Source organism: Gambusia affinis, linkage group LG07, assembly GCF_019740435.1.
Source record: "Gambusia affinis linkage group LG07, SWU_Gaff_1.0, whole genome shotgun sequence".
NCBI classification, from domain to species: Eukaryota; Metazoa; Chordata; class Actinopteri; order Cyprinodontiformes; family Poeciliidae; genus Gambusia; species Gambusia affinis.
The window spans coordinates 28,353,169-28,597,628 of record NC_057874.1 but is presented as its reverse complement, the minus strand read 5'-3'; the positions used below and the strand labels follow the sequence as shown (position 1 = coordinate 28,597,628).

At 38.6% G+C, this 244,460-nt stretch overlaps 4 protein-coding genes and 4 long non-coding RNA genes across 22 annotated transcripts; 5 read left to right on the top strand and 3 right to left on the bottom strand.

Annotated features, from left to right (window-relative positions):
• Window positions 1-17,942: 17,942 nt before the first annotated feature.
• Window positions 17,943-34,596, bottom strand: LOC122833858. Its single transcript, XR_006371076.1, has 5 exons — window positions 34,539-34,596; window positions 34,008-34,130; window positions 33,721-33,930; window positions 33,235-33,414; window positions 17,943-18,601 (listed from the first exon to the last, which is right to left on the bottom strand). It is a non-coding gene; the product is annotated as an uncharacterized LOC122833858 (long non-coding RNA).
• A 9,160-nt stretch (window positions 34,597-43,756) lies between these two features.
• LOC122833857 lies at window positions 43,757-79,184 on the bottom strand. Of its 5 annotated transcripts, XR_006371073.1 has the most exons (6): window positions 79,083-79,184; window positions 77,599-77,701; window positions 77,320-77,415; window positions 54,891-55,021; window positions 44,370-44,562; window positions 43,757-44,261 (listed from the first exon to the last, which is right to left on the bottom strand). It is a non-coding gene; the product is annotated as an uncharacterized LOC122833857 (long non-coding RNA). The 5 variants fall into 5 exon arrangements; XR_006371072.1 differs by lacking the exon at window positions 43,757-44,261 and having other exon boundaries at window positions 44,292-44,562; XR_006371074.1 differs by lacking the exons at window positions 43,757-44,261; window positions 44,370-44,562 and adding an exon at window positions 47,468-47,601.
• On the top strand, window positions 47,428-79,314 carry rspo4 (R-spondin 4). 2 transcript variants are annotated; one of them, XM_044121788.1, is made up of 5 exons: window positions 47,428-47,566; window positions 56,611-56,799; window positions 58,443-58,580; window positions 61,918-62,118; window positions 79,181-79,314. In XM_044121788.1, exons 1-5 carry the CDS (start codon window positions 47,482-47,484, stop codon window positions 79,288-79,290), a joined length of 723 nt encoding a protein of 240 aa, XP_043977723.1. In that variant the 5' UTR covers window positions 47,428-47,481; the 3' UTR covers window positions 79,291-79,314. The 2 variants fall into 2 exon arrangements, with proteins under 2 accessions (XP_043977723.1, XP_043977724.1); XM_044121789.1 differs by lacking the exon at window positions 47,428-47,566 and adding an exon at window positions 50,860-51,112.
• Window positions 79,315-85,729: 6,415 nt separating this feature from the next.
• chd6 (chromodomain helicase DNA binding protein 6) lies at window positions 85,730-146,504 on the bottom strand. 5 transcript variants are annotated; one of them, XM_044121783.1, is made up of 45 exons: window positions 144,987-146,504; window positions 139,403-139,452; window positions 124,265-124,865; window positions 122,739-122,853; window positions 120,849-121,002; window positions 119,853-120,002; window positions 119,611-119,676; window positions 119,438-119,496; window positions 117,233-117,350; window positions 116,621-116,707; window positions 116,403-116,540; window positions 115,258-115,379; window positions 114,936-115,179; window positions 114,134-114,310; window positions 113,898-114,041; window positions 113,718-113,816; window positions 112,533-112,689; window positions 112,253-112,463; window positions 111,085-111,280; window positions 110,210-110,374; window positions 108,808-108,987; window positions 108,603-108,713; window positions 107,399-107,601; window positions 107,219-107,299; window positions 106,314-106,432; window positions 106,072-106,231; window positions 105,762-105,851; window positions 105,547-105,650; window positions 105,014-105,143; window positions 103,962-104,037; window positions 103,467-103,563; window positions 101,808-102,180; window positions 101,524-101,732; window positions 101,196-101,293; window positions 100,370-101,113; window positions 99,637-99,888; window positions 99,032-99,275; window positions 96,884-98,149; window positions 96,242-96,393; window positions 94,848-95,105; window positions 92,562-93,200; window positions 91,989-92,228; window positions 90,922-91,062; window positions 90,629-90,733; window positions 85,730-90,226 (listed from the first exon to the last, which is right to left on the bottom strand). In XM_044121783.1, the coding sequence occupies exons 2-45, from the start codon at window positions 139,430-139,432 to the stop codon at window positions 89,222-89,224; spliced, it is 10,110 nt and encodes a 3,369-aa protein (XP_043977718.1). In that variant the 5' UTR covers window positions 139,433-139,452; window positions 144,987-146,504; the 3' UTR covers window positions 85,730-89,221. The 5 variants fall into 5 exon arrangements, with proteins under 5 accessions (XP_043977718.1, XP_043977722.1, XP_043977721.1 ...); XM_044121787.1 differs by having other exon boundaries at window positions 92,562-93,134; XM_044121786.1 differs by having other exon boundaries at window positions 122,739-122,850.
• Window positions 146,505-164,336: 17,832 nt separating this feature from the next.
• LOC122833854 lies at window positions 164,337-203,482 on the top strand. 4 transcript variants are annotated; one of them, XR_006371067.1, is made up of 5 exons: window positions 164,337-164,849; window positions 165,551-165,725; window positions 165,842-165,972; window positions 166,778-166,902; window positions 202,482-203,482. It is a non-coding gene; the product is annotated as an uncharacterized LOC122833854 (long non-coding RNA). The 4 variants fall into 4 exon arrangements; XR_006371069.1 differs by having other exon boundaries at window positions 165,839-165,972; XR_006371068.1 differs by lacking the exon at window positions 202,482-203,482 and adding an exon at window positions 172,304-172,388.
• Window positions 203,483-212,942: 9,460 nt separating this feature from the next.
• Window positions 212,943-225,190, top strand: LOC122833853 (inositol hexakisphosphate kinase 1-like). Its single transcript, XM_044121781.1, has 9 exons — window positions 212,943-213,074; window positions 214,776-214,983; window positions 215,055-215,185; window positions 216,288-216,414; window positions 219,045-219,251; window positions 220,512-220,712; window positions 221,126-221,301; window positions 222,771-223,004; window positions 224,643-225,190. Exons 2-9 carry the CDS (start codon window positions 214,905-214,907, stop codon window positions 225,069-225,071), a joined length of 1,584 nt encoding a protein of 527 aa, XP_043977716.1. The 5' UTR covers window positions 212,943-213,074; window positions 214,776-214,904; the 3' UTR covers window positions 225,072-225,190.
• Window positions 225,191-230,064: 4,874 nt separating this feature from the next.
• LOC122833851 (inositol hexakisphosphate kinase 1-like) lies at window positions 230,065-232,448 on the top strand. 3 transcript variants are annotated; one of them, XR_006371066.1, is made up of 4 exons: window positions 230,065-230,228; window positions 230,880-231,086; window positions 231,203-231,333; window positions 232,162-232,448. XR_006371066.1 is itself a non-coding variant. In XM_044121779.1 (4 exons), the coding sequence occupies exons 2-4, from the start codon at window positions 231,035-231,037 to the stop codon at window positions 232,369-232,371; spliced, it is 396 nt and encodes a 131-aa protein (XP_043977714.1). In that variant the 5' UTR covers window positions 230,069-230,228; window positions 230,912-231,034; the 3' UTR covers window positions 232,372-232,448. The 3 variants fall into 3 exon arrangements, 2 of the variants coding, with proteins under 2 accessions (XP_043977714.1, XP_043977715.1); XM_044121779.1 differs by having other exon boundaries at window positions 230,069-230,228; window positions 230,912-231,086; window positions 231,200-231,333; XM_044121780.1 differs by having other exon boundaries at window positions 230,071-230,228; window positions 230,912-231,086.
• A 4,662-nt stretch (window positions 232,449-237,110) lies between these two features.
• LOC122833850 lies at window positions 237,111-239,844 on the top strand. The gene is made up of 4 exons (XR_006371065.1): window positions 237,111-237,182; window positions 237,378-237,501; window positions 237,592-237,659; window positions 238,185-239,844. It is a non-coding gene; the product is annotated as an uncharacterized LOC122833850 (long non-coding RNA).
• The last annotated feature ends 4,616 nt before the right edge of the window (window positions 239,845-244,460 follow it).

Sequence of the window (244,460 nt, the reverse complement as noted above, 5' to 3'; positions counted from 1 at the left end):
AATGTAAAACCTTGCATTTTCGAACATTTTTGGTAAATTAAGCTAAAATATAAGGCTACTCAAAATGACAAATTAATAATTGTTTTGGAGCCAAAAGAGTCAATTCTCTGAAAAGAGACAAACTTCCCGTCATTAATATGTTTCTGTTGGAGCTTTTTATCCTTTAGTTCTTTATCCATTTGAATTTTGTTGGTTAATTCTTAAATGTATATTTTTGTATTATTTACAGAATTTATTTGCAAGTTAATAATTGTTGATTCTATTTATCTTTTGTTGTATTATTGTTCTTATTTATCTTTCCTAAGTAGACAGGAAGTCATGAGGGTCAGTCCATTTTCTAGGGGCCTGGTAAAGGACCAGCAGGCTTTTGGGTTTGGGCCTTTGGTTTTTAACAGAGCAAGAGAGGGAGCATGAGTACAAAGGAAAGTTTGGACTCTGTAATTGTTTACTGAAATAGAAAAATAAATCATCCAGAACAATCAACAAGTTTGGACACTGGACCTTTTTTCGCCTGCGTACAGAAACTTGACCCCAGTGCCTCAGTAGAGGCTTGATGGAACTTTTATTGGATGTTTGGTTTGGCAAACAATCCCCACTACAGTATCTAACAGAAAATTTATGTCAATTTGTGATTTATCTAAGTGTGTTTGTTGCAGAACGTTTGAATTAGTTCTTCAGTTTTTATCAGAGACTGGTAGCATTCATATATGGCTCAGTTTGTACAGTTACTTGAACTCTTTTTTATGACTGCATTATCTTCAAAATTGTTTTGAAATGTACATTAATGCCTGAGGAAAAAACAAGCTAAGCTCTTTTTCACACCCTCTACATACTGTAGTAACATTAAAACCAAAATCACTTTGTGAAATTACACCCATTTCACATCCTGTAGGTCGTTCATGTAAAGACGAAAAAATGTAAATGTCATCATTCAAGCATGAACTGCATTTTTTGGTCTCATAACAATAAAAGCCCTGGCTTTCCTTCTATGAAGAACCTGTTTCATATGTTAAAACATCATGGGAAATTCAAAAACAAAGTGATCTTTGCATTTACTTTGATTTTAGGGGGGAAAATACAGGCAGAATAGTGAAATGGTGAAAGACAATTGTGAAGAAACTGCTTGTTTTACACAAGGCTTTGCCAACTACCAGCTGTTTGTCTGTAGTTGAAATATTAACCGGAGTTAATAGTAAAAAGAAAGAAAAAACTACAATTGTGTATTAGAAAAAACAGAAAAATATGAGTAAATTTTTCCCAAATTACTCCAAATTTTGAGATTAATTTCTAGAAAAAACAAATACATTTCTGAGCTCAAAACATAAAAAGATTTAAAGAAAAAACTCAGATTTTGAGATCTCAGAAATTTCTTTGTTTGAAAAGTCAAAAAGTTGTGAGAAAAAAGAAAAAAAAAAAGAGTTCTGAAACAAGAAAAACAAGAACATTTGTGAGATCAAACTGTCGAAAACTCGCAAGAAAAAATTCAATAATTTTTAAAAATCTCAGTTTCAAAAGTCTAAAAGTTTTGGGGTGTGAGACTTCAATGATTTCTAAGATTTTATTTTAAAATTTAATTTTAAATTAATCTCAAACTTTGTGACTTTTTTGAAGCAAAAAAAGTCACAACTTTCAAACTCATACATTTCCAACTTTCTGAGATTAACATAAAAACCAATTTTTTTGGCAGATATTTACTCCTCTCTTTTTTTCTATGTATCATGGTCCTAATATGTGGCTGTAGAAAACAGACCTATTCTGCTCCTTATTTCAGATGCTTCAGTTTGCTTTAGTGCTTGGTTTCTTGACGTCACTGAGGATGTTTGGTTATTTAGAGATTTCAGATTCTGGCTCCTCTGACTCGTGGAAAAGCTGCTTTCATGGTGACGGCTAACAGGCTCTACACCCACTGCTCCCATCATCCCGCTGCCGTTCTCGTTTCTGTCAATCTAAACATAAATACTGCATAATCTACCAAAACTTTTAGACATTATGAATTACCATTGCTTCATATTCACAGCATACATTGACATGGAAGTTCTGTTTACATTTCACTGATGAATATATTTTAACATCGACTCCATTTTCAAGTTTTTAATGTTTTTTCTTAGTTCTTCTCTTTCAAGATTAATATTTTTTAAACAGCGCTCACTGACTTGACTACATAGACAGACTGGGAACATTTTATACTATCAAGGTACATAATGATAGAGTGTTTTATCATAGTATTTAAATAAAATATGTTAAGGTACAGAGCCTGTTTACTCCAACAGGTACGCAATGAATCAGTGCAACTAATTTGAGCACATTATATACATCTGTTTATACACAAAACAGACGAGATGGATGTCATTATTTAATGAAATGTAAACACACAGTGTATTGCATGAAGAAGATGAGGAACACATGTACAGGTTGTCCTGAGCAGAGTCAGGGTTTACAGTCTTAGCAGTGATTGAGGACGTACTTAATGGCACAAATGCCCTACGATGTCATTGACACACACTAACATGCATACAAATACACTCTCACATTTCCTCCAGTCTAAATCAGTCTGATGAGTCATGCAGTCAATGTCTTTGGTTAGATAAGGCAGGTCAATAAGAAATTTTATGTAACAGGTGTCCTCTAACAGTGAAAAGAAATAAAACAGAAATCAATATATGGTTTTTGTTGCTACGGTGCCGTCAACATTCCCATCAAAAACCTTTTAAAGATCCTGAATTTATTCAGTTTTTCTTAATTCCTAAATACATAAAAGAGACTGTAAAACTGTATTACCTAAAAAGTAAACAGCATGTAAAAAATTAGAGGACTTATGTCACAAAAGTTGCAACAAACTTTCATTGGCATAAATTATTTGTTTTCTCTTTGTTATCACAAGCTGAGTTTTTATGAAAAATGTGCACAAAACTTTGCAATTTTGCCACTGCTGTGTTTCCATTAAATAAGAAACACAATAAAAATCACGTGAATACTTTTGTTCATGTGTAGTGATTAAAAAACATGGCGTATCACTCTAAAACTACTTCCTGTCTCGTCTTCTTTGTTGTTTCCGCCAGTAGTAACACCCAGTTGTTGATCACACGACTTTTGTGATGCGAAAACAAGTGTTTCCATTGCAATTTTACAAAATATACTAATTTTGATAACTCATCCTCGCACTAAAATGTTTAGTACTTTTTTATTTTAAATCGGCGAGCTTCAATTACAAAAATGTATTTAGTAGTTAAATGCATTTACATGCTCAACGGAAACACAGCTACTGGAAAATCAGTTTTGGGGCCAAACTCTGACCCCTCCAGCAATAAGCTCTAAACTTTTGTTCATATAGACACTCTTGATGCTCCACTCCGAATGTTTTCTGAAAACCTTTTTTTTTTTTGACATGGTCGTTTATACTAATTAAATGTAACCACACACAGGCAGAAGAACATTGACGTCACACAGCAATGCTTTATTTACAAAGGTAATAATGGACATCATTGTATATGGATGGATTTTAAAGTGATTGATTAATGGGAGCCAAACGTATTGCTACAAGATCACAAGACGAAGCTAATAAAAAACAAACGTTAAGTCTCATTACTGGTTGATTCAGCAATTATGTTCATATTACCTGAGTTTGACTTCTGGTGGAAATTTATGAAGCATGTCTCACGTCAAAGACTTAAAATTCAGATAAATTAAGACAGCAAACATTTTCAAAGCTATTTGATACGTATCTGATTTATTACCATACATGGAACTAAAAATCTAATTTCTAGGGAGGTGAAGGTATCAGCAGTGGGTCATTAAAAAGGCGATATGGCCAAAAAAGAAACAAATAATTAGATTTTGTGTATACATATATACACCCAAATACGTATATATAAATATATATATTTTCTTCTTCCTTTAGCATAGTTTTAGTATTATCTATGGGAATACGCAGTGAGTCAGAGTGATTAATAAAGTGATTTTGGTAGGAAATGTGACTCATTTTTTATTATCTTCTTTACTTGAAACTGCTGACGGCTCCAATTATTTTAATTTTTTTTAACAATTACCACACAACCTTCACAGACAGTTACTTCTGCAGAACCATTATTCTTAAAACACAATAGCTCTGGTTTTGTTGCAAATGTCGAGGTTACTGGATTAATCTTATATAAGCTGCTTGTGTATTATTTAAGGTAAGAAGTTTTATCTGTAAAAGTTTGAAGAAAACTTTTATAAATGTAAGTGATATTGTAGAAAATAAGTCTGGTATAGAGGATTGAGCTTTCTGAATAAAAAGCATAATTTATGAGAATCAACTTCTCCTGATGAATAATCTGGATGTACAGTTTCAATCTAATTATAAAGGACATATGCTTGAATTTTAACTCAAGAAGACTTTTAACTATTCACAGCAGCTGAAGATGGATGTTTCTGGATAAACTCTGTATAATTTATGAGCTGCTTTAGTTTTTTCTACATAATTCATTAAGTGTAACAAAATGCTAATTAGTAGTTTAATTCAGATTTAACTATGTTTTGGACTTATAAGGAGTCACAGAAAGTTAAGTTAACCTAACTTAACCTAAATTATTGTTCTTTGACAGAATTTCACATAAACTAAATATTTATGCATGCATAGAGGTAGTATGTGTTTTGACTAGACCAGCATTTTAAAAGCCACGCTGATCATTTTCTGTAAATATGTGAATCATTGTTTTTGAAATAATAATCACTCCCCTCCCAACTCCAGTATTATTGAGCAGATAATTTCAGGTATAGACAATTTAATTCTGCATCTTCTGAACATGTCCCTGAAAAATAAAGCCAAATAAATGTTTGCAGCGTTGCGGTGCCTTCAACCTCCTGCTTACAAGCAACTTCCACACAAACACAGATTAACTGAATAACAGTTGGAGGGCAGAGAATGATTATTCAGAGCTTTATTTTGTCACATCGCTCTTCACCCTCTGAGCTTTATTTCCTTGCTGATTACTTGTTGCAGTTCCCAGTGAAATAGAGGCAACGTTTCACTTTGATTTCGACATTTAAAACAGTTCATAGGTAAACAACGAGCTGCTGAACCCAGGAATGAGTCAGTAACTAGGCCAGAGCTTTACATGAAGAGAAAAACGAGTTTTAGAGTACGCACTGCAAAGATATGAATCTTATCAAGTATTTTTGGTCTGGTAGCTAAATATCTTAGCACACTTGAAATAAAACAAAGCTAACTTATAAGTAACTTTCCATTAAGAAAGCTTGTTTTAAGTCAATACTTAATCAATATAGATGAAAAAGTATAAGTCCCATTGGCAGATTTTTTCCACTTAAAGTATGAAAATTGTCTTGTTATAAGTTAAATAATCTGCCAGTGGAACTAGCACTTTTTCATCAAAGCAAGCTACTAATTCTTACTGAAAAGTTACTTGTAAGTTAGCTTTGTCTTATTTAAAGTGCACTGAGATATTTGCACAACAAACTAGACTAAATATATTTGGTAAGATTTTGTGTTTTTGCAGTGTGTTCACACCAGGAGACTCCGTTGGTCCTGTTGTTTGGTCTGGAACAAAAGCAGAATTGATATATGTATATATCTTTCTGGTCTGGCGCAATTTGCTTTCTCATTGATCAGACTATGGTTTCTAAGACTATGATGGCGATCATGCGATCATGCGGGTCAACATCAGTGACAGACCCAGAAAAAAACAAACCTTTGACCAAATCAAACATGCTAGTTTAGCGCTAGCAAGAGAAATCCGCCATGATCTTTTATCAGAAACAAAAATATAAATCCTATAACTAATAAAATCTGATGTTACTTCAGTTTTGTTTACATTTTGTGAAGAAGGAAGATGCACTGGTCTTCAGAGGTTTTCATGTCATTTCTTTCAGTGATTCCTGGTGCAGCGCCCCCACAGGCAGGGAGGTGAAGAGGTTTTTTAATTATTTTGGAACATTTGACACAATGCAGAGTGAAAGAGAACAGCACCTGCTGAAAATGTTGCAGTTTTGGTCCCCAATCGAACAGAGTCTACCGGACTATCAGGTGTGAAAACAACCTAACATGCCTTCACTGAATCATCCCTGATTCTTCACAAATTTCCTTCTGAACATCCAAACTGGATCCAACAGTATTAAATGTCACCAGATGTTTTCTTTTCTATTTCTCACGTGGTTTCAGAGGATTTTCGCCTCGCTCTTCGTTCACCACCTTCGCTCGGCGTTTGCTCACAGCAGTTTGGACCGAGCTTCAGCTGTCGAACAGATGGCCTCGCCCTTGACCCCAGAACACTTTGGTGCTCACTTTAGTGTGTGATTAAGGCTACAAGTGTTTTGCCATTTAAACTCCCAGCCTTGTTGGTCAAGCTCTATTGGATCTCTTCACTGACCAGCCTGACATGGCTGGAGAGGTCAATCCTTTTTAAGAGGTCATCAGCTGAATCTGTCACGCACAGGTCGCTGACCACTGAGGTTTAACACTGCTCATAATACAGATAAAGATGAATGCATCAGAAAATGTATCAGACATAGAATACCAATGAAAGACGTTGAGGAAGTGAGACCTCCAAAACATTCTGCTATTATATTTTATATTTGACCAGGCCAACCTGGCTGGAGATTGGCAATCTGCTAAGTAGGCCAACGACTTAGAGACATCAGCCCAAACACAAGTCAACTATAATTTCTGATGAGGCAGGCTTGAGGAACGGGAGCTTTTCAACCAAACTGAAACCTGTTTGAACAGGAAATGATATTGAAACAAAACAAAACTGACATAAAGCAGAAACATGAGTGAAAAGAGATAAATGTTTAATTCAGCTTCAGAAGTTTTAAAGTCCCATGCTGGTGCAAATGAAACAGAATTCACACTTTTAAAAAAGACAAATGGTAATTCAGAGTTTTGTTGTGTTTGTTCTGCTATAAATCTAGTTTATAAGTTCTGTAAAAAAAAAAAATCATGTTTATGAACTGGTTTTTTATGATGTGAGCATTATGATGTTTTCAGCACAATAAATATGCTTTAAATCCATCTTTTGACTTCTCTGTACAGATATTTAAAATCATATAAGAATGAGTAATTGGTCCTGTAGAAGGAGAGTTTTTACTGTCTGAAAGATTTTCTGAAAGAATGATGTTATTTGTGTTCCACATTTTGGGTACACAAAGCAAACATAAGAGACGGTACTAAAATGTGATGTTCTGGAACAGAAAACCTTGTTTATAATCCATCATTGTACCAAAACGCATCTGCAGCCGTTACAGCTGCTATGGAGAAACTGGCAATTTGTGATAAGACGACAAACACAGCAGTTTAAATCTTTCATGCACTTACATGAGAGCTTAATTTTCTCCCAGTCACCTCCACAATCTTCCCAACATCACACTTCTCTATGTTAATCTAGAGGTCAGCTGTCTACTTTCACCAATATTCCAGTCTCATGGGGAAATTAATGCAGCCAGAATATTTTTCCTTCTAGCATTTATCATCTAACATATAAGTAATAGAAAATGATTGTAGCCAACCAGCTTTCTGCCAAGGATCACAGGCTGCAGGTTAATGGGGGTCAGGTGCTGGTTGTTGTCTTGATGGCGCCTCATTGGTCTATTTCCCATTATCATTCCTTTGAAAAATGCTTCGCTCTTTCTTGCTACACTGTTTGACTCATGGGTCAAAGGTTTCACGCTGCAGCCCATCAGTTGGCATTTAGTTGGTCCTTGTTTTTCATCTTTATATTAAAAAGAGAAGAAGTTTGACTGATTATTCAGAAGATATCACATGAAACGTGATGTGAGAAACTTCCCAAATGTTTTTCTGGCTGCGCTTGAACTTGACGCTCAATTCGGATTATTTTGCACACGACTAACTAAATGCGACCGCAGTCAGTTGTTTTCGGAAACATTGCGAATATAAATTCACAAACAGCACCCAGCTACCCCAGCAAAGTCCAGCACGTTACCTAGCAACCTCAGCAAAGTCCAGCCCGTTACCTAGCAACCCCAGCAAAGTCCAGCCCGTTACCTAGCAACCCCAGCAAAGTCCAGCCCGTTACCTAGCAACCCCAGCAAAGTCCAGCCTGTTACCTAGCAACCCCAGCAAAGTCCAGCCTGTTACCTAGCAACCCCAGCAAGATCCAGCCTGTTACCCAGCAACCCCAGCAAGATCCAGCCTGTTACCCAGCAACCTCAGCAAAGTCCAGCCCGTTACCTAGCAACCCCAGAAAAGTCCAGCCCATTACCCAGCAACTCCAGAAAAGTCCAGCCCGTTACCTAGCAACCCCAGAAAAATCCAGCCCATTACCTAGCAGCCCAATTTGAGCTCCAGCATGTTTTGTCAGCTGGTTTTACCGCTGTATGCCCTGTACTGTACAATGGCTGCTGGAAAAGAGTGTTTTGTTTTTGACGCATCATCCAGAAACCACTTGCTGTATTCTTGTTGGTTGTGCAGGAGGCCCACTTCTGCTTTTCGAAGATGTACGGTTGGATAATTTTATAGTGCAAGTGTAAACGTTTAGTTGGGAGCGTGACAAGCAGCTGCTAATTTATATTTAAAGTGACCAGAGGCTCTAACACAGCTAAAACAAATCACTTCAATGTAGCAGCTTAAACATATTTTAATGTAAACTACTGGCAGCCAGGAAGGTTGAATGCAGCAAATCCTCTTGATTTGAATGAAGTTCAGGTGGTACAAGTGTAAATAAAGAAGCTCAGCTTAGTACAGGATTAATGGACTGGCTGTTTTCTCTCTGCCATGACCCTGAGAGGACTGTCGCCCCTTGTGGCAAAATTTAACAAGAATTTTGCCATAAACTCCTAAACCGAAAGATAAACGGCTCTCATTTGGCATAAAGACAAAACCCCATAAACGTAAATGTTTAAATTTTCAAAATGTCCCAGATGGTGAAAGACGAAAAAATGAATTATAAGTCTAAACTTTTTACCATTTGGCCCAAATGTGGTTCAAAATACTCGCGGTCTTTGTTCCCAACAGAAATAGTTTTATTTTTGTTTTTACCAGTTTTAAACATGCAATATTTTTAGTTAAACATCAGTCAGTTTTTTACATGAAAACAGTTTGCAAACCACTGTAGACACGAAACAGAGAAGGCTGTCACATTGTTGCTTATTATTATTTTATTCTCATCATCCACAATAGATTAAGGAGTCATTTTGTTGTGTTTTGCAAACTTTAAAGCATAAACGTACAGAAGTCCTTATTTAAGTAATTTGTGCTGGTTGATTGTCGTCCAACTCTTTACTAACGTCAAAGAAAATAAAAGGAGGAAAATATGGTTAATACTGCCTTGTTCGTAAAATTTTCTATTTTTAGCATATTTAGAAATTTCAATGAAAAATTCACCCTAAAAACGACAAACTGTGTCAAAACTAATACCATTGTTGCATTGAGGACAGAGAGGGCCATAACAAATAATTCCAAGTCCCACATATTTACCCAGGGCTGCATTTTGAACACCGTTGGTTTCAGTATTTCTCTGTTATTTACATTAACATACTGACTGATTTACCTTTCAGTCATACAGCCAACAATAGCAAATTAAATTTACTTGACTGCCGCCCTTTATAAATCCTGTGTCGACTCCAGAAGGGACAAATCGAAGAAGGGAAAACATGTCTGCCCTTGTTAAGCTGATGTCAATTGGTAATTAAAACTCCACAACACAACGTCTCTTGTTGGCGCCCCCTAGCGTCAGAACGAGGTGACGTCCAGGTGAATGTTTATGTGTTTCTATGGACTGCTGGTGCCATTAATTGGAAGTTTAACCTTTTTATAATGGTATAATATTCTCAGAGTCTGAGAATATCAGTTCATTTGTGGATTATTTTAAGCATTAAGTGCACAGAAAACCTTCGACGGTCTGCAGAAATCTGCTAGATTTCCCAGGTGCCGTGCACAAGAGTCACATTGTAGGTTAATCTCTTTAAAAGCTCTGACAGCTTGAAGAGGAGTATTTACTCCTTCACTGACTCGCTCCTTAGGCGTGAATATAATAGATATCTCCCACCACATTAGTTTGACTTTGCTTGTACTTAATTACCTATCTGGTTTAAATCAAAAGAGTTGCAAAAGCAGCCAAATATTTTTGTTTTTTGAGTAGAAATTCAACTACAAAAATAAATAAATAAAAACACACAGGATTAAAGTCTACATACCTCCTGTGGTTTTTAAAAGACAGCTCCATTAGACGTGTCTTTGTTCCCCTATTTGTGTGTCATGGGAGGTGAATCCTTTTTAGTCGCCACCGAGAGCCCCCTTACGTAGAGGAGTACACAAAGTGTCAGTGTCAGAAGTTAAGCCAGGGGAGGATCAGAAGGTGTCTAAGCCTGTTAACCGCGGAGGGATGCGTGCCAGCACTTTACATAAGCTATTATGACAGCAAAGCACGCTGCAGCGAACAGAATGAATTAACCAAGGAATACGGCCGCTTCTGTCACCTCCGCTAAGCTGTGGGGAGCGGAGGGCTAACACGTAGGAGATGGTATTTTTGGTTAGAATTTGCTGCACGCCCCTGGAAAAGATGCAACATTTTAAAAGCAAAGTTCACATTTTACACGTTTTTGTACTTCCATTTGAGTTTCCACTGCTTCTAAAAAAAAAAAAAACACTTGTGCTTAAAACAAATAAAAAACAACCATCCAGCTGGCTTTTGGCAATAAGTTTCTGTTTTTTGGTGTCTGGAAAATGAGTCGTTTCAAAACCTTCAGAATGTAACGTCACAAATCGGCAGGCAGCCGTTACCTAGCAACCGCAGCAGAGCTCTGGCCGTTATGTTTGGTCAGGTAGTTTTACTGAAAAGACAAGTGTTTTGTTACCATCCAGAAACCACTGGCTGCTTTCTCCTTGTACTTTTTTTGTTTTGTTTGTTTTTCATTTTATTCATTGGTGGAAATAAAGACACACAATCAACACTCTTTACTCACAATACAATCAGCCCCAAGTCAATCCAAAGAAAATAGTCAGAACTTTTTCATGTTGTCTCAGTCTGATGTTTATCTTCTTTTATAACCATTTCTGCTTTTCAAAGATATATGGCTGTTTTATTATACATCTGTTTGCAGCCATTTTCACATGTGAGCGTAAACGCTGAGCTGGGGGCGTGGCCAGCAGCAGATCATTTGCATTTAAAGTGACAGGAGGCCCTAAAGCGTCTCTTTCTGAACGTAATGAACGTGTTTTGTATCGCTCACAGATCCATCCTTTCCTCTTCGTGGAAGAATAACAGGTCACCTATAACCAGCTGGGAATGTGGTGTTTTCAGCTGAATTTATACCAGTTAGTGCATCTGTTTTGTCTCATGAGGTTGTGAGTCAGACTGGCAGCTAAAGGACATTTTGTTTTTATATTTTGAACTGATTTGTGGCATTTTTAGGGACCATGTTAACATCACTGCAGTGGCTCCTCCATATACATTTTTCCAAAGTTTCTGTCAAACTTACAGAGATGATCTGTGGAAACTGCTTGCCAGCTGAAACTGGGAAACTGGAATGTGGGTGAGAGACTGTAGGTGTGAGAGCAGGGATTAGTATTAGTGGAGAGGATAATCCGGTGGAAGGACTGCCTGCCTGTAAGAGCTTCAGTCTGTCTGTCTGTCTGTCTGTCTGTCTGCCCTCTATCCGGAGCAGTGAAGAGGTCTTAGAGTGCCTGACGATAAAGAGGAAAACCGAGCGTGGAACACTTACTTAGACACACTGTGTGAACATCCTCCCCCTACATGTGGCATTTGCACAATCCACTCCTCTCCTGCACCTTCTATTTCTGTCTTTCTTTCTAAACTACACTTATCCAAGTATCTTCTATTCTTCTACAACTTTTCCTGCACCTTTCTATTTTCCTCTAGCTATCTTTTCCATCTTCACATCTTTCCACTTATTTTCCTCATCTGTTTGCTCTAAAGGTGACCCATTGTGCTTTCTAGAAAAGGTTTCTATTTATGTCCAAACTATTTATTTATGCACATTTCTGAACATAACCTCACAATTTTCAAGTTTTTCGAGCAAATTTCCATCTTCTCAAACTCAGAACTTTTCTTGTTTTTCTTTGAAATTTTTCTTTGATAAATGTACATTTTTTATAACAATTTTTTTGTATTTTCAAACTCAGAAAGCTCCTTGCATTTTTCTCACAAATTTTTGAGGTTAATCTCAAAATTCAAATTTTTTCTAGCAAATTTTTGACTTTTCAAACTTTCAAAGAAATTTCTTTAGATTAACTCAAAATTTCTTCATTTTATCTACATTGGCAGAGATACGGTGATGTAAAAATACAAACATCGGCTGAAATGATGTAGACATTTTAAAGAAAGTCTTGTATTTTACATTTTTATGTGCTGTAATCTTAACTTTCCTCCCACCTATTACTTTTAACCTAAACAAAGATTGTGTAAACATTAATTTAAGGTGTGGAAACTATTGAACATCAGGGAAAGTTTGTTAGATGAAAATGGAAACCACAAGCAACGTCTAAAAATACAAAGATCTAACCGTTATACATTTTAAAGCTGGCTTGTTTTAACATTTGTCATCCAGCCATTGATTTTGTGGTGGAACTCTAACAACAACGACTAGTTGCAGGGTGAAAGGATCCCTGGAGAAGCTGAGAGGAGTACTGGATCAGTTACAAGGGTAAAGTTAGCAGCATGCCTGCTGGAAGGTTGGCAGAGGGAAAAAATGCAGAGAGCAGGAGTGTTTTTCAGGTTTTAGAAGGTTAATAGAGCATCTCCCGCTCTCCAAGCTCCCCAGAGTCATTAATTATGATACGCTCCCACACACGTGCGCTCGGCACACACTCCAGCAGCTCCACAAGGTGCAATCTTTCAACTTAAACCAAACATACACATGCACAAGCGCACACACCAGCAGCACCTCCATGGCTAAGCAGATAAAGGATTAGTGGCTGATCCTGTTTGAGCCTGGCAGTTTGGCTGAGCTGACTTTCACACAACCAATCTCCCTCACACATACACAAACCTAAACACACTCAATACTATGGGACTCACACTCTCACAAAGTACGCAGAGTAACACATTTATAAACTACAGACAGAAAGTTTACAGACTGTTTGTCACTTTATGTTTCAGATTTGTCTCTAAATAACGTCTTCTGAGCAAAGACACTGCAATAAATTTCTCTTTCAATGCAGAAAAGCTGGAGGTTAATGTCTGACGAAATTAACCGCTTCTGACCAAAATCTACCAATCAGAGGCAGGAGGAGAGTGTTACCGCTGTCAATCATCCTCATGTACTCGCTGAAAATGTGTGAATGGTAGAGAAACAAATTGGAAACAGTTTTTCCATTGTCATCTGTGGCTATGCTAACTAGCCCTAGCATTGTCCCTTGTTGTGAACCAGTGTTAGCGCAGCTGAGAGCAAAGGCGGTGAGATGAAGTGAGCAGTGCCTACAGGAGGGTTTTTGACAGCGCTAAAACCCTCCTCCTGGCTCTGATTGGTTGTTTCTGACAGTGCAGAGTATTTGTGAAAATGACAGCTGATCCAGACAGCCAGAGGAGATTATCTGTCTTATACTGTTAAAACATAGAAATCATTTCTACAAACATGTAGAAAAAAAAGTATTTTTGTTAAAGTCAGAGAAACTCTAGTCTGTGTAGAAAGTCCGGTCTGCATAGGGAGGTATGAATGCTAATTGAACTGCGGTTCACCTACAAACCTTGGCTTTGGTTTGGTTGAAGTGACAAAAGACCGCTCCAAAAGCAGGAAGTGGATGACAAAACAGGGCATTCTGGGTAAATCCGACCAAAATAAGCACACTTGCTCAAAGGCTTTGGATTGTTTGACACAGTGCAGTGTGAAAGGGAACCACAGTAACTGGAAACATAACAAATGTTGCATCTTTGGTCCCCAGTCAAACCAAGTCTACCAAACTATCAGACTGTCTGCGCGTCTATTTATAAACATCTCAGGTGTGAAAACATCCTTGGATGTAATTTCTTTGGAACCACCGCAGGAGAACGAGCCAGAAAGGAGATTATGGATGTGGAAAGAAGATGTGGCAGCCATGGTTATATTGCTTTAACTAAAATTATATGTAATGTATTATTATTGAAGTGATCTGAACCGCCATCTTGGTAGGCAAACGCAGGGCAAACCGCATATGAACCATTGAGTCCAACAAAAGGAACATTCTGAGTCCAGTGTGAAATAGAAATACACATCAACAAAATGGCTGCTGATCACGATCGGCCTGCATGAGACAGAGGATGTGGCTTGTTTATTGTTGTCATAGCAACTCCATAACAACTATCATGACAGATACCTACCAAGATGGCTGTCAGCTCCAAAGTTCCCAGAAGTGTGATGTCACACAAGAACTATGCACTGATATGATCTGTGACTCATATTTGAACATTTTTAAAACTAATTTTTCATATTGACTGATTGTGGAGGAATAATTTATATTTGGTTCTGCTTTTTTATATTTGGTTGATTCAAGAACTGAAGTTTATAGACATGAAGGCTGAGGTAGGAAGAATAATCAGGCCGAAATCGTTTGGTTCTCACAAACTGCTCCTTTTTCACTCAGAGATATTTGGGCTAATTTACCCTCCAGGAGTGTAAAATTGCAAGTTCATCATAAAATCTATGAAACTTCTTCATTTTAATCAGATCTTCTCCTCCCTCAGCTCACCTCAAACGAGGCAATCTCTCATCTTCCCATACTTCTTTAATTCCATATATCAATCTGAACAGAGAAGTCTTTTACTTTTAATTTTTATTACAACCTTCTTTTTCAGGTTTCAATTAATTTTATCCAATAAATTAAAGAGGATGAGCTGAATATGTTCTCTGTTAAGAAGCACGGTTTTCTTTCTAGTTCTCCTTCCTTTGTGACGCGGTTTCAGAAGACATGAGGCAGGTTTTCACAGCAACCTGAAGGATTTCAAACAAAGCAGAAAAAGTCAAAGGGAGAAATGGCCTGATAACAGAGAATGAGTTGAGCTTTCACCTTGCTGGAAACGTACGAATGGAAACTCCACATGTAACTTTATCACAGAAGGTCATGCAGAGGACCCACATTGGGACGAATAGTAATTAGCTCAACGTGTCGGCTTTAACACGCCAATCATATTCAGCTATTTCTGTGGAAGTTGTTGAATATAAGAGAAAATCTCTTTTATAAAGACACCTGATGTGCCCCAAAATGTTTTTTTCTAGTGAACCAAATGATTTGAAACTGGTCAAACTAGCTATGTTCCAGATTTATTCAAAACCTAAGAAATACTTTAGGAATTACTTTGGGAGAATAGTTGAAAAAGTTTCTAAAGTTAGCTTTATAAATTGCATATTTTCTCCCATTTCTAAGCAGAATGGACACTTTCAGTCATTTGTGAAATTGGTTAGCATGAGCTAACGAAGGATTAGCATGACCTTCGCTCATCTATTTCATGTGTGTTCATCTTTCAATCCTGTCAAATTTCTGCTTCTTTAAGATGTCTAAACAGATTATTGGAGGTTTAGAAGCAAACTTTGCTTATTTTTGTGACTATATATAACTATTTTATCTATTCTATACATTTTTACTTCTTTGTTTAAAACATTTCATAGTATAATGAGTTGAAAGTGTCTCCATCCTGCTCATGTTTTTATGTAATTCTGCCTCATACCAACTGCAGTAATTATTTTCTGCTTTCCTGTTGATTTTTGTAATTTTTCAAAGATAAAATCATTAGAAAAAATAAGAAAAATTGCATATATATGCATATAAACAGAAAATGATCAATAATTACATCTGTGCGTCTATTTATAAACGTCTCTTCTCATCTGTGCATTTCTTATCACCATTAAAAATCTGATGAATTTTATTGGCTTGCCTCTGCAAATATGCAAAATAGAAAAAAATTTCATAATCAGATCACAGAAAAGTTCACTGCACACTGAGCTGCAACATGTTTAAACCAAAGATGACACCTACTGGTTGGGTGAGGGTGTCAGTTGTTTGCTGAATCCCTCTGACTGTTTGTACAATTAATTTTTTTACCTTTTTGTTTTTCCTGAGCTTCAATTAGTCATGTCTAAAACATGTTTTCTTCTGTTGTTTTGCTGCAGCAGTGACTGAATTTAGGTAACAAACAGCTGTAGGAAAAATTCACAACTGCAACGTGTGGAACGACCGATTGGAAAATTCATACTAGCAACTTTATTTTCAGTAATTTAAAATAATGAAATGTCCTTTTAAAGAAAACATGCTTTTAAAATTATTTAAATATTTCACTGTGTACTTCGTTATTTCATGGCTCCTGTGCGAGTGAGAAACAATGTTAAAACATTACAGTTGTGGAGGGCAGACTATGAATAACTGCATGGTAGATTATTGCAGACTCATGTTTTAATGCGGTATAAATTCCTCCAGGTGAGCATTCATGTGCGCTCGTGTCCGGTCTGAGAGTGCAACCTGTTTCTGAGGAGCTCAGTCTGGTGTGAAATGCAAATTGTCGCTCCGTTAATTAAGACCTCACCACCCTGCAGTTCTCCTTCCTAACCTGGAATATGTGTGTGAGCGTTGCTTCCTGTGGGTCCAGGTGTGTTACTGCCACCTATTTGTCCCCGAAAACAGAATACTAGGAAACATATTGTGATGCTTGTCTACAGAAAATGTGCACATTTCTCCAGGATTCTTTGTTTTTGTTTTCCGACCAGGTCTATCACTACATGAGATGAATTTCACATATTTACTAGAAAAAAAGGGGAACTTTCTGATCTCTGAAAGTTGAACATTTTTGACTCTTCAGCTCAGAAATTATGTTGTTTTTCCCTAGAAATTTGCAACATTTTGAGCTGAGATAATTTCCTTGTTTCTGAGATTTTTAGATGAAAAATGCTCCTTTTTTCTGTCTATAATGGCTCTAATAAAGAATCATATTAATCAACTACAGCTCTCAACAGTCCGTTTCTTCATGACAATATTATGTACATCGTTCAGAAGGTAAAACTAGTTGCCATTTTAAATGGTCTAAAGGAGAAAACATTGGCATGATCAAGTTGTTTCAGCTGATTATTTTTTTACACTTCATCGATAATCTGCGACTTTCTTTGGAAAAATGAAACAAACGATTAGAAATGTTATGCAGTCCGTCACTGAGAGGAACACCTGGTCACCTAACATGTTTTAAAGATTTATTTTCGTGCTTGCTGTTCCAGCTCATCTTTGCATTGCACATCACTAAGTAAATAACTTATTTTGTCCAGCCGTCAGGTTGTGTTTGAGGACCGTGTTGGCTTCGTTTGTAGAGGCCTCCCCCCCAAGCTCTGTGCCCCCTGCCAATAGCTAATTGATTTGGCTCCATCCTGACTGCTCTACTTACTCAAGTGGTTAATTAACTTTACTTTTAATTCGCTTCCACGCAGCGCTCGGGTAAAGCATAGAGCTGACAGCGGCTGAACGCGAGCACTCATTCGGTTTTTGTCTGACAGAGCAAACAAAGGTGGCCCTTCAGGTTGTAAACTGGCCTGAAAGGCTTGAGAGGTTGCTCATATATTAATGCGCACTCATTTCATTCCTTTACTTCCTGCTCTATTTTTTCCTGTAATTATTCTTTTCTTGTCTTCCAGCAGCTTTTAAGGTTGTTTAAATGTGCATCAACTGTTATTTAATTACCATCGACTGCATCTACATGAGGTTAATGAGGTTCTTGATTAATTGCAATTATTCTGAAATTACTTCACAGGCGCTCAGATGTCCAACTTTCAAAAGTCTCTCAACTCAGCTGGAACAAAAGCTCCTTTCTTCTCCCGCTGACAGTTTCAGGAGTCTAACAATGAGGAACTCAGCTGCAGAAAACAAGCCAGTGAAAAAGCCAACATGTCGTGAATGAAAGCTTAAAAGCTTTAGTAACCGACACACACACAAATCTGATGGCAAAATGGTTATTTCATTTATAATAGAAGTACATTTTTACATATTTATTGTTCCATTTTTATTCTTATTTCTTTCTGGAGAGACTCCGATGGAGAAAAGCAACGATTAAAAAGGTTTATTGACATGGATGAATTAAAGTTTTTTGGCGCTCGGGCCCCGGTAGAAGATTTGAGCTGTGAATAGCAACAAGCTCAGATGAGCAACCCGATGCTGATTAGGTATGTCTTCCCCCAGGGGCCCGACACCGGCGCTGGAGGTCCGAGGAAGGATGGCCGCCTGGAGAGCCGGGAGGATGCAGGTGGAGAAGAGGTGGAGGTGGGTTGAGCGCAGCTGGAAAGCAAAAGATGTTGTGGGTGTGGATCCTTGTAAACGGGAGCTTGATTGGGGATTGGACGAGGCGGGTCGAGGTCCGGTGCTGAGGTTGGTGGCGGTGAGCGTCACCCGGCGACTGGGTGATGCAGGTGAGGCCGAAGACTCTTCCAGTTTGAATTTCAGTCCAGAATGAGTGGGTTTAAAGGTCAGAACTTCAAGTAAAAAACATTTTTTCCTTTTAAATCGGCAAACTGGAACATCTGATTTTTCTATTTGAGCTTTTGAAACTAAAGTGCAGTCTCTGACGACGTTACATGCTCAGAAATCCACCAAACCTTTTAGGCGTCATTGTGGTTCCGCTCCGTTGGCCTTGTGTCTCTGCTGTTCTTCGTCTTCCTCTGAACTTTTCTGACTAACACGCTCTGGCTGAAAAAAACAATTTAATAACCCCTTCAGACATGGGTGTTCATCAGCCAAAAGAACATTTTTAAAAATACTTTTCTCGCTCTGTTGGTTCAGAGATAGAGAAGCCACAGTGGGAATGGTGTCTGCTTTCCTTTCTGCACTTTTCATTGTCACTGACTGCGTTTCCATTACAAATGTGCACAAAACCTCTCTCAATATTCCACTAATGCAGAAAAAACTATTTTGATATTGCATTGTTTCCTTTAAAAAAGCAATTAAAATCAGACATGAATAAGTTTGTTCATAAAAACATGCCGCGCCATCATCCTCCTACCACTTCCTGTCATCTTCTTCGTCTTTTCCTGCAGTAGTAACCTCTGGTTGTTGATCGCATGACTCGTGTTGCCCAATAAATCAATTTCCATAAGCTCGAAAAAACTCAGTGTCCAAACACAGTCCTCTGCTTTTAACCACATTAAATCAGCTTTGTTTTTAACATTTTGACGTTTTTAACCAAGCTAAAAACAAAGGACCTGCTTTCTGGTAACAATCCTGATTTGCAAACCCAGTCGTTGGTTGGACCTTTAAAAAGAAATGACAGCAGATTTTATTTGTTTATCTTCTTACTAAGGATCTTTTTTGTGTCTGGAATAAAGATATGATGATGATTAAATTAAAGATTCCTGTCTTACACACAGAAAGACATATAAACTTAATTTCTGTGACTTTTAATAAGAAAAACATGGAAAAAAACCTAATTTCCCAAAACAAAGACACAATGCTGCAGATCTGATCATATAAATGTAACTTTTCTTCTCACACTTCATAAAAATTACATTTTCACAAGAAGAGGGAAAAATTATTAAAAAGGATAGACATCCATAATCTGATTTTAATTATTTACTCAGAAATGTAAAAAATCAATGACTCGGATTAAAAACAAGATAAAAGAGGGAAGACAGGAAACAGCCTCAAAAGGAACACAAACTATCTTGTCTTTAAAATTTTACAAAATAAACGTATAACTTGTAATTGGCTTGTTAATATTTAGAGATAAGATAAGATTTATTTGTCATCAACAGATTACAACTTGGTTTATTTTTTCCCAAAACATTTATTAGGACTATTTTATACACAAGATTGAACAGCGGGACGCTCAGATGAGACAACATGTGGACAACACTGCCACCTTCTGGGCAACTTCAGGCTTTCAGCTCCTTCTGCTGGTTGTTCTTGTTAAAAGCAAATAAATCTCATTTATCTTTCACGGATGTTTCTCACAAACACTTAGTAATGGCTTATTGTGACATTTAACTTTACTAATTCATCTGCACTTTTTCACAATATTTATAAATATATTTTTCTTTCTTGGATTATTTTTTATCAAATAATATGACATTGTTTTCCTCACTGATTTACACGACATGACATTACTTTGAATGTGCCATCCACCTTGAGCATCGGTCAATTCTTGTCTTCTAACGCACATTATTTTAGTATTTTGGAATCCTATTGAGAATATTTCTCTTTTATTTTTGTTATTTATAAATTAAAAGGCCAATTTCGTATCCTAAACATTTTCCAAATGCAACGTCCAGGGTTATTACATGTTAAAACAGACATTTTTGGTGAAATAATTTAATTATAAGTGTATATAAGTGTGCTCAGAGAGTAAAAGTAACTGTCATAATGTAATCTGTTATCTCCTAAATCCTTTATGTTTTGTGTAAAACATTTTTAAAATATGCAATAATACTCACAAAGCACTTTTCATCTTGACCAGAAGAGGGCAGCATTGTTCCCTTCCTGTTGTGCATCCGGTGGGAAACTGTCCACCTCTAACTGCAGGTTGTGCAGCTAATGTTTCCACACTTTAATTGAATGTTTCTAAAGAGCTTGGAGTATTTTGCGTCACTGATACGTGAGGGATTGAATTTTGTCTGTGACATTTTCCTTGAGTGTGACATCAGCTGAAATTATGTTGCCATTAATAAAAATCACTACTTGTACCTCTGCTTTGTGTAATAGCATTGCAGTATGTAACAATGTAATAAAATTGGGCTTCAAAATGTAATAAAACATCATTAAATCTGCATTATGTACTAATTAACGCTGCCAACATTAACGCATAAATGCATGCGATTAATCTGAACATTTTAGATTTTTTTATTTTACATATTGCAGATTAATAGAACTACCTATTTTTTGAAAACAAGCAAAGAGTGGCAGTTTTTGATATGGGCAGTTGCCCAGGGTGGCATCTGAAAAGAATGGGCACGCAAGAAGTAGAAAAATATGTCTTATCTGTCATTTGTTCCCTGAACAAGTTTGTTACGACTTGGATGCATGATTAGTGAAGTTTTCCTTACATGTTGATGTCAGGAGACTTATGTTACCTGGAAATTTCTTATCTCTAAAAGTAAAAGAAAAAACAACAAAAAAGCTTTAGAAATTTAAAGAAAAACCTCAGAAATTTTCTAGAAATCCTGTTGTTATGACAATAATAAACAAGTCATAAGCTTAGAACAGCTCTCACCTGAATCCTATCTAACTTAACAACATAAGTGCATTACAACTGTTACTCTATCATCATTTTTGAGTGCTCTCTCTCATACTAAGATAAATATCACAGATCTTTACTGTGGCACTTAGTGCCAAACTAACAAAATTAGCTTAGCTAGTGGAGCTTTTATTGGAATGTAGCCTACATGTAAGTTTCTACATCGACTTACTCTGCCAGTCAACAGAACCTTGTTATTCAGATGATATATTTGCACGTCTTTTGTAAATCTGTTTTAACATTTATTGTTCATCGATTTCAGGCCGTGGCGCTCCATGTGGTGCACGCTCTTCATTTTTACAGAGTAGTGAATTATGTTATTAGGAGATGGGAGGCATCTTGTCCACATCGTCTTACATGTTTTCCTTCTCTGTTTCATACGGGTTGATCCTGACAGCAGCCATTTTGTTTATGTATCTTTCTCTCGTACATTGGTTACAGAGTCCCTACATTTTCTTTTAGTTGGTCTGGAAGTCATGGTTCATCTATGCTTTGCTTGCCTACCAAGATGGCGCAGACCCTATTCAGTCTTGTGGGAACTACGTATAGAATGTAGAGGACTGAAGTTTGACATTGTTGACAATTGTCTTCTCATGGATGTTACCAGTAACGGATGTTATCCTTGATTAAAGGTCCACTTTAGCTTGTACTTAAGCTCATGATGGGAGTTTTTCTTCCTGGGATTGAGCTTTCACACACCAGAAACACACACACACTTTAATGGACGGCCTCTTTAAAGGAATGTAAACATCTGGATCCTCTTTATTCACATAGTAACTGAGCATGGATTTGTTTTAATGCAAGCATTTTCATGCAATTATGAATATGATGTAAACTCATCTGTACTGTGTGTTGGGGTGTGCTTGCGCATGTGTGTGTTGGGCGTGTGTGTGTGTGTGTGTTGTTTTTGCCTCCACTTGTTCTCTGGTAGTTTGTTATTCCTACAGATGTCTCTGGTCTCCTTGTGGATCCTGGTTTTAATTAGCTGCTTTTATAAGAGCCTATAACCTTTTTGTTTGTTTCTTTTTAATCGCCAATTTTGAATAAAACCTTTGATATTTACTGTGTGTCACACCAGCTTGTAAATAACAGGATCTCCACTTAAGATTACAAATTTCATTTTAGAATGACACACTGTGCAGGCAGAAGATGTAAACAAACAACGATATTCCACAAAATTCAAAACTGCAAGTCATTAACAGCCGGAAACGTTGAGTTTTCACAGCTTTACTTACACTCAGGGCCCATAAATGGCCTCTTTTCATGTGATCGCCTTGAGTATATTAAAAGTCTTATATAAACAGCTGAAATGTGAAGAACTGCATCAACCGCATGAATAGGCGCTGAATCCTTAATCGCTTGACTTGGATGTTTTTTGAGTCCAATAAATCTGGTGAACTTCATAGCGTGGAAGATCAGGGATTTCCGATGCATCACTCTTACTTTTCACAGCTCTTGCCCTTTGGAAAATGGCGTGAGAAATAAATCGCCAGGCAGCGTTCATTTCAACATCATTGTGCAGAGGAATTTGTCATTTTACAGTTTTGATTCCAGTAAAAGTCTTAGTGTTCTGGTACTCAAGGTGATAAAACAAGCCGCTTTGTGAAGTGAAAATAATACTGAGACATAATAACACATTTTTCTAGACAATAAATTGTACCAAAAGTTACTGCAATAAACGATAGTATTGCTGTTTCGAGACTATTTTCAAGAAATAGAATGATAAAGGCAAAACAATGCAGGTACACATTCTCAAAGATCAACAAACTTTAATTTTTTTAATGAACATTTGACAATGGAACTAGATTCTGTTTTTATTGCTGAAAATAGACACAAAAAAAATTTCGGTTTTTCTCAACCGAGTCCAAAACAAGAAGCAAACTGGATGCCTTTCGTTTAACAAGGAATCATACAACAATCATTGAAGTTTTGGTTACATGATTCCCTTCCCACAAAAAAAAACAAAAAAAAAAACTGGTTTGGTTGAAGGTTTAATTGCTGAGAAGTTTTTAAAAAAAATCACATTTCAAATGCTGAAAATGTTCGATTTCTGATACTCAGAAATTTCCACGTTTTCTCTAGAAAATTTCTGAGATTAATTGCAAAATTCATGGGTTTTTTTATTTGCAAATTTTTGAATTTCCAAACATATTTTTTTTTTCAGAATTTTTTTCTGATTGAGCTAAAATAAATTCTTGCACATTTTGCAGTTTGGGTGGTCAGAAATGCCATTTCTTTTTCTTGAACATTTCTGATATAAAAATTTCTCACTTTCTTCCTACACATTTTTTGACTTTTCAAACAGAAACTTCCAGGTTTTTTTATATATATTTTTTTAGAAAATTCCTGAGATAAATCTCAAAATTTCTGAGTTTTTTTATGGAAATTCAGTCATCCTATTTTTATGTATAACTACAATAATAACACACCGTCATAAAAACCTGATTGGGTGGGAAAAAAACAAATCAAGCTGTGAGACTTTCTATATTCCTACAGAAATTTGTGTTACTTTTACTCATTCAGAGATTTTGTGTAAATGTTCTTTACACAGTGGATCCATCTCCAGGTTTCAGCTACAGCGTAATAGAGCTACGTTAAACGTCAGGTTCATGTAAAATACTGATTCAGATTTTGCACATGCTGCAGACCTTTATCGAACTTTATGATGAAAAGATGAGATTTGAGTTGGGGGCTGCGTCCCAGGGTAGCTTTACTTTTAACAGCGGCCCTGACCCTGTCTAAGAGGAACTTCTTTGTGCCGTAATTGAATTCATACAACACATGGTTACCATCTGATAGGATCTTTTCAAAGCAGCATGCACCGTAAATTACATTCTGGAAGAGAAGGGTAGGAGCATTTATGTCTCGACACTGTAGTGAAAAACAGGGAGTTTTGGATTACAGGAACCCGCTGCACCGCTAGAAACACATCAAACCCAAGTATTTAGTACAAACTGCTCCACAAACATGCATTAATTAGTCATTTAAGAGAATAAAGTTAAATATTACAAGAAGAGCATCCAGTTCTTTAGATATAATTCAAATATGTTGCTTGCAGTCCAGCCCATTTCAGTAAAGTATTTCTAAAGTAAAGTGTGATTGCAAACATTTAGTTTTATTGCCACAGTTTAAGGCTTTTGTTTTCATGCAAATACTCAAACATACTAAGTAACTGCAGATGAGATTTATTGGATGTGAGGATGACTGAGTAGCTGTCTGAACAGCTTTTTGGAGGAGGACAGAAACGGGAGGAATATTGTAGATATTACTTGAATTTGGAGAGAAATGTTTCTGTTACCCCATAAAAAGGAAGTGATTCTTTTGGAAGACTCTTTGTTTGCACACACTGCAACAGCTAGAATTTTTATTTAACTATATTTATTTAATGTAGTATAAGCGCACGCTCACAGTTTGTGTTTGTCATGTGTGAAGGCGGCCGACGCGCTGCACTGCATGACCTGGCTGCATAAACACTGACGCAGGCTTTTCGTGCAGCAGGAGAGAGGAGCATGACGGCTCCCTGGTTTTGTCTTGCTTGTTGCTTCTTGGTTAATGTTTATAGTTGAGTGTTGCTCACCGTTAGTGCTAACTGTTGCTTGTTATATTTAATGATGCAGAAGAAGATTTTAGTTTCTGCCAACGCAGCTCAATTTCACTTTTTTCCTCTACTATGCATTACATTTTTCTTCAGTTTTGTTTCTGTTTTACAAATTACACTAGAACGTTGTCGATGCATACAACACACTTTGGTATTATACTCATATTTTGAGATTTTGTATTTTATGAAAAAAAACATAACCAATTTTTTAATGTAAAATCACCTGCTGTAGGTTATTTATTCCCATTAACCATCAACATTTAGAATGAATATTAATTTTACCTAATGAGAAGATTACATTAGGTATAAATAGGCTTGTTGTTTGAAAAATTTCAATTTTTTTTAATGGGATCATCTTATTTTTGAAATGATAAATGGACCCACTAATTAATCAAACTTTATTTGTATAGCACATTTCAGCAGCAAGGCATTTCAAAGTCCTTTACATCAAATCAAACACAAAAACACAATGCAACATAGAATAAACAATCAAAACAGAACACAAAGTCAGATTCCGTCAATAAATTTGCAATTGATTACGTTTCAAATACAACTCTAAACAAGTGGGTTTTTTGTTGAGATTTAAAGGAAGTCAGTGTTTCAGCTGTTTTACAGTTTTCTGGAAGTTTGTTCCAGATTTTTGGTGTATAGATGCTAAATGCTGCTTCTCCTCGTTTGGTTCTGGTTCTGGGGATGCAGAGCAGAACCAGAACCAGAACCAGAACCAGAAGACCTGAGAAGTCTGGAAGGTTGATACAACAGCAGCAAATCTTTAATGTATTGTGGTGCTAAACCATTCAGTGATTTATAAATTATATTATATTCTGTGGGCTAATTTTCCAGACACCAAAAAACTTTAACTTATTGCCGAAAAACAGCTGGTGTTTTTTTAAAGTGCTCAGTCTGTTTTGAAAACAGTAGAAACCTAATGGAAGTACAGAAGCATAAAAAATGTAAATTTTGCGTAAGAGGTCACATTTAAGCTCAACGTTCCGGTAGGTAATGATTAGAAATTTAACTGATCCTTTAAAGAGTTATTATAACATGTCATTCGTCCATGATGGATATCAACATGGTTGAATTAAATGCTTTAGAGCTAACCGCTTTAGTTAGCGGTTAGCTCTTAGAGCTTAGTAGCTTAGTAGCTCTAGTTGTAATATAAATCACCTAGTAACCCCAGCGAAGCTCCACTGATGTTACCTAGCAACCCCAGGGGAGTTCCGCCCGTAACCTAGCAACCCAAGCTGAGCTCCAGCACGTTTGCTCAGCTGGTTTTACAGTTGCATGCACCGTACAATGGCTGCTGGAAAAGACATCAGATTTAAACTGTTCACTGGAGAACTATGTCCTGGAGTATAGTTCTCCATCCTGGGCACAGGATGCTGCCCTGCATCATCAGTGGAGAACATGAGGAGTCTCAAAACAAATCATCTTTGTGAATTTTTGCAAATATTATGTTGAATTAAAGCTGCAGAAGACAGCTTTGAGAAATCTTTAGCCTTAGCCTGAAAATTTGAAACAAGCACACCATTAACTAAAATGAAAAAAGGTAAATAATGAGGGGAAAAAAGACGTAACTGGAAATATATCGTGCATTTAAACATTCTAAGTACAATACCCTTTGTTGTGCTTATGAATCTATTTATTAGAGGGTATCGTTGTTCAACAATTATTGAATTAATTTTCTGCTGAGTATCCATTACCCAATAAATGCATACATAATCACAACAAAATATGTTGACCAATTTTAAATTCTGCACCTAAAATTAACCAAAGTATGAAAAAACTAAAACTACTACAATAACTAATAAAAACTAACCTGAAACTAAACAGCTTCAGTTTGTTTGGGTCTCTGTCTCCAGGCAGGTAAACCTCAAGTAACTTGAAGAAGATTGAATTATTCTGCATTTTAAACATTTCCCAGGTACTTTTATAATCTAACCTTGATGAGAAGATCAGCTGCAGGTGAGTAAATAAGTGAAACGGCAGACAGCAGAATACTATTCCAGCCACCCACAGACTCTCCTATTAACCATCAACATCTTTACACCAAAGGGAAATTGTTTAGCATACTTGTTCTGGTTACATTTACATGTCTGTTTTCAGTCCTGGAACATCAAATGCTTCAGTTTTTCAAAGTTGATATATTTACAAGGCTTCTTTTCCCATATTTGTAGCAAATTGAAAATTAGATTAAGTTGTCATGGTGACGTGGTTTGGTGCCATGCATGAGCCGTGTTTTTCAAATTATTTTTGACTGATTTTTTAACCACAGCTGGAGAGTGTTTTGAGTTCATGCAAGAGGATTGTCTTTTCACTTTTGTTCTTTCTTGCTGTTTATTGTTTACTTTCAGAAAACAAATGTCTTGGGTTCTGGCATCAAAGCCACATAGCCGGAGTAAAACTAATTCTTCCTCCGTCTAAAGAAACTGTTGAAAACGAAGACAAACTTTATTGGGTCAAGTGAGATTATTTCAAGACACCTATATCAAAGTACAAATGTCTGCTAAAATGTTTACAAAATGACATCTACCATGAAATAGTAACTGAAACAGGAAGTTCCCGAGGGTCAGTGAACACAGCGCTGATTACTGACCAACCAAGCTTTAAATGAGAATAGCTGGAGTTATTTCTAAAGTTTCCAGGCAATTTATTCCAGCTCCTTCAACCCTTAATTTCTGTTATTTCTGACTAATAAGAAATTATCTCTGGGTTGATGTTTGAAAAATTATCATCGATAATTTGGGATAATTATCCTTTCATAAGACGGGAGAAAATGAAGGATCATATTTTCACCAAGTTAGTTATTAATTTATAAATGGAACAATTTCAAACTAAGTATTAAACAAGCTAAATATTTAGCTTCAAATCAAACATTTAGTGAGCAAGCTAAATATTTAACTGTACACTAAATATCTAGTTAACTAAATATTCAGTTTGTGAACTAAATATCTGCCTCAGGACTAAACATTTAGTTAAGATTTGGAGCTAAATATTTAGCTAAAGATCAAACATTGTGTTAGTAATCCAAGTATTTAGCTTCCTGCTAAATATTTAGATAGCAAATTAAATATTTAGCTTCAAACTAAACATTTAGTTATGTTGAATATCTAGCTCTTAATTATTTAGTTAGCAGACTTAATATTTAACTTGTAAACTAAATATCTAGCTCACAACTAAATATTTATCTCCAAATTAAACATTTAGTTAGAAAGCTAGTTATAATTAGCATGCTAAATATTTAGCTCTAAACTAAATATTCAGTTAACAAACTAAATATTTACTAACTATTATTACTAAATAATAGTTAGCAAGCTAAATATTTAGCTTACTTATTTAGCTTTCTAACTAAATATTTAGCTCCAGATAAAAGATTTAGACAGCAAGCTAAATATTTATCTTGCTAACTTTATCTAGGCCCTTTACACAAGGAAACAAGCATGGTGTATTATTGTAAACAATTAAAAATAAATGTGCGTCCAGATGACAAAACATGACATCACAGAAACGCTGAAGTGAGTTTATTGGGCCAATTAATGGCTTTAATTTAGACCCATTTTTGACAAGTTACATAGCTTCCTGTTTATTTTTTGTTTTAATATTATTTTTAAAAAGACATCTAAATCGGCACTAAATACAAACACATTCAGACCTTAAACAGCTCTAGAAATCTACTTAGATGGAGATATTACTCCTGAGCTTCAAATACATTGAAAGCTCACCATGAGATACCAAATCTGTACAGGAGTTCCACAAGGCTCTATACTTGGACCAGCGTTATTCATTTTCTATATCATAACCTGAGAACATATTTATTCTGATGTTAACATGCAATTTTATGCCAAAGACGCTGCATCATACACACATCCCAGAACAAGGCAGCCTGCTGCTGATGCGATGTCTGCAGTTATGATGCTGGTACGACATTCCTGTTTAAATCTCAGAGTGTGCATGCAGACAGCAGGGGGCCAGCTAAAGACTTTTCCTCTCTTCATGCTCTAATATTTTCCCACATAACATCTTACAACCTGGTTAAAAGCCACTGCAGTCATGTTAAAACTAGAGAAGCTCTGGATCAGTAGCTTTCGTTGCTGTTGCAGCGTTGTTGTTATGAACAATATTTCACACTTGCCAGATCTCAAGATCCATGTGGCTTGTTTTTAAGGCTTTAATTCCACATGCACTTCCACCATTCAACAGTTTAACAGAAAGATTTAAACTCTGGATTTTCTTGCTATGACGCAGTTACCCATAAACAATTTATATTTCTAATAAAATGACCCCACTTTGGCAGCTTTATGAAATAGAAAAGCAAGAGTTTATTTCAGTTTTACATCACAATTTAAGTCAAGATCAGGACACCACTTTGCTATCCTGAAATCCTGCTGCAGCCTGTGAACAATTTGGCAGAAAAATCCAATCTGTGCGCTCCAGAGCTCCTACTGCTGAAATGATCACATCAACTTAAGTTTGTTCCGACCCAAGAACAGCAGGCAGCATCTTTGTTCCTCCCGACTCTGCTCATGTAACCTATATGTGGAGGATCTTGCGTGATGCTCCGTTGTTTCCCACTGAGATGATGGAGGGGAAGCCGGCTTTGTTGACAGTGTACTCTCTGATCCCTGAGCCTCACAGTGTGCAGCAATGTTTCTATTTTTCTCACTATTTCAGAGTTTAACTTGATTTTACGGAGGCGCATTGTCGCCACTTTAGAAGAAAAATAAAAATGGAAGAGTAAATATCTGGTATAAAATCTTAGAAAAAATTTGGAGATTAATCCCAGAAATTTTCTAGAAAAAACTTTTGGTATTTCTGAGCTTGAAAAGTTGAAATTTACTAGAAAAAAAATCTAACATTTTCAGATTAATCTCAGACATTTTCTAGGAAAAATACTTGAAATTTTCTGAGTGAAAAGTAAAAAAAATTCCTAGAAGAAAACTCAGAAATTTTGAGATTAATTTCAGAAAAGTTGTAGAAAAAAAAACCTGGTAATTTCTGAGTTTCAAAAGTTGAAAATGTTTAACTTTTGGAGTTTCAAAAGCAATAAAATTCATCTCTTAAATTCTAAATTTCCTAATTTTTTCCAGAAAATTTCTGGGATTATTTTCAAAATGTTTAATTTTTTTCTCACCTTGAGGAGCTCAAAATGTCTCGTTGTTTTCAACAAAATTTTTGAATTTTCAAACTTAGAAATGTCCAAGTTGTTTTCCGAGAAAATTTCTGACAAATTTGAAAATTAAATTTTTGTCTTGCAAATTTTTTGACTTTTGGAGCTCAGAAATGTCCTTGTTTTTTCTACAAAATGTCTGAGGTTAAACTTATTTATTTTGTGGTAATTTACTTTTTGTCCATCTACAGTGGTCTTAATGCGCCGTCGTGATTTAGGCTGAAGCCAGTCTCTATATTTTGGTACCATCTGCTTACTTTTATGCATAGTATGTGCAAAAATCAGATTTTTATTGAATGTGTATGCTTTGGTTTATGCTTGTAAATAAATTAAATTTGTAACTGTTTTCAAACTAATAGTGAAAAATGGATTTTATCACTAAAACAATTAGACATAAATGATCTCCTTCGTTATTAAAAATGGTGGAATGGTCCTTTATATGCAGTATATGTAAATACACTAATTTGACATTAGATTAATCTATCACTGTTATAAGTTGTTGATTGATTTCTGTAGTTTGGAGGTTGGAGCCTGAAAGGCTTTAACACACTTAAGCACACCAGGCATTTCAAAAACAGATTAATGGAGGCACAGCTTCAATTTTACAACTCTGGACCAAACCTTTAAAGATTTATTGTAATGGATTTAAGGCAGGACTGCAGCTTAATTCTGCATGAATCTCTCTAGAGACAATAATGAACCGGGCATCTTGTAGCCTCTGTCCCTTTACTTTAGTTTTTTTATGTTTGCGCATTCAGGCAGAGAAACGGCTGACTCTTTTCCAGAAAGTATCGGTTGCAAATGTCCATGCAATAAAACGGTAAAATTGACCGCACTCCAGAGTTTTCTTGCTTTTGGGGTTCAATCCCATTCCTGGATCGATTGATAAATGTAGAAAAACAAAATGTTTATGTTTTAATTACTCTAAAAAACAGCCAGGAAGCCAGAGGAGATTCAGATCCTTAGATATTTGCCTTGCATCACTGAAACAGATTGGGTGGCTCCCACTTTGAATTAAATAACATTAAAACAGCATGAAAGCATTCAAACCACAATAATTTCATACTTTTAATGACTTCATTTTAATGTTTTCCTGTCTGGTGTGCATTTGAATTTTATTTCGTTTAACTCTAATACCTGTAAATAGAATCCAGCGCAGCGCCTTCCTTTGAAGACGGTTGCTGAAACCGTTCTGTTAAGGTCTCAGGAGTTCGTTAATGGCCAAACAGCACAGCAGGGAGGACATGGAGAAAGTTGTAAACAGGTTGAAAATCAGGGAAGGATGTAAACCAACACAATAGACCCCCTGTATTCACAGGATTTAGGGACAACAGCTGCAGGTGAATCACTAAAAACAACTAAAACTGCAGATTTTATGAGTTCAAACAGCAATTAAAGTCACAGCGGGAATGTCAGAAACTAACACCATCTTCTTCATCACCAGTCAGCGCCAGCGAAGTAATGGCGCTCCTAACTTTGCTGCTTCGCAGACATTACCCAGTAGAAGTGACAGCAGCACTTCTACTGGGTAAGTGCTGCTCTTTATAAGTGCATCTTTTTAGATTTGAGATGCTCTATGAAAGAATTCAACCTCACATAGTCTGGAGTTAAGTTCCACAAAATTTTTATTGAAATTCATAATTACTGCATTTATCCTAAATGAGTAATAAATCAATTAATTGCATGATAAATTAATAAATTAAAGTAATTTCTATTTACATAATTTATTGTTTTTGTCTTTTTATAAAAACCGGTCTTCAGCCTGGTGCTTTGGACCAGCTCTTATTTTGAAGGACAAGTTTGTTTTCAGAGACTTTGTAATTCATTTTATTTGTTATTTCTGTTGTTTTATTTGTTCTGGATATTTCAAATGTCTTGCGGTTCCAGTGTTAAATCTCCATTTGAATTTAAAGTTTATTGATCTTTGAAAAAGTCTTCTTGTCACAATAACAAATTTATTTGTTTAATAAATTGTCCCAGAAATTTATTGGGATAAAAAAATTTGTTTTGAAACCACTTTCAAGTAATATATTCATAATTGAATAATGAAGCATAAATAAATCCTAACCTAACCCTACTTAGCTAACTAATTAGCAAGTTAGTCATCTAGCTCTATTCAAAAGGCACAGAGGTTGTAGTTTCCTATGGACCCTCTGCATGTTATTGTTTACACCCAGAAATTTCTTGCATGCGCAAAACCCTGGAGGGTAAAAATCTGATTGTTTTACATGTCAGTCAAACAGCCACAGTAAAACAGCTCTGCTAACAAAATGAAACCTGGAGATTCAGGTATTGTTAATGCAGTGCAGGAAAGGGAAAAATAAAGCAGGAAAACCGTTGAAGAATAAGTCAAAACCGCCGGTATCCTTATTTTTTCTCGCTTTGTGTCGGCTATGTTACTGCAGACTCGTTGCCATAGCAACTGACAACAGCTCCATTAATGCAACAGGATTCAACACCAGAAAACACACAAACATTTCCCACAAAAAGAACAGAACATCCAGTCTGTCACAGTTTGATGTTTTCAGGTTTGATGTTTATTTTTACATTATTGTGATCGCTGCAGTAGATTAGCTACCGCTGCTGTAAGCTAAGCTAACACAGCGGTTGTTGATCAGCTAATTTAAACACCTGCTCTGCTGATGATGGTGTGTGGGTTGCCTATTTAACTTTTTTTTGTAACTGAAAAGAAACAAACAAAATTCCACATCAGACCTACATGTTAAGGTTCTCATGGTCAAACAAGCATAACTGACCTACTTCCCTCTCCCTCGCTATTTATTTTCTTAACTAAAAAAATTTCCTGACTTGTTTATCTAGTTGTCATAGTGTTGACAATTAGTAGCAGAGCACAGCATCCCTTTTTGTTTTGTTTTGTTTTTTTTACATATCAGGCGTACGTTTTTAGTGCGTTATGTAGACAATTTAACAGCTAAAGCCAGAGTTAGTCATCGTCTGGTCAGCAGCTTTTTGACCTCCAAAGGGACCTTGTGCAAATGACATGAAACTGTAATGGATCCATAGAAAATTTTACAAAACAAAAAGGAAGAGAAGGGTATAAAATAAAATCTTTCTTCTCTGTGTCTTCAAACATCTGCAACTCAGTTCCAGTAACATAAAAAGACATTCCTACTCCTTGGGTGGGGGGATTGTGATAGAGGTTTATCTTTCAAAGGAGACCAGAATTAAACTTTTTTTACTCCACATGGTTCATGAAGACCTGCCAATTTACTCTGGCTATGTTTGCACATTTTACTGTAATTTCACCCATAATTGCAAGGAATCCTTTAAAGTCTTCTAAAAAGAAGTTCAGTTTGAGTCTTACTCACCTAGGTTTACCTCCAGAAGTGAGTGGCTAGGTACATATGGTGGCTTTTATCACTGCTGCATGCCTCTTGAATCCACAGAAATGACCTTGGTGTTTAGACCTCTTTTAAAGCACTTGATATGAAGAGTCAGAGAATTGGAACCAGATCGGCTGAACAGTACTCCAAGGTGCTTTTCAGATTCTGATGACACAACAACCACAAAACAAAGATAGAACGTTTGATTAGAATTACTTCGTATCAACTCTGACAGCATCTACAGGATCTAGTTTGAAACCTGAAAATACCTTCTTTTTTCAGCCTCCATGCATAAACCCAGGATATTTTTCAGATTTCATTATGGGTTTTTTTACTTTTATTTTTCTGGGAATATGGTCAAAAGTTGAGGTGTCAAACATACGATGTGCAGATAATGTCTGTGTTGCGATGGCGTGCCACTAAACAGACTACAATTCACACGCATGCCCCGAGCATCTGTTGCACATTTACCCCGTGGTCATGGCTGCGTGGAGCCCCACAGCTTCTGCACTCTGCTGCGTTTCCGATCACTCCATCCTTCTCCAGCCTCTCTCCCTCTTCTGCCTCGGACCTCAACGCTAATCGGTTCTGAACAACGATGAAGATGATAAGCCGTGCCTTTGTCCTCTGCTGGTCTCTTCTTACCCATTTATCCAAGTTTAGAACATCAGAGGAGCCTATCTACTGAACATAAAGAATGTTTTTGAAGATACTTATTGAAGCAATTTAATCAGCAGTATGTTGTGCATAAATATTACCTTGTGCTCCTTTAACTGGAGGCTTTTTCCATGCTTTGTACTCTTAATGCCACTGCAGAGGTATTTCAAAGTTTGTCGAGTTCCCAGCTGAAGAGCAGGTGAATCAATAACTCTGAACAGAAGCTGCAGTTTAAACAAAGACAATGAAACCACAATTGTTACAAACGACATAAATTAGTCATTGTTCCTGTTGTTGTCGTTATTTATTGCCTGGTGCCAGTTAAAATGTAATAACATTTAAAGTAAACCATCTGAGTGACTCATCACCGATTATGCTTGATTTAAAAATTATAAGTCACAGAGTTTACAGTGCAATAAACATCAGCATTTAACCCTTACTGTGAAATAAGCACCATTGTGCTAATTAGCTGCTAATGCACAAAATAACAGCATTTCCATTAGCTAAAAGGTAATTTTCCAAAAACCTTCATGTAAAACAAAAACATAACTCACCAAAGCTTCAACTCAACACGCTACGATACGCAATACTCAAAAACGCAAGTAACAAGTTTTCAGGTTAATTTATCTCACCTGCTGCAGCTGACAGCAGCATAAAACACTTCCAGTCTCCGGTCTGCCATCAAGTCACTTCCGGTATGCCGTCAAGTATGAAATAAACTGCAGAGCCCCCCAGTGGAGCAAATTCAACAATAAAAATATTTTTATTCCCTTTACTCTAAAATTTAACTGAATATTTCTGTCAGGGCAAGAAATTTCAATAAATAAATTTGTTTGCTGTTTTAGTTGGTCAAGTCAGGTTTAGTTTATTGGTTAACCAGATTTCAGCAACAAGGTAGTTCAAAGAGATTTACATAATAAAAACATAAAACAAGCTAACAAACAGAAAAGAAACATGGTAGTTCTTACTTTTACCATGATAAAGGAATTCAGTGTTTTAACAATAAATAAACTTAAAATAAATTTGACTTTTGTAATTGAATTCCATGAAATTGGGCCTTTGGGCACAGGAATAGCTGCCACAGCAGACTCCAGGATTCCTCCAGGCATGTTTTAATGAGAGAATAACATTTTTAAATATAAAACTCAAAAAAGTTGATTTTACATCACATCAACTTTAAAAAGCCTGACCAACCAATTCTGATTTCAGGGGTTACTATTTTTTTTCTCTGAAATTTTGTAAATATAGCGACAGATAAGCCTGTCGCAATAAGCTATACATCAATTAATTAATAGTATGATAAATTAAAATGACCTCAATTTCTATTTGCATGATTTATTGTTTTTCTCTCTTTTTCTCTCACTTTCGTTAGTCTCAACAAAATTATTCTCTTTGAAGGACAGTTTTATTTACAGAGATTTTCTAATTCATTTTATTTGTTGTTTCTGTTGTTTTATGTATGTTTTTTGTGGGGAGGGATATTTAAATGTCTTTCAGTTCCAGTGTTAAACGTACATCAGTTTATTGATCTTTGAGAAGGTGGTTTTGCATTATTACTATATTACCATTATATTATTTAAAAATTACCTGAAATCAACATTATTGTTTATTGCAATAACTTATGGGACAGCTTATGGTCCAAAAAAGTTTGTTAATGTGTTGCTAAGTTGGCAACAGTGGAGCGCAGAGGCAAATAAGATTGTTTTTCCATGTATTGGCCCATCACTGATTATCCAAAATTAAGGAAATCGGAGATGATTTATTGTTGTACCCCAAACAAAACTGGAATATCCAAGAAAAACCCAAACATGAAGACAAACAGATTCTGATCCAGGACCTGGCTGCGGTGAATCAAAAGCTACGCTTATAATATCATTACACTGCCATTCATTATCTTTAATGAAATAGCATCAAAGAACACCCGAAGTGGACACATTTCCAACCTGCACACCATCTCTTGATCTGATCAAAGATAATCACGGTACCACAACCCTGGAAACAAACTCTGCCTGACCTGCTGTGTGCATTCCTCCGCTCTGGCTGGTTTCATTTATCTCTCCAATGTGGCGGGAAATGGTTATGATCATAGCAAGGTCTGTTTCCTCTTTTTGCATATATGTCAGTCACACTAAAGAGGCTCAACACATAAAGCAAGAAAAGACCTCTGAATTTTGAACATATTTTTGCTTCATCTTACAGATGGAGATACATACAGGTTAACCTTTACCACGAACATCTGCACTTCATGACATTACATCATGTTTTCACACCTTTGTAACCCTCTGAAGGGTCAAACCAACGTAAGACTTAATTCACAGCATTTAAAGTATTTCAAAACATTTCCCAGATGAACAAAAAACAAGTCTTCTCCTGCCGATTATTTTTATGTTTAGGGAAAAAAAAACAAAAAGACTTCTTTCCAATTGCGCTATATTTTATACTATTGAACCAGTCCCTTAAGTTTTAATTATAATGTCAAGGCTTACAACCGGAATCCATTAACATCCCTTTTAAACTAAAGTTTTAAAAGGGAAATTACTGAAGTCATTTTAATTTATCATATAATATAATTAATTGGTTTCTCTAAATTCTCCCTAGGTGTGTGTGTGTGTGTGTGTGTGTGTGTGTGTGTGTGTGTGTGTGCGTGCGTGCGTGCGTGCGTGCGTGCGTGCGTGTGTGTGTGTGTGTGTGAATGGTTGTGTGTCTCTGTGTTGCCCTGCGACAGACTGGCGACCTGTCCAGGTTGACCCCGCCTCTCTCACGAACGTAGCTGGAGAGGAACCAGCAACCCTCCCGACCCCATTAGGGACGAGGGGGAACAGGAAATGGATGGATGGATTAATTGATTTATCACTTATTACAACAAGCCTGTTTGTCGCTAAACTTAGCAACAATTCAGCGAACAATATCAGTAACAACCAAAATCAGGATTAGCAGGTCAAACTTTTGAAAGAGAGATATGATGTAAAATTAACTTTTTTGAGTTTTATATGTTAAGATATTATTCCCTCATCAAAAACACACTTGGAGTGTCTCTTTGAGTCTTTCAAACATGTTTGAAGAACCCTTCAGGCAGCTACTCCTGTGCTTAAAGCGATGCCCAATTTCAAGGCATCAAATTATAAAGTCAAATTTATTTTAAGTTTATTTTAGATGTACAGCATTTAACATTTACTTGATTGTGCTATAAAATGGCACAATAAATCTAATAATAAAAAATAAAATAATTAAAATTTGTTAGAATCAGGTAATTTTGTACATTAGCAGCTAATTAGCACAATGCTAGCTGTTGTTAATTGCACAGCAGGATTTAATGTTGATGTTTATTGCACTTTAAACTATGTGATTTACAGTTTGTTAGGTTTTAGAAGATATTGGAGGAAAGTATATTTTCTTGCTTCTGGCTGCTTCTTGTCTCAGGTTTTGTTTGTGTGGATCATGGACAGGATTTCATGTAGCAGCATAAACTGCTAAAACAAAAAATCGTAAATATTTTGGTCTTTCAAGTGAAAAATGTTTTTTGTGAAAAAGGAAGTTGCACTGGTCTTTTTCTGAGGTTTTTCTGTCATTTCCCTCAGTAGTTCTTGGTTCTTTCACTCTGAACTGAGTCAAACCAACCAAACCTGCTGAAAAACCTGTTCCCCTCCTCACCTGTGGGGGCGCTGCAACAAGAACCACTGAAGGAAACGACGCATTACTTCACCAAATGTAAACAAAAATTAAATGGTATCAGATTTTAGTGGTTGAAGGATTTCTCTTCTGTCTTTGGTGAAATCCTATGAAGCACTTCTAGTGCTAATGCTAAGCTAACATGTTTGTTTTTGTTGCAGTTAGCCAGAATGCCTTACGCTATAGCCCATTTCCTGCTTTTGGAGCGGTCTCCGGTCCGCTTAGCATTCACATTCAAAGAGAGCTCAGTGAAAACTGAGACAGAGGTTTGTAGGTGGACCAGAGTTCACATTGCATTCACACCTCCCCAAACGAACCAAAATTTCTACACAAATGGGCTGGAGTTCAATTAAAGCAAATTAAACAGCACTAGTGTGAATGCAACATAAGACTTGAGACTTTTTATCTACAGTAAAAAAAGAACATTGCTCCTTTCTGTTGTGGTGAAGAATGACAGGAGCAGAAATGCTGAAGTCTTTATTTTTGGGGATATCTCCATTCTGGTTCCATGAGATGGGAATCATAACTAGATCTCAGATGTATGCAGCAGAAAAGAGCCACCTGTGGACTAAAGAAGGTCTTTCAAGTTCTCATAATCTCAGATTTACTGACCACCTGACACGTCTGGGGAACGTAGGACATTTGTTCACCCTAATATTTGGGACTAAAGTGATTAAATAACTCTACAATACAGAAAATGCTTTCTCTATTAAAGAAAAAGTGATTTTCTATTGTAGAGAAAATGCGGGATTCGACTTGGCTGGCAAATCCCGCCAGCCAAGTCAGCCGCTAACTGTGTGTCTGTGGAGCTAAGCATGTGATAACAATGTGTTTAGTGGCAGTCTGTCAACAGATGGTTAGGTCTTTGTCTGTAGTCCAAATAAGGATTTATCAGTCAATAAAGACGTAGCAGCACTTGGCATTTTAATAAACAGTTTCAGTTACGTGCTCTTCGTGTTCGCTAGAAGAAAATGACAAACTGCTGCAGAATTATGACAAATCAAGTTTATCCGTTTGAACATTAAAAATGTCATCTGTTGTGACAATAGGTTGAAAAATATTTGTATATTCCGTTTTTATTTATCTTACATAACATCCCAACATCACTGGAAGTGGTTGTAAACAATGCATTGGTACTTAACTTTTTAAAAACAGGAAATATGTTTGTTAAATAAACCATAATATCATTTTATTTAATTTTTTTCCTTTATTTTCAAGCAAGCGTGCGGAACCTTTTATGGTCCCTCGCCTAATTGCTTTTTGGACTCTAATACCCTGAGCTCTGCATACTTTAGTGACATGTTTATGTAGTGTTTGAAATCTCTCCTCAATAAAAACATATTTTTCCCATCATGAAATGACAATTTAGTCTTTTTTTAAGAATGTTTGGCTGTGCCTACCAACACCAAACACATGGTTCTGAAACCTGTTGAGGGTGCATTTGTTTTGAATCAATCATTTTTATGTCCGGGAAGAAATTATGGATTTGTACCACCAACCTCTGACATTTTACACTTTTAAGAGGTGATACAATGCAAACTCTGAGTCTTACAAAAAAAAAGTTTTAAAAAATCTCACTTCTCTTTTACCGTACACAGTACAGTTTGACTGTTTCATAAAAACTGAAGACAGAGTCTGTCAAACTGTTTAAGGTTTGGCTCTGAGCAGCCTGATAAATAATTTAGAAAACAAAGATGATATAACAGCCGTAGGCTGGTGGGCCTTAGCTGAACACACAGGTTAGTTACTGTTAGAAAAAAATTATATATTATAAACATATAATATAAAAACATTTTTAATAAAGATGATGATGATGAATATACGAATTAGGTAGAGAAATATTGGTAAATCTGACAGGAAGAAAAGTGTTAGCAGCCAGGACAGGTAAAATAATTTAAAAAAACATACCAAAAAAATGCTTTATTTCTTCTAACCAAGGTGAACTTTGTTTCATGAAGCAACATCTGGTTGCTGTTTTAGCTTAAGCTATTAATATATGTCCAAAACACAAAGGAGAGTGATGTTTTTTAAACATTTTGACCCACAACAGGAAGTAGTTAGCTCTTTGATAGCGAAGGCTGCATTGCCTGGATGTATTACATTAAAAAAATTAAAGAAGTACTACTTTTAAATTCATCATGTGGTATCATTTTGGTACCCAGAAGTAAAAAGAAACAAAGTGAAAAAAATTACAAACAGATTGTAACACTGTAAGAATACCTTGCCGTGCTAACCGTTAGCAGCTAACCATTAGCAGCTAACGGTTAGCTGCTAACGGTTAGCTGCTAACGGTTAGCTGCTAACGACGCTAAGGCTGAGCTGATAATTCTAAACTGAACAGGTTTTTATTAAAACAGTAGATGGGTTTTGATTTCCCCAACTACGTTTAAACTACCTTTAAATGGTTTGTTTTGTACCACTTTTGATTTATGAGTTGTTTTTCTAGCACATTTTCAATTCCAAGTCTTTCCTAAATTTCCCAGATTAATCTCTATATTTCAAAGTTTTATTCTACAAAATTATTTACATTTCAAACTGAGAAATTTCCACAATCTTTCTAGAAATTAGTATAAAATTTTCAGGCTTTTTTCTAGCAAATCTTTGACCGTTTTGAGCTCAGAAATTTCAAAGAGAAACCCCTAAAACCTTTTTACTAGCAAATTTACACCCTTTTGGAAATTTCCTTGTTGCTGTAGAAATTGATTCATTTCTTTTTCTCAGTTCATTATCAAAATTTCAGACTTTTTCTAGCAAATTTTCAACTTTCCAAACTCAGAAATTTCCAATTTTATTCCAAAAAAAACAAACTTCCCACTATTAATCTCTTAAGTTTATGGGCTTAATTTGTTGTTGTCAGTGGGGAGGTGAATGTCTGGGTTTCCAGTTGAACTCTGACCCTAACGACCTCATCTCTGATTAGATAAAGATAAAAGATGGATGGATAATTTCAGATTTCTATAATCTCTTACAAATGTAGCCAATAGTCTGTTGTCTCTAACATCATGTTAGAGACAACATGATGTCTCTATCATGTAAACTAAACTTTATTGTAGTTGTTTCTCCTTCACTGTTAACTTCAGCATCGTTTGGAGACGTTATTAGGACATGAAAAGGAAAATATCTTGTCTAAACTGTTAAAAACAGGGACAATGTGATCCAGGGTAGGAACAATCTCTTCTGTTGTGTGTTTGCTTGTTGGTTTTTTTAATCGTTCTCTTTAATTGCAGTTTCCTGAGGTTAACCTTGGTTTATTACTCCTGTCATCTTGTAAATTGTTATGTTGGCATATTTTTTTTCTCACGTTTAAATTAGTGACTCTTCTTCTCAGAACCTGCGCTGAGGAGGCTGTTTTAATTCACTAAAGTGGATTAACAGCTACACCAACACATTTGCATTTTTTGGCCTCCAATTTCACCACAAACCAGTTTTACTATTAAATTCTTAAGGTTGAGGTCAAAAACATCCAAGATTACAACCAGATTTACACAGAAGCAATTCGTGCAAAGGTAAATGGGTGCAGAGGTAAACAAATTAAAATCTCTGAACAACAGTAAACATATTTAGATATTTTTACTTCATTTGACATTTAGCTGTAGTAACATAAATTCTTTAGAGGTTACGTTTCCTGGGAAAATTTGGAAAACCTGTTTTCTCTGATTCACTGAAATATCATTTTTACCTTCCTAAAAAAATTAAAACCTATAAAAGATTAAATGTAGTGCAATAAAACTGCTTCCTTTACACAGCAACCTAAGCAAAAACATGAAACCAAACATGCAACAGCAGTGAGTCAAGCTCAAAGCCACAGCCATTATCGTGTGACGCAGTTGTTTTTGTCACTCTTCAGACTCGCGTTTAAACATCACATTTTAATTTTATTAACTAACAACAAATTCATTTTAGAGAACAAACGACAAACTATTGTAAATTAAATTAACATAAATCAAACTCTTGTAAAGCTGAATATATCTTCAGTTTAAGCCTAAACAATGGCACTTAAAGTATATCAGGACACAAAAACTCTTTACTTTATATGCATTTATTTGTATTTAACAGAAAAATAAAACAATTACCACCGAGTTTTTACAAACAGTTTCTGAGTTATAATCTACAGTATGCTGAAATACCAATGGCCATTTTTTGGCCTTTACCTCCTAAAGAGACGCATCAGGAACATCAATGTCCTCTGACGGGGTTTCCTCTAAGAGACGGTCCTGATCCATGGATGAGGGTCAGACATGTTTCCAGGGGAAGTGTCTTTCTCATTTGGTTCTTCACACTTTGCCCCATTTTGTCTTGGAGGTCCTAATTTGTCTCTGTATTGAAGCTCAGTTTCCATATTGTCCTGCTCTGTTTTGTAGTTAAGCTCACAGCTGGAGTACAGTTGTTGGAAGGCAGTCAGTTGTTTTAGGAGACTGTCCATCTCAGCTTCAAGCTCGTTGATAATCTTCAGGTCACTCATCATTTTCTCTGAATAAGCCTTCATCTCTTTATCTACGCTCTGCTTAAATATTTCTTCTTGCTGTATCAGAGCAGAAACATTTCCTTCGGATCTGGATTTAAGTTCCTGGTAAGTAACCGTTGTGAACTGCAGAACATGTTGAAGATGTTTTATTGTCTTAGTTGATTGGCGTTGCAGGAAAGAAAACTCTTCTGCCTTTCTCTGATTCAGATCGTCCTTTTCTGCTCTGAGTGCTTTGATAAGCTCAATAAGGTCATTCTTGGCTTTTTCTAAATGAGCTTCTTTCACACGAGTCATTTCATGCTGATAACCTTCATTTTGCTGTCTAAGAGCAGAAACATCTGCTTCGCACCTCCACTTTAGTTCTTGGTATGAAGCCTTCATCTGCTCCAGCTCTCTCTGCAGACATTTCTCGGTTTCCTTGAAGCTGCCGATCTGCTTGGACATTTTCTCTAGGAGATTTTGGTCCTGTTTAATTTTGTCTTCATAGACCAGCTGCATGTCAACCTGCAGTTTCTCCTCACCAATGTCTGCTTCGGATTTGGGTCGAAGCCAGTGGCGGCTGGTGCTAAAAAAACTGAGGGGGGCGCACACAAACAAACAAATGAAAAACAAACAAAACAAATCTTAAAAAATAGCACTATTTGAACATGAATTTTGCCCTCCTTTCCTTCTGCCCTGCAAATTTCTCAATTACATTCTTGTTAAAGTCAGTCATCTCTGTGACTAGTCTTTTCTCCATTGACAACTTAACAGTCTATTATTCTAGAAAGGATGTGCCGATTTTTTGTCACCTCTTCATTGTGCCTTCTAACAGCAATCCTGTAGCCTTCATCTAGCTGTTGAGCAATGCTAAGTTTCCCCAAAAAACTTAGCTTCATTGCATTGTCTAGGTGGCTGCGGCTGTTTTCGTGTCGTTTGCATTTTTCTGAAAGATGTTTTAAGTCTCTTACCCCAGTTGTTGTCCACATTGCCTCCGTGCCAGAACTTTGAAATAGCAAACACGGAAAGCAGTAAAAGGCATTGATTACATCACATCCAGCTAGCCAACTCCGCTTGTCATAAGAAGAGCTGGAAAAAGTCCGCGTGTAGGATCATCCACGATCACTTGCCTGCTGCTGAATTTGTAAATTGGGACGATCCTGTTTTTTTCTTCAAGTGAACGCTTTGTAAAAGCATTTTTTGTAAAGATAAAACAGAATTTTCTCTCATTTTGAAACTACTCCACTTTGCAAACGTAAACGTGAATCGACCCAACGAAATGCAGCTGCGCTAATGAGTCGAATCGGGGATTGTCCAATCACACAATGTTTTTAAAAAAAATTAGCCAGTACTGACACTCTACCAGTAATGACACAACAGAATGGGTGTGTCCGGGACGCAGAGCGCTGCGCCCTGTGGAAAACTTTAAATAACCAATTAAAAGTCAGCCTCAGATCACCTGGTTGCCAAAAGTTGATGCGCCTACATACACTCTCATTAGACCGGCGCCCTGCACATAGGATAGGAAGTGTGCACGATGTGAGCAATTAAATAGAATTATGTATTTACTATTTTAATAAATTCTAACATGTCTATTGGACACACAGTATGAATAAATACATTTCTAAGTATTTTGCAGTTCAGAAATCATTTATTATCTAAACAATTTAAAGGGGGCGGCGCCCATGCGCCCCCTACTGGCCAGCCGCCACTGGTCGAAGCTCCTCATAGCAAGCCTTGATGTGGTCCAGCTCTTGTTGGAGGGCGTTAGTTTTTTCTTTTTCTGCCTTAATCTGTGACATGAACGCTTCCTCATTGACGATATGAGCTACCTTCAGTTGCTCTAAGTCCTCTGGCAGCTGCTTTTTCGTCATGTCTCTTATTTAGCTGTGCACCTTTGAAGCGATAACAGCGGGGCTGAGAGTCTCTGGGTTGTTAAATGTTTTTACTGCCTGTAGTTCCTTTTTCAACTCTCTGCTCCTGTTGATGAAAATCTTCTTAAGAGTTTTCTGCCTCTGTACCTCAGTTTTTGTGTCCTCCAGTTCTCTTTGGATGTAGGTCAGCTTTTGGTTCTTGTCAAACCATCTCGCTCTCTCCATTTCCAAAAGAGAGCCAAGTCTTTGTATCTCTTTGGAAACCAACGGGAGGAGGTCTGTTCTCTACCCAGCCAGCTATCCCACCGGTGGAGTAACGTTGCCTTTCAAACAACCTTTCAAAAGTATTCACACACTCACACTTTTACCTGAAATGGCAAAGAAAAATGATGCTCTCCTTTAAATCTTTGTTTGTAATATGTATCTCACTTTCATTGAACTCCACTCCAGCAGAGACCAGTACCATGCACTGGTACCTTTTGTTGGATCAGACAGTCCAATCCAAGCTTCACTCTGATCTCCTGGTGAGATACTGAGTCTCTTAAAGTCCTTCATGTTAGTCACTGTGGCCGTGTTTCTCTCTGCAGTACTGCTGAGCTTCAGTCCAGCTCTTTTTCTCTTTAATGGAGTGAAACTGATAGAGCTGACAGAGGATGATGTAACACTGACCTGAAACATGAAACGTGTTCCTGTGTTATCAGTCAATCAATCCGTCAAATGCATTTGCATAGAACAAGTCAGTTCATAGTGCTTTATACCATAAAAACCCAATTAAGTCATAAAAGAACACCATACAGTCAGCAATTGAGAAAACTTTTGAAAACTCAGAAACTAACATCACATTTTATCATTCAATTATGCAAATTCCAACAACACACAAAATGACACATTAAATGCTACAGTATTAGTTTTGAAGTGTTTGCTAAGTTTCTGTGTGACAGAGGTAACAGTGCTACACTCATCAGTGTGTAATGTACCAGAAACCAGAGAGTCTAGTTAGTATTATTAATGTATTTTATATATTTAATTTTAGAGACTTCATCCTTTAGAAGTCAGATCTAGGTAACAAATAGAGTCAAATGAAAAATTATAACGATAAAAAGGTGAAATTAATGACAGTAATGTATTTTATTTTTGCAGCAATAACAAACATTGCATTTATATTTTCAAATAAAAGAAATAATTTTAGATACAGTTTAAAATCTCATTTTAGCACTGAAACTATATTATGATTGCTTATGATTAGCATTAACAATCAGCAACACAAAACTGTCATAAACTCAAGTTACTTCTTCTCTCAGCTTTAATTTTATCAGATAATGTGGATTAGTGGGAAAAAAGGAAAGACTTAAATAAACTTGAACTGTGTCAGAAAAAAGCTTTTTGTTTACAGGATTCAAATCTTGACTGGCTGTTTACAAAGCAATGAAAGAGTTCAGTTTAATTAACTAATTAAAGCTGAATAAAAGCCAGTTTTTAAAAAGAAGCTGAAAAGGTTTTCAGGAGCAACATACTTACAACTGAATTAGTTAATTATTTTATACATTCATCAACAGTTTGTGTAAAGTGGAATTGCAGAAACAGTAGTATTTTTGTTCCAGACTCTAGTTGAAATATCTTAGTTCACTTGAAATAAGAGCAAATTAACTTTCAAATTGGTTTATTTTAAGACAATAACTATTTAATATTCGTTTCTAAAAAATTAAACTTTTTTAGAAATTAAAAAAGTTTAACTTTTTTAACTTTTTTAAAAAGTTTAAAAACACATTCTTCACTGTGTTTTAAGTGAAAAATATTTCACTTAAAATGAAAAATATTTCACTTAAAACACAGGAAAAATATGTGATGAATACATTATATTTTTTTTAATCTTTTTTAATTAACATCAACAAATTATTAGTTTAAAACAAGCTCCTATTTCTTGCTGAAAAGCTAATTTTGTCTTATTTCAAGTGTACTAAGATATTAAAACTACAGCCAGACAATATATCAATAACAATGTATATCACAATAGACATGTGATCAATACCAATAAAAAATAAAAATGCTTTAATGATAGAATATTCATTATAGATTAGTCACTGAACACAGATCCAGAACCGCACAGCATTCTGGGAGATTTAAACAAAGCAAAGGCTTTAGCTGCTTAGCCTTTCACTGCTAGCTAAGCTACATTGGTGGAATCAACTAACTCTCTAACTCTTTGGTAACCTAGCAACTCACTCATCGTTTGGTTACCTAGCAACAGCTAATTGAGTAACTTGTGCAGCAGCAATTTAAAAGTTTGGCCTCATAACTGCTTAAAAATAAAAAAAACAGGAAATGTCACACCACCAGTTTGGCAGCATTTAAGATATATAAAAAAAAACACAAAAAAAACAAAATAATTATTTATATTGACTGATATGAAACAGTTATATAGTGTTTTTCATGCTTCATCCTACCGTAATGGAGTAAAGTTCCTTGGTTTTTTTGTTTTTGTTTTTTTATACCCAATTTCTACACTATATAAACTCAAAACCCAAGAATTTATGTCATAGATTCTAGTACAAATATGTTATTACACCTTTAATAAAACAAATCTAACTTACAAGTAACTTTTAGCAAGATATATTACCTTAAGTCAATACTGATTGAAGTATTGACTTTTTCATCAATATTAAGGAATTACTGACTCATATCTTGCTGTAATGTTACTTATGAGTTAGTTTTGTCTTATTTCAAGTGTAATATGACATTTTCATTAGAAATAGAACAAAATACTAGGTAAGATTCTGTGTTTTTGCAGTGAAGTAAAGCCAGTTCAGCTAGTTTTCGATGTATTTTCACGGCTAATTTGTCTGATGTACTTTACATTTAAAGTACCTGGAGGTTCGTCGGTCAGGGAGGTAGATTTTTTTTCTGTGCTTACCTGACTCCTCAGCCTAACAAGCACAAGTCTCTTTAGAAAAACCCAGCAGGCTTCAATTAAGTCGTAAACTCTCCTTTCTGCAGCTATCCAGCTGCTTTTCTCTCAGGGTGGTCAAATTAACTTTACTCTATGCTCACATTTAATAGCATTGCCGCAGAAAGCAAACCTGCAGAGTGTGAGCATGAAAAACAAACGTGGGATTGAACAACAATAGGTAGAGCCAGGAGGAGGGGGCTGCAAATGTGGAACCACTTAAGGTCCGAGCGCGCTCGCCCTGCAAAGGGTTAAAGATGGCGATGGGATAAGTGGAGCTCGTTTATCCCAAATTTGACAGTGGTAGTTAAATGTTGAGTTTTCCCTCCAAACTGGCAGTCTGGACGAGGCTTTCTGCTCCCCTCTGCCTCCCTGGTGCTGCGCTCGTTTACGACCGCCTGTCTTCTCTAAATCAAATCCGAGAAACGGAGGACGATTCCACAAGATTATCTCCTCAGCTTCACCTCCATCCATCCCACCATTCCTTCAGCTTTCTCACAGCCGTTCGCCTCTCCTCTCCTCCGCCCCCACCAACGCTCCGCTTCGTTTTTCACTGTGGAGCTAAATTTCCCAACCTGCCGTCCCTGGGATCCCCACAGATGCCCGGAGCCTGGCGCTGAAGCGGGCGCTCGCCAGTAGCCCAGATGCATCTGCGACTCTTTGCCTTTGGGATGACCTTGCTTTGTGAGGTGATCAGGATGGGGTCAGGCGTCACGCAGAAGCGAAGCGGTGAGTAAACGTCCAAGACGACCAGAACTGCCTTCCTAATGAATGAGTTATTATTTAATATGTAATATTTGGAAAATTGACACGAAGGAAAACAGAAAACTTTACTTCATAAGGCAGGTTGAAGTATTTTTGTCTAGTTTGTAGTTTAAATTGTCATCTGTCACAATAACAAATGTTTCTGGATGTTAAATTGTCCTGGACGACATTGTGAGAATCGATAATAATGTTTTCAAGTAATGCAAGAAGACATTATCAAAATTCAATAAACTTTAAGCTCTAATGGACATTTAACACTGGAACTGGAAGACATTTTAAATAACAAAAATAAAAAAACAGCAGAAACAACAACTCAAAAACATTATGAAGTGTTTAAAAACAAATTTGTCCTTTAAAAAAGGTTTAGTTGAGGCCAAAGCACCAGAATGCACTTTTATCATCCAGTTTTTAGTAAAAAGAGAGAAAAAAGAAAAAAAATGAATTATGTAAATGGAAAATATTAAGCTTATTGTAATTTACCTTGTGATTAATTGATTAATTACAACAGGCTGAGTTCAAATATCTCAAGCAACTTTTCAGCAACTTTTCTAGTTTACTTGTAAAATGTGAAAAATGTTATAAATGACATAATCTGCCAGTGGTACTAGAACGTTTTTAGGAATATTAAGGGATTATTAACTTAAAACAAGCTCCTATTTCCTGCTGAAAAGAAACTTGTAAGTTAGTTTTGTCTTATTTGAAGCGTAATAAGATATTTGCATTACAAGGTAAACCAAAAAAACTTTGATTTTCTGTTTATTCTGTATTTTCATAAAACCCAAGGTCACTTCATATCTATCTACAGCTAACTTGGGATAAAAATCTGAATTTATGCTATTTTTCCTCAAAAAACATTCAGCCTGAGCTGTCGCTCAACGTGCAGCTGGCTTGTCCAACTCGCTGAAGAGCTTTAGATTCGACTCCAATGATTCTGCTTTTTGAAATCGCTGCAGCCAGACAGGTATGTGTCGACCTCGGCGCTCACCAGCGACCTGCATTTCCTCAAGAATTTGGTAATAATGGAAGAGAATCCTGTCCCAATCACACAATCTGTCTAAAAAACACCTCCGTAAAAACACAATTACTTCCATGATGTCATGCTAACTATTGTAAAATTAGACGATCTTTAAAAGTAAAAGCTGGAGGCACGTGAAGGAGTCTAAAGCCAAGCTGCATCCATCTCTTCACTGCAAATGCACAAAACCTTAACATCTACTGTTGTGCAAATATCTTATTAGATGTAAAATAAAACTAACTTACAAGCAACTTTCTAGCAACATATAGGAGTTTAAGTTGATAATTTCTAACTATTGACAGAAAAGAACTAGTTCCACTGGACTAGTTCACATATAACAAAACATTTTTCCCTCTTATAAGTGAAATAATCTCCCAGTGGAACGAGTTCTTTTTAAAATCAATATTAAGGAATTATTGACTCTAAATAAACTCCTATGTCTTCCTGAAACATTACTTATAAGTTATATGTGTTTTATTTTAAGTGTGCTGACATGTTTGCAATCTAAACCAAAAATACCTGGTAAGATTTTGCAGTGTTCACAAACGACAGATTTACGTTGGTTTACGTTTTCCCTCTCTGTCATCTGCGCCTGACATTTTCTACTTTTTATCTTCTGCTTGAGTTGCCCATCTGGACCTGGTTCCTCTTTCTTTGCCTCTTAAAACAGAAACGGAGCAACAGAAGCAGCAGGAGTTTTGTGTTTCAGTGTGAAAGCTGCAGTGCAGAGGTCAGAGGGAGCCGAGCCCATTATTCTGTCCATCAGGGCTGGCTCTCTGTTGCTATGGTTACTGTAGGTAATTGCGAGCATCTGTGGGCGTTTTTTAAAGGAGAACAGGGAGGAAACACGGAGAAAAATAACTGAAACTGTAGACAAAGTGTTTCCAGTGGGCTGCTTTGACTTCCACTCTGCAAGATGTTAAAAAGCATTTTTTATTTTCTTTCTAGTAGTTTCTGTAAAATGTTACTGTTTCCCAACAACAATTAACTGGCCCTCTCAGTGGACAAACATCACTGCTGTTTCTGCCAGCCAAAATTTATACATAGAATATTTTGTGTGTGTGCATATATATACATATATATATATAAATATAGAGAGGCTGTCAGAAACGGCAACAATGTCTGTCCAGTATTGTTTTTCCTAACATTTTGCTCTTTACAAGAAAAAATGTTTTTCATATATGTATATATATGAAATAATGTCCAGAGTTGGCTAGTAAAAAGTTACATTTTCTTGAGTAACATTTTGGTTAAATTTTACCTTTCCAAATATTTTTGTTCTGATGTACATTCATTTTATCGTGAAGTACTGTTACTTTTACTCGAGTATAATTTTTGGATACTCATTGTGAGTAATTTCACTAGACACAGACAGTTTTTTTTTGTTAAAGTCTCATAAGTTTTATATTTATAAATATTTTTATTTTGCTTTATTTTGAAATGCTGTTATTCATGTTAATTATTTTCTTTTAGAACCTTCAAATATCAGTTTCTATTTAGCTTTATATTTTGGTCTGTCAAATGACATATTTTTTTATATATTACATTATTGATGTTTTGATCAGTTACCCAGTACTTGAGTATACTTTTTTACTCTTACTTGAGTGATTAAATATTAAATATTTTAGGTTTAAAATAGTAAATTTATGCTGCTAATTTGGGAAAAGTCAAATCTTTCTTTGAAAATATATGACTTTTTGACATTTGACTTTATTTTCTTGTAAATATATGAAATTATCCTCAATTTTGTTGTTTTTTGGCAAAAATTGAGTCCCTGGTGGCTTATTTTTATTTTCTGACCCCAAATATTTGATTGTTGTAGAGTTTAAACTTTATAATTATAATTTAAAATAAAGGGTGTCTTTTAATCACTATTATTAAGCTGTTGATTAGATCAAAATATGTATAATAAAACAAATGTACTTTTAAACAAAGTTGATGTAAAAGTTTGATTCATTTGGAAGGAAATCAGAAAGATGGTATCACAGTAAAACTATTATTTTTCAAATATAATACAAATGATCAGAGATGTGTTTCACTTCCAAATGTTAATTTACATGAATAAAAAACTGCATACTTTGAAAAGAAAGAAAATCAATATAATTATTGAATAATATAACGATGGAATACGTTATTTGCAATTAATTTGGTATTTTGAGCTTGAACAGTTTTAATATTTAGGTACGGAATTAAATGCGCAATGCAACGTTCTGCAGGGAAACTTTATAACGTGACACCAAAACACAAAACAGGTATTCCCTCTTACTCATGAATTTGACATTTGGGAACATTAAAGTCCCTTGTGCTGCAACAGCGGAGAAAGAAGGCGAACCGAACCAGAATTTCACCGAATAACTCACCTGAAACAACGTCAAGACAGAAACTAAAGAAAATCAGCTTCCGGTAGCGGCCGGTCAACGGTACATTAGCTGACCGGGCTAGCGTAGCGCCGGGTCAACCCGAACTCCGTGAAGGAGTGTGCATGCTGCATTCAGGTACAACTGGGACATTTGGCTGTCAAAATACCGAAACACGCTTTAGGCATTTTTATTTTAAAATTTCAAAACGTTAACACTGAACGTTGTATTTTTTAAAATTATTTTTAAAATTTCAAAACGTTAAGATTGAATGTTGTATTTTTGTAGAATCTAGCTACTTTATTCTACTTTCATTATAAAAAAAATTCAACCAAATCAAGAATTAGAACATGATAAAACCTGCTTCAAATGCACATTTTTTTGTCTAAGTTTCAAGTACAATTATCTTAGTGAACTTGAATCAGGAGAAAACTAATAAGTAGCTTTTCAGGTGTTTTAAGTCATGGTTAATATTGATGAAAACGTACTAGTTCAACTGGCAGGTTATTTAACTTTCAGCGAGACATTATTCCCATTTTTAAATTATAAAAAAATACGTGGCATTTGAAACAAGTAGTACTTTTTGACTATTTTATGAAACTGTTGACTTTATATCTTGATGAAAAGTTAGCTTTGTCTTATTTCAAGCGTACTCAGATATTTATACTTAATTAAAGCAAAAACACTTAGTAAAATATTAAATTATTAACTCTAACCTGGTTAAATAACTTTAAATTAATGAAAACAGTTTAAGATGTTCTCCTGAGGTAATTAAACTCATTTAGAAAAAGCCTTAAATGGCTCCCACAGAAATTTCTAATTTCTTTCCACTCTGACATTATGCTAGGTCCTGAAAAGCAGCAAACTGCTAAAACTCACATTTATTGATAATTATTGTTAAATCGGGTGCGTTTAACCAGTAGTTGCTTGCTCCTTTTTTCCCTTGTTAGTCCCATCAGCATTTTCCATGTAAGCATGAGTCTTTACTGACATTTCATCCAAATTAGTCCCTAAAACACGATTTTAAATCTGCAGCTGAAGGGCTAAAAAATAGTTTTCAGTAAGGAAGCATTCCTAACTCGACTGGCATTAATTGCCTGCAGTTGCAGAAAGGCTGTTAAAGACACACACAGTGAGTATTATTTTAACACGGCAAGGCAGCTGGCACCTTTTTCTTGTTAACACACGCGTCGTGATGCATTGTGGGAATTCTGCTCTTACGACTGCTGATTGATGTCACAGACAGTCTGACCTGAAAGTAAATTAACACTTTTAGCAGCGTGACAGAGGAGGGTGGACCCATCCAAACTCTCATTAAGTAAACTGTTTGCAATCTGTGAAATATTTGGTCGTGGCGCTCCAGTGAATTCAGTTTCAGGTTAAAATTCCTTCCTGTTTTCCCGAAACACTGACTGAGCTTGTTACACATGGAGCTTGTTAAAATAAAACACACGCACTCAAGAAAAAAAAAGCCCAGGGTAATCCCATGCAAGTTCAGAGGTCACGGTTTTACGCTACCTAAACCTGCAGCTCCTCTGAAAGTCCGTTAAGTCTGCAGATCCGTAGCACATGTGTGTGGAGCGGTGTTTTAGACGGCCAGGTTGAGACCTCAGCGGTTGTTCTGGGGGAAAATCCGCCCTGAACTCTGAACTCCTTCAACAGATCCGTCATCTTTTTGAGCCCAGATTATTTAAACACGATGACTAACGCAGAGTATCCTAAAGTAATTACAGATCTGCATGAAACTTTTGAGCCGTTTGGAGAATTTGCTATTTCTCAGTCATTTGGCATCCTTCTTAGTCAAAACTGAAAATAAATAAATAAATACATTTTTATCTTCAGTTATATTGTTGCAAGTGCTCTATTAGAAATATATCGCTTCTGTTTGATTTTCTCAACCAATAAAACCCAGAAGATAAATTTTACGGCACACAAAGATGCAGTTCCTCAACGATTTTTTTTGCTGTATCCTGTGTTCAGTTTCTTTGTCTTAAAATAGTTAGTTATCTTCTAAATTGATTTGTACATAGACCCAAACATTGCAAAAACATAAAGTCTAAAACAATAGTGCACTTTAATTAAGACAAAACTAAGTTACAAGTAACTTTTCAGCAAGATGAAGAGCTTTACTTAGGTCAATAGTTCCTTCATATTGATTTTTAAAAATACCATATTATAAGTGAAATAATCTGGCAGTGGAACTAGTATTTTTTCATAAATATTAAGGAATTATTGACATAAAATGACCTCCTTTTTTTTGCTAAAAAGTTACTTGCAAGTCAGTTTTGTATTAATTCAAATGTACTGAGATATTTGCCCTAGAAGTTAGACCAAAAATACTCTGTAAGATTTTGTGTTTTTGCAGTGAAATAGTTCACAAAGGAAACAATTTACAAAACTGTCAAAGTCCAAAGAAAGACTTTCAGAAACCGCTGCTGATAGAGGGAGGAAGGAAAATATAAAGAAATGAGAACTGGGTCGGGACATTTGACTGATGTGTTCTGCTTTGACTTTTTGTTGTTGGTTTTTGTTTTGTTGGAAAATTTGTCTTAATTTTACACCCTGATTCTAGTGAAGAAGATTAACTCTCCAGTCCTGAAGATCTTCTCTCCTGCTGCTTTAAGACACTTTTCTTCTTAACCTTTCTGAACCGGGTTTTTCTACCGCGCCTCTGCAGAGCTGAATCACAGGATAGAAACTCTTGAGGATTTGGACGCCACTGATGTGGATGCTTCCTGGTTCAAAACATCTCAATCAATGCATAATTTTGTTTTATTTATTATTTTACAAGTGATATATCATTCTTCCTAGAACAGCTTAGGACAAGTTTATGGGTGATACTAAACATGTTCCTTTCATTTTTTTGCACAAACACATTTTTAGGTAATGAGATTTTAGTCTGGTTCTGCCTATATTTTTAGGGCCTCTTGTCTCTTTCAATCCAAATAAGCAGCTGCTGGCCTCGGCGCCCCAACTCAATGTTTACACTCACACCTGAAGATGGCTGCAAACAGATGTGCAATTATACCACCGTACATCTTTGAAAAGCATTAGTGAAGCCTCCTGCACAACCAACAGGTATGCAGCAAGTGGTTTCTGGATAGTAAGTCAACAACAAAACACTTGTCTTTTCCAGCAGCTGTTATACACTAAAACTAATCATCCTCCAGTTACACTGGGGTTGCTAGGTAACGGCGCTGTACATGTTGAATGTGACTCAACAACCCAGAGATTACTGAACCGGCCAAACCAAAAATTATTGCCTATAACCAGCTGGGTGTTTTTTTTAAGTGCTTAGTCTGTTTTTAGAAGCAGTAGAGACCCAAATGGAACAGAATCTCTGTGAGTTGTGAAGCACACACAGTATGTTTACAAAAAATAAAACAACATCACTGGTATTTCCAGTGTGATTTCTGTCCCAGAATCTCAATTTATTCCATGAAAAACAATGTTTAAGCCAACATTTGTTCTTAAATTTATAGACATGAAGCATTTTCAGTGTTTTCAGTGGACATTCATTGAGAAATAAAAAAAAAAACAGAGAAGAAGTACAAAAAGAGCAAAACAGAAAAGACATAGTAACAGTTGAGGCAAAGTGAGTGGGAAATAAATTTATTTTACACCTGGTTAGGAGTGAAACAACCAGGCTCTGCAAAGCTTAATTTTGTCAAATGATGTAATAAACATGTAGAGACTGTATGCTCAAAAAAGGAGAGATTTTCAATAATGTCAACTAAAATAACTGATGTTACAATCTGACAGACGTAAACAGAGAAATGAAGCTCCAATGCAACAGCGATGAGTTTCGCTAATCTGATCCAGAAAATGTGTTTCCATCTCCCTTTTAGTCTTTTAATGCTATTTCTAAAAAGCCAAAAACCACCACAAGCGAGTGTGAAATTATCTTTGCACTTACTGGTTTGTGAAACAGCTGAGTCAGACTGGGTGGAAAGTGTCAGTGGAAAACTTTCACACGACTCGTCAGCGAGCATCTGGAGGTTTACCATGAGGAGGGAACAGGAAGCCGCCTCCACGTGAGCTCACTTCCTGTTCGAAAACACATGCAGAGTGAAATCATGGTTATTGAAAAACTTATCAAAAAATTTACTGATCGATTCATAGTTAACTGGATTACGGAGACGCAAAAAGGCAAAAGAAAAACACAGTCAGAGGAGTAATTAAGCTAAAACTCTACAAAAATACACACATTTTGCCTTTAAGATGAAAAACCTTTGTTGGAAAATATTAGCTTCACCTAAAGCAAAATCTCATCTTTTTGAAATATTGCTTTATTTATTTATGGATCTACTCCAAATTCAACATAAACTGATTCAAAACTTAACACAATCGTGTCTATATGAGGCCGACACGTTTTGTGTTCATTTGACACGTTTACTGTACTAATAATTCAACATAGTAAATGTGTTAAAATGATTTAGCACCATCGTTGTGTTCATTTACAAGGTTATTGTGTTAAATAATTTTAACACAGCAGTTGTGTTTAACTATTAGTGTTAAAACTATGTGCTCATATCATTGAAAAAAACGGAAAAATAAAACCTTTACTTAGTAACTAAACAAAAAATTAAATCTCCTAATTTAGAAACTCTGCTTATGCTTTATTAACATTTTGTTGTAAAAAACATTATGTACCACTTTCTACTGCGAAGAGGTTCAACCAGAAACCACAGATGGAAACTAACTTGAGCTTAATCTGGTGCAAAGCAACTTCTATTAATGTTGCTTTGCACATTGTTTCTTTAATGTAAACTAATAAACAAACAAATAAAACAACAACAAAAATGGCGGTTCCTTCAGTTGACAGTTCTTCCTGTGGAAAGTTCAAGATTTGGTTTGGTTTGACGCGTATTTTGTGCGTTTAGTTGTTGGAGTAAAACAACACAAAGTGTAGAAAACGACAGGATGTGTTTACTGGACGATAACAGAAAATGTGTTGAAAAACTACACTTTTTTTTTCTAATCTAACTCTAATATTGCACGTTCCTGTACCTTCATTTAGGTTTCTGTTGCTTTTAAGAGCAGATCAAGCGCTTAAAAATCGCCCAGCTGGCTTTTGGAAATTAATAGTTTTTAGTTTATGGAAAATGAGACATTTCAAAAAACCTCCAGAATATAACGTCACAAATCAGTAGGCATTGACCCTTCACCTAGTAAGCCCAGTGAGGAGCAGTCTGGTTACCTAGCAACCCGAGCATAATTCCGCCCGTTACCTAGCAACCCAATCTGAGTTCCAGGTAATTGAACACACAAAAATGTCAATATCTAAGGATTATTTTGTGAAAGAAAATGTAATGAACATGTTTTATATGGCTAGTAAACATTTTCTAACATGTTCAAGGAAGCATAATGTTCACCTTTAAGAGTACATGGAGTGAATTCGAGGTGGGGAGGAGTTTCACTTCCAGCATAGTACATGTGGAAGCTTTTCAATGTCTAGAGTTTAGTATTTCAAACAGCTCTGTCGAGGATTTCCATGGAGCCCAGATAGTATCTCGGCATCTTGAGGATTTATGGACTCTTCCTTCCCCCATTGCTTTCCTTTCTTGCCCTCGTCTTATTTTCATTCTAATATCTCCTGTGAATAATCCGGATCTGTCTTAATGGGCTTCCTGCAGCTCACAGAGAGACGTCAGAAGACTGTCAGAGTTGTCTGGAGTGTTCGAGGGACAACGGCTGTGTTCGCTGCCCAGAGCGACTCTTCCTGTTTCTCCAGAGGAAAGGGATGTCTCATCATGGGACGTGTCTCCATTCCTGTCCAACTGGACACTTTGGACAGAGAGGGAGGGACGTGAACCGCTGCATGAGTACGTATAAATGTGTTATGAAGAAACAGCAAAGATAAGACTTTAAAAAATAATGGAAAGATTAGTTTATTGGGAGGGGTTTTACCTTCAATCAGCCTGACTTCCTTGTAATCTGTTGAAGCAGTCTTGATCAATAGTTCAATTAATCTTTTAAAGTTGTTCTTTGGTATTCAGCTGCTTCAGCTTAAGTTATCCCTGAGCATACCACTATTTTTAATTTATGAAAGTAGACCCTAACTGCTCCACTGTAGAGTTAGGGTCTAACTTTATTTTTTAATAAACACCTGCTTCAATTATTCCTTCTCTCTAAGTCAACATGAAAACATTTCAGCTGAATAGTTTCAGTGCAACAGTTGCGATTCCTTTTGTAAACTTTGGTACAAGTCTGACTTTATTTCTGTCCAGAACTTGTTTCATGTCAGCGTGTCCGGAGTTGCTGGACTTTTTCATCTTCCATCTAACTCACTTATTTGTTTTTAGTTTAATAAAGTTTTGCATTTGTTTTCAACTTTTAGTTATAATTTCTACAAGTAGTTAGCCATTTATATTCATCCTGTTATTTTGAAGATTTTTTTACACATCAGTTCCGTTTCCTCTCCTTAAGTTCTCCCTCTTTTTACCAATAATTTTATTCAAAACAAAAAACTTACAAGGACAGAAAAGTGGAAAGTAGAGAAGATCTAAACATGAATACAATATTGTAGTCTTAAAAGGGAGGATGTAGTTTGATTAGAAGTTAGCATTTTAGCAGTAACTGCTGCTAAATACCATGTTGGTGTAACGCTTTAGCATTAGTATCACTTTCTGTTTACTGGGCTCACTATAAAAAGTTGTTATATTTGGAAGGAAAACACCTTTAAATAAAATGTGCTGATTTGCATTTATTTCTTTAGGTAACCACAAAATGCACCAAATACTCCTCTTAAAAAGCAACAAATCCTGCTTCCCTGTTACCTAGCAACCCCAGAAGAGTTACACCTATTACCTAGCAACCCAGCCTGAGTTCCAGCATTTTTGGTCAGCTTCCCCCCCCCCCCGTATGGTCTGTACAATGGCTGCTAGAAAAACAAGTGTGTTGTTGTTGTTGTTGACTTACCATCCAGAAACCATTTCTGCATTATTTTACCGCTCTTGCAGTCTGGGCTTCTTGAATATTTTAATTGTTCTACTAACTTTAAGTAATATAAATCTTGAAATTTTTAGAATTTCAATTTAAATATGTGATTTAGAAAGATAAACTTCCAGTAGTAAGTTGTGTTAACATTAAGATCGTTATATCTGTAAAAGTAAACAAGGGTTTTTAAGTTGGTACTTAAAAAATTTAAAGAAGAAAAAAGCAGGAACAGAAAATATTTCCCAGGGTGCTTAGCGGCAGGTTATTGTATCTTGTTTTATTAAAGCAGATATTAATTTTAAAGCAATTGTTGCCTTCTCTGATATTTAAAACAAATATTTGATTGTGATGTTTATTAAAATATATGATCAGATATTTAGTTCTTGTAAGTTGAATCAAAAATCTAAATTCTTCTAACTTAAAATAGTACTTTCAAACAACCACTACCTGTGCCTCTGGAGCTGCAGGTTGCAGGTAAAACTCAGACTTTCAGTTTGTGATGTTTACCCGGCTCTCTGCTTTCTCCCAGAATGCCGCTCGTTGGACTGCGAGCTTTGTTTCAGTCGGGACTTCTGCACCAAGTGTAAGCCTGGCTTCAAGCTGCACAAAGGCAAGTGTTTGATCCACTGCCCAGAGGGAACTTTCACTCACCAGACAGACTGCCTCGGTAAGTAAACAAAAAAAAACTGCAATATTTGGAGATATTTACAGATAAATGATGTATTTTCTTTGTTAAGCAACAGGAATTCCAAGCCAGGTTAATTTCCTCTAAAAACATATCAAGATTCAGATCTTGTTGCCTTAGGAAGAACAATAACCAAATGCGTTCTTCTTTTTGATTTAGTTTGCTAAGATATGTACAAATAATCAAGATGTCTGACAATGATATGAATATCACTATGATCAGATAAGATTAATAGTGATGATTAATAACATCACTGTGCTATTGATTTATAATAAATGAATAGCATGATTAATCACACTAGTGCTGCGATTAATTATGATTAATCACTAACCCTAATCAATAGTAAAACTAGAACTAGCACTAGTGATTACTCACTAGCTCTAAATTCACTAGCTCTAGTGAATAGTCCCTAATGCTGTGATTAATCGCAATTAATCGCAGCATTAGACTGCAATTAATCACTGGCGTATTCTCTTAACTAGTGATTAATCAATATTAATCACAGCAATAGAGAGTGATTAATCATGATTAATCATTAGCGCTGATTAATCACAGCACTAGAGTGTGATATTACTGTGATTAATCGTAGTCTGAGTTCACATGTGAGTGTAAACTCACACAAATAATGGTTCTGATATTGTTTGAGCTTCTGAGATGCTAATCAGCCGCTCCCAGTTGTAAAAATTATACCTTGTTAACGTGGTTACAATTGTCATAAAGTAAAAACCTACAAGCAAAATCCTTGTAAAAACCAGACTATGCAACGCTTTCTAAAAAAATTTACAAAATACTAAAAAAAATGAATAAATGAATAAATCAGAAATAACCAGTCTTATTGTTGCATAAGGATTGCAGAAAACGACAGACCTGTATCTGCGTTGCTAACATAAAAACACATGAGGTCTGCATCCTTTCCCAGGTTACTGCAGGCTCTGACTTAATCCCAGCCACCTATAAAAAAAGATACTCCTCTCCAACAGAGACATCAGTGAAACTAAAGCTGGTAGCATAATTAACAGCAGACTCCTTTCTCTGAGAGTTCAGCCATTTTTATTCCACCTTAAACAGCCTGTGTGACTTCACCTGCAGGTTATGTTGATGTTACCGGGTTCTGATGACTCATAATCCCATTAAGTGACAGCCTAATGGGATCTGTTTAACGTGCTTTTAATTTTGTTTTTGGCCTCCTAACGTCACCTGGAAACACTCGTTTGTATTTTTATCTGAGTTAAATCCATTTGGACGGGGCCAAGCTCTCAACATAACACGCGATACACATTAAAGACCTTCAGAGTGGTTTTGGGCTTCATCCCTCCCTTCTCAGTGAGATATATGATTGAACTCGGTCATCATTTGATGCTTGTCCTTTCTCCGCCGCCGTCCACCTGCAACATCTGCAGCTACGGTTCTTTGCTGGCAGTCGAGCAACATCTGGTATTAATGGTGCTGCTGGGGTTTTATGTCCAACTGTTGGTACACACCTTAACAAAGCCTCTGCATCACGGCCGTGATGACGATCATAAAGATACGCCGGCGCCGTTTGGCTGAAGCTGCAGAGTTTTTCATGCAGAGCCTTGTAGGCTGGATGACATCTCTCTTCCTGAGTAACCGGCTAATGTTCAGCTGGCATTCATCTACCTTAAATAATTGCACCGTTGCTGCCAGAAATCCAGGGAAATCTTTATGTATTAGTCCAATTCACCACTGCTGAGTTATAGTTGCAGTTTATTTTATCTTTGCTGTCACATTCGCTCTCTGTAATATGCAATCTTCAACATTTATGTATCCAAGCTTGTGTTTATGTTTTTATCCATATTTAATTATGTTTTTTTCAACTGCTTCATCTAAATATATTATGGGTTTGTAAGTAATGGATTTAATTACATGATTCTGACTTTAAAAAACACATTTAAAGGAAAGTTTGGATAAAAATTAGCGCTGTCAATTAAAAATGTAATTATGATTAATCACAGTCTAGCGCAGTGATTAATCACAATTAATCACACAATAGTGATTAATTGCGATTAATCACTTGGTCCATATAACGGAGCTGTGAACTAGGCAATCCTCCGCAGGAAAGAGGCTTTCAGGTCAAAATAGTAGTTTGATTAATATGCAGTGTGTAATATCAATGTGTTAAAATTTTCAGATTAATCGCGTTGTGATAGACCCGACTCAAACGAGGACAAAAAGAGTTCAAATTAGAAAAAAAATCAATTAATCCAAAATAGCAAACAAAACATAAAGATTCAATGCAAAAATAAGTCAAAGAATAAATAACAATCTTGGGCCCAATTTAACTGAGGTCAACTGAACTCTAACTGAACACAAACAAAACTGACCTTCCTAACAAAGAACAAAAGGCTGCTTAAATAGGGGTGGAGTAACTTAAATCTATCACTTGAGGGACATAACAAAAGAATAAATATACAAAATTAACTAAAGCATTCTATGAAACAAATAAAGCAAAACTAACTTTTACTTAACAGAAATAATGATAAGTGAATATTTAAGTGACAAAATGAACTAATTAAAAACAACTTGAAACAAGTCTCCTCCTTCAGTCTTTCAAGACAAATGGTTTCCTCCTCCAGCTGTTTTGAATCAGCAGCACCTCAAACAAAACACAAGTGTAAGTAAACCATTCAGACAGACATTAACTAAAGTGTGCACCCATTAGGAAATGTATATCTAAATGAAATAACTAACTTAAACACGTAAACTGAAATATAATATAAAGAAAAATACTAACACGATGTGGTGGTGGGAGGAGCATCCACCACATGCGTGAATTAATGCGTTAACACTGACAGCCCTAAAAAAACAACTTCCAATATTTTTCTAAATCAGTCTTGAGATTTCTGAGCTTTTCCTTGCAAATTTTTCCCTTTTGGAGCTTTGGGAGTTTTTTCTTAAAAATGTTTTAGATCAATATCAAGATTTCTAATTTTTTTGGTGGAAATTTACTCGTCCTTTCTTTTCCTACCTACAGTGGCCCTAATACCCCATCGTAGATTTTCACTTTAGAATTTAAAAATGATTTAGGGGAAGCGAAGATTAGCTGAACTTTGCTAAAGCGCTAAGCTAAAAATTAGCTCCACTATTAGCGTACATTTGCCCACTACTGAAGTCCTGAGATATAAAACTAAAGAACTGAAAAACATGTGCTTTGTTTTAATTGTAATTTCAGTAGATAAATAGTTTTTTTATTTGTCTGAAATTCATCAGGGTTCTCTTCTCTTCCCAGACATTTTTTTAATCCATTGTTACCAATTTTTCTTTCACGTCTTTTCTTTTTTGCGTTATTTGTTTTGTCTAGAGGTCTGTCCCCTGTCTCCACTGGGAGAGTGGAGCGAGTGGAGCGTCTGCGTCCGTGACGGCGCCACCTGTGGTTTCAGATGGGGAAAGCAGACCCGGGTCCGGGAGAGCAGCCAGAGCGGGAAAGCGACTGAAAAAACGCCGGTCTGTCCGCCCCAAAGCGAAACACAAAGGTGCAGAATGAAGAAAAAATGTCCCACAGGTGAGAGAGAAAGATCCCACAGTGTTGGCAGGCTGCGCTAAAATGAGCAAAACATGCAACTTGTTTGTCTTTGTTTAGTGAACTGCCGACATCTGTGTTTTGACACAGTCATGCAATTAATAATGCCAAGTTGGGGGGAATTGGACCTTTTAAAAACATTCCAGTCTCCTCCAGCTCAGCGCTATGAGGTTATAGATATCCTCTCCCGGCATCACACGAAACACGGCAGATCTCATCTAACCTTTTAAAGGTCATATTTGGTCGTCTGGTATTACAAAACCAAAGTTATAAAGTTTAGTAACTTTAGCATCGAGTGACTGATATGTAGTCCAGCCACGCAAATGCAGCTCCCTCCCTATAAAACGTTTGTGTCCAGCTGGTCTTTATTACTGCTGCACTGTGAACATCACAGGCGAATAGAAAGATAATAAAAAGTACTGGAGAATCCAATAACCTTTGTATTTTTAAAGCCAACTCATAAAAACCTCTTCAAGCTAACGTTTCTTCAAAATAAACACCAGAAAACTGCAGTTTGGGCTTCTGTTAGGGATGATCATGGCGAGTTAATGCCTGGAAATAAATATTTAATTTCTGATTTTTAATAATTTGTTTTGAACTTTTACGGTTATTTAGACACTGTTTTAAGAACTTTGTGACCCTTGCCATTCAGAAAGTCATTACTGGTCTCATCTCAACATTCCTCCAGGGGCGGATCTACACAGGAGCAAAGGGGGGCCTACTGCCCCTCTGCAGTTGAACCTTGCCCTCCCCCCACTGTATTTTATATTCTCCACACTAAATATTAATTGTTTAGTTTGTAATTAAAAGTATGTAACTGTGCATATAATCTTAGGCTGCTTTCACACCAGCCCTGTTTGGTTCACTTTAATCAAACTCCAGTCCGTTTCCTTAGAAAGTCCGGTCCATTCAAAGAGGTGTGAATGCGTAATCAGGTGAAAAAAGAAAACTCTGGTCCATCTAAAAACCGTGGTCTCAGTTTGGTTGAAGTGAACTGTGTGGTGGCTTGAATGCCAAGCGGACCAGACTGCTACAAAAGCAGGAAGTAGACTTTAGTGCAAGGCATTCTGGGTAAATACAACCAAAACAAACACACTAGGCCAGAGCTAGTGGGAGAAATGGCTCCTGGTCTTTAGCTAAAGATAAAAGAGAAATCTTAACCACTTTGTTTTGGTTTTCATTTCGTAAAGAAGAAAGTTAGGATTTATGTTGCTTCCCTCCCCAGCGACTCCTTCAGACTAGCCAGCAGCACTTAGCAAACAATAAAGCTTATGATAAGACACATTTTTATAATTGATTTTTTAGGTAACTCTATGGCACAGCTTTCATGGAGCCACAAACATAAATATTGTTCTTGAAAAATATTCCCACTTCCAATCAATTTCCTCAGAACGCAACTTAAATTGCGATAATGGCCGCCCAGAATCGTTCCGAGGGCCGCAAATGGCCCTCAAGCCGCATTTTGAACTTCCCTGGAGTAAAACAAACGTATTCAGGGTTTAAAAAGTTGAAGTCCAGCGTCCTGGACTTTTGCATTCAGCTTTTAAACAGCTAATGCTCTCCTGCAGAGGAACCGCAGGCTGCACATCCATCTGTGTACATTCAGGCTAGCAGCATCGCGCTCCTTTTCAACCACTGCATTCTTCCCCGGAGCGTCATCTGGAACAAACATCTGTCCAGACTGTTCCCATTTGTGGTTCCATGATGGCAGAACAGCCTACAAAATGCTAGCAGGGAAAGGGATTCCCTCGTTCCCACCCCTCACCCCCCAAAAATGCATGAAACACCAAAAACGTGCTCAGTTTGCACCTCGCTACCTGTTCTGCTACATTAAGGAGCAAACCAGCCGAGGTTTCTTTCAGGTCTGACGCCTGCATGCTGTTTCTCGCTCTGCTTTCATCTTGTTCTCTGTGGTGGAAGCTCCCACTGCAAATATTTTGAAAGGCTCTTGTTGTGTAAATGCTGTCAAACCCAGTTTAGGTAGTAAAAAAAAGGAGGATAAAAAACCAGAATGTGCGCCCGGTGTCTTCAGCAGCTACAGAAGTATTGAAGTGACAGCGCTTGGCTCTGGATTCAACTATGGATTTAATTAATAATGAACCCCAGACGGATTAAAATTAAACGTGGCAGCTGATTTTGGCTTTCCCATCAAACCAAAACAAGAAACTGTGAGATACAAAGCAGAAGATGAGACTGCAGGATGTTTCTGGTTTTTTACAGTAATTCCTTTAAAAGTTCAGATATGCATTAAGTGTTTGAACTTTATCCACAATACAAGGTGTGTCATTTGGAGTATTTATCATTATCACCAACATACTGTTTGTCTCTGAAGGTATCATCTGGGATTGGACACATCTGGGATAAAAGAAGTATCTCCCAGATTACACTGCTTTAGTTTAATTTTCCGTCTCCAGAGGTGGTAGAGCACACAAAAATTTACTCAAGTAAAAAAGTCTAAGTTACCAAGTAACTGATTACATTATCAGTCATGTTTTATTTAAAAATTACATCAACAGACGGACCAAATTGTAAGGTTAAGTGGAAATTTTTAAGTTTTAAGACAAAAATGATTATAATTCATATTATTAACAAAATCAGGCTTAAGAAAAATTTTCAAAATCAGTTTCTTTCAAAATAAAACGTATAAAACTAACAAAAACTGCAGGTGTTTTGGTTAAAACATGTTTGTTTTTAATTCAGTGGGTAGAGAATCCAGAAATTTTACTCTAATCAGAGTAAAGATACTTTATAATACAATTACTCAAGGAAAACAAAGTACAACGTAGTAAAAAAATACACTTTCAAACGGTCAATCAAGTAAATATAATTGAGTAAATGAACCTAGTTGCTGCCCAGTTCCACCCGTCTGTGTTATCGTCCTCAGATGAAATCCTGTGTTGTTGCGCAGTTGAATTTTTTTTTAAATAAACCAACAGAACACGATTGAAAACTAGAAAATGTTCAATCGGCATTTGAAATTTAAAATTTTCCACATTTATTTTATAGAGAATTTTTTATATTCATTTAAAAATGTATTTTTTTTTTTTAGAAAATTTCTGAGATTACTCAAACATTTTTGACAGAAATGTATTACTTACTGCTACTTTATTTGCTTTATTAAAAGAAGGACATCTAGTTTCTTTTGGGCTTAATTGATTAAATATATTTTCAGTAAAACGAACAGGATTTGGGTCACTTCCTATCAAATTCTTGCTATATTAACCAAGATTAAGAAACAATAAGAGCTGATTTGGGTGCAGCAAACTTAGCTTTTCAGTAGTAATTGTTTAAACTTGGTTATAAAAATATGAATACTTTGGGTTGCACTTTAACTTTTTCTGTATAAGAAAATTGTGTTGGTAACAATTTTTTCCCTGATTACAAATTGAAAGTCTCCATTTGCATCTATGAGGCAAACTTTGAATTGCAATTAGGGACCGCACAAAATTAGTCCAAGACCATAAAAGGCCCTCGGGCCACACTTTGGACACCCCTGCTTTACAGTCTCTCATCTCATAAAGTACTGGGAAAATTGATTTATTGATTGATGTATAGTGAACCAAATGAACCAAAACTCCCTTTGTCTTTTTTCGTATTCGTTGGCCAGAGGAGAAAATCAAAATCGAGTTTCAAATATCTAGATTGCAAAATCTCTTTGTAGTTACAGACACATGTTTAGTGTTAGTGTGACAGTTTATTAAGTTGTATTTATGGGGATGATAATCTCCCATAGTGAAACGGATTAACTCAGGCTGTGTTTCACGAAGACAGAGCAACCGTGTGGCTCCCATTTAGGACAAAACATTTCCCCTGCTGCAGAACCCAAAGACACTCATGGAGGTTTGTTATAGGAAACACTTGTTTCTCCAACAACTGTAACTGAGCTCTCCAGCAAGTCAATCTTTCATTGTTATTGTGTTTGTGCTGCGATGTGTTCTCTCCCATGTGAAGGAGAAGCGAACCAACATGAGTTATAATACCAAACTGATGTCTCTGGTGGCTTGTTGCCGGGTCGTTACTTTTGTTCTCTGGCTGATCAGAAACAGAGCCGGGATTAATTTGTACAAGTGATTCTTCTTGGATGGGGAAAGCAGGACAACAGCAGCTTTACCTCAACGGATTTATGAACTCACAAATCATGGTGCTTTCATAGTCCAGGTTCTAAGCCACTAAACGGACCCGAATCGGTTCGTTCATTCCTACGGGATATTAGTGTTTTACACCAGAGATGGCTGTAGGGCACATGTGTCTAATTCAAGGCCCTCAGCGTTATTCTCACACCTTCTGATAATCCAGTAGATTCGGTTCGATTGGGAATCAAAATTACATTTGTTACACTTTGAGCAACCTGCTCCCCTCTCGCCTGGGGGAGCGCTGCACCAAGAACCACTGAAGGAAAAGACCCAAGAACCACTGAAGGAAGAGACCCAAGAACCACTGAAGGAAAGACCCAAGAACCACTGAAGGAAAAGACCCAAGAACCACTGAAGGAAAAGACCCAAGAACCACTGAAGACACTGAGAGCAACTTCCTTCTTCACAAAAACCAAACAATAATGGAGCCACGCCAGATTTTAGTGGTTGCAGGATTTCTCTTTTGTTTTTGCTTAATAAAAACATAAATCCTCTCTCCTACTCGCTCCAGACGTGCCAGGTTGTTAGGGTTGTTTTTACCCAGAATGCCCTGCGCTGCAGTCCACTTCCTGTTTTTGGAGCGTTACTAGTCCGCTTGGAACCACACCAGAGGAGGTAAAATAATTTTCTCCTTCTGAATTAACCTCATCAAACAAGGCTGAAGAGTTAAATATCCAGTTTTTCAGACTGGTTTAACTTGGTTATTCTGTACGAACATGGGTCCAATTAGTACTTGTTATGTATTTGTCTATTTTTCTTTTATCTTGAATGTATTTTTGACATGGAGCTCTGTTAAAAATAGAGTTTCAGTTACATATGGGACAGAGTAAAATTTATCTATCATAAATAGACATTTAACTAGCTAACTCACTCCAGTTGCTACATTATTTATTATTCATGCTTATTACGTAGATAAAATGACCATAAATCTAGATTTCAAGAGCCACATAAAGTGTATTTCTATATCAATACCTTTAAAAGATGACATTACAATGAACACGTTTATTAACAACTGGTTTAACAATTTAAGACGTTAGTTTTATTATCATTAAAGCAGCTGCAGCTCCTCAGAAATGACATTTTATTGTCTGTTTCATGAAGTTTGCAATTTATTTCCATATATAAATGTTAGTTTTCAAACGATGAATCCCACTGCCTGTGCTATGACTGATTTTCCTCCAGATTAAATAACAATCACTTTGATGTATGGTGTGCAATCTATCTATGAGGGAACGGATCAGATCAATACCATGTGCAGAACAACATTTTCATTCTACTCGCTCCAGCATCCAAACTTTCTTCTTTTCAACCCCATTTCTTTTTGGTGTCTGTAACCACAAACACTGGAGTCCCTCATTTACGGTTGAGACTGTCAAACCAAGAGGCCTCCCTCTGTGATTTCACAACGTTCCTCCCATCTGGGATCCTCCAACAGATTCCTGAGTTAAAATATCAGATCGTCTCTTTAACCTGCAGTCCTGATTGAGAAAATAGTAAATAATTTAACAAAAACTGAACCAGAAATGTCCCATCCCAGAAGACTCAACTTTACTATTTAACTGTAGTTTTATTTTATTTTAAAGTAAATGGCAGAGAGACTAAAACAATGTCGTATTTACGTGGGGTTTGGAAATGTGCGTGTGAATCAACACTGCTATTATAATCCTAAACTCTCCATATGTTTGTAACAAAGGGTCAGAGTTGAATGAATGGGAAAATCAATGCCAGGACATTCAGAGTGTCGATCTGGTTTTCATTCTGCTGTGGAGCATCAGAACAGTTCTTTATCTTACTAAGAACATTCAACAGCGATTTGGGACCCGTCCAACAGAACTTCAGATGTTTTACTAAAATGGAGAAACCTCTCTCTCTCTCACGGTGGTCTGTCGATATTACTTTGGGTTTTTGGGCCCCCTGGTCAGCAGCCTTTGGTTTCTGTGTTACACCTTATTCTGACACCACCATATACTGGGACTGTAGGAGGCGCTGTTGCAGTTTAACCCTTTGCCATACCTGGGCCTGACGCCGAGGAAAAATAAAGAAAAGCAAAAACAAGTAATATCTTACCACTAATATTGGGATTATTATTGAAATATAAATGGATCATCAGATATTGTGACCACGCTGTAACTTAGTGTAAAATACTAAATATTTGAACCAAACTGTTTCTGTTAAGTAACGCAACAAGTTACTACACAACTCTGTCACTAAACTAGGCTAACGGGCTTGTTTTGTTTGTGTTTACCCAGAATGCCCTGCTTTTGGTCCGTTTGGTGTTGAAATATCAATTTGAACCGCACCAGAATTCACTTCAGCCAAACTGAGACAGAGGTTTGTAGGTGGACCAAAGTTTGCTCTTTTTGATTTGGTTGCAGTTTCATACCTCAAACTTTAGGCTCTGGGCGAACAAACTGGAGTTGGATTAACGCGGATTAAGCAGGGCTGCTGTGAAATCAGCATGTTTAAACACAGTGGCGTGGGAGTTGGAGATAAATAACCGTGTGAAACAGTTGGGAATAAAGTTCCCAGTGAAGCCCAACGGTTGTCAACAACGTGAACAGAGGTCGTCAGTCCGTCAGTGGCTTGGTGGCAATGGGTCAGTCTGGGTCGTATTTCCAAATCCAGTCATCTGTAACTGAGACCAAATGTATAGCTTGTGCTGTAATCCAGGCGCCTCAAACAACCTGAAATATCCTCGACTTAATTCAAACGTAGAAAGCCGAACTGGGCAGAGTAAATCCAAACTCTGCTCTGGATAAAATCTCCTGTTTCTGCTGGCCCTTTTTTGAGTTTTGCTCGATATTACAGATGCCACTTTTGTTATTCGTTTTGCTTTTGTTTGTTACTCTGACATTTCATACAAGATTACGGCGCCGACAGCCAACTTACAGTACATCCAGACAAATCCCCGTAGGCTGAAACAGAATTACTGAAGATTAGAGGCTCTCTGGTACTTTAAAGGGCAGACCTCGGCGTCCCTCTCATTCAGAAGCTCATGGATCAGGATTTAAAGCCAACATAAACACGCATCATGTTCACAGACAGACCCTCAGGCACTGTAAAACCCCGGACAACAAGTACTGATTACACAACAAGTTGGTTTTTCTGCCCTCACTTTCACTCCATGAACATCCCTAATGTAATTTAGAGGCATGTCTAAGCAGAGAAAGCAGGTTTTTCTTTTTTCTTTTTGGACACAATGTGGACAGAGATGAGAAAAATCTGTTTCAGCAAATTCCAAACATTTTCGCTCGGATGGTGGTTTTCTGCTTGCATGACCAATTCAGTTGGAATCTTTTCATTTGAATTTCCTTTTATAACATTTTCATCAACTCATCAAGCAGTTGGACACTTGTTATAGACCACAGCTGCTCGCTGATTTTCATCAGAACGAAGACGGAGTTTGTTGTTAACCCGTAAAGAGCCGTAATCTCCGGCCTGTTGCTCTGCTGCTAGCTTCAGCAGCGAGATGCTTCTGCTCTTGTTTTGTGCAAATTTTACAAGATATGCCAAGATCTAACAGAAATTCAAGTTTGCACAGATGTGGAATCAAAACATGGGATTTTTTTCAGTATTTTACACGTTTACTGACTAGCATCCCGTACAGCTTAGTAATTCGTTATACTCTTAATTAATCGGATGATTAGTCGATTATTCGATTAATCGTATAAGAACTTTTGCTTGTTCTGCAGATTTTTCATTTAACCATTTATGATTATTTGATACATTAGAAATAAATTAAAAGATGCAGATGAACAAATTACTCATATAACATCTTATTGATGCATTTGCAGCTAATGTCCAACATCAACACGTGTAGGGCCAACCTGCTGAATATTTTTTGGATTAACCCGTTAATAATTGGGCAGAAAAGGATAATTAATATGAGTATTTTACAGAACATGAAGCAGGCAAAGCTAAAATTGACGAGTTCTGGGTAAAACCGTTTTAAAGGCAAATAATGTGTTTTATCTTGAATGCAAAATGTATTCATACTTGTACAATTGTTGCTCTTAATTCGTTGTTCTTTCAGTAATGTGAAAGCCTGTATACTCAGTTCAAAGATGATTCATTGACAGTTGTTTCAGTGATTGATTAATCACGATTAATCGTTTCAGACGTAGTCTCTTGTTTTCTCATCTCTTCAGTTTTCTTTTGGATTACGTATCAAGGAGAAAGTTTGTCGTTTTTCTATATATTCTGGATCACTGTCCTTCCAACAGATCCACTGATGCTGCCATATTTATTTAAAATCTAGTCTTTTGTGAAATTTTTGAACCTTTTATTCTAACACGGAACATAAACCACCCCACAGCATCACAGATCCTCCTCCGTATTCAGCAGTGGGCATGATTCTCCTTCCTACATGTTTACTTGGGCTGTTTCTTGCAGAAAAGCTGAGCTGTAGTCGGATCTGACTGAAGCATATGGTCCCAGTTTAGGTCCCAGAAGAGTTTAGCAAACTCCACATGTTTACGTTTAGGACGTCAGGAGAAAAAAGCCTTTCCCTGTCATGCTTCATAAACAACCAGTTATTTTCTATATAGTGACTAATGCTTGTTGTGGATACTTGGTGACCCCAAGTTGCTGTAGTTCACTAAACTTTGGAGATATTTTCACCTCCCTTACAGCCTTGATAATATTGGGTCCTGTATATCGCATAGTTACAACCCATTCAAACAGGAAGTGGTGGTTCTGATCAGCTTCAAACTGTTATTTACATTCATTTAGAGAAGCAACTAACGATTGTGTTAGTAATCGATTAATCGATTATTCTGGTGATTAATCCGTTAATCTGATGATTAATTGGATAAAAAAATTTGTGTATTCCACAGGATTTTTAATTTAACCTTTTTATACAATGTTAGAACTACATAAAAATATGCAAATAAACTATGAAAATCATTTTTAAGTGAGAAAATGGTTTGTTTTTTTGCTAAATCAGCATTTCTTTAGTGAATACCTAATCATTTGTAGGAAAGGATTCATCTTCAGCTAAATGAAATACATCTTGCATCAACATGTGAGAAACTGATCTCTTCTGCTGGATGTAACATAAATACAGGTCAGGGATGATCTGTTAGTTATTTTTTGGTATTAAATGACTAATATTTGATAGAAAAGGTGCCCATCAGTTAGTTTATTACAGAATTTGAACCAGGTGAAGCCAAAACTGCCATTTGATGAGTTCTTGGGAAAAACATATTTACAGACTTATTTGTTTGTTTTTTTTTTTGTTTTTTTTTATCTTAAATTCAAAATGTATATATTTGGTTTAATTTTCCTCTGAATGTTTTTTCAGCAAATGGCCTTTTTTGTCTGTATTCTCCAGTTATTGATTAATCGATTGCTAAATTAGCTGACAATTATTTCAATCACTTATTTGTCGTGACTAATCCGTTTCAGCCATAGATTTATTTTTAAATGAATAATTGAAGTTGGAGTAATTATATAACTGAATATATATTTATATTTGGTTGATTGAAAAAAATGCCCAAATTTAAGTTACATTTTCTCGCCGTGTAAATTGATCCGTAAAAATAAACTGTAAAAGTGTCTTTTTAAATATTTTTGCTGTATTTCTGTTGTGAGGAGATGAGATCTAATTTTTTAAGGGTAGTAGATGAGTTCATGCAGTAATTATGTGGAGTTGTGCAGGTTCTTAATGAAAACCTGAACCTGGGCCGCAGTTTTTGTCTCGGTGCCACCAAACCGTACGTCTGGCAGATCTCAGTGCCAACCTGGAAACCGCACAGTAAAGGAGGTGAAATTAAAGCAGAGCTACGTTTCATAGCGCTAACGGGGGCTAATTATGACCCCCGCTTGCTATTTGATAATGTCTGGCCTGCAGCTCATTCTGCACTTCAAACGCAGATCCTTTTGTGGCGGCTTGGATTCAACGATGGATCTGGCAGCTGGAAATCGGCTTGGCTGTGGTTTTTGTTTTTCAGTTTCAGGGGGAGGCCATCATTAGCAACGCATAAAAAAGCCTTTAGCATGTTTGTTTTAAGGTTCATAATCAAATAAACAGACCAACCTGTATTCAGACTTGCACATATTAGTGATGATGCGTGTTCTGGTCTGCGGGACCCAGTGGTCGGTTCCCCTGTTCCCAGTTCCTGCGCGAGCCCGCATGGCTCCATACCGTTTAAAGCTTCATGCTGATTTATTACCTGTTATGCCCATGTACAGTGCTTTTCTTTCTTCCACCGCAACATGTGGTTCTGACTACGACTGTTTTCCAAAGAGTCTAACGGATTGCGAGGATAACGCCAGCCTTTTTGGAAAATCCTCAAACTTTTTATCCCTGTTCACGGAGTTCTGGTTGTTATCCAGTCTTGCTTGGATACTAGCTGTATTTAAAAAGGTCAGTTTGGGTTATGATGGCATCTAGTTCTCAATGATTCCAACAAATTGCAGCGAAATACGATTTTTATGTCTTTGTGTGAGTTTTAAAGTTTTTGACTGTTGTTTATCATATAAAGGTTAGAAGTCTGAAAAAATCTCCTGTTTGTAAAGTCACAAAGTCAAAATTTAACAACAATAATTTGGGTTATTTAATCTGTCAAAGCAAAAAATAACAAGCTTATGTTATTGATTTATTTATATGTTACATTTCACAAACTAATTAGCGAGCTAAATAGTTAGTTAACTAACTAAGTTGTCCACTTTCTGTTAACAGCCAGTGAATTTGCAAGTTAGGGTTAGCTAGCTAGCTAAATATTCTGATTGGAGCAGAAATATTTAGATTCCTGATTCAATATTCAGATTTCTAATTAAATATGTAGCTTGAGCATAGAGATCTGGATTAAGGAGTAACATTTAGTTTTAGATCTGGTTCCTCTTTAATGCGTTTAACCACTTTTACAAAAAAAAAACTACTACTAACCTTTGTGCTACCAGTCAGAGTTGTGTGAAATCTGTAACCTGCTGTTGTTCAGTGAAAACTGGACCTTAAAAACAATCATCCAGTTTGTTGTTCCAAAACAGACCCAATACTGGGTCCTGCAGCACTTCTGCTAACAAGATCAATCTAAGCACATCCTATACAATAACCAATAATAAAGGCAGATTGCATATTTATTTAATGGGCAAAACCTCATCTACATGATAACAAAAGTTTCTACCTAAACAACTCCCAGCTCAAACACTAAGCATTTTTTAGACATAATTAGAGCTAACGACTCACACCTGATAAACACGCAGCAGCGACAGTCCAACAAGGTCCTGCCCACAAACTACCAACCAGATTAAAACCCAACTCTGCTGTTTCCAACAATACCAGAATCACCATCCTATGTGCAAAACTCACTGAACCAGCAGCCAAACAAGTCACCCCACCACCTCCCCCCCAGCTAATTTCATAGCTAATTACACAAGTTAAAAACATAAATTCAGTCCCACCTTTCCAGCGTCATTCTCATAATCCATGTTAAATCTGTCAATCACCCAAATCAACCAAAGGGCTGCAGAAATCTGCCCTGTAGGTTTTCCAACTCAATTCTCAGAGCGCCCAGGACTGGGCTTTTTAGTAGTAATTCACACTTATATTGTTTTTAAAAAATCACTATCATAAGTTGCAAAAAATATTTATAGCAAAATATATGTTGGGGGGAAAATAAATGAATAAATAAAAAAGAGAGCCAAATTTGTAACTCTACTCATGGTGCCAAAACGTCCAAAAATGGCACATTTGGAATGGTCACCTGGAGTTTTATCAACCAATACCTTTCTAAAATGTTTATGCTTCAATTACTGGACCAAACAGAATTTGGTCCAGTAATTGGTCAGAACCTGTATTGTGAATTGCTAGAGGTTCTGGGTTTCTACTGCATGTTTTTAAGGAAAATCCACATTACATAATGATTTTATCAGTATTTATTATTTTTATTTTGTATTTTGTCACTGTGTGCCATATGTATTTGTTCTTTCTCTGTAATACAAATGTTGATTTTTAGACTTCTAGAGTACTCACTGGAATATTACCTTCATTTTGACACCTGAACCAGTCAAATGCACCTTGTAGTTTCTGAGATATGAAATCCATTTTGAGGGTGTCATTTTCAAGACCCCTCCAAAAAACGTCCAAAAAAAGAGTTTCTGTTAGGAAGAGGCTGAAAACTGGACCTTAAAGACAACCGTCCAGTTTGTGATCCTGCAGATAATCTTGTCTTTTCTGATCATCCATGGAGTTCGGCTGAACTAAACAGAAACCAGAGCCACTTTCATTCTCATTAGTTCCATAAAGTCCTTGAGTTTGGTTTGAGGTTTGGTCACAGCGCCACCAGCTGGGCGGTTTTCCAACTTTCTGCCTGAAAGTTACAATAGTCGTTACGATAGTGCTTTACGATGTGCATGTCTGGTTTTCTGAAGCATGCATCAAATTGCAAAAACAAGACTGTGTTTACTTCACTGTTGCATGTAAAACTGGGATTTCTTCTTTTTACTGCTGTGGGTTGGAATAAATTTAAATCCGACTGATGTAAAAACCAATTATTGGGTATTTAAGATGCCAAAAAGACCCAAAACAGAGAGAGAGATCTTAATCATTGCAGCTGGATTCATAAAATCGTTATAAAACATTTGCAAAGATTCATAGTTTTCAGGAATATCCTGGTTTTACTCTCATGCTGAGGAGCTTTAAATTTTAAGGGATGAGTTGGACTTCACTGTAGAAAGTTAAAAACTTTCACAAAATTGTTTATTTTATCACACAATACTGATCTGCTGATCCTTTTTTTTTAGCTTTGACAAAATTATTGGTGAAATTTTAGGATCTTTTAGAGATTTTACAGGAATGTGAACTGGAAATGTTTTCCATCCACTTCATTTTATATTCTGTCTTAAATTCAGTGTAAGAAGTTAATACTGTTTGATAAAGATTTAAACCACTTTCACTCTTTTACATTAGACAAGACCCCTCCATTAGACAGTCTGTTTTTTTACATTAGACAGTTAATTACATAGAAAGTCACATTTTTGTTTCCCAAAACTTGTTTAGTAAATAAATTTCAGATTTATGTCAGAAAAGGGTAGAAATAATTATATTAATCATCTCTGTCTCAGAAGGAAAGGGTGTAAAATGAAATTTAAACATTTTTCCACCATTAACAAGATCTATGAAAGACAAAAGTCCCAGAAATGAGAAGTAGTGCTCAGATTCAAGTTTAGGACCAGAAGTGCAAATTGGACTGAATGTGTGTATACAAACCTGAGCCAAACTTTGTTGATATAAAATATCAACATTATTCCACTAAAAAAAAACACAGTTTTGCAGTTGTGGTCTTTACATCACGAAAGAAACGCAATTAAGGTCACAGGTGAATAAGTTTGTTCAGACCATACGTCATTTTAAAAATGCAGCGGTATCCTTCTTCTACTTCCTGTCGTCGTCTTTGTCGTTTCCGTGGCAACATCCGGTTGTTGATCATGTGACTCCTGTGATACAAAAAAACATTTTCTGTTGCAGTTTTCAGTGATGCCATACTTTTGACATAAAAAGCCACATCATCCTATTGCAAAATGTTTTTTTCAAAATTGACTTGTTTCTATTTAGTAAATTATTTTCGTAATTCTTATTTGCCTAATTTGTTTACCACTGGCGAAGAATCGAAGAAGACGACAGGAATTGGTAGGAGGATGATTTCTAGTAACTTATTGCAGGAACTAACTTGTTCATGTCTGATTTTATTTTCACTCTTATTTAATACTCTAATTGTAGAATTGTTTTTCCGACATTAGTGAATATGGACAAAGTTTTGTGCACGTCTGCATTGGAAACAAGTTTTTTATTCTGGGTTTACATTATCAATAACATTCTGGACGCCTACTTGCTGCACTTCCTTTGACCATAAAATTGCACCATTGGCTGTAATTCCAATTTGCGCACAAATTTTACGCAGTTTGGCCGAAATTCCGATATAAACAATTTTTCTACTAGCTGAATTTTCATTGACCATAAAACTGCACCACTGGTCGTGATTCCAATTTGTGCAATTTCACACAAATTGAAACATAATTCCAATTTTATGGTCAATGAAAACACAGGTTCATTTCCATTGACCATAAAATTGTGCAAATTGGAATTATGAAAATAAATTTGCCTCATGGAAAACTACAATTTCAGAAAAACACGTTTTTTTGCTTTACTCTTTTTATTAGTTTTTGCGCTTGAGGAAGGTGGGTTTTTTGTTGGCTGTATCAAAATGTGTGCAATTCTCAAAAGTGCAATGGAAACATTTGTCACATTACACATGTCACATGATCAAGAACCTGATAGTACTACTGGCAGAAACAACAAAGAAGACGACAAGAAGTAGTACTGGGATGATGGAATGACATTTTCATGAACAACGAACGTGTTCACATGTGATTTTAATTACGTTTCTTATTTATAGGAAACACTTCAGTTGCAAAAAAATAAGAACTGAGGTATTTTAAAATTTATCTGCGTCTCTTTGCATGAAAGATAAATAAATACTATTCATAATTTAACCCACACTTTAAAAACAAAATTTAAATGCAAAAAAATTATCTTGGAAAGTCAAACAACAACAAAGAAGATGAGGACAGAAGACATGAAGAGTCATGAAAGCTCCATGTTAGGCGATCGTAACGAAGAGCAGCTGGTTGGATAAACTCCTCATCATCAGCAGCATCAATCTGCGACAAATTAAACTTCACCAGGAATCACTCCAGCAGAAAAATCAGGTCAGGGAAAAAGATGTGACATTTTCTGCTTCTTTTGCATCCTATTCTCAAAAAAAAAAACGATATACGACACAAAAAAAGAAAACCTTCAAAATGTTCTCACTTCTGCAGTAAATCTGATTCTTTTTCAACTGCAGCCAAAGGAGGTGAAGCCAGAGCAGCAGCTTCTCCATCCAAGCCGGACCCGAATCATCACACCTGACCTCATACATGAGTTATGATGTCAAAATCTGAAAATATGTAGCAGTGTGATCTGGAGTCCCTATGCTGTAAAAGCATCATATAATCCAATCTCTGCAGCCAACCATCAAAGCAGTGATACATCACCCAGAATATTTACCTGACACTCCACCTGGAGGACTCTTCTTCTTCTTCTGCTAACCAAATGATGGATGAGTTCCCAAAAATCCTGCGGGTGGCGGGCCTGGACCACCATCTGAGGACGGAGAACAACTGAGAGCATCAGCAGAGCCAGAAAACATTTTTCCTCCCGACGTTTGAAGAGTCACTGGAGGAAAAACAAATTTACCATTTTATTTATTTATAAAACAGGATCATGTAAAGCCTTATTAAAATAAACTTCTCTTGTTATGGACTCCTTTTACATGTTATTGCTTACATCTGGAAATTTTGCGCATGCCCTCAACGCTGGAAGGCGAAAAGACGATTCTTTATTTCTCATCCACAGCCGCGGTGGAACAAACCGTCAACTAAATGAAAACCTGGAGATGTTGGCATCGTTAATTTAGTGCTTTGCGCCACAGCAAAGGGAAAAATACAGCAGAAAAACTGTTTAAGAACAACTCAAACCCACTTTTGTCTCGCTCTCCGTGTCGGCTACGCTACACACAGACTCGTTGCCATAGCAACTGGCAACAACACTACTTTATGTTTCAAGATTCAACACCAAAAACCATGCAAACATTTCTCACACTGTTTATTTTGCTATTATTGATAAATGATTGCTGTGGTAGATTAGCTACCGTAGCTATTAGCTAAACTAACACAGCGGTGGTAGATTAGCTACCGTGGCTATTAGCTAAACTAACACAGTGGTGATAGATTAGCTACCGTGGCTATTAGCTAAACTAACACAGTGGTGATAGATTAGCTGCTGTACTGATGATCTGTCAGAGTTAGCGTGTGGGCTGTTTTTATTTTTCATCTGGTCAGAAGTACATCGAATTCCACATCACATCTACATGCTAAGGATGTCATAGTCAAGCTAGCATAACTGACATATGTGCCTCTCCCTCACTATTTTTTTCATAATTGAAACTTTAACTGACCTGTTATCTAGACGTCATAGTGTTGACAATCAATAGCAAAGCACTGTATCCCGTTTTCTTTTATATATCACATATATTTTAGATTTAGGACATTATCTTGACAACTTGACAGCTAATGCTAGTCACTGTAGGTAGCAGCATTTTGCCCTCCAGCAGGGAGACGAGGCGGATCTGGCCTACATGACGTTATGCTGCAACGGGTCTATAGACCTTTTTGTCATGTTTTCTGTTTTAAATGTAAACAATTCAAGTTCATTTCAGCATAATTTAAACCATCAGTGTTCAAACTGGGTGATTTAAACTACTGGCAAGCCAAAAACTATTAAATTAAAACTGTAAAAGTTTTTAATTTACCCCTCTCCCCTTTTTCCCCCCTCCGCCAATTTTTGGGGATAATCAGCTGTTTTCTGTTTTGTTGGCCAAAATATTTATCATTTTTGACATATGGTCAGAGGCCGAACAAAATAATTTCCTGGGCTATAAATGGACCCCAGGCCACACATTAGACTGCCCCGATTTATAGAAAAGGATCATGAAATGTTCTGAAATATAGAGAAATTCATAACTTTTAAGACACATCTAATATAAATCAGTCAATTAAGTTTATTTGTAGAGCATATTTAAGCAACAAGGCAGCTCAAAATGCTTTACATCATAAAAACACAAAAATAAAGTCACAAAAAACGTCTTACAGCCACCAATAAAGAAACCAGAAACAAATATTACATTTTGACAAGTGCTATCATCAAAATCATGTTTTATTTATTATGGCTAAACTGCTAACGATGCTAACGACAGATCAAACGTGGTTTACCTGAGGTGAAACATGGGAACCGCAGAGAGAAAAGACAGAAATATTTGACCTTTGTCCCATTTTTCTCCTCCGCCGTTTGTCTTCCTCTCGCCTGTCAGAGAGAAGACGGAATAAAAAAGGAGGACTTGGCAGAAAGAGGGAGCGAAAACGACTGCGACTCCTCGCCAGCGTCTCGGCTAACGCAACAACAGACACCATCAGCGCCTGAACCGGATCCAGCTCCATGTTGGCTCGCCGAACCAGAACCAGAACTACAGAGGACAAAAACAACCTGAACCGACAGTTCAGTTTATCCCCATGATGTGTGAATAAAATGTGTTTTCCAAACATTAAATCAAAGTAGGAGCTGCACTGATCTGAATTTACCTCTGATTCGCTTTTTAATTCATTTAATCAAATTCCATCGTGGTCAAATTTGTTGCTAACATCTTCATCACAAAAAAAAAATAAAAAAATCCAAACTGGGTTAGATTCCATGAAAAATAAATGTTTGGATAAAAGCGTTAAAGTGAAATTTTATCCACTTGATTTGGGAAAATTGGCCCAGTTGTCGCTAATCTCAGGTTGTGATTATATTATTGTTTTGGATGCTAAAATGGCCTAGTCAAAGTCCAGATTTCAAATTTATTTTCAGTCTTGTTTGAAGACAAAGTAAGACTGAAAATAAGAATAAAAAACAAAACAAAAAATCTAAATTAGCGCCTTTTATTTGTCACTGAAACCAGATTGGAGATTAGATTCAGCCTGAGAAATGATGCGTTGAAAGCAGTCGGAAAACTGGAACGCGGATCTGGGAATAACAGAGATCATGAATTTAACAGGATTTACTGACGAATAATGTTTCCCCCCCAGAGCAGCGACGTTGGATGTTTTAGGAATGAAGTTTAAAACGTCAGGAGGTTTCCCAGATGTTTTTATCCAACTCTGAACTTGTACATTTTGAATATATTGGAGAAAGAATGGGCAAAAGTGCAAATACTCTCTTTTTTGGGGGGACATTGAAAATTTTAAATTGAATAATTTTTTTGAGGTTAAAATTGACCAAAAATATTTGCTGCTGCACTATTTCCCACAAATCCACCAGTAAAATATCTGCAGAACTCCAGCTGGATTATCTTCAAAGGTTTTTATTTTGTAGTTTTGATTTATTTCCTCTAATTTTGGCCAAAGATGAAAGAAAGGAGTCTTTCTGGTGCATCTTAATGGCTGATAATAATAAACGCTGCATGTTCAGTCCAAACTATCTTGCAGTTTATTCGTTTGTCAGTTTGTGTGTAATATAGTTGAGCTGAATACATGATGTAATATTTTGATCCAGGATGATTTATCTGATATTGCACAACTGAAGCTTGCATGACAACATGCAAGTTCTCTTCCTTTTTTTCTCCAGAGCTAATAAAATCTCTTCTTTTTTCCCACCTAATAAATATTTATCGCTTTTTTAAGAGACGACATTGGAAATTTTCCACAACATGAATGTGTTGCTCTGTAAATGTGTATTTTTATATTATCACAGATTTTTCTGGGTTCAGATGTGCAAAAGCTTTAAAAAAAATTGCAAAAAATGTGCCAAATTTCAGACAATTTGATGAATTTTTTTTAAAAAAACTGCACATTTCATAACTTTTCTTTTCGCGCATTTTTTCCTTGAACATGTAAGATTTTTGCTTTTGTTTGTTTTATTTTCTGATCACCAAGAAATAATCTGACAAGATTAAAACAAGCTGCTATTGTTTTAAACTTTTGGGATGGTGTGATTTCTTTCTCAGTCATTTCATTGTTGGCCAACAGGGGGCGCAGTTGGTAGCGCTGTTGCCTGGCAGCCAGTTTCTGATTATTTTCTCCAGCCTGATAACTGCTGGAGAAAAACCTGCGCCATATAAGTTGTAGTGCGTCAAAGCATTGTTAGATGTACGCCACTGTAGATTTTAAAAAGTAGGACATTTCTTAAAAAAATTAAAAAATGTTTAATTTTGAGATTAAATCGGCTCCAAGTCAAAAGTGTCTGCCAAGAAACTCAGGACATTTTTAGAAATTCTACAAGAAATGTATATAAAAACAAGCTTTTTCTACACATTTTGCAGAGATTATTTTAAAAATTTCTTTGATTTTTTTCTTGCAAATTCATAATTTTTGTAATCAGTAAATTCAAAGGTTTTTCTAAAACTTTTCTCAAATTAATCTCAAAATTTTTTGTCACAAATTTTTGACTTTTGGAGCTCAGCAATTGCCAATGTTTTTCTGGAATTAATGTCAAAATTTCCTTTGAAACTTCCTAACAGTTTATCCCAAATGTTCAACTTTCAGAGCTCAGAAATTTCCACGTTTTTTTGTTATTTTTTTGAGATTAGTCTGAAAATTTCTGAGCTTTTTGGCATTTTTATTTTTTCTATTTACAGTAGCCGTAAAACGCCATCGTAGATCTGATACAGAAACCCAGTTGAAGGTTAAATATTCACCAAACCTTAAATTTGGTCACCAAGAACATGAATTGAATGATCTAAGACAGACGAGGAGAACTTGAAAGTCATCTTTTATTGCACGATAAAAGATCACACATACCATGTTTTGACTTGTCAGATTGGTCCACATGGGAATATAGAGCGCTATAGAGAACAATAAGAAAGAAAAGTAACCAAATGAGATAAAACCCCCATGAAGTCCAGGTGGTTTACGTATTCTAGCTCTGATGGGTTTGCAGCATCAGGATCAGATGCTTCCTGTGACCTTTGACCTTTACATTGTACTTTGTTCAGCAACGCCAACCTGACTGACCTGTGAGTTTATTCAGACACCAAACTGCATTTGAAACTTTTACATCACTGACTGAGGTTTTATCGATTTTAAGGTAGACCTCGGTAAAGGATAAAACAGGCACAATGAATCGATAAAACTTTCAGATTTGATGTTTTAAAGATAAAATTTACACGGTAAAAATCAAACAAATCTAAACTGGGAGAAGATTCTGGTCTCTGCTGTGAATCTGGCAGAAAACAAGAACCTGAATATATTTATCTGAATATTTAAGAATAACCAGGAATATTTAAAGGTGAACTGGACTAAATCTATTTTCTCAATGTGAGGTTTTCCAGATTTTATCCTTTTAAGCCAAAACAAGAATAAAAGCTGCAAAATTTTAAAAAGCAAACTCAAAACGAGAGCTGAAGGATGGATGAGGAAACACACAACCTGCCAACTCATGAGTTTAAAATCATCTTAGTTGATTCTGCAGCCAGTTTTTTCTTCTGGGTCTGAATAATCTTTGTACAATGGAGCTTAGGCCAAAATAAGAAAAAATAAAATCTAAAATTATGAGAATAAAGTTGTACAATTACGGGAATAAAGTCAAAATAAAACGAGAAAATTTGTAAAATTCTGAGAATAAAGTAATAATCAATCAAGTTTATTTGTACAGCAAAGTCAAAATAAAACAAAATTTATCTTTATTCTCATAATTTTAGGTTTTTATTATTACTATTATTTTCTTAGCACGGTGCTAATACACCTTTGCATCTTTCTGTATATTTATTATTTTCGGCCATCTTGGAGCCTAAATGCGAACAAATCTTGAGAAAAAAACCCAGCTGAACATTTCCAGCTTCCGGACTGAGATTATCCGTCAAGCAACAGAAACACAGATCCGTTTCATTTCCATGTGAACCAAAATGTTTCTGTATTTCAGGGTAACAAAAACAGCCATCAATCAGTCGTGAGACAACAATGTAAAGACAAGAACTGTACAATAAATACATCATCTCTGATCAGAGTTTTACACGTTGAGGTGACTTCCATGAAAAAATAAACACTGTTGACGGAAAGCACGTGGTCGCCACGAGTCCGTTTCAAGTCTTCACACGAGAACAGGAAGTGATGCGCAGCCGTAGCTTCATCTTTGTTTAAAAAATAAAATAAAATAAAAAACCAGTTTGGATGAAACAGAAGTAAACAGAAGGCATCGTGCAGCTAAGGAATGCAGTGAGGGTCAAACTACCGACTTAACAGATGCTACTTCATGTTCCTGTGCGGTTTTCCTGCCGGTTTCTGAATTTCGGAGTTGAATTTAACCTAAAAGTGTGATTAAAATGTGGTTGTGCAGTGCAGCTCTGAGCAGTCAGTATCTTAACTGCAGCAAATTCAGTTTGAAAAATATTTTACTTATCCTAAATGGAAACTAAATGCTGCTGAAATTCTTCACAGTTATTATAGATGGCGATGGCTATCTACAAAAGATTTCCTGTAGCGGTCTGTGTTGCAGCAAATTTGAAGAAGCCTCTGACTGAAGACACTCTGTTTTCCGAAGAGGATGTTCAGAGTTCTTCTGGAAACATGTAAGCAGACGATCCTAGATTAAAGAATCAGTTAAGGACAATAAACGTATCACAATATAAGCGTTTCGTATCAGTCAACATTGATAATTACTGATCAGTTTTTTGCTTGTTTTTAATATGTGAAATCCTGCCGAACTGGTGGTGTGACGGTTCCTGTTTTATCCAGTTTTCACTCTACTCCGTTGTTTTTTATTTTTAAGCAATTAAGAAGCAAAACCTTAAATTGCTGCAGCGCTGGTTACTCAACAAGTGGTCGCTAGGTAACCAAAGAGTGAGTGAGTTGCTAGGTAACCAAAGAGTGAGTGAGTTAGTTGATTCCACCAACCGAGCTTATCTAGCAATGAGAGGTTGAGCAGTTCAAGTCTCCCACAATGCTTTGTAGTTCTGGATCAGAGTTATTGAATATTCTATCTATTGATATTGATCACGTGTTTATCTCAGCATACGTCTGTGTCCGTATTCATGGTCCTGAAAAAACGACCCGGTCCACGCAGGACGGATCCTTCACAGACTGAATAAACGACGACCGGAAGAGAAAAGCTGTGAATTCGGACATTTCTAGCCTTCGTCAACTGTCCCCGCCCCCAACTCAGCGTAACTCATGTTGCCTAGCAACCGAGACAGCACGAAGCAGAGAGCGGCGAAGAAAAAAACAATGCAGCCAAAGTTTGTTTTTGTCATGCATTACTCCTGATTTCTGTATTATTCTTCACCTTTTCTAGTAAAGTTACATTACAGTTAAATAAAGCCAGTATGTTTGAAGGCTTGACTTTAATCAATCAAACCGATTTGATCAGGAATGAATTAAATAGTAAACCAAATATTTTACAACTAGATATCACCTGTCTGAATAATATCGGTGTTTAACTTCCACTCATTGGGGAAAGATAGCGGGAGTTTTTACAACAACGTGCCGGGAGTCGGGCGTTCTCCTCCGGTAAACCGAACCTCCGGGGAGCCGCCTGCTAACGCAGCGGGAGCAAACATGTCCGAAAACATCACAGCAGGTTATGTTTTGGTGAACCGAGCAGATATTTGAGACTTACACACTTACACACTCGTCTAAAAACGTTGTACAAAATCACGTTGTCATTTAAAATGTAATATAACAAAATAATTTACAGCTCTTCAGTTTTTTCAGTATATCTGTACATTTCAAAACATTATTTGTTTTTTGAACCCAATTTAGATTTGCTTATTCTTTTCTCCTGGTGAAAAAAAAAGTTTAGATATAAAAATAGAACAAGTGAAAAAGAACAAACGACTCCGGACAAATGCAGCTCACACATTTATGCTAACCTAGCATAAATGTGTGAGCTGCATTTGTCAATGTGTAATCTAGCATAAATGCCAGTTGAAATAAATCATGTTTTACTTTTCAGGTGTTTTAGATGGTAAAGTAAATGACTTTATGAATATATTGCTCTGTCTCGCTTTCAACTGCAGGTCAGATACTGACTGCTCAGGACTACACCACACAACCCCACTGCAAAAAATAAATAAAAAATAAAGAGTTAGGTCAATTTGTACGGAAACTACAATGGTGTATTAGGACCATAAAGAATAAGAAAAAAGGGAGTAAATTTCCACCAAAAATCCTTTTTGAAAAGTCAAAAAAATTTGCTAGAAAGAACTCAAATTTGGAGATTAATCTCAGAATTTTTCTAGAAAAAGATCTAGGAATTTATAAGTTTGAAAAGTCAAATCTGTGAGAAAAAATAACATTTTGAGATTAAAAAAAAAGAAATATATATATATATATAAAAAATGTCTAAGTTAAAACCTCTAAATATTTTAGAAATATTTAGAAAAAATCTCAGAAATCTTCTAGAGAAAAAACAAACAAGGAACTTTAAGTTTGGAAAGTAGAAAAATTTAGACAATTTTAAACATTCAAAAAATTTTGAATTTTAAACTTTTCAACTTTGAAAAGATGAACATTTTTCACTTTTGAAACTCGAAAATTTCCATGTATTCTGCAAAATTTTTGAAATTAATCTAAAAATGTATGAATTTTTGTACCAAATTTCAAACTTTTCAAAAAAGTTTTTTGGCCAAAATTTACCCCCTTTTTCCTATTTAAAAAAAAAAAACATCTACAAAAGCTCTAATGACGTCGTAGAAAAAACAAGTCACATGTCGCTTCCACTACCATTATTAACGATCTCTTATTTGGTGACCCCGTCGCCATGGAAACAGGATGAAATGTGCAAGTGAAGCCCACACGAGGGAAAGTGTTTTAACTTTAGAGGCACTGATACGCAAACGTTTGTGCTTTGAGGGACGACTGATTGGCCTTTTAGGAGTTGATGTAGTGAGTTAAAAACTGCGCTATGTTTTGTTTCTGTTGGGTCTCCATAAAAAAAAAAATAGAAATAAAAATAAAACAGCAACAAAAAAACGCCACCAGGTGGGGAAATGTAACAGACTAGCTATACAAAGACATACTAGCTAGAAATAAGGCATTTTACTTTGACGAATACAATGAAACTGAGGAAAAATAATATTTGGTGAAAGTTTGGCAAAAACAAAAAAACAAAACAGAAAATATAATAAATTATATGGAGCCACAAACTTGTGACAAGGCAACAACAATGGAGTTTTTCTTTTTTTTGTGACCTGTCAGGACGAAACACAGCAAAAAGTGTGCGCATGCATGCACACATCCAAACTTTCTCCCAGTCGCTCACAAGACGCAATGGAAAAAAATAATAATGATAAAACATAACATGTTCACAGGACGCTGTGCAAAAAATAAAAAATAAAACGTTTTCATGGATGAAAACCAGAAATACGGAAAGCCGTCGACGGAAACATTTCCACCCTGTCGTGAAAATCGGAGTAGAACCAGCGACTTGCATCCTTTTAATGTACAGTACAGTCGGTTTGCTTCCCGGCGGAAACAGGACAGAGATACATGGAGCACTTAAAAAAAAGACAGCAATGTACAGCGAGAGATTTACAGATGAAATATTACATGTTTGAACTGCAAACTGAGGAAACAACGAGGCGTTCAGTCTCTCTCTTTCTCTTTTCTAAAATCAGGACAAAACCTCAAATTGGAGATTCAGATCAAAATTTGAGTCTTTTTGCACTTTTCCCAAAGATTTCAGGAGGAAAACTCGCCCTCTTCTATCCACTGTTTGCATCTACAACTGCCTGCTGCCGCCCCCTGGTGGCCGGACTGAGATCCTGATTGGACTGGACCACTTTTTTAAAGGGGGGGGATCTCCCAAAGTGACTCTGTGGCTTGATCCGAAACAAATCCCATGATTGTTCTTTGCTTTTGAATTAAAGAGCAGGAGTTAATTTAGCTTTTCATGTTAGCAGTGGAAAAAATATCTAAATAACGTTTAAGTTTAAGGTGCAGCCTTTTAGTATGGAAGAAGATTAGTGCCATAAAAAAAAAAATCAGTTTTTTTTCTCAGAATTTAGTCTTTAATTTCAATCAAAGTCTAAATATTAAGTTTTCCAAGAGGCACCAATTCTCTTCCATATTTAAATGTTATGTTTTGTCATAATATATGTATTAGCTAAAAAAACAATAAGAAACTCTGGATTTAATTAGCATCAGCTGCACTTTAAAATGAGTTTTTTTATTAAAAATTCTGAAAGCAGGAACTTTAGAAGACATTTTTCTGCAGCTTTTTATGGTTTAGCGTCGGTCAAATCTGCGTGGGATTTTATTTCAGATTAATTCGGATGGCAGTTTTCTTTTAAGTATTGCACATGTTTACACTGCAAAAACAAACAAAATCAACACTTTTTTGTCTAGTTTTTAGTGCAAATATATTTGTACACTTGATTAAGACAAACTAACTTATATGTAACTTTACAGCAAGATGTAAAAAACCAGTAGTGTCTAAACGTTTTGCAAAAAATGGCAAATTTAAATTATTAGTGTGCCACAAATTAATCCAATTAAAAATGCAAAAATGTCTTTTTTTTATAGTAAAATTTCTGTGAAATCTGTAAATCATTAAAAAGAAAAACAGAAAATTTCCAAATGTTCTGGATTGTAAATTGTTTACTTTCTTGATCAAATTTTAACCACTCTTGACTAGAGGGCCGAACAAAATCATTTCATGGACCACAAACGGCCCCCGGCCCACACTTTGAGCATCCTGTTTTAATTCCCAAATATTGGTGAAAAAAAATAGTTACAGGTGAAACAAGACATTTTAACTTATAATATGAGCAGATTATTTCAGGACTTGTCCTCAGTAATTGACCTAAAAAATGCTAAAAAGTTACTTCCAAGTTAGTTTTGTCTCAATTCAAATGTATGAATATATTTTTAGTAGAAACCAGATGAAAAAAAATAGTTTTGGTGTGAAGTTTTTACAGTGCAGAGGAACCATTTTGGATCGCTCCCTTCTTTCGGTTCTCCCTTCTGTTTTCAGTCTGGATGCAGGATGACGGGGAAGAATACGGAGATTATTTAACTCTACTCGTGTTTTCTTTTCTTTTTTTACAGTGGAGTGGAGGGGGCGGGGCAGAGGGGGTTCCTGGTATATAAACAAGTTGAATATAATCATCATCATCATCATCATAAAAGTCTTTACATGGACGTTGACTTACAGACTCGGCACAAACTTTACACGGCTGCTCAGCGGAGAAGAGAGCAACTTACTACACTGCAAAAACACAAAACCGTACCAAATATTTTAGTCTAGTTTATTGTGGAAATATCTTATTACACTAAAAATAAAACAAAACTAACTTACAATAACTTTTCAGCATAATGTAGGAGCTTGTTTTAAGTCAATGATTCATAAATATTGATAAAATAATCCACCAGTTGAACTGGAACTGTTTCATAACTTAACACTTGGTGTTCAAAGTGTGGCTCAGGGGCCATTTACGGCTCCTGGACTTACTTTTTGTGGCCCCAGACTGCAATAATAGAAATCTACAATTGAAACCTTGTTACAATACAAAGTATTTCCTTTATTTTGCACAGATAAAATCTATCCAGTTCCAAACCTGAACTGACAAAATTCTTAGTATTTCTTCAATAAACACCTGATAAGTATTTATTTTAATTAAAAAAAATCTGCAACATCATAATCTGGTTTTGACTCTACAATTATTTAAAATAAAATACTTCATAATACTTCATTTGTTTGAAGTATTATGTTTATAGCTGAAGCAATCCCATATTCATATCTGTATCGGCCCCGATATTGAAAAACATCTTGATCGGTATCGGTAATAATTGTTACAGTCTAATTCTGTGCTTTATTACTTATTTTACATCATATTTAGAATTCCTAACTGCGCTTTCTGATTCATTTGAAGGTTTTAAAAGTTTATTTTTAAATACTTTCAGTTTCTTTCTTACTTATTTTACATTTTTCTGTTCTACTCCACTGGACTGTCTGAACAAATTAAAGCTGTTTTTACATGTTTCACCAAACGTGTGAAGATATTTATTTATGTATTTCAGAGTCAAATTAATTTGTTATTCGGTACATTTATGTCTGTTTTAAAAAAAGAAACTATTCAAGTCAATTCAGCTTTTTTTCTGCCTCTGATCGACTGGACCTCAGATATCGGTCTTGGTAAAATCTGGATCGGTGCGTCCCGAATTACACTGTAAAAGAGGTTTTTTTTTGGTCCCCAAGTCCAAAAGGTTTGGACACCCTGATGTAACACAAGCTCTTATTTCTTCCTGAAAAGTTTTTCATCAGCTAGTTTGGTTTAGTTTTTAGTGTGACTGGATATCTGCAGTAGAAACTGGACAGAAACATTTGCTGATATTTTGTTGATATTTTGTGTTTTTGCAGTGAGACGCAGGGAGACGATGTCCTACACCGCCTCGCCAACCCGTCTGTCCACCTCGTCCCCCGTCTCCTCCGACCCGTCCTCCTTCTCCTCCGGTGCCGCAGCTATTTCTCCGTGGTTGATGGAGTCCGGTTCCGCCCGGCCGGCCCGGCTCTCCTCGCTTGGCGGCGAGGCGGACGAGGACGCGGTGACGGTAACTGTACTTTCTCTCTCCTCCGCGTCTCCCAATTTGCCCCTCTCTCTCTCCTCCTCCTCCCTCGCCCGTTTCCTCCTTCTTTTGGGGCTTCCCGGCGCGCCGTCGGCGCCGCCCGGCGTCACGGCGGGCAGCGCCATGATGCCGCCGTGGGGGAGGAACATGTGAGGGTACAGCAGGCCGTGCGACACGCCGGGGATCAGGAAGGGGTTGAAGGTGTGATGCACTCTGCTGGTGGAGGTGATGACGGCCGCTGCCGCCTCCGTCGGCCGCTTGGCGCCCTCTGCTGGCTTCTCCTTGTCGGCGCCGCTCTCTCGATCAGCGGTGGCGGTCGTCGATGACGGGCTGGCTGCCTCCGATGCTGCAGTTGTCGTGGTGACGGTGGATGCAGAAGCAGAGGCGGTGGAGTGCGGCGGCGGCGCGTGCGCCATCATGGTGCCGACGCTGAACAGGGCGTGCTGCGGGATGGCGGCGGCGCCGTGAGGGTGCGGGATGCCGTGCAGCATCATGGGCAGCATGCTCAGCCCGTTCTTGGCGTCGTCCGCCGCCGACCCGCCGCTCCCCGCGGTGAATCCGTGTGGGAATCCAGCCGCCATGATGGGGATCCCGGGGAGGGCGCCGCGGAGGTTCTGCAGGGTCACGATGGAGTCCATGCTGCCGATCAGGCCGCCGTTCATGTAGAGCGGCGGGCCGAGGCCCGTGGAGGCGGAGTCCGACACGGACAGGAGCGGCTTCGGCATCTCGCTGCGCGGCCGTCGTCCACGGCGACGCGAACCCGGGTCCCGGTTGACCGGTTCCGTCAGGATCCGAGAGAACTTCCCCTCAGGAAGGAAACCCTGGAGCAAGAGCCGACATTCAGGAAAATTCAAGAAACCTTTTAAACTTCTGAGATAAAAACAATACAAAAGAAATTCTGTTTAATATGATGCTATTTATTACTGCTGCTAATGTTTTGTGATAGAATCTAGATTAATCAGGCAAACAATAAATTAAGATTTACACTAAACACCTACAAAACACAGAAACACAAAATTTCAGAAACATTTAGCATATAAAAAATAAGATGATCAATAAGTCGATAAGGAATAATAAATATTAATTATATTGAATCAATCCAAAATGTTTCGGGGTAGAATGAGCTACAGGTTCAAACTGAAACCTTAAAAACAACAAAGAAAGTTACAAAAAAATAAAAAATAAAAATAAATCTCCAAACAAAACAAAAAGCTGAGACTCACAGAGTGTTTGACCACGTCCGCCCAGTCTGGAGCGACAAAATACTCAGAGTTAGCATCAAGCCACCTGGAAAGCTCCTTGATAGCCGGAGCCATAGCGCCACCAAGCTGCAGAGAGAAGAAACACAGACAAGATCTGAAAGCTGATTTCAGTTGTCCCATTTTTTAGTGGTCAGCTTCTATCTGGATGGTTCTGACCCACCTCTGATTTAGGGTCAAACTGCAGCCTGACTGAAACATAAGCAGTATTTATTCCAGTGTGTGTGTGTGTGTGTGTGTGTGTGTGTGTTATCTACCCTGCGTCCTGTTCCTCGGTGAACTACAGGGACTCTCTCCTCCCCCGTCAGAGTGTTGATGTCCAGCTTGGTGGGATCTTTGCAGCGATGCCTCCTCTGTTTGGGACGCTCCACAAAGCCGTGCAGGAGACTCGCTCCCGACTGAACAGCAAAAATCAAGACAAACAAAGTCATTAAAACATCATCATGGTATGCTTTGAGAAACAGAAACCTGCTGGACCAGCGTTAACATCTGGTCCAGCAGGTTTGTGGTCTGCAGCTCCCTCTGGTGGCGTTCTTCTGAATAACTGCGTTAGTTTGTTTTGAACGGCCCTCGCTCCGATTTTCTGCATTTTCATTAACCACAAAATGTCACAAATTGAAATTATGAAAATTAATTCTCTTAAGGGAAACACATCAGTTTGGAAAAATCACATGTTTTTCAGGCGTATAAAAACAGATGTACAGATGGAAACACTTTTTCACATTTCAGGAGTCACCTGATCAACAGCCTGTTACTACTGGCAGAAACCACAAAGACGACGACAAGAAGTGGAAGAAGGATGATGGTTTGTTTTAGTTTTTTCAAACAGTGAACAATCCTTCTCACTGCAAATCAGGGAATTAAAATTATTTTTAAAATGTCTTCGTAATTTTTCCCAAACTGAGCAGCAACTGGGCAGCGATCACCGTTTCCTTTAGTTCATCACTACCTGCATTTCCATTAGTCATAAAATTGTTCAAACTGTAAATCCAAAAATAAATTTGTTTAGTGGAAACACGTAAATTTTGAAGAAAAGAAAAAGAAAATTACTTTTTTTTTTCATAAAATGTTTTTGATGGTGAGATGGATTTTTTTCTTTTTTTCCACATCTCAGGAGTCACATGACCAACAGCCGGATGTTCCTGTTGGCTGAAACGCTGTTTACTCAAAGAACCCACGGGCCTACCCACTCCTGCTGCCATACTCCAAAACATCTCCATCAGTCTCACGTTAGCAGCTATTAGCCAACACCTGGTGGCGCTGCGTGTCTGCTGCTCTCCTAAAAGCCGACGTTAACTTTCACCTGAACAACAGAGATACGTACGTGAGCGAAGGCCGGCAGATCCATGCTGTAGCCCGGATTCTGTCTCAGCCACTCGATCAGGCCTTTGCTGGCCGCTTCCCTGTCGATGGCCACGATCTCTGGCTGAGGAGGCGTCTGGGTGGGGGTGGGGGTGGAGGAGGAGGAGGGAGTGGGAGGACCAGCAGGCCGCTCGGACGGAGATGGGGACGGCGAGGAGGTGGAGGACGACACGGAGGAGTGGCTGATGGCCTCAACCCGAGCCTGTAGGTGGACACACAGATGCAGATGTTTGAAGTGACCCGTTATTCTTCCTTAAACCATAAATCTATAGGCAACACAAATCATTCTTAAATAATGAGCCTATTATGAGCCTTTTTAGAGTCTCTGTCTCTTTAAATCCAAATAAGCTGCTTCTGCAAACCGACGCCAAGTTAACCAACTGTACATCTTTAAAAATGAAAAAGTGGTTGGAGGAAAACAAGATGGAGACAACATGAATTGTTTCCAACAATAGGGAAAGAAAAGCAGAAATGGAGCCTCCTGCACAACCAACAAGACTCTACGCCACGCCCCCTCCACGCCCCCTCCACCCACCTGTGCCTCCGGCAGGTGCAGCCCTCGGCTCTTGGCGAACTCGGAGTACAGAGCCTCCACGTTTCTCCGTCTCCCTCTCCTCCTCCTCAGGGAGTCGTCTCCCCTCAGGCTCCCGTTAACGATCTGCCCTGTGACCGGGTGGATGAGCCCGGCCTGCAGAATGCCGGACATATCAATCCCCACCGAGCCGGGCAGCGGCGCCGTGATGGGCGGCAGTGGCGGCAGCTTGTGGCTGCCTCCAGCGCCGGCGTTAGGGTGGCCCATTCCAGCTGCTTCGTTCGTCCCAGCGCCGCTCGTGGTGCTGATTTCTCCAGAGGATTTTGTCAGATCTATTGCTGCTTCCTGCCAACCGTTCAGCATGGCGCCAGCGCGGTGGGGCGGAGTGGCCACCACCGCCACCTTCTCTTCACTGGAGCTGCTGGCAGCAGCGGCGGCGCTCGTGTGGCTCGGTGACGCAGACTTCCCTGCTAAGATCTTAGCGGCCGCGGCAGCTGCTGCGGCTTCATAGTCAAAGGACCGGCGACCTCCGGCCCGTTTGAGCTCAGGGAGGAAGGGAGGAGCCACGAGCCTCTCCTGCAAGAGAGGCAAGGAGGTGAGGCGCCAAGCTGCGCGCCCACAAGCGGCGCCCCGCGGCACGTACTGTCCGGGTGGGCAGGGTGGGTGAGACAAGAATGGGAGAGAGATGATGGCTTTGGTTAGACACACATATGGACTGAGACACAACGCACAGGCTGCTGTGGATTTAGACCTGGGTGAGATTCAAAACTGATAAGGTTTGGAAGCTGCATTAACAATAGATGTTACTGTTTACATCCGGAGCTCAACGCTGGAGTGCAAAAAGACGATTCTTTTACTTTTCATCCATAGCTGCGCTGTCACACTTGAACAACAAACAGAACGAAACCTGGACATGTAGGTATTAATTTAGTGCAGTGTGTCACAGCAAAGGGAAAAACTAACGCAGAAAAACCGTTAAAAAATAACTCTAAACAACTCAAATCCTTCGTTTATCTCGCTCTATGTCTCGGCTACACTACACACAGGCCCGTTGCCATAGCAACCGACTGACAACAACTCCACTAAGGTTTCAAAAAACACGCAAACATTTTCCAAATAGAACATTCAGTAAACAACAATTTTATGTTTTGAGGCTTGATGCTTATTTTGAGATTGTTAATAAGTGATTGCTGTGGTAGATTAGCTACTGCTGCTATTAGCTATGCTAACACAGCGGTGGTTGATTAGGTAATTTAAACACCTGCTCTACTGATGCTCTGTCAGATTTGGTGTGAGGGTCAGCTTTATTTTTATCTTTTGTAACTGAACCAAAACACACAGGATTCCACATCACATCTACATGCTAAGGTTCTCATAGTCAAGCTAGCATAACTGACCTACTTCCCTCTCCCTCGCTAATTACTTATTAAAGCTTTTTCCTGGACTTGTTATCTAGTTGTCGTAGTGTTGACAATTGGTAGCAAAGCACTGCGTCCCTTTTTCTATTATATATCACACATAGATTTAAGATTTAGCACGTTATCTTAACAGTAAAAAACAATGCTAGTCATCATAGGCGAGCAGCTTTTTGCCCTCCAGCAGGAAGCTGACAGCAGGATGTAGCACGTGTGTCTTCACGCTGCAAAGGGCCCCTGGATCATCTACCCAAGACTGACATCCACATATAAAAGCTTTACATGGTACAGAATAAGCAACAAAGCAACATGTTGACAGGAGGTGCCCAGTGCGGCAGGACTAGCTGAAGCTAATTCAACATTATTTCTTATTTAGTGTTTTTAAAACACTGTAAAATATTTATTAACTGATTTGTGTTTATTACATTTACAGTGAATTAATTTAGTCAAGTTTCAACAACAAACTTCAGGTTTTTCTGGACCAAGAATACTTGGTAAGATTTTGTGTTTTTTTTCAGTGTAGTCAATGGATTCAATGAAAAAATACAAAATCTTAATATTTTTGTTGAATTTCTAGTCCACATATCTTAGCACACTTGAAATGAGACAAAATTAACTTAAAAGTAGCTTTTCTGGAAGCTGCAGGAGCTTGTTTTTAGAGAATATGGTTTTGTGTTTTTGCAGTGTAACATCCTCTGGGTCTGAGTCTCTGATTATTCTGCTGCAGATATTTTTTTGACATTGAGCACTTCTGGGGACAAAAACCGGACAGAACCAGAACCATGGCATGGAAGACAGAAACACGTAGACGGGTGATAGATATGCAAAAAGGAGAATACTGAATTAATTTGCTGGTTTTTGCAGAAAGCCTCACCTTGGGAAGTCGTGTGAGGGGCGGCGGGACGGGGAACCCCAGACCGCCCAGCTGGACCCGCGACTGGCCCGGCCCGGCGCCGGGGGCAGCGCCGGGCAGGAACCCGGCTCGGTGGTGGTGGTGCTGCGCTAAACTGTTAGCCAGGCACGAGTTAGCCGCCACGGAGCCAGGGGAGTCGTATTGCTCGCTCGATGACGGCCATTTTCCCTTCAGGATGGCGTGGCAGATGCTGTCCAGCCGGTTGATAATAACTCTGTCCTGCAGGGGGCGATCACAATCAATCAATCAATCAAATTTTATTAGTATAGCACATTTCAGCAGCAATGCATTTCAAAGTGCTTTACATCAAATCAAACACAGAAACACAAAGTCATCAAGTTGGGGCTTCTTGCTTTCGCATCCATAAAAGGTTTATCGGTTACACTCCTGCTGTGTTATATGGAACAAAATACGTGTTGCTATTTTTATTCCCACTGACGCTCACAAGCACTCAGTTTAAAACCATATAAACAACGGGCTTCCAGCACCAGGCTCCGAACTCCTCTTTCACTGAATTTCGCTCTGGGACTCCGCCCTCCGTCCCTCTTGGATTTTCTATGGTTCCTGTTAGTGTCTAGAATTTACAGGGTTTTTCTTCCGGCACGAGGCTCCGTACACCGAGCAGAGCTGTAGCTATAAATTCCCCTTTTGTTTGTTTTTGTTCCATAATGAACTTGGTGTTTTTACATCTGGCAGGTCTTCTAAGCTGCTGAAGTAAATTCCCAACAAAATTTCTGAAATTAATCTCAAAATTTCAGATTTTTTTTTCTAAGAATATTTTTTTTGACTTTTGAAACTCAAATTTCAAAGTTTCTTCTACAGAATTTCTGAATCTCAAAATGTATTCTTGCAGATTTTCAACTTTTGAAACTCAGACATTTTCATTTTTTTGTAGAAAATTTCTGAGATTAATCTAAAAAATCATTTTAGAAAATTTCAGATTAAACTTTCAAACTCACATATTTCCAGGTTTTTTCTAGAAAATCTCTGATATTCATCTAAAATTTTCTGAGATTTTCAGCAGAAATGTAGTCCTTTTTTCTGTCTGCAGTGAGTCTAATGAGCCAGTGTACAATAAATAGGTAAAATAACAGAGACATAAATAAATAACATCTGAAATCTTAAGTTTTGAAAAATTCTTCCTGTAAACATGCAAATTTGTCTGCACAAAAACTGTTAGAGTTTATTTCCTAACTCAATGAAAATCCAAATGAGAAAGGATAAGGAACCCAATCGATAATCAATATTGGAATCAGCATCACATCCCAACGTTTTGATAGAAGGGAAAACAGGGTTTTAAAGAAAATGGCCGCCCAGCTTGCATCCCTGTCAGGCGGAGGAAGAGCTGAGCGAACCTTTGGCCACTCGGAGAAGGAGAAGAGCGCTTTCTCCTGCAGCAGCTGAGCGATGGTCGGCTCCCGGCTCTCATGCAGGCCGTCGGGAATCTCACACATGGAAGCCGGAGCTGCAAACCTCGGACTGCCGGGATATCCTTCCACCGCAGGAACTGCAGAGGACAGCAGAAAAACGATTCACGGCGAGCAACGTGAGCCGACGATGAAACGATGAAACGGGTAAAACAGATGAAACAGTTCTGTTCATTTCACTTATTGATTTTTTAAATTTATTCAGTCATTAAATAATTTGCTATTATAGTTAAAAAACCTGCAACAATTTAAAGAATTTGACTGAATAGGTAAAAGATAAAGGATTAAATTTATGTCTGTCCTACACATCAGACTAAACTAAGTTAACCATAAATCATTACAATATATAATTCTGTTGTTTTTTATAAAAATTCTGACTTTTTCTCAGAATTTCAGCTTTAGTCTCAGGCTTCTGATTTTAATCTTTTGAGATCAGAAGTCATAATTCTGAGAATAAAAGTCAGATTTTTTTAAAATGGCCCTAATCTTCTTCCGTAGATATTCAAATTCAGCCCTGTAATGCTTGCTGAATCAGAAGGAAAGGTGAAATCGAAGGGGTTGCATTCGTACCCGGGGAGCTCGGCCTCTCCTCCTTCACCTGGCCTTTCAGCGGACTCTCCGCCGCTGCTTCGCCCTGCTCCAGCTTCGGCGTCAGAACCGTGCTGTCCGCCTCCAGCGTCTCCCGCTTCATCTCCATCTTGACCTCAGGCGAGGTCGTGAACTCCAGAACCTCCGGCTTCACCTCGGCTTTGACCCCAGAGCTGTTTGGGAATGCCACGAACTCCAGAGCGTCAGGTTTGCTTTCGGGCTTGATGGCCGACGTCTCCGGAAATCCGGCCAACCTCAGAGCTTCCGGTTTGATCTCCGCCTTGAACCTCGCGCCGTCCGGATAGACGGCGAACGGCAGGTCAGCCGGCTTCACTTCCGGTTTGATGTTGCCGCCGTCAGAGAAAGCAACGAACTGCAGGACTTCGGGTTTGACGTCGAAGCTCTCGGACTTCATGGAGAGGCTGAGGTCTTCGGGTTTGACGTCGAGCAACGGCGCTCGCAAAGGAAACTCCAGTTGCTCGGCTTTGGTGTCCTCGGACTTCACGGGGAAGGAGAGGAAACGGGAATGCTTGATGTCGGAGCTGTCTGGACAGACGTCCTCTGCTGCCTCGGTTTTCGGAACCACGAACCGTAGTGGCTTCTTCTCTTCATCGATGGAGAATTTAAGATCCGGTGACTTTGCATCGACGTTGTTTAAAGTCAAATTAGTCTTGATTTCATTTTGATCCAGGAGATTTTCCCGATCCAGAGAGAAAGACGAAGTTTCACTCCGGTCCAGGTCGGGATCCATTGAGACGGTACGCTCTCTGGGTTCTGCTAACTCTGACCCGGCCAGCGCCATCAGACCGGGTTTATCCTCCATCGGTTCCTCCGCAGCGTCGCCCAGAGAGACGCAGTCCAGCCGACCTTCGGAGATCTCGTTAACCTGATCCGCGCCAAAACCGCCGCCAGAACTTTGAGAGCTCTCCTTCATTTCCAAAAACTCTCCGGTTTCGTTCCGGATAAACGCCTCGGCGTCAAGAGAACTGTCCATCGAGCGTTCCTCTTCGGTCTGATACAGGATCAGGCCGTCCACGTCCTCTGGCGGCGCCTCGATGGACGCCGGACACGCCAAGCTGCCGTCCTGCTCCAGCTTCCCCAGGTACGGCTGCACCTCCTGGGACAAATCCTCGTTATCGTCCTGGAGGTCCGGAGAAAGCCGCTGCAGGATCTCCTCCGTCTTATCCGGCTCCCGTTCTCCGTCCTCCATCTGGGGAACGTCCAGGATGCCGACGCCACGGTCCGCACCTTTCAGCAGAAACAACAAAAAGGCCAATAAATCAATTAGTTAAATTAAAACAAGCTCAATAATTTCCACGTCTATAATTTATCTTTTCTCTCGTTTTCTACTAAAATCTGGATGATAAAAGTTTTCAGTTTGGTCTTTTTTCTGAACTAGCCCTTTTGTTGAAGGACAGTTTTATTTAGAGACTTCGCATTTTTATCCCATTACCATTAAATTACTCAAAAATGTCTCAAAACAACAATTTAGGTTAATGTACTTATGGAAAAATGTTTTGCTGTAAGTAAAATGATGTGGTAAAGGAACCTTTTCATAAATATTAAAGAATTATTTACTTAAAACAATGATCCTATATTGTGCTTAATCCTGACAATTGTGTCATACCTGAAAGGTAACAGGAGAAATTTAACAAACTTCAACAAGCGTGTGACAGTTCATTCATCCCGCCACTGGGGGGCGCTGTTTACGTCCCTGACCCCTTCGATGAGAACTTGAAATGAAGTTACCAACCTGACATTCAGCTTGTTTGGATTGTTTTGTCAAGGTTTGCTCATTTTACTTTTTTGCAGAACGGAACTCCATAGTAAAATTTGGTTATTTTTCCTAAGTTTGTGTTTAAAACTATTTAAAATACTGAAATTTGGCTTTTGTTTATTTTTGGTTAATGTCTAAATGGTGGTTAATAATTCGGCTAAACTGCCAATGTTCCATTTATTTTATCTTTATAATGTTTTATGTTTTTTACATCTTTGCCAGGCGTCCCAATTACTGTTCAACTAGTTTTCCTAAGACGGTTGCTACTGTTCATACTTTCATTAATTCCTGAAATGTGGAATTAAAAGGAGATTTCCTTGAAGTCTGAACTCCCTTAATAAAATTTGACGTACCTTCCTTCTCTGCTTCCTCTTCATCTTTGTCTTCGAATTCGAACCCAGCGCCTCCTTCCTGGTCGTCTCCTTCCTCTGCTGGGTGGATCAAGCTCTTGGAGACGTTGGAGTGACCAAGGCCATTCTGCGGCTCGTGGGCGGTGATGTCGGGTAAAGAGAGGGGCGGAGGTGGGACGTAGGGCAGCGGCGGACTGGCCGACAGGTCCGTTTGATCCGGACTGGCCTCTTCGTTCACTCCGATGTCCTGAAGGATTGAACACAGAGCAGTCTGGATTACTGCAGGTTTATTCTGATCATCCAGAAATTTAGCGCATGCGCTCAACGCTGGCAGGCAAAAAGACGATTCTTTTACATGAACAACTCAAAACCACCTTTTCTCATTCTTTGTGTCAGCTACGCTACACGCAGACTGGTTGCCATAGCAACTGAATTCAGTCCGTCACCGTTTTTATGTTTTCAGGATTGATGTTTATTCTGCAATTATTATTAAATGATCAATATGGTAGATTAGCCACGGCTGCTAGTAGCTAAGCTAAGATTAGATTAGCTAATTTAAACACAACAAATGAAACGTCACATCTACACGTCAAGGTTCTCAGTCCCACCTTAAAGAGCATGTAGCTCGACGACAGCGGCTCCACCGAATCCCCCGTCGAAGGGTGAGACGGAGAGGATGAAGGTGGGAGGCCTAAACACTCCTCCAGAGTCCCTCCTTCCTCTCCTCTGTCTCCCCCCGGAGCCTCCTCATCCTCCTCCTCCAGGAAGCCCGTCTCCAGGGCGGCGGGGCCGAGGATGGGGTCAGACTCGTTGAACATGTGCTCAGCTGGACTGGTGTGATCCGTGCTGTCCCAGGGAGCCTGCAGGAAACCAGACAGAAGTAGTTAACATTTCAAAATTGCATGTTTTCTTAATTAAATCCTCCATTTTCAGCCATAATTACTGAAAAGTTTGAACTTGTTGTCAGAAAACTGGGAATCCAAAAACAAAACCAGCTTCAAATGGTGACGTTTTTCTGCTAATCTAAGTTTTAAATCTAATGCTGTTCGACCTGAAACAGAAGCATTCTGAGGAAATAATCTATTTTGCTATATTTTAAATGTGATTTAATCTTTCACAAACAACAGATAAACTGTAACATGAGCTGGCCTGGACTGGCTCAGGAGGATCGGGTCACTTCCTGCTGGGCCCGTTTTCCCTCTCTTCTTATTTCTCTAAAGTGAGGTCGGTGTAAAGAACTTTGAACTGCCTTGTGCGACACAGATAAACTTGATTGATGTAACATTTTTTGATTTTAATGACATGTTACCTGTTCTCTGACTGGTCTGAGACGCTGCGTACCTGTAGCTGATCCAGCTCCACCGACGGCGCCAGCAGCCCCGTTTCCTCCGACGACCCCTGCTCACCAACCAGGACGTCGCTCCTCAGGTTCGCGTCCAGGTCGGCTCCGCCCACTCCGTACGAGTTGAGCATGCTCTGACCCCCGGTGGCGGAGTTGAAGGGGAACCCGTTGAGCGCGTCCTTGGAGACCTTCCCCCCGTGCAGCGCCCCCAGCTCCAGCGTCTCATCCAACGGAGCGCAGTCCAGGAAGTCCACCCGCGACCCCGGTACCATGCCCAGGCTGGGCGAGCCGGAGTCCCCGGCGTCCAGCGGCGGAGGCTGAAGGTGGGGGTGAGAGGAGGAGGATGAGGAAGAGGAGGGCGAGGGCGTGGGCGGCGGCTGCTGGTGGTGGTTGGAGGCCTGGTGCGGATACTCCGGAGGCTGAGGGGAGTGATGGCCGAGCCCCGACTCGTACAGGCAGCAGTGAGGAAGCTGGGACGAAGACGCCGCCATCCCAGGGTGGTGAGGGTGATGATGGCTGTGGGGATAAAGATGAGCGGGGTGCCGCCTGACGTAGTTCCTGTGAGCGTCCAGGAAGCTGAGCTGCGGGTCGTTGAGGATGTAGAAGTCGGTGCGGCTCAGGCCGTGGCGGGCCGCGCCGACCAGCAGGTCCCGGTCGTGCTTCCCGCTCTCCCACCAGACGGGGAGGTAGAGGGACGGCCGGCACAGCTGGAGGCGGGCCGACAGGAGCGGGTGGCGCAGAACCTGCAGGTCAACGGCAAGCTTTACAGAACCGCTTCAACTACGGAGGCCCAGAACTGACAAACAGTTTCTGCAGAGACCCGACCTGCTCTCGGATCTTCCTCAGCAGCTCGATGCGATACAGCGTCCTGGCGGCGCGCTCTTCGGTCAGCGGCTCCACGAGAACGCCCGGATCTTCCAACTCTGAGGAAACAAAGTGGAGATTATCAAAATGAAACTTCCTGTTTCATATTGCAGTTCTGCATTTATTCCTGAAAATAAGAGGATAAATTCACAGAAGAATGAAGATTAATTGGAAATCTGCATTTTAAAGTGTGACTAAGCCCCGCCCCCAGAGAAATTCAGAACAATTCCACCAAAGTTGGCAAAGCAAGAAGATTGCATTTCCTGGCGGCCATTTTGAGCCTCGGTACCTTCTTCCTTCTTCGGCGGAAGCTTGCAGGCCGTCCTGCACATGCTGACGAACGAGTTGAAGTATCGCTCCAGGCTCTCGTCCGTCTTCCTCTCCAGCCGGGCCAGCACTCTGAACTGGGACCAGTCGAACGCCTTCCTCTCCGGATCGTAGACGACGCCGAAGGACGAAACGGTGCGGTAAAAGTCCGCCTGCTCCCGGCGGGTCCACCTGGAACGGAACCAGAGGGATGAATCCCTGATGGCGGGGAAAACCCGATAAAACGACAATCTGCAGCGGCGTCACCTCCTCTGCCACTCCATGAACAACGGATCCGTCTCCGTGGAAACCACCGAGCACCTCCTCAGCTCCTCGCCCAGCTGCCAGGCCAGCGGCCCGCCACCGTGGTGACCGTGAGCCGAGCCCGCGCCTCCCATCGCCATGCCGACCAGGCCGTCGTGCAGCAGGAAGTCGTGCCGCAGCACAGGCTCCCTGCGCAGCGTGAAGCGCTGGTAGGCCGTGATCAGGCGGCGGAACCGGGCCGTCAGGGCCGGGCCGGTGGGCCACAGCGGCCGCGCCTGGACGACGTGAAGAGACGCCACGCCCGACCCGGTGCCGGTCGTCGTCGTGGTAACCAGGGGTCCATCTTGGTTGCACGGGTCGGCTGGCGTCTGAGAGTCTGTGGAGGGAAAATGGTTTGGAGAAGAATTCAGATGTTTAGTAGAACTTTAGTAGAGCTTCAAAATCCACAAGTAGAAAATATTAACAAGTTTTTCTGGTCTAGTTTCTAGAGCAAATATCTTAGTTCACTCGAAATAAAACAAAACTAAATTACAAGTAACTTTTCAACAAAATACAGGCATTTGTTATAAGGTCATATTTTTTATGGGTAATTTTATTTATTTATGTATCAACCACAAAACCCTTGTATTTTCCAGCAGCCGTTGTACAGCACATACAGCAATAAAACAGCTGACTGAACGTGTTGGAAATCAGTTAGGTTGCTAGGTAACAGGCGGAACTCTGCTGGGGTTGCTAGGTAACGGCTGTCTGCTGATTCGCGGCGTTACGTTCCAGAGGTTTTTGAAACGGCTCATTTTCCAGGCACCAAAGGGCATCAACTTATTGTGTTTTTATTGTGAGTGTTTTTCTGAAGCGCTTGAACTGTTTTCAGAAGCAGTCAGGACTGGAAGGATAAAAACTAGCAAATTCTGCAGTTGACTCCAGTGATGATTTTAATGTTTCGTTCCATAACCTTTTGGATATCGGACAGAAAACGACGTTGAATCCACATTTTTGTGACGTTTTAGGTTTTTAAATGCTGTGGTCTTAAACATCTGATGAACAGCACATTTCAGTTTAATGGTTGTTTGCAATAAAATAGTCTCACTGCCATTTCTTCTTTCCGGCACTTTGAAGTTTTACTTAACATTTTTCTTAGCAGGTCAAAATGTCGTTGCCGTTTTTCAACTGGTCTTAAAGTTTTAGTCAGTAGTGGAGATAGGCCTGGCACAATAACAAAAGTTGCTGAACAATAAATTGCCCCAGAAATGATTGCGATAAGTAATCATCATGTTATTTTGAGACCATTTTCAATATAATAGTAATGGCCTAATCATTCAAGAACACAAAGATCTCAAAGATCAATTCACTTTAAATTCTCATGAACATTTAAAACTGGAACACATTTTAAATATCCAAACTAAATAAACAAAACAACAAATAAGATGAATTATGAAGTTTCTCTAAACAAAACTGTCCTTCAGAAAAGAGAATAGTTGAAACACCAGACTGAAGACGTTTATCACACAGACTTTGGTAGAAAAAGAGAAACAATACGTCATGCAAATGGAAATTATTGAATTTGTTTTCATTTATGACACAGTAAATTGATTTATTGCTAATTGTTACAGGCCACAGTGAAAATATCCTGTGGTTTACTGGTTATCAGGAAGAGTTTTTCACCTGGAACGTCTTTCTGCTGCGGCTGGTCCGCCGCCTCGGCCTGAGCCGTGCTGTCGGGTTTCTCTGATGTGTCGATGCTGGAACAGGTTTCCTCCCCCTCAGAAAAATAAAATAAAAATGTTTTCTGATGGTTTTTAGCTGCTTTTCCTCATCGATTACAGTCCAGACAAAAAAATCAGTTTTAAATCGGCTCTTTAGGTCGCAGAGACGCCGTTTGGACACATTTCACACTGGAGTCCAATGCAGTTTTCCTGTTTTTTAACAGGTTGTGTGTGTTTTCTTAAAGCTGCAGCGCCCCAAGCTCTCTCAGCATCTCAGCACAAAATAAGCAGTAAAATTGCTTATTTTATTGATTTGATAAGCAATAAAAAGCTGCAAATTAGATTTTCCTAAACAGAACAATCCATTTTAATGAGTTCCATCTGTAATCTGTTACTTTTACAGCACCCACAAGGCAGATTGTGCAACAAAAAGAGCAAAAACCCTGAGCTCTACCTGTCTGTTGTCGTCTTGATCCTCCTCTCCGTTCGCTTTGTTTTCCGGCTTCTCCTTCGCCTCCTCCGTTTTACAGCTGCTGACAGGGAAAAGAAAAAGACATTGAAGGGAAATAAGTTAACAAACGATGACGGCGCTAAAGAGCAACAAAGATCTATCATCAGAGCAGCTGTTCAGAGGGCGTTCAGCATCAAAACGCTGCTGTGATCTCAGGGGAGACAGAAAAACGCTGCAAGTCAGAAACGATGCAACAAACGTCTTCAGCAAGAAACTAAACCTGAAACTGAGAGAAAGTATGGAGGAAAGTAAAAGATTCAAATCAGAGTCTTTAAGAACCAGGAGTTTATTTCAGACAGAAACAAATCTGACCTTGAATGGAAGGATTTGAACGCCACGTTTTGCTCAAGTAAAGATAAAAAGTATCTGGTAAAAAGGCGACTTAAGTACCGAGTAGCTGATCAGAACAATCATTAATATTTAAAAATTACATCATCAGATGAACCAAAATATAAGTTTAAATGGAAATGTTGGTATTTTAAAGGCAAAAATGACAATAATTCACATAAGTAATGCGTTTTTTACAAATCAGTTTCTTTTCTTATAAATCTCAACAAAACAAGGAACTGAATGTTTTTTATTCAGTAACTATTATTTACAGCGTGGAACAAATTCTTTTTCCTATTATTTACTTTAACAAGTTAGTTGCTAAAAAGTTACTTTTGAGGAAGTTTTGTCTTATTTCAATTGCAGAGAGATTCGTTTTTGCAGTGTAAGGATAATAAAAAAGAAGAGAGGTAAACTCTGGCAGGTGATCTGCTTTATGCGATAAAATTAATCAAGCGAAGCATCAAAATTTCCACTTTTAATTTAAAAACGAGAAAAAATGGATATAAAAGTCAATTTATATCCAGAAGGGAATCATCTAGTAGCAGTTCTTTACCTCCTACTGCTGCAAGTCAACAAAACTTAATTTATTTTACCTTTCTCCAAAGCTTTTTGAAAAGTCTGATGTCTTTAAATGCAAATTAAACTTTTTTTTTCACAGTTCTCACCTGTCCGTCAGTTCGGCGGCTGCCTCCGATCCTCCCTGCTCTGCAGACAGAGCTGTGACGTCCGGCATCCCAACTCTTTCCAGGAAGCAGAGGTCGGGATCGGCCCGCATGGCGTTGTAACGCTCGTATCCTGTCAGCGGGCAGGAACAGAAAAACAGAGTTAAAACACACAGCAGGAGGCAAAATGCTGCTCAAGTTTCATTAAATTAACGCAAAAAAGACCAAAAAACTACAAAATGAGAAAATGTTTGAAGTTTTCAAACATTTCCAGCTTCACACAATACAAATGAACAAAAGAAATACAGCTTGTTTGCAGTTTTTGTATTAGGAGAATGAAACATCTAAATAATGTTTTCCAGTTTTAGGCTTTAAATCAAACGTTAGATTTCACTTTATTACAGGTTGAACATCAAAATCTTCAAGGGTTTGAAGCAGCTTCTGGGAATTGGGCCGTAACAGCTGAGTGAATTTCAAACCTCAGCAGGAATCTCAGGGTTTCTCTGATGAAATGACAGCAACTTTCTGAGTCTCACCGTGTTTGTGGACTCCAATGAGGAGAGACTTGTCAGCGTCCGTGTCCCACCAAGTCACTGGAATCTCAATGTAGTCGATGTCAGGCAGCGACACCTCCAGCTTACTGTCGACGCACAAATAATCCAGCTGTTACCCTCCAGATCTGGACCATTTATCGACTGACAGAGTCCTTTCCTCTTGATTTTATTCTACATCCGCCATGTTTGCTACGTACCTGGCAGGTACCCCCTCCTGAGACTGATTAGCAGCCTCACCCAGAACCTCCACCTTCAGGTAGTACAACATCCTCACCCTCAGCAGCACCCTGTGGCATCAAAGGTTGAAAATGAAAACTGGAGCTAAAACTAATCCATCATGTAAGTGCACTGAGAGGAGGACATCAGCTGCTCAAAATGAGTTTTATTGAGCTGGACGGAGGGGAGAAAAGGAAGCAGCTCTTCCATCATATGTTCTACATGGTTTCTTTAAAACTATCCAAGAGAAAAACCTTCTAGCATTTACTCAGTCTGAGCTCCTGTACTGACTTGTTGCAGTGCTGTTTGAGGTGTTTCTTGTAGCTCTCGTCCTGCAGCACCACCTCAGGGTTACAGTGGACCAGCCAGTCAGCGTTTTTAACATCAGGAACGTTCAGCTGGTTCTTCAGCTTCTTCCCCTTCCTGCCCCGAGGAACCGGAGCCGACAGACCTGCACACCCAAACGAGACGCATTAACCTGAACTGGTAAAAATAAAGCAGAGCGCGTCGCATATGGGCAGAGAAAATCTAACCCGAATGGTTGAGCAGCGCCTGGTCCTGTCCGTCTTTAGAGGGAGAGATCAGATCCCAGATGAAGCTCTTGATCTTGTCGTCACCTTTGTAGTGTTTCAGGCAGTAAACCAGCAGAGCCCTAATGGATAAAACAGTCAAATTACGTCTGAATGTTTTCACTTCAAACAAGGAAAGTTCAAGGATTATCAAGGTAAGTTTTCAGACGTTTCCAGCACCAGACTGGAGATAAAAACAACGCAAATGAAGCAAAAAGAAGCACAGCTCCAAATCACTATTTGTTATTACCGGTACTTATTAACGCAAATTTCTTTGTGATAGTATTTTACATTCAGGGACAAGTTACACTAAAATATGAGCAAAAAAACATCCCTCAGTTTCAAAGAGTTGTAAAACCAGTCCAAGTCACATTTTATGGGCACTGTGCCGTTACCTAGCAACGCCAGCCAAGCTCAGACCGTTACCTAGCAACCCAAGTGGAACTCCAGAACGTTTGGGCAGTTGGTTTTACTGCTGACCAAATCAAATGCTAAAACACAATATATAAAGAAAGTTACCAAAGAAACGTATAAGAAAAGTGTTCTGGTTTATCAAATATTAATAATTTAGGTAATTCTAACTGAGCAAAAGCAAGAGAAGTTCAGTCTGATTTAACTCAGACAGTAAGAAAAGATTTATCTGTCTTTATCTTAGATGTCTGAAAATATCTGGATTCAACTGTAAATAATGTTTTCTAAATTAATGCTTTTAGTCAAACATTAGATTATACATTAGTACAAAACTGTTCAGTTTGAATATCAAACACTTTCAAGGACTTTCTAAAGAAATCAAGCTCTTTCCAAACCTTGAAATTCATTGAAATTCAAGCACTTTGAAGGATCCCAGGCGGTTTCAGAGTTGTTCTTACCGACAGATCACCTCCATGTCTCTCTCCGCCAGGTGCCATTTAAAGCGGCCGTGGTTCAGGATGTCCTTCCACCGACCCCAACTGCAAACCAACATTCAAATAAACAACAAACACGCCGCTGCAGCTCTCACACGGCCTGAAGCATCAGCAGGAGGCATTGGGAGAATTTGGGCTTCGTACCCGAAGATCAGGAGATTCTTCTCGACCCTGAAGCATTCTGCGCGGAGGTACCGCCGGGTGCGTTCGCCAAGGCGACGGGTCCGGCACGGCCGCTCCTCCGAGTCGCTGTCCAGCTCGGAAAACTCCATCAGCTCGTCGTCCTCGAAGGAGTTGTAGTGGCGGGTTTGTTTCCTGACGCGCGGCGTGTCGATCACCAGGGACTCCTGGACGGCCAGAGAGAACCGGAGGATTAAAAGTGGAGAAATCTGGGTCGGGAACAAGACTTGCACCTCCAAAGTCCAGACTTTATCACACCACAACTTCCAGAGGATACGGGTGTTTTTTATTGATTCAATTTTAAAGCATAAATAGAAAAATTCACCACAGATTTATGGTAGATATCCCCACAGTGTTGGAAATACAGAAACTATTAAGTAAAATTCATATTTTTAACATTTCGGTTCTTACATTTGCATTTCAACTGTTTCTAAAAACATTTAAAGAAAAATAAAAAGCAGATGTTTTTTTGAGCCCATTCAAAAACTTCCTTTACAAGAAAGCATAATAAATCACCTTTAAGGAGAGTTAGATGTAAAACTGAAGGAATGGCTGAACTGTTGGACGTATGAGTGGAAAGATGTAAGAAAAGAAGAAATTTACTGTTTGATGGAGGGATTTATGTATTAATGGATGGATGGGTGGCTGGACGTACGTCTGACCAGACGGATGGATCTCACCCAAACTCCTTTGCAGATTAAATATTTCTCATATAGACAGACAGACGGTGAAAACAATCCTGAAATTTAAAACCTTTTTTCTCTTCCTTCTGTTCTCCAAACTTTTCCAAAGCTGGAAAATAGTTAAAATTTTCCAAACTGTAGAAAACCAATATTTCCCAATTGAATTCCTAATATTTCCATCCAGGTGAAGACGCAGGACGTTTTAAAATGTGTGGCTTTAATCTCTCCTAAATTACACTTTAGCACCACTGGGTTTTCTGAATTGTGTGTTTTAAATAATTAATTTTTTTCAGTAATTACAAAATCTATTTCAATAATGCTGGTAGCATAACAGAGCTAACACTATCAGAGGTTTTAAGTGTTGCAGCAGCTGATAGCGTTTTGGAGAAAATGAGGATGAAACATTAAATAATTGGGATTTTTTTGACACTTGCCTGAATTTGTTTTGCACAACACAGGATATAAACATTTTAGAGATATCATACCTTCTCTGATCTGGAGTCGATTTCCACCTCAGCGATTTTTGCCCATTTCTGCCAGAAGTTTGGATCGTCTAAAGAAATGTCCGTTCTGTTGCCGGACGACACAAAGCTGGCCTGAAGAAGAAGAAACAAAAAAAAATAAAAAATCTTAAAAACAGTTTTCTAAGCAGAATTAATAATTTTAGCAGAAACATTTGAAGCGTCAGACCTTTGCAAACGTGGAGCCTTTCCCTTCAGACTGGATGGTGATGGTCTGCGTTCGCCTCTGCAGGATCTGATCGATGTCTTCCTCGCAGAACTTGGAGCCTTCGTCTTCTTCGTCCATCAGCGCGCCGTACGCTCCCTTCTTCAACAAATCCTCCACCTCCAGCTTAGAAAGCTGCTGCACCTGCAGCACCAAACAAAACACTGAAACTTCTCAAGCATTTTCACGGAAAGTTTCCAAGCTCTTACACTTTGGAGACAAAAATAAATCAAATAAACTAAAAATGGTCTCAATTCAATATTATATGATGTCATTTATTACATGTATAAATAATGTATAAAATATAACTAAATTTTATTCTTTGAAATGTCTCTCATATCCTACAGACCTGATGGAAGAAAAAATCCTCATTCAATAAAAAAAGTCCTCAATTTAAATATTGTTGTTTATCGTATGAAATACAAGTCGACCTTTATTTCAGTTACTCAGATCAAAAAGTCACTGAGCCATTAGGAATAATAAATATTCATCACATAGAAACAATACAACCAAATCACGTTAAGGTAAAATAACCTCGCTGCTCTAATGAAACACAAATATGGTATAAAGAGAAAGTTACAAAAAACATTCTAAAATACTGAAGTTTTCTTTCACTCAACAAATAAAAACAATTGTTGTTGGTTATAAATAACATGAAACAAGAAACATTTTGTCTGAGTCAAAGGGGTCTTTTATGTAAAACTCACTTTTTACAGGGTTTTGTACATTTGGATTTCACCTGCTTCTGAAAACAGCCCATTCTATGGCCAATGTGCCGTTACCTAGCAACGCCAGCCAAGCCAAGCCCCGTTACCTAGCAACCCAAGTGGAACTCCAGAACATTCGGTCAGCTAGTTTTACCGCTACAAATCACGTACTAAAACACAACATACAAAACAAGTTGTGAAAAAGCGCCGTCGTCCGACAACGACTTCCTGCCGTCGCCTTCAGTAGTGACATCTGGTGGATGATCACACGAGGTGTGTGACGCGGAAAAATACCTTTTGTGAAATACACTAATTTTAATATGACAAAAAATTTATCCCAGCGCAAAAACTATTGTAGGAAAAACCGTTAAACAAATTTATTATAATAATCCTAATTTAAGGGATTTTAAGGTTAATGGAAAAGTAGCTAGTGAGGAAAAAAATTATTTTTCTTAGTTGTATAAAATTATCTGGTTCCAGCTGTAAATATTTTGTCCAAATTTAGGTTTTCAAACAAATATTAGATTGCACTTTAATACAGAACTGTGAAGTTTGAATGTCAAGCAATTTCAAGGAGTTTTTAACAGAAATCAAGCACTTTCCAAACCCGTCAAACCCTGAGCTTTTCTTCCTGTTTTTTTGTTAATTCAGACTCTCACCCCGTTGAGGCTTCCTTTACGGTTGATGTCCTGAAGAACGGCTTTGTCCAAACCCAGCTTCAGGCTGGCCTTGTCGAACATTTCCCTCTCGTACGAGTTTCTGGTGATCAGTCTGTAGACTTTCACCGCTTTGCTCTGTCCGATCCGATGGCATCGAGCCTGAGCCTGGAAAAAAATAAACATAGGAAACCCCGTCTAATCAACATTGGTTTTGCAAAAATGTAAAAGGAATGTGGTTTAATTGAATGGACTAATTTAAAAACTAAGCTGATTAAATAAACTCCAACCTACTGGGATTTATGAAATTCTGATTTTTTTCTCAAAATGTTGACCAAACTCAAAATTCAGACACTTTATTGTCAGAATTCATATTTCTTTCTCTCCAAATACTGACTTTTTCAGATTTCTGGATTGTTTCTCAAAATTTTTCTTCAGAATTCTGACTATTTCTCAGAATTTCAACTAATTTTAAAATTGCATGTTTTCTCAGAATTCTGACTTTTTCCCCCTCAAAATTCAGACAATTATCTAAATTTTTTTTGTGACTAATTTCAAAATTCCGACATTTGTCCAAATTCTGACATTTTTCAGTGGCACTAATTGTCTTCCATAAGGCCTCATGAACATGTTTTAAATAAAACAAGTAGCAACTAAAGCAGCAGTTGACTTCAGAACTTTTCTCTCAGGGCTTCTGACTGCCCAGATTCAGCTGGTCCAGTCCAGTCCAGTCGGGTCCAGTCTGGTCCGGTCTGACCCGGTCCGTTCCAGTCCGGTCTGGTCCGGTCTGACCCGGTCCGTTCCAGTCCAGTCCGGTCTGGTCCGGTCTGACCCGGTCCAGTCCAAGCCGGTCTGTGTCTCCTGGCTCGCTGACCCACCTGCAGGTCGTTCTGTGGGTTCCAGTCCGAGTCGAAGATGATGCAGGTGTCGGCGGCCGTCAGGTTGATTCCCAGGCCTCCGGCCCGGGTGCAGAGCAGGAACACGAAGCGATCCGAGTCGGGCTTGCAGAACCGGTCGATGGCCGCCTGCCGCAGGTTCCCTCGCACTCGGCCGTCGATGCGTTCGTACGTGTAGCTGAACGGACCAGAAGCAACGAGCAGATTTACACAAACTGTGGCTGTTATTACCTTTGGTTTTCTACACTGCACTGTGAAAGTAATCATAGTTTAATTATTACATTACATTTTTAAAATGAAAAATAAAATGTCACTGATAATCAATAAATACTTAAATCAAATAAATAAATGCACCCATAAAATAAAGTTTCTAAAAATAAAAATTGAGAACTTATTTTGTCAATCTCAATTTTATTTGTTTATTTCAAGATTTATATATTTTTATTTTACTGTTTATTTTTTTATTTTGTTAAGCTACTTATTTTATAACTCCATTTTTATTTTGTGTTTATATTCAAAATAAATAAATAAAAACTAAACAACACATAAAAAAAATTATTTTTTCCCCACATATATTTAGCTTTATTTTTTTTTCATTAGGACATTTAATTGTTATAGCTCGATAAAGTTTGAATTCTAGTGAACATTTAACACTGGAAGACACTTTAAATATCCAAAATAAATAAACAAAACAACAAATAAAATCAATTATGGAGTAAATGGACTGAACTGAACTCTTGTTCACTCAAAGCGCTTTATACTAGAGTTACATTCACCCATTCACAAACACACACATTCATACACTGATACACAGATCGGTGGGCAATTTGGGGTTAAGTGCCTTTGCCATGAGGCACATCGACATGTGGCAGGAGGAAGCTGGAATCGAACCTACAACCTTCCGATCGCAGGACGACTACTCTACCAGTCGACCAAAGTGTCTATAAGCTAATTGTCCTTCAAAATAAAAGCCCTAGTTGAGACCAAAGCGCCAGACTGGCGTCTTATCAACCAGTTTTTAGCAGAAAGAGAGAAAAATGATAAATCATGAAATGGAAACTGTCGAGTTTGTTTTAATTATTTATCATGTGATTCATGGATTAATTTGGACAGGCCTGTTAATCAGAGTCTGCCTGACGATCCGACTCACCGCCTCTGGATGAGGTAGTCCTCCAGGATGTCCAGGCAGCGGACCATCTGGGAGAAGATCAGCACCTTGTGGCCCCCCGACAGCAGCTTGGGCAGCAGCTTGTCGATCAGAACCAGCTTCCCGGCCGCCTGGATCATGGCCTGCAGCTGGAAGTCCGGCGCCTCCGGGCTGTGGCTCTTCTTGAAGCTTTCCAGAATCTTCTCCTCCGCGCCTGAAGGAAACAGTTTGAATAAAAACGTCGTAGATCTGAACAACGTTTGCTCCTTAAACGAGGCGCTACCTGTGATCAGGTACGGGTGGTTGCAGCACTTTCGGAGCTCCATCATGGTGTTAATGAGGTTCGGCATGTTGTGTTGATTTGCTCCTTTGGACAGGAAAGAGAAGTTCTTCTCCAGGATGGCCCGGTAGTATTTCTTCTGGATGTTGGTCAGCTCCACCTGGACACACACACACACACACACACACACACACGCCCACACACACACACACACAAAAAAGCTCTGAAAACGGCCAAAGTAATAGAAACCCCCCCACTGTGCAACAAGAAGTTACCAATCAGGATGTGGAGCCAAAATAAAGTTTTAGGCTTTTGACACTCAGAAATTTTACTCTAAATGTTTTGTTTCAACTTTTCAAATTCTGATATTTCTTTGTTTTTTTCTCAGAAATCTTTAACATTTCTGAGTTTGAACAGTCAAATAATTTGTATAAAAAACAGCAACATTTTTAAGGTCCAAAGTTGTAAATTTGAGAAAACACTCTGAAGAAACTTGGAAAGTCTAAAATGTTCACAAGCTGAACATTTTAGTCTTTTGAATCTCAGAAATTTTCCTGTTTCCTAGAAATTTTCTGAGATTAATGTCAAAATTTCCTCATTTTTTCTTACAATTTTCAATTTTTCTAACTCAGAATTTTCCTTTTTTTTTTATCTCAGAAATTATCTAGAAAAAAACCTTGGAAACTTCTGATTTTCATAAGTTGGACATTTTTGACTTTTGAAGATGAGAAACTTTCCAAAAATGTAACATTTTTGACTTTTTTAACCTCATAAAAAAAATATTTCTAGAAAATTATTCTGAATATTTTTACTCACAAATTTACAACTTTTCAAACTCAGAAATGTTCTTGTTTCTGTCTTGAAAATTTCTGAGCTCAATCTCAAAATGTCTTGGAACTTTGGCAGAAATTTACTTTCTATCTTGCAAAAGAGCTACGTAGCTAAGAGGGCTGTATTAGCAGCTAGTTAGCGTTAGCCTCAACCGCTTTGAGTCAAAGAACGTAAAGAAGACGCACGACAGAAAAAAATGGTGAAATAGTCCTCCATGACAAAATTTACATTTCTTTAAGTTAATTTAAGACATTTTGCAGCCTTAATGTTAGATACATAAGACGTTTTCAGGCATACTAGATGCTAGGTTTGTGCTAATATTTCAGTTTGTTTCACTGGATGCAGACGGATCCGAACCTCGATGATGGTTTCCTCTTTAGGCGCCAGATTTTTCTCCACATCGTCCTTCAGTCTCCTCAGCATCATTGGTTTTAAAATGGACTGAAGCTTCTTCACCTGTCGAGGAGCAGAGAGGAGATGAAAACACAAACGTTGTCCTGGCGTCCTCGGTGCCGACCCGGAACCGTGCGGACCCACCTGCTCGTCCGTCTTCAGGTCTCCGAACTCCTCCAGGAAGGAGCTCTCTGAGGGAAACTGCTGCGGCTCCAGGAAGTTCAGCAGACTGAACAGCTCCTCCACCGAGTTCTGCAGCGGCGTTCCAGTCAGAAGAACCTTGTGTTCCTGTCAGGAAACGGACCACAACATGTTTCACAACTCGCATCACTGCCGGAGCAGCCGGAGACGCTACTGAGCGCGTGCGGACGGACGCTGACCAGGTTCATGAGCTTCAGTCCCTCCAGCAGCTTGCAGTTCCTGTTCTTGAGGCGGTGGGCCTCGTCGATCACAACGCAGCGCCACTGCAGCTTCTTCAGCTCCGGGCAGTCGGCCATGATCATCTCGAAGGTGGTGATCAGGCCGTGGAACTTCAGCCCGCCTGAGATCGTGTTGCCCTGCAGCACAAGAGCCGCGGCTCAAATTTAGGACTTTAAAGACCAGCATTAATGAAATCTAAGACAAATGTTTTGTCATCAGAACCAATTCCATTGCAAATCTGCGCAGAACTTTGATGGCGCTGCACTAATGTTGAAAGAACACAATTGTTGTTAAATAAGAAATGTAATTAAAATCACACATGAAGAATTTTGTTCACGTGATTAAAAATCTTTCTGTCGTGTTTTTCATCGTTTCTGCCTGCATTAACATCCGGTTGTGATGTATTTAAAGACAACTTTTTTTAAGAATTAAATGACAGCGTTTTGAGGAAAATGGTGAAGATGAACTTCTTCGCCAGCCAGTTTGCTAGTTTAGCCACTTGGCTAATTTTTAAAACTGGCTAAACTAGCTAACTGCTATGGAGCAAAAACCATAACCACCTACCTGGCTACTCATGTAGCCTAACTGAAGCTAATAAGCCAATAATTAGCAGCTAGTTAGCGGTAGCCTCAACCGTCTGCGTGCGACTCAAAGTTCTGCCTGACTGAAAAGTACCGTGACATTTTATGGCTTTAGTTTTAGCTGGATGAATTTCTGGGCGCCACAGAGGCGCAGGTGACCTTTCACCTCCTGGTTTCCTACCTGCTGGTCTCTGTAGAACATCTCGTACTGCAGGATCATCTGGCGGCTGATCTGCGAGCCGTGGTACACGATGACGTTCATGTGCGTCCAGGTGCGAAACTCCCGCTCCCAGTTGGTGATGGTGGACAGCGGGGCGATGATGAGGAACGGCCCGCGGATCCCCATGTTGAAGATTTCGTACAGGAACGTGATCGACTGGATCGTCTTCCCCAAACCCATCTCATCTGCCAGGATGCAGTTTTTCCTGAAAACGAGCAGAAGGTGAGCGGGAGGCAAGAGGCCAGAACCAGGAAGTGGCTTCCCAGTGGGTCTGGGCGCTCACCTGTTGTACCAGTTGAACATCAACCAGTTCATTCCCTCCAACTGGTATTCTCTGAGCTGGTTTCCGTTCCGGTAATCTCTGGAGAGCTCCAGCTTCTGCCATTTATCTGGAGGTGGGCGTTCCTGCCAGACGAAAAATTTTAAATAATCTTTCCAACATTAATAAACAAAATAAAACATTAAAGGAACTTTAATTTTACACATTTATACAATTAAAGAAACAGTTATTTTGTAACATATTAGTATTTTTATTTTGTATTAATATTTTCTATTATTCTATCCATCTTTCAATTCATTTATTTACCGTTTACTTATTAATTAATTAATCTATTTTCTTTATTTTTCACGTTTTATGAGCCGATTAAGAGAAAGTTTTTATTTATTATATTACATGGGCTGATTAATAGGACATTTTTGTTTATTTTTATTTATTTAGTGATTTATTTTTATCTATTTTTCAAATTCTATGGGTCGGTTAAGAGAGATTATAATATTTTTTTAATTTATTTACTTTTATTATTATATTTACCATATTATACGGACTGCTTAAGGAGAAGTTTTTATTTGCTTATTTATTAATGTGTTTTTATTGATTTATTTATCGTATTTTATGCTAAAATAAAGGGAGGTTTTTATTGCATCTATTTATTTATTTTTAGTTATTAGTTTTATTAATTTATTTTCCATATTATATGGGTTGATACATGGAAAGTTTTCACTGATTTATTAATTCATTTATTACATATTGTGGGCAAACTACAAGAAGGTTTTTAATTATTCACTATTTATTAATTAAAGGGTTTTTATTTTCTAAACAATTTTTTTGTTATGTTTCTTGTAGGTGGAAGTTTTTATTATTAATTCTTTTAATAATTATGCTGTATTGTAATAATTTCTTTTATATCTTTTTATATTTATCAATTTACTCTCTTTATTTTTACTTATTTTCCACAGATATATTTTGTACTCATTTTGCTTGTACAGTTATTATCTGCAGCAACGTTGATGTAAAATGATGGTTATTTAAGCCAAACAATGTATGTAAAATACAGTTAGATGAAATAATAAAGTGGCTGTGCTGATAATATTCACGCTCTCACTCGTCAGGACTTGAACGTCGTTCCTTTAAATCTCCGTTCCTCTCACCATGTGTCTGAGGTCCGCCGGCCGCTTCTGGATCTCCTCGAACTCCCGGATCTTCTCCGGGTCCAGGTCCTCCTGCAGCTCCCAGGTCGCCTCCTCGTACGACAGGCTGCACCACTTCACCAGGTAGTGGGTCACCTCCTGCAGCCGCGCAGAAGCACACGATGCGTCGCCGCCCTCAACAACCTCCAGGAAATAAAACTGCCTGTCTGGGAACGTACCTCGCCCGTCTCTGTATCCGTGGTAACGGCCACTTCCAGGACGCGGTCGACCTCCACGTAGTCTGGGTTGAATATGTCGTCGTCGGGCTGAAGGGGGAAAAACGGAGATGAACGAATGTTTGTTCGCTGCAGCCAACAATCAGCCCAGTGATCGAATGTTCTGATGATTAATCGATTATTTGGAAAAATTATTGATATCTGGCACTTTCATTTAAAATGCAGTTAAGATAATAATTAAAATTGTTAATTAAAATGCAGTAACAGTATTTCTTTTATAAACCATCATTTGTAGCTTAAAACAATACTTCTAACATTAAAGGCCTCTGCTTGACTAACATCAACACATTGTAGGGATTTATTTTTTATTAATAACTGCAAATAAAGAGGAGATTAATTTTACAGAATCTGAGCAAAGTGGAGTTGACTCTGCCACTTGAGGAGTTCTGGTTAGAACAGATTAGTTCATCTTTTTATTATTTGTAGTTTTTGGCTTAATTTCTGCTCTGAGTGTGTTGTTCTATACAGCCTGTATAGTCCAGCTAATGATTAATCGATTACTAAATGAGTTGACGATAAATTCATCAATTGATTCATCGCTTCAGGAAGTTTCACCTCGGTGAACAGGTGCTTCATCTGAGCCTGTTTGGTCCTGAAACGTTTGATCTTCTGGTGGATTCTGGGATCTTTCTCCAGCTCTTCCAAAGTGGCCCATTTGCAGTGCAGGTAGGAACTACAGGTGTAAAAAAAATTTATAAAAACAAAACGATGATTTAAATCAGGCAGCTTTCACTGAGTTTTTCTCCATTTAGACACAAAACCAATAAAGTTCATTATGAATTAATGGGAGAAACTTGCAGAAGAGGATTCTGAACTCTAGAAAATAAGAAATCTGACCTTTTTCTCAGAAATCCAACTTTTGATTTAAATCACAATTCAGAAAAATTTAAATCACTTTTCAGGGAAAAGACAGAATCCTGAAAAGTCAGAATTTTAATTTTAAAAAGTCAGAATTTTTATTTTGATTAAAATAAAGTCAGAAATCTGAAGTTAAGATGATAATTTTTTTTTCAGTAGCCTTACTCCTGTCCCGTAGATATTTCTACATAGATTCCCCTTTTTAATTTGGATCCTGAAGCAAACGGAGTACAATCTGGACGGTTGGGTGAACAGGTTGGAGCAACTCGTTTTTATCAATTCACAGATTTTTCATGCAGGCACTCAGATGAGGAATAAAGTCTGGGAATCAAAAAAAACTTTACATTTTAAGACAGACGTTGAAAAAATGTCTTAAACCGTAAATTCATTGGAAAGGCATCAGCTGTTGCATGATTTCATCCATAAATGATCGCCTATAAACATGACCACTCATCATTATGAATAATAAAAACAGTTTTCCTGCAACTTTATGATGCACAGATCAATTATTCCTAACAAAGTGGAGGAAAATGTAAACTTTGAATCCATCCAGTTATGTTTTATTCATTATCCTTGGAGATTACAGAAAACAGAATAACTGCTGTCTCCGGAGACGCTCCGACTTCAGGAGCTACAGCTAATAGCTGCTGCCTGGAAACAGCAGACCCCAAAAACAAACCGTAAAAACGATTAATGAAGAATATTTAACGGAGCTCAGTTCAGGTCTTAAGGTTCCAGTCAGACTTAGAATATCCACATAAAAACTGCTTGAAATTTTTATTTTCTAATGAATTTATTCAGGAATAACTCGGGATTCGCTTTTCTTTGTCCAATCCCTCCAATTCAACTGATGCTGCAGCGAAACTCAAACATATTCAGAATGGTGGCCGTAATTACGCTAACAGCAGAGCTAATAGCATTTGGCGCTAATGCTAACTTTGAAAACATTTAGCTGTACTACATCTACTACTTTCGCTACGTGGCTGAATTTTGTGCTTCAGCATTAGCTTCCGCTAAGTACCTTTATTCTGCTAATGCTAATGCTAAGGCATTAGCGGAATAATGTTTATGATCAGTGCAGCCATTTTCAAACTTTTTGCTACATAATCTGTAAAGTTAAAGATAATTCAGGGACAGCTTTTTATTTTTTTATTCAAAAGATCTTTTTTTGCTAAATGTTTTTTTAAACCTGTACAACTATAAAGAAAAACTTTAAGAAAGTGAAGAAGTCTGAATTGTGCAGAAAATGGGAAGCGTAAATAATTTCAGATCTGAGACAAAAAACTAAAAACCTTGTTTAAAAACTTTATATTTTTTCTATTATCTCTGGATTTTTATGTTTATTTTGCAAAGCAGGAAAAATGGTTGTTTAAAAACTTTATACTTTGTCATTTTAGACTTTTTTCTTTTTCAAAAGTGAATTTTTTTTTTACTGCATCAACCTTCAATCTACAGGTGAAAAAGCAAATCTGTGCTGAATTTGGTTGGAAGTCGAGGGCCGGAAAACATCCCTTCCAGGGCCGCAAACGGCCCACGGGCCGCACTTTGGACACCACTGGATTAGTGTTTGATATTTGTGACTGTCATGTCCTTTCAAGAATAATTTTAACTGGTATTTTCTCTGTTTCTGAGTTAAATCATTAAACAAATATTTTAATATTTATTAAATCTGAAAAAGTTTGGATTTATTTTGGATTTTCTCAAATAGAAAGCAAAAATAAACTTACACAAACATGTGAGCAAACCTCCACCGGTGTATAGTTAAATATCCGCAAACATGGGGTTTTAATACTTTCTTAATAGAGTGAAGTAAATTAAGTCAGCAGAAGAAGATAAATAAACCATAAATCAGGATATTTATTTTTAATATTGAACAAAATCAAAAGTTATAAAGAGACTCACAAATTTCTGTATTTGACATAAAACTCCTCCATGTCCTCCGTTTGGTCCTCCGATGAAGTCTAAAAGGACAAATTAAATGCACATTCTTAGGAAAATCTATCAATTCTGAAATAAAAGTAATTCAAAATCTGGATGTATTCAGGATTTTAATTAAAGGTAGATAATTTTTTTACCTCTTTCTTCATTTTTCTGACAGCCAGGATTTTCTCGATGATGTTGGCCTCGTCCTCTGGAGGTTCCTGAGACAGAAACAAAAAAACGCCAGAAATAAGGCAGAACCATAAAATAAACTGCAGAAAACAACTAGAAATTCCCAGAACATTTAAACCATTAAAACCCGGATCCAGGATGAATCTTTTAGTTTTTTCCAGGCAGATTTCTCCGGATCGGACCAGAAATGTGGGCGGTGTCTTACTTCTGCCTGCCATGCCAGAGCCGTGGCGTTGAGCGCCGAGATGCGTCCGGCTCCCAGAACGGCGATCGTCTCTCCGTCGTCGTCCACCACCTTGAAGTCCAAGTCTTCGTTGTACTTCCTCCGTTTGACCTGTCGACCCGAACGCCGCTTCTGCAGAACGGGCCGAGGACAAAACAAACAAAGCTGTTTCAAAAACAGACTGGACACAGTTCCTTCAGACGTTTAAAGTTTCTATAATTGTAGTAGGAATAAATAAACAAAACAACAAATAAAATCAATTATGAAGTCCCTGTAAACAAAATTGTCCTACAAAAAAATGTAAACATGTTGCAATAAGCATTAAATCAATTAACCGCATAATAAATTAAAATAACCTCAATGGTTTCCAGTTGGATGATTTATCGTTTTTCTCTTTTGTCTCTTTTTACCAAAAACTGGACGACTAAAGTCTTCAGTTTGGTCTTTAGAAATCATTTTATTTGTTGTTTTATTCATTTTGTCTTCCAGTTCCAGTGTTAAATGTTCATTAGGATTCTAAGTTTATTGATCTTTGAGTATAAAATGTTCTGGCGTTATAGTGCCATTACCATTATATTACTTGGAAATGGACTCAAAACAACATTATTATAACTTATCGCAATAAATTCTGGGACATTTCAACTAAAAGGCTGAGTTGAAACCAAAGCACCAGATTGAAGACGTTTATTATCCAGTTTTTGGTTAAAAAATAAAAAAATAAAAAAAAAGAAAAAACACTAAATGACACAAAAGAAAATGATTAAGCTTGTTTTAATTTGTTATGCCATAATTGATTAATTGCTTATTGTGACAGATCTATTAGTAACCAATTCAGTATTTCCAAGTAACTTGACCAACACTAGAAACAAGTTACTAACAGTCATAAGACTTGACTTTGATATCCTTTTATTTTTAGTTTATCGTTTAGCTTTACATTTTGTTGTGCGGTCTGTAGGAGTGAACTCCTCCTGAACTCACAGCGCTGTCCAGGGGGTCCTGGCTGTCGTCGCCTCCCATGTTGAGGGCCGACGTTGAGGTGGTGTCGTCGCTCTCCGCCCCCTCCTGGATGGCCAGCTCCTGGTTTCTCCTCTTCCCTTTCTTCTTCTTCTCCAGCGGCGCCGCACCTGGGTCTCTGAAGGAACAACAGCGTTGTTTCACAGCCGAAAAGTTAAATAAGAACGTAAATCTAAATACTCAGCTTTGTTTTCAGTTCAAAGGATGGGATGAGAAAGAGGAAGAGAGACTCACCACTCTGAGCTTTTTCAGCTAACTTTGATTTGCCTTGTTGCTGAAAATGTGCTGTATAAATGAAATTACATTTCCTTACCTTACCTTAACTCAAAATAAAACAGTATTGGTATGTCACTAAATATAACAGCAAAGTTGCTAAGTTGTGGTGATTATTGTTAACCATGAAGATGTGAGCTGGTGGCCAGATCTCCTCACTTTATTCTCTGAGCTTTGTTTTGCTTTTATTTCTTTATTTTTCCTTCATTACTGTCTTTCATGCTTGAACCTTCCTCTCTGCTCCTGATAATATTAGTCAAATCATGATTACAGGTTGTTAAAGAGTCGACACTCAAAATCCAAGGTGTAAAACTTAATTATGAAGTTGTACAAATATTAGTCTCTGTAGCCTGAGGAAACAAACAGCTCCTAAATCTGTTAACAGGCAGCAGCTGGCTGAACCGGTCGGATCTGGATTGGTTGCATCTTTTAGGATCCTTCAGGCGCTCTAAAGACAGACCATGATAGTCTCTGATGAGTTTAATGATGTTCTGAGCAGTTTAATTTACCTGCTGTAAAATCTGCATCTACATTCAGACCCAGTTCACGATGCTATGCAGGGTGGGTTCTGCTCAGGAGTTTGGCTCCTTTAAGTTTTATTAAAATTGCTAGTGACAGAAATTGACTGGCCAAAAACTCAGAAATCTGATCTTTTTCTGGTCACTGAATGCACCACACCTAAGCTCTGTCAATAACACTTTTTTGAGGGAAGAAAATACACTTAAAGTTTGGTATTTCAGTATCAGTGAAGTTTCTAATGAAGGGGTATCTGCAGGTTTTAGCAAGTCAATTTAAGACTGTCGATGTAGGGCTGGTTGGGAGACTGCTGCATTACAATAAAGCATAGCAAAAACTGTCAATATTTGTGGCTTTTGGCAGCAACTTTAGGTTTCACACACTGAATATTGCTCTCTTAAAGGGGTAGTATCATGTAAAAATAAACTTTTACGTCATGTTATTCTGTCATCAAAAACATACCTGGAGTGTTGCTTTCATTCTTTCACACATGTTTGAGAAATCCTTTAATCTCCATGGCAACCATTGAGTTGTGCAAAACCCCTGGGTGGACCTAGCCCCGCCTTCGAGGTGCAGCTCCTCCCCCACCCAGCTCCTTCAAACTAGCTAGCAGCAATTAGCTAATATCTGTTTGAACTGCGTATCAGCTGAGCTCATTACAGGAGCTACTTCTCAGTGAAACGCTGGTAAAGGCGTTGCTAAAGGGTTAATAGAGGAGCCATGTTGTTATGACGTCCTGGAGGTGGACCTTCGAAAAGGGCAGGAGTTTTTAATTATCACACTCATTTTAATTTATCATGCGATTCATCGACTTACTTCTTATTGCGACAGGCTCACTACGATCTGTCTTATTTAAACAAGAAGATTATTTATTTTTAACTAGATGTAAATATCATTATAATGAGTTTATGAAAGCGAAATGCAGGAGACTGAGATGTAAATGCGCCATGTGTCACCAGCTTCACCCTGGTAGCACCTGAAACCAACCTTTCCAGTTCAGCCCTGTGTTGGTTATTTGAGTCATACAGCTTGATTCTGCTTTTCCGACCTTGTGGTTGTTCTTACTTGGGTTTGCGGCCCCTCTGCTTTGGCGCCGTGGGGGCTGCAGTCTTGCTGTTGGCCTGGCCATGACTCTTCCCGTGGATCTGGGCGGCCTGGCTGTTGTTTACTTGAGGCCCTGCTGCAAGAGTGGAAAACAGAAAGACGGTTGGGACAGTCCAATAAGATCTGTTTTTAGGCCTGGAGGTGCTGTAATTTGAATTTCTAATTTTGAATTAGCTGCGTTTGAGAAGAATGTCGCCAATTTAAAACATTTGATAGTATTCTACCTTCTAGGTAAAGTAAAATAAAACAAATATTATGTTTTGAAATGTCTCTCAAACACATCCAATCCACCTGACTAGTCTGAGAAGAAAGCATTAACTTAACAAGAAACTCCCTCATTTCAGTAAAAAATATACGGCGATCAATAAGTCACTGAAATATTGAGAATAATAAACATTCATTACATTGAAACAATCCAAATGAGTCATGTTAAGGTAAATGATAATGGTGATGAAAAATGATACTCAAATTCAATGCTATAAAAGTTACAAAAAAAAAATCTAAAAAAATTTTCTTTCCAAGTTTTCTACTAATTAGCAGATAGAAATAATTTTGGCTATTCTGACTAAACAAAAACAAGAAAACTGAAATTCAAACACTTTCAAGGATTTAAAGAACCTGTACAAAACCCTGCAACTAGGGTTTGGATGACATGGTTGAAAAATCACGATGCAACCGTTTCATATCAGTCGATATCAATAATTATTGATTAGTTCTTTTATTTGAATACCTGACATACTGTCAGACTGGTGGCATGTCCTTTCCTGTTTTATTCAGTTTTCTGTCCACGATGTTCTATATTTTTGGTCAGTTAAGAGGCACAGTGGCAAAACCTGAAACTGCTGCTGCGCAAGTTACTCAGCAGGTTGTTGCTAGGCAACCAAGGAGTGAGAGAGTTAGTTGATGCCACCAACATAGCTTAGCTAGTCATGAGAAGATGAACAGCTAAAGTCTTTCCTCTGCCTACCTCCCAGAATGCTTTGCTGTTCTGGATCAGAGTTCAGTGGAAATTGTTGAATATGATATCTCACGTATAATCAGATGCAATTTATGGTTTAGATTTTTCCGGTGCTAATTACAATATAAGAATTTCATGTCAGTAGATGTCGATAATTATTGATCTGTTTTTTTGCTTTAAATATCTGAATATCTGAAACACTGTCGTGACCTTTCCCAGCTTTATCCACAGTTTTCCCCTCTACACAGCTGTTGCTAGGTAACCAAAGAACAAATGAGTTGCTAAGTAACAAAACGATTAGTGAGTTAGCTGATTCCACCAACCTAGCTTACTTAGCAGTGAGAGGTTGAGCGGCTAAAGTCTTTCCTCTGTCTAGGACTCCCAGAATGCTTTGCAGTTTTTGATAAGAGTTCAGTGAAATTATTGATTATTCTATCAGATGATTATATATTATGGATTTATTGTTCAACTGTAGCTGCAACCTAAACGCATTAATAAAAATGAAGCCATTTTGGATGTTTCTACAAACCTTGGTTCGCCGGCACAGGAGGGAGGACCTTAACCTTCGGTTTCCGACCTCTTTTCCCAGGAATTTTGACCGGGACTGGAACCGGGCCAGAAGCCGCGGGCGGCTCCGAGGTTTTCCCACCTGCCGCATTCCTGGGATCTGCGCCGCTGTCCTTCCGGCTGCCCTTCCCCTTGGTGCGTCGCTCCTTCCTCTCCTTCGGCTCTTTGCTCCTTCTCAGCGTCAGCACAGTCGTCTCCTTCTCCTCCTTTTGTCTCTTTGGTTTGCTGCTCTCCTTCTCCTCCTCTTCGGCTTCGACTTTCTCCCACTGCCTCTTGTCCTTTTTCTTTCGTTTCTTCTTCACCCTGCCCCCGCCTCCTCCCTCATCTTCCTCATTCAAGGAGGCATGGGACCTGGCGGCGTGCAGGCCGACCGCCGCACAGTGATTGGCCGTCGATGTGCTGCCCACTGGGGTGAGGATCCGGAGCTGGTCCTTGGAGCCGACGACCAGGTGTCCCCGAGGGATTGTGGGAACTGTGGTTTGTGCGATGCTGCCTTGATCCGAGGCGGCGGCGGCGGCGGGGGAGGCTGTAGGCGGCGTGTGCTTCGGGAGGCCAGTGAACATCTGGAATCAGGAAAACAAAAATACAGCTGAGCACCTGAGTCAAGTCGACCCCACCACCTTCTTCAAATCTAATTGGTGTTTAACACTTGACCTGCAAAAAGTTTAATTTGTGACGCTATTGTTTTAAATTTATCAATAAATATTTCCAGAGGTCGTGGAAGGTCATCCAGCCCACGTTCCTAGAACCAGATTTATGACCTCCTGTTATAAAAAGCTGAGGTTTGTCACTTAACAGCAAATTTTTGCTTCCATGTGAACTTCAAAGTGAGGCAATTGCACAAAACATCAATAAACAGTTTAAACAGAAAAATAAAATGGATTTATTTGCTTGAATAAAAAAAGCTTAGTGGGACATAAATGTGTAAAATTCAGCAATAAAACTAGAAACAGCCAAGATTGAAAAATAAAAAGTGACAGGAGGAAGGATCACTATATGCTGTAAATGTCAAACACTCCAAATTTAAATAAACTAATCCAAATGATTATTTATTACAGGAAGCAGAAGTGTACAATGCCTATAAACAAGCACAAATTATTTTTAAAAAAGTGAAAGTTATTAGAATAATCCACAGAACAGAAAGTGAATTTAGGGAATAAAAGCAACAAAACAACAGTGATACAGTTTCTAATTAAATATCATCACCTAGTGTTTATATTTTCAACACTGATGTTAGGAAGAAAGCTTGTAGTAAAGTATATTTTTATATGACACAGAGAATGATTTGTGTGGGAATAATAGTGGTGAAACTGGAGAAAAGTCCCATTCTGAGCACGCGCCGTTGTTGCTGTGAATCATGCTGTGACTAAACACTTAACATGCAGAATATTCCTCTATCAGCCTGCAGGACGCTGCAGCCTTTTGGGGCTCACTCAACACGGACGGCGCGAGTGTTAAAACGATTAAACCGCCTGCGAGACGTAAACAAACCAAACATATGTGAACCAGGCCAGACTGGTTGAACATTTAAGCATCCTGAAACATCCAGGATGCTTAAATACTCAGTTTCTATGTGTTTCCCAGGAACAGAGTGACATTTACATCAACATGTTATACATAAATATGACTTAAAAGAAGTTTTACTTCCTGATTTATCGCCTTAAAATCGGACTCTGTCTCTTTAAGAAGCTCCTGCTCTTTCAGAAACTCATTCCAACATGGCACCTGTTAACCCTTCACGTTTTTACCAGCATTGCTCTGATAACTAGCTCCTATAATGAGCTCAGCAAATGAACCAGGTGTTTGCTAAAAGCTGCTGGCTAGTCTGAAGGAGCTGAGTGGAGGAGGAGCTGTGCCTCGAAGGCGGGGCTAGGTTCACCCAGGCGTTTTGCAGCTCAATGGTTGCCATGGAGATTAAAGGATTTCTCAAACATGCAATACAGAATCAGGTATGTTTTTGATGAGGGAATAACTTTAACATGATGGAAAACTAAAAGAATTAATTTTATATTATACTAATGCGTAATAAAATCCTTTAAGTAATGAAAGTTACTTCTATCAGAAATGTCAGATTTATCTATTACAAATGAATAAATAAATAGATGATCAACAACAGATGATCAATGAGGGGGAATAAGAAAACAAATGAAAACCTTCAGATGTGTTCTCCTTTGTCTTCTTGATTTTTAATTTGCTTGTTGGTGTTAAAAAGTGCTTTCCACTTCCCAAAGTCCTTTTTTCCCCATATTTGTCACATTTCAGTGTTTCAGGACATAAATATATTTAAATATTCGTCAAAGTTTGATTCCTCATCTGTCACATTTTTTCCATATTTCAAACCTGAGACTGTATGTGAAATGTAATATAAAAGCCAAACTCTCAATGTAAGTTTGATTTTTAATTAAAAGATAATGTGAAATGTTTTATTACTCATATTTTTGCACTTAAAAACTTAAAACTAGAAGTAATATTTTAACCATTTTACATTTTAAGCAATAAAATATTTTCTTATTTGAAAAAGGAAATTAATTGTTTTTTTACAAGCATTTTCTCTCATGTCTCTTTTACTGTTTTATTTTGTTTTCTTCTTCCTTAAGTACAGAATAATGTGTTGGGTAAAACATATAAAGGAAACGTGTTGGGTCAAATAAGTTTATGCTTCTGGCTAACTCCTCTTCAAAAGTTATTTAAACACAAATTATGGTATTTAACCTGTAAATGTGAAAAAAAAATAAACTTTAACTAGCTTCAGTTACTGCTGCAAAACATAACTTTTTTATTGCATTACTACGGTAGGTTAATCATCAGAATAATTAATAAATTTAATTTATTCATTTATATTATTAATAGTTTACAACAGCCAGAGAGTTTGTGATTTATTATGCAAGAAAAAAGTTGTTTGCAGTGAGAAAATGTTTCCCTGGATGAAGTCGGTTTAAAGTTGCAGTTGGAGCTGCAGAAATGGTCATAAACCCGGGAAGTTTTCTTCATCTGCTGCAGAAGACGGAGTGAGTTTTTCCTGCAACCAGCCAGGGATCGATGCAGGAACGCCATCCGTCTGACTCCGATCGCTACGCTGCATTGTCTCAGTTTTCTGCATAAACGCTTGCAGTCATAAATATTCATGACCGGTAGGCGGACCTCAAGGTCAGTGCAGCATGTGGGCAAAAATCCATTTGGATCAAACATGCAGAGAAGACTCAATAAACAACAAATAGATGATTTCAAAGAGCTCAAATGTGCATCCGCTGAGGCAGCAGCACTAAGAAAAAAAACAGATGTTTTGAATCAACCGCAGTCTGTTTGTATAATTACAGTTTGATTAATTTCAGTCGGCTACAGAGTAAATGTAAAACTTTTTAAGACCTTTTTAATGCCACTTTGAAGGAAATTAAGACAGAAAAAACTGTAAATATAAGGGATTTAATTTAAAGTAAATATTTTAATTTCTCTTGGTATAAATATAGCACATTTTAATTGAGTTTTCGAGTAATGAGTTTACTGCATTGAAAGAAAAGGGGCCGAATAATATTGCACGCCCGACTTTACAGTTTTTAATATGTTAAAGAACTTTAAAATATCCAATAAATTTTATCCCACCTCAAGATTGTGTCCCACTTGTTGTTGATCCTTCACAAAATAATAAAATGTTAGATCTCTATGTTTGAAGCCTGAAAAGCGACAAAAGGGTGGAAAGTCCAAAGGGGCCGAATACTTTTGCAAGACACTGTATGTCTCTCTTAACCCATGTAGCACCTAGCTTACAGTTTTTGGGGAGAGGTTGCGCCTAGCATCGTACAATTAGCAGCAGAAATGAGCCGCTGGCGAAAATAAATGTCGGCCATCCAATTTGCAAAACTTTTTCACTCAAAATAGACATAAAAGGGGCGTGCTCCGGTGGCGTAGGGGTTAGCGCGCCCCACGTTTGGAGGCCCTCAGTCCTCGACGCGGCCATCGCGGGTTCGATTCCCGGACCCGATGATATTTGCCGCATGTCTTCCCCCCTGTCCTTCCCCCTTTCCTGTCAGCCTACTATGAAAAAAGGGACACTAGAGCCCACAAAAAGGACCCCCTGGTGGAGGAAAAAAAATAAAAAATAAAAATAGACATAAAAAGCTAGCTGGCTAGCTAGCAAGGGATATCAACTGCTATTTAGCGATAGCCGCAAAAGCCTCAAGTCACAGAATGCAATGAAGATGATTAAATTGTTGTGCCATGAAAAATTTAAGGTTAACTTTCATTTTTACATGAATTCAAGACATTTTAAGACCTTAATTTATCTAGTGATGAACTCTGATCTGAACCTTTAGTCACATAAAGATGGTTACAAAATCAGCCTTCTGTCATCTGAAAAACATTTCCAGGAATAAAGGACTAATCTCTCAGCAACTTCCAGAGAAACTAATTCAGCGTTCTGATGCAGAACCAACAACGGAGAAGCAGCATTCAGCTTCTATGCACCACAAATCTGGAACAAACTTTGAGGAAACTGCAAAACAGTCACAAACATAAACTAAAAAAAAGTCAGATGTGCTTTAGATTAATAAAAACTGAAACATTGACCAACATATTGATGAATATCTGCTTGATGATTTCACAAAATGTAATATTTATTGCTTGTTTAATAATTGGTTACTTTGTGACGTTTTTATGATGTAAAGCACTTTAAACCACAATCCTGCTGTAAATGTGCTATAACAAAGTTAACTTAGTTTAGAAACACAAACTGTCTCTATTCAGTCAGAGACTCGCTCAAAACCGAGAGCGTCAGCAGAAATCAGACAATAAATTGTTAAGAAATAAACAACTTCATTTTGTAAAAAAGTTCAGACTTTTACAACAATGCAAAAAGGAATAATTAAATCATTTGTTAGGGTAGAGTTAACTAACATCCAGTGAGGTTTACTGAAAATAAAACATATTTAATTTCTCCATTCTTTATGAGTTGCTTATACAACAGATATTTCTTCACATATAGCAACTTTATTTATCTGTGAAGAATAAACTATCCACTGAAAATAGTTTTTTTTTAAAAAGGATTATTTTACATCATGTTGAGCAGATAATTTGCACCGTGACGATGACGCTCACTTTGTCAAGTATAAAAAAATCTGAGCTGCAGATGATTAACTCTGTGTTTAATAGCTGCTAAAACCTGCACACACACACACACACACACACAGCATCAGATGGTGAGCATGAGAGCGTAGGACTTTATAACCGTCTCCTCGATCTCGTGACTGCTCCCTGAAAATCCCGGGACGCGTTTGTGACGAAACAGGAGAGAAAAACAGCTGCACAAAGTGAAGCCAGCTTTGCATATTTTCATCACCTCTACATATTTGGCTTCAGAGACGCTTCTTGTGGGTGTAAATGACTTATTTTTAAGTTTATTTGAACCATAAACAGGAATTTAAATTAGTCATGAACCACCAAGTTTCCGAAACGCCACATTTTCACGGTTAGAGGAAGCAAACATTGAGTTATTTGATGAAGAATATTGGAGAAGGCTTTTATACCTAAAGGCACTGAACATCAAGCATGGTGGTGGCAGCATCATGCTGTGGGTCTGAAATTAATGCATAAAATAAAGAATTAATTTTGTATTCTTCAGCATCCCTTCAGATCAACCAGATCAGAATGCCCCAAGAGTGGAAAGATTTTTTTTTTTGGCCCATGAATACATGTCAGAAATTATTTTAAAAAAAAAATTAAAATAAAGAAGGTCATGGTCAAGATGACTGTTTTTCTTCTATTAAGGCAGCAGCCATTCTGATGTTGTGGATCTTTAAAGAGATGCAGATTTCATAAAATAAAAAATAAAATCACAATAAACTTTTATATTTTATATAAAAAATAAGCTTATATACAATTATAATATTTGCCTTTTTATTTAAATTAGTTTTGTGCCAACAGTTGTTTAAATTTGCCAGTTTTGGTGCCCAGGACTAAACGTTTGGACGCCACTGAACTACATGATTGAAACTTGGACAAAGCTGCAAGGATCTCCTGTACCAGTCAGTATTACAGCGGTACTGAAAAAGGCTCTGACTGAAGACACCGTCTCATTTGCAATATCATTTTCATAGTTTCAACAACATCACTTCAAACAAAACCAGCCAAATAATGTTCAGCTTTAACTTTAGCTAAAATTAAAGTTGAAGCTGAAAAGGTTTTTTTTTCTACATCTTTGTTAAAACTGTTGTGGCAGTTTGTTATGAGACAGATAAACTGTGAAAAGATTCATCAGTGGTGTTGCTGTCTGAAGCTCCCAACCAAAAGCAGCCAATCAGAGGCAGGGGGCGGGTCTTAGCACTGTCAATCATTCTCATGTACATGCTGATAAATGTGCAGCAAGTACATGGCAACTTACATTTACAGAAAAACCATTTATTGGTGGCTATGCTAATTAAACCTTAGCTTTCATTTCAGGTTATGCTAGCTGCTTCATAGCAGAGAGCAAAATGGAGAGGAGCGACACGTTGGTGATTGAGAGCGCTAAGACCCGCCTCTTAGCTGTGATTGGTTGTTCTCATTTGGCACTGGGAGAAGGCAGAGGAGATTTATTCATAGATTAACTGTCTCATACGCTGCCACAACAGTTTTTACAGTGTAAACTTTGTTTTCAATATGTAAATATTTTTTATATATATATAAAACTTAAAGGCTGCAGCTACTTTTCCCAAAAATCCAAATATTTTTCCAAAGTTATTGCAACAAATAGAATCGACACTAGAAATAATAATTTCCTGTTAAAACCTTTAAAATTTGTGGAATACGTTTTAATTTTAGCTCAATGTGAAATAGAAACAAAGAAAAAAATCCCCAAAGCGAATCAGTTGGGTCAGATTGTGTTCTGTTTGCTGTTTGTGCGCTCCGTCCATCTGCACATGAAGTGAGAGGCGGCTCTGTGTCCGTATGTTTTCTGTTCCAATGTCACCAGCACAAGCTGTGGCACATTTCTGCACTTGGCAAAAGAGGAGAATCTGCACTGAACACGAGCCAGAAGCGGCTCGTTTCTCTGATTATGAGGAATATTCAATCAGAAACTTCTGAACATGGCTGGTGAGTTTTAAAACAAACTGAACCCTGAAGGGATTCAAGAAGGTTTTCATCATCATAGAAGCTTTTTAAAACTATTTCTGTAGTATAAAGTGGATTTTCCTATTCATGGATTTTTCTGTTTAACGCAAGTTAAAATTTTTCACAACATAATCAGATTTTTTGCTGGTTTTTTTAGATTAGATCTAAAAAATGCAGCTTGGAAAGCTAAAACATGGCGCAATGCTAACTGAGATGCTATTAGACTCACTGATTTGAATCCCCAAAAGAAAAGCAGATTGTAGATCAGAGGTGTCCAAATTGTGGTCCAGGGGCCGTTTCTGGTCCTTGAAATGATTTTGTTGTGGTCACAAGTCAAGAATGGTAGAATTTTGGCCAAGAAAACAGAAAGCAATTCGTTTTTATTCTGATTTAAATTAAAATACTTAAATTGTCATACAAGTTTATCTTAAAGTACTTTTGTTCTAAACTGTGATGTTAGGAAGGAGCAGGATTTTTATCAAGGTCGAAAAACGTGACAAAAAATGGAAACCCATGTTGAAAATTTAAGAAAATACCCCAGTAATATAACTAAATAATTTTCAACTAAATTAATTAATTGATAATTAAAGCTAAATTTCTTTAATTATCAATCATCTGGTTGATAATCGTCCGATGTAGCAGCTGGATGATTGACGAACGGCTGCATTTATGCAGAAAGTGTGACTGCCTGTGTCGTGAGACCCATGCAGATGCGCAAACAGACGTTCACACAAGTATCATAAATCCTCACACACACACACACACACACACACGCACACACACACACACACAGGCTTGTAAAGCTAGCCACGTGTCAAACTGTTCAACCCAAAGTTGAACCTTTGTACCAGCAGCCAGTTCATAACCAATCAAAACAATAAATCTGTATTTAAAAAAAAACAACAAAAATACTAAAATCTGAAAATGAGTTAGACTTTAAAAAATATTTCTTAAAATCTCTTGCATCTCAACAAGGTCAACAGTTTAAAAAACAACAACGCAACGTGGTAATGAGGCAACATGAACAGGAACGCAGGCACACACACGGCGAGCTGCGCCGCCTCATCGTCAGTCCGTTTGAGGAGCGGGTATCAAGGCTGTTGCCATGGAAACTGGCTCCCAGTGCCAGCGCTGCTGCTGCTGTTTGGATACGGGACGAGGCAGACGTAAACACGCGGTCACCACGGTAACCCGTTCGATGCCATCTACGTGAACCGACTCCCTCTTTTGTCCACCTCTGACGTGAAACTGGATGTCAGAAGCTTCATGTGATTTTTTTTTCTCCAGTCGATTATTAAACCATTATTTATAAAAACTTACTTCAGAGAGATACGAACAGGTAAGTTTAGTTTATATTAGAACAGAATAGAAACATCCTTTATTGTCCTACAGAGGATAAATTCAGATGTCACAACAGCAAGTTAAGGTAACAGAAAATATAAAAGTATGAACAACAGACTGTAAGGTACAGAGAAATTATTTTAAAAAAAAAACTAAATAATTAAAAGCAATGTGCAGCTAGGAGGTTCAGTTAGGAAAGAAAAATGTACAATATGTTCATACGTATGTATATATGTATATATAAAGTACAGCTGAAACAATTAATCGGTTTAATCGCGATTAATCGTTTATTTAAATAGTCAACTAATTTAGGAATCAAATAATCCTTCATTGGAGTATATAAACTCTAACACACTGACAGCAGTAATTAATTTACAAAAATTATTTTAAAAATTTATTGAAGGTGAAAAACATTCTTGGTCTATAAAGACGTTCCACCCAGAACGTGACACGTGACATTTTAGCTTCACTTGGTTCAAATTCAGTAACAATAATTTTAAAAATCTTATATTGTCCTATTTAACAAAGGAAATGGATTATTTATTTTGGATTGTTTTAATGTATTTCTAATATTGTATAAAATAAACTAAGTAAACTAAAACATTTTAAGTCGATTAATCATGAGACTAAAATGATTAATCGTCTAAATAAATTGATTAATCGTCTGAATAATTTTAATGTGCCAATAACCACGGATTTAAAAGCTGTTTAGTAGAAGCAGTTTTGCAGGAGATGGGAGGAAGGAGTTAACGCCTTTATGAAACCTTTACATCATTAAAGATTCAAAACATAAGAAGCTTTGGGATGCCGTCATATTAAAAACCTTTTCTTACAGCCATTATTTTCAGGAAGATTTGATTTTGTTTGATAATATCTTGATATTATCAATTCTTGTTGCTGCTGAAGAAGAGCGTTCAGGAAAAAAGTTCCTCAACGAAAGACGCTAAATGTCGTTTTTTAGGTCATTTTGACTGTAAAACTAAAAAAGGTCAAAGTGTCGAGGCGAGCGCTGCTCTAATCCAGCTTCCTTCAGCGTGAAAAAGCCTCCACAAAGCAATCCAAGCCAAACAAGAACTTCTCTTCGACTCCCAGACTGAGAAGAGGTCAGAGGGCGATTCTCCAGAGGTCAGAACGGATTTCACCAAGAAAACGAGTCCGACTCAACTCTAATCCAGACACAACAGGTCAGACCTGGCGACCAAATTTAGACCAGAGTGAAAAACACCAGGGGAAAAAATCATGCTAGGCTGTTTAAATTACAACGGCATGTTAGAAAAAAAAAAAAAGATAGAATACATTTTCACCAAAAAACTTTAGATTCAAAAGTTTAATTTTTTTTCTCACAAACGTTTGATTTTTGAAACTGAGAAATTTTTATGATTTTTCTACAAAATCTCTGAGATTAATCTCAAAATTTCTTAGTTTTTTCCTAGCAAATTGACGTTTCAAACTCAAATATTTTTGTATTTTGTTTTAGAAAATTTCTGATATTAATCTCATAGTAGTTTTTTCTAGCAATTTTTCAGCTTTTGAAATTTAGGACATCTCCATGTTTTTCTAGAAAAATTCTGAGATTAGCCTCAAAATTTTATTTCATCCCAGCAAATTTTCAACTTTTCAAACTCAGAAATTTCCAAGCTTTCCTACAGAATTTACTAATCTCATGTTTCTAGTTTTTTTCTAGTAAATTTTCACAAATTTTTCTAAAACATTTCTAACAATCTCAAATTTTGATTTGCTTTTCTAGCAAATTTTCAAGTTTTCAAGCCCAGAAATTTCAAACAAATTTTCTAGAAAATTAATCTAAAAGTTGTTTTTTGGTGGAAACTGCCTCCTTTTTCCTGTTTTTCCCTCTACAGCGGCTCGAATACATCATTGTAAATCTGGCAGAAATCCACATTTTAAGATCTGATCAGAAATGTTGATTTGAAATTCTTATTTTTTTGTTTTCTTTACCCAGGATTCAGAGTCAAACATCCAAACCGGCTGCAGTGATGCGCTGCAGCGTTGGGCCTGATAGTCGGGAGAAGTCGAGCAAACACGACCGAGAGGGGCGGCCCGCAATCACATCGGCTATGAATCAATAATCCTGCCTCACAAAGCACCAAACACACACACACACACACACACACACACACGCACACGCACACACACACACACACACACGGTCCGTCTCTCCTTCACAAATATAGACCATGAACACTGCAGTTCCATCGATGCTGAAACCTCCTTTCAGTCGCTACGGAAAGCTGAATTAATGAATTAGTGAATTAATTTGTGAACGCAGGAAACACGTCTGACCTCCTTCTGACTGAAAGTTTTCTCACAAAAAAAAAAACAACTAAACTTTGCACTTTTCATTACATTCAGGCATTCATTTCATTTACTTTATTTTAAAAACATAGAAAAACTAACACAGAATCACAACAACAACAAATCAGATTTTTGTATAATAAAATCCATCATTTCAGTGTTTAAGGCTGCATTCACAGGTGTGAATGTGAAATCGGACAAAAAACTCTGAATCTGTCCGCCTACAAACCTCGGTTTCTGTTCAGTTGAAGTGAACTCTGGTTTGGTTCGAATGCATGTGTGAACACCAAGCGGACCAGAAACCGCACCAAAAATAAGAAGCAGACTACAGCGCAAGGTATTCTGGGTAAATACAACCAAAACAAATGCGCTAGGCTAGCAGGATAAACGGCTTGTGGCCTTTAGCCACAGACAAAAGGAAAACTTACAAAATCTGACGTTACTCCATTTTTGCTTCCATTTCTTGAAGAAGGAAATTGTGCTTCATGGAAGACAAGTTTTTGTGTTGTTTCCTTCAGTGGTTCTTGGTGCAGCGCCCCCACAGGTGAGGAGGGGAACAGGTTGCTCAAAGAATTTGGTTGACTCAGTGTGAAAGAAAACCACAGCAGCTGAAAATGCAACAAACGTTGCAGTTTTGATGTCCAGTTGAACTGAAGCCTAAACCTGGACAGCCCATATTTACCATCACTGTTACTGATGTTTAAAAAAAAACTTTGAATTATTAAAATAAACAATGTAGGCCGAAAACTGGAAAGGTTTTTGCGTGTTAGCTGTACTAAAAAAATGCATGTGGTTTTGACTGAATAAAATTATTCTCAGTATAAGAACAGCAGTTGGGTCACTTTCTTTCAAACTGCTTGCTATTTCAAACCAAGTTTAATGAAACAGACAGAAAAGTAAGTTTTCAGTGAATACAGACAATTTTCTTTGGATAAACGTGTTTCTGCTTAGCTTGGTAATAAAAGGATGAATACTTTGGGATGTACTTGACATTTTCTACTTAAAGAAAATGATGCTCTAAATAAAAGAAATCTCCATCTGCATGGTGCTGGACAGGTAAGATTTGTATCATTCTTGAACTGCAGTGTGGGGACGCATATTGAGCCCATCTAGGGACAAGTGCTGCGAATTAGCTGTTGCTACTGCACTATGACGCAAACATGGGTTTGTCTGTGTCGATGTGTGTCTGTCCCTACCAAATAAACTCAAATAAATAAATAAACATCAGTTCAAGAGCCACAAATGAACTGAATACGTAAAGAATACAATAAAGAATATAAACTCTAATGACCAGTGGCTTCAAACTAAATGTTCAGCAGAGTAACAGCTGAATTCAGTGGCTTCCGTTTGAACAAACAGATCTGCTGCGTTTCTGACAGGAAGGAGCCATAAAAACAACATTAATTTAGTTTTTTTTCAGCGGCGGTCGTCTCTGCACGTTTCCACGCTCAGATCGCCGTGTGGCGATGACATAACCGCTCCGTTTGAAGAAGCTGCAGGTAGATAAACTGAACAAACGGTGCAAACAAAACGAGACGTCAGCTAAAGTCTCACCAGATTTGCACTGTAAAAACTCAACAGCGCTGGACACAAACAGAGGTTCACGAGGAACAAAAACAAATCGATCCGTCTGTTTTCAACTAATCAAAAAATGAAATATCTGTTGAATGTGTTAGAAAAAGAACAAAAAATGTTTTGTTTTTCACATTTTCAATTTCAGTTTAAGGATCAAAAATAGAAATTTAAAACTTTGAGTTTGATTTTAATATTTTTTGCTCAGATCTTTGTGACCCAGAAATGATTCTACAAAGCTGAAGATTAAGTGAAAATCCTGTAAACCAGAAGTGGGCAATATGAATGTTTAATTTTATCCCAATATTTTGTGGTGCTTTGTGATAACAATAAAAATGATTAAAAAAACATTTCTTATTTTTTTTCGGTGCTTCTTTATATTAAAATAGCTAAAAAGTAGTTCACAGATGTTATTAACTCCACTCTAAGCACATTATAACTCATTAATAACTGTTTATTTTGCATTAATTAGGGGAGACAAGGAGACAAAATCTGCCTGTTCTTTGTCGAATATTAAAACAAGTCTGTTCACCTATATATTTTATCTAAAGTTGTTATTGATTTATTAACTTGTAAGCACAATAAGCATTCATAAATGTATTTTTTAGCATATAGTCTCATTCTCTCCTTTAATTAATGCATAATAAACAATTATTCATGTCATATTAAGTATTTATAGAAGAATGGATGACATATCTATAAACTATTTATTAGGGGAACCTTTTTGTTTTAGCTAACTGTGAATGTCTGTGAATAATGCTTTTGGAAAATATTCCCTTTTGAAATAAGTTTCTTCAGAACGCCAATTACTTTAAAAAGCGTGATTTATACCACTAAACTGTAAATGCATTTAATTATTTTCTAATTTACTACTATTTAATAATAAGAAAGAAAATTGTAAAAACAAAAAAAACCTAAAATAATACCGTTTCTTTTTTTAAAAAAACATCAACTAAAATTTATCGAGACCATGACAAATCAAAACTTATATCTTTTCACAATACAATAAATGCCCAAGTATTCAGGAGGGAGAAACTTTAAAAAGCAGCTTAAATAATCTTTATTAAGCGATATTACTACCAAAATGTTTCAGAGTCCAGGTGGTTTTATGTACGGTATGTTGATGCCAAATTCCACATGCATTTAAAGGTGATGTTTGCAAAACAAACTAAAATCTTAATATAAATTTTAATCCAACCAAAACGTCACCAGATAACTCACACTTTGAACAGATTCAACATCTTAAAATATTAAAATCAGATTTGGTTCTACAGCCCATTTTCCAATTTCTAATTTTTGATCCGAGAATAAAACTGAAAATGTAAAAAAAAAACTTTTTCATATAATTTTGTAGCCGATTCAAAAGCCAAACAAACCAAAAAATCAGTTTTTCATTTTTGGTTATCAATTGAAAGTAGAAATAAATTTTTCAGACAGAACTTTTACAGATTTTGGTTCTGTAAAATAATGCAGATTAGTTAGGAAATGATTGCTATCTGGTAAATTTGATCCACTTATGCCTCCAACAATACAGCATTGGTTAAAGCAAAACTTTATCAGAAATACCAAAATACAACTTATTTGGTGATTAATGTGCAACATCACAGATATAAATCAGTTTTAAAAACTTCAAAATGCTAAATTAGTGAATATTACCAGGTTTAGTTTTCATATGGTGCTGTAGGTCAGATGGAAAAGAAATCCAGATAAATATGTTGGCTGTACTGTTCAACAATAAATACAATCGATCACTAAATGACACTAGATCAATCAAAAGCAATTCATGTATGTGGTCCATATTTAATCCACTGTAACGAGTAAATAAACACACATATTTAATGGAAACAAACATTGTTCTGATTATTCTTTTTTGTTGAATCTCTTCCGCTAATAGTGAAGCTAATTTGCTAATATTAGCACGCCTAGCTTCCACTAAAGTCACTTTTTCCAGTTTAATTCGAAATGATAATTTAATTTACTAATTTCAATCTTCCAGTTGAATGAAGTTCAACATCTGTGTTGATGTTTTGGTAATTAATCGTTAATAATTCTTTATGTAGTTAGATGTTCATAGTTATGCTCTTATTTTGAAGTCTGTTTACTTCCTCCATTAAAGTTCTCTTTTATCTCCCAAATAGTTTATTTCAAACAAGATATTAACACAAATATAATATTTACAGAATTATAATGTTAATGTATAATTTTGAATTGAAGTTAATGCTTTAGCATTAGCCTCTGCTAACTACTGTGCCAGCTTAGTGTTTTAAGGTCGGCACAACTAACTTTGTAGCTAATCTTATAAATTATCATTTGCTTTCTTACTTTTTAATACATTATGTTTCTCTGCAGTAGTGCATAAGACTGAGCTGCAACTTCTTCGAATGTCTTAAAATAATTGTGAGTAAATAAAATAATAAGCTGGTGGTAAAAGCATTAGATAAAGATTAGTATGAGTGAAACAGAAGCGTCATCTCCAGAAACCCACTAAAAACTCTGACTCATCTTTCAACTCAGCCTGACTCATGATTATAAACAAGCATCATCCCAAGCAGAGCAAAATATCAAAATATATATATATAACAGTGAAGCTGATGGATCCAAACAACGCCAAGCTGAAAACATCCCTCATATGATTTCCCATAATCCTCTTTGGGAATTAGTTAGCAAAACTCACACAGCAGTAATCCAGGTTTAACTGGGTGTTAAACTGGATTAAACAGAATATGTGTGAGATTTACCTGATCATTCGAGTCATTCTGGAGGTTAAATTCAGTAAAGTGGAAGAACAAACCTGCTGCTTGTCCTTCTTGAGGATTTTCATCTTCTATCCGTTCACAGCATCTGTCAACAGAAATAAATAAATCTGATTATTAAACATTAAGAAACCATCTGAGAGGGAGAAATAAAGCAAACCTGGGTTAAATTCATTTAAAAACAACAAAAGTTTAGAAATGTGAAATAAACCTGAGTACAAAATACTGTAAAATATTAATTTTGCATAGTCGGTCCCCTTTAAATTCACTTTTTGTGATTTTTAAATCTTTATTGTTGAAAACTGAGCTCCTGATTGGTTTGTAATCTGCTCCATTGCTTAGCCCAGTGGTTCCCAAAGATTTTCTGGGCTCCCCAATAAAATCCCCCCACAAAAACGAAAAACAAAATCCACTGGTCTCACACATCGTTCAACCAGACATAAACCTTTACACATATTTTGTTTTCACACTCCACTGAAGTTTATTTCACACTTCAGGTTGCAACAAAACTCACTGCAAACCATCTTTACAGTGAAACACTTTTGTGTAACTGTTTTGTTTTTTCATCCATGCTGCTTCCCCCCTGCAATGGCACTGCGCAGAAAAACAACTGTTATCCAAAAAATATAACTTAATTAAAATGTGAATACTTTAACTCTCTGAATTTCCTTGTAGTATATTTATTAAATTAAACGTGTCTTTATTTCTCCTAAGTTTATCTGATAATCTCATTTCTATCTCATATCTTCTACAAGCTGAAATAACGTTCTGTGTCTCATTTTCTATTATTGAAAGATATCCACTGATGACGGCGTATAAACGGTTTTTCTGACATGGAAAGTTGTTTCTCCACCATGAGCACATTTAGAAGCAACAGTGATTGGCAGCGCTAAGTCCTGCCTCCGAGCTTAGCGCTGGAGCGGTAAGGGATCTTTTTACAGATTTTCTGTCTCATAACAAACTGTGACAGTATAAAAAAAAAAATTTAAACTTCTTTTTATGAAAATTACTCACTGCAGCTTTAACTGTGATTCGGTGGAAATTGAAAAACCAGTGGGATGTTTTTATTTATTTATTTTTAAGTTACTACACTGAAAGTCACAGAAAACTGTATTTCTTTGCATCTTATGCTTTTTAAGAAAAGCAAAAACATCTTCATTCATCAAAATGAATCACGATAAATTAAAATTAGCTCAATATTTTTCATTCTGATGATTCATATTTTTTGAAGGCTAATTTTGTTTACAGAGACTTTATAATCCATATTAGTTATGGTTCCGGTTATGTGTGTTTGTTATTTCAGAATCATTTATAGATTTATTTTGGATATTTAAAATATTGCACTGCTAATACTAGGCTGCTCAGGCCAAAGAAAGAAAGCTTTTGATGCACTTTTCCTTAGAGTTTGGTAAAAATCTGATAAATATTAGAGACACGTGTGATGCAGAAACAGAGAACATCTGCTAATCCTTACACTTTCTGTAGAAAACTGTTCTCACATCAATGAACGCAGCACTTTTATAAAACATCATTACATTTATAAGCTTGATTTAAACAAAGTCTACAAGTTTCCAAATCAGTTTTATTAAAAAGGCTAAAGTATTTATTGTGATTTGTCGTCTGATTGGTGTAGAAATGGGATCCCTAAATTAGATCCGTTTGGGGGAAAAGCCTAGTTGAAAAAGAGGCGTACACATTTTTATGTTCAACACTTGAGCAACAGGAACTGGATTTGGGTCACTCTTTCTTTCTTAAAAAACATTTGTTGCATTAAGTGTAAGCATTTGTGATCCTAGTTTTCTTAAAATTAACAAAATTAAAGTGCAAACAGAAAAGGTGGGTAGTGAAAGAAAAATACTTTATGTTCCATTTTGGGAAGATTTTAATTTGTCTTTAAGGTTGTTTTCCTACCTGGTCGTCTGGTATATTTTTGATTGATTCAGGTCTAAAATGGAAACATTTGTTACATTTCCAGCTGCTGTGTAAAACCAGACAAACCAACCAAACCTTTGGAAAACTTGTTCCCCTCCTGGCCTTTGGAGGCGCTGAACCAAGAACCACTAAAGGAACAAACACAAAAACCTCCGAAGAAGACGACGAGCAAAAATTTCTTCTTCACAAAATGTAAACAAAAATGGAGTGGCATCAGATTTTAGCCGTTGTAGGATTTCTCTTATGTCTCTGGTAAAAGCTACTGCTAGCTTAGCGCGTTTGTTTTGGTTATATTTACCCACAATCCCCCTTTTTTGCAGTCCACTTCCTGCTTTCGGAGCGATCTGGCGTCACATTCAAACGGCACCAGAGTTCACTTTAATCAAAAAGAGTTTTTAGGTGAACCAGAATTCGATTATGCATTCACACTTCCTCAAGCGAACCGACCTTTGACTAGGCCAGAGGTCTACAACCTTTAAAGTCAAAAAAGCCAGTTTTACCCTCAATCCAGCTAAATAAAACTAATTTAGAGCCAAAAATGTTAAACATTTTGTGAAAACACTGCTTATAATTTTTTTTAAACGTCTAGTAGGGGGAGGCGATATGGAATTTGAATTTTATTCCAATATTTTGTATTATTACTGTGATAACAACAAAACTATTTAGGGAACTGCATGTCGCAGCATTCATAGTGCCACAAATGTAAATGCTGCTCTTGAAAAACATTCCTATTTAAAATAAGTTTCTTCAGGACACTTAAAGAAGTGTGATTTGTATCACCAAACTGCACATAAATACTTAATTTAATTCTATTTTCAAGTGTCACACTGCCTGACAGGACAGGATAGGACAAGTATTAAAAATAGTAATAATGATATTTTTTAATTTACTGATGTTCATTGATGCTCTTGTGAGAAAAAACTGGAGAGAAAATAGTAAAAATTACATTTTAATAAGTTTTTTGAATATTATATGAAATTCATTGTGATGAAAAATTTAAATTCTTAACATAAGGAATTTTTTCACTATAAAAGATAAACGATTCAATAAATTTTAAACGCCCACCCTTAATGTCAAGTAAAGAAAATTAGTTCATTTTATTTATGTTTTTAGATTTTAAACTAGAGAAAATCAACTTTTTTTGCATCGAGTGTATAGATACATTTCCTTCTATGTGATGTTATATTTGGGGGAAAATATTCTCTATTTTATTTCCTCTAAAGTTAATATAAATAATTATATTAATAATTAATATAAATAATTATATTCAAAATTGTTGTGATTTTTGTGATTGTGAAAACACACAGTTTCCAACCTAATGACTGTAAATACACAAATAAATGAACATTACTGTTTCAGCTCATGAGGGAAAATCTGTTGGAAGGACAACTGTTACTCATGCACTCCACAAACCTGGCTTCTGTGAACGATTTGCATGATTAAAAACAACTGTCTGCCACACGCCTCAAGTTTTCCATCGCTCCAAAGTAGTGACGGAAAACGCCCTGAATATGCCAGGCTAACTGCGAGAAAAAATAAAAGGGTGAGGGAAGCACCATGCTGTGGGGACGACCTTCAGTCTTAAGCAGAAACAAGTTGTTTCTTGTTTTGTTTGTGATTTTTAACAATTATTCCTTCTGGTTTTGGATGCTAAGCAGTTGGATTAATTTTATCCACTCCTACTTTTTAATCTTTTCTGCATTTGTTATGATGTGTAACCGTGGAAACAAGGTATTTTTTTTTACAGCGAATTAGCATGTCATTAGCTCGAATTACACCTAAGCTAAGAATCCCAGAGGAATTGGAAAAAGACGCTTCATGGATGCAGAGCAGAGAAACATCATCTTCCCGACTCCAACACCTTTTTCTACCTAAACGGACAAAAAAGATGTCAAAAGAGGAGCAGCAAAAGCAAATGAAATGGATTAGCAGCTGGTGGTTTCATCCACAACAGGTTACTGTCATTCAGCAACCATCTTAAGTCAGAAACCTCTTTAGATTCGCTGCAAGACTGACTGCTACTGGAGATCCTTCCTGACCACAGCATCACCATCCACGACAACTGGTTCAGGACACAAGTTACGACAACATCCAAGGTTTGGCAAGATAACAAATGTTACCAGACGATAAATTGTCCCAGAAGTTATTACGATAAACAATAATATTGTTGTTTTGAGAAGCATAGTAACAGTAATAACATTATAATGCAAAAACACATTCTAAAAGATAAATAAAATGTTAATTCTACATTTAACATTGGAACTGGAAGACATAAGTATACAAAATAAACAAACAACAAATACAATGAACTATGAAGTCTCTATAAACAAAATTTTTTAAAAAGGATGATTTAAGGCCAAAACAATATAGTGGAGACTTTTGTCATCCAGTTTCTCGTAGAAAGAGAGAAAAACAATAAATCGTGTAAATGAAAATTAATTAATGGATTTAAAACTGACAATATCTAGAAAATATGATACAAGATATCTGCATCAACATCGGTATCGGCCGATATTAGATTTCCAACATTTATTTCCATCTGGTTGCCGTTTGTTTCTGGAGGTGGAGCAAGGAAGTTGCCGTTTGTCATGTGACAGCAATAGTGATGCAGCAAAGGATTGTTCGTAGTTTATCTGAAGAACAGGAGATGTGAGCGGTGTAGACATTTTTTTCTAAGTTGTCAAAAGGTTAGCGAAATATAAGTAATATAGGTAAATATCAGTTATGAGTAGGTCAGGGCAATAAATCAATAAGAATATAAATCGCAATAGACACATGATAAATATCAATAGATAAAAAATTCCATATTCACTGAACTCTGATCCAAAGCCGCACAGCATTCTGGGAAATGTAGGCAAAGGAAAAACTAGCTGTACAACTTCTCACTACTTAAGCTGGTTTAGTGGCATCAACTCACTCACTCTGGTTACTTAGCAACAACCTTTTGAGTAACTTGCTCAGCAGCATTTAAGATATTTTAAAAAAACAAACTAATCAGTAATTATTGATATCCACTGATATGAAATGCTTATATCATGATACGTTTTCCAGCCATATCATCCATAACAGTAATACAAATATCGGCCCAAATTTTCAAATAGAAAACAAGCTTTTTTTAAATCTGTTTATGCATAATAGAAAATAAAGTAGCAAACTGGATAACACTAGCAGCATTTAACATAACATATATATGCCTGCATGCATTCAGACGGGAGTGAGGTGTGTTAGCATTCAGCTGCCATCCTTTGTTTCCAACACCTGGTCAGGTGTGCGTGAGCTCTCCCGCACACCTGGCTGGTGTAATGAGTCAGGAGGCTAAGAGGCTAATAAGAGCCTAGCCGTCCTCAAACCTCTTTTTAATGAAGGCTAGCAGCTGCGGGAGCTAACGCGGCTAGCTGCCACAAGTTGGGAAAGCTGGCTAAGGATGGGAAGAGAAGTTTGCGGTTAGGAGAACCGAAAACCGGGAGGCAGAAGCACCGGATAAAACCGGGAGGAAGGAAAAACGGAGACAGAGAGTCCTATTTGGTGTTAGCCCCCGCAGCTAGCTCAGAGCTAGCTTCTGTAATGTCACTGCATCGCTGCTGTAAATACATCCAAACAGCCGCCTGTCTCCTTTACACGTGTGGACAGCCGCTAAAAACTCCGTCTTCCCGGGGAGAGAAAAGCCTCTCCCCACGGCGGACAGCTCACCTGCTCCGGACTCCCGGCCGCAGTCTCACCCCGGCGAGCCCGAGAAGCGGAGAAAAAGAGGCGCCCGCTGCTTTTTTTTATTTCCAAGGACACAAAATCGCCATGACAGTTTAGAAAAATGCATAAAAAATTAGCACGCAACGGAGAGGGAGGGAGGGAGAGAGGGATGGGGAGGGAGGGAGAAAAGAGGAGTGGAATATCTATTTAATCCACATAAAGCTTCCAGCAGCCCGCACCGCGTTCAGCCTGGATGCGGGACTCCAGCTCCCGTCTGCACCCGCAAACATCATCGCCCCGCATCCCCAACTTAGAGGACGATTCTTACCTAAAATGGCCTCTGCAGCAGCCAAAACACAAACAGCCTTTTTTTAAATTTCACTGGGAAGTTTGGCTGCTGCAGCCAGCCTAACCTCGGCTCTCCGGATCTCACATTTTCCATTGGCTGCAGCCTTTAGCGCAGCTGGCTTCCCGCATGTTTCCATTGGTCCCGCAGCTGTCACGCAAAGCAAACCGAGCCGGGTTTGTCTGAGAGCTATCGCGGCACCCCCGGGCTGTTTCCTTTTTTCTTTTTTTTCACCCTTCTCACTGAATCGCATTGCTGTGTGTCTGGGTTTTGTTCTTACCGCAGAGCTGCGGGAGGATCCAGTCCGCTTCCCACCGCAGGATCCGGCGTTCCCCCCTCTAATGCAACAAAGCCGAGGGGTTTGCATTTCTCCGCCGCTGCCTGCTGTATCCACCAATCATGTCGCTTTTTGCTGCTCCATCATTGCCGGGTCTGAAGGGTGGAAGGAAAGAAAAGCAAAGCGGCATTCCAGGTTCCGCTTCCCGGATGCTCAGCCTGGCTGCGGGGCTGGAAACCGCTGGCAGTCGGTGCTCCGGCTTACGGTCACCGTAGGTAGGAAAAATAGAGCAAATTTCCGCCAAAAAACTCACAAATTTTTAGATTAGGATTAGACATTTTCTAGAGAGAAAAGTTGGACTTTCTTTGAGCTCAAGAAGATGTAAATGTGCAAGAAAAAAACTTGGCAATTTTGAGAATAAATTCAGAAATTTTTCAGAAAAAAAAAACTTGGAAATAACAGTCGAACACGTTTGATAAAAAACTGAAACTTTGAGATTAATCTCAGAAATTTTAGGAGGGAAAAAAAAACAAGAATATCAGCTGAGCTGAAAATAGTTGTAAATTTGTTAAAAAAAATTTTTAGCAATTTTTAGATTAACGAATCTCGGAAATATTTCAGAAAAAACGTTGAGATTCTCCGAGTTCAAATAGTTTGCGATAAAAAACATTCAAATTTCGAGATTTCTCTTAGAAAGTTTCTAGAAAAATCTTGGACATTTCTGAGCTCCAAAAGTCATAAATTTGCAAGAAAATAAAAATTGTGAGATCGATCTCAAAAACTTGGACATTCTTTGAACTCAAAAAATTTTACATTTGTGAGAAGAAAAAAAATTTTCTTGAAGTTTCTGAGTTCAAAAATTGTAAATGTGATTAATCTTGGAAATTTTCCAGAAAAACCCAAGGAAATTTTCAACACTAGAAGTTGAAATTACAAGGAAAATAATTTTTATTACATCTTATAAATCTTTCAGTTGTCAAAATTTTTTTACTTTTGAAACTAGGTTTCTAGGTTTTTCAGGAAGATTTCTGAGAATTACAAATTATTTCTGGAAATTGTATAACATTTTGAGCTCAGAGAATCCCCCATTTTTATTTTTTATTTTTTAGAAACCTTTTTTTTTAGCTCAATCTAAAATTTTCTAAATTTTTTTGGCAAAAAAATTACTTTTTTTCCTTCCATCTTATAATTACGATGGCCCTATTGCCATTTTTCAGCGGAAATTTAACATTTTTTTTCCCACAACATGCTGTCTGTAGGTGCCTGATTACAGGAAAACATTTCTTTGTCTCTCTGAGAATATTTGGATTTAAACTCCAAATATTCTCCAACCAGTTCCTATTTTGTCATTAAAACCTAAAAATCAGCCTTCATGCATAGGTTTTGCATTTTTACATTTCTTGACTGTTACGGCCCCTGGCCTCTTGAGGCTGTACATGCTCCTTTTTCTTTTGTTAAGCAGGATCAGCTGGGACAACACTTATTCTGATTGGTTGCCTGGAAGCTGCAGGAGACACACCCTTGGATCAGCAGATCGTGGCCAGCCAATCAGATGCTGATGAGCCTCACCTGTACCTTTAAAAGGCTCTTGGAACAGTCCTTCGGGGGGACAGCTAGTAGGAAGAGGTTCTGTAAAGCTGTTCCCCTACTTTTTGTTTGATGCTGCTTTGTAGAGCACTTGGAACTTTGTTTGCTACTGCTAAAGCAGTTTGATTGTGTGTGCTGCTACTAGCTTGTGCTAGGGAGGTTTGGTGTTCCCTTTGTGTCTTTTGATTTGGATTGTTTGAGTTACCTTTGGACTGATTTGTTTGAACTTTTGTAATTTAATTTGCACTGCTCAGTTTTACATTTGTTAGTCATTTTCTTTTGTTTCAATTGGGTTATGTTGTACTTTGTTTTGGTTCTGTGAAACCCTTTTTTGTAATAAATCACCTCTTTTATTTAATTCTTTTTCTCTGGACATTTTTATGTTACCGCCCCTGGACCCCTAGACCTTGGGAGCGTAACATAAGTGGGGGCTCGTCCGGGATCCTCGTTAAGAGGATTTCTTTGTCCAGAAAAAAAAAAAAAGAAAAAAAAAGGGGAGACATTTTGGGTTGTCTGTATCCAGCAACCATGTCAGTTTCATTTAGTTTGGAGCACTTTTTAGCCAACCCCTCCCTTGAGCTTATTGATAGCTACCGCAAGAGTGAATTGCTGCAAATTGTGGAGCATTTTAAGCTGCAGGTCCCAAAACAGGTCCTTAAAGGTGACCTAAAGGCTTTAATAGTGGAGAAGTTGGTGGAGATTGGGGTGATCAAAGAGCCTGATCTGCCTGAGGCTACTTTAGTGCCATGCCAAAAAGCCTTGTTTGTGGAGGACCTCAGAGATAGACCTAAGGTGGAGGAAGCGGTGAGTGACCGGGGGAGGACACCTCGCACACTCCCTCGCTATGATCCACTGTCTTCTGGGAGTTCAGAAGGACGAGATGGAGCTCGTTTGAAGGTGAGGTTGGCACGTCTCCAGATGGAGGCTGAGGAAAAAGCCCAGGACAGAAAAGCTCAATTGGAGCTTGAGATCAGGAGGCTGGAAATAGAGGCTGATAAAGCTATAAAGCTGCGTAAACTTGAGCTGGAGGCCCAGATTCAAGCACCTTCTGCCTCTATCACACCTGGTTCCACCACCATGTCTGCTATGCCGACATTAGTAAATGTATTTCCCTAGTACCTGCTTTCAGAGAATCTGAAGTGGACTCATACTTTGCAGCATTTGAACGCATTTCTAGTGCTTTGCAATGGCCTAGGGAAACCTGGCCTCTGTTGCTACAATGTAAGTTTTCCGGTAAAGCTCAAGAGGTGTTGGCAGCGCTCCCTTTAAAAGATAGTTTAGACTATGATCTCGTTAAAGCTGCTGTCTTGCAAGCCTATGAGTTGGTCCCAGAAGCTTATAGACAGAAGTTTCGCCAGCAGAAGAAAACTGCTGGACAAACTCATGTTGAGTTTGCCAGAGAGAAAGGCATTCTCTTTGATAAGTGGTGTGCTGCATCTAAGGTGAACAATTATGACGCTTTACGGGAGCTAATATTGTTGGAAGACTTTAAGAAATGCATACCTGATCGGGTGGTGTTGTATTTGAATGAACAGAAAGTGACCACTTTAGCATCTGCTGCTGTTCTTGCCGATGAGTATGTGCTTACCCACAAGTCCTCCTTTGTTGCTAATGAGAAGTCACATGTTAACTCCAGTCCCACATTGTTAAAACAACCATTCCAAAAGAAAGCCGTGAATGCTTTTACTGTCACAAACCTGGACATGTCATCGCTGATTGTTTAGCTTTAAAACGTAAAACACAGCCAAATTCCCAACAAACAAAAGGTGTTGGTTTTGTAAGAAAAGAACCCCGTACTAAGAGCACTGATTGTGGTGACAAATTACCTGATCCCTGTTTTGAACCATTCATTTTTGATGGCTTGATCTCACTGACGGCTGAGCCCTCTGATTTAAAGCCAGTACGCATCCTGAGAGACACTGGAGGTTCTCAGTCAATTATTCTCGCTAATGCCTTACCTTTCTCACCTGAGAGTGCCTGTGGTTACAACTCTGTTCTGAGGGGAATAGAGATGGGCTACGCTCCAAGACCAGTCCACCGGGTTTATATAAAATCAAAACTTGTCACAGGGTTTTTCTCCGTTGCCATCTGCCCAGATTTACCCATAGACGGTGTGGCTATGCTAATGGGCAATGACATAGCAGGAGGTTTAGTACTTCCCAGTCTGGAGGTTTTAGAAAATCCATTAAATCAGCCAACCCCAGACTTTTCAGATCCTGGGCTGTACCCAGCCTGTGTGGTCACCCGTGCACAAGCACGCAAAGGCGCTGATATTTCAATCTCTGATTCTGTGTTGATGTCTCCATTTTCCAGTGAGGGGGATGCTGAGAATAACGGTAACAGCATGATGTTACTTCCAGATTTGGTGGAGCTGGAGGAGCCTGGTTCACTTTGGGAGAAAGCATCCATCCCTATGACCAGACAACACTTGTCATCTGCTCAACAAGCTGATGAAACATTACAAAGATGTTTCAAGAATGTGGTAAGTGCTGATCAAGCCAATAAAGAGAAACAAGCTTACATTGTGGAACAAGGTGTTTTAATGCGTCAATGGTCTTCATCAGGTGCGGGAAGCTCAGACTGGGGTACTGTTAAACAGATTGTTATACCAAACACATACCGACAGAAAGTGCTATCTCTGGCTCATGAAAGCCAGTGGTCGGGTCACTTAGGTGTTACCAAAACATACCAACTTCTGTTAAAGCACTTCTTCTGGCCTGGAATGAAACGTGATGTTTCAAAGTTCTGTCAGTTGCTATGTGTGTCAAAGTGCTGGTAAACCAAATCAGGTGATACCACCTGCTCCATTGTGTCCTATTCCGGTGATAGATCAACCATTTGACCATGTCATAGTAGACTGTGTTGGACCTTTACCCAGAACAAAGAGTGGAAATCAATATTTGCTCACAATTATGTGTGCTGCAACGCGATTCCCTGAAGCAATCCCTTTGAACAAGATTACAGCCAAATCTGTGGTTAAAGCTCTGACAAAGTTCTTTTCTATGTTCGGTTTACCTAGAACTCTTCAAACAGATCAAGGAACAAATTTTCAATCAAAATTGTTCAACCAGGTAGCTAAGACATTAAACATTAAGCATGTTGTTTCCTCTGCTTACCACCCAGAGTCCCAAGGTGCTTTAGAACGATGGCATCAGACCTTAAAGTCAATGCGCAAATATTGTCTGGAAACTGATAAAAGTTGGGATGAGGGGGTCCCATTTGTATTGTTTGCTGCTAGAGAAGCTGTTCAGGAATCCCTGGGTTTCAGTCCAGCGGAACTAGTATTTGGTCACACACCCCGTGGCCCTTTAAGAGCTTTAAAAGAAACCTTCTTGGTTCCGGCCAAACGGTTCTAAGAAAAGTCTCACTAAGTATGTGCAAGCCTTCGGGAGCGTCTGTGTCAAGCTAATGATCTAGCTAAAAAGCATTTATCTGACTCTCAAAGGAAAATGAAGCAGCGCTATGATAAAGCCTCTGTCAAAAGAGTTTTTCAGGTAGGAGATCAGGTTATTGCGCTTCTACCTATTCCTGGCTCAGCTTTGTCTGCCAAATTTGATGGCCCTTATAAAATCCTAGAGAAAATTGGGGAGAATGATTATGTCATTGGTACCCCGAACCGGCGGCGTAAAACTCGTGTTTGCCATGTGAACATGCTAAAGTTGTACCACTCTCGTCCTGTTTCAGAACCTAGTGGAGGGTGTTCTCCGGTTGCAGTCATAAGTCAACCAGAAGTAGATGAGCTAAGTAATGCTGATGGCCTAAGAATTAATGATTACCCTGCACCCAAAACCCGCCGTGAGCTGCGTAGATTTCTGGGTATGGTTGGCTATTACCGGAATTTTTGCAGAAATTTCTCCTCAGTAGTGCAACCGTTAACAAATCTACTTAGCCCAAAAACTGACTTTGTTTGGTCAGATGAGTGCCAGAATGCTTTTGCAAGTGCTAAGTTTCTTCTTTGTCACACCCCAGTATTAGCTGCACCGGATCTGACCAGACCATTTAAACTAGAGGTGGATGCCAGCGCTGTTGGAGCTGGAGCTGTGCTAATACAGGAAGATTTACAGGGTTTAGACCATCCTGTTTGTTATTTCTCCCGCAAGTTCAACAAACATCAACTGAACTATTCCACCATTGAAAAAGAAACCTTGGCTCTATTATTGGCTCTTCAGCACTTCCACGTATACCTTGGTTCCAGTAGTTTACCTATTGATGTGTTCACTGATCATAACCCCTTAGTTTTCCTTTCTCGCATGTACAACCACAATCAGCGACTTATGCGGTGGGCATTACTTCTACAGGAATACAATCTAAACATTCAACATAAAAAAGGAACAGAAAACGTTCTTGCAGATGGCCTTTCCTTTCCAGGTTGTGAGTATGGTTTTTGTGTATATATATGTATGTGACATTTAGTAGTTTACAAAACTGGGTTTTGTAATTTAAGGGGGGGAGTGTTACGGCCCCTGGCCTCTTGAGGCTGTACATGCTCCTTTTTCTTTTGTTAAGCAGGATCAGCTGTGACAACACTTATTCTGATTGGTTGCCTGGAAGCTGCAGGAGACACACCCTTGGATCAGCAGATCGTGGCCAGCCAATCAGATGCTGATGAGCCTCACCTGTACCTTTAAAAGGCTCTTGGAACAGTCCTTCGTGGGGACAGCTAGTAGGAAGAGGTTCTGTAAAGCTGTTCCCCTACTTTTTGTTTGATGCTGCTTTGTAGAGCACTTGGAACTTTGTTTGCTACTGCTAAAGCAGTTTGATTGTGTGTGCTGCTACTAGCTTGTGCTAGGGAGGTTTGGTGTTCCCTTTGTGTCTTTTGATTTGGATTGTTTGAGTTACCTTTGGACTGATTTGTTTGAAACTTTTGTAATTTAATTTGCACTGCTCAGTTTTACATTTGTTAGTCATTTTCTTTTGTTTCAATTGGGTTATGTTGTACTTTGTTTTGGTTCTGTGAAACCCTTTTTTGTAATAAATCACCTCTTTTATTTAATTCTTTTTCTCTGGACATTTTTATGTTACCGCCCCTGGACCCCTAGACCTTGGGGGCGTAACATTGACAGAAAAACAAACTAATTCTAAGTGTCAAAGTTGGATTTCTATGACCAACCCTTGCATCAAAATCTAACATGGCTGCCACGTATTATCTGTTATTGATCATGTGGCTGTTGGTATTGATCTATTGCCCAGCCCCAAAGTTAATCAAATGTTTGCTCTGTCCATGAATCTCAAGACGCTCCTGGCCTCTGAATTTTATTATTTCTTTTAAATTTTTAGGTTTTAATTAAAGTCCTTAGACAGGACAATTAATACATTTCCTTCAATGGGACATTGTTTTCCCAATCCAATTTTATTTATAAAGCACTTTAAAAAAACCATAGAAAAATAAGAATAAAATACAAAATTTGACCAAAAAGACAAACGGCTACAATTACAATCGCAAAAATTAAGACTAATTAACGGACAATGACATAATGAATTCAACAACACATGGCATCATGTTTTTATTGCAAGTGAGAGAAAAGCATATAGTGGCAACAAAAAATATTTTTTCAACTGTTGATGTTAAAATATAATCTTTCTAATTTAAGATGTTGCTTATTCATTAATTGCGCCTCAAACCAACAGTTAGATTAATGCAACTGTAATTAATCCCAAATACCTTGGTAACAAGAGGCTAACATTATGCTTCTATTCCCAACCTCAGTAAATCTGAAAGTTTGTGGACTATGTTTAGAAAATGAGTTCAGTACAACATTTAAATGTAAAATTAGCTCAAATTAATAAGTTAAAATCATATATAAAACGTGGCAAATTACCACATGAAACCCTGTATGTGATCACATTTGTCTGAAATATATGCTGAAATGTGATACTTCTAAAGAAAACAGAGCTGATCCTAATGCATACTGCAGTTAAACATGGTAACAGGTCAAAGGTCAAGAGCATTGTTTTACTTACTACAGAAATAAATGTGTGGAGAAAACAATTTCTCAACTAAACAAAAGAAAAAACTTTTTATATTGCTCGACCTTCTCTCTATCAGTAACATCTACTGATAATTTCAGTCTTAATTTTCATTCATAATTTTTTATGTGATTTTTACTTAACCTTGCTGTTTTTCTAACTTATAGTTTCAGTTATCTTTACTTAAAGGGGCAGTTACTCATTTTCCAGGCAAATAACCAAGTAAATATGTTACATTCAGTTGTTATAAAAATGCTTCTTAATTTAACGCCTTGAAATTGGGCCTCTGTCTCTTTGAAACTCCTGCTCTTCCTGAAGCTCCGCCTTCAGAAACTCATCCCAATATGGCTCCTCAGTTAACCCTTTGACAACGTTTTTACCAGCGTTTCACTGAGAAGTAGCTCCTATAAAGAGCTCAGCAGTTTGCTAATTGCTCCTGGCTAGTCTGAAGGATCTCTGGCGGAAGAGTAAGTCCACTCAGGCGTTTTATCAGTGATGATTGCCATGAAGATTAAGAGTTTCTCAAACATGCATAAAAGAATCAAAGAAGCAATAGCGAATTTTTTGATGAAACTGTAGTGGAGTTTTACGTGATACTGCCCCTTTAATTTCTTTTGTTAATGTACTAGCTACAATTATTCAAATTAACAAAATTTTTTTAGTTGTTACGCAATTGATGAAGTACATTTAAGACATTTCACTGGTTTTTGACTGCACAAAAAATTTTAAGTAAATGTTTTGTTAATTTTTAGAGTGGTTTACTATTATTGCTATTCTGCATTTTCTTTATTTTCTTACTTTCTTGTGCAATGTTATTAAACATGCTTTTTATCATTTTAAATAACTACATACTCCAGTTGAATCAATGTTTGTACAATTTTTCAGATGATTTTTTGCAGAAAACACATTTTAAAACAAACTTCCACTGGAGAATCAAATACAGCTACAGAGATCGATGAATGAATTTCATGGATGGAAGGATTTCAGAGGGAAAAACTGGATCACTGCAGACAGAATATTAAATAAAAACAGAGAAAGTTGAATGTGAAGCTGAGGTTAGACTCATAGTAACGCTGCTGCAGTCACAGTGCAGCAAATGATTCCTGCAGACGCCCTCCCTGCATACATAATTAGCATGGCGGCCGTTGGAGATGTTTACCCGACTTTCAGTGTTTTGTGTCTCTTCCAGATGAAGACAGAAAAGCTGCAACATGCAGGAAAGAAAAAAACAACTTATGATTAAATGTGGATTTAAACTCCAAATTTTTGTTTGAAAAGCAACTAAAAAACTGTTTTTTAGTTGTCCTGATTTAATTTACTGCAAAATATTGTGGGGAAAAAACAAACTGTGGTGTTTGAAGATTAAATCTCAGGGCACACACTGTAAAAACTACAAAATCTCATCAAATAATTTTTGGTCTAGTTTAGAGAAAAAAATCTTAATTAAAAATAAGACACAACTAAGTCAAAGTGGCTGCATAGGACCCCCACACCACCAGAGGGCCCCCAAGAGCATCTGGCTAGCATGACAAAACGCATGTATAAACTTAAAATAACAATGAATAAACTATCTGCTACTAAACATGGAAAAATAATTTCTATGTTATTTTTTATTGTTGGTACATATAATCGATTTAATTCTCCCTGCTGTTGCCACGACTGGGGAAATAAAAGTTATCAATCTTGTTTACTGTAAATCTAATGTTTATCGGCTGATGTTACCTTTCAAATTATTATGGATCAGTAAATTCTTCTGTCCTGTTATGAGAGCCCACTTGTAATCAAATGTTTTATGTAATAACATTTAATTGTTGGTTAACATGGTTTTTTAATTACAAATTTCCGATAAGTATTGAGTGGATAATTGATGTGTTTTATTCAATTGAGATAAAGGATAGGGGTAAATAAATGTTCACTTCTTCCTACGGAGTAAAAAAGGGCTAATTATTTTATTCTTGGTTATGCATTCACAATTTCTCTTGTCCTACTGGTGATTTATTGTTTTTGCTTTTTAAAAATCTGTTTGATATAAATAAATAAATAAAACAACACTTAAGTACCACTCCAACTTTAACCTCACACTTGCTACATAAGGAAGTTTAGGAATGATGAAGAATCAGATGTTGACATGTTGGAGTGGGGGCCCACAAATGAAACTCTATGGGGCCCCAAAAGGTTTTGAACCAGTCCTGGATTTTTAAAAAGTTATAGATCAACTGGAAGATTATTTCACTTAAAACATGTGAAAAATGTCTTATAAGTGAAATAATAATAATTAAAAAATCAATATTAAGAAGTTCCCTTAAAACAAGCTCCTATTTCTTGCTGAAAAGTTACTAATAAGTTAGTTTTGTCTTATTTGAGTGTAATATTTGCACTAGAATCCAGACCAAAACTATTTGGGAAGATTTTGTGTTTTTACAGTTTGGTTCACAGGATTCATTGCAAAAAACACAAAATGTAACTATTTTTGTTCTAATATATTAGTACACTTAAAATGAGACAAAACTAACTTAGTAGTAACTTTTCATAAAGATATCGGAGCTTGTTTTGAACCAATATTTCATTAACATTGATGAAAATTATAAGTTAATTTTGGCTTATTTAAGAGTAATTAGATATTTGTACTAGAAATTAGACCAAACATTCTTGGTAACATTTTGTGTTTTTGCAGTGTTGAGATGATGTTTCTGTTTGATATTCATTTCATCACTAATAAAGAACAATTTTCAGCATTGTTCAAAGTTATTTTTTGCTTGTTTCCTAACATTTTACCGTTCATAATATCTAAAAAACTCAAAAGTTCCTCCATATTTTTGCCTCAAAAATCATCTCCTTCTCCTCTTCCTTTGTTCTCAAATTGAGGACAAACAGTTGCTCATAATTGCTGCAGCGGTGCTGAAAACCAGCAGGTGTTTGCAGATTTTCACAAGATTTCACACTCTAAACTCTGATGTCCGCTGCAGTTTCAGTTCTCCTGGTGAACTGGAGACATTTTAATCGCCAAGTTGAAGGAAAATTGAATTGTAAAATGGGGGAAAACTAAAAAAGAGGAAATGTTCTGGTCAGGAAAGAGTTAATGTGCTCCTGCAATCCCTGCAGATCCTGTCTGCTTTCTCCTTCCTCTCCTCTTCATCCCTCCTCCTCTGCCTCCCGCCTTCCTTCCTCCAGTCGCTTTGGCCCCGAGCCCAGAAAGAGCTGGAAGACCCAGCGCCGTTTTTTCTTTTTTTTTTCCCGTTCACCACACTCCCAAAAATGTCCCGATTAGTTCAGAGAGTTTCCTTTTGAACTTCCTCCTCCTCTAGGACAGAACTCAGCAGGATGTCCGCGTAAACGACCAAATAAAACTATTTCTGCATGTTTGTGTTTGTAGTGGTAGTCGTCTGAACTCGCGCTGTAACACCTAGTGAGCTAATGATCCGCCATGCAGCAGCAAACCTGCTCCTTTCTCTCATTTTGTGGTTTTAAAGATGCCTAAAACAAAACCCCACTGCCGTTTATTTAAAGGTTTGCAAAGAAAACGTAATGTTTAAACTGTGAAAAATTGTTCCCTCACCATAACGACTTCTTCTGGGCATTTTTGGTTTTTGGCAAAAGAGCATGTTTCCAATTTTAATATCAGAAAAAAATGCTGTAGTCTGATTATTTCATTCATGAAAAGACAAATTATCCAAAAAAAACTGGTTTTAAGTTAAATCACCAGTTAAATCCTCCAGACTCTGCTGGGGTTGCTAGGTAACGGACAGAACTCTGCTGGGGTTGCTAGGTGATGGACGGAACTCTGCTGGGTTGCTAGGTGATGGACGGAACTCTGCTGGGTTGCTAGGTGACGGGCGGAACTCTGCTGGGGTTGCTAGGTGACGGACGGAACTCTGCTGGGGTTGCTAGGTGACGGTCAGGTCTTAGCTGGGTTTTATAGGTTTTTAAAACAGCTCATTTTTCAGACAGCAAAAAACCTTAACATATTGACAATGTTGATGTTTTTTTTAAACACTTGAGTTGTTTTTAGATGCAGTTGAAACCCAAATGAAAGTACAAAGACGTGCAAACGTGCAATTTGCTTATTATTTCCCCTTTAAAATGAACTTAAACTTCTTTAAAGGGGCAGCATAGCGTGAAATCAACTTTGTTGATCTTTCCATCATCTTATAATGTCATCTAAAACAAACCTGGAGTATTGCCTTGATTATTTCATGCATGCTTGAGAAATCCTTTAATCTCTATGGCAACTACTCAGCTGTGTAAAATGCCTCGGTGGATGTAGACACACCTTCGAGGTGCAGCTCCTCCCCCACTCAGCTCCTTCAGACTAGCCAGCAGCAACTAGCAAACACCCGGTGAATATTTGAATCTAATTATACTATCCACTTTTCAGTAAAATGCTGGTGAAAATGTTAACGGGTTAATAGAGGAGCCATGTTGTGATGAAATCCTGAAAGCTGGGTTCCAGTAAGAGCAGGAGTTTTTAAAGAGACAGAGGCCGAATTTCAGGGAGTCAAATTACAAAGTTATATTTCTTTTAAGTCATATTTGATATTTAAAGCACTTTTATAACATAGTTATTGATTTTTGCTATGTGCCTGCAAAATAAAAAATAATTCCCCTTTAAGAAACAACATATTTTGCTCTGAAAAACAATGTTTCCATTGCTAAAATGTATCAAAAAACCAGTTTTTCTAAATTGAGGCAAATTTATCTTGGAAATATCAAATTGTGCAGCTATGTGGTGAATGGAACCACATCTAGTGAGAATAACAGAACAAACAGAAGATATAAGAAAAGAACCAAGAACTGATTGACACGGAAAGAAAACAGAAAGTAAAAGTTGAAACATGTTGGGATCATGAGGTCCCTCATGACTCGCTTAAAGAGAAGTATAACATTGACATTTCTGCTCATTTGCTCCTTTATGCTGCTGCTGCTGATGATGATGAAATTTAAAGACGAAAATAAAAAAAATGCAGATGTGGCGTAGAGGTAAGCGCGCCCCACGTTTGGAGGCCTGCAGTCCTCGACACGGCCGTCGCGGGTTCGATTCCCGGACCCAATAACCTTTGCCGCATGTCTTCCCCCCCCTCCTTCCCCCTTTCCTGTCAGCTTACTATGAAAAAAGGGACACTAGAGCCCACAAAAAGGAACCCTGGTGGGGAAAAAAAATAAAAAATATATATTGCAGATGTCATTTAAAGTAATCATCGTGTTTTGACTTGATTTGTTGCTTTAGACATACATCTCATGTAAATGTTGATTTTTCTTTTGTTTCTTTTCCCGATTGAATCTCTGTGCTCATATAAACAACAGAATATTAAACTCATTCTAGATTTAAAAAACATCTACATTAATAAAATTTTCTAAAAAGAAATTTAATTAAATGTATGAGGTTGAAAAGGCCAGAATTTGTGAGATATTTCAGAAAAAGGGATTAATCTAAAAAAATTGGACACTTTTATTTCAGCTCACAACAGTTATCTGGATGGTTTTATTTATTCGTCCCTCTGGAGTCCAGAGGGCCACATAAAAGGGCTGAAAGGACTAATAGTATTAATCGTGATTAATCGCTTATTGAAACAATCAACTAAATTAGTAATCGATTAATCATTAACTGGAGAATACAGACTCAAAAAGCCATTTGGGGGAAAAAAGACAACATATTCAGAGCATGTGAGTTTTGGATAAGTTTTAATTTCACGTGGTTTGAATTCTGGAAAAACAAAAAAAACTTTTTAAATTATAAACCACTTAATACAAAAATGGTCAGTAGATTAGCTGAGCAATGTGCTGATCCCAGTTCAGTCAGAAAAGAGCTTTTCACAAGTTCATGTCAAGTGTTCACTAAAGGAATGCCAATGTTGGGTTTTTAGTAATTAAATTTGAATAATATTTTAAAAAGGAACTGAATTATTCCTTTATTTGCATCTTTTAATGTATTTCCAACATTGCATAAAAAATCTGCAGAATGTGGCCATTTTTAACCAATCAATCATCAGAATAATTGATTAATCCATAGCTAAAATAGTAGTTGCAGCCCTGGTTTGATTATTCATTATATTAAATAGTTTAACTATTTTATTGTGCTTTCTCTGTAAATGTCTTTATTTACAAAAACGTAGCTTATTTAGTCTGTTTGACATGTTTAGTTCACCTTAAATGGTGGAAACCAGCAGCGATGAAACTCTGAGTTTAGTTTTTCAGGACAACAGATTCCACAGTGACGACGTGAACCTGCATCGCTGCTGTTTACGGTGGGAACGTAAAATAACGACATACGAGTTTCTTTAACAAGCAGGTCGGCAGTGAAGGCGGCCATGCTTCGGCGCTCCTGTATGAAGCAGTTCAGACAGACGCTGCTCCGCTGCTGCAGCTGCTCTCGGGGAACCATGTCGGCTCCTTGGCCTGGTCCACGGCTGTTGCCACGGTAACGGACGCTGATGCGCCGAGTCTTGGGCATGTCGCCATGGTGCTGCTGTGGAGGGCGGTTGAAACGTGCTGAAAACAACAGCAGAGAGAGAAACACAGATGCATTTCAGAGGAATATGCTAAACAGTTTTGTCTTTATCTATTTAATTTATTATTTTTTTTTGTTTGTTCTCTAATTGGTTATTTTGTCAATCAAAACCGCTTTCTGATAGTCTGTAGTGTTTGCTTTTTATGTGCTAGCTGACAAGTAATAATACTATTAACTATTGCCACACATTGTTGTTTTGAAAAGTTTCAGGATAATTTTCTGAGGTTTGGGGATTTATTTCTATTTAGGAACAATGTTTGATTCCCGAAACAACAGAATCTCCACCCTGAAATATTAAAATTTTCACAAGCCTGTGATGAAAACGGAGGATTCATGGGTAACTCAGTAAATACTCCGTCTTTCACGACATGTAATCAAAACCATCAGATTGCTAAATGAGCACCTACTCAGTTTTATTATTAAACATTTTATTTATGTTTACTGTTAGCAGCAGGATGGCAAATTATCTTCTCTATTAAAGCTGCAAATATTTGATGAAAACCTGGTGATTTCTTTAATAACTAAACTGTAGATAACATTAGTAAGTCAGGACTCCTAAAGCATGCTGCCTCAATTTACGGAGCAATATTAGTGCCATAAAAAAGTTATGACTTTAATATCAGAATTATTTAAATTGTTTATATTACTAGATACAGCAAATCTAGTCTTAAAGATCAAATCAACAAACAAATTTGAGAAAGGCAAATTCTGAGCTTTATCTCTAAACGTGGAAAACATGAAGGTTTACAAATCCTACCACAAGGAAGAGACAGTTATAAGATTATTTTCACATACTGGCAACATGGTTGACACCCAAGAATGTTTGATTATTCATTTGGATGTTGACATAGATTGGGACAGAACTAGGATTCTGAGATTAAAGTCAAAATTCTGAGATTCACCTACTTTGATGCAAACTTGTTTAACTTAAATAATGTAATAATAAATGACAAATAAAGTAAATTTTACCTGGATTTTTTTTTTTTGTAAATTTCTTTCTTTGCCTCCAAAACTTTGGATCCTCCCTCAGCCTCTTTGTGCTCCTTTTAAAGGGCCGGGCCCCCCATGCTGGGAATCACTGACATGAAGACAAAGTGAGTACGTCAACAAAATCCAAAAATAAAACATGCGGTTCTAATGACATTTACAACTGATACATTATTTCAGAAAGCCTCTTGGTGACTATGACTCTGATTTCTGATCTAAACAAACAGAAAATGGAAACAAAATAGAAACATTTTTCTGGTTTTTCATGAAAAACAAAGTTTGGTCTGATGGTAAAAATGTGTGTCATTTAGTAGCTAACAGCAGAGGGCGTCATGCTACAGAGAGAAAATATCCTTCTGTTTCTGCAGCACAAAAAACATATTTACATCAAAAAAGGCACCAAAAAACATTTACTGCATTCTTTTATCTTAATATAACTTGGTGTGGTTAATTTTTAAAATGGGTCCCAGGTGGGGGGGGAGGGGGCGCAGTGCCATTGCAGGGGGGAAGCAGTATGGATGAAAAAAACAAAACAGTTACACAAAAGTGTTTCACTGTAAAGATGGTTTGCAGTGAGTTTTGTTGCAACCTGAAGTGTGAAATAAACTTCAGTGGAGTGTGAAAACAAAATATGTGTAAAGGTTTATGTCTGGTTGAACGATGTGTGAGACCAGTTGATTTTGTTTTTCGTTTTTGGGGGGGGATTTTATTGGGGAGCCCAGAAAATCTTTGGGAACCACTGGGCTAAGCAATGGAGCAGATTACAAACCAATCAGGAGCTCAGTTTTCAACAATAAAGATTTAAAAATCACAAAAAGTGAATTTAAAGGGGACCGACTATGCAAAATTAATATTTTACAGTATTTTGTACTCAGGTTTATTTCACATTTCTAAACTTTTGTTGTTTTTAAATGAATTTAACCCAGGTTTGCTTTATTTCTCCCTCTCAGATGGTTTCTTAATGTTTAATAATCAGATTTATTTATTTCTGTTGACAGATGCTGTGAACGGATAGAAGATGAAAATCCTCAAGAAGGACAAGCAGCAGGTTTGTTCTTCCACTTTACTGAATTTAACCTCCAGAATGATTCGAATGATCAGGTAAATCTCACACATATTCTGTTTAATCCAGTTTAACACCCAGTTAAACCTGGATTACTGCTGTGTGAGTTTTGCTAACTAATTCCCAAAGAGGATTATGGGAAATCATATGAGGGATGTTTTCAGCTTGGCGTTGTTTGGATCCATCAGCTTCACTGTTTTGTTTTTTTTTTTAAATATTTTGATATTTTGCTCTACTTTTTTTGTCAAACGTTTGTGCTACATTTGTGCTGGTTTGTGCAGCAAAATTTTCGTTTGTGGTGCTTTGGCTTTGAAGATATTAAAGTTTAAAGGTCAAAAGGCCAACCCCCTCGTTTGGGGCCTGCAGCAGCTGGGCGTGGACCTCCTGGGCGGGTTCTACGGCCCTGCAGGTCCAGGTGGGAGCGCGTACCGAGGCGCCCGGCCCAGTGGAGATTTTAACAGGATGTAGAGGAGAGCCGGGTCTGTTGATCCGGAACCAAATTGAACACAAAAAATAAAAAAATAAAGTACATTTTCTATTAAAAATTATAGATACTTTTAAGCAGCATGATTATGTCCCAGTAAATACATGTCAACTAGGGGTGCAAACCATTAATAAACTCATTATTGTCGATTAATGGTTCATTAGATGATGAACCATTAATCCAGTGAATTGAGTAATAAACTAGGGGTGCTCACACTTTTTCCTAAAATGACCAACCCAAAGCGATCTACTTAAAAAATGCAAAACCATTTGACGGACATGAGCACAACACATTTATTTAGAAATATATTGAGAATTCTTTATATGTTTTACTCCGGGTCGACCCGGGTCCATTTAATAATGGCGTATTAAGTTTTGTTGTGCTGCTTTTGACCAAACAAGGCCTGAGTTAATTCCCGCTCTCCGGGTAAACTCAACCCACGCTCGCCACAGTTGTTCTGGTCTTCTCAAACTTTGCCAGTTTTCTAGCTGTTCTGCTGAGGTAGTGACATCAATTTGTGACATCACGCAAATTGACATCATAAAGCTTTGATGTTTGGAGCTTTGTGTATGACAAAGCTGAACTCTTGAATTCTAAGTCACATCCATTTCAGAAGAGAGATAGATAGAAGTAGCAGGATTACCTCCTAACAAGAGACTGAAAACAAGTTTCCAAGATAAACAGGATGCCAACAAAAGAATTACCTGCCATTCAGAAATTTGGGATACAAATAAGTCTGAACTCAAAGAAAAACATGGAACAGCGTTTGGATTTGTTAAGAAAAAGCGAATCAACAAAAAGTCAGAGAATTAACGCCTCATCTTCTGATTCTGGGACCTACAGAGATAAAGCAGTTCCACGACGTCATGAAACAAATCAACATGATGTCCACTGTCTTGGACCAAATAAACAGTGCCTTGAGGTAGGAAAACACCGATCCAGAGGAAGAAAACCAATCAACAATGAGTGAGAGCAGTAGGTCCTCATTTTCTGATTCAGGGACTGAAAAAATATGACAGACATTGGCTACAGAGACCCAGAAACTCAATGGCATCTTGAAAGATGTCAATATGATGTCCATCAAGAGACAGATGCTGATTAAGACAAATGAGGAGCTCAAGATTCAACTTATGGACACAGAAAAAGCTGCATTTGAAAAAGGAGAGCTGCTCCGGGCAGGGGTGCAACTACATATTTATAAGGTGGATGCGAACATCTCACCGGCGCCCCCCCTAGACATAAACTGGTACAACTGCCTGTGAGCTGCAGGTCTGAGGCTTTTTGTTAGCATGTTTTCTATCATTCTTATAGCTTGATAGGAAGCCTTATCCAAACTGGCAACCCACATTAATAAAATGGTGAAATAATATTGACCACAAAACACTTTTTATAAAAGATATCAAAATTTTGCCTAGAAAATCCTGACAAACGTTATTACTGTTCTCTTCACAATATTTATTTACTATTAATCTATTTGTATGATTTGTTCTTTAAATTGCCATCTATGTTATTTTTTGGTCTCAGGAAACGACTGAGGGATGAAGAGACTGATGTCTGGTTCTTTAGGTTCTGCGGTTCCTCTCCTGATCCATTCTGTCTGATATCAAACCCAATGAGTGCCACTGAGTGTTTATTTTAATGCCCCATTATACTTCACTGTGATTGTTTAGCCTGTGTCTTCCCACTACCATCTATATTTTTACTCCTTTAGTGGTTGACATATTTTTAGGCAGAAAGAGAGCATGTACTTTTGTTTTTTTCCCATCCTAGCATATCAATCAGTCTGTTCAAAGAAGGAGTACTTTTTCTTTTGGGGGGGGTGTCTTTAAAGCTGGCCTGTTATTCTTCCTTGCAGAAAAGTTCTCGTGATGTCACACTTGTAGCTGACAGCCATCTTGGCAGGCAGTTGCAATGGGGTTGCTATGACAACAATAAACAAGCCACAAGGTTAGGACTAACTCTTGCCTTGATCCTATCCAACTTAAAAATAAAACAAGTGCATTACAATTAGTCTCCATCCCTGGGTAAGAATAAGATAAATATCGGTGATATTCATTGTAGTACTTTCTGCCAAACTAGCAAAGTAAGTCAGCAGCATTATGACCAATTGTTTCTGATCCTCTCTGAAAAAGCGACTCCGACAGCGACATCGGCCTGGTGGCGTACCCTATGTGGATAACGTGGAGGACAAGATGGGGGAGCTGGAGGAGCAGGACCCCCCGGAGAGGGAGCAGCAGAGGCGGACGCAATCCTGCCGCAGCCGCAGCCCGTCCTGTTCGTCCTCCGATTACAATGAGGAGACGGAGCAGGAGATGGACATGGACGTACAGGACATGAGCTGGACGGCTGAGAATTAATTTTTGTTGTTGTTGTTAAAGCTCTGGATTTTGTTGCAAATTTCTACAGTTTTAATTAAAGAAAATAGTTGTACTTATGTGAATGGATTCATTTTACATTTTTGTAACATGATAAACAAGATTACATCTCTAGGGTCAAAGGTAGTTTAATGCTAGCTACGTCATCAAGGGCTTCGCTTCCAATTTTTTCTGATAACGGTTGTTTTAAACTCCGAAGCTTTTTCACTCCAACTGCAAGTCCAGCTCTGTCGCCGTGCTGTGGAGTTAAGCGACTTCAGCTCTTCGCAAGACAGGTAAGAAAACACTTCATAGAAAACATTTTGAAGCCAAAACCTAGTCTGGAAATGCATGATGCTATAATTTAGCATTATAGCATGAGCTCTTAGTGCTGGTTAGCCTGGTAAAATAACGTTACCTTTACGTTACTAACTCTGGTATATTATAAAGCTAGCATATTGCAACGTTATAAGTTACGTGTCTGTAAATGAGGTGAAAGATTTTTTTTTTCTGTCTTTTTTTTTTACTTTATTGTGAGGTGAAAGATAGGAAAATATGATGGTGTTGTTTTTTGAGCTGGTTCGGAATTAACGTTAGCTAAGGTGCTAATTTTACCGTTGAAGGTTTTAGCTTGACTTTTGCCGCTTAATCTTCCTCGGGCTGCTAGCTTTGGGTTGAGATAAGCTCAGCGCGGGAGTGTCTGTTAGCATTGTTGTTACATCCTTTGTCGAACAATATAACTTTAACTGATAATTGATCCCCTTTATTTTTCCCCTACTCAGAATTACTATTCTTAATATTACTAAAATATTGGAATCGGCTGAAATTTTCAAGCCTGTAAATCCCAACTTTTGGTGTAAAAGAAAGCAGAAATCTTTCATTTCTTTTTAAAATCAAATATATTTGTATATTTTTCCAACTGACATTCTTAAAACTAGATCAGTCAGTCTGATGAAATCCTCCAGATTTTATTCCCTAACTGCGGCGTCTCAACCAGAGTGCCTACTGCTGGAGAACGTCGTCCACCACTTCTCCTTCCCCTGCATCCTGGACCTGAAGATGGGAACCGGCAGCACGGCGACGACGCCTCTGAGGAGAAGGCAGCCCGGCAGATAAAGAAATGCGAACAGAGCACTTCGGCGAAGCTGGGCGTCAGAATGTGTGGCATGCAGGTAGAATGGCGAAGGAAACGCATCAGGATAGACTGCGGAAACTCCTATCAGTCTATCTTTCATTAACCCAACGCTCTAAACGGATCATCATTTGATGTTGTCCTCCTCCTCAGCAGGAATTGCAGGAGCCATGTGTCTCCCTCCCCCCAACAGCATGGACAGTAAGCAACAGGGGCCGGTGACAGGGGGAGTGGCTTTACCAAACCCACAAGATGGAGGCGTTTTTCTGGAGCCCTTCATACACCAGGTGGGCAGCACCCAACAAAAAGCCCTGAATACAAAGAACCTGACATTTACGCTGCAAAAACAGAAAGCTTTCCAAGTCATTTTAGTTTTAGATGCAAATATCTTAGTACACTTGAATTAAGACACATGAACACAACTTATAAGTAATTTTTTATCAAGACATAGCAGCTTGTTTTCAGCCAATAATTCCTTAATATTGACGAAAACGTTTTAGTTCCATTGTCAGATGATTCCACTTAAAACACTTATGGGACATTTTTCCCGTAAGTGAAATAATCAGCCAGTGAATTTAGTACTTTTTTTATCAATATTAAGGAATTATTGACTATAAACACTTAAAAAAAATACCATCCAGCTGTTTTCTGGCAATAAGTAAATGTTTGTTGTGTGTCTGGAAGATAAACTGTTTCAAAAACTTTCTGAATGTAACGTCACAAATCAGCACCTAGCAACCCCAGCAGAGCTCCAGCATGTTTGGTCAGCTGGTTTTACCTCATTTTGGATTTAAAGTGACAGGACTCCCTAAAGCAGCTCAAAAAGAGGGAGAACTGATCAGACTGAAATCTCATTATCCAAGAATCATTATGAACATGTTAGACATGTCCTAACATGTTCCAGGAACCATAACAGGTCACCTTTAAAACAAACACCTGTGTCTTGCTGAAAAGTTGTTTCTGAGTTAATTCAAGTGTTCTAAGATTTGCACTAGAAACTAGACTAGATATTGTGTTTTTGCAGTTTGTTTATTTCTGTAAACCCAGGATGCCTGACAGATTTTAATGCCTGTGTGTGTGTATGTGTTGCAGTTGGGGGGGTCACACCAGCATGGTGCAGTACGATGACCACACCGTGTGTAAGCCTATGATCAGCAGAGAGCACCACTTCTGAGTCTCTGCCTCCTAAGATGAAGGAGTTCAGCCCGAGTATAAAGGTCAGTGGCCGCTCTCTGATGTTTCGGATCAGAACCGCTGGGCTCATTCAACTGTGCTTTTCATTGTAAACTAAGTCTTTGTTATCTACTCTTTTGCACTCTGGTCCTGTATATATGCTTTTGCACCACGTGGCAATGTCAGGAAGGGGAAAATCCCGTACTATTCAGACACAGCTAAAGTCATGCTCACAGGCCTCGGCTTCTTTGCCGCTAGAGCCATGTGCCGTTACCGCTCCGACTCAAATTAACCCGGACGTCGATAACCTAAAGCTCGAACTGCTGTCTTCTTTGAAAGAAGATATCGCTGGCATTATTAAGAAGGAACTTCAAGAGGTTCTTGGAGATGCGTTGTCATCCATTAAAGCTGAGGTACAAGCCGTGAAGACGCAGCTAGCAAGTGACTATGCTGCTACTGATGTGACTGCTACTGTTAAGCTAACGGCTACGGTGGGAGACGTGGAGGAGGCGCTCACGGGTTGCACTGATGACATTGCCGGTATGAAAACTACTCTGGAGCAGCTTACGGCTAAAGTCACGATGTTGGAAGAAAAGTGTGAGAACTTAGAGTCAAGATCGCGCCGCAACAATATCAGGTTCATCGGCGTGGAGAAGGGCGCTGACTCCTGCTCACCTACCGCTGTGGCTGCGCTACTGAAGGAAGCGCTCGGGCTGGAAAAGGAACCGCTGGTGGATCGGACTGGAAAAGGAACCGCTGGTGGATCGGTCTGATCGCTCTCTCCAACCCAAACCGAAACCAGGCGAACGACATCGAGTAATTGTGTGCAGGCTTCATTACTACAGTGACTGCCTGGACATTTTACGTCGTGCGAGGGAGCGCCAGCGGATTAAAGTCGGAGCCGGGACCATATCGATTTTTCCGGATCACACTGCAAAGGTTCCCGGGGCTCGAGTAGCCTTTAATGAGGTAAAGCGGCTACTTCGTGGCATCGAAGGGATCAGGTACGGACTTTTCTACCCAGCGGAGCTGCGCATTACTTACAATGGAGTTGTAAATGAGTTCACTTCATCCGAGGACGCAAAGCAATAGTTCAGACAACAGTACAATTCTCGCCCACTGACGTTATAGCTGATAAATATGGCCGATATGTGATAGTTGCTGGAGTATTGATGCAAAAAAAGGTTCTTCTCGTGAACATATATGCTCCAAACATTGATGATGCTGAGTTTGCAAATAGATTATTGAGTAGCCTCCCATTTCTGGATTCTCATTTGCTAATTTTAGGGGGTGACTTAAATTGTGTCATTGATCCAGAGTTAGACCGATCTAATCTTCGTAATTAACAAAATCTTTAATGGCTCAAACATTCTCTGATTTCATGAAGCAGAGTGGTCTTATTGACCCGTGGAGATCCCGAAACCCAACCAGTAAAAAAATGTCTTTCTTTTCCAGGGTTGCACCACTCTTATTCCAGAAAATTGATTATTTTGTTATTGACCAGGCTCTCAACGCATGTGTAGTTTCCTCTGATTATTTGAGTATAATGATATCAGACCATACTCCTTTATTATTAGATATTCAGTTGACTTCTTATAAACGTAGTCGACCGTTGTGGCGGTTTAATTCCGTTTTACTGGCAGATGAAGAATTTTGTGACTTTATTTCTAATGCAATTGATGAGTTTCTGGTGTTTAATAAGAATGATTCCACTTCTCATTCTCTGTTATGGGAAACACCTAAGTCCTATCTCAGAGGAGAAATAATTTACTACACATCTCTGTCTAATGAAAGACATAACTCAAGGCGTACTGAATTGGCTATAGCCATTGCTAAACTTGATCAAAGATATGCCATAAGTCCCTCACCAGAATTATTTAAAGAGCGTATGGGTGTTCAATCAGAGATTGAGTTAATTTCTACCAAAGAAGCTGAACGCTTACTTTTACACAGTAAAGGTTCATATTATGAATACGGCGACAAGACTGGGCATTTATTGGCACATCAGTTAGTCAGGTCAACTCTCGTATAATAGTATTCAAAATACTCAACAAGTAATTACAACCGACCCCACCAAAATTAACGACACCTTTAAATCATTTTACTCTTCCTTATATTCATCAGAATTTCCCACAGATAATAATAAAATGGAAGAATTTTTTTCAAAGTCTTTCCATTCCTGCTATTGATATTGATACTGCCAGGAGCATGGATTCTTCACTCAGCCTTGTGGAAGTGATAAATTCAATAAAATCGCTGCAGTCAAACAAAGCCCCTGGCCCTATTGGCTATGTTTAACGAATCTTTAGAACGCAAGACTTTACCTCCAACATTAACACAAGCTACTGTAGTTTTACTTCACAAAAAGGACATGAACACAACTTTATGTGGTTCTTACAGACCATTGTCCTTGTTAAATGCAGATGTAAAGGTGCTAGCCAAGTTGGTTGCTTCTTGTTTGGAGAAGGCCCTCCCTTTGGTTATATCTGAAGAGCAAAATGGTTTTATCAAGGGGCGTCAATTATTTTTTAATACGCGCACCCTTTTTAATGTTATCTATTTAAACACTCCTTTGATGTGCCCGAAATGGTCATTTCCCTGGACGCTGAAAAAGCATTTGACAGGGTGGAGTGGGAATACTCGTTTGTGGTTTTGAAGAAGTCGTATTTGGTTTGTTTCTTGGATTCGTCTCCTTTATACAGCTCCTAAAGCCAGTGTCCATACTAATGATATATACTCGGATTATTTCTCTCTTGGGCGTGGAACACGTCAAGGCTGTCAGTTGTCGCCTTTGCTCTTCATTATTGCAATTGAGCCTTTGTCTATCGCATTGCGTACATCCCCCTCATTTAGAGGGAGTTTTCCAAATGGGACAGAATATGCAGATGATCTGTTGCTATATGTATCTAATCCCACTACTTCTGTCCCCACTGTCTTGCATATCTTAAATAATTTCAGCTCCTTTTCAGGCTACAAATTGAATTTGGAAAAGAGTGAATGCTTTCCCTTAAACACTACTGCCTGTAGTCTTCAACATTCTGACTTTCCATTCAAACTCAGTCTCACAGGATTTAAATATCTTGGTAGAAAATGTGACACGTTGTTTTGTGAAATTTTAGACAAGATTCGGAGGTGATCGGTGGTAAATAATGAGGCAAATACAATTTTCTGCTAGAATAAAATGTGTCCGTTTTAATTCCGCCACAGAAATACAGAAAAGAAACACAAAATACACACTTCAACTGCACACGTGATGCTCAAAACAAACACTGATTCTGCTAGAACGAGTGTGTCTTTTCACCCCGCCACAGAAATACAGTAGAGCAAAAATACACACTTCAACTGAACACATGGTGCTCGATTCATTTAAGTTTCAACGCTCTTATGGTGACATGTGACTGGAGAGCCGGCAGCCTGGTACAGCTAGCATCCACGTAGCCGGGCGTTCGTGCTCAAAACCCACGGCAGACTCTGCCAGAACAAAGGACTTCCAACTCTTTTATATTTTTCAACAATCGACATGGCGTGAGGGGGAGAATAGCATGTTCTCCCCCTCAGGCGAGCCACCCAATCAGAGCACAATTGCCCTCTGTCCACATGATCAGCGCATGGTCAGCTGTTCAGAGTCATTCATTCAGAGCGCGATGGCTCCCTTATCACGTGATCGGCGTGTGTTGGAAGCGTGATTCCTTACCGCTGTCCGTTAGTTCATGACGTGGTCAGCTGTCCACGAGTTCAGGACGTGACCATTTGCTGCTGTCCACGAGTTCAGAACGTGATCATTTACAGAAAACATTCAATACATATTATACAGATGATTATCAAAGAACATAGAAATATAAGGAACGTACATAGAAATAAAGAACCTAGAAATACCCCATTACCATATCACACGTTCTTTATCTGGCCTAGCTTCTGCTAACTTTTCACCTCTTATTACTGTGACTGTGTCCGATTTCCAGAGTTGGCGTAATCTTCCTCTCTCCCTCTTGGGTAGGATTATTGTCAAAATGAATGTCTTACCTAAATTTCTTTTTCTATTTCAGTCTATTCCTCTTTTTATGCCAAAATTCTTTTTCGATTCTTTGGATCGGTTGATTAGTGGGTTTATACGGAATGGGAAACCTCCTCGAGTTCGTAAAATATTATTGCAAAATTGTAAACTCAGCAGTGGACTGTCATTGCCCGATTTTCAATCATATTATTTGTCTGCTCACATACAAATAATTAGTTATTGGTTAAAGTCGTCCAGTGCAAATTAGAACTATCTTCGTGTGCTAGGTCTTCATTACCTGGTCTAATTTTTTCTTCATTACCTATAAAACCGTCTTTATTCACTAATAATCAAGTTGTTCTTAATACACTGAAAATCTGGTTTCAATTTAGAAGGCGTTTTAAGTTTGTTGGTGTCTCATCTTTATGCCCCTTGACTAATAACCATTTGTTTCCTCCGTCTCTTTCTGACCCATCATTTTCAGTTTTGTATGATAGGGGTTTAAAACAAATAAGAGACCTATATACATCAAGAGTATTTGATAGCTTTGCGAATTTATCTTCCAGATACAATTTACCTGGTACACACTTATTTTGTTATTTACAAATTCGGAATTTTGCCTCTAAATGTTTCCCAAATTTTCCTTCTATACCCCCTGAACAGCCCTGGGAAAAGGTTATTGCATATAATCCACTTCAGAAAGGTATGATGTCAAAGATTTATTGTTTTATTTTAAATCTAAGGGTTGATTCTAATGTTAAAATTAGAAATGCATGGGATAAAGAGTTGGGAATCCAGCTGACCCAAGATATTTGGGATGATGCCATTGACAGAATTCGATCTTCCTCATCTTGTGCTCGTCTTAGTTTGATTCAATTTAAAGTTGTACATAGGATTCATTTCTCTAAATCTAGGCTTTTCAGATTTACCCGGATGTTGTAGATATATGTGATAAATGCAAAGGCTCTCCATGCAATCTTGGCCACATGTTCTTTCTTTGTCCCAAATTATATAATTTTTGGTCTAATTACTTCTTAATTATGTCTTCTGTTCTGAAAGAAAATTTGCAACCTTGTCCATTTGTTGCCATATTTGGTATCCTCAACACTACTTTAGTGCTAAGTGCTGCTCAAATGGAGATTGTTGCTTTTACATCTTTATTGGCTAGACATACTTTACTGTTACACTGGAAGCGTGAAAAAATGTCCCTCAGGACCCCTCTGGGTTAAAGACATGATGGTTTTTTTTAAGCTTGAGAAAATTAAATACACCCTTCGAGGGTCTACACAGAAGTTTTACCAAAAATGGCAATGCTTTCTTTCCTATTTTTCAAACTTAGATGTTTTGCCCAATTGATGGTGCCTGCTGCTGAATTTTGTGTTGGTTATATGGGTAGTCATATTTGATGACATACCCAGTAACCGCCGCACTGTTATTTTCTTTTCCATCAGGTTGACTGTGAGCTGAGATGGGAAATGAGAAAATCTTTCATGGAGCTACGGCAGGTTCTCGTCTCGAAAGTCCTCTAGAATATGGATCAGGTTCTCCAGTCCAAACACGTAGCCCTAGTCCGGGCCTTTGTGCAGGACCTTGTCACAGAGGAAACCCCTGACGGTGGAGTGGGCAAAGTCGATCATACAAATGTCCACCAGAGGGGGCTGCTGAGGCGGCTGCAAAGAGGGACATTTTGACTGGAGCAGGGCACAAAGGGGCAGCAGACTGGTGGGAGGGGGGGGGCGCCTGGCGCCGAATATCTTGGTCCCTGAGAGGACCGAGGCGCCAGGTCCGAGTCCTGGTCCTGGTTGAAGTCCGTTTCACTGGAAATGTCGGCGTGAGGAAAGGGAGCGGTGTGGACATCTGCAGGGGCGGCGCTCTGCAGGGGCGGCGCTCTGCCCAGGGTCGGGCGGCGGGGCGTCTTCAGACTCCTGCAGCAGATCGAGAAGAGTCAGTCAACCAGGTCCGAAGCGGTCCAATTTATAAACTAACAGAACCAGGAAGGTCTCACACCTTATAGTCCCATAACAGTTGTTACATTTTCAGCTGCTCTGAGTCAAACCATCCAAACTAACTGCAAAAGCTGTTCCCCTCTTTCATGTTGTTTCCTTCAGTGGTTCTTGGTGCAGCGCCCCCTCAGGTAAGGAGGGGAACAGGTTGCCCAAAAAGTTTGTTTAGTTTAACTCCACAGCAGCTGAAAATGTAAGAAATGTTGTCATTTTGCTCCCAATTCAAACCAAGTCTATCAGGTGTAAAAACGGTCCCGTTTCTGAATTCAAGGATTGTGGGAGAAAACTGGAAAACTCGGAGGGAACGCGGGCCGGGGTTCAAACCCAGAACCTTCTTACTCCAAGGCGCCAGTGGTACCTTGTAATTTATGACATTACTGTGATTATTATTAGTTTAGTTATTGATTCTACAGTCAGAAACAAGTAGAGTATCCAAAATTGTAAAAATAAGAGATTGACATTTTACTTTACTTTTTACTTGGATGTCTAAAACAAAAATCCTCAATAAGAGTAAAAAAGTATTTGGTAAGAAGGTAACTGAAGTATTTAGTAACTGAATAAAATGTAAATCATTTAATATTAAAACATTCTCACTGGCGATGGCTAGCATTGGTTTTACTGTCAAGTTGTCAACATAACACACTAAATCTTAAATGTATGGAAGGAAAAAAGGGAAGCAGTGCTTTGCTGTTACTTGTTAACATGACAAGAACTAGACAATAAGATCAGGAAGTTTTAACTAAGAAAAATAGCAAGGTATAAGAGAGTAAGTTAGCTATGCTAGCTTGACTTTGACAACTTTAACTTATAGATGTGCTGCAGAATTCTGTGTTTCAGTTCAGTTAAAAAAATACAATAAAGCAAAAAGGGAACCTAAACACCAACTGACAGATCATCAGTAGTGGTGTTTAAATGAGCTAATCAACCACCGCACTGTTAGAATAGCTAATAGCAGCGGTAGCTAATCCACCAGTGATTTCTTATAAATAATCACATAATAAAGACTTAATTAGAAACCTGCCCACCTGCTCACCTTTCCCTCGTAGATGATGAGAAGAGAGGAGGAGTAGAAGCGGTAGGACTCCTGCCTCTCTAGCACCACCTTCAGGTTGCGGAGCTTGTTCAGGATCGGCTCAAAGACGTCCCGCCTCAGGTCCTTCCCGTTGTCCAGGAACTGGCGGAAGCCTTCCTTCGACAGGCCGCGCCCATAGTACTTGTTCTTGCACAGGTATAGGGCGGTGTAAGCTGGTACACCTGCAGGGTGTACCAGCTTAGCACCATCTTCAGGCTGCGGAGCTTGTTCAGGATCGGATTACAGACGGAGCGCCTGGCGGAAGCCTACGACCGATAGGTCGTGCCCATAGTACTTGTCCATATACTGGTAAAGGATTTAAAGTGTATTCATTCCAATTACACACCACCCTGGAGCAGAAAAACACCGCCTTGGAAGAGGAAAAGAGGGAAGAGGGTTTATAAATTGGACCACTTCAGACCTGGTTGACTGACTCTTCTCGATCTGCTGCAGGAGTCTGAAGCCGCCGCCCCAGCAGATGTCCACGCCACTCCCTCCTCATGCTGACATTTCCAGTGAAACGGACTTCAACCAGAACCAGGACTCGGACCTGGAGCCTTTGTCCTCTCAGGGATCCGGACATTCGGCGCCAGACGACCCCCCCCCCCCCTTTCCCTTCCTGCCCAGCGTGACGGACCTCTGCCTCTTTCTGCCCTATTGTGTTAAGATGTACTAAATATAGGTGTAGAATAATGAATAGTTTCTTGCTCCCAGATGGACAGAAGAAAAATGATAGATCAGAGGAGGAGACAAAAATGCAGTCAACAACACAAGAGGGACAACAGTCAGAAATAAACACAATGGATGAAAACGCAGAGCAACATGTCAGACAGAGGCCATTCACATTCTTAATGGACCTTCCACACCCAAATGACCCAGCACCTTGCAGTTCAAGATAAAATATGATGAAGCATTTATCCAAAATTGTGTAAACCAAGGACCATGCCAACGAGAGCTATCATTTCCTAAAAATGAAGAGGGGAGGTCTTTTCAGAAGAAATGGTATAAGAGTAACCCATGGCTGGAGTATTCTCCCAGTTTAAATTTCATGTTTTGTTTTACCTGCCGTCTTGAATGAAGAAAAGTACATGTACCGCAAATCATGGAAGACAACAGGATTAAACAGATGGAAGAAAGCATTACAGAAAATTAAAGAGCACAGTGCATCAGAGTACCATATGTGTGCTATGGTAAAGTGGGACACTTTTCAGAAAAAAATCACTGGAGGCAGCTTTGGCAATAGGTAATTTTCAGTCACAAGCTGCAAAAGACAAAGAAAAGCAGGGAAACAGAAATTTTATCTCGGTTGATTGTCATTTAGATGATGAGACTTCAGGAAGCCTAAATTGAGGCAACTTTTTAGAGCTTGTGGAGTTATTCGGCAAGTGTGACAGTGTCATTAAATTGCACCTTGATGGGTTGAAAGAAAGACTGGAAAGTCACAAAAGACCAGTGGTTTCACTACTATCAAACAGAACACAAAATGACATCATAAAAGCATTAGGTATAGCAGTAAGACGTGCAATCAAAACTGAAATAAAAGAATGTGAGCTGTATTCCATTCTTATTGACGAAACCACAGATGTTTCATACATGGAACAAGTGTCCTTTGTGGTCAGGTATGTGCACAACATGCAGATTAAGGAGCGATTTATTCAGGTATGCAACATTCAATCCACAAGCGGAGAAGCCCTTGAAAATCTGGTTCTGGACGTACTGAAGGAAAACGACCTAAAAATGGATAACATCAGAGGTCAGGGATACGAAGGAGCAGCAAACATGAGAGGACACTACAAGGGACTTCGGGCAAGAATTCTTAGGCACAATCCCAAGGCTTTCCCTTCTGAAGCTGCTACCCCGTGACCCGACCCCAGATAAGCGGAAGAAGATGGATGGATGGCTCAGCAACTTTGAGGCTATTTATATTTATAAAGTAAATATTTATGACTAATATTAAAAAGTAGATATTTGTATATTTAAACACATGTAAACATTATGTAATTGTAAATATCAATGTGAAATGTACTTTGAAGTTAAAGAACTTAAGTTTAGATACTTGTTTGTCAGGTTCTATGTTTTTTGGTGTATTTATTTCTAGTTTCCTGTGTGTCTGAGTCTCTGTGTTGTCCTGTCTCCCCGTGATTAGTTCCCAGGTGTGTCTCGTTCCCTGATTACCTCATGTGTATTTAATGTCTCCGTGTGTTTGTCGGGTCCTACGTCTTCCTACGTCTTGTCTCGTCTAGTTCCTTGAGTTGCTGGTTAGTCCTTGTGATTTCCTGTGCTACCTGTTGTGAGCATTAGCCTTCCGCTCAGCAGTGCTGCCAGGTCTGTGGACTGTTTCTGGATTATTGGTCATTAAACGCCTCATCACCACACATCTGGGTCTGCTGCGTTTACCTCACCGCCACCTCCACACCTTATGACATTGTTCATTTAACTTGTGGGCTTGATTCACAGTGGTTTGCTTAGTATTGTTTATATAGTTTGTCATAATTTGCTTTGTAGTTTGCGTGAAATTAATTTATGTAAACTTACATGCAGGTTAGTAATTTATTTTTCTTTTGGGTTTGTTTAAAGGTTTTTACCTGCTTCTGGACCAGTTATGAAATGTCCTGATACACATTAAATAAATGGAGGATAAAATTAAGAAAACTGCTTGGTCCTTTGAGTAAAACCCTGTTAGCAAAAGTTTGCATCGATTTATCCATCCCTTTTCAAGTGGGGAAGCTGCACAAATTAGAAAAGAACTTGACAGTAAAAACCGGCTGCAGTAAAAAACCAGCCATGAACTGCTGAAGGAGAAAGAAATAAACTAATTGAAGGATCTTGTTAAAGAAGAGACAGTTGCTGACATCATTTGTTTGCTTCATACCTGTGAACAACCGTGACTGATTCAAGAGATGGCAGAATCAGCTGATGGGAAGTCTGTTGAACAACTAAAGATGGAGAGAACAAAGAGGTTGTTAACTCGATTGATCAATAACATAACTCGGATGCATGAGGACATGACCGAAGAGGAATTAAAGGACAATTTCAACAAGCTCAACATAGAGGCTGGAAAAGTAATGGCAGCAAATGATGACCTGGAAGCAAGTCTCATTGCAGAAGTGGAATCCACACCGGGTGAAGATGACAAAGCAGCACTGACCGAACGGCAGAAATCTGACCTGGAAAACACTGCAAATGAATGTGAAGCAAAAGTAAGAGAAGTCAAATCCAGGACACCCTGTGGAGAACCTTTGGAAGGACTGAATTGTTAATTGCACTTCAAGTAGCAGTCAGAATGTGAGCATGCTGCCACTATCAAAGGAACTCTTAAAGGCTGCAAAAGAAGCTCATTGTCACTGGAAAAGATGGATCCCTCATGAAAAACGGGATGAAATCCAAGATCGGCTGAGAAGATTGGAACTTAGTGTCCCCAAGCTGGTTTCCAGGACAGCTGAGTTTATTCATGTAAAGCTAAAAGATGATGAAGAAAAAAAAGGAGAAAACTGTAATTTGCCTCAGTGACATGGTGGTGCACAAAGGCCCAGACCAGGGCTACGTGTTGGGACTAGAGAACATCATACAAATTCTACAGGACATTCGAGATGAGAACATGCCATAGCTCCAGAGGCTCCCGTGCGGTTTGGTTCTGTTCAATAAACAACAAAAAAGTCCTCCCACTCTAGAGACTGATCGGTCTTTAAGCAAACACACACACACACACACCTCTTACTGTGAGTCCATTCAGGTCGGACCGCACCGAGGAGGCGGGACGGCGCCGCCAAAATGGCCGCACACCAAACTATGATCTCTCGCTATGAGGACCTCCGTGGGTTAAAGCATTCCCTCACCATCACACATCAATGCCTAACCACAGTGACATCACAGCAGGTGGCCCGCCGCCGTCCTGAGGGGATTTTAACTGCTTTAATCCAGAACAATGCCGGTTCTGATAAAAAGCAGCTGGGACTACAGAGAAGGCTTTTGATTGTGCATAAATGTAAAAAAAAATGAAAGAAAAAGAATGCGACTCCAACCGTCAGCTGGCAGAAAAAGGGAACCAGTGTGGCCACTAGGGGGAGTGCTTTTCTAGATTAAAGCATATTTTTAAGGGAAACTCAAAATTCAGAGGATTTTTCTCATCCTGTCGGTCAGACTCAACCACATCCTGGGAACATTGTGGTTGGACGAAACGTCCACTGACCGACCAATCAGCTCCAATCCCAGCGCAGATCCTCCTCCTGGCTCCTCAGAAACCAAAACCCACAACAGCAAATCGGGGCCAAAAAAGGACTAAATATCCACTGAAAAACTCAGACATTAAGAGAGCAATTTCAGACGCCTTCTAGACAAAATCAAGGAAATTTCTGATCTCCAAAAGTCTAAAATGTGCAAGAAAATTTTTTTTGTTTTTTTTTTCTAGAAAACATTTTGGAAAAGTTTCCACTTTCTCCAAACAAATTTGCAAAAATGTTTACTTTTGAAACTTTTTTGGGGCAGGAACTCGTTTCTTTTTTCTAACTATATACCTTACCAGAGGGGCCGCTTTTCATTGGCTGATGCCCATTCTACGTGGTCACGTGGGTGGCCATCTCACAAACACGAGCTTCCCGTTATCTAAGTACAGCATAATAGCAGTACTGATACAACTTCTACACCTTGAAGCCTGTCTGCTACACAGTCTAACGTTAGCTAAACAGATCAATATGCAACGTGTACTGTATTTGACACACACTGAAGATTTTATTTTAGCAGAAAAGGCTTTGGACTAAACTGTTACTCGTGTTAGCCACTCTAGCACCAAGTACAGCTAGTCAACCAACCATCACTGTGTTCAGGGAAGCGCTGATTAATAATCCAGAAATAAATATCAAGACTGGAAACTTGATATCGTAACAGACTGAATGTTTTGTTTTTAACGTAATCTTTGCTCGTCTTGCGGGGTGCAGGCGGTTGATACGGTAACAAGTGTGCTTAAACTACAAAGAGATACAGAGTAAAAAGGTACGAGTGGTTTTGAGTTGATCACCTGTTCGGGTTATTTTACCTTTATTTACCTTTGCTGTGGCGTATTACAGCCGCTGTAGTTTCTAAACGTTGGACTAATTACCCTGTTTGTTTGTGAGTATACATCATTCATAACAAACATCAAATGTAGGTTTATGTAGGTTCTTTATATTTCTATGTTCTTTGATAATCATCTGTATAATATGTATTGACCGTCTTCTGTAAATGATCACGTGCTGAACTCGTGGACAGCTGACCACGTTGTGAACTAACGGACAACGGTAAGGAATCACACGCTGATCACGTGGACAGAGGGCAATTGCGTTCTGATTGGGTGGCTCGCCTGAGGGGGAGAACTGGCCATCCCCCCCCCTCACACGATGTCGATTGTAGAAAAATATAAGAGTTTTTTGTTCTTTGTTCTGGCAGAGTCTGCCGTGGGTTTTGAGCACGAACGCCCGGCTACGTGGATGCTAGCTCTACCAGGCTGCCGGCTCTCCAGTCACATGTCACCATAAGAGCGTTGAAACTTGAATGAATCGAGCACCTTGTGTTCAGTTGAAGTGTGTATTTTGCTCTACTGTATTTCTGTGGCGGGGTGAAAAGACACACTCGTTCTAGCAGAATCAGTGTTTGTTTTGAGCATCACGTGTGCAGTTGAAGTGTGCATTTTGTTTCTTTTCTGTATTTCTGTGGCGGAATTAAAACGGACACATTTTATTCTAGCAAAAAACAGTATTTGCCTCATTATTTACCACCGATCACCTCCGAATCTTGTCTAAAATTTCACAAAACAACGTGTCACATTTTCTACCAAGATATTTAAATCCTGTGAGACTGAGTTTGAATGGAAAGTCAGAATGTTGAAGACTACAGGCAGTAGTGTTTATGGGAAAGCATTCACTCTTTTCCAAATTCAATTTGTAGCCTGAAAAGGAGCTGAAATTATTTAAGATATGCAAGACAGTGGGGACAGAAGTAGTGGGATTAGATACATATAGCAACAGATCATCTGCATATAAGGACAATTTATATTCTGTCCCATTTGGAAAACTCCCTCTAAATGAGGGGGATGTACGCATAATCACGATAGACAAAGGCTCAATTGCAATAATGAAGAGCAAAGGCGACAACAGACAGCCTTGACGTGTTCCACGCCCAAGAGAGAAATAATCCGAGTATATATCATTAGTATGGACACTGGCTTTAGGAGCTGTACAAAGGAGACGAATCCAAGAAACAAACCAAATACGGATTTCTTCAAAACCACAAACGAGTATTCCCACTCCACCCTGTCAAATGCTTTTTCAGCGTCCAGGGAAATGACCATTTCGGGCACATCAAAGGAGTGTTTAAATAGATAACATTAAAAAGGGTGCGTGTATTAAAAAATAATTGACGCCCCTTGATAAAGCCATTTTGCTCTTCAGATATAACCAAAGGGAGGGCCTTCTCCAAACAAGAAACAACCAACTTGGCTAGCACCTTTACATCTGCATTTAACAAGGACAATGGTCTGTAAGAACCACATAAAGTTGTGTCCATGTCCTTTTTGTGAAGTAAAACTACAGTAGCTTGTGTTAATGTTGGAGGTAAAGTCTTGCGTTCTAAAGATTCGTTAAACATAGCCAATAATAGTGGTGCCAATTTTCTTATGAACTTTTTATATAATTCGATGGGAAACCCATCAGGGCCAGGGGCTTTGTTTGACTGCAGCGATTTTATTGAATTTATCACTTCCACAAGGCTGAGTGAAGAATCCATGCTCCTGGCAGTATCAATATCAATAGCAGGAATGGAAAGACTTTGAAAAAAATTCTTCCATTTTATTATTATCTGTGGGAAATTCTGATGAATATAAGTAAGAGTAAAATGATTTAAAGGTGTCATTAATTTTGGTGGGGTCGGTTGTAATTACTTGTTGAGTATTTTGAATACTAGGTATTATACGAGAGTTGACCTGACTAACTGATGTGCCAATAAATGCCCAGTCTTGTCGCCGTATTCATAATATGAACCTTTACTGTGTAAAAGTAAGCGTTCAGCTTCTTTAGTAGAAATTAACTCAATCTCTGATTGAACACCCATACGCTCTTTAAATAATTCTGGTGAGGGACTTGTGGCATATCTTTGATCAAGTTTAGCAATGGCTATAGCCAATTCAGTACGCCTTGAGTTATGTCTTTCATTAGACAGAGATGTGTAGTAAATTATTTCTCCTCTGAGATAGGACTTAGGTGTTTCCCATAACAGAGAATGAGAAGTGGAATCATTCTCATTAAACACCAGAAACTCATCAATTGCATTAGAAATAAAGTCACAAAATTCTTCATCTGCCAGTAAAAAGGAATGTGGTTTGACCCTTGTTTGAACCGCTCTCTTACGCCCATAATCCGGCCTACGGTCATCTTGGTTCATCCAAGGTAGTGCGCTCTCACTCGAGATCATACAGCTAGCCTGAATGACTGGACCCTGTCTTATAGGTGTTCATGTGCAATGGTTAACAAGTAACCTGATCTGTGATGTGCTGTGTAAGTGCAAAGTGGATGCCTGTTTAGTGGGACCAGCCCAAACTAAACCATGAGTGTATTGTCATGTGCTGTATAGAGAAAAAGAATACAAACTAATAATAATACATAATAACAAACAAAAAACAAAAAAAAATAAATAAATAGTAATAATAATTAAAAAAATATATAAAAAAAATGTATATAAAAAAATATATAATAATAAATAAAATAAATAATTGATTAGGATTTAAAACTAAAATTATATCAAGTTTCAAATAAAATAAGAAAAATTTATGGTATAGAGTCCACAATTATATTGTGGTAATAGGCCAAATTCAATTGGTTAGGTTTAGAATAAGAGTTATAGTGAGTTCCAACATTGATTGGTTGTGTTTTAAGGTCAAAGGTCATGATGAACTTCCAACATAAGTTAATTAGTTATATTTAGAGGATTGGGGTATGGTGAGATTCAAAAATTCAAGTTTCATTAAATTCGGAGTACATAGTAAGAGTGGATTTTCAAGTCTAATTTAATTGGTTAAGTTAAAAATCCAGGTAATGAAGAGTTTCCAAATTCTTAACTGGTAACTTTAAAGGAACTGGATCATAATGGCGTTAAAAATCCAAATTAATTAGTTAATTATGTAGTTGAAGGGCATGGTGAGCTTTTCACTTTTCGATTAGTAAATTAGATTTAGAGTCAGCAATTCCTCAAATTGTCTGTTTGGTGGGATCAAACCAAAATAATCCATGAGTGTATTATCTTGTGTGGTATAGAGAAAAAGAATAAAAAAAAAAATTAAAAAAAAACTAATAAATAATAAATAGTGAATGATAGCAAATAAAAAACAAAAATAATTTTTGTGTCAGGATTTAGAGTTAAAAATTTTTTAATACCATTAAAGATACAACTAAAACTAAAAAAAGTTTAGGATTAGAATCCACCGTTACCATGTGGTACAGAACCAAACTCAATTGGTTAGGTTTAGAATAAAGGTAAGAGTGAATTCCCAAATTGATTAGTTGTGTTTTAAGGTCCAGGGTCATAATGAGTCTCAAACCTGAGTTAATTGGTTAGCATTAGAGGATTGGGGTATGGTGAAGTTCAAAGGCTTCAAATTCCATTAAATTTGAAGTTACTAGTAAAAGCGGATTCTAAGGAGTAGATTAATTGGTTCGGTTAAGAATCAAGGTTATGATGTGTTTCCAAGTTTTCAACTAGTAGTGTTAAAGGATCCAGGTCTTAGTAAGGTTAAAATTACCAATTAATTAGTTAAATTATGTATTTAAAGGATATGGTGGGATTTTCGCTTTCTGATTACTTAAACATATTTAGAGTCCGCAATTTCTTAAGAACAGGGCCAAACTTAATTGGATTTAATAAAGGTTTTAGTGAATTATCCACTTAATTGGGTGTGTTTTTATGGAGCAAGGGACATAATAAGTTAATTGGTTAGGTTTTGAGTCAGCAGGTGTGGTGAAGTTAAGGATCCAAATTATTCAGTTCTGGCCACTACAGTTTTAGGTCTAGGTCAAGGCTTGATTTTTATTGGTTGAATGTAATTGGTTAGATTTAGTATCAGACGTTTCGATGGATTTCCAGGTTCAAACGGTTATGTATTAGGGTCAAGGGTCATGTAGAATAAGTAAGTATTCGTAAAAATAATTAGTTAAATATTAGAGCTAGAAATTATAGTGAAGTTAAAAATTCAATCTATAAATTATATTCAAAGTCAACATTTATATCAAGGTTGAAGATCTAATTTAGATAGTTAAGTTTTAGAATAAAAATTATAATGAGTTTCCAAATTAATTGATTGTCTTTTAAGGTCAAAGGTCATAATGAACTTCTCAGATACAAGGTAAATTAGTTAATCTTAGAGTCAAAACACCTAAAAAAGTTCAAAATCCTAATCAATTCGGTTTGAAGTGAACAGTTAAAGCGAGTCTTAAGGCCTAGTTTAATTGGTTAAGTTCAAAATAAGAGGTTATGAAGAGTTTACAATTTCAGTTAGCCATGTTTTCGGACCAAGATCATAATGAGGTTCAAAATACTACTTAGTTAGTTAGATTATGTGGTTGGAGGACCTGGTGAGTTTTGTACTTTTCTATTAATTAATTAAATTTCAAGTTAACAATTTTTCTCCAAAATTCACGATCAAAATTAATTGTGTTTAATAAAGATTATAGTGAGTTTCAAAATTAATTGGTTGTGTTTTAGATCTAGGGTCATACTGAGCTTCAAAAATACGAGTTAATAAATTAGATTTGGAGTCAAAGGGTATGATAAAGTAAAAACACCTAATTACTCAAGTTTAATATCCAAAATAAAAACAGGTTTCAGGCTTCCCTTAATTGGTTAGCTTTAGTATCAAAGATTATGATGGATTTAAAAGTTTAACTAGTTATGTATTAGGGTCAGGTGTCCTAGAGAATAAATAATAAATCAATTAAACAATTTTTAACATTAATTAGTAGATTTTAAAGCTGGGGATTATAGTAGAGTTAAAAATTAAAGCTAAAAGTTTCATTCAGAGTCCAAACTTATATCGAGATTGAAGATCTGGTTTAATGGTTAGGTTTAGAGTAAAGGTTATGAAAAAGTTCCAACATTAATTAATTGTGTTTAAAGGTCAAAGGTCAAGATGGGGTTAATAATTATAATAAATTTCAGTTCTAGTTTTGATTAGTAAGATTTCAACTCAGAGGTTGTGTTGACATTACAAGTTTCCTTAATTAAGGTTACCATCAACCATTCTAGTGAGGTTCAATATCTAACTTAGTTGATTAGATTTCGAGTAAAGTATTAGTGAAAGTCTGTATTCAGTTAATTCCAATCATTGAATTAGGAATTAGTTGTCCTAGATGGACCCCTTTCATTCAAACCTCTTGGTACAATTGTGTCGAATCTTTTAATCCAGATTTGTTCCTGAACCCATCTCTCCCTCTTGGTCCAATTTGGGTTGTGTGCGATAGGTCTGGCCCTAATGGATTCAACCCCATGTAATTGGAAGTGTTTGACGATAGTTGTTTCTGTTTTCTTGTTGTGTTTAATGTTAGATTTGTGTGCACTTAGTCTTCTATGTAATGTGTTCCCTGTTTCCCCAATGTATTGCATTTTGCATGTTTTGCACCAGATTATATAAACGACATTTTTGTCTCTCCAGGTGATTCTTTTTGGGACGGACCAGCGTCTGTTGGTGTTTCTGCTCCGGAGGAAAGGAAGGTGGTGTATCTGTGCCGGTCTGCGGCAACGACTGAAATTGGCATGTACCAATATGTCCCTAAGACTCGGATTTTTTTTGAATGCTGAGATGACCCTCCAGTTTTGGGCCTCTGGCAGCTCCTTCTGTAATTGTTCAAAGTTTCCCTTGATTATTTTGTGTACTTTCTGTGTGAATTTGGAGAACGGTCCAATCAGAGGAATCATGTGTAAATTCTCTTTTTGGTTTTCCTTATTTTGTGTAGTCCCAGTTTCAAAAACCTCTTTCTTTGTCCTTTGTAGCATTGTTCTTGTGTATCCCTGTTTTCGTAGTGCCCGAAAAAGTGTTTGTGTGGCACTATCCCTATCCCGCGTGTTTGAGCAAATCCTGTTAAATCTGATTAACTGTGCCTTGAGGATGCCAATAAATGTGTGTTTCGGGTGAAAGCTGTGTCTGTGCAAAAGTTGGTGTGAGTCTGTGTTTTTGAAGTGTACTTTGGTGTCCAATGTCCCATTATCCTGAAAGTTTTCCCCTTTAAATGTTACTGTGTCCAGGAAAATCACCTGGTTTGGGTCACAGGTCAATTTGACCTTAATTGATGGGTGGTGGTTATTTAGAATTTCGGTGAAGTTGATCAAATCTGCATACTCATAATTCCAAATTCCCCAAATATCGTCCAAGTACCTATAATAGGCATCCGGTAGTTTGGTGCATTTTTGGAAGCATTCCCTTTCCCATTTTGCCATGTATATATTGGCATAGGCCGGTGAAAACCTTTTGCCCATAGCCGTGCCTTTAATTTGTAGAAACCAATTGTCGTCAAATTTAAAATCGTTGTTTTCTAGGTTCAACCTAAGAAGTTCCAGGACAATATCATCCGGACGGTTTGGGTCCGGATTCTCGAGGAAACATTCCTTTATTGCTTCCAGGCCCCTGGATGTTTCGATGTTCGTGTATAAACTCTCCACGTCCATTGTGAAGAGGAGGGTTCTCTCAGTAACCTTATGACCTCTGAGTTTTTGTAGGAAGTCACTCGTGTCTCTAATGTAGCTAGGATGTTTTATGGCCAGGGGTTTCAGGTAATGTGTGATCAGTTCCGCGGATCCATACGACTCACTGCCACAATCTGAGACGATAGGTCTACCCTTTGGGATTTGATTTGGCACTGTCCAATCTTTCAGTTCTTTGTGTATTTTTGGTAGAAGATAAAAATATCTGGGCCTCGGTGGATGTGTACCTAATAAGTATGTTAGTTGTTGTTTGTTGATGAATTTCGATTCCTTAAGTTGTGTAAGTAATGACCTGATTTCAATTTGTGTTTGTGGGTAAATGGGTGCCTGCAATTCTTTATAAAATTCTGGGTCCTGAAGTTGTCTCAACGCTTCAGTCCTATAATCCTCCTTGTCCATTATGACAATGGTGGATCCTTTGTCGGCCGGTTTTATAATGATAGAGTGTTGTTGTTTCAGTTGTTTTAAGGCCTCTTCCTCCTTCATGGTGAGATTGTCATTCTCCTTTTCCATGGGAATTTTCCTCACTCCAATTCTGTCTTGTTGGATTAATTCCAAAATTTCTGGTTTGATTTTGTAAATAGGAGGTTCCCATTGGGAAGGTGCGGTGAAGGGGGTTGGGGTTTGTTTGTTTGTTGTTCCGCTTTTGAAGAAATCTGCCAATTTAATTCTGCGGTGATATTGTTGAATTTGAAATTTGTTTAGTTCTCTAATGTTGGGGTGCTGGTGTGAGGTAGGAACGAATGACAATCCTTTGGAGAGAAGTCCAATGTGGTGTTCGCCCAATTGGAATGTAGGTGATAGGTTGAGAATGCCCTGTTGAATATTCAATTCTTCCATTTGTGAAGCCAAACATTGATTTCCCATGGTGTTCTTTCCCCATTCTAAAATGTCGGCCTTACCGCTGGAGTCAAGCGTGCCGGAACAGTTTAACTGCCAACACCAATGTGAGAGAATTTTCCTACCAGTCTCCTTTGTCCAATGTATGTTGTCTCTTTCTGTATGGAAATCAGTGTTCGGTATCGGTGTGATTGTATGATGGTGTAATTTGTTACAGGTTGATGTGATAGCGTCGTTAATCATGTTCAAATTTTGTCTGTGTATGAAATTTAATTTTGTGGAGAAATTGAGAAGGGGAATATAAATGTCTGCAAATGGAAAGGTGTCTTTTGTTGTGTTCAACAGGGAACTGAGGAGTTTTATCATTGATGATTGGTCATTGTAATCCTTATTATTTATGCCAAAAGATAAAATGATCGATTTAACCCCGTTGGAAGGTTTGGTGTTTCTGATGATGCTCTTTGCATGTTTAAATTGTGCTCCTGGGTAAATGTCAATTTGGATGTTGGTGTTGGCCGGTGTTGGTATATTTTTGAGGTTTGAATCCCCTATAATTAAAATTGGTTTCATTGGTGTCAGATGCCAATTTTTGATTTTGTCCCCAAAGTGGTTATGCGTTCGGATGAGAGGTTTTGTTTGTGTACCCAAGGGTTTGAGGGAGGTTCTTAAAACCTCCTCCAGTGTTATTTTAGAAGTAGAGGGTATTTGTGGGTCCAGGGGCAAATCCCCAGATTCTTCTCGTATTCCTTTTTGTTTAACATTTTTTGTTTTTGTAGACATTGATACATTTAGTTGGGTTGATGGTGGTTTACGAATGCTTCTTGGTGGTTTAGATAAGTAATCCTTAATAGTTTTCCTCGCCAAGAATAGAGTCCTTTGTTTTACTGCTTTTATATTTTTTTGAATTTTTCTGGTAGCCTCGTTTAATATTTTTTCTACGTGTATTCTTGGTATTTGTTGAATTTCCATCCATAGTTCCTTTTCTCCCTCAGTCTCACGTTGGTTAAGTTGTATCTTTTTATATAGAATAAACATTAGTTGTACCACCAGTTCAATCCATTTTTTGAGTTTTTCTATTTGGTTCGGCATTTTTTTGTTTACACAAACTTCTTCAAGAGTTAGTTTTTCAAAGATAAAAATATTGTTTATTTGAGTTCAATGTTAATTTCTAATCTATATATATATATATATATATATATATATATATATATATATATATATATATATATATATATATATATATATATATATACACACACACCAAAATATAAGGATATATCTGTGTAAAGGATTATAACTGTTTTTTTTATATATATTATTTTTTTATTTTTTTAAAAAACTTTTTAATTCGTCTTCCTAAAAATCTCTATTTCTTTATTCAAAGGCTTCCGAATACGATTGTATTGATATTGAAAGAATGAGTAGAACCAATATATTATTAGTGATAAAGGATTATAACTGTAAATCAATCAATTATATTTAAATAAATCCCAATAAAAAGGTTAATGAATTCTTATTATAATGAAATCTGTTAATCAAATCACCGTAGAATAGTGTTATGTACAACCATAGAGAATGTCAGTAACTTAAATATTTTATTATGAACTTTATTCAATAGAGATATTTTTTACAGGGATTCATGAACCAATTGTTATGATCCAGATCAATAAAGTTATTAAAAAGAATATCAAAAATCAATAACGTCTAAATTTATCCTAAATCAACAACTGTATAAAGACATCAAACAAAATAAATTGAACATCCAGAAGAAATTACAATCATGTATTGAAAAGCAATGTAATTAATCTAAAGCAGATTTAATTCAATAAACACTTTTTCCATTCAATAAAAAACCATGAGTGATGCAAACAATCCTCACAGTAACCTCAAAAATGAGGGAGATAACAGAGTTATACGTATGTTCAAGAAATTAGATTGATCCTTAATATTTTACCAAGGATTTAACTTATTTCAATTATTTTTAATTTAATTTTTTTGAGAGAGATGTTTCCAATTAGCCTATTTTATCAAGGTTTTATTAGCGTTTTTAACAACGGTTCGGCGGTACCGTCCCGACGTTAAAACGTAACTAAAAAGCTAAATTGTAGAATCCGTCATCAGTGGTGTACCGCTGGATCAACGGGTGTTTCGGCCGTGAAAAACACCAGACACCCTCCTCAACGGTGGCCTCCCAGGTTGATCAAGTCCCGGGCCGGATTCTATAATCAATTAGCAGTTTTTCTTGAAAATTTCGGTTGGGAAACGTGGTAAAAATAGTCCTTTACGTATTGATTTTCGTAAGTTTTTTTGTTTTAGATTATTCAACGATCTTTTCGTAACAGAAGGTAGGTGTCTACTCACGTAAACCCTGAAATTGTTACTTATTTTGAAACAAAATGTATTTTCTAATGTCGGCACTCTTCTTTGTTGCAGCTGTGTGTCAACCAACGGTCAAGAAGCTTCTGGAACTTTCGACGGAATGACGGGGGCTAAAGAGAACAAGGAGGAGAGAGGGGGAGGAGAGAGATCGCGCATGCGCCCTAGCCCCCAGGTGGTGACGTAATATTGAGAAATAAAACAATTCATTTTAATTAATTCCTCCAACATTCATATATATAAACAATATAACAAATTCTTTTAATATATATGTCTGCCAAATATACATGTTTGACCATAAGTATATAAATATATAATAATAAAAAATTTTTTATATATATATAAAATAATTTTTTCTAAAAAATCTAAGTAAATAAATAAAAAAAATTCATAAAATAGAATAGAAAAAAGAATATAATGAAACCATATATACCTATATATAAAAAATATATAAAAATATAGAAATATACATATATATATAAAAATTTTTTTTAAAATACAGTAAACATCATGAATAAAATAAAATCTAATAAAATAAGCTATCAATAGAAATGGAAATAGTAATAATAATAATACAAAAATGTATAAATAAATCATCCATCTCTATATATAAATGCTTAAAATAATTTTTTTATATAAAAAAGTATTAATAATTTGTGGGTGTTATGGTGCAAAATGGATAGGTTTTGTTGTTTGTAGGTGGGTGCAGACAGTGTGCTTGTCCAAAGACACCAGAGATCCAAGCTAGGTGACCGAGGATCTGGCTGATAAGGGATGTGGTTTGACCCTTGTTTGAACCGCTCTCTTACGCCCATAATCCGGCCTACGGTCATCTTGGTTCATCCAAGGTAGTGCGCTCTCACTCGAGATCATACAGCTAGCCTGAATGACTGGACCCTGTCTTATAGGTGTTCATGTGCAATGGTTAACAAGTAACCTGATCTGTGATGTGCTGTGTAAGTGCAAAGTGGATGCCTGTTTAGTGGGACCAGCCCAAACTAAACCATGAGTGTATTGTCATGTGCTGTATAGAGAAAAAGAATACAAACTAATAATAATACATAATAACAAACAAAAAACAAAAAAAAAATAAATAAATAGTAATAATAATAAAAAAAATATATAATAATAAATAAAATAAATAATTGATTAGGATTTAAAACTAAAATTATATCAAGTTTCAAATAAAATAAGAAAAATTTATGGTATAGAGTGTTGCTCGGCTCAGGCACAGATGACATTCGGAGTTGTCTTTGCGAATTAAAAAAAGGTTTTATTTACCTTCATACAAAAATACCGCTTGACATACTCAGTGCCTAACGCTCCCCACAAGAACGGAACCCGAGCACTGCTGCCCAACGTTCCAGGAACACACACATCAACAACAGTTGCGTTCAACGACATAAAGGAAATGTCCGTTACTAAGTTATCAAGCTACAATGAAAAATGAATGAACTTCTTATAATAAACAAAACAAATTGAGTGGGGTACCTGTGAACTATAATACACATGAACAGTATAATAAATAAATAAACTAATAAATTCGGTGTCTCTCACACTCTCCCTCACTTTAGAAATGTCGTCTCGACATTCAAGTGTACCTGGTCATTAATGTATGGAGAATGGAATGGACAAACAGGTTACATTGCAACTTTCTCTATTTTACCAAGGCCGCCAGTAACCTTGTACATTTACACATTTCGTGGCCACTGTTCTGTCTGTGCAATTTGGTTCTCCAAGAGCAAAATATGTCAACGTCTGTGGTCTCCTTCGCTCTCTCTTTGGACGCGGACTTGGCTGTCTTGCCTCTATGGCCTCTTCAATGTTAGACCCACTGTCCACATCCTCTGGCTCGGCAATGCCGGCACCCTCCTCAACAGTCTCTGCACAATCACCCTGACCATCCCCTGCTCTGTGCAGGGATTTGTTGGCACTTTGTGGCACAAATTCTGTAGCCATGGGGTCCGGTATAGGTGAACTGCTAAGCTCTGGAAGAGGCCATTTGAAAACCACATCAGAGAAATCCTCCTCTGGAGCCTCCTCCTCACTTCCCGTTCGTTGTGTCTGTCCCACAAGCGTTCGCCTCCGTTTGTTGTCATATTTCTTCTTTGTATTTGTACGGGTTACAGTCATGTTCTCATCTGAACACAAAGGGAGGAAATCACAGGGCAACAACATATTTCGGTGCAAAACTCTTGTTCTGCCTTTTCCATTTTCTGCCTCCAGTTCGAATACAGGACTTTCCTCCCCCATTTGACGCTTAACCACGTAGATGTTATCTTCCCAATAGGAGCGGATTTTGCCTGGCCCTCCCTTTTCTGCCACATTTCTAACAAGTACACGGCTTCCGACTCGCAGTCCTGGACCGTGTATTCTCTTGTCGTACTGTATTTTCCCTCGGTCAGCAGACTTGGCTGCATTTTTGGAGGCAATGCTGTATGCCTCAGCCATCCTTTGTCCCCATCTGTCCACATAGTCCTGGTAGGAACCCGAACCTTGCTCTCTCTCAAGGCCAAACAGAAGATCAACTGGTAACCGTGGCGACCTCCCAAACAGCAAGAAGAAGGGAGAGTAACTGGTGGCATCATTAACAGTGCAATTGTATGCATGTACAACTTTGTGAAGGTGATTTTTCCAATCTGTTTTCTGTTCCTCCGTCAGCGTTCTTAACATAGAAAGAAGAGTCCTGTTAAATCTTTCTGTTTGTCCGTTCCCTTGTGGGTGATAGGGGGTGGTGTGTGACCCCTTAACACCAGACAGTTCTTTCAGGTGATGTATCAACCTGTTTTCAAACTCTCGTCCTAAATCATGATGTAATTTTTCTGGAAAACCAAATCTGAGACAAAAGTCATTAAACAGTTTATCTGCCACCGTTTTTGCTGATTTGTTTGTAGTTGCGTAGGCCTGAGCGAAGCGGGTGTAGTGGTCCATCACTACCAGAATGTACTCAAAACCCCCTTTGCATTGTTCCAAATGCAAAAAGTCAACTGACACTAGCTGAAATGGGTGAGTGGTCTCTATGCTCAACATAGGGGCACGTGCCTGTCTGTTGGGTTTTCTTTTTTTTAGACATTCACAAACATTGGTGACAAAATGTTCAACGTCCCTTTGCATCTTTGGCCAAAAGAAACGATCCCTAATCAGATTGAGTGTCCGTTCTGAGCCCAAGTGACCCATTTGTTTATGCAATTCATCTAGCACTAAAGAATGGTACACTGAAGGAAGGACTAGTTGCTTTTTGTGTTTGGTTGTTCTTAACATTGTTCCATCCTGGGTGATTTTTAGTTTGCTCCACTCTCTAGCCAATGCTTTAAACTCAGGACTCTCAGTTTGGAGTTTATGTGCAGCAGGTCTTTTGTTTTGCAGCCTATACTCATACATTTTGCCTATTACAGGGTCTCGCCGCTGTGCTGCACAGATTTCCTGTCTTGGTATTGGTTGAACTGACTCCAAAAGTCTCTCTGCTCCTGTTTGTTGCTGCAGGACATTAAAGGAGATTGCATTCAACATTGGTGCTGGTTCTGCTTGCTGCACTAAGATACCCTGCTGTGTGGCTACTACAGCGTCTTGACTAATTGTTTGTGTGCAGCTTCTCATATAGTCTTCAAAATCAAGGGGCATTCGAGATAACCCATCTGCATCTGCATTTGTTTTCCCAGGTCTGTATTTTATGGTAAAATTGAAGTCTGCCAACTCAGCAACCCAACGCTGACCCAACGCATTTAATTTTGCTGTTGTCAAAACATAAGTGAGTGGATTATTGTCGGTGTAAACCACAAAAGATGGCGCATGAAACAAATAATCCCTGAAGCGCTCACAGACAGACCATTTTAACGCTAAAAACTCAAGTTTACCTGCATGCATATGATAGTTTTTCTCTGGTGGGGTTAGAGTTCTCGATCCATAAGCTATAACTCGTAACTTGCCGTTTCTGCGTTGATAAAGAACTGCCCCTAACCCTGCTTGAGAAGCATCAGTATGCAGCACAAATGGTTCATTTAGATCTGGGTATCCTAGAATAGGAGGGTTTGTCAATTGGTCAACTAGGTAGCACAGAACTTGATGATGAGTTTCTGTCCATTTAACAGGGAATGATGAGGGCAGCTGTCCCCTGCTCAGTTTGTTTTTCCTCTGTTTTCTACTTTCCTGTTTTTTTGAGCCAGAGGAGGGAGTTTTTAGCGTCTGCTGGGGTTGCAATCAGTTCATACAAGGGCTTTGCGATGGATGAAAAGTCTTGAATATAAGATCTGTAATAAGACAGAAATCCCAGTATCTGTCTCACCTCTCCCACTGTGCTGGGTTGTTTTTCTTTGAGTGCCAGGACGGGGGCAATCTCTGCTGGATCCATGCTATGACCCTCTTTTGACACCATCCTACCCAAAAACCTGACCTTTGGCTTGAAAAGTTCACACTTCTTAGCAGTAAGTTTAACCCCATGTTTCTGGTATCTTTGTAAGACTGCTCTTACATGTGCAACATGGTCTTCAAATGATTTACTGTGAACCAAATTGTCATCAAGATAAGGTAGGCAAACATCATCACGCAAACCCCACAAACACTCCTCCATGCTTCTCTGAAATTCTGCTGGTGCTGAACTGAGTCCAAATGGGATTCTAGTCCATTGGTATAAACCCCATGGAGTAATAAATGCTGTGAGTGGCTGACTGTCCTCATCTAAAAATCCCTGGTGATAAGCCTTTCCCTGGTCCAATACTGTAAACCAGGAGCTACCTGTAAGGCTGTCCAGCATGTCTTGTATTCTGGGAATAGGATGCCTGTCAGGTACTGATTTGCGATTAAGTTCTCGATAATCTACACAAAGTCTGAGCTCGCCTGATTTCTTTCTCACACAGACTATCGGCGAAGAATAGGATGACTTTGATTTTGTAACCCAGCCTCTATTTAGCAAGTCCTGCAGGTAGGTTTTTACTTCCTGGTGAAGTGGTTTAGGCACACTAATGTAGGTCTTTTGAACTGGTGTCTGATCTTTGAGAGTAATGTGCATGCGAAGACTGGGAATACAACCAACATCATTTTCATCTTTGGCAAAAGCTTTACACTCCTCTCTGAGCATTGCTTTCACTGCAAGCTGCTGCTCACCAGTTAAATGATCTAACTGTACAGGAGGATCCCAAATATCACTCGGGTCACTGCTGGTAGGTGATGAAACTTTAACATCTACATCACTTGTCATGTTATTAGTTTGTCGGTTCTCTACTGGTTGCAAAGCAGCTGGATATATTGCTTTTACAGCCTCGATATGGCCCAGAATGAGACGTGATTTTAAAGTTACATTATAACCTGTGGTGTTGGTGACAGACACTGGGACCATGGCTGAGTTGCCTCTTTTCATTTTAAACAGTACTTCTTGCATATGAAGTCCTTTTGGGATGCTGGTATTCAGGGTAGGACAAAACAACATTACAGTGTCCTCGTCAGCCTGGATGTGAGTTCGACAGCGAATGGTTAGAGTTTCACCAGAGCCTAGGATAATTTTACTCCGTCCTGTTTTTACTTGAATCTCCTTTCTAGAGCTCTGGGGTGTCTGTATTAACTGGATAACAGTCTCTGCAGATCCAACATCAATGTCGAAAGCACTGCTCACTATGTTAGCAATATCGTTGTTTTTATTGCCCTGTTGCTTCAACTGCTCTTTGATGACTTCCTCTATCACATTGTACCCTATAATAGGGTCCTGAGCCACATTTGGGTCACTTGAGACGAGCACAGGCACTAGGAGGCTAGAGCTAGACTTTTTAACCCCAGTAAGTTTAAAATCTATGGGGATCCACCCTATAAATGGTATTTCTGTTTGATTAGCAGCAAGCCCATTTAATGGTTCTGATCCCAAGAGCTCATCTATCCCCCTTATAGTGGTGTGAGGTAAGTGATCCGCCCTCCAATTGTCATTTATCACTGTGGCCTGTGCACCCGTGTCCCACAGAGCGACAACTGGTAGATTGTCAAAAGTGCAACTCACCATTTTACGCCTACCAATTAGTTTTACTAGTTTCTTCCCCTGTTTATCTGAGGAAATGTCAACATTTTCTACAAGCAGAAAACAACTCTTTTCATTTTTTTCACCCAGATATTGTTCAGCTAGTCTCACAGCTTTACATGTGTGGTGATGTTTGTGCCAATGTTGTGTCTGACATGCTTTGGAACAATACATGGCAGCTGAGCAACCTGAACACCTCTGGAGTGAAGCGTCAACTGATTCTTCCCGGTAGCAGGAAAGGCAGCGGCGGGACTCCTCATGTGGTGACCGGGTCACTGCTGGTCCCATGACAGTGGCCCTCCGATGTTTTCCTGCTGCTGACGTGGAGCTCTGCATCCTCTGGAGATGTGACCTGGCTGACCACATTTGAAGCAATGGGTGCAGTCGTCTCCTTTCCCGTTGCTCTGGCAGGTTCTGCATCCCCTCCTCTTCTGGGTACCCCCAGCCTCCGATGTCCTCTTTGCAGCATGCCACTTACTGGTGTTCAGGAAGCGATGAACATCTGTTTTACCTCTGCAACCTCGCTTTCTCAGTTCGCTCACTAAGGTGTGCATTTCAGGTGGAGCAGGAGTTGTCGCCTCTTGTCATCCTTGGTCTGAGATCTGCTGCGTGGTTCATCTTCAGTGAGCAGCTCGTTAATCCTTGTTGTTTTTTGGGTTGTTTCTCTTTAATTTGTTTAGCCGCTCTGTCTCGAGATTTGCAGCTTCATTAAATTTCTCAATCAGGGTCTCATCAGTTACATCTGGGTCGCCAAGAAGTGTCTTGATCTGAAATTTGATATTATCGTTTTGCAGTCCTGTACCCACTGATCTTAAAAACTTCCTTTTCACCAGGTCCACGCTGTAGTCTTCCGCTTCTTCGTTCTTGGATGCATATAAAAGCCTGTCTTTAAGCTCTATGGCCCTGAATAAGAAGTCTTGAGCTGACTCTTTTGAGTCCTGGGAAAGATTCACCAGTTTTTGGTACAAGTCAGATGTGTCATCTTCTCTGTAATGTCCTTTTAATATTGTCTTTAGCTGTGGGAGCGTCAAATCAGTCTTTATTTCCAGCATATCACGCAGCTTGAGACCAGGGTTAATTGCTCTTATCACCGCTTCCATAACTTCTGGCTCACTGTGGCCTTTCCGGAGTCCATTTTCTATCTGGTGCAGCAGGCTGGTGTAGGACAGCCGATCACGCTGCCCGCTACCTCCTATTTGACCACAGATGCGAAACTCACGGCGAATGGTCACCTCCGGTACTTTGGCTGATGAGCTCAACCCAAGCCGCAGCGGCTTCCGGCCAGTCTGAGTTTCTCCGCTATGGCCTTGATCTCCCTTGCAGCTCTTCATATTTGCTACTTGTATCGAACGAGCGGAGAATTCCACGACGCTCCTCTTTAGCTTCCGGTCGGCCCAGAGCCCATAAAAGTTCGTTTACAAACTGCACAGCGTCATTTGGAGAGTAGCTGCTTTCAACTTCGTCCAGCTTATTCTCTACAACCCTCATCAGCTGGCGTCTGGTACTGTCTTTCGTGGGTTCTTCCTCTGTAGCAAAGCATTTCAGTTGATAACTGACCTCCAACAGCCGATCGCGGCTTAACTGACAAAGCGCGGCTGTGACTTCGTCTCGCAGAGATTCCAGTTCCATGGTGGAAACTCATAAAAATGTTCTCATACCCCTTGGATGAAAACTATTCTTAAATCTTTTAGATCTCAGGTTCGATGGTCGGAGAGAGTTTTACTTGAGCGGCGCACAACCCTACCGTTACCTGCCAACGGTTCTAAAAATCTCCGTTTTGTTTCGCCGAAAATCCTTTAAAACATCTCTCCTGGCTGGCTCGCCATTATATGTTGCTCGGCTCAGGCACAGATTACATTCGGAGTTGTCTTTGCGAATTAAAAAAAGGTTTTATTTACCTTCATACAAAAATACCGCTTGACATACTCAGTGCCTAACGCTCCCCACAAGAACGGAACCCGAGCACTGCTCCCCAACGTTCCAGGAACACACACATCAACAACAGTTGCGTTCAATGACATAAAGGAAATGTCCGTTACTAAGTTATCAAGCTACAATGAAAAATGAATGAACTTCTTATAATAAACAAAACAAATTGGGTGGGGTACCTGTGAACTATAATACACATGAACAGTATAATAAGTAAATAAACTAATAAATTCGGTGTCTCTCACAAGAGTCCACAATTATATTGTGGTAATAGGCCAAATTCAATTGGTTAGGTTTAGAATAAGAGTTATAGTGAGTTCCAACATTGATTGGTTGTGTTTTAAGGTCAAAGGTCATGATGAACTTCCAACATAAGTTAATTAGTTATATTTAGAGGATTGGGGTATGGTGAGATTCAAAAATTCAAGTTTCATTAAATTCGGAGTACATAATAAGAGTGGATTTTCAAGTCTAATTTAATTGGTTAAGTTAAAAATCCAGGTAATGAAGAGTTTCCAAATTCTTAACTGGTAACTTTAAAGGAACTGGATCATAATGGCGTTAAAAATCCAAATTAATTAGTTAATTATGTAGTTGAAGGGCATGGTGAGCTTTTCACTTTTCGATTAGTAAATTAGATTTAGAGTCAGCAATTCCTCAAATTGTCTGTTTGGTGGGATCAAACCAAAATAATCCATGAGTGTATTATCTTGTGTGGTATAGAGAAAAAGAATTAAAAAAAAAACAAAAAAAAAAAAACTAATAAGTAATAAATAGTGAATGATAGCAAATAAAAAACAAAAATAATTTTTGTGTCAGGATTTAGAGTTAAAAATTTTTTAATACCATTACCAATACCATTTTCATTGGCTGATGCCCATTCTACGTGGTCACGTGGGTGGCCATCTCACAAACACGAGCTTCCCGTTAGCTAAGTACAGCATAATAGCAGTACTGATACAACTTCTACACCTTGAAGCCTGTCTGCTACACAGTCTGATGTTAGCTAAACAGATCAATATGCAACGTGTACTGTATTTGACACACACTGAAGATTTTATTTTAGCAGAAAAGGCTTTGGACTAAACTGTTACTCGTGTTAGCCTCTCTAGCACCAAGTACAGCTAGTCAACCAACCATCACTGTGTTCAGGGAAGCGCTGATTAATAATCCAGAAATAAATATCAAGACTGGAAACTTGATATCGTAACAGACTGAATGTTTTGTTTTTAACGTAATCTTTGCTCGTCTTGCGGGGTGCAGGCGGTTGATACGGTAACAAGTGTGCTTAAACTACAAAGAGATACAGAGTAAAAAGGTACGAGTGGTTTTGAGTTGATCACCTGTTCGGGTTATTTTACCTTTATTTACCTTTGCTGTGGCGTATTACAGCCGCTGTAGTTTCTAAACGTTGGACTAATTACCCTGTTTGTTTGTGAGTATACGTCATTCATAACAAACATCAAATGTAGGTTTATGTAGGTTCTTTATATTTCTATGTTCTTTGATAATCATCTGTATAATATGTATTGACCGTCTTCTGTAAATGATCACGTGCTGAACTCGTGGACAGCTGACCACGTTGTGAACTAACGGACAACGGTAAGGAATCACACGCTGATCACGTGGACAGAGGGCAATTGCGTTCTGATTGGGTGGCTCGCCTGAGGGGGAGAACTGGCCATCCCCCCCCCTCACACGATGTCGATTGTAGAAAAATATAAGAGTTTTTTGTTCTTTGTTCTGGCAGAGTCTGCCGTGGGTTTTGAGCACGAACGCCCGGCTACGTGGATGCTAGCTCTACCAGGCTGCCGGCTCTCCAGTCACATGTCACCATAAGAGCGTTGAAACTTGAATGAATCGAGCACCTTGTGTTCAGTTGAAGTGTGTATTTTGCTCTACTGTATTTCTGTGGCGGGGTGAAAAGACACACTCGTTCTAGCAGAATCAGTGTTTGTTTTGAGCATCACGTGCAGTTGAAGTGTGCATTTTGTTTCTTTTCTGTATTTCTGTATGGAATTAAAACGGACACATTTTATTCTAGCAAAAAACAGTATTTGCCTCATTATTTACCACCGATCACCTCCGAATCTTGTCTAAAATTTCACAAAACAACGTGTCACATTTTCTACCAAGATATTTAAATCCTGTGAGACTGAGTTTGAATGGAAAGTCAGAATGTTGAAGACTACAGGCAGTAGTGTTTATGGGAAAGCATTCACTCTTTTCCAAATTCAATTTGTAGCCTGAAAAGGAGCTGAAATTATTTAAGATATGCAAGACAGTGGGGACAGAAGTAGTGGGATTAGATACATATAGCAACAGATCATCTGCATATAAGGACAATTTATATTCTGTCCCATTTGGAAAACTCCCTCTAAATGAGGGGGATGTACGCAATGCGATAGACAAAGGCTCAATTGCAATAATGAAGAGCAAAGGCGACAACAGACAGCCTTGACGTGTTCCACGCCCAAGAGAGAAATAATCCGAGTATATATCATTAGTATGGACACTGGCTTTAGGAGCTGTACAAAGGAGACGAATCCAAGAAACAAACCAAATACGGATTTCTTCAAAACCACAAACGAGTATTCCCACTCCACCCTGTCAAATGCTTTTTCAGCGTCCAGGGAAATGACCATTTCGGGCACATCAAAGGAGTGTTTAAATAGATAACATTAAAAAGGGTGCGTGTATTAAAAAATAATTGACGCCCCTTGATAAAGCCATTTTGCTCTTCAGATATAACCAAAGGGAGGGCCTTCTCCAAACAAGAAACAACCAACTTGGCTAGCACCTTTACATCTGCATTTAACAAGGACAATGGTCTGTAAGAACCACATAAAGTTGTGTCCATGTCCTTTTTGTGAAGTAAAACTACAGTAGCTTGTGTTAATGTTGGAGGTAAAGTCTTGCGTTCTAAAGATTCGTTAAACATAGCCAATAATAGTGGTGCCAATTTTCTTATGAACTTTTTATATAATTCGATGGGAAACCCATCAGGGCCAGGGGCTTTGTTTGACTGCAGCGATTTTATTGAATTTTTCACTTCCACAAGGCTGAGTGAAGAATCCATGCTCCTGGCAGTATCAATATCAATAGCAGGAATGGAAAGACTTTGAAAAAAATTCTTCCATTTTATTATTATCTGTGGGAAATTCTGATGAATATAAGTAAGAGTAAAATGATTTAAAGGTGTCATTAATTTTGGTGGGGTCGGTTGTAATTACTTGTTGAGTATTTTGAATACTAGGTATTATACGAGAGTTGACCTGACGCCGTAACTGATGTGCCAATAAATGCCCAGTCTTGTCGCCGTATTCATAATATGAACCTTTACTGTGTAAAAGTAAGCGTTCAGCTTCTTTAGTAGAAATTAACTCAATCTCTGATTGAACACCCATACACTCTTTAAATAATTCTGGTGAGGGACTTATGGCATATCTTTGATCAAGTTTAGCAATGGCTATAGCCAATTCAGTACGCCTTGAGTTATGTCTTTCATTAGACAGAGATGTGTAGTAAATTATTTCTCCTCTGAGATAGGACTTAGGTGTTTCCCATAACAGAGAATGAGAAGTGGAATCATTCTTATTAAACACCAGAAACTCATCAATTGCATTAGAAATAAAGTCACAAAATTCTTCATCTGCCAGTAAAAAGGAATTAAACCGCCACAACGGTCGACTACGTTTATAAGAAGTCAACTGAATATCTAATAATAATGGAGCATGGTCTGATATCATTATACTCAAATAATCAGAGGAAACTACACATGAGTTGAGAGCCTGGTCAATAACAAAATAATCAATTTTCTGGAATAAGAGTGGTGCAACCCTGGAAAAGAAAGACATTTTTTTACTGGTTGGGTTTCGGGATCTCCACGGGTCAATAAGACCACTCTGCTTCATGAAATCAGAGAACGTTTGAGCCATTAAAGATTTTGAAAATTACGAAGATTAGATCGGTCTAACTCTGGATCAATGACATAATTTAAGTCACCCCCTAAAATTAGCAAATGAGAATCCAGAAATGGGAGGCTACTCAATAATCTATTTGCAAACTCAGCATCATCAATGTTCGGAGCATATATGTTCACGAGAAGAACCTTTTTTTGCATCAATACTCCAGCAACTATCACATATCGGCCATATTTATCAGCTATAACGTCAGTGGGCGAGAATTGTACTGTTGTCTGAAGTATTGCTTTGCGTCCTCGGATGAAGTGAACTCATTTACAACTCCATTGTAAGTAATGCGCAGCTCCGCTGGGTAGAAAAGTCCGTACCTGATCCCTTCGATGCCACGAAGTAGCCGCTTTACCTCATTAAAGGCTACTCGAGCCCCGGGAACCTTTGCAGTGTGATCCGGAAAAATCGATATGGTCCCGGCTCCGACTTTAATCCGCTGGCGCTCCCTCGCACGACGTAAAATGTCCAGACAGTCACTGTAGTAATGAAGCCTGCACACAATTACTCGAGGTCGTTCGCCTGGTTTCGGTTTGGGTTGGATAGAGCGATGAGACCGATCCACCAGCGGATCCTTTTCCAGCCCGACCCACCAGCGGTTCCTTTTCCAGTCCGATCCACCAGCGGTTCCTTTTCCAGCCCGAGCGCTTCCTTCAGTAGCGCAGCCACAGCGGTAGGTGAGCAGGAGTCAGCGCCCTTCTCCACGCCGATGAACCTGATATTGTTGCGGCGCGATCTTGACTCTAAGTTCTCACACTTTTCTTCCAACATCGTGACTTTAGCCGTAAGCTGCTCCAGAGTAGTTTTCATACCGGCAATGTAATCAGTGCAACCCGTGAGCGCCTCCTCCACGTCTCCCACCGTAGCCGTTAGCTTAACCACCTTAGCATCAGTAGCAGCAGCATAGTCACTTGCTAGCTGCGTCTTCACGGCTTGTACCTCAGCTTTAATGGATGACAACGCATCTCCAAGAACCTCTTCAAGTTCCTTCTTAATAATGCCAGCAATATCTTCTTTCAAAGAAGACAGCAGTTCCAGCTTTAGGTTATCGACGTCCGGGTTCATTTGAGTCGGAGCGGTAACGGCACATGGCTCTAGCGGCAAAGAAGCCGAGGCCTGTGAGTATGACTTTAGCTGTGTCTGAATAGTACGGGATTTTCCCCTTCCTGACATTGCCACGTGGTGCAAAAGTATATATACAGGGCCAGAGTGCAAAAGAGTAGATAACAAAGACTTAGTTTACAATGACGGTTAAACGGTTAAAAAGAAGGAAAAAAAAGACAAAAGAGGTAGGAATAAGAATGGGAGACATTCAACTCTGTATCCTGATCTGACACACCTGGAAGAATATTATTAGGATGAAGATCTAGCCCCGGTCCCCCAAATTCGAGCTGCAAATTGGTCAAGCGACAACATAAGACGACCACATGTTGAGTTAGAAATTTATTGGAAAAATACAAATGTACAGAAAGTGTTGGGACCGGGGTAGAGGCTACTCTAATTAATGTGAATGCTAATAAATTTAAAGGACCTTTGGTTCCCTTATCAGGACTTGGGGGGAAATGTGATATTTGAAAAAGCGGTGAAATTACCATTGGAAATTGGACAAATACCCATCGCAGGAGAGGAAAAGTGGGTGAATGTGCCAGCGTCAAAATGTTCTCTAACAGAAAACTAATCAGTATTCTTTTGTTAGTGTTATAGCAGTGCTAATTGTCATTTCAGCTCCATGCTTCCGTGGCACCCACTGTTCGGACAACGAAGCCAGCATCATGGATGACGTCGGCAACCATGGGAAAATAGTTAATAAACTCATTATTGTCGATTAATGGTTCATTAGATGATGAACCATTAATCCAGTGAATTGAGTAATAAACTAGGGGTGCTCACACTTTTTCCTAAAATGACCAACCCAAAGCGATCTACTTAAAAAATGCAAAACCATTTGACGGACATGAGCACAACACATTTATTTAGAAATATATTGAGAATTCTTTATATGTTTTACTCCGGGTCGACCCGGGTCCATTTAATAATGGCGTATTAAGTTTTGTTGTGCTGCTTTTGACCAAACAAGGCCTGAGTTAATTCCCGCTCTCCGGGTAAACTCAACCCACGCTCGCCACAGTTGTTCTGGTCTTCTCAAACTTTGCCAGTTTTCTAGCTGTTCTGCTGAGGTAGTGACATCAATTTGTGACATCACGCAAATTGACATCATAAAGCTTTGATGTTTGGAGCTTTGTGTATGACAAAGCTGAACTCTTGAATTCTAAGTCACATCCATTTCAGAAGAGAGATAGATAGAAGTAGCAGGATTACCTCCTAACAAGAGACTGAAAACAAGTTTCCAAGATAAACAGGATCCCAACAAAAGAATTACCTTACATTCAGAAATTTGGGATACAAATAAGTCTGAACTCAAAGAAAAACATGGAACAGCGTTTGGATTTGTTAAGAAAAAGCGAATCAACAAAAAGTCCGAGAATTAACGCCTCATCTTCTGATTCTGGGACCTACAGAGATAAAGCAGTTCCACGACGTCATGAAACAAATCAACATGATGTCCACTGTCTTGGACCAAATAAACAGCGCCTTGAGGTAGGGAAACGCCGCCTTGGAAGAGAAAAAGAGTGCCCTGGAGCAGAATAACACCACCCTGAAGCAGAAAAACACCGCCTTGGAGCAGAAAACACCGCCTTGGAAGAGGAAAAGAGCACCTTGGAGCAGGAAAACATCAACCTGGAGCAGAAAAACAACACCCTGGAGCAGGAAAACACCGCCTTGGAGCAGAAAAACACCACCCTGGAGAAGGAAAACACCGCATTGGAGCAGAAAAACACTGCCTTGGAGCAGAAAAACACCACCTGGAGCAGAAAAACACCACCTGGAGCAGGATAACACATCCTTAGAGCAGAAAAACACTGCTTTGGAAGACGAAAAGAGTGCCTTGGAGCAGGAAAACACCACACTGGAGCAGGAAAACACCGCATTGGAACAGAAAAACACCACCCTGGAGCAGGAAAACACCACACTGGAGCAGAAAAACACCGCCTTCGAGCAGAAAAACACCGCATTGGAGCAGAAATACACCACCTTGGAGCAGAGAAACACCACCCTGGAGCAGGAAAATACAGCCTTGGAAAAGGAAAAGAGCGCCCTGGAGCAAAAAAACACCACCTTGGAAAAGGAAAAGAGCGCCTTAGAGCAGAAAAACAATGCTTTGGAAGACGAAAAGAGTGTCTTGGAGCAGAAAAACACCACCCTGAAAGCAGAGAAACACCAACCTGGAGCAGGAAAACACCGCCTTGGATCAGAAAAACACCACCCTGGAGCAGAAAATCACAGCCTTAGAGCAGAAAAACACCACCCTGGAGCAGGAAAACACTGCCCTGGGGCAGAAAAACACCGCCTTGGAAAAGGAAAAGAGCGCCTTAGAGCAGGAAAACACCACCCTGGAGCAAAAGAACTCTGCATTGGAGCAGAAAAACACTGTCTGGGAAGAGGAAAACACCAGCCTGGAGAAGGAAAACACCGCCTTGGAAAAGGAAAACACCACCCTGGAGCAGAAAAACACCGCCTTGGAAAAGGAAAACACCACCCTGGATAAAAAAAACACTGCCTTGGATCAGAAAAACACCACCCTGGAGCAAAAAAACACCGCCTTGGAGCAGAGAAACAATGCTTTGGAAGACGAAAAGAGTGTCCTGGAGCAGAAAAACACCACCCTGGAGCAAAAAAACACCGCCTTGGAGCAGAGAAACACCACCCTGGATCAGAAAAGCACCACCCTGGAGCAGAAAAACACCGACTTGGAAAAGGAAAAGAGTGCCCTGGAGCAAAAAAACACCGCCTTGGAAAAGGAAAAGAGTGCCTTAGAGCAGAAAAACACCACCCTGGAGAAGAAAAACAATGCTTTGGAAGACGAAAAGAGTGTCCTGGAGCAGAAAAACACCTCCCTGAAAGCAGAGAAACACCAACCTGGAGCAGAAAAACACCACCCTGGAGCAGAAAAACACCACCCTGGAGCAGAAAAACACCACCCTGAAAGCAGAGAAACACCACCCTGGAGCAGGAAAACACTGCCCTGGGGCAGAAAAACACCGCCTTGGAAAAGGAAAACACCGCATTGGAGCAGAAAAACACCACCCTGGAGAAGGAAAACACCGCATTGGAGCAGAAAAACACTGCCTTGGAACAGAGAAACACCACCCTGAAGCAGAGAAACACTGTCCTGGGGCAGAAAACACCCTGAATCTGAGAAAGACCACCCTGGAGCAGGAAAACACATCCTTGGAGCAGAAAAACACTGTCTGGGAAGAGGAAAACACCAACCTGGAGAAGGAAAACACCGCATTGGAGCAGAAAAACACCACCCTGGAGAAGGAAAACACCGCATTGGAGCAGAAAAACACCACCTGGAGCAGACAAACACCACCCTGGAGCAGGAAAACACCGCCTTGGAGCAGAAAAACACCACCCTGGATCAAAAAAACACTGCCTTGGATCAGAAAAACACCACCCTGGAGCAAAAATACACCACCCTGGAGCAGAAAAATACCGCCCTGGAGCAGGAAAACAATGCTTTGGAAGACGAAAAGAGTGTCCTGGAGCAGAAAAACACCGCCTTGGAGCAGAAAAACACCAACCTGGAGCAGAAAAACACCACCCTGAAAGCAGAGAAACACCAACCTGGAGCAGCAAAACACCGCCTTGGAGCAGAAAAACACCACCCTGGAGCTGGAAAAAACCGCATTGGAGCAGAAAAACACCACCCTGGAGCAGGAAAACACCGCCTTGGATCAGAAATACACTGCTTTGGAAGACGAAAAGAGTGTCCTGGAGCAGAAAAACACCGCCTTGGAGCAGAAAAACACCAACCTGGAGCAGAAAAACACCACCCTGAAAGCAGAGAAACACCAACCTGGAGCAGCAAAACACCGCCTTGGAGCAGAAAAACACCACCCTGGAGCTGGAAAAAACCGCATTGGAGCAGAAAAACACCACCCTGGAGCAGGAAAACACCGCCTTAGAGCAGAAAAACACCACCCTGGAGCAGAAAAATACCGCACTGGAGCAGAGAATCACCACCCTGGAGCAGGAAAACACCGCATTGGAGCAGAAAAACACCGCACTGGAGCAGAGAATCACCACCTGGAGCAGGAAAACACCGCCTTGGAAAAGGAAAACACCACCCTGGAGCAGGAAAACACCGCCTTGGAAAAGGAAAACACCACCCTGGAGAAGGAAAACACCGCCTTGGAAAAGGAAAACACCACCCTGGAGAAGGAAAACACCGCATTGGAGCAGAAAAACACCAACCTGGAGAAGGAAAACACCGCCTTAGAGCCCAAAAACACCACCCTGGAGCAAAAAAACTCCGCATTGGAGCAGAAAAACACTGCCTTGGAACAGAGAAACACTGTCCTGGGGCAGAAAAACATCGCCTTGGAGCAGGAAAACACTGTCTGGGAAGAGGAAAACACCACCCTGGAGCAGAAAAACACCGCCTTGGAAAAGGAAAAGAGCGCCCTGGAGCAAAAAAACACCGCCTTGGAAAAGGAAAAGAGCGCCTTAGAGCAGAAAAACACCGCCTTGGAAAAGGAAAACACCACCCTGGAGCAGAAAAAAAATGCTTTGGAAGACGAAAAGAGTGTCCTGGAGCAGAAAAACACCACCCTGAAAGCAGAAAAACACCACCCTGGAGCTGGAAAACACCGCATTGGCGCAGAAAAACACCACCCTGGAGCAGAGAATCACCACCCTGGAGCAGGAAAACACCACCTTGGAAAAGGAAAACACCACCCTGGAGAAGGAAAACACCGCATTGGAGCAGAAAAACACCACCCTGGAGCAGAATAGCACCACCTTCGAGCAGAAAAACACCACCCTGGAGCTGGAAAACACCACATTGGAGCAGAAAAAACCCTGGGGCACAAAAACTCCGCCTTGGAAAAGGAAAAGAGCGCCCTGGAGCAAAAAAACACCGCCTTGGATCAGAAAAGCACCACCCTGGAGCAGAAAAACACCGCCTTGGAGCAAAAAAACACCACCCTGGAGCAGAAAAACTTCGCATTGGAGCAGAAAAACACCGCCTTGGAAGAGGAAAAGAATGACCTGGAGCAAAAAAACACCACCTTGGAGCAGAAAAACACCACCCTGGAGCAGGAAAACACCGCCTTGGAGCAGAGAAACACCACCCTGAAGCAGAGAAACACTGCCCTGGGGCAGAAAAACACCGCCTTGAAAAAGGAAAACACCATCCTGGAGAAGGAAAACACCGCCTTGGAGCAAAAAAACACTGCCTTGGATCAGAAAAACACCACCCTGGGGCACAAAAACTCCACCTTGGAAAAGGAAAAGAGCGCCCTGGAGCAAAAAAACACCGCCTTGGAGAAGAAAAACACCACCCTGGAGCAGAAAAACACCGCCTTGGAGCAAAAAAACACCGACTTGGAGCAGAAAAACACAGCCTTGGAGCAGAAAAACACCGCCTTGGAGCAAAAAAACACCACCCTGGAGCAGAAAAACACCGCCTTGGAGCAGAAAAACACCGCCTTGGAGCAGAAAAACACCGCCTTGGAGCAAAAAAACACCGTCTTGGAGCAGAAAAACACCGCCTTGGAGCAGAAAAACACCGCCTTGGAGCAAAAAAACACCACCCTGGAGAAGAAAAACACCGCCTTGGATCAGAAAAGCACCACCCTGGAGCAGAAAAACACCGCCTTGGAGCAAAAAAACACCACCCTGGAGCTTAAAACTTCCCTTCTGCAAGAGGACCCGACAAGGTGACTATAATTCCGTTAGCTTTGCTGGATCTTCAGCAATACTGTAGAACAGAAAACCATTCACCGATGGCGAGTATAGAAAACAACCAAGAACTGATCGAGACAGAAAGAAAACAGAAAGTAAAAGTTGAAACATGTTGGGATCATGAGGTCCCTCATGATTCGCATAAAGAGAAGTATAACATTGACATTTCTGCTCATTTGCTCCTTTATGCTGCTGCTGCTGCTGCTGCTGCTGATGATGATGATAAAATTTAAAGAGGAAAATAAATATATTGCAGATGTCATTTGAAGTAATCATCGTGTTTTGACTTGATTTGTTGCTTTAGACATACAACATCTCATGTAAATGTTGATTTTTCTTCTTTCTTTTCCCGATTGAATCTCTGTGCTCATATAAACAACAGAATATTAAACTCACTCTAGATTTAAAAAACATCTACATTAATAAAATTTTCTAAAAAGAAATTTAATTAAATGTATGAGGTTGAAAAGGCCAGAATTTGTGAGATATTTCAGAAAAAGGGATTAATCTAAAAAAATTGGACATTTTTATTTCAGCTCACAACAGTTATCTGGATGGTTTTATTTATTCGTCCCTCTGGAGTCCAGAGGGCCACATAAAAGGGCTGAAAGGACTAATAGTATTAATCGTGATTAATCGCTTATTGAAACAATCAACTAAATTAGTAATCGATTAATCATTAACTGGAGAATACAGACTCAAAAAGCCATTTGGGGGAAAAAAGACAACATATTCAGAGCATGTGAGTTTTGGATAAGTTTTAATTTCACGTGGTTTGAATTCTGGAAAAATAAAAACTTTTTGAATTATAAACCACTTAATACAAAAATGGTCAGTAGATTAGCTGAGCAATGTGCTGATCCCAGTTCAGTCAGAAAAGAGCTTTTCACAAGTTCATGTCAAGTGTTCACTAAAGGAATGCCAATGTTGGGTTTTTAGTAATTAAATTTGAATAATATTTTAAAAAGGAACTGAATTATTCCTTTATTTGCATCTTTTAATGTATTTCTAACATTGCATGAAAAATCTGCAGAATGTGGCCATTTTTAACCAATCAATCATCAGAATAATTGATTAATCCATAGCTAAAATAGTAGTTGCAGCCCTGGTTTGATTATTCATTATATTAAATAGTTTAACTATTTTATTGTGCTTCCTCTGTAAATGTCTTTATTTACAAAAACGTAGCTTATTTAGTCTGTTTGACATGTTTAGTTCACCTTAAATGGTGGAAACCAGCAGCGATGAAACTCTGAGTTTAGTTTTTCAGGACAACAGATTCCACAGTGACGACGTGAACCTGCATCGCTGCTGTTTACGGTGGGAACATAAAATAACGACATACGAGTTTCTTTAACAAGCAGGTCGGCAGTGAAGGCGGCCATGCTTCGGCGCTCCTGTATGAAGCAGTTCAGACAGACGCTGCTCCGCTGCTGCAGCTGCTCTGGGGGAACCATGTCGGCTCCTTGGCCTGGTCCACGGCTGTTGCCACGGTAACGGACGCTAATGCGCCGAGTCTTGGGCATGTCGCCATGGTGCTGCTGTGGAGGGCGGTTGAAACGTGCTGAAAACAACAGCAGAGAGAGAAACACAGATGCATTTCAGAGGAATATGCTAAACAGTTTTGTCTTTATCCATTTAATTTATTATTTTTTTTGTTTGTTCTCTAATTGGTTATTTTGTCAATCAAAACCGCTCTCTGATAGTCTGTAGTGTTTGCTTTTCATGTGCTAGCTGACAAGTAATAATACTATTAACTATTGCCACACGTTGTTGTTTTGAAAAGTTTCAGGATAATTTTCTGAGGTTTGGGGATTTATTTCTATTTAGGAACAATGTTTGATTCCCGAAACAACAGAATCTCCACCCTGAAATATTAAAATTTTCACAAGCCTGTGATGAAAACGGAGGATTCATGGGTAACTCAGTAAATACTCCGTCTTTCACGACATGTAATCAAAACCATCAGATTGCTAAATGAGCACCTACTCAGTTTTATTATTAAACATTTTATTTATGTTTACTGTTAGCAGCAGGATGGCAAATTATCTTCTCTATTAAAGCTGCAAATATTTGATGAAAACCTGGTGATTTCTTTAATAACTAAACTGTAGATAACATTAGTAAGTCAGGACTCCTAAAGCATGCTGCCTCAATTTACGGAGGAATATTAGTGCCATAAAAAAGTTATGACTTTAATATCAGAATTATTTAAATTGTTTATATTACTAGATACAGCAAATCTAGTCTTAAAGATCAAATCAACAAACAAATTTGAGAAATTCTGAGCTTTATCTCTAAACGTGGAAAACATGAAGGTTTACAAATCCTACCACAAGGAAGAGACAGTTATAAGATTATTTTCACATACTGGCAACATGGTTGACACCCAAGAATGTTTGATTATTCATTTGGATGTTGACATAGATTGGGACAGAACTAGGATTCTGAGATTAAAGTCAAAATTCTGAGATTCACCTACTTTGATGCAAACTTGTTTAACTTAAATAATGTAATAATAAATGACAAATAAAGTAAATTTTACCTGGATTTTTTTTTTTTGTAAATTTCTTTCTTTGCCTCCAAAACTTTGGATCCTCCCTCAGCTTCTTTGTACTCCTTTTAAAGGGCATGGCCCCCCATGCTGGGAATCACTGACATGAAGACAAAGTGAGTACGTCAACAAAATCCAAAAATAAAACATGCGGTTCTAATGACATTTACAACTGATACATTATTTCAGAAAGCCTCTTGGTGACTATGACTCTGATTTCTGATCTAAACAAACAGAAAATGGAAACAAAATAGAAACATTTTCCTGGTTTTTCATGAAAAACAAAGTTTGGTCTGATGGTAAAAATGTGTGTCATTTAGTAGCTAACAGCAGAGGGCGTCGTGCTACAGAGAGAAAATATCCTTCTGTTTCTGCAGCACAAAAAACATATTTACATCAAAAAAGGCACCAAAAAACATTTACTGCATTCTTTTATCTTAATATAACTTGGTGTGGTTAACTTTTAAAATGGGTCCCGGGGGCGCAGTGCCATTGCAGGGGGGAAGCAGCATGGATGAAAAAAACAAAACAGTTACACAAAAGTGTTTCACTGTAAAGATGGTTTGCAGTGAGTTTTGTTGCAACCTGAAGTGTGAAATAAACTTCAGTGGAGTGTGAAAACAAAATATGTGTATAGATTTATGTCTGGTTGAACGATGTGTGAGACCAGTGGATTTTGTTTTTCGTTTTTGTGGGGGGATTTTATTGGGGAGCCCAGAAAATCTTTGGGAACCACTGGGCTAAGCAATGGAGCAGATTACAAACCAATCAGGAGCTCAGTTTTCAACAATAAAGATTTAAAAATCACAAAAAGTGAATTTAAAGGGGACCGACTATGCAAAATTAATATTTTACAGTATTTTGTACTCAGGTTTATTTCACATTTCTAAACTTTTGTTGTTTTTAAATGAATTTAACCCAGGTTTGCTTTATTTCTCCCTCTCAGATGGTTTCTTAATGTTTAATAATCAGATTTATTTATTTCTGTTGACAGATGCTGTGAACGGATAGAAGATGAAAATCCTCAAGAAGGACAAGCAGCAGGTTTGTTCTTCCACTTTACTGAATTTAACCTCCAGAATGATTCGAATGATCAGGTAAATCTCACACATATTCTGTTTAATCCAGTTTAACACCCAGTTAAACCTGGATTACTGCTGTGTGAGTTTTGCTAACTAATTCCCAAAGAGGATTATGGGAAATCATATGAGGGATGTTTTCAGCTTGGCGTTGTTTGGATCCATCAGCTTCACTGTTTTTTAAAAAAAATATTTTGATATTTTGCTCTACTTTTTTTTGTCAAACGTTTGTGCTACATTTGTGCTGGTTTGTGCAGCAAAATTTTCATTTGTGGTGCTTTGGCTTTGAAGATATTAAAGTTAAAAGGTCAAAAGGTCAACCATTCCCCCACTTCCATAAAATCAAACAAAATAGGTGTCTGGCGTTGTCTGGTTTCCTCCAAACTCGATACACTTTAGAACAGAACCGTCCTGCCAACAACCATCCGTGGCGACAAAATCTCTTTAGAGAAACTTTGATAATATGAGTTGCATTTAAATTTCCCACTGAGATTAATAAGTTATGTCTGAATTTAATTTACAGCTACACACCTCAACAGCTCTGAGAGCTTTAGTATCTGAGCCGCTTAATGGATCAAATACATTATGGATACACAGAGTCTGAATATGATACTCGTAATTTAATATCCAACTAAAAACATTTTGCACACACTAACATGTTCTCCAACTGCCAGTAACAATCTCTGTCATAAAAGGTGTAGATTTTTACACAAAAGTCACCTAAAGTTTTAAATACTCTGTTTTTGATGTTATTTCAAATATTTGTTTTTAATAAATTTAGGAATTTAGATTATTTTTACACTGGGAAGCAACATAGTAACTGAGCAAAGTTCAGTTACTATGAACTTTGCTTATAAATTGTGTATATTATACACAATTTATAAGGTGTATAATATACACCTTATAAATTTTGTATAAAGAGTCATTATTACAGTTGAGACCATAGGTTTGCATACACTCAATAAAAAAACATACACATTTATATTTCTCACAGTCTTAAGTTAAATCGGCCTGTCTTTCTCTTGTTTTCTTTTAGTTAAAATTAATAAAATTATTTATATTTACTAAATGCATCAATACTGAGAGAAAGAATTGTTTATTTATCTCTTCAAAATTATTTGGTAGTATTGCCTCTGAACTGCATGACTAACAGACATAAAACAGGTTTGATTTAACTTCAGACTGTGAGAAACAAATTATGTTTTTTTTATTAATAAATAGCAAATATATGTACTTGAGATAGTGCCTTGAAATCAAATTAATATTTCTACTCTTTCGAATATCTTCAGCTAAACTTCTCGTCTAGAAAAAGATAACGTCAAAGTGGGTTAAGTTCGATTGATTTTCTAAAATTAATTAATAAGCATTAATTTCTGTGCGATTTCACTGCAACACCTTATATATCGACTGTTTTAGCTTAGCAAGCTGTTCAGCAGCAGATTCACCCAAGGTTCACATCGAGAGAAATATACACCGAATCAGCAGTAGATTTACAAATAAACTTAAAATAATATAAAATAAGTGACTAACACATTAATCTTCATAGTTAAAAAAGCACGTTAACTGAGCACTGATAGCTAACATATGGAGACCTTTAGGGGACATGGGGGAAAAAATTTCTTTGCGTTCCCTCGCGCAAAAGTTTAGCGAGGGAACGCAAAAGAATTTTTTTCCCCATGTCCCCTAGAGGGCGCCATACAATCTAACCGGAGAGGCTGCGTAACGTCAGTCCGTGATGTTAGCCAGCACCGTTAGCACACGAGGCTACTTAACGGTAACTAGACTCTGTGTAACGACAGTGTTTTCCGGGCGAGCCTGAGGGTCAGAGCTGCTCTGAAGAAGGTGGAATTACGACGGACGATAGTATAAAACGAGGTGATGTTTTATTTTGAATCAAAGCTTATATAAATGCTGAAAGTGATCGACTTATTTCTCTTGCTGGTTGTCAGGCTAAGGTCAAGAAGCTGGCCAGTTCGGCAGTTAACGCTAACCGATACCTGTCTCTATAAACGTGTAATGTGACAGTAAGTCCTTCTGCTAGCGGATAATGGCCGAGCCTCTGGATCACATTGATCGGGAGCAGTGATGTCAGTAACGCGTTACTTAGTAGAGGGAGGGAACGCAAAGGAAACTTTTTTTCCCATGTCCCCTTGAGGTCTCCATATATTAGGTATCAGTGCTCAGTTAACGTGCAAATAACGCGTTACTTAGTAACGGGCCACTTTTTCAGTAACGAGTAATTTAACGTGTTGCTATTTCATATCCAGTAGTCAGACTACAGTTACTTATCAAAATCATTTTTGCGTTGCTGTTCGTTACTATTTTCTTTTGGAATTTAATCTTATTTGCTCTACGCCTCTTGTCGAGTGATCGCCGTTTTTATGCGACAGAAACGTAAACAATGGACGGAAGAGGGAGATGTGTATTTTGTTGGTAGAAAAACAGGAACTACTTTGAGTTTCTGTCGCCAAGTCCGATTATTATAAGCAGCTGTGGGCTTTTTTTTTAAGTCATAAACAGACATAAACCCCAGAATGTGTCTGACCTCCAATTAGTTTTAGTCAGGCTCTCCCTGTCCATCATTTCCCGGATGATCCGTCCCGCTGCGTCTTTGTTAATGTCAAGTTAACATATTACCTGCCATTGACGTCGATCTATCCAGAACATTGGAAACATCAAGACTAATATGAACAGCGCAATAAACGTGAAAACAGCTATGAATGAATGAGTTTGTAAAGCTGCAACTAAACGGCATTATAATTATTAATATTACGATAAGTGTCAGAAATCTGTGCAGCCATCTGAGTTGTAGAGCCGCAGGAGGAGCGCTGTGCACTGCGCTCTGACAAAAATAATTACAATACTAAGAAATAATAATAGTTATCTTGATAAATAGATCGAAAACCAAATATCCCTCACAAAATAATTACAGGTTAGATTTAAATCACTCAGTTTGTATCAGCAAAGAACGTAAATAATTAAATGTCAAAAATTTTCCAGTTCTTTTTCAAAAGAAAAAAAGAAAAGTGAAGTCCAGATCTCACCAGGAGCGTCTTTCTTTCCCCTTTGCGGCGTCCTATTGCACCGGGCGGCGTTTCCTGGGTTCAAGCTCCGATCCGGTTTCTAAAAGCACGCTCTGCTGCGCTGGGACGAACTTTGACTGCTGTTTTATCTCTTTTCTTTGATTTTTAACTTGTTTTAAACATTTAATCAAATCAAATCTCCCGCTGCACAGATCTGACAGTGTGCGTCTTCCTCTCCTGTTGCGCCGCCGCACACGGCCCTTTCTATCCACTTATTTCAACCACACCTAAACCCCAGTATGATACTGCCCTAAATCAGCTTTAAACAGTGGAGAATAGAACTAATTTAACAATGAAATAACAGCAACTGTTCTACAAAACAGTTTAATATATTTAATTTTTATTGTATTTATTCAGAAGAAAACAAAAATATGTTATGTTACAATGTTACAGGCCCAAAGAGCCTGAACTTTTAGGGAACCAGAAAAGAGATTGCCTCTCTGATATTACAAATCATTAAGTCTCTGCTTTGTATCACTTCCTGTCCTTACAGTAAGCGGCGACCCCCCACTGACTGACACCCTGCGATTCCTGTGGTTCCCCCTGCATTCAACTTCAGTGTGTCAGGGTTCTGTCGGTGGTTTGGACTTTCATTGGACAATTTTTTAAGAGGCTATTCGGTATGGCACAGCCTCCCCCTGGGGCCGGCGTGCACTCCCAGCAGCCCGTGGTGCCCTGCACCTCCCGAGCCCATGTTCAGGGTAAGACCCGGCCGCAACCTGCTCTAAACGGATCGGCCTTCATCATTTGATGTTGTCCTCCTCGTCGGCAGGAACTGCAGGAGCCATGTGTCTCCCTCCCCCCAACAGCATGGACGGTAAGCAACAGGGGCCGGTGACAGAGGAAGTGGCTTTACCAAACCCACAAGATGGAGGCGTTTCTCTGGAGCCCTTCATACACCAGGTGGGCAGCACCCAACAAAAAGCCCTGAATACAAAGAACCTGACATTTACGCTGCAAAAACAGAAATCTTTCCAAGTCATTTTAGTTTTAGATGCAAATATCTTAGTACACTTGAATTAAGACACATGAACACAACTTATAAGTAATTTTTTATCAAGACATAGCAAGCTTGTTTTCAGCCAGTAATTCCTTAATATTGACGAAAACGTTTTAGTTCCATTGTCAGATGATTCCACTTAAAACACTTATGTGTCACGTTGTGTGGTGGTGGAGGTGAGGCAGACACTGAGAAAACCAACTTGGAGTGCAAAATAATAAATTTTATGAAAAACCAGAACACGGGGAACAGGACGCCAAGTGTGAAGACGATCCAACAAGACACAGAGACACAGGTGACACTAAATACACATGAGGTAATCAGGGAACGAGACACACCTGGGAACCAATCAAGGGGAGACAGGACAACACAGAGACTCAGACACACAGGAAACTCAAAATAAACACACAGGAAAACACAGAACATGACATTATAGGACATTTTTCCCGTAAGTGAAATAATCAGCCAGTGAATTTAGTACTTTTTTATCAATATTAAGGAATTATTAACTAAAAACTCTTAAAAAAATACCATCCAGCTGTTTTCTGGCAATAAGTAAATGTTTGTTGTGTGTCTGGAAGATAAACTGTTTCAAAAACTTTCTGAATGTAACAAATCAGCACCTAGCAACCCCAGCAGAGCTCCAGCATATTTGGTCAGCTGGTTTTACATCAGTTTGGATTTAAAGTGACAGGACTCCCTAAAGCAGCTCAAAAAGAGGGAGAACTGATCAGACTGAAATCTCATTATCCAAGAATCATTATGAACATGTTAGACATGTCCTAACATGTTCCAGGAACCATAACAGGTCACCTTTAAAACAAACACCTGTGTCTTGCTGAAAAGTTGTTTCTGAGTTAATTCAGGTGTTCTAAGATTTGCACTAGAAACTAGACTAGATATTGTGTTTTTGCAGTTCTTTGTTTATTTCTGTAAATCCAGGATGCCTGACAGATTTTAATACCTGTGTGTGTGTGTGTGTGTGTGTGTGTGTGTGTGTTGCAGGTGGGGGGTCACACCAGCATGATGCGGTACGATGACCACACCGTGTGTAAGCCTCTGATCAGCAGAGAGCAGCGCTTCTATGAGTCTCTGCCTCCTGAGATGAAGGAGTTCACTCCCGAGTATAAAGGTCAGTGGCCGCTCTCTGATGTTTCGGATCAGAACCGCTGGGCTCTTCATGCCGCCAGACCTCATCTCAGTGCAGTATTATGAAACCTGCTGCACACATTACTGGAGCTGAATTGATTAATCAATTATCAAAATAATCATCAACTAATTTAGTAAGTCTCTCTGTGGTCCAGTAACATTCGCTCAGCTCAGAATAACTCCCTGCTAAACGGCTGGAGTGGCAGAATGACGCAAAGTAGGAAGGAGATCCGGATGTTTAGTGGAAGAGGAGACGTAGCGGCTCTGCTCTCCATCAGCGGCTGCTGCTGGATCTGCAGGAGCAGGTGTCTTATTAATCAGACTGTTCAAAGAAGGAGTGCTTTTTTTTATATTTCCCATTAAAGATTTAAAAAAATATATATTTTTTTTACTCATGACTTTAAACACTCGGGTGTTTTGAAAGAAAATAGAGGGTGAATAATGTTCAGAGTTTGAGTTGGGCTGATGGATAAAATGAAAGCACAAACCTAGCAGGTTATTGTGACGGTTCAGCCGGACCCAGAGAGGCAAACTGTCAGCTGCACACGTCGACCAGCAACGCCACGGCAGACAGAGAGGAAACCGTCCCATCAACCTGCTGCAATCATTCCCAAAACCAGGACACGACACAAACCGTGGAAACCAGCGTGACCCATTTACTTACTGAGCTCTTTATTAGAATAAATCACAGCAGCTTTAATGGGACAGATTCACAGTTTAAACAAACACAAATACTGAGACGGAGCTCTGAAAGCCAGACGTTCGGTTGTGTTTGGAGAAATTACTCCATAATCATCTGAAATAATGCATGCAGTTTAGTGAGGTTATGTCCCTGGGAGGGATTGAAAGGCTTTTAAAGAAAATGGATAAGAAGCACAGACATGTTGGTGTTTCTGGAGCACTTCCTGTTCCCACAGGATGCAAAAGGAAAAATCTTTAGTCTGCTGGAAATGCAGAGATTTTCAAACCTCTCATTACATCGTGAAAAAAGTCTTATCCTGACAGCGACAACATCCCAAAGCTAAAAGTGTTCAGGATTGTTACTTTTACCATTTTCTCCACTTTTGGATCCATGACATCATCAATAAATATTGATACATTTGATTAAATGCAGAACAGTGACAAAAATAATTTTCCTTTTGGTTCTGATGAATTTCACAATGTGAAAACTTTTTTATCATCAGTTTTATCACATAAATAACACAAAATATTAAAAATAAAACAGAAATCCGATAACATGACAGCTGCTAATCCACCTCATTTGCTTTTGCTGCTCCTGGTTTTGAATCTGTCTGGTCGTTTGGGTAGAACTCTGGTGGAAATGACGATACGATCTCTGAGGGTTCCTCCCGTTCTGCATCCATCAAGATTTCCTTTTCAACTCCTCTGGGATTTGGGGTCAAAGTTCAGGTGTTATTTGAGTTTTTAGATTCTAATTAGCTGCTCCCATTTGTAAAAACAGTACCTTGTTACCATGGTTACACATCATAGTTGTCTAAAAGTTAAAAGTTAGGAGCAAAAATCCTCCCAAGCTGCACAGCATCCAGACCAGAGGGAATAATTGCATCCAGCGACTGAACCAAAGGAAATGAACAAAAATCAAGACAAAGATCCAATCAGAGCTGCTGTTGTAACGATAACTATGGAGAAATATTTGTGTTTGCAGATTTTATTCCATCCATAGAAAACAAAAACAACCTTCTGGGAACTTTCTAAAGTCTGAGTCAGGAAGGTGAAGTTCAGGTATATTTGAGTGGAAGCAGACTCCCTCTGCAGGTCTGACTCCGTTAGGGAAGCTGAATATTTTCTCCGGTGGGTCTGCATTCCCACCAGTCCTCCCTGATGTTGACGGCCACCCAGCCAGCCTATATTTAGCCCTGGATCCCTGCCTGCTGCCATTGTCCTGCTGATTAAATAACAGCAGACAGACAGCTGCCCAGGAGCAACTTCTCCAAGCCGTCAAGGTTGTTTTGCCCACATATTTTCTGACATTCTCTGATGAAACATCGTGCTGCTCAGTGGTAAATGTCTGATCACACTGAGGATTTGAAGCACTTTTATAAACAACAAACTACAAAAACACAAAATCTTACAAAGTATTTTTGGTCTAGTTTCTACTGCAAATGTTTTATTCCACTTGAAATAAGACACAACTAACAAGTAACTTTTTTAAGAGATTGTCTTAAGTCAATAGTTCTTGAGTATTGATGAAAAGGCTGCAGTTACTCTGGCACATCATTTCCCTTGAAACATGGAAAAATGTCTTGTTATAAATCATCATCAATATTAAAAATTTTTTTGCTTTAAACGAGTCCCAATAACTTGCAGAAAAGTTCTCGTGATGTCACACTTGTAGCTGACAGCCATCTTGGCGGGCAGTTGCAATGGGGTTGCTATGACAACAATAAACAAGCCACAAGCTTAGGACTAACTGTCGCCTTGATCCTATCCAACTTAAAAATAAAACAAGTGCATTACAATTAGTCTCCACCCCTGGGTAAGAATAAGATAAATATCGGTGATATTCACTGTAGTACTTTCTGCCAAACTAGCAAAGTAGCTCAGCAGCATTATGACCAATTGTTTCTGATCCTCTCTGGTTCTGTCTGTCAGGCGTGGTCCTGGTGTGCTTTGAAGGCGGCTCCGACGGCTACATCAACCTGCTGGCTTACCCCTACGTGGACAACATGGAGGACATGATGGGGGAGCTGGAGGAGCAGGACCCCCCGGAGAGGGAGCAGCAGAGGCGGACGCAATCCCGCCGCAGCCCGTCCTCCTCGTCCTCCGAAAACAAGGAGGAGCGGGCCGAGCAGAGGGAGGAGCGGGCCGAGGAGCGGGCTGAGGAGCGGGAGGAGGAGCAGACCAAGGAGCGGGAGGAGGAGCGGGAGGAGCAGGCCGAGGAGCGGGAGGAGGAGCGGGCCGAGGAGCGGGAGGAGGAGCGGGCCGAGGAGCAGACCAAGGAGCGGGAGGAGGAGCGGGAGGAGCAGGCCGAGGAGCGGGAGGAGGAGCGGGCCGAGGAGCGGGAGGAGGAGAGGGCCGAGGAGCGGGAGGAGGAGAGGGCCGAGGAGCGGGAGGAGGAGAGGGCCGAGGAGCGGGAGGAGGAGCGGGAGGAGCAGGAGGAGGAGCGGGAGGAGCAGGCCGAGGAGCGGGAGGAGGAGAGGGCCGAGGAGCGGGAGGAGGAGAGGGAGGAGGAGCGGGCCGAGCAAAGGTAGTCACACGACACCGACAGCTTCAACAAGTAACAACCTGTTCACTTCATCATTAAGCTGCACTTCCATTACAAAACTTCACAAATATTCTGCTTACGTCAAAAAAAACACTTTTGTAATTGCGTAGTTTCAGTTGAATAATAAACACTGCAGAAGACTTTTCCCATGTTTTAGTTGCTTTTCTTTTCTTGAGTTTGTTCATGTTGTAAGTAATTAGAAAATGCCGCACCATCGTTGTCTTACTACTTCCTGAAGACTGTCTTCTCCACAGTACTAACTGTTGTTGATCACGTGACTCATGATGCAAAAAAAGTGTTTCCATTGAAATTTTGCAAAATAAACCAACTTCGATACAACGAAAAAATTACCTCGTCCATTAAGCAAGCTGATTTTAGAAATGTCAAATTGCTCAATTATAGACGAGTTGCAGTGTTCGGGTTACATGCGTCACATGCATAAAATCCGCCCTCCTCCCTCCAGCTGGAGGGCAAAAAGCTGCTCGCTGGTGATGATTAGCTTTGGTTTTAGCTGTTAAGTTGTCAATATAACGCGCTAAATCTTGAATGTAACACTATGACCACTAGACAGCAAGGTCAGGAAAAAGTTTTAATTCTAAAAAAATAGCGAGGGAGAGAAAAGTAGCTCAGTTATGCTAGCTTGACTTTGACAAACTTAACATGTAGATGTGCTGCAGAATTCGGTGTTTCAGTTCAAATAAAAATTGTGCGAAATTTCCGGATGTAAACGATAACATGCAACATGTCTATATTGTTAATGGAAACGCAGCTACTGATGACAATGATAAAAATATTCACAAGATGTGTGATATATCGACTGTCATTATTTATTTGAATGAACGACTATTCATTAAATCACGATAACAACCTGCTTTCCTGCTTCAGTTCTGTGAAACAGAGTCCCCTGCTGGACCCAAAGGTCCGCTCGGATGTCCCGTTGCAGTCCAGCAGCAGCGTGGCCTCGGAGAAGATCGGCCTCAGCCCCTGGAGCCAGGTGTGCCACAAGCAGCAACTCGACCGGATGAGATCCAAGTCCAAGAACCGCAGGTGCATCAGTATCCTTCATCCGTCCGCCGGACAGCCTGCACTCACCGTGACTGGACACCTTGTTAGGCTCAACCTGGAATCACCTGCTTAACTCGGCCAATCGTATCACAGCAACTCAAAGCACAGGAGCTTCATGGACTCTTTTTGTTTTGCAGTTTCTTCAGAATTTCATTCTACTTTTTGTGATTTTTTTTTCCCCTACTCAGAATTACTATTCTTAATATCACTAAAATATTGGAATCGGCTTAAATTTTCAAGCCTGTAAATCCCAACTTTTGGTGTAAAAGAAAGCAGAAATCTTTCATTTCTTTTTAAAATCAAATATATTTGTATATTTTTCCAACTGACATTCTTAAAACTAGATCAGTCAGTCTGATGAAATCCTCCAGGTTTTATTCCCTAACTGCGGTGTCTCAACCAGAGTACCTACTGCTGGAGAACGTCGTCCACCACTTCTCCTTCCCCTGCATCCTGGACCTGAAGATGGGAACCCGGCAGCACGGCGACGACGCCTCTGAGGAGAAGGCAGCCCGGCAGATAAAGAAATGCGAACAGAGCACTTCGGCCAAGCTGGGCGTCAGAATGTGTGGCATGCAGGTAGAATGGCGAAGGAAACGCATCAGGATAGACTGCGGAAACTCCTATCAGTCTATCTTTCATTAACCCAACGTCATGCTTCACTCAGCTACAGAAAAGTGGACAGAATAGCTTAAATTGAAAACATTACGTTCAATTTTTATTCAGCTTCCAGCTTCTTTTGCTGAATTAGAGAATACATCATTTATTTCCTCTACTATCAAAGCAGCAGTATTAGGTAACGGTAACCTTTTTGGGCATTAGCTCATGTTAGAATGTTACTCCCTCATCAGAAACAAACTGGAATGCTGCTTTGATTCTTTGATGTTTGCGAAATCCTTTAATCTCCATGCCAACCATTCAGCAGTGCAAAGTGCCTGGGTGGACCTAGCACCAACTTCCAGGTACAGCTCCTCCTCAGAGCTGCAGTTTCTGACCTCCCCTCCCCAGCCTCAGCTCCTTCAGACTAGCCAGCAGCAATTAGCAAACACCTGGTGGAACTGCTGAGCTCATCTTAGGTGCTACTTCTCACTGAAACATTGGTAAAAAAAAAAAAAAAAAAAAAAGTTGTTAAAGGGTTAATAGAGGATTCATGCAGTGATGACGGCAGGCCCAATTTTAAGGCCTTAAATCAGGAAGCGAACATTTTTTTCAGTCATGTGTGATATTTATGTAGCATTTTTTAAAAAGTTGAAAGTAACATAGTTTCTTGATTGTGATATAGAATGGCACTATGCACCTGGTAAATACATAATACTGCCCATTTAAAGAGGACCTATTATGTAAAATTTACACTTTGCAAATTTGTGGTCCTTTGTTTGGGTTTCTACTGCTTCCTACAAAAACAGCCCAAGCGCTTAAAAGAACCCACCCAGCTGTGTTTGTTTTTGTTTTTATTGTCAGTAAGTAAATATTTTCTGGTGTCTGGAAATTAAGCCATTTCAAAAACCTCCTGATTGTTGAGCCACTATCTAGGTGCTGTTACCTAGCAACCCAGCCTGTTACCTTGCAACCCAGGCTGAGCTCCAGCACATTTGGTCAGCTGGTTTTACTGCTGCATGTGCTGTACAACGGCTGCTGGAAAACACAAGTGTTTTGTTGTTGACTTACCATCCAGAAACCACTTGCTGCATTTTTGTTGACTATGCAGGAGGCTTCACTTCTGCTTTTCAAAGATGTGTGGTTGTATGATTGTGCATCTGTTTGCAGCCATTTTTACATGCGAGTATAAACGTTGAGTTGGCCAGCAGCAGCTTGTTTGGATTTAATATGACAGGACGTCCTAAAACAGCTCACAATAGGCAGAACTGAACAGATTAAAATCTCATTATCTAAGAATAATTTTGTGCTAAAAAGTAATGAGCATGTGTTGTTTAGACCGATCCTAACTCGTTCAAGGAAGCGTAATAGCTCAACTTTAAAACCAGTATTATGTTCTGCAGAGTGATTTTGGTGATGAATTATTTAAATGTCACCCTCTCCCCCTGCAGGTGTACCAGCTTAGCGGGGGACCATACCATTACCTGGACAAGTACTATGGGCGCGACCTGTCGGTCGAAGGCTTCCGCCAAGTGCTCTGTCTGTTCCTGGACAACGGGAAGGGCCTGAGGCGGGACGTCTTTGAGCCGATCCTAAATAAGCTCCGCAACCTGAAGGTGGTGCTAGAGAGGCAGGAGTCCTACCGCTTCTACTCCTCCTCTCTTCTCATCATCTATGAGGGAAAGGTGAGCAGATGGGCAGGTTTCTAATTAAGTCTTTATTATGTGATTATTTATAAGAGATCACTGTGGTGGATTAGCTACCGCTGCTATTAGCTATGCTAACAGTGCGGTGGTTGATTAGCTCATTTAAACACCACTACTGATGATCTGTCAGTTGGTGTTTAGGTTCCCTTTTTATTTTATTGTATTTTTTTAACTGAACTGAAACACAGAATTCTGCAGCACATCTATAAGTTAAAGTTATCAAAGTCAAGCTAGCATAGCTAACTTACTTCCTTATCCCTTGCTATTTTTCTTAATTAAAACTTCCTGATCTTATTGTCTAGTTCTTGTCATGTTAACAAGTAACAGCAAAGCACTGCTTCCCTTTTTTCTTCCATACATTTAAGATTTAGCGTGTTATGTTGACAACGTGACAGTAAAACCAATGGGCTAAATAAAGAAGCCCATTGGTTTTACTGTCGCATCAGAACCGAGCAGAACCGCGGTTCAGATGATCCTCTGTAGGTGGTTTACTGCTGAGGAAATCTGTTAAGATTTCAATGATTAAATCGTCATTTTTACAACTCTTCCTTTGTAATTCTGGACTGACGGTTTATTAACACATAAATAGCCGCTCCAGCTAATTTAACAAGTTTCCACTGTAATGTTTTAGGTCCTATGAGTAAATCTGTTACAAAGATACAAACCATATTAAAAAGAATGTACTATAAAAGTATGTTTATTTCTCAAAGTTCAAAGGATTAAGTCTCCCGTTGGAAATAGAATCAATAACTATCCATCCATCCATCCATTTTCTGAACACCCTTCGTCCATAATGGGGTCGGGAGGGTTGCTGGTTCCTCTCCAGCTGCGTCCCGGGTGAGAGGCGGGGTCACCCTGGACAGGTCGCCAGTCTGTCACAGGGCAACACAGAGACACCACGACAAACAACCATGCACACACACACTCACACCTAGGGAGAATTTAGAGAGACCAATTAACCTGACAGTCATGTTTTTGGACTGTGGGAGGAAGCCAGAGAACCCAGAGAGAACCCACCATGCACAGGGAGAACATGCAAACTCCATGCAGAAAGACCCCGGGCCGGGAATCGAACCCAGGACCTTCTTGCTGCAAGGCAACAGCTCTACCAACTGCGCCACTGTGCAGCCCGAATCAATAACTAAACTAATAATAATCACAGTAATGTCATAAATTACAAGGTACCACTGGCGCCTTGGAGTAAGAAGGTTCTGGGTTTGAACCCCGGCCCGCGTTCCCTCCGGGTTTTCCAGTTTTCTCCCACAATCCTTGAATTCAGAAACGGGACCGTTTTTACACCTGATAGACTTGGTTTGATTTGGGAGCAAAATGACAACATTTCTTACATTTTCAGCTGCTGTGGAGTTAAACTAAACAAACTTTTTGGGCAACCTGTTCCCCTCCTCACCTGAGGGGGCGCTGCACCAAGAACCACTGAAGGAAACAACATGAAAGAGGGGAACAGCTTTTGCAGTTAGTTTGGATGGTTTGACTCAGAGCAGCTGAAAATGTAACAACTGTTATGGGACTATAAGGTGTGAGACCTTCCTGGTTCTGTTAGTTTATAAATTGGACCGCTTCGGACCTGGTTGACTGACTCTTCTCGATCTGCTGCAGGAGTCTGAAGACGCCCCGCCGCCCGACCCTGGGCAGAGCGCCGCCCCTGCAGATGTCCACGCCGCTCCTTCTCCTCACGCCGACATTTCCAGTGAAACGGACTTCAACCAGAACCAGGACTCGGACCTGGAGCCTCTGTCCTCTCAGGGACCTGGACATTCGGCGCCAGACGCCCCCCCCTCTCCCTTTCCGCCCAGCGTGACGGACTGCTGCCCCTTTGTGCCCTGCCCCCCGTCAAAATGTCCCTCCCTGCAGCCGCCTCAGCAGCCCCCTCTGGTGGACGTTCGCATGATCGACTTTGCCCACTCCACCTTCAGGGGTTTCCGCAACGACACGGCCATGCACAAAGGCCCAGACCGGGGCTACGTGTTCGGACTGGAGAACCTGATCCACATTCTTGAGGACATTCAACACGAGAACCTGCCGTAGCTCCAGAGGCTCCCGTGCGGTTCTGTCGGACCAAACCGGCTCGGTTCTGTTCAATAAACAACAAAAAAGTCCTCCCACTCTAGAGACTGATCGGTCTTTAAGCAAACACACACACACACACCTCTTACTGTGAGTCCATTCAGGTCGGACCGCACCGAGGAGGCGGGACGGCGCCGGCAAAATGGCCGCACACCAAACTATGATCTCTCGCTATGAGGACCTCCGTGGGTTAAAGCATTCCCTCACCATCACACATCAATGCTGAACCACAGAGTGGCGGTGACATCACAGCAGGTGGCCCGCCGCCGTCCTGAGAGGATTTTAACTGCTTTAATCCAGAACAGTGCCGGTTCTGATAAAAAGTTAGAAAAGGCAGCTGAGACTACAGAGAAGGGTTTTAATTGTCCTTAAATGTAAAAAAAAAGCTGCGACTGCAACCTGTCAGCTGGCAGAAGAAGGGAACCAGTGTGGCCACTAGGGGGAGTGCTTTTCTAGATTAAAGCGTATCTTTAAGGGAAACTCAAAATTCAGAGGATTTTTCTCATCCTGTCGGTCAGACTCAACCACATCCTGGGAACATTGTGGTTGAACGAAACGTCCACTGACTGACCAATCAGCTCCAATCCCAGCGCAGATCCTCCTCCTGGCTCCTCAGAAACCAAAACCCACAACAGCGAATCGGGGCCAAAAAAGGACTAAATATCCACTGAAAAATTCAGACATTAAGAGAGCAATTTCAGACGCCTTCTAGACAAAATCAAGGAAATTTCTGATCTCCAAAAGTCTAAAATATGTAAGAAAAAAAATCTTAATTTTTTTCTAGAAAACATTTTTGGAAGATTTTCCACTTTCTCCAAACAAAAATGTTTACTTTTGAAATTTCAAATTTCCAAAAGAAATAGACGTTTGTAATTAAAATTTTTTTCTAGATAATTTCTGATATTAATCTCAAAAGTTTTTGTTTTGTTTTTTGGCAGGAATCTACTCGTTTAATTTTTGTAACTATATTGGCCCCAATACGCTGTGGTAGAACCCGTATAACCTCAGAAATGAAAGAAGAAGAAGAAAAAACGCACGAAGAGACAATGTTAACAGTGATGTTAGGTGATCCAGGCGCCTCCATGTCTGACATTAACAGTGGTATAGGGGAGTTGGGAGCCCTGGGGAATTGGGAGGAGCCACGAGGGAGGGATGACAATCAGCAGGGATCCTGTGGCCTGTGCAGGGATGGGCCAAGGCCAGGTCAGGGACCGCCCAGGTCCGCCTACTGGAAAGCACTAATCCAGGCAGGGGTGCCTCCCTCAGAAATAGACGGGCGTCCCACATAAGAATTAAAGAAGAAATGTCACAAAAAAGGACTGAGGGTAAATTACATGGGATTTTCTGGATTTCTAGGACTGCACATTTGACGCAAAGTCTCCGTGACGTGGTCCAGGAGTCCAAGCACGTGAACAGCCGGTTGTGCGTCCTAATAAAAAGACTACTGTTGAAATTTCTGATTCAGAATCAGGATCTTCAGAGGAAGGAGGAGAAATACAAATGCAGACGGTTAAAAGAAAAAAAAAGGACAAAAGAGGTAGGAATAAGGATGGGAGACATTCAACTCTGTATCCTGATCTGACACACCTGGAAGAATATTATTAGGATGAAGATCTAGCCCCGGTCCCCCAAATTCGAGCTGCAAATTGGTCAAGCGACAACAAAAGACCACATGTTGAGTTAGAAATTTATTGGAAAAATACAAATGTACAGAAAGTGTTGGGACCGGGGTAGAGGCTACTCTAATTAATGTGAACGCTAATAAATTTAAAGGACCTTTGGTTCCCTTATCAGGACTTGGGGGAAATGTGATATTTGAAAAAGCGGTGAAATTACCATTGAAAATTGGACAAATACCCATCGCAGGAGAGGAAAAGTGGGTGAATGTGCCAGCGTCAAAATGTTCTCTAACAGAAAACTAATCAGTATTCTTTTGTTAGTGTTATAGCAGTGCTAATTGTCATTTCAGCTCCATGCTTCCGTGGCACCCACTGTTCGGACAACGAAGCCAGCATCATGGATGACGTCGGCAACCATGGGAAAATAGTTAATAAACTCATTATTGTCGATTAATGGTTCATTAGATGATGAACCATTAATCCAGTGAATCGAGTAATAAACTAGGGGTGCTCACAGGCACGTGCAGGTGGATTCCAGGTGGATTCCAGAGATGAGCATCTTAGCAGCTGTTCATGCAGGGCCGGTCCAAGGTAATATGGGGCCTTAAAGAACCCCCCCTCTCTCCAGAACCCGTCCTACTAAGAACCTCAGCATCACTAACATGTTTAAATATCAATAAGGTGAAGCCTTTGAGAGGGAGACCAGGTTTATTGGCCGAGTTTAAAATCAATCACTGATTATTGGTTATTTGCTGTGATGTATTTGTGAACAAACCTAATTCAAAGACAAAGATTACACCATATTGTAGCCATGGTAACAACAATCAAACTATCAAGATGATTTTTTTTAAACTTCTACAAAGTAAAAGTCCTAATTAAATCCTAAATGTACTATTTATTTTTCTCAGCTGAACGCATTAAATAACATTTAATGCGTTCTCTATAAATGTCATTCTCTATAAATGATGCTACAGGTTTAGATCTATGGCCTGTCTTACAATTTCTAGGGGCCCCTGAGTGTCTGGAGGCCCCTGAATGGCCCCTACCAGAAGCTACTGAGTTTTCTTTGCCTTGATATTCCAGTCTTATAATTCTAGCTCTCAGAGTTGCTAACATCAAACCCCTTTGAGCTTTTTTTGATCTATAAATCATTCTGCAGTCAGGTTGTTCTAGAGGTTAAATAGATATTATTAGGGCTTAATTAGTAAAATGGCAGCAAATTAGCTTATTTCATAACTTTATAACCAGAGACCTTCTCTCCTCTGCTCTGTTTATCAGCTACAGTCTCAGATCAACTCAGACCTCCAGGACTGTCAGCAGCAGAAACAGAAACTTTATACCTGTTGGGGAAAATATAGATTACATTTGCTTTGCATTTCCCCGGATGATGGTAATGATATAGTAGGATCCAATTAGATTCTTGATTAATATGGGTTGTTGCTATGTTGTGTTCAGTGGTTCAGTTTTTGTTCAGTGTGCCCCTTTTTTAAATTTGAGCCCCTGCCCCTCTATAGATCTCTGCACGGCCCTGGGTGCTCACACTTTTTCCTAAAATGACCAACCCAAAGCGATCTACTTGAAAAATGCAAAACCATTTGACGGACATGAGCACAACACATTTATTTAGAAATATATTGAGAATTCTTTATATGTTTTACTCCGGAAATGCAGAAAGAGAGCATGTACTTTTGTTAAGTTTTGTTGTGCTGCTTTTGACCAAACAAGGCCTGAGTTAATTCCCGCTCTCCGGGTAAACTCAACCCACGCTCGCCACAGTTGTTCTGGTCTTCTCAAACTTTGCCAGTTTTCTAGCTGTTCTGCTGAGGTAGTGACATCAATTTGTGACATCACGCAAATTGACATCATAAAGCTTTGATGTTTGGAGCTTTGTGTATGACAAAGCTGAACTCTTGAATTCTAAGTCACATCCATTTCAGAAGAGAGATAGATAGAAGTAGCAGGATTACCTCCTAACAAGAGACTGAAAACAAGTTTCCAAGATAAACAGGATCTTAACAAAAGATTGTTGTCTTGGACCAAATAAACAGCGCCTTGGAAGAGGAAAAGAGCGCCCTGGAGCAGAATAACACCACTCTGCAGCAGAAAACACCGCCTTGGAGCAGAAAACACCGCCTTGGAGCAGAAAACACCGCCTTGGAGCAGAAAAACACCGCCTTGGAAGAAGAAAAGAGTGCCATGGGTAGAAGTAGCAGGATTACCTCCTAACAAGAGACTGAAAACAAGTTTCCAAGATAAACAGGATCCCAACAAAAGAATTACCTGCCATTCAGAAATTTGGGATACAAATAAGTCTGAACTCAAAGAAAAACATGGAACAGCGTTTGGATTTGTTAAGAAAAAGCGAATCAACAAAAAGTCAGAGAATTAACGCCTCATCTTCTGATTCTGGGACCTACAGAGATAAAGCAGTTCCACGACGTCATGAAACAAATCAACATGATGTCCACTGTCTTGGACCAAATAAACAGCGCCTTGAGGTAGGAAAACACCGATCCAGAGGAAGAAAACCAATCAACAATGAGTGAGAGCAGTAGGTCCTCATTTTCTGATTCAGGGACTGAAAAAATATGACAGACATTGGCTACAGAGACCCAGAAACTCAATGGCATCTTGAAAGATGTCAATATGATGTCCATCAAGAGACAGATGCTGATTAAGACAAATGAGGAGCTCAAGATTCAACTTATGGACACAGAAAAAGCTGCATTTGAAAAAGGAGAGCTGCTCCGGGCAGGGGTGCAACTACATATTTATGAGGTGGATGCGAACATCTCACCGGCGCCCCCCTAGACATAAACTGGTACAACTGCCTGTGAGCTGCAGGTCTGAGGCTTTTTGTTAGCATGTTTTCTATCATTCTTATAGCTTGATAGGAAGCCTTATCCAAACTGGCAACCCACATTAATAAAATGGTGAAATAATATTGACCACAAAACACTTTTTATAAAAGATATCAAAATTTTTCCTAGAAAATCCTGACAAACGTTATTACTGTTCTCTTCACAATATTTATTTACTATTAATCTATTTGTATGATTTGTTCTTTAAATTGCCATCTATGTTATTTTTTGGTCTCAGGAAACGATGTCTGGTTCTTTAGGTTCTGCGGTTCCTCTCCTGATCCATTCTCTGATATCAAACCCACTGGGTGCCACTGAGTGTCACCGACACATTTATTTTAATGCCCCTATTAAACTTCACTGTGATTGTTTAGCCTGTGTCTTCCCACTACCATCTGTATTTTTACTCCTTTAGTGGTTAACAAATTTTTAGGCAGAAAGAGAGCATGTACTTTTGTTTTTTTCCCATCCTAGCTAACATTAATATGCAGTTTATCCAGCTACGTCATCAAGGGCTTCGCTTCCAATTTTTTTCTGATAACGGTTGTTTTAAACTCCGAAGCGTTTTCCCTCCAACTGCAAGTCCAGCTCTGTCGCCGTGCTGTGGGCTCACACTGCTTCAGCTCTTCGCAAGACAGGTAAGAAAACACTTCATAGAAAACTGTTTGAAGCCAAAACCTAGTCTGGAAATGCATGATGCTATAAGTTAACGTAACTTATAGCATCATGCTATAATGCTATAATTTAGCATTATAGCATGAGCTCTTTGTGCTGGTTAGTCTGGTAAAATAACGTTACCTTTACGTTACTAACTCTGGTGTATTATAAAGCTAGCATATTGCAACGTTATAAGTTACGTGTCTGTAAATGAGGTGAAAGATAGGAAAATATGATTTTTTGAGCTGGTTCGGAATTAACGTTAGCTAAGGTGCTAATTTTACCGTTGAAGGTTTTAGCTTGACTTTTGCCGCTTAATCTTCCTCGGGCTGCTAGCTTTGGGTTGAGATAAGCTCAGCGCGGGAGTGTCTGTTAGCATTGTTGTTACATCCTTTGTCGAACAATATAACTTTAACTGATAATTGATCCCCTTTTTTTCCCCTACTCAGAATTACTATTCTTAATATTACTAAAATATTGGAATCGGCTGAAATTTTCAAGCCTATAAATCCCAACTTTTGGTGTAAAAGAAAGCAGAAATCTTTCATTTCTTTTTTAAATCAAATATATTTGTATATTTTTCCAACTGACATTCTTAAAACTAGATCAGTCAGTCTGATGAAATCCTCCAGGTTTTATTCCCTAACTGCGGCGTCTCAACCAGAGTACCTACTGCTGGAGAACGTCGTCCACCACTTCTCCTTCCCCTGCATCCTGGACCTGAAGATGGGAACCGGCAGCACGGCGACGACGCCTCTGAGGAGAAGGCAGCCCGGCAGATAAAGAAATGCGAACAGAGCACTTCGGCCAAGCTGGGCGTCAGAATGTGTGGCATGCAGGTAGAATGGCGAAGGAAACGCATCAGGATAGACTGCGGAAACTCCTATCAGTCTATCTTTCATTAACCCAACGCTCTAAACGGATCATCATTTGATGTTGTCCTCCTCGTCAGCAGGAATTGCAGGAGCCATGTGTCTCCCTCCCCCCAACAGCATGGACAGTAAGCAACAGGGGCCGGTGACAGGGGGAGTGGCTTTACCAAACCCACAAGATGGAGGCGTTTCTCTGGAGCCCTTCATACACCAGGTGGGCAGCACCCAACAAAAAGCCCTGAATACAAAGAACCTGACATTTACGCTGCAAAAACAGAAATCTTTCCAAGTCATTTTAGTTTTAGATGCAAATATCTTAGTACACTTGAATTAAGACACATGAACACAACTTATAAGTAATTTTTTATCAAGACATAGCAAGCTTGTTTTCAGCCAGTAATTCCTTAATATTGACGAAAAAGTTTTAGTTCCATTGTCAGATGATTCCACTTAAAACACTTATGGGACATTTTTCCCGTAAGTGAAATAATCAGCCAGTGAATTTAGTACTTTTTTATCAATATTAAGGAATTATTAACTAAAAACACTTTAAAAAATACCATCCAGCTGTTTTCTGGCAATAAGTAAATGTTTGTTGTGTGTCTGGAAGATAAACTGTTTCAAAAACTTTCTGAATGTAACAAATCAGCACCTAGCAACCCCAGCAGAGCTCCAGCATGTTTGGTCAGCTGGTTTTACATCATTTTGGATTTAAAGTGACAGGACTCCCTAAAGCAGCTCAAAAAGAGGGAGAACTGATCAGACTGAAATCTCATTATCCAAGAATCATTATGAACATGTTAGACATGTCCTAACATGTTCCAGGAACCATAACAGGTCACCTTTAAAACAAACACCTGTGTCTTGCTGAAAAGTTGTTTCTGAGTTAATTCAGGTGTTCTAAGATTTGCACTAGAAACTAGACTAAAAATACTTATAGATATTGTGTTTTCGCAGTTCTTTGTTTAGTTCTGTAAATCCAGGATGCCTGGCAGCTTTTCATGCCTGTGTGTGTGTGTGTGTGTGTGTGTGTGTGTTGCAGGTGGGGGGTCACACCAGCATGATGCGGTACGATGACCACACCGTGTGTAAGCCTCTGATCAGCAGAGAGCAGCGCTTCTATGAGTCTCTGCCTCCTGAGATGAAGGAGTTCACTCCCGAGTATAAAGGTCAGTGGCCGCTCTCTGATGTTTCGGATCAGAACCGTTGGGCTCTTCATGCCGCCAGACCTCATCTCAGTGCAGTATTATGAAACCTGCTGCACACATTACTGGAGCTGAATTGATTAATCAATTATCAAAATAATCATCAACTAATTTAGTAAGTCTCTCTGTGGTCCAGTAACATTCACTCAGCTCAGAATAACTCCCTGCTAAACGGCTGGAGTGGCAGAATGACGCAAAGGAGGAAGGAGATCCGGATGTTTAGTGGAAGAGGAGACGTAGCGGCTCTGCTCTCCATCAGCGGCTGCTGCTGGATCTGCAGGACAGCCTGATGCTGTAGAAACAGACCCAAACAAACGCCGACAGCGTTGGTCCTGTTCCCTGTGTTAGCAGAGATACTTCATGGTTGATGGAGCAGGTGTCTTATTAATCAGACTGTTCAAAGAAGGAGTGTTTTTTTTTTGGGGGGGGGGGGGTTCTTTAAAGCTGGCCTGTTATTCTTCCTTGAACAGGTTAGGATAGATCTGTACAAAACAAAACATGTTCATAAATTTTTTTGCACAAGATCATTTTTAGATGCAGATTTTATTCTGCTCAGTTCTGCGTATTTTGAGCTTGAGAACCAGAACCAAATGAGGAGAAGCAGCATTCAGCATCTATGCACCAAAAATCTGGAACAAACTTCCAGAAAACTGTAGAACAGCTGAAACACTGACTTCCTTTAAATCTCCACTAAAAACCCATTTGTTTAGAGTTTTATTCGAAACGTAATCAATTGCAAATTTATTGACGGAACCTGACTTTTATTGTTGATTCTGTGTTGCATTGTATTTTTTTGTTTGATTTGATGTAAAGCACTTTGAAATGCCTTGCTGCTTAAATGTGCTATACAAATAAAGTTTGATTTGATTTGATTTTGATTCTTATTCTTTTTATTGTTCATCGTGTGGATTATCCTGAGAATTTATTTATTTTACTATATTCAGATGGAATTGCTATAGGTGTTCTGATATTCTTTTTTTATGCTAAAATCTTTCAGAAAAAGCCCGTCCTGTTCGTCCTCCGATTACAAGGAGACGGAGCAGGAGATGGACGTACAGGACATGAGCTGGACGGCTGAGAATTAATTTTTGTTGTTAAAGTTCTGGATTTTGTTGCAAATTTCTACAGTTTTAATTAAAGAAAATAGTTGTACTTTTGTGAATGGATTCATTTTACATTTTTGTAACATGATAAACAAGATTACATCTCTAGGGTCAAAGGTAGTTTAATGTGGTGTTGAGTTAAACTTTGAGGGAAGGACCAAGTGGGCTATTAACAGACTAAAGTGAGTTTGGTATAAATGTTGATGTCACACAACTCTATTGTGGTTTTGAAACAGTTTAGTTGTAAGGGAAGATTTTATTTATTTTGTTGCTTTCTATATTTACTGTTGAACAACATGGATGGTGGACAACCCAAAGAACTAACACAAGAACCGGTTGTTGTAAGGAGCTGGAGGAGAGACGGAACAGCAACATCCGCAGCAGGTGGGACAGTGAGAAGTGAGACACAAAGGATACAGCCAAGATACCTTATCTACACACTGGCTGCTGCAACAAAGACTTGGGGAAAATTGAGTAATCTTCATTAAATTATAAGGTTTTTGAAATAAATAATAAAATGCAGTGATTAGAATTAGTTTAGTAAAACTGAAACACTGCTTTTTCTACAACTAAATAGTCACATCAAAAAATTACAAATGTCTAGTTTCTTACAGCATAGTTATCATTTGAAATGTCAAGAGTAACTTTCACTTGTAAAATGTCATTTTAGATGTGAAATTATTGTTTTTAATAGTCAGAAAGTCATTTGTGTTGTCAATTTCTTTATTATAAATAAAGAAAAGAAAAAGTCAGCGCGAGACGTAAACGTCCTACTACGTAATACGCAGTGACTTTGCTGCAAATCTATTGGTTGTCTTGTTATATTTTAATCTGATTGGTTGATTGACCTCTTGAACGTTCTGTGCACTGAGATTTGAATTAGTCTTCCACGGACCCCCTTGGAGTGATTATTTCATGAGAGTTTTCATTCAATCTCATGTTTGAACCAGGAGTTTAACCGGATTGCTTAGAAGTAGTGATGGCCAAATGAAGCCTCATGAAGCAATCAAGCTTCCCGGCCCATTGCTTTGCCCAAAGGTTCATTACTCGATGCTTCATTCATTTCTCACTAGTGACACCTGCTGTTCAAACTGTGACAGCCTTGTCATTCAGACAGACATATTTAAAAAACATTAGTAAATGCAATATTGTCACAAAGTTTTTGTCAAACTCATGTTTAGTAACAGGAGAGTCAAGTAAATCCTATTTAATCTTTTTTAGTTATTCAAATGATTTGTAGCCAATCCTGGTATCTGTTGACTGTCAGTGGCTGTTTTCTTTTGTCACTGGCTGATTTAACAAAGACATTTGTTTTAATATATTCAGAGTTCAGTGCTTGTTGAGGCAGACACTATTCTTAGAGTTTTGATTTGCCTCCTGAAAAATGAAACTTCTTCAAAAATTCTCTTTTTCTTAGATTCCTAGTTGGCACTCTGATTTGATCCCTTATATTTTTACTCATCAGGCCAGCATTTTACTCTTCTAACAGCTTTAAGTCTGTTTCTGTTGCGCAAGACTGATATATCTTTGCAGAACAAAGAAATAGTGGAAATTTCAAGAAGGTGATCATTTTTTGAGGTGAAGGGTTTAATTATTGTTATTTAAGAATCTTGTGAGGGATCAACTCAAGTATTCCCTGAAGTCAGATATTTTTCTTCTTGCTGGCTCCATTTCAATCAAGTGTATTTGTGTAGCACATGTTTGTAAAAAAAAAAACACACAAGTATAAAGTCACAAAATATACCATAATCAACAATTGAGAAAACCGGTAACAAACATTACATTTTGATGAGTGCCATCATCAAAATCATTAATACACATGAACTATAAAAGGTTCCTTTTATTTCGGTCACTGCTGAAGACAAATACTCCTCTGAAGCGATCACATACAATAACCCATGAAGCAGCGGCTCATCACGCTTTTATTTTGAAAACCGACACGCAAAATGAAGCAGTCACGTGACCCATGCAATGTGAGGCCTCGTTTGTTGCCAGTCACGTGGTTTTCAGTAAGACGTCACAAGCCTCGAAGCGGGGCTTCAGTTGTCCTATTATGGCAAGCCGTTTTAACATAAATTCGGTTTTGCCGCCCTTACATTTCAGATATCTCAAATTGTATTATGACTAGACGTTTTGCGATTTAAGATATCTCTAATTATATTTTGACTAGTCAAAATACCTATTTGAGATATCTCTAATTACATTCTGACTAGTCGAAATGACGTCAGATTTACCATTCAGTTGTATGGAGACTTCAATTCAAGATATCTACAATGAATTACTGACTATCTGAAATACACATTTCAGATATCTACAATTAAATTACGACTAGTCATAAAGTAAATTAAAGATATCTCAATTTTAGTTTTGACTAGTCATAATTCTAATTAAAGATATCTCAAATTACACCATAATTCAAGATATCTTAAATGTATTTTTGGATAGGAGAAATGTAGTTTTGACTAGTGAAAACTAAATTATAGATATCTTAAATGCAAATAATGACTAGACAAAACTAAATTTAAGATATCTTGAATTGTAATTTTGACTAGTCAAAATTCCTTTTAAGATATCTCTAAATGAATTTGAGATATCTTGAATTATTCAGCTTTTCCATTTAAGATATCTTAAATTGACATTCTGACTAGTCAAAATGACATTACTGATATCTTGAATTAGCATTCTGTCTAGTCAAAACATCACAGATTTACGTAACATTTTGGCGGATATTCTAAGGCATTCTAGCCTTCGGCTACTTGATTATGCTATTCAGTGGTCCACAGTGTCAGATCAGTCCAGCTCAAATGTTCGTGTTTTTAACAATATTCAGCGCTGCAACTCGTGCTTGACATGAATTAAGAAATACATGTTGCAGAGAATAATTTATTCTTTGCAACAAGAAGACTTTTTCGACGTCAAGTGCAGAGAAGTCAAGGTAAGTGGATGTTCAGTTATCGGTTCATATAACTGTAGCTTTCCAAGCTACGTTAGCTTCGTGCTAGTGGAATAATTAAATATTTATTGGGAAAATTTAAGTAGCCTATTTAGTTAGCACTGGAGTTGCCATCCGCCCTATAAAATATGGAATTGTCTACAAGATACGGAATAGTCCGGTATTTTGGCAAATAAATTTTACGTCCCGAAGCGATATGGAAAGCGATTTGTAGTGTATATGATTTGTTCCTATCTCGCACCAGCAGCGGGCGAGAGGCGGGGTACACCTGGACAGGTAGCCAGTCCATCGCAGTCTGTTCATTAGGATAAATGAAATTATTGGCTTTCATATTTTAATTTCACAATTTTCATAATCTACATGAGAAGCCACAATGGGCGTTTCTTCTTGAAACTTATGAAAGGTGGCAACCCCAGTTAGCACACCTCATGTTATAGAATATCAGTTAGCATCTATGATGGATCAATAGTGTGATTCTGTTGTGTTCATTGCAGCTCGGCTGCTTGCTTTTAACATGGGTTTAATTCACCACTTCATGATAATTTTACTCTTTCACCAGAGTCATCTGGCGGGCTGATGAGTTTAAACTTAAATGGCTTTGTGTTCTTTGTTATTGTGTTTAACATTGCTTTGTCACTGTTGATTATTCAGGCCTGTGCATGAGGGGACAGAAACCAGTAGCTCCAAAATTAACCTGAATTGGAGCTTGTCTGAACTGAACAACTTTGTATGTCAAAGCTACCCACACATCAGCCTAAATCTGGTTGGCTTTGAACTGGCAAGAGCTGGAAAAGGACGAAAGGTAAAAAAAAAAAAATTACAAGTGAATTCTGTAAGGGAGCTGAAGGAAAAGGTTGGCAAAAGCAGATCCTACATTTTGCCACGAGCAGATGTGTCACACGTATGATTGTTTTTTACACAAAAATAATTTTATGTAGTGTGGTACATCCAAAGTAATATCTTCCACTATAATTTGAAATGTCTTGGCCATGTCTAGGAAACCTGTCAACCTCAGCAATGTCCAGGAGTTTGTTTGCAGAACCCTCAACTGCACCAGAAGTACAGGACGTCTCTCCAGAGGTTGAGAGAGTACCAACAGACAACATTTGGAGGAAGAGCAGGTCATTAATTTAAAAAACAATATATGCATTTTTGTTTTATAACTTATTTCTGATGTTGACTTTAACAATCTCTGTGCTGTACACTTCTAGATTGGCGATCTCTGTGGTCCCAGCAAGACGAAGAGTATGAAGAGTCTTTTTTAGCAGACCAAGAAAATGTGAGTTAACATTTTAGTTATCATAATTTGTTGTCGTTGCTACTCACATTTTAGTTTAGCTTTAGTTCTCATGTTTTAGGCAATTGAAAGAACCATCAAGTGACCGACTTATCACCACTGTCCAAGAACAAGTAATCATAGTTTGAGTGTAAAGGCAAACTTTTTAAATGACTAGTGACACCAAAAACTGTTAAATTACTAGAAAAGTCTCTTTCCTGTAATGTCGTTTTGTTAAGCTGCCATAACAAATTGTCTGTCTTTTACCAGTGAATATACAGTATATTGGGTAATTTCTTGCATAAATGCATACTTTTACATACTATTTACAATGATCATGCTTAGTCATGGTTTGTCTTCAAAATGTTTTGATTTATATTTACTTACAAGAAATGCAATGTCATCACCAATATAACAAGATTGAGGAGGAACAAGGACAGACATTTGACACATTTTCTTCCATGTCTTTAAGAGTACACACTGGATACTTTATTACAAAGGTCATAATTTCAACATTTTGTCTTTCAGAAGGAGAATGCAGTCCCATTACCCTTGGAATGATACTGGAATTTGCTTCTGGAGCATCCACGGTACCTCCACTGGGCTTTCACCATCGTCCACAAATTGAATTCCTCCATGAGTCTAACAGAGTCTTCCCAGAAGCAAATACTTGCCTGATAGTACTCTGCCTTCCTGTACACCCAGACTATGAGTCTTTCACAAAGTACATGACAGACGGGGTGCTGCAGGGACCTACCTTTGGTGTTGCATAATCAGCTAATAACTGTAATAAGCATTTCTTTTAAAATAGAGTTGGAATGTTTTGAAAAGTTAAGTATTTTAAAGCAAGTTATAGTAAAGGTAATGTAATGGCCGAAATATTGGAATGTAAATACAATATTGGCTTCTCTTGTTTTTTGCAAAGAATAGGAGTCTTTTTAACCACTTTTTGGTTTCACAATTTAAAGGTGTACATTTAAGCCACACTGCAAATCAAAAGGTCTACTCTGGTAATGAACACTGCTCAATTGCTCTCCAGAATGTGTAATTAATTTGTCATATCTTTAAACACCTTAACATTTATAATTAAATCTGAAAGGTTACCTACTCATGTCAATTCTGAGTTTTATTTGTAGTAATTGTAGCTTTAGAACAATGCATTTGATCAAATGTTCTGTGACATGTACTTAAATCAATAAAGCATTTGCAGTTTCTGCACAACAGGCCTGGTATTTCTCCTTCAGATCTGAAATATGATTGACTGCAAGATTAAATGACTGAGGTCGGTGCCAACTGAGCCTGGTCCGAGGTGGTTCTACAACTACACTAGGAACCTCTTCAGCAACAGTGGTTGGTAGTGGCCAAAGGCCATGCTGTTGCAGAGTCTCTGATTAGCTGGAACTTTCACCAAACACGTTGTTAGTTGCTGTGCTGTTTGCCAACATCCGTTCAGTGCAGATTTCTGTTGGTGTTTTATTGTTTTCTGTATGCAAGGAATGGTGGTTCCACGCCTTTCTGAATTGTTCCAGTCGGTTTTGAATCTCAGGAAGAAAAACTATGTGAAGAGAAAGTTTGTGCACATCATTGCTGGGATCCAAGAGGGCTGAATCTTTAAGATTATAAAATGTGCTATAAAATGGTTCCAGAACATGTAAAACCACATCCCTCCAAAGACGCTCAACTCTGATTATGGATGGATTCCCCAGTTAGATGACTCCGACGTTCATCACCAGTGCCACATTCTCTCCACTATGGTCTGACCTCACTCTAGAAGGTAAACCATAGAGGCCTGTTGCCTTGAGAAAATGAAATAGCACTGTTGAGGTGTGATTGTCTGTGCTGCAGTTCAAGTAGGTAACTAAGCGAGAACATCCATTGATGCCACCATGGACCACAAAGCCCCACCTTGGGCCAAATGAAAGTCGATCTGCTCTTTTATAATATGAATAACTGGTCTACCTCGACCACCTAAAATAGAATCATATTTTAGGTGGTCTTAGCATAATGTTTACTTTATACATCTGTTTTTTTCTGTTTGTCTATATCTGTCTATCCTCTGCAGGTGTCCCTGTATCTCCTAAAGGTGACACTATGCATTTCACACTGTGTATAAATTTATTTTGATATACATAATTTCCTGTTACAAATGCATGAACACAAAGCTTTCAACTTTTATAGACGCTGGAAAGCAACTTAAAGTGTGAATCAGACATGAACCGGGGTGCGCTTTTATTTTCAGAGGAGCTAAAGGATGGGTGTAGTGTAGTATGTCAAAATCAAGAGCTGGCTGGCTTTACTATAATTTCCGAAAAGGCAGATAGCTTTACCACAGTATAAAAACTACATCTGGTTATTACTTGAACTGGCCCGGGCTGCGGAATATTAATATCAATACAATAAAATCACGCTCTCCGCATATCCCATACTGAAGAGCTCTTTCTATATTGTGGCATTTTCTTACAATTTTGTCCAAAACTGCCAGCGCCATTGAATTTGTTCAGGCAATTGTTTGGACAGCTCAGTACAGCCAAAGAGGGGCTTACACGCAATCTCTTAATTCAGATATCTAAAATTGTAATTCTGACTAGTCATAATTACGTTCGAGATATCTTAAATTATAATTACGGATGTGTGACCCTTCTAATGACGAATCCGATGACGTCATATGAGATATCTTGAAAGGAATTTTGACTAGTCAAAATGAAATTGAAGATATCTTGAATTATTATTCTTCCTAGTCAGAATGTAAATACAGATATCTTAAATTACCATTCCGGATAGTCAAAATGTAGTTTTGTCTTGTCAAAATGCAATTTTAGATATCTAGAATGTAATTACGGATAGTCAGACGAAACCGAATTTATGTTAAAACGGCTTGCCATAGTCCCATCACTAGAAGCCTTTTCCGTCGAGGTAAGTTTGATTAACGTTGGCTACGTTACAACCAGTTGTATAGTGAGAGTCTTCAGCAAAATTTTGTTCACCTGTGAAGATCTGTCGGGAGCGCGCCACTGCAGTTCTGTTGAAATTTGTAGTCGCTAATTTTAATAAGGAGTTAAGTTTTTTTTTTAATAAATAGCTTTATTTCTCATTCTGAATCGTTTCTGTACTGTCCGTTCTTTCTGTTGAGCCTGTCCTGCTTCAAGCATCCATTATCCTTTTGGAGTTCTTAGCAGTTCACAGCTACTAGTAGTAGTACTCGTTTCTTTTTTCTAACTATATTGGGACCAATACGCTGTGGTAGAACCGTTTAATCTCAGAAATGAAAAGAAGGAAAAAACGCACTAAGAGGCACACCTGGCGAAGCAACAGGTGGTTCTGGAAGAGCGCAGTGGCGCCCCCTGGAAGGGAGATCAGCAATGCAGTGCAGCAGAAACAGGCACTCAGAGGGAAATGTAACCGTTTTATTTTAAAACACTGGGGATTAATCAGAAATCTAACGTGTCCTGTGAAGCTCATTTGTAATATTTGAAGCATAAATGTCACTTTAAGATCTGGTTCAGTGGTGTCCAGATGTTTTTTTAATTTTATTTTATGTTTTGCTGTTAGCAGATCTCATGGAAAAAAGCCCTTCATGAATGCACTGATGCAGCTCAGTTTGTATGTTCTCAGAAATGAAGAGAATTTTTCTGTTTTTCTATTTTTGGGTTTTTTGTGTGTGAAGGTCCTCGTATTTCACAGGAGCTCTGAAGCACCTGACCCTGAAGGCCAACATGGCGCCTTTCCATGGGATTTGTTAACAGCACTGATTAAAAAGTAGAGTAACACCACCCTCAACTATCAGGGCTCGGTTATATAATATTTTTCTGATAGAAATGGGAAATGAGACCAAAAACTAAATAAATTAAATTCCTTTTGAACATTTCGCTGGTGTTGAATTATCACACAGCCCTGCCTCAAAATATAGAAGTTTATATTTATATATAAATCAATGTTAGAGTCCTGTACCTGTCGGCAGTAGAAGCAAGTTAGTACATCTCTCAGTGTTCCTGAGCCAGTGCCTGTGTAACTGGGTTTATATTGTTAGTTATATAGTTCCACAAAATGTTTTTCTTTAATTTATTTGTCCTTTTATATTTGTCTATCCTCGTGTTCCTCTGTGTCTGCTATAAGGGGTTTGGTCCTCCAGCTCCGCCCTTCTTTCTTCTTCTTTTGTTCGGGGTCCTCCAGGACCATCATAAATACTAAGTTATTAATTTCCTCTTCCCTTTTGTTACTTGTTCCACTGGGGAGAGGCAAGTTTTATAATCCGTCGTATTCCTTTCATTTATATTGTTCGAATGTTTATTTTTCTGCCTGTATTAATGATGGATATTTTCAGTTGAGTTGCTATTACGCCTTTATAACATCTGATGCATGTTAATACTGTTATTTTGTATAGATCTGGCTGGCGAACTGGAGCACATGCTATATGCTAATGCTAATGTCTCCCGATTGACAGGATAAATAAACGGAGACCGCCTCCAAACCCTGATTCGGAGTTTTGTGGTTTGTCTGATCACCACACACAACGCAGAAGTCCACCGGTCACACTTGGTGCCGTGACCCGGATGATGGTATCGTCGCTCTCATCGGATGACTGTTTTGACTCCATTAAACTCTTCTGATGGAGAGAAGACGTGCTCTCCCTCACTTCATTTGTTACCTTTGTGACAAGCTTCTTGTGACGAGCCTCACATTTATTATGATGGGCTTTAAGTTTCTGCAGGCGACGAGCTGCACGTGTTTGATCCATTTGCCTCTGCTCCTGTTCAAGCCCATATGTCTCATCTGTAGCTGTTAAACTTGAACAGCTGGGTGTAGACTCTACTCCACCGTCACTCCTATCACTGGATCTACTTCTCTGGTTGGCATTTTCCATTTTCTTTAGCTAGATTGCGCCTCACTCCTCGGATGTTAGCATGAAGGTCTGCATGTTAATACTGTTATTTTGTATAGATCTGGCTGGCGAACTGGAGCACATGCTATGTGCTAATGCTAATGTCTCCCGATTGACAGGATAAATAAACGGAGACCGCCTCCAAACCCTGATTTCGAGTTTTGTGGTTTGTCTGATCACCACACAACGCAGAAGTCCACCGGTCACACCTGCTTCTTCTGTGTTGTCTGGCAGTATGCACTTTACATTCAGTGTTTTTCTCATAATCTCTTCACCAGAGAAAGCAGTACAGTAATAAGGTCATGTAAAGTCTCAGCATAGCGTACAGTGATCATTATTACATCTTATGGATTTGCTGGACAGGGGGGAACAACAAGATCCTCATAGATTAATGTGTCATTTGTATCTTCCTCAGTATCAAGAATGGGACCAAAAGTAATTTCTGAATCATCAAAAAGTCCTGAACTATGTTGGACGTCTACAGAATTACTCCTGGCTTCCACCTCCTGCAATGGATTATTTTCACTGCTACTGCTTTCCAAGACAAATACGACTTCAGATGGCACCACTGGTCCTTCATTGAAATAAAAATCTTATCTCCTGCCCAAATATTCATAATTTTTCTGATTCTTTCTTTTATTTTTCACCTCATAAGTCTGAAATGGATGCTTAAGTCAAATTACCTTTAGAAAGAAAAAACTTAATGAGTAAAGTTGCTCTAAAAACATAAAACCAACTTAAAACATAGTTCAAGTTTGTTTGGCTCTGGTTTAATGAGTCATCTGATTAATGTTGTTTTAAATTTAACTTTTTGAGTCGGAATGTTTTGTTTATTGTTTATTTATCAAGTTTTTGAGCAATTTTCTTAAGACATGATATGAGAATTTTTATTTAACTAAAATAATGTAGCCAATAAAAATACAAGTTTACCATAAAAAATGTCTTAAAATTAAGAGTAAAAAGTTGCTTTATTGAGAAAAAAAAAAACTCTATTTATGACTACAACCAGTTCCAGTCTTTTACCAAACTTTCTTTCTGACAAGTGGAAATCCTTAAAGGGGCAGTATAATCTAAAACCAACTTTTAAAAAAAATCTTTCCGTCATGTTGTGACGTTTTTCCCTCATCAGAACCAAACCCAGAGTGTTGTCTTGATTCTTTCATGCATGTTTGAGAAATTCTTAACTACTCTGTCTCCATGGCAACCATTCAGCTGTGTAAAACACCTGGTTGGACCAAGACCCGCCTTCGAGGCATAGCTCCTCCCCACACAGCTCCTTCAGACTAGCCAGCAGCAATTAGCAAACACCTGGTGCAGCTGCAGAGCTCATTATAGGAGCTACTTCTCAGAGCAGCGTTGGTAAAAACGTTAAAAGATTAATAGAGGAGCCATTTCAGGATGAAAACTGGAGTTTTAGAAAGAGCAGGAGTTTTTAAAGAGACAGGCCTGGGCGTGCTGTGGTGGCGTAGTGGATAGCGCGATCCATGTTAGAGTTCTCAATGTGGCCGTTATGGGTTCGATTCCCGGACCCGGCGACATTTGCCGCATGTCTTTCTCCTTCCCCTATAACTGTGAGCCTACTTTCATATAAGGGACACTAGAGCCCACAGAAGACCCGCTGAAGGGGAGAAAAAATAAATAAAAGAGAAAGAGGCCCAATTTCAAGGCGTTGAATTACAAAGTAAATTTTCTTTTAAGTCATCCATCCATCCATTTTCTGTTCACCCTTCGTCCCTAATGGGGTCGGGAGGGTTGCTGGTTCCTCTCCAGCTGCATCCCGGGCGAGAGGCGGGGTCACCCTGGACAGGTCGCCAGTCTGTCGCAGGGCAACACAGAGACACACACACTCACACCTGACAGTCATGTTTTTGGACTGTGGGAGGAAGCCGGAGAACCCGGAGAGAACCCACCATGCACAGGGAGAA

Excerpts from the sequence above, each read along its gene's own strand:
- LOC122833851 (XM_044121779.1), top strand. The coding sequence starts at position 231,035 with ATGCGAACAGAGCACTTCGGCCAAGCTGGGCGTCAGAATGTGTGGCAT. Across the intron at positions 231,087-231,199 it reads TCAGAATGTGTGGCATGCAG|CAGGAATTGCAGGAGCCATG; the intron begins GTAGAATGGCGA and ends CCTCCTCGTCAG. Across the intron at positions 231,334-232,161 it reads TGGAGCCCTTCATACACCAG|GTGGGGGGTCACACCAGCAT; the intron begins GTGGGCAGCACC and ends TGTGTGTTGCAG.
- LOC122833853 (XM_044121781.1), top strand. The coding sequence starts at position 214,905 with ATGGCACAGCCTCCCCCTGGGGCCGGCGTGCACTCCCAGCAGCCCGTG. Across the intron at positions 214,984-215,054 it reads CTCCCGAGCCCATGTTCAGG|GAACTGCAGGAGCCATGTGT; the intron begins GTAAGACCCGGC and ends CCTCGTCGGCAG. Across the intron at positions 216,415-219,044 it reads GTTCACTCCCGAGTATAAAG|GCGTGGTCCTGGTGTGCTTT; the intron begins GTCAGTGGCCGC and ends TCTGTCTGTCAG.
- rspo4 (XM_044121788.1), top strand. The coding sequence starts at position 47,482 with ATGCATCTGCGACTCTTTGCCTTTGGGATGACCTTGCTTTGTGAGGTG. Across the intron at positions 56,800-58,442 it reads GGACGTGAACCGCTGCATGA|AATGCCGCTCGTTGGACTGC; the intron begins GTACGTATAAAT and ends GCTTTCTCCCAG. Across the intron at positions 58,581-61,917 it reads TCACCAGACAGACTGCCTCG|AGGTCTGTCCCCTGTCTCCA; the intron begins GTAAGTAAACAA and ends TGTTTTGTCTAG.
- chd6 (XM_044121783.1), bottom strand. The coding sequence starts at position 139,432 with ATGAAAATCCTCAAGAAGGACAAGCAGCAG. Across the intron at positions 102,181-103,466 it reads GCAGCAGAAAGACGTTCCAG|ACTCTCAGACGCCAGCCGAC; the intron begins GTGAAAAACTCT and ends TTCCCTCCACAG. Across the intron at positions 96,394-96,883 it reads GGAGAGGCCGAGCTCCCCGG|TTCCTGCGGTGGAAGGATAT; the intron begins GTACGAATGCAA and ends TGTCCTCTGCAG.